Source organism: Eretmochelys imbricata, chromosome 13, assembly GCF_965152235.1.
Source record: "Eretmochelys imbricata isolate rEreImb1 chromosome 13, rEreImb1.hap1, whole genome shotgun sequence".
NCBI lineage: Eukaryota > Metazoa > Chordata > Testudines > Cheloniidae > Eretmochelys > Eretmochelys imbricata.
Window position 1 is genome coordinate 27,914,075 of NC_135584.1, and position 264,727 is coordinate 28,178,801.

Below are 264,727 nucleotides of genomic sequence, written 5' to 3' on the forward strand. Positions count from 1 at the left end.
TGGATGCAAGCAGCTGTATTGGTGGTGTATTGTTGCAACAACATGGCTCGACATGGAAGCCAGTTGCATTTTGCTCTTACCCACTTCCAGAAGCAGAAAAACCATATGCACAGTTTGGCAAGGAGTGCCTGGCAAGCGTATGGGCATGTAAGAACTTGGACAGTTATCTGTGAAGGTTAGATTCGTTTACACTGATAACAGATCATAAACCGCTTGTAACCCTCCTCAAGGGAAAAGACCTGGATCAAGCACCGCTAAGATGTCAACGTCTATTGCTAAGGTGAATGCGATTTAAGCCAATTGCTAACTATGTTCCTGGGAAAACTCTGGGAGTAGCAGACACTCTGTCACGGAGCCGAGCATCACACTCAACTACCCATCAGCTCAAAGATGACTTAAAGCTGTATGTGGCTGCTGTGGACGTGTACAGGCCAGTGTCACAAAAGAGACTACTCCAGCTATAAAAAGCAACGTTAACAGATACGCAACTCCAATAAATTCTAAGTTACATTAGAGCTGGCTGGCCCAAGTATCTAGAAGACAGTAAGGAAGTGACAAGAGACTACTTTGTGGTACGTGGCCAATTAAGCAAGTCAAATGGACTAATGATAAAAGACAATTGCATTGTAATTCAGAACAAAATGAGAGCAGAAATCCTAACCCTCATCTATGAAGGTCATCAAGGACTAACTAAATGCTGTGAACAGGCCAACCAGTCAGTGTGGTGGCCGGGCACCAGCAAAGACATGAAGAATAAAGTATGCGCATGTGAACATTGCAGAACTAACAGACCAACACAACACAAAGAACCTGTAATAATACCTCTACCAGAGAGATCTTGGAAGAGACTGGCTGAATTCAGAGAACATCATTACTTGGTTATGGTGGACTATTTTTCCAAGTATCTAGAAATAATGTATTTGAAAGACATAACATGTTGCAGTGTTATGGAGAATCTGAAATGCACTTTTACTCATTTCCCTGTTCCACAACTACTAGTGTCATGGACAACAGACCAAAATTCACTGCAGTGGAATTTAAGTCATTCCAAACAAAATATGATTTTCATCATGTTACTAGTATCCCACATTACCCACAAATGAATGAACAGGCTGAGAGATCTTTACAGCCAGCCACAAAAATCCTACAGCAGGAAGATCCATTCCTTGCTCTTCTGAGTTACAGCTCAACACTGATAACAGCTACTGGAGACAGTCCAGCACAGCTCCTGGTGGGAAGACAACTCAGAATTACTGTTCCAACTTTGGAAAAGAACCTATGCCCAAAGTAGCCAGATATGAAGAGAGTAGCCAATATGGATAAAATGTCAAAAAGAGCTTAGGAACACAACAGGTGTCACTCAGCAAGAGCACCGCCGGGTGTGGAACCTGGTGACTGTGTTTGTGTCAAACTGGATTGAGAAAAAGGATGGAGAACTCTAGCTGTGGTAAAGAAAAAGAACTCATTGCCCAGATCATATGTCAATGAGACCAACAGTGGAGAGTTTAACAGAAACCATCAACATCTACAATTTATTCCTCAGAGAGAACAATCAACAGAATAAACTCTCCCAGTGGCAGAAGCAAAACAAAAAGAAGACGACTCAAAGATTCCAAACCAACCACAGTCAGTCATTGCAATTAATGGACAGCCGGATGACCAAGTTGTTATGTGCTTGGTTCGCATAAAAAGAAAACCAGTATGATTCAGAGACACTTAGCAGACTGATTCATACCGAATTTTAAAAATAGTGTGATAGCGTGAATATTGCTAATGTTAGGAAAGTAATACTTAAAGGTGGAGATGTTATAACTGCTAACCGGTAGGTGGCACCATGTGTAACATACCTTACTTAAGCTCACACCAGCCATTCCTGGCAGAGCATTAAAGGATCTTATAGTGAACACATCTGCTGTATCTCTCTGAGAAGGAAGCTCTGTAGCCAGTCCATGTCTGTTACAGAAACCTAACCTGCTGGTAGCAGCCCTGCAGCCTACCAAGGTGTACATGATAAGAGACATAGATCCAACTGATTTAAGTGAAACAAGAGCAACTTCTGCATGTAGACAAGACCTTAATTACACTGAGTTCACCTTTTCAGGCACTTCTTTGCAACTATATGGGTTAGAAACATTTTTTTAAATGAAAGCTGAGATTCTGATGTAATCAATCACATGGCTCCAGAAGCCAGGGCCCTAGGCATGGGCATATAGTGACTGTACATTAATCCTGCCCTGATGAGTATCCTCTCTTTCAACTAATATTGAGGGAGTTATTGAGAAAGCTGAGAGTGGCTGAATTTATGTGTCTGGCTTTGGAGAAAAGTTTGGATGCCATATTGAAGGTCAGAAACTAAGGTGAACGGCTCCTGCTACATAGATGATATCCCACAACTACTGAAGAAGATTCTCATTGACTTTATTAGGCTTTGGCTCATGACCAGTATTCAGACTGGGTCCAGTTTTGTTCTTCCTCATACTGAGCAGCCCTCATAGGGTGACTAGATGTCCCAATTTTATAGGGACTGTCCCGATATTCGGGGCTTTTTCTTATATGGGCACCTATTACCCCCCACACTCTGACCTGATTTTTCATACTTGCTGTCTGGTCATCCTAAGCCCTTATGACATCAATAGTTTTGTATCAGAGTATCCAAGAGGTGTGTTGGTGCCGTGTGTGTGGGAAGTGATGTATTAAGAGGGCATGCCAAGGCTCAGAGTTGCTATAAGAGAAAACAAATATACAACACATCTGTTCCAGGTGTTCTACAGAAGTTCAAAATTGCTGGTTAAAATAACTCAACCACTCCCACATTTCTCTCACAACAACTGGAGCTCTGACAAAAGCTGAGATATAGAATGGAGCTGTTGGGGACACTGGGGCATGGCCACTAGGTAACTTGAGGGGATGGAAGACCACAAGTGTCGATGAAGCCCCCTCGCACTAGGCCCAAGTGTCCTTGGCCCCCCCTCCCGCCTGGAGGCACTCGCAGCCGCTCTGCGTACTAGGCCCAAGTGTCCTTGGCCCCCCCGCCTGGAGGCACTCGCAGCAGTTATGCTGAGGATCTGCAACAATATGTTGCAGAGTCAGACTGCCTGAAACTAAGCAAGGCCACACAGGGCAGATATGGAAGAACAATGCTGAATAAAGCAGCTTTATGTATAGTTTAACAAATGATACAGAGAACAAGGGAACTAGTTGGGAACTGGATTGGCTGGCTATATGGATACTTAGGCAGCTTGCTATTGGATAAGTAAGCTGGGAAAAAGGTTGTATAAAAGCCTGTGTAACTTCCTGCTCTGTGTGCAAGATTTGAGATTCTATTCTCCCTGTACCTTTTTGCAGCTGCAAATAAACTTTTCTGCTTCTCCACCCCGTTGTGATTATTGGGTGTAGCACACCAGGTAGCGAACCAACTCCAGCTGTTGTTTAGCCTCTCGGCACTGGGTGCCAGCAACAGAGCTGTAGCCCTTTTTCACCACAAACTCCATTCCAAAGAGCTAGCCATTATACTGTGTCCACTTCACTGCATAATTCACCATCTGTCTCTCTTTGCAATATCTTGTCTTCAGTGGTGATAAAGGCGAGTGGAATGTCTCTGATGCCAGATAGTGGTTTTTATATTATGGAAACACTAGTTGGGACTGAAGTTAACGTGACTAAGATTTTCATTTAACACATGGATTCAACCTCTTTGTTTTATATGAAGAATACGTCTTCTTCAAATTTACAGCACAGGATCCTGTGAGTAGAGACATCGTTTTCTGAGTTAATGAATTAGTTTATGAGTTAGAATTATGCTTTTATGCATGTATCCCATTTTTTGTCTTCCTCTAGCTAATGAATAGTTTGTTGCTCATCCTTCAAATGGTCCATAGAGTGAATGCTCACTGGAAACCCTTGGAGTAGGTACATTTGAAGAAATTAGGTTGTAATTAAGCAAAGTAATTATTGTGTGGTGTATTTAATTGTTGTGATTGTAAGGAGTTTTATGGGTGGCTGTACCACTATGGGCAGCTAGTCATCAACAGGAGCCCACACCGAGTGTCCCTCTGCTTTGGTAGCAGTGAGTTCCAACGGCCTGGGTTCTTAGCTACTAACTGGCAATGACTCCACCTGCCGGTTTAAGGGTGTCAGAACCCTATCATATCTCCCGATGTAATTCAACTATCCCCGTCCCACTACTTATCCATATGACTAGCCTGATACCTCGTACATATGCTCTTCTGACAACTCTATAATGGATGAATCAACAATCAAGGTACACTTTATTTACATGGGGAAGTATAGAGGAAGCACATAAAGAGAAGGGGAAGATGGATTTGGAGTGGGTAAATCGGTAACACCATCCAACCTACAAGTAACATGACCCTGAGAGTGGATTTCCCTGGATTCATGAGTCCCATTTATTCCATACTAGTGGGCTCCATAATGTGGAGGAACCCACGTACCTTGATGAGGCGTTGCAGGCCTGAAGGTGCTTGAGCGTGGGGAAGTGATCAGGGTGCTGATTTGCCCAGGAGGCCAACCTCTCTGCAGCAGCAATAAGCATTACTCACAGTGGAAAAAGTCCTCATAGGGTAGGGGGATCTAAGTCCAGTTGGTCTCTCCCAGAATAGATCAGCAAACCCCTTTCAGAGCAAAATAGGCAACATCGCAGGCAGGGAGAGATAGGAGATCACCAGCACACCCTCAGGCAGAGCTGTCCTCCTCTCCTCCCCACTGGGATTGGCTTAGTCACCTTCTATCCCCCAGGGTTTGCACAATCACAAGGCTCAACACCCATGGCAAGATGAACAATCTGCAGTCTTCCCCATCTTCTCACCCACCTGGCAACAAGCTTGGCTCCCTTGTTTGTCAGAATTCTTAACCGGGGTTACAGGATCATGGTCAAGGCCAGGTCAGTAGCTCAGGTCATTGCTAAAAACATTATCATTGTGACAACCAATCATCATCCTTTCTTTCCAGTTAATTTGCATTCTGAAGTTCTGCTGGTTGAAATGAGGGGCCCTTGGCTTAAGGGGTTGAAATACATGATCTGGTTGTGCACACTGAAACAACAGGACAGTTATCTTGTTTGCAGGTTCAAAATTTCACCCACAGTATTAGGAGATGGATGAGACCCGGAAAGAAAACCACCTGGATAATTCTCTCTCTCTGCGCCCTAGCCCCTTAAAGTCTGAATTCCATGGCTCTGTTCTTGGTTGTTAAGATGATGCCATCCAGCCAGCTGAGCACCCTGTGACACCTGCCAGATTTAACTTCCCATCCTCCCTTATCAAAAGTTTAGACCATGGCCCAACCATCTAAACCAGAAACAGGCCCCATGGCCTAAATACAAATTGAACCAACGAGCTGCAAAAGGCTTTATGCAAGTTATCAGAAACTAAACTACACCAAAGATAACCTGGAATTTATCTATTCCTGTTGGAAAGAGGAGTGAGGATGTCCCAGCACTACTGCAGCTACCAGAAAGAGAAGAGTTACTGGGTAGGTGGGGCAGGAAAAAAAAAAACATTCTATTCCCTCAGCTTATAGCAGGCCTGGAGGAGAGAGGCACATTCTTTAGTAGAAGTTTGGTAGCTTGTGGAGCAAGGACCTGTCCTCAGTTATTCACACCTTCATTACCTGGACTACAGCGATGCGATATAAACCTGGGCATGAAGTATTCAGTCCTTAGGAAAATCCAACAAATACAGACTGCTGCAGTGTGTCTCCTCGACAACACGGGCTATTGTGAGCACATCACACATGTCCTCTGCTCCCTACGCTGGCTTCCCATGGAATATTGATTCAAGGTCAAGGTCTTGGTCCTTATCTCCAAGGCGCTCAATGACCTGGGCCCAGGATATGTAAAAGAGTCTAAAGCCCTGGGATGAAGACAATGGTCGACAACTTCACTCCTCTGGCACAGTGGAACTCTCAACAATAAGAGTAAAGCTCATCTGTGTGGGAGAGAGAACCTGGGGGCTGGTCAGAGACTGTGCAACGAGCTGCCCCAGGAACTAAGGACCACCACAAACCTCGCCACTTTCTGCTCCAAGTGCAAGGTGCATTTCTTGGCCGTTGCCTTCTCTAACATACACACAGAGCAACAGGTATATTTATATGTACAAAGCAACCCTACCAAAACAAGACACTGCACTGCACATGCTTGGGGAGAGGATGCGAGAACCACATGTGGCAGATGTTAGTCACATTGTTTAACGCACTCCTGGAAGGCGCTCAGAGGCTGCAGTGAGGAGTGTGGTGCAGGAAGCGATACAGAGTAGAATACAATAGAATGCACATGGTGCCTGGTCAGTGTGGAGCTGCAGAGCCAGTATATTGGAGAGCTCCTGTGGTGCTGCTGAGTAACCTTCCTCTCTCAACAACAAAGAAAATGAAGAACACGCATTTCACCCATATCTCAGCAGAATGCTGGCTGCAGCCCTGAGCAGGAGGCTACAAAATGCACAATTGTTCTTAACGTTTGGAGAAGCAGGGGAAAGTACTTCTGCTTATTCACAATCCGGCTGCAGGTGAAGTCAGCGAAGTTGATGCTGCTTGTCTGGGCTCTATGAGCATCGCAGAGCTGCAGGGGAGCCTGGCGGTGGCAATCCTCTGATGAATTTCAGAGAGGCGGCTCTGTAAACATAAATCATGGGAGGTGTTTGGGAAAGCCCCCGCTTCCTTCCAACGGGGCTTCCAGGCTACCCAGCAGAGGCTGCCTTCCAGATTCCCTTGCACCTACAGAGGGGAAGCTGCTTCATCTGCCCTTATAGAAAGCAAGCCCCCGAATGCACTGGCCTCCCGCTGACTTGCATGTCAGGACCAGGACCAGACTGTTAGAAACAGAGGCCACCGAGTACCAAGCCCCAAACCATGCTGTACCTATTGTGACAGAGCAGTTATAACAGGAGCAGAGGCTGGGCAGGCCTCCCAATGCGCCTCCAACTTGACCTACAAGAGCCACCTCCAGAGGTGAGGGCATTGTTTAGTCTACATGGCTCATAGGTTTCTCTGAGGAGACTGCCAGTGGCTATGGTGTGTGTTTGTGTGGGGGGGGGTTGTTTGAGCAGGGGACACCTGCTTGCAGTGAACTGAATAGACCCCACCAAGCTCCTTTCACATAAGGGTCGTGGCAGGGTCATTGGCTGTTAACATTTGGTCACTACCAACCGAGACCACCGCCTGTTCCTCTCACTTGCACTGATGTAAACTGGGATTCACTCCCCGGAAGTCAGTGGAGTTAGACTGGAGTAGAACCAGTGTCAGTGAGAAGCAAAGAAGGCCGCTAAGCCTGTGACTTGAGTAAAAGGTTGTGTCCCCGGTGCCTTCCACAGACCTATCTGGCCCCCCAGTATGTACACCATGTGGCAAATTGTCGCCACTACTTTGATGGGTCTCATGCTTTCTCTTCTTGGGGAGGGTTCAGGGCACCGTTTCTCGCCCCTGAACTGGGGTATTAACGGCCCCACTAGTGTCCTAGAGGAGGGGAGTAGAGAGGGAGGGACCCGGGCCCGCCCTCTACTCCGGGTCCCAGCCCAGGGGCCCTAGGGATAGCAGTAAACCGCTTGAACTAGCGGGTCCTTCCCCTGGGCTACTTCCCTCTCCTGCCCTTCAGCTTGTGGGGCTTCCTGCTCTCCCTCTGCACAAACCAGGTGTCCCTCTACGTAGGGTCTTGGTCTTCTTAGCCCACTGCAGCACTTCTCCAAACTCTCCTCTGCTTCCCTCCAAACTGCTCTCTGGTCCAACACCAATCCACTCTGCTTCAACTCCTTCCCCTGTCTGATTGAAAGGGGGCGCAGGGGGAGTTATCAGGTGACTGGCTTCAGGTGCTCTAATTGGCTTCAGCTGCTTTAATTGGCTTCAGCTGCTTCAATTAATCTATAGCAAACTTTCTTCCCTCTCCAGGGAATAAGGCTCCCTTCTAACACTCTCCTGCTGCCCTCTGGCTTGGGCTTTCCTTGCTTTTTGCGCCTGCTTTAGTTCCCCCCGCCTCCGATCGGGCCAGACGCTTTTTCTTCGTTTTGGTTTTTTTTTTTTGCTGCCGTTCGAGTGCTGGTCGGCTGCCAGCTTGCCTGCCAGCCCCCCGACACCTGCCCTCGGACGCTGCTACTGCTTCAGCTGCAACCCCCGGAGGAGCGGGGGAGGACTGCCGACCCGCTCCCCGGAGGAGGGGAATGGACACCCTCAGACCCAGCCGTTTTGCTGTGGACCCGCAATTAATCGTCCTCTTATCTGCTTGGCATTTTTGGATTGCTCCACAAAGACCGGGAGAGAAGACAGCTGACAGAGACATTGCCCGGGGAAGCTACAAATCATCGTGGAGGGGGCCGTAAGACTGAGTAACTTTTGAACTGTACTCTCGTGTGGGGGGAGCTTCACTGTGTCTTAATTGCATTTGTAGGGACACAGGGGGTGTGGCACGGAGCTGACCCCCAATCCATCAGTGCCCCCCCCAACACTACCACAACCATCATGGCCCCCCCGCCGTCCGTCCCTGCTGGCAACCTGCCATCTGCCTCTAGCCTCAACTGCTTGCTTTGAATTCCATCATCCGGACCAGACACAACAGCCGACCAAACGAGACTCTTTGGATAAACGCACGTGGGTCCGCGTTCCCCACCACCACCCCCGGACCGCCCACCCCACAGTTTGCCCCAACTACCTGACCCCAACTCCTGTTTTCTTCCCCTGTCCAGTCTGACCCATTTCCCCCCCCCCCCCCACCTGCAGCCCAACAGGGAGAAGTGGTTAATCTGCTTCCCCCTGCCCCCTCCTCCTTCTGGTGTCTCCCCGTCTCTCCCTGCTCACGATGGCAGGGAATGAGAGGGGCGAGGCCCCTCTAACAACCTCAGTTGCCCCTCCCCCACCTACCCCCCTGCCCAACTCCCAAACTCCCCTCCCCACCACTGCTACCAAAACACCTGCCACCGCCCTCGCTGGGGCATCAGCAGCCGGAGGCACCGGGGCGACTATTGCCACTGCTACGCCCACCGCCCCCCCAGATTCTAGGAAAGCCCCCCCCGGTTAGCCGGAAAGGCCAGGGTGCGAAGAAGGGGAAGGGCCCCGCCACAACCACCAAGCCCTCCATGGCAGAGGCTGCCCCCACCGCCATGGCCTCGTCATCGACCATGGCATCCCTCCCCGCTGTTCCCTCCACCAGCTATGCGAGCATCCCTCCCCCGGCCCCCAGGGCGTATGCCTGGGCAGTGGCAGCCCCCCTCCCACCTGCCGCCTCATCATCTCGCCCACCCACCTCCTCCGCTACCATCAATAGCAACCGGGGCCCCTTTCCCACCATGACCAGGAGGCACGGCGTCCGTTGCCTCCTGGTGCCCGCCTCGCCCCACGTGGAGACATACGTGCAGGCGTTGGCGAGGGTGGTAGGACCCACGGCTGTTGTGGCAGCCTCCAAAATGTATGGGAAGGTCATCTTTTTCTTAGCATCGGAGGCTGCCGCCCAGGAGGCGGTGGAGAAGGGCCTGGCGGTGGGGGGGGGGTGTTTGTCCCCCTGGAGCCGCTAGAAGACCTGGGTGTCCGCCTAGTCCTGACCTCCGTCCCTCCTTTTCTACCCAATGCCGCCCTGTTACCTGCTCTCTCCACCCTGGGGAAACCCGTTTCCATCATCAGCCCTCTCCCGTTGGGCTGCAAGGACCCCACCCTCCGTCAAGTCCTTTCGTTCAGCCGGCAAGTGCAGCTTTTACCGCCGCCGCCAGCGCGTGACGGAGAGGCGCTCGAGGGGTCCTTCCTAGTCCCCTACCAGGGAGCCCGCTATCGGGTCTACTATTCCACAGGAGAGGCCTGGTGCTACCTCTGCCGATCAGCGGGGCATGTCCGAAGAGACTGCCCCTTGGCCCAGCGGGGAGGGGCACCTGAGACCCCCGAGACCCGGCAGGACATCGGCTGTCATTGCTGACACCCCTGGCCGCCCGACATCTGAAACCACCTCTTCTCCTGCTCGATCCACCGCTGCTCCTGCCCGGGCCCAAGAGACACCTCCCCTACAACGCCCAGACGAGCGAGGGAGCCCAGCCCTTGCTGTTAACAGTCCAGCAGAGCCTATGGAGGAGGGTGCAGCAAAGATATTACCGGGCACAGGAGAGGGCCTGCCCCAAGGAGAACCGCCCCCCCCCCCATGCTGCCTCACCGTTACCCCCCCGAGCCCCTGAACCATCGCCTCTGCCCCCCGACACGACCCCTGCTAACCAGCCCCCAGACGATGCTATGGAGGGCTGGACCCTAGTCCGGGGAAGCGAGGCAAGTGGAAGGCCCGAGCTCCGCTGCACCCATCCGATGCGGAGGCCCCCCGGAAGACCAGGAAGGGAGGCACTGATACTGAGCCTTCCGCTATGCCCACAAGTCAGATCCATCCGCTGGTGTCGGGAGGGGAAGACAAAATAGCACTGGAAGGTAGACTCTCCCCTCCACGGGAGACCCTCCCCTCCGAGACCCCTGAGGAAGCCCTTTCTGCCCGAATATCACCCGAACCCCCCGCGAACCCCGAAGCGACCGTCGTAGTGGGCGCCAGAGGGAAGACCCCCGGGGTGGCAGAAGAGAACCTCTCCTCCATGTATGAGGAGATCGAGGCCCTAGGTTTGACCCCGGTCACCCAGGGAGAGAATGACCTACTGCCACTGGCCTCGATCTGGGCAACCTTACCCCAGTCCCCCTTTCCCCATGCTCCCTCCCCCTAACCGCCTTCCCGGGTGAGCACCCTGCAGAAGGTGATCCACCACCTGAAGCCATGGCTGCCAAATCCACCACAGAGCCTGCACCTAGCATCACTGGGAGCCCCCTCCCCACCCCCTTAACCCTCGAATCTGTTCGGGAAGCACCACCTCTTAGCTGCTTGCCTCCTGAAGCCCAGAGCCTCGCCTCTGCCCCTGCCCCCACCCCCGTCCCTGACCCTGCCCACTCCACTTCCTCCTGCAATGCTATTGCCGCCCCTGGGGTTATTTCTTTCCCGTTTTTTGCGGATCCCCCCCAAGGAGCAGCCTTTGCATTTTCCTGCCGCGACCCATTAGGAGCTGCAATTTTCCCTCCGCCATCCTCTTCTACCCCAAGGCTTGAGACGGACCTAATAACTTTAGCCTGTCAGACGCCCCGTCAGTGGTCTGCACCCTGCCTGCCCGCCTCAGCGGACCACGACGCTGCACCAAGAGCCTCACCAGGGAATAACCCGGAAATCGCAACCCCAGCCCCCATGAGCTGTGAAAAGCGTTGCGACAGTTTTTAGAAGACATCCGTGGCTCCCGCAACAGGGTACAGCTAGCTCTCCAGCTATGGGGGGACTTTGATCAAATCCTCCAGGCCACAAGGGCCCTTATAAAGGAGGGTAAAGGGAAAGGAAGGCATGGTGCCGCGGCCTACGGGCAGGCCCGCAGCTTCCATGACGATTTACTCACTTATGGGATGGGTCACGGATTGTTGCGCAACCCACCCGGGGCTGCGAACACCCCCGCCAACAAGGAACCCTCACCCCTCCAGCCCTCGGCATACGCTCCTCATTATTGCAACTTTGAACACCAGGGGCTGTAGGATGGCTCTCCGCAGGTCCCAGGTGCTCTCTTACCTTCGGGAAGGGGGGTACTCTGTGGTTTTCCTGCAGGAGACCCATACGGACCCAACTGCCTAGGACAGCTGGTGGCTGGAGTGGGGGGATGGGGTCTATTTCAGCCACTTCATGATCCGACAAGCTGGAGTGGCGACCCTGTTCTCCCCCAACCTACGGCCCGAGGTGCTAGGGGTCACTGAGGCCGTGCCGGGCCACCTGCTGCATCTCCGAGTCCGTATGGAGGGGCTCGTGGTCAACCTCGTTAACATCTATGCCCCGACAACGAGCCCGAAGCGGCCGCAATTCTATCAGCGGGTGTCCAACTTCCTCAGCACCTTAGATTCTCACGAGTGCTTAGTCTTGGGAGGGGACTTTAACACCACCCTCAAGGAACAGGACCGCTCAGGGGCTGAGCTGAGCCCGGCCGCCACGAACATTCTCTGAGAAATAGTCGAACATCACTCCCTAGTAGACGTCTGGCATGACCACCACCCAGATGACACTTCCACGTTCACCTTTGTCCGGGTGGAGGCCCATCGTTCACACCACTCTCGGTTGGACCGTATTTATTTATCCCATTTCCATCTTTCACAGGCCCACTCCTCCAACATTCGGCCGGCCCCATTTTCCAACCATCATCTAGCCACCATAACAGCCTCCCTCCGTGCAGAGAGGCCGGGACCAGCCTATTGGCACTTTAACAACAGCCTGTTGGAGGATGAGGGCTTCGTGACGTCCTTCCGGCAGTTTTGGCTGGCCTGGCGAGAGCAGCGGCGTGCCTTTCCCTCGGCACGGCGATGGTGGGATCTAGGGAAGGTGCGCTCCAAGCTCTTCTGCCGTGACTACACCCGTGGCACCAGCCGACGGAGAAATGCAGCGATAGAGCACTTGGAACAGGAGGTCTTAGAGATGGAGAGGCGTCTGGCCGCCAGCCCCGAGGACCCGTTCCTCTGCGGAGCGTGCCAGGAGAAGCGGGAGGAGCTCCGGGCCCTCGAGGACCATCGAGCCCGAGGTGCCTTTGTTCAATCCCACATCCGCCTCCTTCGAGAGATGGATAGCGGCTCCCGTTTCTTCTACGCCCTGGAGAAAATGAGGGGGGCCAAGAAACACGTCACCTGCCTTCTAGCAGAAGACGGCGCCCCCCTCACGGATCCAGTGGAGATGTGTGGGAGGGCCCGTGACTTCTACACAAGCCTTTTCTCCCCAGATCCGACCGATCCTGGCGCTTGCAGGGTGCTCAGCGTGGGCGACCGAGACCGACTAGAGCTGCCTCTCACCCTGGCCGAGTTCTCGGAAGCCCTCTGTTGCATGCCCACCAATAAATCTCCGGGCATGGACGGGCTGACTGTGGAGTTTTACCGCGCATTCTGGGACATCCTTGGCCCAGACCTAGCCACTGTCTAGGCTGAGTCTTCGCAGGGCGGGGTCCTCCCTCTTTCGTGCAGGCGAGCAGTGCTCGCCTTGTTGCCGAAGAGGGGGGATCTCCGCGATTTACGAAACTGGCGTCCCGTCTTGCTCCTTAGCATGGACTACAAAATCGTAGCAAAAGCAATCTCGCTGCGGCTAGGGTCCGTGATGGAGGACTTGATCCACCCAGACCAGACCTATACTGTCCCGGGTCGCAGCATTTTTGATAACCTATTTCTAGTCCGAGATCTTTTGGAACTCGGGTGTAGAGACGGTCTGTCGTTCACCCTCCTGTCTCTTGATCAGGAGAAGGCGTTCGATAGAGTGGACCATGGGTACCTCCTGGGCACTCTGCAGGCATTTGGATTCGGACCTCAGCTTGTGAGTTTTCTCCAGGTGCTGTACACTTCCGCGGAGTGTCTGGTTAGGCTCAACTGGACCCTGACCGAACCGGTCAGCTTCGGGCGAAGAATATGGCAGTGATGCCCCCTCTCGGGCCAGCTGTACGCTCTGGCGATCGAGCCCTTCCTCTGTCTCCTCCGCAGGAGGTTGACGGGGTTGGTGCTGCTGGAGCCGGAGCTGCAGCTGGTCCTGTCGGCATACACCGATGACGTACTCCTCGTGGTCCAGGACCCAGGCGACTTGGCGCGGGTGGAGGCTTGCCAGGCCATCTATTCGGCAGCCTCCTCCGCCCGAGTCAACTGGGTCAAGAGCTCTGGCTTGGCGGTGAGGGACTGGCGGCAGGTGAGCTTCCTCCCACCTGCGCTTCAGACCATCTGGTGGAGCGCGGGTCCACTGCTCTACCTAGGCGTTTACCTTTCTGCCACGCACCCTTCTCCGCCAGAGAACTGGCAAAATTTAGAAGGCGGGGTGATAGAGCGGCTCCGGAAATGGACGAGGCTACTCCGAGGTCTCTCCCTCTGAGAGAGAGCACTGGTGCTTAACCAACTAGTCCTGTCCACGCTCTGGTACCGGCTCAACACCCTGGTCCCGGCCCCGGGTTTCCTGACCAACCTCCGGACATCGATTCTAGAGTTCTTTTGGGCAGGAATGCACTGGGCCCCTGTTGGGGTTCTTCAGCTACCCCTGAAGGAAGGAGGGCAGGGCCTGAAGTGTCTGCACACTCAGGTCCATGTCTTCCGCCTCCAGGCCCTGCAGAGGCTCCTTTATAGTGCAGGTAGTTCGACGTGGAGCGTATTGGCGCACGCCTTCCTGCGCCGCTTCCAAGGGCTCCGATACGACCAGCAGCTCTTTTATCTTTGTCCGAGAGGTTTTCCGCAAGACCTCTCTGGGCTGCCGGTCTTCTATCAGGACCTCCTCCGGACCTGGAAACTGTTTTCAACAGCCAGGTCCATGATGGCCACCATGGGAGCAGATCTCCTCGCGGAGCCCCTGCTACACAACCCCCAGCTCCGTGTGCAGGCGGCGGAGTCCCGCTTGGTGCGCCAGAGTTTGGTCCTGGCGGAAGTCACGAGAGTCGGAGACCTCCTGGACTACGACTGGGGAGACTGACTGGATCCCCTGACACTCTCTCGGCGCATGGGGCTCTCCAGACCTCATACCCCCCAGCGCGTACTTCAGGAGGTGAAGGCCGCCTTGATGCCCGCTGCTTGGGCTTATCTCAACCGAGCCCTGCGCGAGGGTGCACCCCGCCCACCCTCTACCCCAGGCCCACCGGACCTTTCAATTGGGCCCCTACGCCGTAGATCCCAACAAACCCCTCACCCTTTCACTGCGAGCCGGCTGCATGAACTGCAGCCAGTCAGCTTCCAAATCGCGCCACAGAAATATCTATACACACTCACGCTTCACACCCTTCATGCCCACACCCTAGTGTCCCACCCCGATACAAAGTGGAGGGACCTCCTGCCACCTTTGGAGGGTGAGCAACCCCAGTGGGCCAGCCTATATTCCACCTTGGTCCCAAGGCCCATCGGGGACATTAGTTGGCGGCTCCTTCACGGAGCTGTGAGCACGGGCGTGTTTTTGACATGGTTCACCCCCATCCCGGATACTTGCCCTCTTTGCAACGTGAGGGAAACCCTGGCGCACGTATATTTAGAGTGTGCCAGGCTGCAGCCCCTTTTCCAGCTCCTCACGAATATTTTATTATGCTTTTGGCTACACTTTTCCCCTCACCTTTTTATTTACACACTCCCCATCCGTGGCCCCACAAAATCGCGAGATCTCCTGGTTAACCTAGCCCTAGCTAAAACAGCCATTTATAAAACCAGAGAGGGGAGGTTGGCTAATGAAGCGTCCTGCGATTGTAGGGCCGTTTTCCGATCCTCAGTACATTCACGTATCCGGGCAGAGTTCCTCTGGGCGGCGTCCACCGACTCCCTTGACGCCTTCGAGGAGTGGTGGGCGCTGTCCGAGGTTCTCTGCTCGGTGACCCCGTCCGGTTCCCTCCGTCTGACCCTTTGATTGAGGGGAAGAGCGAGAGACCCCAGCCCCAACCGTTGGTGCTGTGGATACCATCATCACTGTCACCTAGGAGGGGTCCTATCACACGTGGTGTACGTCCCCCCCACCCCCAAACCCCGCAGCCGTGTCCACCTTGTTGGGCACTCTCAGGAGAGGAATAATCGGTGACACTGGGCGTGGCACTAGGTAACTCGAGGGGGTGGAAGACCATGAGTGTCGAGGAAGCCCCCCCGCTCTAGGCCACCAGGTAACTCAGGAGGGTGGAAGACCACAAGTGTCGAGGAAGCCCCCCCTGCTCTAGGCCCAGGCTAGCCTGAACACTTCTCCCTCCTGAAGGCTGCTGTGTTATACCTTGTGTTTGCTTTTGTTTTGTTGCATAGTTTTGCTTTATCCTTTTTGGTGATTCCTTGTAAGTGTTACACAAATAAAATTCTTTTCTGCTTCAAAAAAAAAAACACGCTCCGGCTGCCTTCTGGCCATGCTGTATCACAACGGGAATAAATGAACAGTTCATTCACTGGGATTATTGAACTGTTTTTTTCTCCCTGTTTTGTCTGATCCTTCACTTTACACACACACACACACACACACACAAGTGAACACCCCACCCCCACATCCACTCTTTCTCTTTGCATTTGAGAGTGCATCGGCAGTCCCAGTCTGGTTTTTATCCACTCTCCATTCCATCTCACTGGCTGGCTTCATACCCACACCCCTTCTCCCCAGAGTCATCCCAGCTGGTTGTTTTGATACCCAACTGTACACTTGCAAAAGTGACCTGAGACACCTGAAAGCCACCTGATTTTCAGCGCGCACTGAGCACCTGCTTCTCACCTGTCGTGATCCCTTGAAAGTGTCGTCCCATGTGGGTCATCCACAATCATTCCTCAAACCCAAAACTTTGGCCCCAGTGAGTTACTGGCAGCATCACCAGCTCGCCTGTCCCTGCAGTCAGTCACCATTCCTCCCCTTCGCTCCCAAACTGAACACAACTGTTGCTTTCGCAACTCATTCAAATGCCATTACTTTGAAATGCCAGACAACCTGTTTGCTGGTGACATTTTGGATGTGTCTGTCACAGCTGCTCTGTGCATGCCCTAAGGCTGTGTTTATTACTCACATATTTCCATAGCTAGGGGTTTCTCCCATAACTTGGGGATTCACACATCTGCTCCTCCTTTCAAAGCACAGTGCTGCAAATGCTATCTCCTCTCACAGGCTTTAGTGTCTTATCTCTAGATGAAAAAGGCCCTCTTGTTATTCTGGCTTGGGGAGAGGGGCTGTGAATATGACTTGCCTTAATGGGCTTGTTCTCAGCCATGCTCCTTTGGGTCTCACATGCTGGTATAAGGGATCCCTATTTCAGAGCACTCCATCTGAGGCTGCTACTCTATTGTCTTGCTGCGCTCTGATTTTCACTCTGTGGACCCTTGTGTCTCTCTGGTCTCTTGGGCAGTGTATCAGATCTCTCTGCAGATAGCACCCAAGTCTCGTGGCTTGGTAGAAAACACACGCCAAATGGTTCAATAGTGTCTGATGACTGGGTGGCTAATTTTTGGCCGCTGAGCTTAAGATTCCAAAGCAGTATGAGTGGCAGCAGACTAGCCGCCTTGAGTAAGTACCTAGGGTCCCAGATGGGATTGCACCTGGGGCAGTTACTCTGTCCCAGTGCCTGCACTTCCATGGCTATGCTGCTGTTCTTAGCGGCTAGCTCAGTCAAATCTGGCACATGTACGTCTACCTGATCTGGAAATTACACCTCCAGCTCAAAGGGTACATGTGCCCTGGGAGACACAGCCAGAACCACTTGGGAATAATGCACATCTTTTCCAGGTTTCAGAGTAACAGCCGTGTTAGTCTGTATTCGCAAAAAGAAAAGGAGGACTTGTGGCACCTTAGAGACTAACCAATTTATTTGAGCATGAAAAGCTCACAAAAGCTCATGCTCAAATAAATTGGTTAGTCTCTAAGGTGCCACAAGTCCTCCTTTTCTCCTTGCATCTTTTCCAGGACGCAGACGGCATTTGTGTGCATGTCTCCAAAATCACGTTCATACAATGCCTGGCTAAAGAATGTCAGAGATTAACCCCGCTGGGGGGATCTTCACAGGAAGCAGCTTTATTCACTGGGACTCCAGAAACAGGAAACAGCTAATATGCTGAGAGCACCCAGTGTAAGATGACAACAGGCTGTTTTACCAGAGTCCACTGGACACTGCCATCTCCTCTGGGACTTAGAGTTTCTTCACCATAGTCACTAATATCTCCCATGATTTAATTACACTTCCAGCCCACCAATCTGCTTTGCTCCTCTTCCCCATTAAACCTTTTATCTTCTTCCATTCACTCTCTACATCTGCCATGTCCTAGGCATTGTCTTCTCTTTGCACCATTTGGGGTGGATCCTCAGCTCGGGCAGGTTGTTCACACCAGCTGAGGGCCTCCACCTTATCTTCCTCTTTCTTCCTTTACCCATTTTTTGTTTGCTTGCAGCTGTTATTCCTTTGGTCTGTGGCTCTGACCCTTTTATCTGCAATTCAGAGTGCTGCTCAGAGAATGTTAAACATTGATTTACATTGGTGTAAGAGGAGAATCAGGCCCTGCAGGAGCCAATGGAGTCGATGAGCACAAACTAAGTAGAATCTCGTCTCTGTGTGTGCGGAAGTCCCTTTTAGAATGTGTCTGTGTGTCTCTGGTTGTCACCTGCACGTTTTATTTAGTCTCTCTGCCCCTTTATCACACTTCTGAATGCCACTCACAACATCCTCTATTTTCCGTCAAGGGAGAGTGTGCACCAGTAACTAACATCTCACATTTTGCATCCTGAAGAAACCTGGCATTAACAACCATGCTAACACAGCAAAGTCATTAACTATCTTCACTGGTTTGTAGCAGGCCCCTGCACACTTCTGGGCTCAGTTACACTTCCACTTCTCCATACCTGTGCTTCATGTCTATGGAATGTCCTCTTTTGCCCATGCACATTAGCACCTGCTATGCTGACAGACCCCAGTTGTCGGCGGGCGGGATCGAACCAGGGACCTCTGGAACTTAGTTCATGAGTCTCTACCGCATGAGCTAAAAGCCAACTGGCTGTTAGCTAAGGCTGTAGAGCAGACTCGGTTTATCTCTCTAAGTGGTCTCGGTGCCACTAGATGGGACACAACACCACACCCAGAAGGTGCATGGGTTACATATGCAGGTCCCATGCCACTCTCAGCAAGCATAAGCCTTGCTTTTAAAATGGTTACAACATCATGCAGCTCAAAAGAGAGCGATTTGGCTGTCAACCCACCTCAGTTTAAATAATGGCCATCAGACATACACTGAAATGTGCCAGTCGCATTAACAAGCCATCTCTCTCATTTCTTTCTGCAGGTCTGGAATGAGGTCTGCGGGGGATGCCACAGCACCCCCTGGCTTGAAGTGGTTTCCATCATATCCAGAGTTTACAGGTTGATTCAATGGCTCTCAGCACCCCCGTATACAAATTGTTCCAGCACCCCTGGGTCTGACATCTGCAGTGCGTCTCTCACTTCCCGAATTATTGAGCATGTGGCTATGCCCTTCTCCCTAACAGACTGAAGTGGCAAACCTGTGATTACACGCTTACGTTGGTCCCATCCAGGGATACCCCAAATTTTGCACTGGTAACTTGCCAGGAGCCTGAGGGTCATCCCTGATTTACATAATGTGAAGCAATTCACAGCCGTTTTTATTTATATTATAGCAGTGCAACACACAGAGACTACAGGTTTCAGCGTGCAATTCTTCACCTTGATCCAAGCAACATGGCCACTTGAACCAAGGCATATCATTGCATGCTGGGCCTGTAGATTGTAGGTCACATCGCTGTATTATTAATCACATGCATGGGTAGTATTGTAGAATCACTGCATCGCATGGTATATAGGGCAGCATAGTGACCACCCTCGAGCACTCATCCTGCCTACTAACTAGGGCAACAAAACAGCATCAAATCCTCACACTATGACCATTATTGGCTTTTCGCATTTGTTGTCATGAAGCCACAAGGAAGTGACTGCTTAGATAAAGGGGCTGACCCAGGAACCCCACCTGGCAGACTGGCCCAGCACTGCCACAAGAACAGAGTGTGTAGAAGAAGATGAGAGGTGTCTAGGAGGAGTTCTGTTTTCACGAGCCACAACTGAAGGGCTTGGAAGAACCCCCTTCACTCTCAAAGCCACAGAGCAGAGGATGACTTAGACAAACCTCTTCTTTACAACCAGCTCAGATGATCAGCCAAAATAACTTCCAGTGGAAATAATTAGCTTCTAGACAGTACTCCTCGCCAACATCCTTCTCAAGGCCTGCAGCACTGATTAGCTCATCACCACACTCAGAATTACCACCCGGCAGATGGCCACCGGTTATCACTTTTGTGCAAAATTATGACAATTATCCAAAACATTTTTGTAAATAATTAGCAAAATTGATGCAAAAGTCAAATCTAATTATCATATTAAACCTAGCGTTAATTAGGAAGAAATGACAGATGGCTACACCAAAAAAAAAAAAAATCCTTTCATAAACACCTCTTAGTTGTGCAGGAAAGGTGTCAGCATCCCTGTTAGAAAACAGGCATCCGATTAGACAGCTTTAACATTTGCCCTGAGATTTGTGTCTGCTGAATAACATAATATGAACGGTAAGAATGTGACTGTTCCAAAGGTGGGAAATGGAAAGCAAAGGGTGTCACACAGTAACAACAACTCAGTCATCTTGTGTTGCACACCCTATTAGTCGTAGTGTTAAATAGCAGCAAGATGCTAGGCTCTGTAAAAACAGATGGGGAGAGAGAGTTTTTAAGTGTAGACCAGGCTTTCTGAGCTCCCCAGCATCCAAGGAAAGCATGCCCACTACACAGTTGCTTCATTGGTAATGAAAGAGGTGTCCAGACTCGAGCACATGTTTTACTTTCATGAGTGATGTGGCCAGCCCAAAGGTGCCGGGGCTCAGCCCTGCCAAGCCCCAGCCCAAATTAAGCACTGCCAGGATGCCATCGCTGAAAGGGGAGCAGCCTGTGCTCCCTCACATAGCTGGCTGGCCAGCTGTAGGGAAGGGTTATAAATTCACCTTTCCCCAGCCCCAGCCCTTTTGGGGTAAGAACATAGCTAGAGAACCCATTATGTTTGCAGGGAGCACTCCCTACAGGCAGGAGAGCACAGAGATTTTAATATGTTCCTGCACTGAAATCTATCAATTTCTTACGGAGATATTAGCTACAATGCGCACCCTGTGCCCTGTCCTGCACAGAGCTGAGTGCCTTCTGAATGGTGCTGAGCTCCCATTGACTTTGCAGGTCTTGCTGCAGCTACCTTTGCAGTTCCCATCATTAACAAAATTATTACTCCGCATGCATGAAACGCAGTTGTTTAATGCTTATAACTCAAGATTATTTATTCCCTTTTTCCCCTGCAAAGACTGAAAGGCCTCAGTGAGGGCTAGCCAGCGTCACCATTTTAAATGTTCATGTTTATCCCGTGTTAAGTTATTTATGGGTGAAAAAAAATCCTGTTAAAAGTTACCTAAAATGGGGGAAATGTATTTGTCCCAATTTTTGGTTCTCTCTGACCATGGCTGATGGGATTTTTCACAAGATTTCCAAAGAAAGTTTCTCTCTGGGCTGAGGCTAAGCATGGGAAAGTCAGTGTGAAACCAGGACTGCTCAGGGAATGATGAGCATGTGAAAACAAAGCGTTGTCTATCTTAACTATAGAAAGCACCGCCAGGTGCCTGCCATAAAACATACACAGTCACATAATCATGTCATGAGATACCTGTAATCACGAATGGAGACAACCACCCCATAACTCCTTTATTTCCAAAACCCTGGTACTTAGCATTGACCTGAGCCAGAAAATTCTGATTCAACCTGAATTTCCTCAGAGTTCTGGTATGTTGTTACAGCGACAGGTTCGAGTCACAACGATCAGTCCAAGTCCAACGCAGAACCTGAACTCCCCCAAAGCTCATTACCCATCTTTGCTGTGCATGGCACTTACAGATGCTGCTACTTTCTGCCTATTCTGGCAACATGATTATTTCCTTAGCATCTAATGTACTGAAATGGAGTACAAGTAAAGGGAGGCTGGAAAAAGGACAAAGACTGAACAGAATAAACAGCGTAAATAAAAAAACTAAAATGGGGCAATGTAGGGTGTTGTAAAGCTTTTATGGCCACTTCTTTGAGAAGCCCAGCTCAGCACGCATGCAGCCATCCCAGCAAAGTGGTGCTAAAAACTTTATTATATGTCTCACCAGCAGATACTTGTCTCTTTCCTCTCGCTGTCTTCACCTCTCAGTGCCCCCATCTCTATCTCCCTCTCTCTTCTGTATTCATCCCTCTCTCCATCTTTCCATTAATCTCCCTCTCCTACTCCTCCCTGGTGTGCCCAGGTTTGGTTATCTCTGAACTTGGAGATAAATAAAAGTGAGGACATCCACAAGGACACAACCCACCTGCCCCCAGAAGTTCGGGTAACACCCACACCTAGGTCATCATGGAAGGTTCCACTACAGGCAGATGCCCAGAAGAAGCTGGCCAAGGTTTTGGATTGAGTTAGATTCCCCTCTTGATCTGAGTAACAAAGTGACCTTGTAATCCATCGGTGAGTGTGTGTTAAAAGTTCCCCTTTCCACCTGATCCACAGAGGATACAATTTGTTACAGCCCCGGACCAGTGCTTCACAAGGTCTGAAAAAAGTAGAGGGGGGGGCGTGGGTCTGTCGTAATCTGGGAGCAGCAACTTTGCGAAGACAGTGCTTAACGTGCACCCCTCAGCCACCCGGCTCAATGTTTAAATTTTATTTTCTCTGGGTCTCCCGCTTTATCTGCTGCCCCAGCTATACAGGCTTGGCTTTTTTGTTCAAGCTATAGTGGTGCATGGTCACAGTTCTGGAGGCCCCGCAGTTCCATCCCCAGTGCGTGGCTATCACAACCTCGCTAGGGCTTTCCCCAGTAGCCATTTCCGTTCGGCTCAGATTATGAGAAATGTAAACTCTCGTGGCCGCTTTGTAAAAAAGGCCATAAAAATAATACAAGAAAATGGGAAAGAGACCAGTGAAACCGTGGTAAAATGCGGGGTTCCTAAGAAGAATTAATGTAATTGATTTGGCCAATGTTCATGGAGAGGAAAGATTACTACTGAGGAAGGATCTCGCTCTCCCCCGCAGCACCCCAGCCGGGTGGTTCAACCTTTGATGTGATCCTGGCCTCCCTGCTGTGTGAGCTGTTCCCACAGATAACACAACACAGTTCCAATCACAAAGGCATTCCCAGCCTGCTGCAGCCAGCTTCAGACAGTTCTGGAAGGCAGGGCTCTGGTGTGACTGTTTGGTAAACCCAGAGGGGCTGGGCATAGCCTGCCAGCCACTCCCCGCTCACTGCCCTCCTGCGCTGACAGGCTGGCACTGGAGTCCTTTAATGTGTAACTAATAAGGTCAGGGCAGGGAGGAGAGGGGCGTTTTGTTTCATAGCAATGGAGTTCTCACTGCTAAGCCCTTTGGTCACTAATTTTCACTGCACTGGCATAAGGTCATTTATCTCCCAGCTTGGGCCATGTCCTTATTTAATGCTCACCAAGCAGCCTCCCACTGAAATCAGTTGGCGTTTCTTCAAGACCTGCTGGCCAAATCCACATGCCAGTTGCCGGGGCAGCTGAGCTGTGCACAGTGATGGGATCTCAGAACAAGCTTTGGGAGGAGGGACCCTCCCGGCCTACTGACCAGCAGGAGAGTCACTCCAGAAGCTAAAAGAAAAGGAGTCCTTGTGGCACCTTAGAGACTAACCAATTTATTTGAGCATGAGCTTTCGTGAGCTACAGCTCACTGATGAAGTGAGCTGTAGCTCACGAAAGCTCATGCTCAAATAAATTGGTTAGTCTCTAAGGTGCCACAAGGACTCCTTTTCTTTTTGCGAATACAGACTAACACGGCTGTTACTCTGAAACTCCAGAAGCTGGTACTGCAGCCTCCGGGCTGCAGCAGCTCCCGCTGCTAATTGCATCCTCCCGCCCCAGGGGGAAATAATGACAGGTGGATCCACATAGTCACAGATCCAGGGATCTCCTCTCCCCCCCCCACCCCCCCCACAACACTGTGGTGGAGGGAGTCTCTGAACAGCTCCATCATGCAAAGGACGGGGAACGATAGCTTTGCTATGAATGGGCTTTTTTGAGAACTCATCTTATGGTTATAATCCTCAGCAAGGAACAAACCTCAGCCTAACAGCATCACAACCCCCAGCGCCTGCCCTGCCTCTTCCCATGGCAGAATTGCCAGCTGTGTTCCTGGGCCACAGAAGGGGCCAGACTTGGCCAGAAGGAGTGGCTCCAGGGAGAGATTAAGAGTGATGGCGTAAAACCTTTCCTAAAATATTCCATAGCCTCCAAGCCCCTCTGCAGATCCTTAGTTCATTCCTCCACCCCTCATAGCCCCCATGCAAGAAGTATCTCCCTGATGTGCCAAAGGCAGTAAACTACCGGTCCTGTGTGGGAGGCTGTGTATCTTCTTTCACATGCTGGATTATGGAGGCAATTGTGTCATGCTGTGGGGCACGTGGGTTACTTTGTGCTGCTCTACCCCCGCCCCAGCAAACTGAAGTAAACACAACATAGCAGCAAAACTGATGGAAAGATTAAAGCGGCTCTGGGGGGGATATTTAGGGAGTCTAGAAAGAAGCAGTCCAGGGGGCTGTCTATAAATCCCTACAATGGCGTAATATCTTTGGATTAGTCAATGTCAAAAGGGACTGAGAGAAACAGCGGCTCAGTATCCATACCTGGGAGCAAAACCATCCCAGGTCAAAGACAAAGAACCCTAAACATCCTCGGACAAAACCAATGCAAAGGCTAAATGAAGGTGAACGCCACCTAGCATGCGGCCAACACATGCAAAATACTGTCCATGAGAATATCTAACAACTCAAGCGCTTACTGAATTATTAAAATATTACAAAGGTTAAAAGCATTTAAATTCCCATTTCATTTACATATATTTTTAAACTGTTAATTTATTTGTGCAATTACTCCACTCACTGTAATATGCCATTAAGAACCGGGATGGAATGTGTTCACCTTCTAGTCTTTGAGCCGAGGGGAGTGGGGCAGCTAACAATGTTAGTAGTAATTAAAAAATTAGTCGTAGTAGTTTTACAAACATAGGAAAAAATGTGTTTCTGGACACTAGGGCCAAAAATTTCAAACTAAAGTTAAGCACTTACAGTAAAGTTTTCAAAAATGCATAAGGCACAGATTTGCAAAGGTATTTAGGTAGGAAGGCACCTGCAGATAGAGCACTGGACTGGACTCAGGAAGCCTGGGTTCTGTTCCCAACTCTCCCACTGGCCTGCTGGGTGGCCTTGGGCAAGTCACTTCCCTGTTCTGTGCCGCAGTTTCCCCATCTATAAAATGGGGATAATGCTCCTGACCTCCAGTTAAGTACTTCGAGACCTGTGGCTAACAAGTGTTATATAGAAGCTGGATAGTACAATTAGTGAAATTTCCAAACTGCTTAAGGGAGCTGGGAACCCAACTCCCATTAGTTTCAATAGGAATTAGGCACCTAAATACCTTTGAGGATCTGGCCCTTAATACCTGTTGACTTCATTGGGAGTTCAGCACCTAAGCTGATTAAGCCTGGTCTACACTACAAAGTCACTTGTGCACATGTCCCCACTTAAATTTGTCTCCCGCCAATCGATGTAAGTGCCCTGTTATGGCATCATGGTAACACCACCTCCCCAAGCAATGTTGAGCCAGGGCTGATGTACTGAGGTTGACGCAGAACGAGTGTGGACACGGCATTCTTTCTGTTGACTCTAACAGTCCTCAGGCAGCTGTCCCCCAATGCCCGACACTGACCACTCCTGTCACAGATAATGAACTCCACTGCTCAGGGTCACCAAGACCGGAAGAACCCCCTTCCCCTCCTCTACACCCACCCTTTTAAAACCTCACAAATTTTTGAAATGCCTTTTCCTGATTGCCCGGCTTCCTCCCGCTTTTGGCTGCAGCATTTCAGTGCTGCAAACAGATGGGGGAACTGGAGCAGGCACAGAACAGCCACTAAAAGCATATCATTGTTATGACCAGATCTAAAACAAAGTTATGGGCCGGGGCAGCAGGGGAACAGCTGTAGTCCTCCCAGCACAGAAGGAAGGAAAAGGGCTGAATGGATAAACAGCAGGAGGGGTTAGCGAGAGACTCTTCCAAACCATCCTTTAGCTCTCCCATTGTCCCTGGAGCAACAGAGGCTTGTGTGCAGAGATGGGAAAGTGGATGTGTGTCAACAGTGGTGGGTTTTTTTCAGGAGTCAAATTAGGACAAAATGGTATCAGTGCTTTAACCAAGCTTCTCCTCTCATCCTATGCTCCACCCAGAAATCCATAGTTACTAATGTTGCTGCTAAAATGATCACCTCTGGAATAGCCAACAATATCATCATTTAAACTGCCATCAGTGGATTTCAGTATTAACACTGCATTCAGAACAGTGGGGGGCAGGCTCATGCTTCTTTTAGAGCTATTGGTTCCAGTGTGTCTATCTGCAGGCTCCCTTGCCCTCTTAACAGGGTCTATGAGCCTTGAAGTGTTTCAGATTCTATTTTGAACAGTCACACTCAGAATGGGCACCACTATTTTAATATTACTTAAAAAACTCAGAGATCAGCTCCCTTTGCTGACAGGGAGAAAAGCAGTGGACAGGTGTGACAGTCTGTACCCTTATGTTCATCCTTTTTACAAGACTTTGACAAATTTTGTACAAAGTATGCCTTGTGAGGTATCATTTGAAAGCTCATAATCTACTGAACATTATTGTCCCAGTAAAAGATCTGTGGTAACATCTTTGTATGTAAAGTTATAACATTCTACTGTATAATAGTACTGAGACATATTCCAAGTCTAGAAAAACAGCTCAAACCAGTTCCCCAGAAACAAAAGCCTAGCCAGCTCCTCAGCCAAGCAACAGCATAATCAAATGGAGTATTACTTGGTTAGGTGGCCATTCTTTGGCGGGAAGAAGGGTGTGAGTGAAAAATGGCAGGAAATTTCCAAACAGACAGCCTCGCTGTCTCCTGAACCTCAGCTGGAGATGATTTTTAAAGAAAAAGAGGGCTATAAGAAAGAAGAACAGAGGCTCCAAAATATTCCTCCTTTCTCTTTATATACAGCAACCACAACACCTGAGGAGCAAAGAAACAGCTTTGAACTGAGGGGGAGGAATCCTGTTTGAAAGGAGTTAAGCCAGTCAGACTGCTAAAGCATGTGGTGAGAGAAATCTTTGCTTTGAATTCACTTAGCTTGTTAAGTTAGGTACTAGTTTGTGTTTTGCCTTTTATTTCTTTGTAACCAATTCTGACTTTTATGCCTCATTACTTGTAATTAAGGCTATGGTTTTGTCATGGTTATTTTTAGTAAAAGTCATGGACAGGTCACGGGCAATAAACAAAAAATCGCAGAAGTCGTGACCTGTCCCTGACTTTTACTAAAAAAAAAATCCCTCACAAAATGGGGAGGGAGGAGGGTCCAGCACCCTGCCCCTCCCTGCAATGGCTAGGAGCTGCAGGGACCCCATTACCCAGTGGATGGTAGGGGTCCCCTGCCACCCTGTGGAGCTGGGAGCTGTGGGGGGCCCCCTGTCAGTGCTGATCAGCTCTGGGGTCCCTCTGCCACCAGCGGCTAGGAGCTGCAGGGGGGCAGCTGTTTGCAGCAACTGAGCAGCTGCAGGGGGGCCCTGCCAGCAGCGGTGGCTGGGGAGCTGCAGGGGGGGCCCGCCTGCAGCCATTGAGCAGCTCTGGGGTCCCTCTGCTTCCAGCGGCGGTGGCTGGGAGCTGCAGATGGGGCAAGGGGCAGCTGCTCACAGCAGCTGAGCCACTGCAGGAGGGACCCCTGCCAGTGGTGGCAGCTGGGCAGTTCAGAGGTCACTGCCGACCTCGGCGGCTGGTCAGTTGCAGGGTCAGTTGCTGGGCAGCTGCGGGAGTGTACCCTGCTATCTGTGGAGGCTGGGTGGCTGTGGGGTCCCCCGCTGCCGGCGGCAGCTTGTTAGCTGCAGGGCCCCCAATGTCAGGGAGGTCTCTGGAAGTCATGGATTTCGTGACTTCCCGTGACCTCCATGACATAATCTTAGCCTTACTTCTAATCACTTATAATCTATCTTCCTGTAGTTAATAAACTTGTTTTGCTGTTTTATCTAAACCAGTGTGTGTTTGGATTGAAGTGTCTGGGAAACTCCATTTGAGATAACAAGGTTTATGCATATCATTGTCTGTTAATGAAATGACAGGTTTTATATGAGTTTGTATTGTCCAGGAGGGGCTGGGCAGTACAAGACACACGTTTCTGGGAGAAAGTCTGGGACTGGGAATTTGCTGGTGTCACTCTGCAATGTAATTCAAGGGTGGCAAGCTGGCTGGCTATGGCACTCATACAGTATAGCTGGGGGTGATTTACATGCTGGAGGCTGTGTGAGAGCAGGCCAGGAGTGGTTGCTCTCACAGTGGTTGCAAAGCAGTGTAAAAGGCACCCCAGGTTGGAGAACTGAGGGGACACAGCTGTCCAAAAGTCCAGATTGTACCCTGGGGAATGCCACAACAGGATAATATTACACAGCAGAGAGGTTTGAAAATCCCAGTGGCTGGACACCCAGAGGAAGCCTGCGCATCCAGCCAGCTTGTAAAGGGGTGATAAGCCCCACCTCTGCAAAACTCTGTGAGATCTTTGGATAAAAAGGGCCATGGAAGTGCAATGTATTGTTACATTGTTCTTACTCTTTACCCCTTGTATGCTCTATGGTCCCTTTGCACTAGGAAATACAACTGTACTAAACCATGCTGCCCATCCTAACCTAAATTGGCAGATTTTCAGAAGAGCTCAGTATGTTGAGTGAATGGTGGGTGCTGAGCCTGTCTGAAAAGCTGGCCTTTGTTTAGGTGCCTAACTGGGAGCTTAGCTCTTTGGAAAATCTGGCCCGTAGTTTCTCTAAGCATAAAAATCATTCCTTTGGAAGATGCTGCAAATTGAAAGTCCAGATAAATTGGCGTGACCATGTGAATGAGATTCATTTCTGTGCTGATTCAAACATCATGTGAAGGACGACATCATCTCAAACCAGATAATAGGGATGGCAAACAGATTTAGTTCTCCGGACAGAGCTTCCACTATTTATTAAGTAGATTTAGGATTTAGTATAGGAGGTGAAATTTAAGCCTTTGAACCACACATTGCTTGGATCAACTTTACCAGCAGATATGAGGTCCTCATGAAAAAATAATTGGTAATAGTATCTCCAGAGACTCTCTGGCAACATCACACACATAAAGGTCCATCTCTCTCTCACACGCTCACTCACACACAAACACAGAGTCATTTTTGATCTATTTTGAGTTTTTAAACCCAGCTTTCCTGAATAAATCCTCTGACTTCAATGAAGTTATTCTGGATTGACACACATGTAGCTGAGATCAGAACCTGGCCCGCACTGTTTAATCAACAAAGCAAAAATGGAGGTTAAACCCTATAATCTGAGCAGGAAACAGGGGCATCTGGAGTCATTCCAGGGTCATTACCAAAATGCACAAATGCCTATAACTTGAATATTGCTCCAACACAGCAGGAAGCTTGTGCTTGTGGTAGCACACCCTAAGGAGCCACAAAACGGGGCTCTATCCCTGGTTCTGCCACAGCCTTGATGTGTGACCCGCAGCTGGTCCCTAACACAGCTGGTTAGGAATTTCTCAATGAAATGTTTTTCCGGGAGAAAACACCAGCTCATCAGAACTGGAACGTTTCATGGACACATGTCCGTTTTGACAAAACTTTAGTTAGGAAGTTTTCTTGGGGCCAAGATGGAATTTCTGGTCAAAAACAGAGAGACCTCAGAACAGCCAACTTATTAGGCTACTCAGCTGGCATGTGTGAGACCCAGATTCAAGTCTCTGGTGGGCATCAAGCAAAGTAGAGAATTGAATCTGGGTCTTCAACATCCCAAGTGAGTGCCCTAACCACTTGGCTATTCTGGATTAGGGCAGGTCGCACGTAGGGCTTGGCTGTGTTTGTTTGTTTGGTGAGAGGGCAGGGGTGAAAAATGTCAAAAGGTCTCATTTCCATTCTGATGCAGAACAAACCCAATGTACAGCACTCAAACAACAGAAGTTTGTCACGAGACAGAATTATTGATTTCCCGCCAGCCCAGATCACTAAGTAGGCCAATACTTTCTAAAGGGGCTACTAAGTTGGGGTGTCTCAATTTTCAGATGCCCAACTTGAGCAACCACAATCAGCTGGCCCCTCCCAGCATTATGATCATGGTCAAGACCAGAACCAGCCTGTAAGTTCATCCACTGCCCGCTAGCTTCAGCTGGAAAATACTAAGGGTAATTTAGAGATACCTGTACCTAGGGCTAGAGCATAGAAGTAGAAAAGCATAAAACATCTGGTTATCAAACGAGTCAATGGACCTTTGTGAGGCTGGGGTTTTACTTGGGGGCACAAGCCAGCACACTCTACCCCTTGGTAGTTGCTCTATAGCGACAGCTCTGTCACAAATGTAGGTTTGGAGTAACCCCTCCCCCACAGTGACCATTTAGTGAAGTGCTATCGCTCATTCAACTCACATCATTTCTGGGTGGATCTCCGCCACTCCTGAGGGAATAGAAAGGAAATAGGGAAGGGAGGTGTCAGGAGTTCATGCCTTCCTACAAGACCCCAAGAGCCTGGCGAGTGTGCCCAGCACTATAAAATGTGGTCCCGAAGGGGAAGCAAACAGAACCCCATGCCAAGTAGGCTCCTGGTCATTCAGAGCCCTTAGCCAGCTCAGCTACTACAGCAAAGCTGGGAAAAAAGAGAGTAGAGACGCAGGTCATGGATTCATAGCATCTCTTAGAGACCAGCAGAAGGGTGCTCAACCCAGCGAGGAGAAAGGTCGCTGAGCATTTATGTCATTCGTGTCACATTGCGACCAAAACCCCAGCCAAAAATTAGCCCTGGCTGAATGGTTCCATTTAGAGAAAATCTAGACCTTCAGAAATGTATCCTGCCGTAGTGAAGGGGTCCGGGCTTCAGATCTCAGAGGGGCAGGCTCCTGCAGGAATTGCCAGCACTTGCTGGCTTCTGCCACATCAGGAACTCTGTGAGAACTGTGTCACTCCTAGAATTTCTATATTTGTCCCTCTGGTCTGGGAGGCAGAGAGGAGACATGGGGCAAATGTGAAGGGAAATGCAGTTTTAAAGCCTCTAAAGGGTTTGAGGGAAAGAAAAGGGCTTGAATCGGATCTATTTTAACAGAAATGAGTTGTCTATCTCTGCTGTAAGATGGGATTCTTTTAGGAGGCCATGTGTATATAGTGATCCATGTGCAGCATTGTCAGCTATTGGGCTCACCACCACTTCAGACACACACAGAGCAAGAGAGGCAAGAAAATGTTTTCTCCCTTCCTCAGACAGCCAGGAGATTGTGCCGAGGTGGGCAACCCACCTAATGGCAAGGCCAAGGAGCCACTGAACTCCTAGAACTTCCACAACTGTCAGTACGTTATCTCCAAACTGCCCTTTGGCCCTGGATCACCTGCAAAGATTACTGTGGTTTATCAAGCGACAAGCTTTCTCAGATTAACTGCCTGGGCAGATGGCTACGAATGCGTTTGCACAAAACTCACTTCAAATGCGTCCACCTTCACCACAGAGATTTCCTACAGGATTACACCCCAGCAGTAATGGAAGCAAAGGGACCCTTCCGCTCCCCCCAGCCACCACCGCTGCAAAAGCACAGCTGCTGTATTCCATGTAGTGAACCAGCTAATCAACCCAGATTGGGTAATCCTGACATTGGCCCCAAGCACCGACCCTCACAAGGAGCTCCTGTCCCACTTCATAGAATGGACCAACCATATAAGAGTAGAACTTCCCCAGAAGCAGACTTGAATCCAGATGCCCTTAATTGCCTCTGGAGGAATGTATCCATGCCTCTCAGGCCTGGGGAAAGCCAGTGTAGAATAACTGTGCTCATGTCTAAGAGAAATCATCACTGCTCTCTGCTAAGCAAATCTCCCTGTAGAACGCAATAGTCTGCACAATCCTCAGAAAGCCAACACCTGATGCAGAAAAGCTCACTGATTCCAGACTCCTGGCCAATCTCAATGACTTACTCCTGATTCACACCAGGGTAAGTGATAGGAACATCAGCCTCAGAGACTCCTGTTTGTAGGGTAGTTTTCATTTTCTCCTGAGATGTTTATACTCTCTATTCTAATTACAAACCTCAGGCCTAACGTTTCCTGTAATTAAATTGACAGACCTGAGGGTCCCATGTGAAGTTTCTCTGTTGGCTTTGATCCTGAGTGAAGGGTTCATGCCAGTTCCAGCTTTTCCTCAGATATTCCTCTTCTTCGGCTTTGGTTTCATTTGAGAGGTTCTTGGGCTGCCATTGAGGGTCATCTGCGTAATACAGCAGCACATCCAGGCAGACTCGGCTCGTGAATCACTGGGTAGGAAACTCATGAAATTTGTGCTCTCCAGACAAGATTACTGTGTTGCTCTTCATTACTAATTGAGCAGCGTACTTAGGAGACTCTGTGAAGCACAAAACATCACTTAGCGATTTAAATGTATTCAAGAAATACACATGGCAGGAGCAGCTGTCTTTCAGGGTGTCCTTCCAGCCAACTTGGATGTGACATTTTGTGTTAACAGGGAAAGCTTGAGCTGGTGCTGCACTGTTCTAATTTGAAGAAGACGTGTGATTACTGTAAGGAGTCACAACTCATTCCTAAGGACACAGTGGTCTAACGAGACGGCTCGATTTGTGTTTACTTAGCAACATTGTACATGCACACATCGAGGGCTTGTGACTCTGGGCTTCAGAAATGGGTCGCATGCTGGTGAGCTAAATAAGGTGCTCCATTACAGCGTGCAACAGACAGGAACTGCCAGCAGATCGGATGACCTCTCCTATCCAGCAGAGGGCAGTGGTGCGCACACAAACCAGCCCATTAATTAAGGTCAATGTGGTTATAAATTGTTCTCCCAGCTGTTCAGAGGAGGATATGGCTGTCCCTGATGTCTGCTTTCAGCCAGCCAACTGGGTACTCAATTGGGAGTGGGGAAGCGAAAAATAATTATTATCCTGAAGATCTGTACAATATCCACATTGTATCAGGAAATTGTCATTTCCAAACTGCCAAAGGGGGAGGGTGGGGAGGCAGCGCCTATGCCCAGATTAAATCAAGTCACATTTCAACTGCTTGACGGTTTTATCATCAAGCAAGGACAGTTGTTTCCCTACAGCAGAGGCCAGCCTTGCTCTGAGGCCATTAGAGAAGTTTATGCAAACAACAGGGAAGATTTAGAGAGGTTGTGTGGAGCAGCGGGAAGTGCCAAAGCTGCGAGGCCAAATACAGACAGGGGACCTGCACTAACACCTGGAATCCTTGCAGTGCATGTGTGAACAACAACAGCGGGAGGAGCTGAAGTCTCAGTAACATCAATTGCCTTGACCAGGTGGGACCTGGATGTCGGCTGTAGCCTCACTCCTTCACACGCACTTCTGAACCCATTTCACGGGGAGTTTGGGCATATTTGGATTGTTCTGTCCATGGGGTTTGGTGCGCTGAATTCACCACCCTGCGTAGACCCTGCTGGGCTACGTTTATGTGCTCTAGGTACCTAGAACATGCCAGCGGAGACGCACAGGTCAGTTAGAGCTCAACACGCAGCCTGGGGCATGGGCAGTGAACCCAGCCCCCAACCCCTTCAGAATCGCCACGGCTCGCCTCCAGTCTGAGCTACCTTCACTGCTCAGGCTGCCCATATGCCACAGGGGCGTTTGCCACAGACATTTCTCTCCTGGTATGCAGGGGGAGTGGTTCGCCCTGCCTCCCGAGGGCCGGGGTTGCTGGCTGGGCTGAAAGAGGCGATAGGTGGGCATGGGAGAGAGGGGAATGGAACTGGTTGGGTTGGGGGGGTGAGGGTTGGGAATGAAGGGGGCTGATTGCTGAGGTGGGGAAGTGACGATGGGGGGCTGCAAGGGGGACTGGTTGGGGGAAGGCAAGGTAGCCCCCTGGTGTTGGCTGGACTTGGGGAGAGTACAAGGCACCAGTGGGTGCAGGCAGCGCTGAGGTGGGCGGAGGTCACTTGTGCGGCAAGCGACTGCTTGGCATGTCACAGAGACCTGGAGGCTCCTGGCACCAGTGGCTGCTGTGAGGAAGAAGGCACAGGGGGCTAGTGCATCATCCTGCCACGTGCTGCTGGCACTCTCGGCCCGGCCCTCTGCTCCCTGCGGCGCAGCAGCCAGCCATGTGTTTGGGCCCCACACAGGTATACTGGCCTGAGACAGGTTCCTCCTTGCAGGGTTTCTCACCAACACAACCAAGAAGCCACCCTGCAGTCTCCTCCAGCCCAGCCCACAAAACAGTACACACCCGTGCGAGTGCCACCGGCTGCTAAGGGGCGGCGAAGAATTCCCCCATGGACACCAGCTCTGCGTTCCTCAGAGCCAGCAGTGAGTGACACACAACATGCACAGAACCCTCCTGGTTTGTAAATGTAATTGCAAAATTCATAGATTTACGTCCAACTTAGTAGTTTTGTGATTACAGTTAAAAACCGGGAGGCTTACAGAACATTAGGGAGGGCTGAATCGCTGCTACAGCACCAGCCTCCTGCTTACTTTGTTCCTCGTCTGAATACTGAAAGATTTCAGAACCACGATGGGTAGGAAATCAAAAGGTGAGTGGTTACTGTCCAGAGCTGATCACAGATGGCAGCCCCTGGGCCTGGGAGCCGGCTGAATTGCCTTCTCATCTGTCTTCCTGTCAGTTTGCTTCTAGACTGAAGACACCCTCTAGCGGTCTCTCCTACTTATTATGGCAGTGCACCAAAGACATTTTTTAGCATTCACACTTTTTCAACATACTTCTACCCTTCTCCAGCAGGTCTCAAAGAGCATCACACACATTCATTCATGAATCTCCCCGTGGCCAGGAGGAAGCATGGTATTACAACTTGGGACACTGGTTAAGTGACTTGCCCAAGGACACACCAGGTCAGTAACAGAGGCTGTTTCTGTAACCAGAGGAGATTAAGATCTCGAGATCTCTGCAGAGATGGGCAGAGGAAGGGGGTGGTAAGTGGAAAGGTGAGCTGTGCAGGTCTGTCTCTGCCGTGTCCCTTGCCAGTTGCGCTAGAGAAGAGGCAGGGCTTGGGTGTATGTAAAGGTGATTCTCATTCCTGGCTGCCGCACATGGACAAACCTTGGTGTTTTTCCCACTTCTGGAGCTCGACGGATAGTAATAAACAGAATGATACATGAACAAGCAGCTTCAGTTTGATTGGGTGCTGTTGGTGCAGGGTCACCCTAGGCGTTATGCCTGTACCTGGACAATCAGCAGGATTCAGAGATGTGATCTTGAATCCCAGAAGGTTCCCAGGCTTCTACCCACAGGTGCCTTGTTTGTTCTCTGCTCCTCCTACCAGCACCCACTGGCATCAAAGGGAACCGACTCCTACCATGGAACAGGGAATCACATTGCACAGTCTTCTCTGGGCTTGGTTTCCTGGCCCCGTCATGGCTATGCAGTGTTATTCCAGCTCCCACATACTCCCCACCCCTCTCCCCAGACATCCTGCTTGTGACCCCCCAAAACTGCCTCTAAGCCCCGTTCTCCCCCGGGTGCCCTGTTTATAGGACACCTCCCACACACATGCTGGTTCCAACTCCTAGGGGACCTTCCCTCCCGCTGATCTAAGCTCCCTTCTCAGCAGAGGAAACAGACAGTACCTGCTCCCTCACAGGGCCCTCTGCTGACCTAACACCATCCAGCTGACTCATCACAAAATTCCCCCCCCCGCCCTCAGCTGTACTGACTCTCGTAGCCTGAGATGCCTAGTGGCAGTGCACAGGGTCTCCCCAAGTCCCAGCGTGATCAATCAAACAGCACTGCTGACTGCATCGCAGCTCCAAACTCCCTCACCCCCGCACAGAAGGTCTGTCACTGGAGCGCCATGGGGAATGGGCTGCACAGGGAGGGGTGAAGCAGGTAACCAAGTGCCCACTGCAGCAGCATCCCCTGCTCACCTCATCAGTGCCGCCTGACGCAGCATTAGCTCATGTCAGCCCCCTAAAGAGCACAGCAACGGGCATGCCTGAATCCCTGCCTCTGGCTGTTTGTCCAGCCCTTTCGTCGAGAAGCTGATTGAAATGTAACGTTTGTGTTTTTAAAATGAACATACAAATGGGGGTTCCACGCTCTGCGCCCCGCTGGCTCCGGATGCTCCCTTGCACCGTAGCAGCAGGAACCATGGTGGGGCATGTGGTGGTAGGTTCTGCCCCTTCCTTTATCATCAGCCTTCTCCGAGAGGCGCGAGGCCACTGCGCACTGGAAGCTTCTTTTCGGAGCACGTCAGGGCAGCAGCCGTTTGGATGCCAAGTCCCACGAAAACGAAGCCTGATTGTGCTCTGCAATTAAAAGCGAGCATGCCCACTCCCCACGACACCCACCAGCCTCTGTCTCACCCACGGCACACTAATGCCGGCAGCCCCGCGCACTTCCTGCTTTGTGCAGGGTAAATTCCGACTGCATTGCTGAGGTGGAGCTCTGAGGTGGAACTTGCTAACACTAATCGGATGCAACGCTTTGGAGTTCAGCTTAGAAAATGATTCTCCAGTTGGAATTTCTTAGAGGAGAGAGCACAAGGAGGGCACGTTACCTGACACCCCTTCCTGGACGCTCGGAGCTCGTTCCAGAAAGAAGAGCCTGCTGGGAAAGGCATATGGGCTACCTTCCGGGGGCTGTTTTCTAAATGTCATGCAACGAAGCAGCCCGGAATGTCATGGGCAATAACATTCCTTATCCATAATTGATGCCAGAGCTGGTGTACCTTTAATAATAAAGAGAGTGGACATTTTATTGATGATGAAATGGACCTCCTTGCTCTGATCCTTTTTGTAAGACAGGACAACCTTCTTCCCTGGAAGCAAAACTAATACAGTCTTGGGAAACCCATATTATACTTTTTTTTTTTTTTTTGGGGGGGGGGGGGAGGGAGGGATTGGGAGGAGGCAAGATTTTTTTTATTACAGCAGGTTTCAGAGTAGCAGCCATGTTAGTCTGTATTTGCAAAAAGAAAAGGAGGACTTGTGGCACCTTAGAGACTAACCAATTTATTTGAGCGTAAGCTTTCGTGAGCATCCGATGAAGTGAGCTGTAGCTCACGAAAGCTTATGCTCAAATAAATTGGTTAGTCTCTAAGGTGCCACAAGTCCTCCTTTTCTTTTTATTACAGCAGTTTTACTTTCCTTTGGGGATTGATGACCTGTTCCTAGTGGATTTATGGGCCTTGCCTAGAAGAAGAGGAGATGACATATAGAGACATGTTCTGATCTCATTTACAGCCAGTGTAAATCTGGAGTAAGTACATTGAATTCTGGTCTGGTTTTCTATACACAGAAAACTACCATGTGCAGCACTTTCAATATAAATGCTGTTTTTGAAATTTTTTCTATTAAGCCAAAACAGCAATAAGACCCAAAGCAGCATCTCAGTGTGAGTATCTCGGCTGTAGCAGAACTTGGCCAGGCTGAGAAACAGAATAGCTGGCAGCTGAATGCTGCAAGCAGGAAGAGTGCTTAGAAATTCAAAAGTATCACTGAAAACAAAGGTATCACCAGAAAACAAAGGCATCACTGTTTCCTAGCGAATATATCCCAACCCCAGCAGAACTCAGATCAAAATCTGGCCTGAACTCACTGCAACTCAGGGCAGATTTATGTTGTAAACCAGTACCCATCAGGACCAAAACCCCAAAAGACACAAGTATCTGGTACGAACTTATATAAGGGTGTAGGTGACGGCAGTAGGCTCAAGGTTTGGGAGCACATTCAACAATTAGGATGCTAATCCGTAATAGCTAAACCTCACGGGTCTGCAAAATCAGCCTGGAAATCTCAGGAATGGAGGGTCTCTGTCAAACCCACACAGATGTCCCTTTACTCCAGGGGTCTCAAACTCAATTTACCTCAAGGCCAGTGCCAGTCCTCAAATCCTCCCAGCGGGCCAGTAATGTCACTGAAGATGGTGTTCAGAAAAGAAAACGATTATATTGTATTTTTTATTTCGAATTTCTTAGAAATAATAAAACTGTCATACAACATTGTACAATTCTTCGCCTGCCAGAGAGTTTTTAGTGTTTGCCAGACATCTGGCAACACTTCAGTTCTGTCAGTTTGTTGATGTTTGGCCTCAGTGACTGAGCGGTTGAAATCTTCAGGATTGCAGGGAGGTGAGCATCAGGTAGTTGTATTCGGTATTTTGACTTGTTTATATTCATTGTGGAAAAAAGTGACACGGCCTCCATGGCTGACTCTGCCCGGCGGCTAGTGACGGTATCTCTGTCCCTCTCCCCCAGCCAATGGGAGCTCGGGGGGAGAGGGGGGCAGCGTGTCTGTATACGTCTCTCCTCTGCGGGCCACAGTGGGGAGGTTCTTGGGCCGCAGATGGCCCGCGGGCCGGGACTTTGAGACCTCTGCTTTACTCAGTCTTAATTTGTAATGAAAGAAGTCCCAGGGGGACTCAAGCAATTAGGTGCCAGGGCTCAAGCAATTTTTTTACTTTAATAACTGATGCAGCAAGCCCAGAGGTGCCAGGGCTATGAACTGCCAAGCCCAGAGGTGCCAGGGTTCGGCCCTGGCAAGCCTTGGCACAAATTAAGCACTGCCTTTACTGGGTCTGGATTCTGGTTGAGAGAAAACTTGATCAAAGGATCAAAGAGGGGGTGAGAGAGAAGAATTCTAATGGAAAAAACCAAGGTAAGAAATGCAGCAGAGCGAAGGCAGTGTGCAAACAAAGCAGGGCCTAGGTGTCTACTTTAAAGTCTCTGCACACAACAAAGCAGGCAATCCCAGGCCTGGAGCAGCCACAGGAGTTTCAGGTATCAGAGGATGCCGTTCGTGGTCCGGTCCGTGCAGCAGCCCCGGAGACTTGCGAGTAACAGCGACGGTGGGGGTGGGGGGCAGCAGCTGCAACAGGCACATCAGTTGTGTTTTAATAACCCATCTGCCTAGTTCTAATAAATCAGTGCCCATTTTAAAATCTCCCAACACTATTTTTAGGGCATACATGGAAGCACCTACTAGGCTCCGGAAATGTGCTGAGTGGCCCCCAAATTCTCCAGCCCTCTCCGCATCTTAGAAAGTTTTGTTTGCTTTTCCTCTCGTTGCAAAGTAAATGCCTTTTCCCTATGCTGAGGGGCTGGATTAGTTCATCTGAACTTTTTTTCCGTAGAGAAATCCTAAGGGATAGAACAGTGCCTTACCTTCTATTTCAAGGGAGTAATCCAGTGCCAATATCTAATTGCAAATGTCTATCACCTCCTCCCAAGCTTAGCACTGCAGCAGGCCACAAATTTCACTGTGTTCTTCTTCTGTTAATAAAGACTAAAGAGGCGTCTTGTGCTGCTCATTACCGAAACAACAGAGAAAGGGAAAGCAAAGTTACCCCTGCAGTCTCTTCCTCAGAGAGCTCCTTGAAAAGTGCTCGACTGGCTGGATGCCATGACCTCAGCCCAGCCCCAAGGCAGCACACCCTTGTCTGTTGTACACAAAGACAGCTGCAGGCCTTTTTTTTTTAACTGATTATATGGAGAGTAGACAGTAGATTATATGGAGAGAGAAGAGGAGGAGGAGGTCTGCCTGTGTGCATCTGTGTGATGATGGAGAGACAGAGACAGGAGCCAGACTTAGCTTCCTAGCATCAAAAGGGGTGCAGGGATCTACTCTGCAAAATATTTTCTCCCTGTTGAATTTTAACCCCCACCGGCTCCCCTTGCTGATTCCTGAGAGCCTCGCCCGGGGGAATTGGAGCTTTCTGTTGCCTCCTCGGTTGTATAAACCTACTTTAAACAGCAACATGTCAGATGTGAAATCTCTCACCCACACACACATACACACACCCTTCCGTTCAGTGGAATACAGCTGTATTCCTGGCCTCCTGTCCGAAATTGTAACTAAACAGCTGTTACAGAAGTACATAGGACCAGGAACCACAAGCCCTTTGTTTTTGGAATGGTGAGATGACAACTCTTGCTGTCTCTACCCTCGATATCTGTAACTTACAGAGCTCCTCCCCCAGGATTTTCTTCTGTACTGTGTTTCCTGTTTGTTATTCATGAAATTAGTTCAAAACTAGCTCCAGGTGATGGCCTTCCATTGCAGCTTCTCCCCAGGAAAACATAACTGTTGGGGTGATCATCAGGGATCCTAGAAATCTGTTTGCCATGGGAAAACACGGAAAAAACACCAAATTTGCATTTTTACGGAGAATCTTTAGTTTTTACAGGTTGACACAAAATTAAAACATATACAGTAGAACCCCGTGCCACCAGCGCACAAACAGGAATATGGGAAATGATACCTCAGCCCCAGATGGTGGGGCTTGGCTGTCAGCTCTGGGTGGCAGGGCTCCTGCTGTCAGATTTCATTTTAATCACAGAAAAACATGGATTTTTATGTTTTTTTATTGGAGAATTTTGTTTTCTTTATCATGGAAAACTAGGATCCCTGGTGATCCTGCACTCTGCTTTTCTGGGTGTAACAATGGCCAATGGAGTAACTGGATACTGACCAGTCACCTTGGTGACCTCGATCCAAGTCAGCTGACTGAGAGCAGGAAATAAACTTAATTCTCTCCCTTAATGCACTCCTGTGCATCACCCTGATGACAGGAGTGCATTAACTTTTGGCAAAAGTGGAGCCAGTGAAACCACCTGCATCTCTGGCTAGAAGAGAACGTGGCAGAGAACTGGAGGGAACAGGAGGCGGTGTTTCCAAAATGACCCAAAAGCATATGGTATTGGATAAAAATGTTAAGAGAGTGAAATCCTTCACAGTGCAACATGTGGCATTGGCTATCTACACCACATTCCAGAGGGATCATGAAGGGAACAGCTAACGGCTAGGCAAAATCATTCACAAATTTCTGGAACTGTCTGATCCAGGCAGGAACATCTCTTGAGAGAGATTTTTTTTTTGGTTTTGTGCAGGAAACCACCTGTCAGATGAGACTATTGATAATTGTGTTAACAGACCTATCTAATAAGGTAAAATCATATGAATTTGAAGCATTAACAGATGGATTAATTACAGACCACATTCTGTGGTTTAGCTGATAACCAAGGCGAAGAAATATTACTGTGCAAAATGGATCTGATTTTCAAAAACAGGTGGTGTGGCTATTTGCAAGGCTAATGAAAACTGAGCTTCCAAAAGAACCAAATCGCATCTAACTGAAAATGCACAAAGACAGAATGGAAGGGTAAACAAACTGCTGTTGCAATAAATATGGAGGTAATCAAAGCACAGTGCCAGGGTCTCCTGCACAAGGGATGAAGTATCATAAGAGAACAAAATGCAAAAGCAACATACGTTCATGAACATACAGTTGGAGGACAAAGCTCTGAAAAAGAGTCCTTCGATGGCTCTCTTAATGAATACATTTACAAAGCAAAGTTTGACAAATTTATTTGTGACATTTGAAATAAACAAAAAGTTAATTTCAAAACAGACACTGGAGCTGAATGCACTGGACTCACAGCAAAAGTATACTGTGGCTACTGGCCACCCAATAAACTATTTCTTTTTTCTTATAGCAAGCACAGTCTGGGCCTATATAAAATAATAAAGCTAAAGCTGGCATGTTTGTATAAGGACAGATACCACTCAGAAGAGTTTGAAATACTGGAGCAGCAGGTCCCACATGTGCTTGGGATGAAGCGCAACCTACAAGCACAGATGATCAAACAGGTGCATAACTTGTCCACTATCATCCCTCGTAAATGGTGGCCATGCCTAAAAATCAGAAGAAACTTCGTAGCAATTAGGCAAAACCTGTGACCATTGTGCTGCATGGGCGTTTTAAACAGAGGCGTTAACATGCAGTGGTTTATAAATTAGGTGCCAGATTCTCAGGACCAGGGGCCAAACCACAGTCCGAGGAATAGAGGAGAGACAAACTGCTTTCGCTCATTCCCTGAGCTAGGCTCTGGGGATGAATTGGGGCTTAGAAGTCTGAGTGATGTAGCTTACATGCGTCAGAGGAGGGAGATGTAGCAGGGAAGACAACTTGCAGATGGGTACAAGAAGGTATACATGTAAATTGAAATAGCAACATGCATACATTTTAGGTTACACATTCTTACGCCTCTTCATGAGCCCTAAGCTACACAAACTTAGGCCTGGTCTACACTGCGGGTGGGATGCGGGGGGGGACTGATCGAAATTACCCAAATTCTGCTATGTGAATAACGTAGCTGAAGTTGACGTACTTAGACCTACTCACCGCAGTGTCTTTACTGCCTCCCGTTGACTCTGCCTGCGCCTCTCATGGCGGTGGAGTACAGGAGTCGATGGGAGCGCCCTCGGGAGCTGATTTATCGCGTCTAGACTAGACACGATAAATTGACCCCCACTGGATTGATCGCTGCCTGCCGATCCGGGGGGTAGTATAGACATATCCTTAGACTCTCACTCTCTTACTACCTATGGGCTGGTCCACATGACAAACTTGTGTTATGTTTGCCCATAACTTTGAGCCATTGAGTTAGGTAGTACGATGCTACTGTAACCCACACACCTTCTGGGTATGGTGTTCTGTCCCATCTAGTGGCACCGAGACCAGTTAGAGAGAGTTAAATGAGTCTGCTCTACAGTGTTAGCTAACAGCCAATTGGCTTTTAGCTCATGTGGTAGAGGCTTATGCACTAAGCTCCCAAGGCCCCAGATTTGATCCCACCCACCGACAACCGGGGTCTGTCAGTGTTACACTACCACGACTGCAATCACGGTTCGCAAGCATGATACTGAACACAACTTGTCCTTTTCTGTGCTAAACCCCATGTCAGCATTGCATTATCCACCTTGACTGAACACAACTGAATCCAAAACTAAGACAAATGCCAGACGAGCCTGTGGACCACCCCTCTGAATTTGACTCTGTTGGGCAAATTGATCACACTGTCTAAAATAAAAGGAGGACTTGTGGCACCTTAGAGACTAACAAATTTATTTGAGCATAAGCTTTCGATAAGTGAGCTGTAGCTCACGAAAGTTTATGCTCAAATAAATTTGTTAGTCTCTAAGGTGCCACAAGTCCTCCTTTTCTTTTTGCGAATACAGACTAACACGGCTGCTACTCTGAAAACTGTCTAAAAGGAAGATGTTGTTACACATTACTGTTACATCAGAGGTGAGCAGGGGGAAAGGTACAACAGGAACAGGAGTGCTCTGTAGCAGTCTGGACACTAACATGTGACAGTGCGATTTGACTTGAACTGCTGTGTGATTCGCTGTTTACTCTCTCGTAAGACAGGCCCAATGGGAGTGAAGAAAGAGGATTCTCATTTACACCAGGAAACATTCCCAGAATCAATTACATGGCACCAGTATGAATTAGAGCAGATTTTTGGCTCATAATATTTTTTTAAAACTATTTCCAGTCTCAAATTTTCCCTGTTTTCACTCTATAATTGTGTGCAGGCCAGTGAGTTTTAACCAGAAAGTGGGGTTGTTGGGTTTTTGTTTTGCTCAAATAAATACTTCTCTGTTCCCTATCAAAATTTACGGGCCTTAGGTTTGCTTTCTAGCTGCTCCTCTACATATATGTTTATTTGGTGTAACTCGATCAAGCTTTGCTCCTTGAAACAACCATTTTTCCCCTTACTGAGCTTATGACAGAGAGAAAAATGTGTTTGATTAGGACACGGACAGAGAAACCCTGATCCAAGCATACAGACTGTCCCTTTAAATAGCTCTGAACTCAATGCAATTGAGATTTGAGGTGAAGCTTTTACTTAATATACAAGCAATCAAGGTGGAAAGCGTATCGCCTCCTGTTGCACTCACAAACAGTATGCCTGGTTATTGGCTTCTGCATCCCACGTCTTGCTAGCATTAATGGGATTGCCTTCTTCCTTTCCTGGAAGCTGCTATGGCAAAGGAAAGCGTTGGCTTGCAGAGCGAATAACTCACATTTATCACTGCCTGCTAGGATGATGCTATTGTCTCTGGTGACAATACAGGTGCACAAACCCAATTAGGATGCTCACAGTCTCACAAAGCCAAACAGAATGTTCTTCCCTGGTCCACTGGGCTTTAAAGAGCAATGCTAATGTTTCTCTTCTCTCCGCCCTGCCTTCAGAATGCTAATGTGCCCTGCTTTCCTTGTATGGAGAGAGCATTGGCACAGTGGGGAGGAATGGGAAAATTTGGAGACAGATCCTGAGTGGGGCTGTATCCCAGACCCGGGATCTCCATTCCAACAGGAGTTGCAGGTGCTCAGCACCATTCAGGGTCTGGCCCTTTTGAAAACAAGCACCCAGTTAGCATTAGTGTAGTTCTTACATAGCTCCCTCTCCTGGGCAGACACTGCAGTCCCCTCTCCAGTCCCCCACTGCACTCAACCGTGGCAGACACTTTTAGCTCTCTGCTGGGGACTCACTATACCCTGGTGGGCAGGAGCCCCATGCAGCTTAAATTCAACTCCGAGTGCCATGGCTGTCACTGGCTAATCCCAATTCAACCCCAAGTCATCCACCTCCATTTTCCTTCATCTAGTACCCCCAACCAGTGCCGCAGTAACCCAGGATAAAATCAGCAATCCTCCAAGTCTCTTAGTGGATCTAGCCTAAAAAAGCCCCATGCCTGATACAAGGCTAATCCAAAGGGACTCATGCACTGTAACCGTCAGCATTGCAATGCCTACCTCTTAGGTGCCTTGCCCCCCACTGGAATTCACAGCACCAAATTCGGTGCCCAGGCTCCCCATCGAACGCATGGGAAGAGTGAGGTGCCTACAAATAGGATTCTCAGAAGCCAGTGATAGAGACATCCCAACCCCTTATAGACAAAAGCCCAGTGGCGAGGGCTCTCTTAAAGCCACCTGCAGTTTCACGTTCTGTCTGGGAATTGTAGCCAAGCAGTTCCCAGCGATGCCCACGCAGGAAAGCTGGGCACGGGCAGCTGGCTTGGAAAGATGGTGCCTTTATGCAGGCAAGATACTGTAAATAAAAAAGGGCTTAATTTGTATAAAAGCTACCAATCCAACCCTGGGTGTGTGCATGAGTGTGAGTGTATATGGATGCCAGAGAGAGGAAAGGACAAGGATGAGTTTCAGGCATGAAAGTCATTTATGGTGATTACTACTGTGTAATTAGCACCAGATTCCCATCAGTTGAGTTGGGCCACGCAATGTTAACAGTTTGATGCTGCGCCACTTTTCCCAGCTGCCCAGAATTTTAATGCAGAAAATAAAAATCTAAACCTCTGTTTAGCAGCAAGAGAAATGGCATTTTTCAGCAAATCAATTTCATTTCGAAGTGCTGCTCTACATCGGCTCATGCCCACAGCCGCTCCTCCGTTGTCAATCAAAAATGCAACAAGTGTGTAAAGCCTCTCGTCAGAGATCTGGGTTGTGTGGGAAAAAGAATATCTCAGACTTCTCTGGGACGGCCGTGGGTTCTTGTTCTCCACACACAGGACAGGAGGGACCCGAGGGAAGTGCGTGGGAGTCACTGCTGCAGTGTAGGCAGAAGTAGTTGGCTTGGCTTTGGGTCTCTCTGTATGCTGCCCAACAGTTCTTGCTCACGTGATGGGCCTGATTCTGCTCAGGAGTAATTAGGGTTGCCAAATTTGAAATACTGAAAAACCGAACACACCAACAGGAGTGTTGGACCTCTCCTGCCCAGCCCCAGCCCCACTCCACCCCCACGGCCCATAGGATTGCCAACTTTGGTTGGACGAATTCCTGGAGGTTTTATCACATGCTATTATATTTAATTAAAAATTAATCTTTAATTCCTGGAGACTCCAGGACAATCCTGGAGGGTGGCAACCAAACTAGTCCAGGGCCCCTGCACTCTCCCCGCCCCACCCAACTCAGGACCCCCCACCCCACGATACCTGTGGTGAGGGGCAGTGTCCTCCCACTGCACCAGCTCCCCTCCAGCACGTTCGGCCGCCCCATTGGCAGCCAGGCCTGGGCGGGCAGCGGGACAAAGTTGCTCCCAGTCGCTGCTCTGTGCAGCGTAGCCAGCTGCCTGGGAGAGAGCCTGACTGGGGAGGGGCAGCGGCAGCCCACTCCCTGCCCGGGCTCAGCTTCTGGGGACAAGGGCTGAGCATGCTGGGCGGGAGGGAGGACTCCAGCTCGCTCAGTCGCTGTCCCTGGAAGCCAAGCCTGGGTGAGGGGCAGCCTGTTGCCGCCACCCCATTCCCAGGCAGCTGCTGCACTGCAGCAGGCAGCGTCCTAACGGCCGGAAAAGGCTCTGGTCCTGCCCTTTCCACTCCTCGCCCAGGCCAGCTGCTGGGGGTCACTTGACCCCGCATGTCCCCTCCTCCGCCCCCCGCCCAGCACGTCACCTAACTGGACTTTTGGTGTCCAGTCAGTGTTTCTGACTGGACACTGCCAGGAGCAACACTAATGTTGAACTGGCAGGAAAAAGAGGAGAATCTGGTAATCTCTCTCTCTTTTCCCTTTCTCTCCCCCTCTCTCTTCTCCCAGATCTCCCCCACTCCCTTCAGATCTGACAGAAACTGGCTGACTTTCTTTCCTGGTAAATCTGTTATCAACCTGGAAGGCAGTTAAATGACACAATTAAAATAATGACACTTCACAGGCGCTGCCCATTCTCTGGTTCCTAATCCATTCCCTGCAGGGCCAGGGGTCACGCCTTTCCAATTCCCAGCGGTCTACACCGTGTCCCTGCAGTAATGAGCTCAAATAGCCTACAAAGCAGCCACCCAGGGGAAATGACGGAATCCCCTTAGCTGAGGTCAGTTGTGGGAATTATTCAGAGCCCCTGGGAATGCTCAGAAGGGAGCAACGCCCTGAGTCATCTAACAGGTCTTTGCTCTGTCTGAATTCTGGGTCCCCATGACTGGGTTCTGTGCCGTTCCCAGGCCGCAGCTCGACAGCATGCATTCGTAGCCCTTTGAAACAGAAGGTCACTGATTGGAAAGCTGCTTGCAGCTGTGCACGACTGCCCCACCCTGCACTTCTGTCATACAGCCCAGCACAGCATGGGCAGGTTAGAAGACAGAACCAGCTTGCAAACTGTTTTCATATGCAGGCTACATACAGCACAAACCCTTCCCCGAGCCTTCACAGGGAAGTGTTTATGGCATCTGAAGTGCCATACTGCAGTGGCTGCTAGTTAGCTTGAAACCAGCACCTGTTGTACAGTAGCAGCTAATTTTGCACTAACAACTTATTTACATTATTCCCTCTCCTCTAAGCTTTTGTGCAGAGGGGCTGCAGTTACTTTTAATACTTTGTTGTATGGTGCTGCATCTTCCTACACCCCTTGACTTCCGTTACTGCACTGCCCCCTGCTGATGATTGTGAGGAATAAATTGTTCAAGCTCCGCTCCTGTCTGATGATAGAGCTGGGCAAAAATTTCTGACAGGAAAAAACATTTTTTTTTCTAAAAAAATGAAGATTCAGCAATTCCAAAACATTTTGAAGATCTGTGTGGATTTTTCCAAATTGTTTCAGTTGGGCAAAAACACTAAAATAAACTTACAGCCTTAGAACAACTGCTCTGTTGAAGAAGAACGCCTCTTTCCCTTACTGTAATGGAGGACTCATCTCTCACTTGCATTGGTACAAATCTGGAGTGACTCCACATTCTACTGGTGGAAGTGAGAAGAGACTCAGGCTTTGCATGCAATAACAATGGGCAGTTCAGAACCTCACTTTGGAGCAACATACAAGAGTTTGGATGTTCATCCGTCCCTCTTTGAACTAAAAATCTCACAAGATCAAGTGTCTGTGTGAGATCCCTTCATTTCAGACAAGCCAGAAGTAGGGGAACAGCAGCTTTCTCATAATATTTATGCTTTACACCATCAATGCACTTTACACCCATTTACTAATTAGGCCTCTCAGTACCCTTTGAGGTAGGTAGGGATGGTTTTATTATCCCTGATTCACAGCTGGGGAAACTGAGGCACAGAGAAATTTTTAAGTAATTTGCCCAAGGCCAAGTAGACAACAGTGGCAGAGCAGAGATTAGGATTTGGGAGTGCTACATTCCCAGCCTCATTCTCAATTTCTCTAACCACCTTGCCTCCTTGCAGTGAGTGCTGCTGCTTTGGCACTTGCGGCCTGAACTCAGAAGGAAAAAGACAAACATATTTTAAATTAACTGAATTTTCCAAAGCTCACTAAAGTTCCTCTGATGGTTCGGGGCTGCTAGCTTCAGGCCTCAGGACATTAGTAGATTCCTGGTTGGGCTGCTTGCCTGAAAGAGCCCCTGACAGACTCCTGCTAAGATGCTAGGCAGGATGGCTCAGCACAGGAAGTGCCAGGAACAGGGATAGCCTGGACAGCACAGATACAGGGGGACATCAGATCAGACTGGACAGAGACTCTGCTGGGATATCAGTTAGCAAAGCCAAGGACGGGACAGTCTCACTCCTACACATTAACCACAGGCTGAGGCTGAATCTGGGGGACAGTTCGGACAGGTTCTTTTTTAAATGAGCTAGATTATCCAGCCCTAGTACTTAGCCTGCATAAAACAGTTTCTTAGCCAGAGCCACTGGCTGCCAGGCAGACTGGTGTTGGAAGGAGAAACAGCAATGGAGGTAAAGAGGCACAAGGCTTGCAGTCACAATGACAAAGGCTCCAAGTAGAACATAGGGACCAAATTCTACCCAGACTGCTGAACTCAAGAGTCTGTTCTGCCCATAGGCTGGAGAAAGGGGAAAGCCACCCCATGGGGCCGCCAAACACAATGCATCTCTACCGCCCAAGCCCTGCTATCAGCACCACTGCCACAACTTCAAGCGACCAAACGACTTGCAGAATCACTCAACGGTGACAGCTGCACTTTTAATACGGATCGGAGATTCACCAGTTAAAAGTATAAGAAGGAAAGATCAACTACAAACATCTCCGAATAACTCATGGACAAAGAAGATTGTTCAGCATCCCCTGTCCATCTATTGAAACCCTTCAGTTCACTCCAGGGCTGCAAGTAGGATAGGTTCATGTGGCTTTTGACAATGAGAAATTTAAACCAGCAGCTCACCCACGAGCAGATTATTTGGGAAACTGGCCCTTTTCACAATATTGTCCTCTATTGTAACATGACTTTATTTACAGAATTTTCGCATGTTAAGGGACAGGGTTCAAAACATGAGCACACGCAAATCCTGGAGGAGTGGAAGCAACCATTCTTCATTCTATTGCTTTCTACACACAAAAGATATCTAGCCGCACTTGCCCTGTCCTCCTCCTCCCCCCACCCCACCCCCACTTCAGGTCCTGCCATGCATCATAGCCTGAAATTCAAAGAGGTATCAGCCTGACCTCTTTGTCGATGGGAGCAATTTTATACCTGCTTTTAACTGCACCTGCAATAAATTTCTGGAACAAATATCCTATTTAGGTACCTGAGTTCCTGACTACACCCATAGACCAGGTACTTAGATGTCTACACTGCAGGTTTTATGCCTGCAAATTAACTGGGGAGTGAAAATTAATTGGGGATATTCAGAATGTTTAGGTATCTTAATTTTGCATTTCCATACTTAAAAGTATTTGGATTTCTTTTAAGTTTAACCTTAGCTCAGAAGTCCCTAGGTTTATAATGCTTGTTTGGGGATAAATTCACCAACCCTATAATGTATTTTACCCCCCATTACTCACTGATATGTTCTCTAAAGCTTAACTCCATCTTAATATAGCTATCTGTCTGGGGATTTCCTTGGCTTTTTAAAATAAAGTACTGAAATTTTCATACACGAATAGTAAACAAGAGAAAGAGCAAAGAGAATGCTGTCATGTGGCATGTCTAGGGATTTAAGATATGTCATATCAACAACCATATATATTTTTAATTATTTAAATTTTAGGACCAGATTCATCCTTATGCGCAGGCTGCTTCACCCCGCATTGGAGCAGCACACAGCAGCCAGAGCAACCTGGTCATTTAAACTGGATTTACAGCTGCTTTACATTGCCAAGGAAACACAATGCAGCTGGAGTGTATTACTTAGTTTCCCCCCTCCTTTCAGCTCTCCACATTCCCCCACCTGTATGCACCCCAGCTGCCTCCTGAACTCCTCCTCCATATGCACACACACCCCACCCTTGTTCCCTCTCTAGTGAGTAGATATGGTGCAATGGGTAGTTCTGGAACAGAAATTTCTAGGATTAATGGTCACTTTTTGTGATTTTTCATCACTGGACGTTTTTATTTAGCAGAGGCGGGTGCATGAAAACCTCCTTCCAGAGGCACTCACCATTAAATGGGCCTCCTTCAAAATGGCTGCCATCTCCCACTGTTCTCCTCAGGTCTGTGGCCAGGGGGAGTAACACCAAGCAACCCTGAGGGTAGGTGATCAGGAAAAGGCCACCACGAAAGGAGCCGGTGAGTAGAAGTAGTTGCCATCTTTGCTGGGGGCAGTCTGTGGCTCTCAATCTCACTGAGAGCAATGGGAGCTAGCGAACATTTTTAGAAGGTCACGTTAAGCCATAGGCTGCCCTCACTCTCATTGGAAACATTAGGGGATGGCAGCTATTTGAAAAGACAATTCCGTGTGAGCTTCTCTGAAGGAAAACGTTATCCGTCAGTCTCTTCTGAAGGAGACGCTTTATTTTATGAAGTTTCATAGTAAAAAGTCTAAAAAATTATCTTCAAAAACTTCTTGTTGGCCCAGAGTCCGGCCGTAGTCCCCACCCTGCCAAGTTTGGTGCTGCTGGATCCGGTGGAAAGGGAAGTGGCACAACAGCTGGGCTTTGGCCAGCACTCCAAAGCGAACACCCTGCTCTCGCTGTGAAAATTGCCATGGGTTCATTGCCATTCAGTCAGAGCTACCACGGAAGGAAGAGTGCCAGCTTCTAAATTACTACCACCACCTGCTGCTCCCTCTGGGTTTCCTTTGAAGGTCACCCACCCAAGTAGTGAGCAGGGCTCAGCCTCCTTACCTGGTGAACCCTGAGGAGATCACAGGCTGACATGGTATGGCTGCAGGCTATTATCTTTCTCTCCGTAGTTCCTGTCTGTTCTGTATCTTCCTCTCATTGATGCATCTTCACCTCCCTCTGCCTGGAGTGATCCCTGTGGAGCAGCGCAGCAGCAGACGTGGTCTGTTATTCAGCTCAGGATTAAACTCTCTCTGCTTGGGTTATTTGTGTGATTGTTTCTCCTGTTTTCCCAGGGAGCGGTTCTCCTCCTCCCTTCCTGTCACATACATTCTTTGGTGGATAGTAAAAGAATTTGGGTAGCAGACACCCAATCCAAACTTTTCCTGTGGATAATCAGTGAATCAAATGACCGTAAGAAGAGGGTAATTTTTGTCCTCCTTGGAGAATTCACTGCAACAGATATTTTATTACCTGCACAGATCAAGTCATTACCCATGTGAGCTGTCAAGTCATTGAGACAATAACAGAGCCATTGACTTGTAATAGTCTTAAATCAGTTACCTATAATAAGACCTCGCTGAAGTTGTGCTGAATCCCAGCCTAAATGAATGTTTGGCTATTGTGAGTCAAATATCTTGTGTTGCCTAATCAATGTATTTGCTTGCAAGGTCTAAAAGACAAGGATATATCAAAGCAGAGGACGCACTTACAAATAAATATCCCTTTGATTATCATTCTTGGCACTTCTATATTTGCTTTTTTCGGTTTGTAAAAATATAATACGAATCTTTTCCTCTGAGGGGCTCAGAATGTGTTACAAACATTACTGAACTAGGTCAAGCTAACCTCCCAGCTGGCATCTCTCTCCCACTCTCTGTCTCCTCACTGTGTAGCTGATGGAGGCAATGAGCTTTCTATAGGTGGTGAAACTGAGGCACAAAGAGGTTAAGTGTGGGATCCAACAGCCAGTCAGAAGCAGAGCCAGGAATAGAACCAGGGTTCGTGTTTTTGTTCTGTGCTTGTCCATGCCTGAGGCTCCTCAGCAGTACCATAATACAAACAATAAATAATGACGATAGAACCCAGCAGCTGTGATTCCCAGTCCCTGGTCCAACCACTAGATTACACTGGCTCTCTAATAACTACTTCAAGCACATTGATGTTTTACTAGGGGAGCAGAAATTTCATTCCTTTTCTTCTGCTTGTCCTGGAGAGGCCAGAAAGTCACAGGGACATAGGAATCGTCAGACTGGGTCAGCTCTATGATGCACCTAGTTCAGTGGCCTGTCTCTGAGCATGGCCTTCACACCTGATGCTTCCTTCGGCATCCTTTGAAATCCAGTTGCCTTAAACCCTGAACCAGGAGGTTGATGTTCAAACCCAGCATGAAGCTCTGGAGGCCCGAGGAGTACAGTGTTAGCAGCATTAAGCCGCTGCCTGTGCTCTCCTCTGTGCCATGCTTGTGATCCGCTGCCCCCACTGGCTTTTAGCTCCCTTCTGCTGCGGAGACCTTTGTCCTGACCCAGACCATTGGTCAGGACCAGCTGCATCTGAGGCAACACCTGTAGCCGGTACCTTCCCCCAGCTCTCCCAAGGCCTCGCTGAAAGGAGCACCTGGATGAAGAGCAGCAGGGTAAATAGGTCCTCAGCCTCGGGGCTTGGACTCCCCTCTGTGCTCCTGGATGGCCAAGGAGCCACGGTGGCAGAAACACCCGTTCTGCTGAGACAGGCCAGAAGGTTGTGCCTCCTCCAACCGGACACAGACCAGTCATCGGGTTTCGTGTATTCCTGGCCCCCAAGCCTGTAACGCTATCAGTAGATATACCCCTTTCCAATAGTACAACCCAGCGCTCCCCTCCCTCCCCCTGCTTCTCCACCACCCAGCAGGCACCCATGCCTCGGCTGACAAGCTGTATGTGCCCCAGGGCTCCCACAGCATGTAGGGAGGGAAAGGGCATTGAGGGAACTGGTGAGGCCTCAGGTTGTCCAGCCATGGACCCAGGCCCCAGAACGCTCCCATCTCAGCATCTTTGGGGGAGGCAAGAAAAGAGAGGGCAATTGTTAGCACAGCTGAGACAGCCCAAGGAGACGTGACTAGCTAGCCAGCCAAGTCAGAGATGCTCAGCAGAATAAGAGCAGCGAGGAGAATACAAGCTCCTCCTCCATCACCGCTACCCAGGAGTGACAGCGCTCATCACAGTAGACCACAGACCCCCGGAACTGATTGGGCAGCTATTGACCTTCCCCATGACATCTGCAATGCAAGTGTGAGGGCATAGCCCCTGCCCTCAGGATGGGCAGCTCCTCATGCTGGACACGTGGCATGTGGTATCCAGTGGAACAACCCGATACCGTGAACTGGTACCAGTAGACATTATATGCTGTCGACATTATGCACCTGCTCCTGGGAGCTGTGCCAGGCATGGGGGCAGCAATCCACTGACCCAGCAGTGGAAGCAGGGAGCGCTGTGGGTGTATGCAGGGCGCTGTTGGACTTTGCATTGGCTCAGTCACACTGGTGTGTTTCATTAATGCAGAGAAGACCTAAAGGACTGGATCCAATTCCCACTAGCATCATTGGAAAGACTCCCACTGGATCAGGGTCACACTGCAAGTCTGAGGCTACCCATGAACCCAGCCTTGCACCCAGGCCATCTCTCTCCTGCAGGCTGCTATGCACCGGAATAAACCAGACTGTAGAATCCATGGGCCGCAAATAAAAGTGGTGGAACTAATTGGTAATGGGTAATAAATGTTTCTCAGATGGGAGGCTCTGCTCTCCTCCCTCCTATTGTTGCTTTTTAGTTCCTGATTTCAGATTTTCAGAGAGAGAGAGAGAGGGAGGGGAAAAAATGGTTTTAATTAACAGTGTCGGCTGCTGAATGTCTCTCCTGTAATGAGCTATGTTTAAAACATTAGCCTCTAATTTATGAAAATGTAATGCAGTTTAGAGGAGACGTCGAAAATATTTTACAATTGCAAATATTGCTTGGAGAGGCCAGGAGCTTTCAGCAGGGGATGGGCTCCTGTCAGGCAGAGAGGCAGCTACCAGGCAGGGTGCAACAATGCCACTGCAGCGCACACTGCAAATGCTGCCAGGCCCTCCCGGCACATTAGCAAATGTCGCGCTGGTGAAATGTACCAGCCTGAGACCGCTGCAGCCTGACCCTCACCCATGGCTCTTGCCCTATGCCTCTGGCTTGCTCAGACCTCCCCTACAAGCCTAGGAGTGAGAGACTGCCTTTTCTATCCCTGGTCTCGGTGCTGAGATACCCAATGAGGAGCCCACTTGTGGTGATGGCTTGTGTTATGTGCAAATTTATCCACTCGGGACTGGAGTGAAAACCCCCAGACTCACTTCTCAGGGACTGCCAACAACATTCCCTTCTTAGCCTATGATTAATCCCAGGGATCAGAGGGGCAGGGGCAAGTGGCTGGGCAATCTCTATGTTTAGACAAAAATGCTTTCAGATAAGCAGAGGCTGGGCCTGGGAAACAGAAGAGCCCTTGTATGACCAAGACAAAGTCTGGAAAGCCCATAAATGGGCCCGTCTGTCCCATGCCTAGCTAGGAACCGAGCAGGAAAGAGAACATCCCCTTTAAGGCTTGCATCCAGGGCAGCAAGCCTGTGAATAGCCACATTAACGCCAATGGAACGTCTCCTGTGCTTCAAGTTAAATACATGCCCAAGTGCTTTGCTGCTGCAGGCTGGCACAGGCAGTTCAGATCCTCCCCGCTCCAGGAGCTCCATGTCCCTCAGAAATCTGTGGCAGAGCAGAGACTTGAAATCAGACCTCCTTCCTCCTAGGCCAGTCCCCTAACCTCTAGCCCAGACTTCCTTTCTGCTGCTGTGAGTGGGTGCAATGCCACAGACTGGCCTCCTCCAAAGTCCACGACTTCTCACATGATAGGTTTAGTGAGTGCTGCCCCCACAGCTGATGCCTCAGTCAAATTCTGCTCTTGTCAATGGGAGTTTGACGTTGTTAAGATCAGCAGAATCTAGGTGACGTTGTTTGATATGTACCCAAAGGCGCCCCATACTGGCGATGCGGTGTCTGCTGACTGGAGCTCTGCACGCCGGACGGTCTCACAAGCCGCAGCACGACACTGCACGGCTGGACACTGCACGGCTGGGAGCAGTCGCTTGGTACACACGTCTGCAGCGCTGAATGTAGGCAGACACAGCACGTGTCTGGGAGGAGAGTGACACCTGCGGATGGGTCACAGCCACAGCCTACAGGCTTGATTGGCCTCCGTTCTCATCTGCTGTGTTCTGCAGGGGACACTGGGCTGTCTGGCTGATTACGCTGGATTACTAGCACCCGTGCTACGGCATTGCCTAGAAGCCTGGACTGAGGATCAGGGTGCTGTTGTGCTGGGTGCAGTGCAAACACGTAACAAAAGGGCAGACTCTGCTCCAGAGCCTTACCAGCCAAAAGGAGTTTTTACTTTTTTGGTAGAGTTGGGCCCCCGCTGCAAAGTTTGGCTCCAAATCCAAATAAGCCCATAATTCAAGGATGTTCACACTTGGGATTGGGTCCAGGCCCATCGCTACTTACTCCCTCTGATCAGTAGATGCCCTTTTCTGGGTCCAATGACTATAATGTCTCTGGTTTACACGGAATCTATTTATACCAGGTCTCCCACTGGTATCTGAGGGTCAGTGAGTCCCACTTTAAGTCCTGTTGGGATAAAACAGAAAGAATGAGTGCACTTAGGTCTCATCCTGGGCCTCTGCACAGGGGAGGGAGTCTGAGGCAGGAGAACTAAATTCTGCTCTCATTTACACTGTGCAAATCCAGAGCAAACCCGCTGAAGTGAATGCAGCTGCAGTACTTGGGGTTTACATTGGAGTGCCTGAGAGCAGGCTTTGGCTCTGGCTGTTCCTAGGTCACTGCAGGGTGGGCACCTCCCCAGAGCACAGAGAATGCGCTTGGTCTCCCCTAATGGGCTGCTTTCGCTTTCGTCAGGGATCTCCAGTTGCAACAGCAGCACTCTTTGGCCAGGTGGATTCCAGGACCTCATGGCACTGGGTTGCCGGCTTTGGTTGGATATACTCCTGGTGGTTTCAGCACATGACGTAATCCTTAACTGAGGATTCATCTTTAAATTCCTGGAGACTTCATTGCAACCCTGGAGGGCTGGCGACCCTGGCAGCAGATCGGCTTCCCTTGTCAGAGAGAACCTGATGTCATGGCAGTGGGTCAGGGTGATCTGCTCATTTAGAGTCTGCACATGGGCCTTGTTACTCTGATGCAAAGACAGACTGGTCCAGTCTCGCACAGACAACGCTGCAGACCCCAGCTTCATCACTGTCCTTTCAGTTCTCCAACCGTTCTCCCAGCTGGCACAGCACCTTCCCCTCCTGCCTGCCCTGGCACGCCAGTCTGCAGCCACCCTTAGGAGACTTGTCACACTGCCCGCTGTTGGCCTATTGCTGCTCAGCACATCCATTGCACTGTAATAAAAGCATTGTACAGGAGACAGAAAAGAATGGCAAAGGACATCCCAGTGCATTCTAGCACTTTGGCCATTTCTAGGCAATCTGATAAGAAAACTGAGGTTTCTATAAAAGATGAGATAAGGTGAAGGGAGGTGTTTCTGCTGCCTCGTCAGTAGCAGAATTTTATTAAACCCCTGTGTAAGTGAACTCGTGGATGGATTTTTCCAATTTGTCATGGGCAACTACTATGAAAAAGTCTGCTTGTTTTGTAGCACACATAGCTGTATAGAAGGGTCAGACATCGGGTTTCAGAATGACTGTCACCAAAGGGAATGCGGCATCAAGGTGCAAGAGGCTGGTAGAAAGATCCCAGATCTGGATCAATGACAAGAGGTTGGGTTAAGGTGCCTTGAGGCATGCTAATAGAGCATGTATGGAAAGTGGGGGCTGGAATCATGTGGCTATGGCCCCTTTCTTGTTTGGCCCCTTAGTCAAGACTTTTTAGCGCCATGCCCCATACAGCTGGTAAATTCTATCTCTCAGTCTCCTGTATCTGCGTTTTGATTCACAGGGATCCCAGCAACCGGGATCAAGAGCTGAGCTGCATTGAGAAGGCAGAGATGGGCAGCATAAGATGCTGAGGTCTCCTGTTGGCCCGAGCTGCATTGTGGGAAACGTAGCACTAGCGGAAGTTTCCCAGGCTTGTAGAGCAACTGTCTACAGTAAATGCAAATCCAGGAACACTTCTACCCCTGCGCTTCATCTCTCCTACTCCCCACACCTTTTCTCAGCCCCAGGAAGTATCCACTAAAAGCAAAGTTTAGGGCTATTAAAAGAACAGCATTGTGCTGAGTCTTTTTCGGTTTTAGTCCCTGAGACCTTGTCCGTCGCTAGTGAGTTGTGCTGTGTTTCTATTCAGTCAGCTAGAAACCCCTGAGCAATTGGAAACATGGCCAGCAGCAATGTCTCTTGCTTCCAGCAAAATAGATGAAAAATGCACCAACAGCTACAGCTTTAGTGCATCTAACAAGAAAAAAAAACAAAACAAACAGGTCTGTTTAAACAAGATTAATATACATCAAAGAAAAATGCTTATTATGCATGCATATTCAGCTGCTTAAATTGCCTCTGCTTAGCCACTTTAGGAATAATAAACCTTAAAAGCCAGCAGATTAAATCAAGAGACTGTACGTCTGACTTTTTTATTTCTCTGTCCAAAGCTTTGTCTGGAATGGTGCAGCTTTGCCTCCCAGTGTTCAGATACAATATAGCACTTCTGTGGCATTAGCTAGCCTAACCCTCTGAAATACCATTTATAAATTGCATTTCCCTGGTCCATGTGTTAGCAGGTGTGGGAGAGCGAGCGCTACAGTGAGGTTGCGGGCAGCAAGAAGAGGATGAAGGGTAACATTTTCTGAAAGCTCTAAGTGCCATTTTTTATAATTTAGGCGCCTAAACACCTCTGAGGAGCTGGGCCTATCTGCCTCCTCGGGCACCTATGGCCACCATGTAGGCACCACTGACATTTCACATCCCACCCTGCTGCTGCCCAACACACTAGGCACCGCACTTTCCACAGCTTGGCATCCACAAAGCTGCCTACGCCCTGATGCTGCCTCACTATTCATAAAATCATAGAATATCAGAATTGGAAGGGACCAGGAGGTCATCTAGTCCAACCCACTGCTGAAAGCAGGACCAATCCCCAATTTTTGCCCAAGATCCCTAAATGGTCCCCTCAAGGATTGAACTCACAACTCACATAGCAGGCCAATGTTCAAACCACAGAGCTATCCCAAGACAAGCAGCCCAGAGCCCCAGTCCAAACCAAGCCCTGGAGGCTCTGCCAGGGGATTCTCGAAACTAGGTGGGGGAACGTCTGTCTCCCCTCTAGGGCCTGGTCCCGTAGTTCCCCTCTGAGAACACCGCAGAGCTGATACGTACCAGACAACACAGCAGGAGCAGCGGATACAGGCCACCAAGAGGTGGGGGGCAGCACAGCACCTACTGAAGACACCAGGGGCACAGGGACACGCAGGACAGCAGCCTTGAGAGTGAGCAGGAGACAAGCAGACAGAGAGAAGGTTCTGGCTGCAGGGCATGGGCTACCGATGCACTTGAGCCAAGTCAGCCACTTAACTGTAGGAGAGGGTTCACAGCTGAGGAATCTGAACGATGGGGGCACCCCTCTCCGGCCCATCTGTCGGGGCACCAAGTCAGCCGCTTAAGGTAGTATCCAGACTGCAATGAAAGACGCATGCACGGCCCCAGCTGGCCCAGATCAGCCTGGGCTGCAGAGCTATAAAACTGCAGAGTTTATGTTCAGATTCGCACTGGAGTCCAGGCTCTGAGATCCCATGAGGCGGGAGGGTCCAAGTTCCTTATCTCCAGTCCGAGCACAAATGTCTCCACTGTAGTTTTACAGCTCCACAAGCCCCAGCCAGCTGACCCAGGCTCCGGGACTCAGTGCTGCAGGTTTTTACTGCAGCATAGATGTACCCGTGGGGACTGTCATGTACCCTTCGTACGTGGTAGGCTGCTGCTGGCAGGTCAGGCCTCTGGACCAGACGTGGACTGGCTATTGAGCTCTCATCACAGAGAGAAAGACAAGAGACACGTTCTCTCAGACGCTTTAATGCACAGCCAGGTATGGCTGTCACCAGCCCAGGTAATAGAGTAACAGCCGTGTTAGTCTGTATTTGCAAAAAGAAAAGGAGGACTTGTGGCACCTTAGAGACTAACCAATTTATTTGAGCATAAGCTTTCGTGAGCTACAGCTCACTTCATCAGATGCGTACTGTGGAAAATACAGCACATGTTTTTATACACACAGACCATGAAAAAATGGATGTTTATCACTACAAAAGGTTTTCTCTCCCCCCACCCCACTCTCCTGCTGGTAATAGCTTATCTAAAGTGATCACTCTCCTTACAATGTGTATGATAATCAAGGTGGGCCATTTCCAGCACAAATCCAGGTTTTCTTCCACCACCCCCCCCACCTCACTCTCCTGTTGGTAATAGCTTATCTAAAGTGATCACTCTCCTTACAATGTGTATGATAATCAAGGTGGGCCCACGTAAGGGATGTTACACATGGTGCTACCTACTGGCTGAACATTATAATACAGTTTTAGAATTCCATCTCAGGTACATAAGCCCCTCTCCTTGGCATTTTACTCCTGGCCGTCTTAGGTAGCTCCTAGCTCAGCATGCCAGCTTCTGAGCATCCCTTTCTCAGATGCCTAACTCTCCCCAGGCATTGTATGGGGAGGTTGAGCACCTGGTTTAGGGCTGGGGATGCCAGGTGACAGGGCACCTAGATGGTACAATGCTGTGTGGAGAAAAGCATGAGTCCCTTCAATATGTTCCTTCGGAGCCTAACTCCCATTGGCTTTCAATGATGGGTGCTCCCTAGTGCCTAAAGCACTTTTGCAAATGGAACACAGGCTCTTAACTCACTTAAGCGCTTTTGAAAATTGGACCCGCAGCCTGTATGGCAAACAAAAAGGCCCCTGGCTGAAATTATGGGCCAGATCTTCAAGTGCTCAGTGGGCAAAATTGGGGACAGATTTTCATAGGTGCTCAGCTTACGCTAGGAAGGAGCTCTTCTGAAAATCTGGTCAACATGCTTCCCACCTTCGGAGCTTTTCTGAAGTTCTAGCCCCAGTCTCTCACCTCGAAGTTAAGGGCCTACCTTGAAATGGCCAAAGCCGGGAGGAGGGAACAGGAGATGTGGAAAACCCTTTTTGATTCTATAGCAACAGCCACATGGCGACACTGGGACACTAAGGGCAGTATAACTGGCCCTAGGAGGATCATCTGACAGTCAGATCCCCCAGTGCCACCGAGCTGGTGTAGCGAGTCCTACACATCCGCACTGCCTCCCTGCACTGGGCAATCAACAATGCCTTGCGACACACCAGAATACAGGGCCCTCCTTGGACCCACCCCAACTTGGACTGGCCTTGGCCTGGATCACCCACACATGAACCAGCTGCTGTGGGGCCCATCTTCTTTGGGTGGGCTGGGGCAATCTTCCTGCTCCCAACGGCAGGAGTCTGTGCCAGGGGGTTTCTCCTTCTCTCTAGGAGTAATGGCAGGGGCGGGGCCACCCAGGACTTAGCAGCCAGAGTGTCTCTGGGAGAGCAATGCCCATGGCATTCTTCCCTCCTCTGGTGGGGAGGCATGGGCAGGGCACCCACATCACTTACAGATACCATGCCATTGGGACTTATTACACACTTCTCACAGCTATTGTTTCAGGCTCACTGAACACTCTGTACTCGTTATCGCATCTGTTACACTCGGGTCAAGTTTCCAAACTTTTCTTCCCAATCATGAGAATAGAAACTTCCTTTTTGTTTTTAAATGAGGTTCAGTGATCCAATTTGCTGACACAAAAGTCTGTGGGAAGCAAATTTCAGGACTCTCACAAGCAGGAGCTAATTGAAGGCATGATCACCACCGGTCCAGTCCAACCAACATTCATTAATGTCTCCCAGTGACCTCAGTGAGTGTTGCAGCAGGTCCCCAAGTCAGGCAAGGTGGTGCTGGAAGGCTGCCAGCCCTAGGCTTTGGAGGTAAGGCAGGGGGGCATGGTCTGTGGTGTACAGTAGTTGTGGTGGGACTAAGGGGTGGTACAGTGAATGGAGGGGTATGGGGCATGGCTGATGGCTTTGCATTTCAATTAGTTGCTTTTCTGGGTTTGTGTCAGGTAAGTTGTGCATGGGCAGCAACCCTAACCTTTGTAAAATAGAGGGCTTTGTGTTGTCATTTCCTAGCAGAACTGGTCAAAAACAGTAAAGAATTTTTGTGGAAAAAGGAGAAGTGTTGTGCAGGTTTTGAAAAAGGACAATTTCAAGAGCTTTTCTGTGGTGGGTTTGTCCCCCCCGAACATTGTTTCCTTTTTATATTTTACCAGAGAAAAGGGAGGAGAGGGGAGGCAAAGGGAGCAGAAAAAGGTTTTAAAAAAATTGTATGAAAAATGTCGTTTTTCAAGTTAAGAAATGGCATTAAAATGAGTTTGATTCCCACCCCGCATACAGAGCTGTATACCCTCTACATCTCTCTTCCTCCACCCCCCACATCTACCCCCTTTTGTGTAATCATAAAAACCATCAATCAGTTTTTACTAAAATTTGATTAAAAGTGCTACATTTTTGGCATAAAACAAAATTCTTTGATAATGTTAAAAAAGTGAACCTTTCTTTTTCTTCTTTGTAAAAGGTCAAATTTTCAATGAAAAAAAAACAACCCAAAAAACCCTAAGACTTTTCATTTGAAAAATTCCAGCCAGTTCTACTCACAGCTAATGGAGGTACTTGACTTTTCTTTTCAAAAATAATTGTTTGATTGTGACCACGGGGGAAATGCAGATGGAATATTACACAGGACTTGGTAGCAACTCCATAGTTAAATCAGTACAGAGATTTCCAAAAGTGACATTTTAAAGCATTGTAATTTAACAACATTGTCAGAAAATTCAAAGACACTGATCTTTAGAATTTCAAGTACCTTCTTCAAAAATATCTATATATTCATTCATTCAAGACAGAACATGCTAAAGGTCCCATCATCTTCAAAGGTAGCCTAGAAATGAGATTTCAGTGAGTTTAAATTGGGATGAACAGTGGAAGAATCAGCTTTTCTCTTTTCAAGACCATTTTGGACAAAACCATGTCTGACACGGGGGCTGAATTTCTTAATGGAACCATTTTAAAAAGTTTAAGTCCGGGTGGGACTGAGTTTCGATGGGACTTGTGCTCCTAGGTCAAAGCATTTTGGAAAGCTCCCGTTCTCAGACTCAACGGATTCACTTGTGAACTCCCTGCACATCCACTCTGGACTCCAGGAGGAAATGCTGTCAGCGGTGGGTGGGGAGGAGAGATACACTGCGTTCTACCTACCTAGCAAAAAGACAGCAGGGCAAAATTCAACTAAATCTTAACAGGCGAGACAGAAAACCTTCATAATTAGGATGGTGCGTGCAGGCCCCTGTTCAGACCAAGGCTCTGTTGTGCTAGCTGCTGTACTTACATGTAGTAAGAGAGAGTTCTTGCCTTGAAGTGTTTACAATCCAGATGGACAAAGGGCTGGTCTACACTAGAAAGCTAGGTTGACTTAGCTATGTCACTCCGGGAGGTAAAAAGTTCACACCCCCACCAACATACAGAAGCCAACCTAAGCCCTAGTGTATACAGCGCTAGGTCAATGGAAGGATCCTGCCTACCAGCTCTCAGAGAGGATTTACCCCTTCTGTCGCTGTAAGCGTCTATGGTACATCGGTGCATCTGTGCTGCTGTAGTATTTCTAGTGAAGACGAACCCTAGTGTAGACACACCCAAAAGGTAGGAGATCCTAATTGTCTGGTTTTGTGCTATTGGAGAGATTAAATGACTTGCCTATGGTCACACAGGCAATCAGGAATTCCAAGCTGCTGAGTGCCTTAAACTAGTGGTTCTCAACGAGGGATACCTGTACCCCTGGGGGTACACAGAGGTCTTCCGGGGTACATCATCTCATCTAGGTATTTGCGTTGTTTAACAGGCTACATAAAAAGCAATAGCCACGTCAGTACAAACTAAGATTTCATAAGAACGGCCATACTGGGTCAGACCAAAGGTCCATCTAGCCCAGTATCCTGTCTTCCGACAGTGGCCAGTGCCAGGTGCCCCAGAGGGAATGAACAGAACAGGTAATCATCAAGTGATCCATCCGGTCACCCACTCCCAGCTTCTGGCCAACAGAGGCTCGGGACACCATACAGACTGACTTGTTTATACTGCTCTGTATACTATACACTGAAATGTAAATATAATATTTATATTCCAATTGATTGATTATAGGGTAAAAATGAGAAAGTAAGCAATTTTTCAGTAATAGTGTGCTGTGACACTTGTATTTTTGTCTGATTTTGTAAGCAAGTCATTTTTAAGTGAGGTGAAACATGGGGGTAGGCAAGACAAATCAGCCTCCTGAAAGGGGTCCAGTAGTCTGGAAAAGTTGAGAGCCACTTCCTTAAACCACAAAACCATCCTTCCTCCCCAGACACAAAAACTCTGTCACACTAACAGTGTATATAAATCTCCTCACTGTATTTTCCACTTTATGCATCCGATGAAGTGAGCTGTAGCTCACGAAAGCTTATGCTCAAATAAATCGGTTAGTCTCTAAGGTGCCACAAGTCCTCCTTTTCTTTTTAGGAATACAGACTAACAGGGCTGTTACTCTGAAAACTAACAGGTCTGAAACACACCCATCCTTCCCACGCGGGGGAGGAAGGGAAACACTTTAATCCCCCAAATACGACTGTGATTAATGTCCATATAAAACTCGGAGCCTCAAACTGGTGCCGGGATCAACAGGTTAACCTGCCAGCATAAGTAGAGGAAGAGATCCCAGGGAGAGGCCCCAGGGAGCCAGAAAACGAGCGGCCACGTGAAAGGACCTCATAGACTCCACTCGAGCAGCCGACAGGAGCACTTCAGGCTGACATTTGGAAGTAGTTTCCCCCTTCGGTGATGAAATGCCAGATAAACACACCAAAGAGTATTAGCGCTTGGCAAGCTCTGGGCTGACACGATAAGCTGGAGCTGAAAGGTGGAGAACGAGAGAAAGGGTTGGGAGGCGGTGCCGACCAGCGCTGGATCTGGAAAGCAACATTTCTAGGCAGCAAGCCAGCCCCGGGCTCTGATGCACATTTCTATGGGAAAATTAAATCAGGGAAACAGTTTATTGACAATGAGGTTGCGTGTAATCTGAATGTGAGCCGGCTTTCGCGGGGGAGCCGCCGGCCAGCTGAACGGAATGCAATTGAATCATGGAGAAAAGGAACCCAAGTTTCTCTAACAAACAAAAAGCCATGAAAGCAGCAGAGAGCTGCCGCTTCCAATGCTCTCCGCAGGAGTGGTAACAAAGGGGCTTAGCCTACTACGCTGATTAGTGGGCTTACAGCTCTCTCTGATTGAAAAGAAACTCATCCCTAAAGGCAGGCTAATTTCATAAATACTCGGCAGCCGGGGGTTACAAAAGGCTGATCAGGTGTAATGACAGGGCTGGGGTTTAAACATGCAGCTGCAAGGGGATTAGCGAGCGCTGCCACCGGCGACTGGAAGCTCTGCGGATCCAGGGACATCGCCCCAGGAACACACCCAAACAGGAAGGGGGAAATGACATTAAAAACACAAGGGGGGAAGGCAGCTCTGCATCATTTCCGGGCAACCGCAGAGCTCAAGCCAGAGAGGGGGGATGCTGTAGCGGTCTCTAGGCTCTTGCCCACAACTTTGGAACAACTAGAGGAGAGAACAGCCTGAAACCCAGCCTAGGGTTTGCACTGAACCCACGTGGAAGCTGGGTCAGGACACTGGGAGCTTCATGGGGGGAGTGCAGGCAGGATCAGTAAAGCTCAGATTTAGGGGCCTTACTAGCCAGGCTTTAAGGAGCCCGCAGTAGCCAGGGCCACATGGTGCAGAGCAGACTGCACGTGGCCATCACTTTGTTTGGGGCTCAGTGGCAGCAGAAGCCGAGTGATTTTGTTACGGCCTTGGGGACAGTGGTTCCCCCTCTGCAATGCTGAGCGCTCCTTTCACACCCCAAAACATTTCTCCGAGTGCTGGCCTGGGGCAGGAAGGTGGATGCCGCAGCAGACCCGCTGGGCAGAGAACCTCGCACTTCCCAGCAGGCTCTTTCACTTTGTGTAGGTTTTCCCACAACAATCTGCCCCTGGGGTCCCAGGCTCCTCGGTGCCAGTCCAGTCAAGCCCCACACCAGTTACTCAGGACCATAAATGAACACCCGAGGGGGCTGCACTCAGTGGTCACAGGCAAAGATAGCTCTGTCCCCAGGGCATATTACAGCTCTACTCAGCTTCCCTAGGTGCCACAGATGCTTGGCACCTCTGGGGAAAAAAAAATCAAGCCTCAAGTGTCAACCACTCCCACGACCACCACTCCCAAGAGAAGGAGGCGGGTGATGGTGTTCAGGGACTCACTCCTCAGGGGGACTGAGTCATCTATCTGCCGCCCTGACCAGGAAAACAGAGAAGTCTGCTGCTTGCCAGGGGCTAAGATTCGCGATGTGACGGAGAGACTGCCAAGACTCATCAAGCCCTCGGATCGCTACCCCTTCCTGCTTCTCCACATGGGCACCAATGATACTGCCAAGGATGACCTTGAGCGGATCACTGCGGACTACGTGGCTCTGGGAAGAAGGATAAAGGAGTTTGAGGCGCAAGTGGTGTTCTCGTCCATCCTCCCCGTGGAAGGAAAAAGCCGGGGTAGGGACCGTCGAATCGTGGAAGTCAACGAATGGCTACGCAGGTGGTGTCGGACAGAAGGCTTTGGATTCTTTGACCATGGGATGGTGTTCCATGAAGGAGGAGTGCTGGGCAGAGACAGGTTCCACCTAACGAAGAGAGGGAAGAGCATCTTTGCGAGCAGGCTCGCTAACCTAGTGAGGAGGGCTTTAAACTAGGTTCACCGGGGGAAGGAGACCAAAGCCCTGAGGTAAGTGGGCAAGTGGGATACCGGGAGGAAGCACAGGCAGGAACATCTGTGAGGGGAGGGCTCCTACCTCATACTGAGAATGAGGGGCGATCAGCAGGTTATCTCAAGTGCCTATATACAAATACACAAAGCCTTGGAAACAAGCAGGGAGAACTGGAGGTCCTGGTGATGTCAAGGAATTATGACGTGTTTGGAATAACAGACTTGGTGGGATAACTCACATGACTGGAGTACTGTCATGGATGGTTATAAACTGTTCTGGAAGGACAGGCAGGGCAGAAAAGGGGGGGAGTAGCACTGTATGTAAGGGAGCAGTATGACTGCTCAGAGCTCCGGTACGAAACTGCAGAAAAACCTGAGTGTCTCTGGATTAAGTTTAGAAGTGTGAGCAACGAGAGTGATGTAGTGGTGGGAGTCTGCTATAGACCACCGGACCAGGGGGATGAGGCTTTCTTCCGGCAACTCGCAGAAGCTACTAGATCGCACGCCCTGGTTCTCATGGGCGACTTTAATCATCCTGATATCTGCTGGGAGAGCACTACAGCGGTGCATAGACAATCCAGGAAGTTTTTGGAAAATGTAGGGGACAATTTCCTGGTGCAAGTGCTGGAGGAGCCAACTGGGAGGGGGGAGCTTTTCTTGACCTGCTGCTCACAAACCGGGAAGAATTAGTAGGGGAAGCAAAAGTGGATGGGAATCTGGGAGGCAGTGACCATGAGTTGATCGAGTTCAGGATCCTGACACAGGGAAGAAAGGTAAGCAGCAGAATACGGACCCTGGACTTCAGGAAAGCAGACTTCGACTCCCTCAGGGAACTGATGGGTAGGATCCCCTGGGGGAATAACATGAGGGGGAAAGGAGTCCAGGAGAGCTGGCTGTATTTCAAGGAATCCCTATTGAGGTTACAGGGACAAACCATCCCAATGTGTCAAAAGAATAGTAAATATGGCAGGCGACCAGCTTGGCTTAACGGTGAAATCCTTGCAGATCTTAAACATAAAAAAGAAGCTTACAAGAAGTGGAAGATAGGACAAATGACCAGGGAAGAGTATAAAAATATTGCCCGGGCATGTAGGAATGAAATCAGGAGGGCCAAATCACACCTGGAGCTGCAGCTAGCAAGAGATGTTAAGAGTAACAAAAGGGTTTCTTCAGGTATGTTGGCAACAAGAAGAAAGCCAAGGAAAGTGTGGGCCCCTTATTGAATGAGGGAGGCAACCTAGTGACAGAGGATGTGGAAAAAGCTAAATGTACTCAATGCTTTCTTTGCCTCTGTCTTCACGAACAAGGTCAGCTCCCAGACTGCTGCGCTGGGCAACACAGCATGGGGAGTAGGTGGCTAGCCCTCTGTGGAGAAAGAGGTGGTTAGGGACTATTTAGAAAACCTGGATGTGCACAAGTCCATGGGGCCGGATGCATTGCATCCGAGAGTGCTAAAGGAATTGGTGGCTGTGATTGCAGAGCCATTGGCCATTATCTTTGAAAACCCGTGGCGAACGGGGGAAGTCCCGGATGACTGGAAAAAGGCTAATGTAGTGCCAATCTTTAAAAAAGGGAAGAAGGAGGATCCTGGGAACTACAGGCCAGTCAGCCTCACCTCAGTCCCTGGAAAAATCATGGAGCAGGTCCTCAAGGAATCTATCCTGAAGCACTTACATGAGAGGAAAGTGATCAGAAACAGTCAGCATGGATTCACCAAGGGAAGGTCATGCCTGACTAATCTAATCACCTTCTATGATGAGATTACTGGTTCTGTGGATGAAGGGAAAGCAGTGGATGTATTGTTTCTTGACTTTAGCAAAGCTTTTGACACGGTCTCCCACAGTATTCTTGTCAGCAAGTTAAAGAAGTATGGGCTGGATGAATGCACTATAAGGTGGGTAGAAAGTTGGCTAGATTGTCGGGCTCAACGGGTAGTGATCAATGGCTCCATGTCTAGTTGGCAGCCAGTATCAAGTGGAGTGCCCCAAGGGTCGGTCCTGGGGCCAGTTTTGTTCAATATCTTCATAAATGATCTGGAGGATGGTGTGGATTGCACTCTCAGCAAATTTGCGGACGATACTAAACTAGGAGGAGTGGTAAATACAGTGGCAGGTAGGGATAGGATACAGAGGGACCTAGACAAATTGGAGGATTGGGCCAAAAGAAATCTGATGAGGTTCAACAAGGATAAGTGCAGGGTCCTGCACTTAGGACGGAAGAATCCAATGCACCGCTACAGACTAGGGACCAAATGGCTAGGCAGCAGTTCTGCGGAAAAGGACCTAGGGGTGACAGTGGACAAGAAGCTGGATATGAGTCAACAGTGTGCCCTTGTTGTCAAGAAGGCCAATGGCATTTTGGGACAAATAAGTAGGGGCATAGCCAGCAGATCGAGGGACGTGATCGTTCCCCTCTGTTCGACATTGGTGAGGCCTCATCTGGAGTACTGTGTCCAGTTCTGGGCCCCACACTTACCAGAAAGATGTGGATAAATTGGAGAGAGTCCAGCGAAGGGCAACAAAAATGATTAGGGGTCTGGAACACATGACTTATGAGGAGAGGCTGAGGGAACTGGGATTGTTTAGTCTGCAGAAGAGAAGAATGAGGGGGAATTTGATAGCTGCTTTCAACTACCTGAGAGGTGGTTCCAAAGAAGATGGTTCTAGACTATTCTCAGTGGTAGAAGATGACAGGACAAGGAGTAATGGTCTCAAGTTGTAGTGGGGGAGGTTTAGGTTGGATATTAGGAAAAACTTTTTCACTGGGAGGTGGTGAAACACTAGAATGCGTTACCTAGGGAGGTGGTAGAATCTCCTTCCTTAGAAGTTTTTAAGGTTAGTCTTGACAAAGCCCTGGCTGGGATGATTTAATTGGGGATTGGTCCTGCTTTGAGCAGGGGGTTGGACTAGATGACCTCCTGAGGTCCCTTCCAACCCTGATATTCTATGATTCTATGAAATTAGGAGCCCAAAACCTGAGGCGAGCAAATGGAGAAGCCATTTGTGACTTACAAGCAGACAGGTGGGCCAGTGACAGAACTAGAAATACAACTCCCAATCCTCTCCTCTCCCGAAGCACAGGGAGCTCCTGAAAGGGGAGGAGAGCTGCAGCTTGATGGTAGGAAGGGATTGAAGGTGGGAGGACATCGGTCAGGAGTGACAGAAAAATGGCGTTCAGATTAGCATTTTAAACGGAGACGTGTGAAGGCTCAAGGGGAGATTTTGCAGAGACTTGTGCTACCCAAACACTGAAGAGAGACATCGGCTTTAATTCTTAATTGAAACGTTGAAATGTCAGGCTCTGCACTTGCTCAGACTGCAGCAATTAACGAAGCAAATGAAGGAAATGTTCCCCCTCCCTCCCAGGTCTTTGCAATTAAAGACATGGAAGGCTGGAATTAAAATTCCTTTGTTCATCTCATTGGTAAACACAGAAAAATTACATTTGGCTTCAAGCACATAAAAGGATTCCTGTTCCTCACTTACATCCAGGAGAGCAGAACAAAGCAGGGTTAGCTCAGACAGAACACAGCCAATTCCTGGGCTCAACGGTAGGAGTCTGCCCCTTGGGTGACCAGACTCGGCATTAAGTGTCACAGCTCCGGCTGACACTTAACCCAGAGAAGTAAAACAGCTGTTTCTGGCCATTGGTCAGATTCTGATGGAACCGATAAAAGCTCTTTTTAAGAAACATGTGTACAGTGCCTAGCACAATGTGATTTGTATTACAGTAGCACTTAGAGCTCTTGCCAAGATCAGGGCCCATTGTGCACAGATATGGTGAGCGAGAGAGCCGCCCCAAAGAGCTTACAATTTAAATAGGTTGAGTACGGCTCTGGTTTCTGAATGGAGCACCGAGGTGCTACAAGGATAGAGATAGCGTGCAGGGCAAGTCAGAGTATTATGTAGCGTGTCAGATGGGGACTTGAGAGGAGAGGGATTGTCCAGATAGATACCTGGCTTAGTCAGTCTTCTATTTTGATTTCTCACCCTTCACTACTTTAATGGATTCTCGCTTTGGCTCCTTTCCTTCCCCTAGTCTACTGCAGCCAGACCTCAGTTCAGGCTCTGGTCTCCTCAGCTAACCAGAGCGGATCAACACTTGGATGAAAAGCCAAGGAAACCCCAGATTGCTGATGAGTCTAAAAATGGCAGCCATTCATTCTGCCTTGATTCGGTACCAAATCAGTCTTACCCTGCATAGGGACAGAGGGTTCTCTGCTACTGGAACATAAGAATGGCCATACTAGCTCAGACTAATGGTCCATCTAGCCCAGTATCCTGTCTTCTGACAGTGGCCAGTACCAGAGCTTCTGGGGGAGCGTACACTACGGAACAGGGCAATTTTGGAGACATGCACCCCTGTCTTCCCCTCCTGGCTTCTGGCAGTCAGAAGTTTAGGGTAGCCCTAAGTATGAGGTTACAACCCTGACCATCTTGGCTAATAGCCACCGATGGCCCTATTCGCCATGAATTTATCTAGCTCTATTTTGAACTGAGTTATACTTTTGGCCATCACAACACCCCACGACAATGAGTTCCACAGGTTGACTGTGCATTGAGTGGAGCTGCCCTCTGCTGCAGAAGACCAAGGTCCAGTACCAATTGTGCTTTTTTGCAATTCTGAATTCATGTTTTCATTGGCCCGGCTGTACTGCCCTGGGGGCTAGTTCAGCAGGATAGCTATTGCTGTGCACTGTTGATCACGGACATCCTTCTCTACTGGGTATATGATTGCGTACCTTTTCTTTTTTAAAAATGTTTTACTACCATATACCACTAATCCCTGAGAGACACCAAAGCAGCATTTGAGACCAAGGAACAGGTTAAACTCTGAAGCATTGCCTACACTCTGAAAGTTACCTGTTACTGACAACAGGTGCGGCCCATTGGGTGCTGAACCTAATTTAGCTACAAGTGCTGACAAAAAAAAAAAAACAAAAAACAAGTTTCGACCCCATTTCAGGACCCAGCTCTTACCCAAGCTTTCTGGAGAGGAGACAAGCACTGTCCTTCGCTAGGCTTGTCGTTAAAAACATGCTTGGTAGCAGTTCAGTCCAGTCACACATGGAACTGACACTGGCTGTCGCTTTCGTGTCCTAGACAAAGCTTAACTGACCCAGATACCGCACCTCAGTATATTGAATGTGAACCACTTCCATTTACATGGAGAGAAAGGAGACAGCCGTTAATTCTCTCAGTACTGGAGCTATGATCCTTGCAGTCCACAAACAAAGGCCATGTATACCCTATGGGGACTATACAGGCATAGCTATAGGTCCAGAGCAATGCTGGCATAATCCTGTAGGGCACGCCCATAAGAGGTGGTTTTTCTGTTGCTGTAGGAACACCATCTCCCTGAGCAACGTTAGCTAGGTTGGTGGAAGCATTCTTCTATTGGGCTAGCTGCGTTTACACTTGGAGTTCGGTCAGCATAGCTCCGGCACTCAGGACTGCAGATTTTTCACACCTCTGGTCACTGTAGCTATGATCACCTAAATTTTAAGTGTAGCCCAGGCCCAAGTAGACCATTTAACTGCCAGCTAATGAACAGAAATGCCATTAATTCATCCAGTAATGTTCACACTGTACTCAGCGTCAAGGGCTTTGACCCAAGTGAGGTCATTGTAAACTAAACTAATCAGGGAAGGGTAAATGATGCTTAGTCAAGACAAACAGGAGGGTAATTTGTAGTTGTGGTGCCTAGTGAGAGCCCCCCACAACCCACTTAACATTTCCACTAGGCAGGGAGTTTGTAGTGGTTGTAGCCTTATGCCCATGCAGAGGTGTGCGGTTGCATCCTAAATTCAGCTCCAGGAGTGGGGTATATAGGTAAGAAACCTGTGAAAGCAGTTTGCAGAGCTTACTACTTCAGCTCCCAGAGGGGAAAGAGGATGAAAAAGTTCAAGATCAAACAACTCTACCCATATAAAGTAATCTTAGCCACCAGCTAGGTGAACCATGGATTTTAAATGTTCCTAAAGTGGTCCTGGACAAAGTCTATCGTTAACTCTTTGTTATCACCTGCGGGAGCTCCCCCTTAAGTCACTCTTGATTTTAGTGGTGCTACCATGAGTTCAGTCCTTACCAGGTTAGCATTACATGTTTTCCGAACCCAGGCCTCCTACATGGTCTATTACTCTGCATCCTTTGATTCAAGGCCTGCATTCAGACCTGCAATCCCTCAGGTGTCAGCTTGCCAAGGTGGGCCTTTATCTCCCCAGTTCCTTTTGTGCTGCTTGCAGGAGGAAATAAACTGCTCTCCTTGAACTCGAGGGTGATGTTTTCCTGCAGCCAGCCCCCTTGTCCAGGCAGCCCCAGCACCAAGAACAGAGATACTCCAAATGAGAATACATGTTCGTTATCAGAATCAGTGCCACGGTGTTAGATGAAACCAGCTGCTGCTTCCTCTCTCTCCAGTTTCATGCTGGCTTCTATTGCCTAGAGCTGGGATTAAACCATCCTCACAGCCTAAAATCAAAGATTGATCAAGTAATCTCCATCAGCACACTTTTCCTACACCACTCCTCCAACCACATAAGCCTTATTTGTCAGCCTCCACTCTTACTGGTCCCCCTCAAGGGCTTTCAGAAGAAGCAAGGCTTTTTGGCAGCCCAACACTCTCGCTGTTCATGCTCTGAGATAGGAAAACTCTCAGATGCAAATCGTCTTAGAATTAGTTTATTTAAATTCACATGAAATAATTAGTCTGCCATTTTCTAGGAGTAGCTACCCTCGCTGGTACTTTTGGAGAGGACTCACTATTACCACAAATACTCAAGGGATATGAATGTGGATGGTCACTCCAACAGACGTAAGAATTTCCTTTACTAAGCAGATTGAGAAAAATCCAAATGTGCTCCTTGCTCTGTGTTACAAAAGCTGCAGACCAGAGCAGTACCCTGGCACGTCTGCAGGGAGCAGGAGTTGCCTTTTCAATTCTCCACATGGCTTTACCCTACATCATCCCTTTGCCGTGGGTTCATTTTGGGTGCAAAGGTATTAACTGAACCACCCAAACCTGGATGGGCAAATACCACTCTGCGTAAAGAACTCGAAGGAGAAATTGTTACAGTCTGTGCTTTGGAAGTTGGAGAGGCAGAGAGATCCAAGGATACGCTACAGGCTGGAACCAGCAAATCTCTGCTGTGCCAAAGGTCATTACTCAAAACCAGGTACCAGCTACCTACTCACACAGCCTTTAGCCATGGACGAAGAAGCTATTTTGGTAAAGGGAGAAGCACATACCTACGGCAGCCCTTTTGTGGCAGTTTAAAGAGATAGCATTTATACCCTTGTATTGTCCTTCCTTAAAATGGAAGGATGGCTCATGGGATTTCACCCGCAGGAAGTGCAATGGGGCTCGGAAGAGTGACAGCCTCCCTCTAAGTCCAACTACAAGAGTCGGGGAATGTGTTATTGCTGAGGTTTGACCACTCCTCTTCTGCAACTGGCACGTGCAGGGGTGGTGCTCTCTGCAGACAAAACCCAAGCAGGAAGTCTCTACACAGGCCAATTCAGGGAAGGCGGCAGCCGTGCATGTGAAGCCATTTCAACCAGGGTTTCTTCCAGTGGATTAGGCCAGCCTTCTGTACTACTCTGCATTATTCTCGTGCTCCGAAGCCAGACAATAGGCACTTCATGTGACTGAAGAACAGAACTGTCTAGGGAACTCATCATAGGATGACAGGCTCTCCTGAACACCAGACAGCACTTAGCTACAAAAGGGCTTCAGAGACCTATTGCGCTCTGTCATTCTAGTTTTCCCTGATTAATTTGCTAAATGACCTTAAGGTCAAGCCACAACTTCTGTGTCCCAGTTTCCCCATCTGTACAGTGGGGATAATTCAGCCCTTTTCAAAATGTGGTAAGTAACATCTTCAGGTTTTTCAAAGCGCTGGGAAGGAAAGCATTAAAGACATCCACAAGGCTGGATCACATTTTTCCCCTACTGTGAATGCTGGGAGGTTCTTTGCTGGTATTGCACGTACATACAATAAAGCAACTAAGCTTTCACTAGTGCAACTGTTTATGCTGGAAAAATAAAGGCTTAATTGCATCTTTAAGAGGTGAATTGAGGGATTTAGCATTCTCCTGTTTGGCTACTGTAATATATAGTAGTGGATACGCAAGACAAAGCTGGCACAACCCTGCTAAAACTGTTAATTCTTTTAAGGCAGGTGCAGGCAAACTTTTTGGCCTGAGGGCCACATCGGGTTTCCAAAATTGTATGGAGGACCAGATAGGGGAGGCTGTCTCCCCCGAAACAGCCAGTCGTAGCCCAGCCCCCGCCTCCTATCTGACCCCCCCCCCCCACTCCCACTTCTCGCCCCTTGACGGCTCCCCCAGGACTCCTGCCCCATCCAAGCCCCCCATCCCCTGATGGCCCCCCCAGGACTCCTTCCCCATTCACCACCCCCTGCTCCCTGTCCCCGACCACCCCCCACCCCGACTGCCGCCCGCCTCCCCAGGACACCTGCCCCATTCAACCACCCCTTCTCCCTGTCCCCTGACTGCCCCCGCCACTCCATCCAACTACCCTCTCCTTCCTGACTGTCCCCCCAGGACCTCTGCCCCACCCAACCCCCCTGTTCCCCGCCCTCTGACCACCCCAACCCCAATCCACACCCCTGCCCCCGACCACCACCCCCAACTCCCCTGCCCTCTATCCAACCCCCCCCGCTACACCCACGCCACCCACAGCACCAGGTTTAAGAGCCTTGTTTATAATTTCTGGCTGTTCGCTGATGTAGGCAGGAGAAGGGGAGACGAAGAGTCAGGAATACAAAGCAGAAGTAAGGCTCCTGACAAGTAATTAAAAAAACCTCACATGTGCTAGACACATAATATTGACCAAAATAAGTCTTCAGAGGAGACTTCTTAAGGTGAAGGTAAAAGTGCAGAGCTGCAAGAGAGCTTTGTTCCAGCTGCCTGACCAACAGAAAAACCACCACCACACAGGAGTTATGGTGTTCAGTTCCAGTTCTGGCAGTCATTTTTTATTGCAGGAGTTTCATTCTCTTCTTGTCTGAAGAAACAGGGTGACGGTACAGATAGGCACGTATTAGTGACTCAGCTCCACCCTCCACAACCTTGGGAGCAGTTAGCGGTTCTGCCACCTGTGCCTCTTTGCCTTCTTCCCATTCAGCATTTCTGGACGTGGGTGTCAGTAACGGAGGTAACAATACTGATGTTAAGGTAACTACTTACCTTCAGGTAGGCGTGCAAATTTCCAGCAAGAAGTCTCACTGCATTTAGTGGTCAAAGCATAAATCCTAATAGAAATATTAGTGCTGTAAAATACAAGATCTTCTTACGAGCACAGAATATGCAACAAATCATGAATGTCAAATTCTTATGATAATTTACAGCAGGGTAGGCAGAGAAACAAAGCCAAAACTGTGTGTTCAGCCTTTAAATCAATTGATTCTACCTAGAATACAGCAGCTCCTAGGGCCCTCTGACTGGGGTCTCAATCTGTTGTTCCAGCATATCATTACACTAAAACAGTCAAGAGTAACTGAGTTACAGAAACACGCCCAACCATTTTGCTCAGCTAAGATTGGAGTTTGTATGATAAATGACCTGACTCTGTATCTGTCACAATTCTGCCATAGCTACAATTATGGACTCAAAGATAAACTAATGCCAAAGAGTCTGTTTATTCCTCTCTCAGGCAAGAGCAGAAACCAAATTTAATGTAAATTAAATGTCTTTAAATCTAATAAAATCAGATAATTGACGACACTAGCCGAGAATGAAAATTAATCAAGATATTTAATACAGTGCAAACCATAGTTTCTTAATTAAAATAGATGTATGCATGTATCTGAATGGGTTATCAGTTACCACAAATAGCAATGAACACTGCACTGCTACATAGAAAAAATGTACAGCTGGATTTTAAGTGTAAATCTCCCTTACTTCCAAGGTAGTGTTTATCAATTTCAAATCAGTTTCACTAATTAAAAATGGGAACAGTGACTAGGTCAGTGCAGTGATAGGTGATCACACAGTCAAAGGAAATAAATACAGAGTGCAAAGAACTAAAAACCTAACGCATTCTTATACCTAAACATGAGAAGCCGATGGTGGCTTATGACTTTTCCTTTTTAAATGCCTTACAAGACTTCCAGACACACTTTCAACTGACTTAAAATTACAAGCTGCATTTCAGGTCATTTAGATTCAATACACCCCAAACTCTAGAAGATGAAGATCCAGCAGTGGCATTAGCATAGTCCAGAAGCTGAACGTTGGATTTTGCAAATACATTTTATTTTACAGAAATTCAACATCAACTGCAGGCAAATTTCCCCGACCCCCTTTGTTTTCTTTGCGCAGACCATGCTATGCAGAGTACAGCGATGCAGTGCCCACTGCTTTGGGTTAAGATTAAAGAGAGAAAAGACATTTTGCTAAATGTTTTGTCCCCATCATACTTCACGTGCACCTAGAACAGGTGGCCAAAGTCTGTTTTGTTTTTCCAAGCCGTTGCTGCTGTAGTTACATGTTTCCAGCCCAAGCTTCCAACTCTTTCATGTCATCATCATCCTCCTCTTCTTTCTTCTTGGCTGTAGCATAAAGAGAGTGTGAAGAGTGAGGAGCAGATACCTTGATGTAACCCCATAATGTCCTGCTTCACCTGGACATGCGACTCTGGACTGCACAAGGCACTAGGTCCCATAGAAGAGCAAATATGCCACATGAGGTTTTCAGTTACAAGACTTATGTGCCATTTTAAAAGCCAGCCAGGGTTAAACTTCCTGAGGCCATATTTCAAAAAGAGAAAAGAAAATGGTTTGTGAGAAGAATGAAAATGTGCATTTTAATCAGAGTGATACACAAGCATTGCCCATATTTGTCACAGTCACCAAATCTCAAAGCATGGGAAGGTGTAGACCTGTTTATTTTAGGAACTCCTTTGGAGCCATGTAGAGTTTATTTAGCTAAGCAGTAACCATTTGGCAATGGATGCCAATACCTTTTGGTTTCTTGTTGCTCAGCATGCTTAAACCAACCACTATGGATTTGGGGCTATTGGTCTTAGACTGATTTGAGCGCAGCACTAGCTGGAAGAACAGATGAATTGGGAGCCAGGAAATACCAAGTCCTGGCCTAGGATCTCTCAGATTTCCTGTGCTGTTTTCACCTCTGTCTCTCAGTTTCCCTCTCTGAAAATGAAGGCAATAGTTACCTTACAGAAATATTGGGAAGGTTAGTTAAAACTGTACAGTGCTTTGAAGATGTAGAACACTAAGTCTCACCTTAAAAATTTCCAAATACTACACTTTCCCCAAAGAAATTCCTAATGCAGCAAGATAGAGAATTATTTTTAATTTTAAAGATATCCATTCTCTCCCTGTGATGAATCCAGACAGTAGCTTACAGTATGGGGGGGTGGGAGGGGGTGTGTGTGTGCGCGCATGCAATTTGTAATACAAAGCTGGTACAAATGGGAAATTCCTGAAGTACAACCCTTGAAAGGGGAGGAGTCTGTTTGAAGGTTTCTCTTCTTTGGCAGGGCCCCCCAAATTCAACAGGCATGGAAGAGTAGAAATCAGGATAAATAAAAACTGATTTTTAAAAATATCAAATTGAATTTTTGTATTTAAATATTTTCTTTTTAAAATAAGCCTGTAAACATTAAATGTGAAATTATGACAAAATATGCTGAGCCTTACATTTATTATAATCTATTAAAATAATTTAAATGAAAAATGCTACATCAGTCAGCACTCAAATTTTAATGAATTACGGATGCTTTTTTTTATTATACACAGAACTGGGGGAAACTAACTTTTAAGATCAACTGAAGCTTTATAAATATGGCACAATGTCTTACATTGCATTAACTATCTGTATTTTCAGTTTTGATAATGGAGCAAATGCTGGTATTTAAATTTATCAGATGTCAATACTTTTAGTTTCTGTTGTGCAGAAAAGCTTTTGCCTTAATTACTTTTGGTTTCAGGTTAGCTAGAAGGTGCAGAGAAAATAGTTTTTTATTTGGGCTAGTTCATTCAAAGTGGAGAAGCTAACTGAGCTGAAAAAGAAGAAAAGCTTATTTTCCTCTTTCAGTCTATGAACCACCACCAGGTGGGAAGAGGATTTATAGATTCTAAAGCCAGAAGGGACCATTGTGATCACCTAGTCTGACCTCCAGAATAACACAGGCCAGAGAGCTTCCCTAAAATAATTCCTAGAGCAGATCTTTTATAAAAAAATTTTTTTTGATTTAAAAATTATCAGTGATGGAAAATCCACCACGACCCTTGGTAAATTGTTCCAATGGTTAATTATCCTCGCAGTCAAAAATTTATGCCTTATTTCCAGCCTGAATTTGTCCTACCTTCAACTTCCAGCCACTGGATCGTATCATAACTTTCTCTCCTAGACTGAAGATCCCATTATTAAATATTTGTTCTCTATATATAGGTACTTGTAGACTGTAATCAAGTTACCCTTAACCTTCTCTCTGTTAAACTAAATAGGTTGAGTTCTTTGAGTCTATCACCATATGGAATGTTTTCTAATCCTTTAATCATTCTTGTGGCTCTTCTCTGAGACAACAACATCTTTCCTGAATTGCGGGAAGCAGAACTAGACACAATGTTCAAGCAGTGGTCGCACCAGTGCCAAATATACAGGTCAAATAACCTCTCTACTTCTATTTGAGATTCCAGTCTTTATGCATCCCTAGATCACATTACCTCTTTTGGCCACAGTATCCCATTGGAAGCTCATGTTCAGCTGATAATCCACCATGATCCCCTCCAGTCTTTTTCAGAGTCACTGCTCCCAGGATAGAGTTCCCCATTCTGTAAGTATGGCCTACACTCTTTGTTTTGGGATGTATACATTTATATTTAACTGTATTAAAACACATATTGTTTGATTGCGCCCAGTTAGTCAAGTGATCCAGATCACTCTGTATTAGTGACCTGTCTACCTCAATTTTTACCACTCTCCCAATTTTAGTATCATCTGCAAACTTTATCAGTGATGATTTTATGTTTTTTCCCAGGTAATTGATAAAAAATGTTAAATAGCATAGGGCCAAGGACTGATCTCTGCAGGACTCCACTAGAAACACACCCACTTGATGAACATTCCCCGTTTACAACTACATGTTGAGACTTATCAGTTAGCCAGTTTTTAATCCATTTAACATGTGACATGTTCATTTTATATCATTCTAGTTTTTTTTAATCAAAATGTTGTGTGGCACCAAGCCAAATGCCTTTCAGAAATCAACTTTATCAACTAAATTTATAATCTCATTTAAAAAGCTATCAAGTTAGTTTGACAGGATCTATTTGCCATATACCCATGTTGATTGGCATTAATTACATTACCCTCCTTTAATTCTTTATTAACTGATTCCCATATCAGCCACTCCATTATCTTGCCTGGGACCTATATCAGACCTAGAATTACCCAGGTCATCCGGTTTACTCTTTTTTAAAATTAGCACATTAATTTTCTTCTAGTCTTCTGAAACTTCTCCAGTGCCCTGAGACTAATTGAAAATCAACATTAACTCTCCAGCAAGCTCCTCAGCCAACTCTTTTAAAACACCTGGATGCACGTTGACCGGACCTGTTGATTTAAAAGTATTAACTTTAATAGCTTCTGTTTAACATTCTCCAGAGATATTAGTGGAATGGAAAGAGCGTTATCACTATATGATGGGACTACATGTTTTTTCACCCAAACACAGAACAGAAATATTTATTGAACACTTCTGCCTTTTCTGCATTATTATTGCTAATTCTACTATTTCAATCTACTAATAAACCAATGTCATTGTCAAGATTCTTCCTGTTATAACATTGTTAAAACTCCTTATTGTCCTTAACAATGCTGGCCATAGATTTCTCCTTGTGTCACTTTGCTTCTGTTATCCATTTCCTACAATTCCTAACTTCTGATTTAGATCATTTAATTCTAAAAATTTGAAGGACACAGGGCCAGATTTTCAAAGGGACTTGATTTCAATGGGAGTTAGCCACTTAGCCTGCTTAGATAATTTCAGAAATACTGCTAGGCACTTAAATATCTTTGAAAAATCTGGCGCATGGTGACCAGAAACAATCCATCAATTCACTAACTACAGTAAATACTTCCTTTGTTTAATAGGTCAGTTTTAAATGCAAAAAAAGTATTAACTTTTTTTTTTTATGTATACAGCATAATTAAGATGTTTTTATTAGTTAAATAAAACAAATTTTAAAATGCTATTTTGGTACTTCTAATGGACTCCTAATTGCCATCCAAATGCAGCTTGCCACAAATCCCAGGTTTAAAAAAAAAAAAAAAAAATCACCTGATAAACAAGAAATGCATCACATCATCATTCAACAGTGGTCGCTTCATAGACAAGAACCATGGAGGGCTGGACCCAATGGCAGAACCAACAAAGAACCTCACCACAGCAGAATCAGGTTAGTGTGGAGCTTCTCTATGTACTAGTAATACACCTGCACCAACCAGGATTTGTCCTTGTAATTTGCCTCCCCAGAGGCTTTTGCTCCAAGGTTTTGCACAAGACTCAGTTTGGTGTCATCTGATTTGAGTGCCACCCCTAAGGTAGGGACGCCGTGCACCTTGGGTAATCAGGAGTCAGCAGTATTCCCCCAAGACCAGGTGCTATGAAAACAGAGGGCCAGCTATGTAAAACCACAGCATCCCAGTACAGGGATGAGAGGCAGACTCAAGGACCTGCAAACATGGTTCAATCAGAGCCCTGAGACCAACTTGGAAGACTAAATTCCAAGGGCTATTTCTCACTCAAGTCTCCCTTGATTTTACCTCTGTGTTTAATCTTGTCAGGATTGCTTCCCATTAAATTAGCTGCCATTAGTACAAGACTCCCAGCTTCCATTTCCTCCTCCTGCATCTCCATTCTGCCTTGAACCTTGTTTAACACATTATAGGATAAACTGGAAGTGCAGGAATACATGCTAACTGCTCCTGTTACAGCTATTAATTTTCATAGCTCTAATGAAAGGAGATGGATTCCTTGAGAATAACACATCATGTAATTCATGAATCCCATATTAACTCTACAAGCTGCTTGTAGCCAGAAAATTCAAAATTCAAATCCTTATTAAGAGCTGCTGATTTGATGAATGCACATGTTAATGAACCAAGCTGACTTTGGCAAAGGCAGACAATTACCTGGCTTTGATGGTATTGCTATTGAGGGCACGTTTGGCAGTGGTACTGTCTCGGGACCACTGATCTCCAGCAGGTTTTTGTCTAATTCTTCCTGTTCTAGTTCCTCCAATTCTGCCATCAGTTCATCCTAGTATTGTAAAGGGAAAAAGAAGGATTCAGATCACACTTGCCACTAAGTAACACAAACACAGACAGACTCAGCTAGGTATATTATTACAGGGGATGGCCTAAATGACCCTCCAACTGTGAGGGCAGGTCTGAGTCTCAACCCCGATCTGAATTTATGGCTTCACTTTCTGTTGGGCACAGAATTATCTGATCCAAAAGCCTCCAAAACGTTGGGGGGTTGAAGTCCCATCCAAGTTTTGTAGCTGCCATGCGCCCAATTTTCCAGAGGTGGAAGAGACCACTTGCTTGGAGAAATTTTACATTCTAGAACTTACATTGTTGTCTGAATGCATGCAGAACTCAGATCACTAAGAGATGGGTTTTAATTTAAAACAGTGTAACTCTTGAGCTGTTTTACCTCATCAAAGTCTTCCCCAAATCCTACAGGCTTTGAAATAGCTGTTGAAATTTCATCTGCCAGCTCCTGCTGTTCTGCAATGTCCTGCATCAATTCGTCTACTTTATCGATATCCCTGTAAAGAGAAGAGTACATGATGTTAGGTCATTAGCCTGGTTTGCACTGCCCACTGAATACATTTGCTAATTCTGTGGCAATGATAATTCCACACTGTGATGGCATTTCAGCTCTGCATGACCTCACATCTCCAGCCACTGCAGCTCTTCCTCCCTCAACTGCTCCACCCTGAGCAATCTCCAGTCCCTACTCCCTGCCAACATCTTGGCATTTTTACCCATTGCAGAAAGGTATGAAGCTTCCTCTAAAGCACATGCCATTTCTGCTGTGTGGATTGGGCAGGAGGAAGTGCTCATTCCCAGCAGATTACCTCCCTAATGATTCTAGAAATCACCGGTTTGCTGTTCTTAAATTTTTCTCTTTGGCAGAAATTTAGTGCTGAAAGATGGACTGAGAGCCCTGGAGGACAAAAGCTTCCATTTGCCCTCAGAAAAGATATAAACACATGGCAAGATGGACTGATCCCACAAAATCCTTTCACATAGGTAGCCAAGCAGCCCACTGGCTGGCAACTACTTTTGGTTACTACTACAGATCTAGGTCAGCTTTAACTTGTCGGGGTGAAAGGCTCCATTACCCTATTATCAATCCTTTAAGCCATCAAGAGCCAATCATCAGTTTGTTTTGAACTCTAATTCTTAGTGTAACTCAGATCTAATTGCTTTAGTCAAGGCTGGAAGAAAAAAGTGCCTTCACAGGACAAAAAATTATCAGTAGCAGCGTCAAGTCCACAGTTAAGGGCGAGCTGAGTTTTGCACTTGAAACTGGGATTCAACCTCTTATGTATGAAAAATACAAGATGTCCTCCCCAAAATTCTACTCCTTAGTCTCCGAGCATAGAATGACTTCTAAAAATTTAGAAACAAATTCATTAATTAGTTTTAATTAAATTAAAAATGGGTCCTTTAAGAAACCTGGCACCTGTTTTGTCATACTTATGTCCCCAACGACCATAATGAAATAATGCAGACTTTTACAACTTTCTATATACTTAACTCACTGAAATCTTGTGCATGGATTACATTTAAAGGGTTTTCTCGTTTTTTAGAATTGTCATTCTCCACACACACCCCCATTCTCCATATTCAAGTTTATTGAGGGGCAGGAACTCAATACACTTCAGAGAATTCCACAAAGAACTGCCCTCTTCCAAAATAGCCACTTTTCCCCATTGTTCTCAATGGAACTGAAGCAACAGATGTCTCTTAGCAAAAATAGCCATTGCATCTATTCACCTACTCCTCGGTGTTCTTCTCCGCCTCCTGACAGCATAGAGGGCTATCATCTTTCCTGAGGTCAGTTTACCTTCACTCCCATTGAGAGCAATGGAATGTGGTGGCATTTGGAAAGAGGGCATAATTAACTGAGCTCAGCACCTGGCCTCATTGTCATTGCAAAAAATGGGGGATGCAGGTCATTTTGAAAGAGTACAATTCTTCATACGTTTCTCTGGAGAATATTTTACGCACCAGCCTTTTCTAACTGAAAGCTTTTCTGTTGTGAAAAACAGCGAAAAATTTTACAAAGTTACCCTGTTGCACCAGAGTTACTCAAGAGAGGGGGGAAATGGAGGGTATGCATGCAGGAGATTGTAGGGGGTAAAGGAGAGAAGAGAAATCTGAGGCACTCTTCAACAATTTCATGTCTTTAAAAATCAGTTTAATTTAATCTAGGACCACAAACAATAAAATGCCCTAATCACATGAGGTCACTATATGGCTGAGTAAAGACTATTTACATTCCTATATCTGAACAGGTTTGGATTTCTTTTAAATTTAACCTTAGTTGAGAGTTTCCTGGGTTTGCTAATATTGGCTTTGTGTTAATTACAACATCTCTGTAATGTAATTTAACCTTAGTTACTAATATGTACTCTCAACCATAACTCCATCTCAAAGTCATTTTTGTCTGCAAATTATACTGAGTAGAGGAAAAAAGGAACAGACTACACACCCCTTTTAAGAAGTGTTCAGGCATTAGATGGATCTGTGACCGGTACATCGCTGAAACCACTTCAGACTATTATTGACACTATCCTTTAGCTAGACAAAAGCTGTGTGCGCGCTATTAATGGCCTTATACCACACAAAATGTTTCTGGGTTGATAAATCCCAGTCTTTTGTAGCTCGATCAATAAGCGAATGCATCCAGTATTATATTTTAAACTTTTTAAAAATACTTTACTACTTCGTCTGTAACCTCTGCAAAAATCAGTTATTTCATGCCAAGATGATGCAGAGCATTTTAGCAGATTGCGTGGGACCCGGTTCATTATTCTCTTTCTATAATTTCTCGTTTGATTTTGATAGAGTGGACATTCATTCAAGGATACAATATGAAATGTCTTACATGTTGTCATGAGCAGCTTTCATAGCTTTAGCAGCCAAGCCCATATTCTTGAGCACTTCAGTATTGGTGTTGGCATTTTCAAGGGCTTCCCTCTGGAATTCAATTGTTGATAACGTGCCATCTATCTGTGAAAGCTGCTTCTCGTACCTCTTCTTGCGTTTTAGGGCTTGAAGAGCAGCTAGACGAAACAAAACCAAAATAGGATGTATGTTATTTGTGTCCAAAATAGCCATTCAAATGTGTACAAAATTCCATTCACAAAACAGAACAATGTTTCATTCATTCTATTGCTCATCTGCTCGTCTTTCTAGTTAAATTGAAATTTGTTACTGTTGTTGTTCCTGCCTAAACAAATGTCATGGTAGCCAAGCCTCTGATGTCCACTTCATGTCAAATACAGACTATAAACCAGCAATTACAACATTGGTAGTCTAGATGCTCAGCATGGATGATGCTACAGCAGGGGTAGGCAAACTTTTTGGCCCGAGGGCCACATCGGGGTTGCAAAACTATATGGAGGTCCGGGTAGGGAAGAATGTGCCTCCCCAAACAGCCTGGCCCCTGCCCCCATCTACCCCCTCCCACTTCCCACCCCTCGACTGCCCCCCTCAGAGTCCCTGACTCATCCAACCCCCACCCCGCTCCTTGTCCCTGACCGCCCCCTCCTGGGACTCCCACCCCTAACTGTTCCCCGGGACCCCACGCCCTATCCAACCCCCCCTTCTCCCTGTCCCCTGACTGCCCCAACCCCTATCCACACCCCCGACTGGCCTCCTGGGACTCCCACGCCTATCCAACCCCCCCATTCCCTGTCCCCCAACTGGCCCCCACAGAACCCCTGACCCATCCAACCCCCCTGCTCCCTGACTGTCCCCCCGCAGAACCCCTGACCCATCCAACCACCCCCTGCTTCCTGTCCCCTGACTGCCACCCTGGGACCCCCCACTCCCCACCCCCTTACCATGCCAGAACCAGCCATGCCGCCGCGCTGCCCAGTGCTCCCTGGCAGCGCGGTGTGCTCAGGCTGCGGGGGAGGGGCCAGGGGCTAGCCTCCCCGACTGGGAGCTCAGGGGCTGGGCAGGACGGTCCCACAGGCTGGATGTGGCCCGTGGGCCATAGTTTGCGCACCTCTGTGCTACAGAGTACTGTGTTTTATAGCAAATACCATGTCTCAAAACGTAAGCTTTCAAAGTAACATCTTCCTCCATCTTTTCCCATGGAACACACAGCAGTCCATGGTACAGTAACTGCCAAACATGGTTTTAACTATGCCGCAGGCTCAGGCAGCAGCTGCAGATAAGCAGGAGTGACTGGGAGAAAGTATTCTATACAGAGTTACAAACACCAAGGTTACAAATTGACCAGTCAACTACACCTCTCATTTGAAACGGGAAGCACGCAATCAGGTAGTAGCAGACACAGAAAAAGGCAAATACAGTAGAGTACTGTGTTAAATGTAAACTACTAAAAAAAATAAAGGGAAGGCAGCATTTTTCTCTGCATAGTAAAGTTTCAAAGCTGTATTAAGTCCATGTTCAGTTGTAAACTTTTGAAAGAACAACCATAACATTTTGTTCAAAGTTACAAACATTTCAGAGTTATGAACAACCTCCATTCCCGAGGTGTTCGTAACGGAGGTTCCACTGTATGTCACGTCCTGGTCCCGCTCCTGTTTGAATAAGAGCGGCGGTCAAGGAAAGCTCATCTTTTATAAACACTCTTGACATCTCCCCTGGTGTAAGGACCCACCCGCACAGAACCTTCTAAACATGATTTTTGTAACCAATAGAGGTGCTGTCTCCTTATCTGTAACCCTGTCCAGTTTGAGCCTGCACAGCAGCTTTCCTGCTGTAAGTGTTTGTTTCTAGATCTACACAAATATGAACAGACATCACAAAGTGCTGTCAATGAAAGTAAGGGCAGATGAGCTATCCCACAATGCCTTTACACGAAATCCACAGAGTGACACCAACACATGGGTCTGAGTAGTCTGGAATGTACTGTTGTACAGAGAGCTGGGAGGAAGGAGAACCAGTCAAAATGGATACACAAACCAGATCAGGGTTTTCAGTTAACACTAAGCACTCAACTCCTCACTCCCAGTGCATGCGCACATGTGCGCACAACCAGTTACAGGAAGAAACCACCACCCGATTAGATCACTGGCAAAAGTGAAACTCAGCTAGCTGCTCTGGATCAATCATTCATGATGTACGTGGATTAGAGCTGGCTGGAAAATCCCTGTTAAAAATTACGTGTTCTTTAAAAAAAAAAATGTAATCCCAAACTGAGACAAAATGGCAAAAAAAGCGACATTTTCCCAGAAAGGGATTTTAGGAAAGCTCTGTTTCAGGTGAACCAACATGGAATTTTTAATTTTTCTGAGAAAGTGACATTGACAAGAGCCTTGCAGCCCAACGGCAGGACAGGCAGAGTGCCCATGCACCCGGGGAGCTAAGCTGAGCATCAGGGAGGCAGAGAATCAGGCATTCAGTGATGGCAGCCACCTGTAAAGCTTTTGTCATGAGAGACCTTCCAAGCAGGCAACTGGGAAACCATCATTTTGATTCCCTGCTCAAAACTAATTATGTGTGCACGCAAAACTAAAGTTTTTCCCATAGAAAATTTTGGTTTTAAAGGACTTTTTTTGTTGAAAATCATTACAATAAAAAAAACTTATGACCAACTGTAGTGTGGATATAAAGTGCCTGTAAGTAGTTACAAATTTGATTACAGGCTGTAGTGTGAAAAGGGCCTACCAAAGGACAGATTGGTTGGGTATCATCACACGAAGAAAAAAGGAACACACACAGTAAAATATTGGGCACAACCACATAGGCATATTCCTACTATACCTATCCTCTTAAATATACATTACAAAAAAAATCTACATTAGAAACAAATGCCTTTGCCCCTCCATGACCAAGCATTACATCTCCCTCCATCCAGGTCCTTTTCTAGCTATTTCCAACCAACCAACCTGTGCTTCGGCTGACAGATACAACACAACTCTCTGAAAGAGTCATTGTTTGGATGAAACAATTAATTACCCTAAATGTTATTTCCAGCTACCTCTGCCAAAGAGATCAATAATCCAGTTCTTCAATATACAATAGACTTGGTAACTTAATAAGAACATTTATCTGCTTAAGAAATAGAATCAACTTGGATATCTACTCAGACTAACCCGATGACTGCAGTTCTTTGCTCCAAGATACAGCTTAACATTTGAATTCAGACCTGTGTTGCATTTCACTCCATGCATGTCCTTTTTGTTCAAGTCTCTAGCCTCTGTGAAAGTCGGATCAAAAGAAGTTTACTGGGGAAAGGTGTAGGAAATGAATAATTGAGAAGTCTCAGACATATACACACACACACAATATCCGGTTGAGGGCCAGTTTGTAACAGCGAACTTGTCAGTTACACATGTTCATTAGAAGTGAAGAAAAAACAGAGAGAATTTCCAAAATCCAGTTCTAAAACCCATCCCCTAAAAATGCTATTTCAGAATTTGCCTTTCCTCACTGTAGTGCTGGAACTGAATTGTGGGGGAGATTCCCCCTCCCCTACCCCAAAATTATAGCTTTCCTGAAGAGAGAGACACTACACTCCCTTGTCACCTTTTCTAGAATACTGACAATTTCAAGCAACATGATGAAGGAGTGGCTGCAACACAGGTGACAGGGCTGATCTCCTAGAAGCTGACTGTAAATTTACAGGGGCCTCATATGTACTGTTGGGTCCTGTCTTGATGGGTAAAAGGAGAGTTATCCAATTGCATTCAGTTGAAAACACACACCTTTTTAGCCCATCAAGACAAGGCTTCTGGGTGGTTGCACACTACACAATCCTTTAGTCTTGTAACCCTCGGGTTATATTATCATTACTCTGCAACACATTACAAAACAGAAAACTAGGTACAGTTACAATTAAAGCTGCCAAGCACAAATCAAAAGTACCATTGATCACATCCATTGAAACAATCTAAACAGCCAGTATGAAAATCAAACAGAGGTCACATTGCCCATTTTGAGTCCAGCTTTGCACAATTCATGCACACACTGCTAAACAAATATTTCTGTGACCTGCTCCCCCACTTGACAGGTGTCCCTATTTTAGGACCAATCCAAATTCCATTGACAATAGCAGTAGTCTTTCCTTTGATATGAATGGGAGTTTGACTGGGCTTTCAAGTAATAAAAGTATTTGTTCTGCAGTATCATGCTGGATGCTATTGGTGACTGCTTTATGCCATATCAAAATTATGTGCAATACATTAAACAAATATTAGAGATGATAATAAACAAACTAAATATAATTTAATTTGGGACTGATAACATTATCTTGCTCAGAAGGAAAAGCCTGCTATTTGGATGTGCTTGTATTCAGTAGTGATAGCACTAGAAAGAAATCCGAGAAATAAAGATAGGAAGTTCAGAACTGTTGATTTTGTGGAATATGTAGACTGCAAGGCCAGACTTCTTACAGCTGTTATATAAACAGAAGTACGGTATTATAGTTTATGTACAGTTCTTAATGAAAGCTATGGGATAAATACATAAGCTTCGTTTAGACTTTGTACTTACTGGGAGTATTTTGTTACAAGGGCAGAACTCAGGCTATGTGGGCACTAAACACTGAGAATGTGTTTTTCATTGTGTGTGTGGATGAACTAGATGTCAGGGTACTAACCAGAATTTTGTAACCATATCTTTCTATTTCCATTCCATTTATTTCTATTTTCTTCTCTTGCCCACCCTTCCCACCACAGGAGTGTCTGTTCAACGTATTTCACTCTAATTGCACTTACTAACCTTAAACTATTAGAGATTTTTTTGTTTTGTAATTTCCCTTGGTTTTTTGTTTGTCTGGTGGTAAATCTCTGGTTTAATAAGTCAGGCTCCTGCATATGAAAAGCTCTGTGCTATGTCTCAGATAAGCTTTAGTTGACTCTTAAGTTCTCTCCAACCCTGGTTCTCCGGTCAATCTGTAGTGTCCTGATCCGGGCCAGTCCATGCCCCAGCATTAGCCCTACTTTCCCATGTTATCCCCTGACATTTTTTCTAACAACAAGAATGTCCTTATACCCAGTAGTGGTCATGACCTTGATTTAAAAATCTCACTACTCAAGTTTTCCATAGTCCCTTCCATTTTGCCTGCTGCAGGATTACGCTATGAGAAAATGGTAGAAAAGACTTATGTTTCAATGATGTTGAGGTGGGAAGGAACACAAATAGGAATGTAAGAGCAAATATGTGCTGTCTTACTCATATACACATGTACCACACTTTTCAACACTTGGACAATTTAGGGTAATATTTACCCAGTCAATTAACATCTAGATGCAAAGCACTTTTTTGAAGTGAAAAGAGACATTATACGACTGATTAAATATCACTGCACCTGGCATTAAAAAAAGTGTACTAAAAAGGTCAAACAAGACACTGAAATGTCTCTAATTCAGAGGAATGCACCTTACTGTAGTTGATTTAGAGGTCATTTAATAGCAGCTACATTTCCACAACTATGCTTTAATCCAATTTAGAATTCATACCATTTACAACCGGAATCTTTTATTAAATTGGAGAGATTATGAGACTCTGAAAGGCTAATTTGGGTCATTTCACATTCATTTTCTCCTGTGAGCTCTATTAATTCATTTATCCCCCTACAATACGATGCATTTCGCATTCAGGATTTTTCTTTTTTTGCAGTAATCAGCTCTGCTTTTTCATGGCTTTGCTTTCACAGATAAACTAAGGCACAGAAGTCAGACTGTGAATACAAGTGAAGAGAACATTCTGTGCTACACAAGAATATCCCCACCAGATCTTTCACATGAGAACATTACGTCTTCCAAACAGACATGCCCAACCAGTATTTATGTTAGGTACTGAACCAAAACTCAGATGGAATTAAAATATCCTTATTAACTCTAATCTATATCTAGATCTTTTTACTTTTGATCTATAGCATATAAAATAACCATCAAGATACAAGTGAGATTTTTCAAGGGCAAACAATGTACATTCCCAGGATGTTTGCAGGCTGCTTTAATAGGCCAGACTCAGCGGCAGACAAAACTCAAGTCTAATTCCCAGACACACTAGAGTTCTACCCTGCAATCAAATCCACTAGCCTGTGTCCTGAATCCACTCGGAAGCCTGTGTATTGTAAACAGGACTTCCTGACTTAGAAGTGATAGACAGCAAATGATTATGGCAACAAAGCCAAGCAATTGTGGCCTCTAAGTCATGTCACTGTAACGTCGTACATATATTTAAAGGATAGAAACACCAAGAAAGGAGACGACTTGTTAAGGCTAGTAAAATTAGGGTATAACCATGAGTAATAAGAAAGCAGACTGAATATCAGAAAAGTTTCCTGACCTTAAGGTCTACAGACCTGTGGTGGAGCTTCCCAAGGGAAGTAATAGAAGTCCTTTCATTTGGGAGACGTAAAACTAGATTAGATAAAATACAGAAAAGTGTGCAGTAAGGGACAATCCTACATCAGTAAGGGAATGGACTAAACAGTTTTAACTGGTCTTTTCTGCTTCATCAGTGACTGTCCGCTACCTATCCACTGATGTATCAGTTCCTCTTCTCCATTTCTAATAGGGGCTACTAACCCGCAGCCCCCTTTCTGCAGCTACGGGTCTATGAACTACCACTGACCATAAACAACTCAAGCTCTCCTCCACTTGTCATACCACAGAGTGAGACTCCATAACATTTCAAATCTGATCTGTCAGATACATTCCCAAGCCACTACTCCATTCTAAGCAAGAGAGCCAAAATTACTTCATTCAATCTTTACAGCATATTGTGGCTTTAGAGGCTAGACCCCCACAAAGGAGACTCAGACTCAGTGTTGCAACACTTAACTTTACACATCCTGATGCCTAGTGGAATACTCACTCAGCCCAGGCTCCCCATACAACGCATGGAAGAGATAGGCACCTAATAAAGGTTTCAGAGTAACAGCCGTGTTAGTCTGTATTCGCAAAAAGAAAAGGAGTACTTGTGGCACCTTAGAGACTAACCAATTTATTTGAGCATGAGCCTTCATGAGCTACAGCTCACTTCATCAGATGCATGCTGCAGTTTCCACGGTATGCATCTGATGAAGTGAGCTATAGCTCACGAAGGCTCATGCTCAAATAAATTGGTTAGTCTCTAAGGTGCCACAAGTACTCCTTTTCTTTTTGCACCTAATAAAGGGATCCACAAAAGCCAGCATGCTGAACAGGGAGCTGCTTAAGACAACCAAGGAGGTACATATGAGCTCCTGTTGAGTCTTCCCGTCTCATGTGTCCCTTTCTGTCCCCCACTGTCTTCCTCCTCTCCTATCTCCCTCTGTTGGCTTTTCACCTGATCCTGAAATCAACTGCACAAGATGAAATGGCCCATCCAGCTCTGATAGGCCTAAGTACTACCAATGATGGAGGGGGACATGGCCAAACCAAACAGATAATGTCCCTAATTAGAAAGGCAAAATAGGGTCCAGAGAAACAGCTGTCATAGCCAGTGATGAGCTGTCAAAATCTTAACAACGGGTTCCGTCCTCACCCCATGAGGGGGTCGTTGCCCACCCCCGGCCCCTGGGACTCCTGCCCCATCCAACCCCCCCCCGCGTTCCTTGACACACACACCCCAGGACCACTGCCGCATCCACCCCCTTCCCCTGTCCCCTGACTGCCCCCAGAACCAGGCAGGAGGGTCTCGTGGGCCACCGTAGTGGGTGCCCACCCCACCCCTAAGAGCCAGAGGCACCTGCCGGGGGGGCGACGTGGGGAGTCCCGGCGGTTCTTACCTGGGGCAGCTCCCAGGAAGCATCCGGCAGGTCCCTCTGGTTCCTAGGGGCAGGGGAGCGGCCGCTCCCCCCACTGATCACATCAAAAGTGGCGCCTTAGGCGCTGACTCCCTGGGTGCTCCGGGGCTGGAGCACCCACGGGGAAAATTTGGCAGGTGCAGAGCACCCACCGGCAGCTCCCCGCCCCCAGCTCACCTCACCTCCGCCCCTGAACGCACTGCCCCGCTCCGCCCCCCCTCCCGGCTTCCCACGAATCAGCTGTTCGGCAGGAAGCCGGGGAGGACTGAGAAGCAGGCCGTGGCTTCCCACTCAGGCCGAGGGTGGCGGAGGTGACCTGGGGTGGGGAGCGGTTCCCCTACGTGCACCACCCCCCCCGGTTACCTGTTGCAGCACGGGGCAGCCTCCTCGCGCGTTCCCTCCCCCCACCACTCACCTCCACCCCCCTGGGCCTGAGCGGGAAGCTGCCACTTGCTTCTCAGCCTGCCCCAGCTTTCCACGCGAACAGCTGATTCGCAGAAAGCCCGGGGGGGGGGGGGGGGGAAGAGAAGCAGAGCAGGGCAGCGCATTCATGGGAGGAGGCGGAGGCGAGCGGGGCAGCGTGTTCATGGGAGGAGGTGGAGGTGAGCTGGGGCCGGGGCGGGGAGCTGCCGGTGGGTGCTCTGCACCCACCAAATTTTCCCCTTGGGTGCTCCAGGGCTGGAGCACCCGTGGAGTCGGCGCCTAAGGCTCCACTTTTGGCTGGTTAAATTTAGAAGCCCTTTTAGAACCAGTTGTCCCTCGCTGAACAACCGGTTCTAAAAGGGCTTCTAAATTTAACTACTGGTTCTGGCGAACCAGTGCGAACCAGCTCCAGCTCACCACTGGTCATAGCTGACCTGCCCAGCCCAAATTGTCTGTCTGTGACTGACCAACGGCCCTATATCCTGAGAAGATCAACAAATGCTGCATTTCCCCCACATTTACTATTCTACCTCTTCTCTCCCTTCTGTGTCTGTCTTGTCTAAAGGAAGAAAGACATAGCGTTCCCAACTCAAAAACTGAACAGAACTAACCCTTTCTTCCCCATCAACGAAGGCTGTTTGACAGAATAAAAGACCAACATTCACCCTCTCCAAAAAGGATTCTGGTTTCACAGGTTTTGATTATGTTTATTTTGCATAATCACTCTGTTTCAGTATTTTTGCCTTGTTTGTATTCTTTTCCTTTTGTGTATTTCAATCAATAAATTTCTCATTTTTGGCATAAATTTCCTGATGCATTGTCATGGTATTAAACTGTCTGAGGTCTCCATATATCAAACTTTGTGTTTCATGTTGTGTGTTTCATGTTGGACAGTTAGTCGTGTTAATGCTATTAACTCTGAGGGCATGTTGGGATAAAGAGCCCAAACTGCTGAGCTATGGGGTATTCTGGGGCAGGACTCGGTCCCTCCTGTTGAAATTGCTCCACTTTGTCTGAATAAATAGTTTGTGGGACCAGAGAAAGAGTGACCATGACTCTCTAGCTCAGTGATTATGGCACTCACCTGGGAAGTGGGAGGCCCATTCCAGTGACTATTATACTAAGTGGAACGATTACAAAGGAAGGACTGAGCGCCCTACTGCAGAATATCCCAGAACCCAGTGTTCAGGGCCCTCTCAGGAGATGTGGGTTCAAATCCCTGCTCCACATCAGGCAGATGGAGGAACTGAACCCAGGTCTCCCACATCCCAGGCAAGTTCTCTAACCACTGGCTAAAAGCTGTAAGGGGGCACCACCATCTCTTCTTCTGACAGCACTGCTTTGTATGGGGCCTGATCTGTTAGGCAGCCTCTGAGCATACATGGGCTCTGCTGGTGAGACAGATGGGGCAATGCCTAGTTTGAGGATCCCACTGGAGCTCAGGCATGAGCTAGGTAACCAGACTGAAGCAGCTGCATGCATGTCCAGTGGCAGATTTTTTGGTGACTAGGAGACTTTACCACTGGAAACTTAGGTGCCTAGGGAATTTAGCTGCCTACAGGATTAAGCAGGAGCTGAGCAGGGGTTTTGAGGATCTAAGTTTTAGACTTGGCACCTAAATCCCATTGTGGATCTAGCCCTGATACCCCACAATTCCTCCTCTTTTTCACTTTTTACATGGTTCAGAAACTGCAGCATTGGCAATTTTCATACTTGTAACTCTCTGAAAGAATGGAGAAACCACACCATGAGTTTATACACTTGTAACCACAGGTAAATTGGTGTATAATGATGACACGGTCAGTATTTCTTCAAGGTTATCAAAACAGATGCATAACGGATTAGCAAAGGTCCACCATAACAATTCAACTGCAGGACTGGAACCCAAATATGTAGACTAAACTAGATCTGAGGTGACAGCTGTGCTAAAGGTGACCATCGAAAGATGAAAATTGAAAAGATTTCTGTGATATACAAAGGAGGCCTGAAAAGTGGGAGGAGGTTGTTTTGTTTTTAATTCCCCCGCTTTCTCTTTATATCAAAAAATCCAAGTCTTGTTTAAGGTTTATGACATCAGATAGAAAGAAGTGAAACCTGATTGGGAGAGTAAGTGATTTTTATTCAGATGATTAAAAGCTTATTTTTTTAACCACCACTAAATGCCACACAAAGTTATATGAGGCCACACTCCACCCATTCAATTAAGGACAGGTTCTTAGACTGTAGATGCACTCAATGTTTTGGAAGGGTATGAGGCACCGCCATGCAGCCTTAACTGAGTTAACAAAATTTTGGGCAGTGACTTTCTACTGTAAAAATAAACGTGTGTATTTCTGTGTTTGGGATGGAGAAGGAAAGGGAGAGAGGAGAGATGGAGCCTTTCAGACCATAGGTGCCGTCTTACTCAGATCACGGGGGATGTTCAACCCCCACTCCGCCCCAGGCCCTGCCCCCACTCCACCCCTTCCTGCCCTCCTCTGCCCAAGGACCCTCCCCCACTCCACACCAAGCCCCCACCCTTGCCCCACCTTTTCCTGCCCCCACTCAACCTCCTTCTTCCCCAGCACCTCCTGCATGCCACTGAACAGCTGATCCACAGCAGAAGGCACTGGGAGGGAGAGAGGGGAGGAGCTGATTGGCAGGGCTGCCAGTGGGTGCTAAGCACTCACTTCTTTCTTTCTGTGGGTGCTTCAGCCCCGAAGCACACACGGAATTGGCACCCATGTTTCAGACCTCCTTTACACATGATCCAAAACAAAACGGTACAAAGCCAGAAAGTGTTTCCTCTTTACAGGCCACATTTAACTTGATGTGTGCAGAATTGATTCTAAGCTGTTCTCACACACTTCCAAAAGTCCTCCAGGCATTCTGCTTGGCCTAATTCATGAACTCTGCAGAGAGCTGCCACTTCAGTTAAAAACACCAAATTAGGAAAGCAACTTTCTCATATTTTAATGCACTATGTCACTTGAGCACAGAACAAAACAATACTTCAAATGAAAAGAATAAGCTGTCTTAGAATGGAGTATTTTAATTTATGAAATGTCCAACAGTGAAAAACCTAATTTCTCATTTCTCATATCTACCAGCGTCTTGGGTGGCTAACCAGAAATTGTGAAAAAAATATCCTCTAGCAACTGGGTGACCAGATAGCAAGTGTGAAAAATAGGGACGGGGTGGGGGATAATAAGTGCCTATATAAGAGAAAGCCCCAAATATTGGGGCTGTTCCTATAAAATCGGGACATCTGGTCACCCTATCCGGCAAACACCACACCCAAGAAACCTGAAGGGAATGGAAATACTGTTTAACATGGGGGAAAAATTCAACTTAATATAGGAAACTAATTATAGTCTTTATTACAACTATTGTTGTGGTAGCAGGCTTTTTATATATTGCAATCAATGCTTTAGGATCACCACAGGATTTATGCTGAGGTGTGTATTCAAGATGTTTTTGTTCTGATCTACAGCTATTCTATATATGAACTTAACTACCGTGTTTAATTCTGAAAACTGATGAACAGTTCTGCCATCTTTTTCTAAAGCCTGTGGAACAGTCCTTGCTATCTGCATATATACATTTTAAGCTGTGATGTGTTGTCATGGTAGATAATATAATTGTATTAAAAAATTCACAGTGAAGCCAAAACTATAAATATTTTATCAGAAAGTAATGACAGTAGCTCCTCTTCCCCCCAAATCCACTATAATCACTTCATACAAGTGCATAAAAAACAGACACCTCTGAATTTTTCCCTCTAGCATCTCATTATTTCACACACACAAAATAAAGAAGCATGTTTGAAGTCAAAATATAACCGTTATCTTTATTCTTTATGAAGATTGCTATTATATTAGGCAGCCCACCCTTGGGATCTGCATATTTAATTAAGCCGTTGCTATTTCCAGGATAGTAATTACAGTAGCAGACAACATAACCTAATACCCAATTTAATTTACTGTGGAATTGCTCAAGCAGAAACAACTGTAACCACACATTATGTTTAAACATTTATTCTCTAGACTAACCAGACAAATTTCCACACAAGACAAAAAATTGTTTGATGCTAAAGTAACCATCAGTACAGCTACCTGAAGGGAACACAGATTTAAGTTTTCTTGTCAATGCACCAATTTCTTCAAATATTCTCACTCTTTTAGATTAAGAGGCTGTATTTGATAAGGTCTTTGGGGCAGGGACCTGATGGGTTTTCTGGGAAATGCTTAGTACACCTACTATTACCTATTTTTACAGAACCTAACATTTCCTTTGGAGATTAGAGCATGTGGAATAAAGACATTGTTATGCACAGTATATACTTGTGAGCGCGTAACTGTTAGTACAGCACCTGGGCCTGCAGACATTACTGCAATATTTAATAGGGTTATAAATCCAGCTGGTTTTGGGAAGCAGATATTGGGGCAGAGGGTGTGTCTATTACAGGATTACCCAAAGTGGTTTTGCTTCTGTGCAAAAAAAATTCTGAAGAAAATAGATATTTGCATTTACTAATAGCCCAATCCTTCAGTCCCTCTGCATACAGAGCTCCCCTTGACTTCAACAGAAGCTCTGTGCATGGAAGGACTCTGGGAACAGACTTAGAAAGATGCTAAACCACGAGTTTGTTCAGTGGTCATTTTAAAGGATTGTTAGCTTACTGTAGCAGGATCATGTAGAAAGCTCTGACAGACTTCCATATCCACCTCCTAAAAAAAGGTCTGGGTGATACAGGAAGAGATAGTTACCAATGGATTTAGAATTTTGCCATTTACAGAAAACAACAAAAATCAACTGAAGTCAAAGATTCATCACTAGAGCATTCACAAGACCACGATGGTCTCTCTTCACTGAGAGAATTAAACCAAAGAACAGCAAAAATATTCTAATGCACCATCACACAAGAACGATCATACAGGACCATACCAACAATACATAGATCAATATCCTATTTCAGATAGTGGCAGATACTAGAGAAAAGTTTTACAGCCTCCACAATTAATTATGCACCAACAAGCTTACAGGATATATTTCTTCCTAACCTTTGGCAGTTTGTGGTTTCGCTTTAGACCTGAAGCAGGAGGATTTCTGTCCATTATAAAGTTATCCTATATAATGTAATGGTGGACAGAATTCAACTAAATCTTCTTGTCATTCATATCTAATTATTTTGAATTTTACTATGTTCTTTGGTTCAGTAAAACTTTATCGCAGCAAATGCCATCAGTTAATATACACTAAAAGAAAGCATTTCCTTGTATTAGTTTTAAATGTATTGCCTTTAATTTAATTGGCTGATCCCGGGCTCTTATTATGTAGGGTGACCAGACAGCAAGTGTGAAAAATCGGGACAAGGGTGGGGGAGCCTATATAAGACCCAAAAATCGGGACTGACCCTATAAAATTGGGACATCTGGTCACCCTATTATTATGTGACCCTAAACAGGAGCACTAACTTCTCGGTATCATTATTCTAATACATCTGTCATCCTGTTACCATTCCAAATTAAGTAGACCTAGGGCCTGATTTTCATTCCCAAGGGCCTCTTTACTGTTCTCCCAGAGGGAAGGCAAGACAAATAAAAAGCAGCTGGATTAGAGGCAGCTAGATTTGGAATGTCAGCTTCAATTGCTTGAAAGAAAAGTCATTTTAAAAGAGGGAGATTTTTAAATTTAAAGTCAGACTTATTAACATGTTGCTAGTTGTTTCCTTTTTCAGGTCTTCAGTTGCAAAGTGGATAGTACATTCTTGTTTCTTTATTTTCCCACTTTTTAGCAGAATTTCAGTTTTTACAGAGAAATTTTTTCTACTAAAATTTCACACTTAAATGCTCCACTATGATGAAAAAGATGAATCCAGAGCCTCATTAACAACCTTACAGTGATAACACCACAGATTCAAAAGACAAGGTTGATAACCAAATAGTCGTTCTATCTCTGCAGCCACCACCACCTTTCAATTCAGGAACTTCCACAAGGGAAGAAAACGGGAAATGCTTCAGTCAGGCTATCCTCCTCTACCATGGTTTGCAATCTGAAGTCAACGCAACAAGTCATGTAGGTATTTTTGAAAATCCCACTTTAAGAATAGAATTTTAGATTCATGTTTGAAAATTTTGGCCTGTATATAAAAAAAGTTCACAATAGCTTTTTATTAATGTAACACCTCCACAATTTTTAAAGTGAAAAAGAAAAGATTTTAATAAAAATACTATTTTAGCCCCAGATGCTGCAAACACTTATCCACAAAGCTTACCTTTACATGATTGAATAGTCTCATTGTGCGTGAAGTTAGGGACCTGCTTTAGTGCTTGATGACTCAGGGCTTAGCATTTTACATTTTATTTTTCGTTTATAGCAGTTTTAAAGTACCTTATTTGAATTTTATGAAACGCCGCTATTGGCAGTATATTAGAATTTACAAAAAAAACCACCTGAAGAACCTAAGAATATATAGGGTTTCATATACCCACAAATCCAATTTTGATATCTGAAGCGAAAAATGTGTTGCGTTTGGGGAAAACAGAAGAACTGTCTGCATTAAAAAGTACTGGGAAGAATCTGAAGTTCTGTTATTTTACTTAATACAGAAACAGACACGCTGCAAAGATCTGCAGGTAAGTGAACTTACCGGATTCCCCCCGTCCCGAGCCTGACCTTCATGATTTTATCTATCTCTGTTGTCCTGCAGCTACCATTCTTTACCACAGAAAACAGGATCACATACTTGATACAAAAATACTGAAAGACACCTGGCCCAGCGGAAACTCAAGGTATAACATCTCTGGTCAGTAAGACTGAGGAGAAATTTAGACTTAAACCTACTCATTGCTTCACTCTAGAAAGTATGACAACTTGAGGCAGTATCTTATCAGAAGCACACATCTCACTAAAACAAACAAAGGAGGCAAATGTATATATTTGGAAGGAAAAAAACCTCTAAAAGCAACCTCAAAATAAGGGTATACCATCTGTCAACCATACAGAAAGAATATAAAATGGACTAATTTATTAAACCCATCTATCCCATTTGCCTCTCTCTTCTGGACAGATCCCACTGTTTTCTATCATCCACATAATAACCCTAAACACCAGAGTAATGAATACTTGAAAAATATCTAAAAGATGTAGATTACTACCATATAACTGTCTTCTACACAGATACTTAACATAAAAACTTAGGCAACTGAAACAAAAGCATGCATTAATTTAGCTGTTCTGTACACATATGAGTCCATACTCCTGGTGCCCACATCACAGACAAGAGTCTGAATCATCAACAGAATCCCATTTCAAAGGCAGCAAGGACAAACAGCGGGTGTCTCAGACTCGCGGTTTGGCAGCGTTAGAGCATATTTTAAAATCTCAGATAACTATTCTGGCTCTCTCAGTCTAGCAAGACGCAGCAATTTATCTTCAACATGTCAAGAAACTCCTGAGATGAGATTCTAATTAAAACAAATCTTGACATGCTCTCCAACACTAAATGTATACATTAAAAACAAAGCATAGATTTCAAGGCCAGAGGGGACCACTGTAATCATGTAGCCTGACCTCCTGTTCAACACAGGCCATAGAACTTCCCTAAAATAGTATAAGAGCCCAACAGCAACAAGTTATATGCAAAGTAATCGGATAAGATGGTTGATTTTAATCTCACCCACTGAGCACAATCCTTGTTTAAATATGATTTTATAGGGCACCAGATGGCTCAGGGGATTAGTAACAGAGATACAGAACATTCACCTCTGCATAACTGGTCATTCTGTGGCATGTACCAAACAGTGCTTATCTCAGTCCAAGTCCAGTTTCTATTAGACAAGAGCCAGCACCTCAACTCCCCACTCAGTCCCGGAGGTGAGGTGGTCCCTCTGGGACGTAGGAAGAACCTTGCAACATCAGTGCCATATCTCTTCCGTGGATTATGGCACAATAGCAGCTATATTATAGTTATAACGGAGGCAGACTTTCCTTTTCGGGCACTTGTAACTGAAATGTTATCCTTGAACACCTGGAGCCTAGCACAGTAGGCTGCAGGACATTTCTGCAGACAGAGTACTTACCTTCCATTTTAACTGTGTGGTTTTCCACATTGTAAAGAATAAAAACCAAGCTTTCAAGAAATGCTGTTGCGATCGCTTCCTGCACAGAAGAGAAAGAGCACACGACCATTCGCACGCTGGCAGGAGGAGGAGAAGGAAAGGGACGGCACACAATCCAGGAAGGAGTCAGAGAAGACAATGACAATATGATTCCTCATTGGTCACTGACTGGAACTTAAATTCCAGCGTGAGGAGGAACAACAGTCAGCTTTAAGCATCTGAAGTTGCAGAGTCTGGTTTAGAAATAAAGCTGAATGCCTAAAAGCTTTATACTGGACACACAGAATCTCTAAAATTTTCCTTTAAAAATGAAAACTTTACCAAGGTGCAGAGCTCCGGATACGTACATACAAGCCCAAATGTTTCAGAATGACAAACAGATGAAGTTCTGAAGCATCATTCACCAAGCTAAACTATGTATAGTAAGTGATTTTCCTAGCTCAAAAAGCTTCATACTGTAACTAGTACACAGGTAGGACTGTTTCCATTTTAAAAACTACCAAACATGTTTAATTCAAATATCTGTATAGTAGTGTTAAACAGTATACAGACTGATCAACTTTCAGTTTCCAATTAGAAAAAAAGCTATGTTTCAGAGTAACAGCCGTGTTAGTCTGTATTCGCAAAAAGAAAAGGAGTACTTGTGGCACCTTAGAGACTAACCAATTTATTTGAGCATGAGCTTTCGTGAGCCACAGCTCACTTCATCAGATGCATACCGTGGAAACTGCAGCAGACTTTATATATACACAGAGAATATGAAACAATACCTCCTCCCACCCCACTGTCCTGCTGGTAATAGCTTATCTAAAGTAATCGTCAGGTTAGGCCATTTCCAGCACAAATCCAGGTTTTCTCACCCTCCACCCCCCCCACACAAATTCACTCTCCTGCTGGTGATAGCCCATCCAAAGTGACAACTCTTTACACAATGTGCATGATAATGAAGTTAGGCCATTTCCTGCACAAATCCAGGTTCTCTCACTCCCTCACCCCCCTCCAAAAACCACCCCCATACACACACAAACTCACTCTCCTGCTGGTAATAGCTCATCCAAACTGACCACTCTCCAAGTTTAAATCCAAGTTAAACCAGAACATCTGGGGGGGGGGGGGGTAGGAAAAAACAAGAGGAAATAGGCTACCTTGCATAATGACTTAGCCACTCCCAGTCTCTATTTAAGCCTAAATTAATTGATTTAGGCTTAAATAGAGACTGGGAGTGGCTAAGTCATTATGCAAGGTAGCCTATTTCCTCTTGTTTTTTCCTACCCCCCCCCCCCCCCCAGATGTTCTGGTTTAACTTGGATTTAAACTTGGAGAGTGGTCAGTTTGGATGAGCTATTACCAGCAGGAGAGTGAGTTTGTGTGTGTATGGGGGTGGTTTTTGGAGGGGGGTGAGGGAGTGAGAGAACCTGGATTTGTGCAGGAAATGGCCTAACTTCATTATCATGCACATTGTGTAAAGAGTTGTCACTTTGGATGGGCTATCACCAGCAGGAGAGTGAATTTGTGTGGGGGGGGTGGAGGGTGAGAAAACCTGGATTTGTGCTGGAAATGGCCTAACCTGACGATTACTTTAGATAAGCTATTACCAGCAGGACAGTGGGGTGGGAGGAGGTATTGTTTCATATTCTCTGTGTATATATAAAGTCTGCTGCAGTTTCCACGGTATGCATCTGATGAAGTGAGCTGTGGCTCACGAAAGCTCATGCTCAAATAAATTGGTTAGTCTCTAAGGTGCCACAAGTACTCCTTTTTTTTTTAAAAAAAAGCTATGAATCCTAACAATATAGAAGACAACTCTAGCACCAAAAAGCCACATTAACAGGTTGTTCAACTATGATACAAGACACAAATATTCCTTTCCTCACTGCCAACTCAAAGTGGACTGTTAATTACTGTACAAATTAAAGAGAAGTCCTTGTATATGGTTAAAGAATTTTTTGAAATGAGTCCTATAAAAACTTATCAGAACAGCAACATAAACTGAAACCAACAATTTTAATACTTCACATTTGTATACCTTCCATCTGAGGTCTGCAAAGCATTTCAAACCACTGATTTAATTAAACCTAACACTGCTCTTGTGTAAGGCTTGAAAAACTCATCTACTAGTTGTCCCTGGCAATTTTGAGGGGGTGACATCAACAATTGCTCAAAGAGGTGTGAAACCATTCCAAAAGTGACCTGATAAAGTGGTGTTTTCCTAAGTATGAAGAAGACAAGCCAGCATCATCTGTTGCTCCCAGTCTTGGGATACAGCTGGAGTGTGAAATTATCAGAGGTCTGGTCAGTTCCCTACTGCATTTGAGATTCCCATGGGTAACAGTGCTACTGACTAGAATCATGTCAATTTCGCAGCCTGCCAGAGGAAAACAGCAGAGGTTGTCATTGAGGCTATTCAGAGGGGACCACCACCTAAGAGGCTGGGTGGGAGTAGAACAGTAGATGCCCAGACTCCCTTACAGCAGCCAAGTGGATCAGGGCTGGGAGAGAAAAAAGCTCCTCCCTCCCAACAGCAGGGGCTTCTATTTATCTATCACCCCTAGGCAGAGGCTAATACATGAGATAAAGTCTCCCCCCTCCACCCCGCAGGGCCCTGGGAAAGCATTTTGGTAAGAATCCAAGCACCAATCCTTCTCCGCCTTGCAGCTGTGGGTAGGTGCAAAGCTTTCACCAGGGAACTGCTAATGGCATTCGGTGATGGGGCTCCAACTTATCTTTCACTTCTGCCTCCATCTAATAAGAACCTAGTAAGATTTTCCACAGACCTTTCCTTGTAAGGTAGGCAATGTCCTCATTTCAAAGTTAAGTAACTTGCCCATAACTGAACAGTGAGGCTATTAGAACAGATATGGGGAAATGGAGAGCTGGGTTCTAATCCTGATTATGACTACTAGATACTACTGCCTTAGGCAAATTAAATGCGCTATAGCCCAAACAGAAGTTATGGGCTTAATGCAGAAATTACTGGGTGAGATTCTTTGGTCTGCATTATGCAGGAGGTCCCTTTTGGCCTTAATGTCTATGAATCTATGGAAAAACTGCAAAGCAGTATAAAAATATATGTATGAAGTACCGTGACAGGAATCAAAGCCTGGACACATGGGTGGGCAGAAATGCTGTCAAACAAAAAACTTCCTCATTTTTGTGTAGTTCCCCTTTCTGAAATTAAATGCTACCATGGGGTGCTGCTGTGGTGTCTCATCCCCCGCTTCCCCAGGGATGTTGCATTTTATTAGGTTATGGTCACTATTACCAAGTGATGCAGCTATATTCACCTCTAGGACCAGATCCTGTGCTCCAGTTAGGGCTAAAACAAGAATTGCCTCAAAGCCAGAAGTGGGCAAACTACAGGCAAAGGTGGGCAAACTAGCTCCTGGCCCAGGAGGTTAGCCCCTGGCCCCTCCCCTGCTGTCCCCCCTCCCCCGCAGCCATGCCACCGCACGCGCAGTGCTCTGGGCAACCGGGCCATGCGCTCATGCAGGGCAGCGCAGCAGCGTGTCTGGCTCTGGCGTGGCTCCCAGATATGCTGCTCTGAGCAGCATGGTAAGAGGCCGGGGGGTTGGATAAGGGGCAGGGGGTCCTGTGGGCAGTCAGGGACCAGGGGGCGGTTGGATAGGGGGTGGGATCCCGGGTGGGGTGGTCAGGGGATGGGGAACAGGGGGCGGTTGGATAGGGCAGAGGTTCGGGGGATGGGGGGGAGTCTGGACGGGGAGGGGGGTTAGATAGGAGGTGGAGTCCCATGGGTCCTGGGAGGGGGCAGTCAGGGGACAAGGAGCTGGGGGGGGGAATAGGTGACAGGTTCTGAGGGGGATGGAAAATGGGAGGGGACAGATAGGGGGCAGGGGCCAGGCTGTTTCGGGAGGCACAGTCTTCCCTACCTGGCCCTCCATACAGTTTTGCACCCCAGTGTGGCCCTCCCGCCAAAAAGTTTTCCCACCCCTGCTCTAAGCTAAGCAGACATCATTTCAGACAATCAATAAATATTCCCTGGACTTCCTGTATGAAGAAGTGTTAAATCCTCAGCTGTCTGACATCAGCTCAACAGATGCTTATAGCTCCCAGCTTAGCTTCAAGGCAGCTGTAAACACAATCACACTGTATCTCCTTATCACACCCCGTTAAGCACTGAACCACTAATTTCCATAGCAAGCACAGTAAGGTTATTCCTGAAGGCTACAAATTATGATTATTCAGCTATTATTCATTCCTGACACATTTGGTGACTAGCCCACCCAGGCCATTTTGCAGCCTGAAGTGTAATATAATCAAAAACCTAAAATTAGTAAATTGAATCACCTTTTCCACTACGGCTAGCTGCCTATAGGGCACTAGATGTGAAGTTTTCACCACAGAGGAAAGCTTTCAGCATCAAAATTCAGCTCTTGTTCGCTCTAAAACAAAGTCAATCCTCTCATCCAGTCTGCCATTGGAACATCTCCAGATCAAACCCATGAAAGTTTTGTTTGAGAAATGAACAGACGAAAGTGGAATATAGTGAAAGTTCTTATGCACAAAGAAAAAAAAACAGACAAGAAGAGAACGTAATTACACAAACATTTGATTACTGTGTTTTGAGGAAGTCTGTACACAAGAGTTAAAGCTAACCTATGTCTCATACTCACCTCCAGCCTGGAGAATTTGTACTTACGTTTGGTGAGTGGGCCAATAGAAATTTTAATTATTTTCCCACATTGGAAAAAAATGATAACAAAAGTATTCATATTGGATCTGTGACAAAAATAATCTAAGTGTAGCACTGAGTCTGTGCTATACCAATATTAATTTACTAAATCTCCTCACATCCTTATGAAGTAAAGTGAGCATTATCCCCATTATACAGATAAGGAAAATGGAGACACAGAGGCAGATGTTAAGTGTCTTGACCAGGTCATCGAGTATGTCAATTACCGCTGGGTTCAGAAGTCAGGACTTCCTAGGTTCCAGTTCCATGCTCTGAAAATGCTGACCCCATGAAACACTCTTTAAGTTGTATGTATTGATATTTTAAGTCTTGCATTAAAACATAACACATCCTAAAACGGATTGCCTGCTATAACAAAAATTTAAGCCACAGAACAGTTTTGCCCCTTCCATAACAGACTTCTGGTGTACATGCCTAAAAGAGGATTCGGGGCGAGGATGGAAAAATCTAGTAAATATCAGTATTAGAAGCATATTTAGCAATACAAAAAAATAAAAATCAGTAATACTTGTTAATGCATCAGATATGGTTGGAATATAATTCTAGCAAAATGTTGACATTTTGGCATTCTCTAAACCAGTCACAGCACTAATTATCCATAGGATCACATCCTCTCTCAAATGGCTGGTTCAATTCCTATACATACATTTAAGTTGCTTTACTTTTGATGAATGATGTCAAATAACTGAACTAAAACCACCCACATGGCTTGGCTAACATATTGCTTTTACATGTGTACAAAACAGAATTCTATACAGATCTACAAATCCACTTAAACAACAAAAACCATGCACATGTTCAAGAGTGAAGTTCACACACTGCTTAAGCCTGTCAAGGTGCTGAACACCCTCAGCTTCTGACTTCAACCAGAGACGGAGGTGTTCAGCACCTCATAAGATCAAGTCCTCAGTTTGCACCATGAAAAACTGGTTTTCTGTGGATTTTCACCTACTAACCAGCTGAAAGCTCAGGCTGTCAGCGCCGGGGTAAGGGGATGCCCCAGCCGTAAGCCCAGCACCAGGCTGACAGCCAATGCAAGCAACCCAATGTCTATACCAGTGTAGTCAATAGGCAGACTCCGGTCTGAATCCAGATTGCCAGACACTTTTCAGTGGACCAATGGGGCAGAGGGGACGCGTGGGCGGGACATCCATAGGTCACATGCTCCCCCCACCACTTCTCCAGTTACCTCTGAAGGGGAAGCGAGGAGGGGCACTCCACCTGGCAGCAGTGCTCTCCCTGTGCCGAGGAGGGAGCAGGGCCGCTGGCTTCCGGGTGTCCCAAGAAACGGGGGGACACGTGCCCCCCTACTAGCCACAGCTACGTGTCGCCTCTGTGTGTGGGCTGAAGCTGAGCTGGAGCCATGCAGAGCCATGTTTGTGGTCCGAGCAGTCCCCATCCCGTGCTCCCCACCCTGGCCTCATACCCCGCACTCCCAAGCGGTCCCCAGAGCCCACCCAACCCGGTCTCATGTCCCCTGCCCCCAAGCAGACCCCAGAGCCCCCGACCCTGGCCTCATGTCCTCCCTATCCCCCGTCCTTTGGGGCCAGTTCCCAGAGCCCTCTCCAGTCCCCACCCCAACCAGCCTCTTTCCCTTCCCTGTCCATCTCCAGGCACCTGCTTCTGCTACATCCCAGCCTCCCACCATCTCCCCAGGCAGCTATCTGGAGTCTTCCTGGGCCCTCCCACTACCTGGCGCCTCCTTCCTGCCCCTCTGCTATACCAGCCCTGAAAGGGGCATCTCACTGCTAGCTGGATCATAGTCCAATAGTTTCACTGCCTGACTCCAAGCTCAAAAGTACTCACACACATTCACACCATTTTGCTACCCAGATCCCAGCCCATACTCATTCCTTTTCCCCCCCGCCCCATCTCTGCTACTTGGCTCAATATGGGGCATGGAGGAACATTTGGAAGAGGTGAGCAGCAACGCCAGGTGGCTCAGGCCAGCCGGCTCAGGCCAGCCCTATGTATCCTGTTTTCAGTTTAGGGAAATAAGGACACCTAGCAACCCTGGGCAGTGCGGGCAAGGAGCTGGCAGGCAATCCAGGAGTGGGGACGGGGGTGCGTGTGAAACCAGACTACCACCATGTTTTCGAAGGAATTCACACAGAAAAATGACAAAACAAAAACACCCTATCACCCATAGGGGAAAACTTCACAAAATGACCACTCCATATCTGACTCTCAGTTCTCATCCTCAAAGGAAATCTGAACACCATCTTCAAAAGATGAGCCTGGGAGCTTAAATTCATAACTTTGCTAGACACTAAAAATCATGGTTTTAATAAAAATACTGGATTTATGACTTCTTATAACACTCTGGAATCCACTAACCCCCCCTTTTTGTCCTATGACTGCAACAGGACTAACGGGCCTCTTCATCTTGAAGGGTCCCTTAAAATATGTGTTTACTTATGCTCAACAATGTCCCCCTTGTATTTAGCTGTGATTCCGAGTACCTTTCCCAAACTTGAAGAGCAGCTCTGTGTAGCTCAGAAGCTTGTATATTCAATATAGAATATATTCATGTAATTTTTAAGAAAGGTTTTGTAAATGAGTTCCAATAGTTCATGGATTAGGGACTCAATCTTATGGGTTCTTAAGGGGTTCCAGGGGCTAATCTTTCTATCTACCCAATGGGCTCAGTGCTCAGTCTAGAAGATACCATCAGAGATGCTTAGTTCTGTAGTTCTCAGACTGTGGGTTTGTCTCTCCAGAGATCATGCTTGTTAACAGCAAAAATATTTTTAAAATAAATAAATAAAATAAAATAGAGACATGAGAAACAACAGACATCAACCCTATTGTCCCTCTGCAAATGTGCGTAGAGAGAGTCAATCCCTTACCTCTCTCTAAAAGTGCAAAGTTTCAAAAAGTTGAATGAATAGAAGATTGTTGGGAGCAGAATAGATCTGGACAAGGAGAAGAAGTCTGGAGATAAATGTGAGACGGGAGGGACAGGCAGAAGTGAAACTGTTTGAGCAGTATATTCCAAAAGTCTTGAGGTCTTTCTGAGTGTACCCTTCGTTGATTTGAGATACCATTCTCTCACTAGAAGGGAATACCTATAATGGCAGCAGGACACAAGAGAGACCCAGTTTGGGAATACGAACCATTCAAGAAATATATGTTTGCTGATGATGTTTTAAAGGAAGTCACACCAGTGAACTGGTGGAAGTCACTTAAGCACTTGGATTCAGAAACTGTTGAAGTGATAATCTCACTTTTAACAGCTGTAGCTTCTGCTGGTATAGAAAGAATATTTTCTCACTTCGGACTAATTCATTCCAAACTGAGAAATCGTTTGGGACCTGAAAAAGCAGGAAAGCTTGTTTTTCTTTTTCAGTTTATGAGCAAACAGGAAAATGAAGGTGAAAATGACTGAGTTATCTGCAGAAGCTAATATTTTAAGTTTCTCATGTTGACTTGGCTGCCAGTAGATTTAATTTGTTTTTTTTTTAAATATATTTCATTTAACTATTTTAGTTAAAAACAATTTTAACAAAACCAAACCTGATTTGAAAAAACTTGAATGTTTAACTAGATTCAAAAATGCATATGTTTTTGTTAAAATATTATATGTTTGCTGTTGAAGAAAAAAATCCAGAATACATAACGTTATTGTTTTAGTTAACTAAAACAATTTAAATGTCTGTCTGGTGATGTTCTCCTCCTAATACAGCATGGCAAGAAAATCCTCCAAATATTAAATGATTAACCTGTTGAACTGGAGATAGTTCACCTCCCAATGACTTCATAAGTATCTGCTGCAATTACCTTTGGTAAATGAAATAACCAAACAATCATTCGTTTTCTGATATAGCTGTAAAACTAATCTGAAAAGTTTTCAAAATAAATCACTTTAAAAATGTATAGTGTGTACCTTCTAAAAATGAAACCTACATCTATCTCTGAATTGTGAAGAATATGTATTAAGGTTATAACAACTGACAAGAATGCACTTTTATGTAGAAATCCATGATTAAATCGCGTCTTTCTGACTAGTGATTTAAATCATGATTTATATCAATTTGATTTAAATCAAATCCACCCTGGAACAGATATCTTCAAATTCTTTGATTTAACCTGTTATTTTTTTTAAGTCTGCTCTAAACCAGCAGGGACCTGCATACTAGGTAGCTTTTGTACTTTTCTGGTTACTTGAAGTTAAGTTTCCCAGCTGTAAGACACTGCCAGTAATGCACCCAAGCTCAAACTCTGTATTATCTTTCTGACATTCCAATAGGCTATCTTCTACACGGAAATAGAAGTCAGCATTATACCAGACACACTCACCCATCATGACATAATCATGTGATAAAGTGTATACTTTAGAACAACTTCCTAAGCTAAAAACCTGCCCTTCCCTAATTGCCATTAGAGATGAAAATTTGTTAATATAGAGTAAGTTTTACACTTTCACATTCCCGCCCCCTCAGACACAACCATGGCAGCCCCACTTACCTCCCTCTCCCATAAAATCATTTTGGGGATCTTCTACAGCTTTATTTGTCTACTACAGCTTTATAAGCTCCTAGTTACCCAGTTATTAAAACAAAGTGATCAATAAATACTCAAGGACAAACACAGTGCCTTCTATCACAGGATCTCAACTCACAAGTGTTAATTAAGTTTCACAATGCTATTAGGTTTTATCCCGATTTTCCAGGCAGGAAACCAAAGCAAAAAGAGAAGTTACTTGCCCAGGATCACACAGCAAGATACAATCAGAATCAGGACTAGAATCTAGACCTGACAACCAATCCCACAGTGGAACCACTAGATCAGGCTACCGCCAATGGGTTTTACACCTACCATATCAAAAAGGAATGCTTACATTTTCAAATGGACCAGTTTTAGAAGATCAGCAGTTAAGTCCCACTGCACTGAAGCTGAAGACAATTTTGTCTCATCCACACTAGTGGAACATTTGCACAATCAAGTGCAGGGAGACCCACTGTCAGCAATAGGTCCACTGTCAGAGTATAAGTCTAAATAGTTCCCTAATGTTCATGCACATACAGAATGCTGGTTAAATTTACTAAATGCACACAGTGTTTGGTGTTGTACAGAAAGACTTATATAGAGTTTCTGCTGTAAAGAACGTATAAGTAACATACTCCATCATACAGTGTATAGAGAATAGGTCCAATGAACTGAGGGTAGACTGTGGTATGTTTTGTTCTGTCTCCAGGCATTGGTAGCAGGTAAGTCAACCAATATAATTGAAACTTTATAAAACAAAGGCCTGGGAAAGTAGCCCCTACAAGTCACCATTTGATAGGATCGCTTTCCAGTGTATCTAAAAAGAAATGATCCTATAGTTCACCTGACAGGGCAGCCAATGCCAATAGCGTGTGGAACTTAATCCTATAACCCAGCAACAAGATGGACTGTTCAAGGAATCAAGATTCCTATTAGGACTAGGGATCAGTAGAACAGATATAAAGCTACTTTGGTGGCCACCGCCCCTCCCCACCGCAAATCAGAGAACAGTCCCACCCGTGCCCAGGGCTGTGAGAGCAGAGGGCTGAGCCTCGGCCAGAAGGAAGTGATATTCTGGGCAGGTTCTCACGCCATGCCCAGGGCCTTGGGAACCCAAGGTATGCCCAGCCTGCTCCAAGGCCCGTCCCTACGGGCACTCCAGCCTGGGTGCTGAAGGAGGGCACAGCCACGGCTCGGGGCTGAAGGCCCAGAGCAGGGACCGCCGGAGAGCCCAGCGCCCCGCCAGCACGGACCGGTGGCTCCACCCCGCTGGGCGGCGGGCCGCCATCCGCCCCTGCGGGTTTCCCCTCCCCGGCCCGGCCCGGCCCCTCACCCCGCTTGTTCTTGGTGCCGTGCTTGCGGGCCGCCACCAGCTCCTGCTCGATCTTCTTCTCCAGGAACTCCTGCTTCTTGCTGAGCATCTCCTCGGTGTCGCGGAGCCGCTGGATGGCCTCCTGCGGCGTCGGGCCCTTCCCGGCGCCCTTGCCGCCCGTCCCGAACAGCTTCCCCAGCATCCCCGACATGGCCGGGCCGCGGCGGGCAGCGAGCAGGAGGAGAGAGCGGGGCAGGCCCGGCGGGGGCAAGGAGACGGACGGCGGAGAGGCCCTGGGCCGAGACCTCGCAACAGCCGCTCCCCGCCCGGCGCCGCGCGGAAGACACTGGCCCCCGCGCCTCAGCCTCGGCTGCACCCTCCTGACTCACCGCCTCGCCCGCAGCCGTCACTCCGCACCACGGCAACGGCGGCTCCCCGCCCACGCCACGTCTCCCAGCCCCCACCGCGGCACCCCGCCCCCGGGCCCGGGGCCCGAACCGAGCAGGGGATGCTGGGAGCTGTAGTCCTCAGCTCCGCTCTCGCCTTGAGGAGAGCGTTGCATGCTGGGAGCTGTAGTCCCCACTTTTGCGCTCGTTTCAGGGCAGCAATGCATGGTGGGAGCGGTAATCCCCACCTCGGCTCTGGCCCTGGGGCAGCAGTGCATGCTGGGAGCTGTAGTCTCAAATGCTCACGTTACCCTGAGAGAGCTGAATTTCACATTGACCCCCCCGCCCCGTCACCCACCATTACATCATCATCATGTGATGAACATATCGTAGTAAACTTCGTGACGTAAGAGGTAGAGCCATAGCGACCGCACTGAGACTTCCGGCCCTTCCGCAGCTTGTCGGGCGGCAGGAGGGAGCGGCCCAGGGCAGGGAACGGAGGGGCCGGGTACTTCCAGCCTCGGTCCCTTGCAGCGGGTCGGGGCGCTGAATCCATAACAACCGGAGCCCGCTCGGACACCCCCGGCTTGGGCTGCAGCCTGTTCACCTGTCTACACGGGCTGCGGCTGATTAACACGTGTTACAGCGCGGAGAAGCTCCCTGGCAGAGCTGCTCGGGCCCAGGGGGCTCCCAGACCACCAAGCCCTGGCTATGCTGTAACTCCAGGGGTCTCCTCTCCAAACCACTAACTGGACATCTCTAAAATTTCTTCTGCCCTCATCCTGTCACTCCCCTTCTTTGCCTGGGGCGCGCTGCAGACTCCTGGCAGCTATGGTTAGACAAACCGTAAATCAGAATAGCACTAAACTTTGTGGGTTTAGTAACACTTTGAATAAGAGCCACTTCTTGGTGGTTTAATTCACTCCCTCCTACTTCTGTTTCTCTTCTCCCCTCTGATCTCATCTATGACAAAGATTCCTAGAGCTCCAGTTTTCATAGCATCTCTTCACTCATCACCACACTTTGCCTAGGACCTCATAACTGGTGGCTGGAGAAAAACAAGCAGAGCATTATGCTTAGACAACCCATGCTGGACTGTTTCATAGTAGCCAATCTAGGAGAATTAGGAAAGGATAGACTTGATCTTGCAACATCATTATGGCACAGAGTTATCTCTAAAGAGGCTTGGAGCCTATCCCTGCAGAACAGAAAAGACTGAATGGTAGGAGAGAGAGAGGTAAACCACACCACCTCTGGGAGTTCACCCCCTAGTTATTAATTCATCTTTCAGGTGGGAAGGAAGCAGGATATAAAAGATCCCCGCTTTTATTCTAATATTGCCATAGTAATAGGAAACATACAAGAGTTAGACCACCTACAACTGTCAGGTTGTCTGTCCCGACGGATTGGGGCCAAGTCAATAATACCATGAGAAACTTCACAGAAAAATGCAGGTGCTACAGACAGTGGTCCTGGAAGATCTTCTTTGTGAGTCCCTGTTGAATTAATGTCCAAGGATGGTGCTAGGAAGTGTTGGTGGTATAGGAGGGGACCATCCTTCAGGTGTGACATAACACTGATGCCCTGAGGATGTATAATCATTACAGTGCCTGTTTCTTAGAGGGGCACTAGCACCGGTTTTGTGATCTAATTTCAATTTTGCTGGGTCCTTCAACTCCCCTGACACATTCATTGTATATACTTTTTAGTGCCTTACCTAAATGATACTATAATGCTAAAAAGTGGTCATGTTCCACACTGGAGGCAGCTGCATTTCAGTGACAGAGGACACAATTCTTGTGTAGAATTAACATTGCACTTTGTTTAGTGTGGGACAAAAGGCACAATGTAAATAATAATACTAACAATTGCCTGGTTCTTACACACAATAAAGACATTAATCAGATCCTCACGTTATGCCTGTGAGGTAAGTATTAGACCCATTTTGCAGATGGGAAGTTAACAGAATGGTTCATATTCATCCCTGCTAACTCCAGTGAAGTGTGAAAGCTCAGTTTAAGTAATTAACTTGAGCAAGGTCACACCAAATAAGAGGGAACAGGAACGGAGACCCCTGCGTAGCATGTTGACCAATACTGTCTCTTTGTTTTCTTGTATTCCCCCCTCATTCCGTGTGTAGCCATCTGTTATCTCATCTTATACTTAGACTGTAAGCTCCTGGAGACAGGGATGTTGGATCATATTAAAGAAGTTCTGTATTAAAATAACAAATGAATTTGATTCCCCATAGTTTAAATTCCAGGGTATTACTAATTAAGAGGTCTCTTGGGTTTTGGTACTGTTTCTCTCCCTCTCTGTGTGAAACTTGCAAGCTGCTAATTGTGTTAGTACATTCTAAGACAGAGTCTGTTCTCAAAGCAATTCTTTGTAACAACAACTACTCACAGAGAGAGACTCAAAGCAATACTCTGTAACAACAGAAACAGCACCCAGAGACTCCCCGCCCTTTTGTTGTATTCATCTCGCTTTGTTAACAATTGTGATTAAAATAGAGATAGAGGATGTATGTGGATGGATGCTTGGTGTGGATAATAACTGAATGATCAGGGAGGTGCCAGCCTAAGAATCCAGTGTCCATCGGCTGAAGAAGGCGTCAAGTGGAAATAACCAGAGGACCCCCGGAGGGCAGGCTGGAATCCACCCAACAGCCTCAAGGATGGGAGAACCAAAAAACAAGATAACATCTGGCAGCACGGAGCCATCAGGAATGTGCCATCTGCTGATTGATTCAGCAACAGCATGATGAAGCAATTCCCATAGATTGGCATAGGAAGAAATTCCTATAAAAATGGACTCTAGAAAGTGAGAACTTTGGGGTCTGATTCTGCAAACCAACTTCCAGGAGCATCAGATGAGCATCTGACAAGGCCCTGCTCCCTCCTCATGTCCAGGCCACCTGGCCAGTGGCTTGGCATGAGCAACTCTAAGGCTGGTAACTATGATAACAACCTTGCAGAACTTGTGTGTGTGTGTGTGAATGAATGTATGAATAAATATGAAATTGAATGGAATGTTATAGCTATAACTAACTGCTTACTAGGATTCCTTCTGTATTCACAATAAATGTGACATTTTGCCTTTTCCTCTTTAATAAGATCCTACTGGTTTTTATTTTATTGGTATAACATGGACCAGCTTTTTGTTCTGTTTGTACAGCACCTAGCACAATGGGTTCCTGGCCATGACTAGGGCTTTAAAATCCTATAATAATACACTACACTGTGCCCTCTTCACTGCTCCTCTGTATATATGCAGAATATTATTAAAAATAAAGACAATTAAAGATCACGTGTTTTAGAGGACTTTTTTCTAAAGTAAACCCTGGTCTCTTCCTGGCAGATCTCTTTCAACATCTGAGTTTAAATTTCAGGCAGCAGAGCTGCAGGCACATGAGAATGTCTTTAAAAAAAATTACAAATCAATCATCTTTCTATCTCTGTCCAGCAGAAGAAAATAGGATTCACCTATATCTACCTATTTCTTGAGGGATTCTCAACAGGACATTACAGCAGCTTGTGGAACCAGCTGTCACAGCTCCAGATTGCTACTGTGCAGCCTGAGAGATGGCACAGCCTGCTGCTCTGACACACAGTCACACATTGTCTCTCCTCAGATGTAATTGGATTTCGCAGCCTCCACCAGCCATGCAAGATACTCACATGCTCAGAGCTTCCGAGACAGAAGCTCCACTATAAATACAATCGTTTTCTCTCTTGTTCCAAGACCTCTATAAACCCCGTTCTCTATTTCAGCATTTAGATTTTCCCTCTTGAAGAGCAAGCATGCCAGCCAAGCTGGGTGGAGAACTGGTACTTGGAAGTCAGTGTTAGTTTTTGGATGTAAGGGTAATAAAATAAGGCAGCTTTCCAAGACACAGATGAGTGAAAAACAATGAAGAATCCCTCAGCCTCTGACTTTTCAAAATTATGTTACTTGAAGTTCTATTTGTATTGTCTCTCTAAGACCTGGATTACTTTCAATACAGGCAGATTGGGCAAAATTGCTTTTAGCATCTTGCTGAACATTTGACTGGCTACCCTACGATCACAACTGATTGAAAACAGAGGATAGATTGGAAGGCCATCCCAGGGCTGCCATAATACACACAGGAAGAATGAGACACCCACATACCAGCCTCAAACCAGGGATGATTGTAATGCTGCAATAGGTGCTAGCGGCCACATAATTACGCCTTACAATGTGGACAGATAGAGAGGGAAAGCAGGAGAGGTATATTTAGCAAACCATTTCCTGGTGGTGGTTCTTCTGTCTGGAAAGCTGGGTATTTCAAACAAACTTTTAGGCAAATAAAATCTTGCCTCTGAAACAGATGAAAAGTTTTCATACAAAATGCTTGAAGGCAGCGGGACAAAAGCAGCAGGAAATACCGAAAAGGTGGTGTGGGCACTGGGACTACTTCAGGAGGATGAAACTGGGCAAAGGGAACCTGTAGGATGGGAAGCAGGAAACAACCTGACAGGAGATGCATTAGACTGTGCAATAGTCTCCCAAGGGAAGGGGTAGAGGCTGCATCATCCCGTTACTCAGCCCTGGAGCATGTGCTGTGAGAGAACAATCTTACACAGGCTGCCCTGGGATGCAGAAGACAGCTATGTTCTATCTATAATGTCTGTGCATTACTGCCTCTAGTTTAGCATAATACATCACAAGGAGACAGGAAGGACATCCCTGAACGACTCGCTGTGAGCGAGCTGCTGCACACAGGACAGGATGCTTGTGGTCAGTGAGGTCCAGAAGACCATTGCACAGTAACATTATTATTACTGCTCTGGTTGTCAGAAACTTATGCACCATTTCAGCAGATTTTCTACAAGCTCTTCTCATGTATAAGACAAGAAGGAGGCTCGGGAAGGAAACGTCATTGCCAGGAGCTTTTCTGAACACTGGACATCTCCAAAATGAGAGCCTGCAACACCACAGCCTTCCTACAGGCTCTTGGGCATTCTGCATGCTAACAAGGCCAAGCCTTACTGCTGGAAATGCTGATTGTTGTCCAATTGACTTTTACTCTTAATCCAGGGCCCAGCACAGAAAGATATCCAAGAAGGAAGTGCCAGCACCGGAGTAATCTAAAATGGCATTAGACAAAGCAATGGAGAATCTAGTGTACGAGCTAATCCCAAAGAGGACGGGGTAAGAGGTGAGAGGGAGCTCTCGTTCAAGCTCCCCTTCCTAATGATCAGGGCCTTGTCTGTGGCAAGTGAAGTATCTCTTTTAGGCATGCTCTGCTGTTGTCAGAACAACAAGGAGGCTGAAGACTGGCTGGGCAATGGAAACTCATCTGCAGAGGGGATCCCAGCAGGTCGGGGAGGGAAGGAGTTGCAGCTCTTGCTGCCCATGTCCTACCTGCTCTGTGGAGGCGGAACTTTGGTCTCCTGTGCTCTCCATGTGGCCCTTCACCAGCACTAAATTAAGTTCATTTTAAATTAATTTTCCACCTGCCTGCATTGAGCTTCTCTGGGTCAGAGAAGGATCGACAGGGGAGTCCCTCTGGTGCTCATCAATCCAAATAATCAGAGCAGCTGACAGAGGGTTGGGAGAAGCTCTCTTGCCCCATGGAGTGAAGGGCTCCACTGGTGCAAGGAGCAGGAGTCAGCGCGGGCAACTGAACGTGGTCTCTCCCATAGCTATACAGAGCACTAACTACAGGGCTGGCCTCACGTTACTCAGAAGTTTACACGTTCTGCCATAGCCGTGCTATCCCCATCAACACATTGTCACATCTGCTCAAAGCAGTGAAACTAATGCAAAACACAGCAGCCCACAACCACATCTCCCCTTCCCTTACAAGGTCCTAGCAGGAAGAGGAAGATTTCTGGGCTCATTCATTCACCACGTGTTCCATGGCTCCTACTTTCCTCTCATTTTGGATAGATGTTTTCCTCCAACAACCACTTGACTTTTTGCAGAGGGTAGGGGTTTGGGGGAGAAAGATATTTGCCAAGTCAGGATTATTCCAGTCACATGCAGGGGGGTGAGGAAGAAGGGGAGTGGGGAAGGAACCACTGTTCATGCAGTCAATGACCAAGTGCTGGACTGAAGGCTGAATCACAGTAACATAAGGCACTGAGACAACACACCTGCTCCAGGGTTTCACTGGCTGCCACACTGAGCTTCCAACAAGCTGCCCATGACTTGGAGCTGATTGTGGAGTTGGCCAGTCTGATAACAGCAGCAAATCTTGCAATTCTAACAGCTAGCAGCGATGCTGGAACAATTTGTACAGTGGAGGTGCTGAGAACCATTGAACCAAACTGTAAACTCTGTATACGATGGAAACCACTTCAAATCACGGGGTGCAGCAGCACCCCCAGCATCCCTAGTTCCAGCACCTCTGAGGGAAAGCGTGGAGAAGCACTGGGTAGCACGTAGACCAGCAGACTTGGAGTCAGGCAATCTGGCTTCAAGCCCTAGCTCTGCACTTCCTGTGTCAGCTGGGATAGTTCACTTACCTGCCGTGCTGTGGTTCCCTGCTGGACAATGAGAGGAATATTTAGCTGTTGTGAAGATTAACTCATTTGTGTCTAAGGCATTTTGAGATCCTTGGCTAAAGAGTGACATAGAAGAGCTAAAATACAGTGACAATTGTGGCGAGAACTTTAAACAGAAGAAAAGAACACACACGTACATGCACTCAGGCACACAACTGTGGGCACAATGCCGCAGCTGCTGGCCATCCCCTGACTTCATGCAGAGCAGCTGCAGCATCAGGGCCATCGTGTTTATACACACCCCGTACAGATAATACAGCCTTTCTGCTAACACACACAGATGAGAGAGACACTGGCAGTGTCTATTAGGGTATTTATGAACAGTGTTCCCAAAGGATATGAGGATGCACTTGCTTCCAGAGGAAGGATCATGTATTTGCACTTGGACATGCCCCTCCCCATATATAGGCATATATATATGGATATATATCCCCATATATATGGATTTTACAATGAAAACATAAATGGGGCAGATGGTGATTTGCAAAGCTTTCTGCTCATGGTCTCTACCATTCTTCCCATCCTGATTCAGGGCTCCTCGTCATCCCACCCCGCATTGACAAGTGCTGAACGGGGACAAGAAAATGTAACCATTCCCCTCCAGACCTGCTGGCCATCACTGGCTTCTATGGAGTCATGTACCTTGGTAGGTGGAGATGAAAGTCATTATCTCCCCTACCCATCTCCATCCCTAAGAGTTTTGGTCTCTGTATCACTGTGATCCAGACACTTCAGCCCATCTCACCATGAGTCTGACCACCCCACCAGTGGGTGAAGAAAATGCGGATCCCCTACCGCTCACCAAGCACACACAGGTCACAGTTTTATCAGTCCGTAGTCTGAATGTAAACGGGGACAGCCAGCATGGCGCACGGCACATCTGTGCCAGTCTGCAACTCTGCCAGGGCAAGACTGGAAGCAATGCTGCTGGGCTGGCCGGGGACTACAAGGTCCGAATCTGCAGCTGCTGACCCACCAACCACAATGGACAGGACTGCGTCTGATTCCCGAAATTGTTCTTTGTTGGGGCTACTCTCCCGGGGGTTCTCCCCCTCTGCACTGTCCTTCAGCTCTGCCAGGGCCAGCTGGCCGGGAAGAGGAAGGCCCACCTTCCGCCGAGCTCCCCGCTTCTTCTGGGCCTTCCTGATCTGAAGCTCTTTGTCCTTGGGTGAGTTCAGCCGGCACTTGTGGTCCTTCATATACTTCTGGCGCGTGAAGCCCTTGCTGCAAGTGGGGCAGCGGTACTTGTAGTTTCCAGTGTGTGAGCGCTGATGTTCCACCATGTGGGCCCGTCGACTGAAGGACTTGTTACAGTACTGGCATTTGTGGATCTTCATTCCTAAGCCAAGCACAATACGAGAAAGAGCTTAGTTACAGAACCCTCCTTACAGGGTGGATGGACCCATTAATCGCACTGCAACGGGGCTCAATAGTTGTGTCTGCTCTTCAAAGCCGAGTAATTTTTTAACTATTGCTTGGCAAAAACAAGACAAAAATCCCCACCCAAAGCGCCCCAAAATACTTTTATTTGGTGCTTTTACTGCTTAAAACAATCACCCCCTCCCGCAAAGAGATCAGATTTTTTCATTTTCTATTTTTAAAAAAATGCACATAAGCAGAGAATGTATATGGCAGGTTGGAGCCTGAAGTGATCTGGAACCCTAATTTCAGGGTTTATCATAAGGACAGCATTGCTCCTGTCCCTAAAGGGAGTTGAGCAATATACCATGAAAGCAATTTCACAAGAGCACAGTCAAAAGTGAAACACATGCTCTTAAACTTAAGATTTGCCTGGTTTAGGAACCGTAAAGAAAATGAACTGATTTTTTGAAACTCCTTAATTTCACTGGAGGAACAAACTGATGCCACCCATCAGTTGCATCTTCAGTGCATACTCCATCCAGCTGCTCTGTCCAGGGCTCTGGACGCGACAGAGACAGGAGAGGGAGAGATCTACAGTTGTGCTACTTGTCAGGCAAGAATTGCGGGGCTCCCTGGGAGCTTGTTTCTAGGGGTGTGGATGTGGAACTCAGACAAACGCTCATCTGAATCCCAAGAGATTACTTTTGACATGGGGACATTATTGGGTATGGGGCAGAAAGAGCATTCTTGGTATTAATATGCAAATAAGCACACCTAATATCCTGACTCTGCTTCAGAATTCCTATATCCCAAGCTGGCCACATTGTTTATTATTTGTATAGCCTCAAATGTGCATGGATCTTAGACACAGCTGCAAATGGAACGTGGGCTCTTCCAGTAGGCCTGCAGGAGCAGAGGTAGAAATCCCAAAGCCAGGGGCTGCTTGCAGAACCAGTGAGTGACACTATTAGTTTTACTGCATGGGAAACTCCTTATATTGGACTGTGGAAAATCTCCCGTGGGAAGTGGTGGTGGATGTCTCATCACCCAAGTCATAGCTGGACAAAGCAGGAGAGTATCCTTCAGGGAAGAATCCTGCATTGTCAGGGAATGGAGCGGACTGATTTCATAAGGGATTTGGCATCTCTTGCTTCTGTGGATTCTAGGACAATGTATTTAGTGGGTGGAATCAATGTAGACTAGTGTTATCCAGCAACGGTGCTGAGAAGGATAAGAGTCCTACTATTCACTGCTATAAAGGGTACTAGTAATCCACTCGCTTGACAGTTCGTAGGCATCTTACCCCTACTACTGCTCTGGTTGAAAAATAAAGCCAGGAGATATGCACACTGGCCTCCTGCCTAAGAGGCTCTCTAAGCACTTAGGTTGAATTCAAGCAGCATTTTCATTCACAGCTATGGGCAGCAAGGGGAAAGCTACAGTCCCACTTACCGGAATGGGAGAGTATATGAGCTTTCAGCTTGTCTGGCCTGTTGAACTCTTTATTACAGCCCGTGTGGCTTCTGTAAGAATAAAAATCCCAGTAACCAGCTTGAATCTGGTTGGGGATGGTGAGGACAGAAAGAGGTACATACATTAGCTCTCAGACATCATCGCTCACCACCCATGTGCCGCAGAGAGCTCAGGGTGTATCCACCGGGTGTTACGACAGGGGCCCCACAATTTCAAGATGAGTGCTGCGATGTGGATGCACATGGCTTCTACTCTGTCACGGGTCCCCTCACAGAGAGGTATTAACAGTGCTTCAAATCAGCTGCAGGCAGAAGCAGGGGCAAAGGTGTTGCAAACTGACTGGGATGGGAGAGGAGTGGGGAGAAGCCAAGTGAATTGAGGCCATTGAATAATGTTATGCCAGGGGTCTCTCTCTTGTATCTGAAACGTACCCATTGGTGCTGGGATGTGCAAGGGCCTATGGCTAGAGTTCTGGCCCCAGCATTACCAAGGCTCTGAAGCCATCTCACTCCACATTAACTGGGAGATAGGATGTATCTCTGTGTACAGCCTCTTGTCATAGTAACTGATGTCTTCTCAATTACCCTTCAGGGTAGGGGACTCCTCCAGCCCAAGCAATGAGGGCAACCATTTCCCACGTTCCGAGCCAGACGCCCCCCACCCCTGGGGACCACGGACAGTTATTGAAAGGCTCCACATTTTTTAAACAGAAGATGCATTCAGTGGACACAGTGCCAGTGAAAGGCACCAGACTGTGCCCCAAGATCTCTATCCATGCAGAGAGCAAGGGGCATCTTCCCCACCCTGTCCTGCCAACACAATGTAACCCTGAGCGCGACGGGCATATCTCAGTCAAAGCTTTAAAGACATTTTGAAGTGGAACTAAGAAACCTTCCCATGTGCCTCATGCATTAGGCAACTGCCTTTGAGGGCGGAGCGCATGGTATTTATACACATTCAGGCAACCCCTCGCTAATATATAGCACTTTTAAGTGCTCTACCAGTGCGATGTGATAAAACCTCACAACCTCGCCAGGAGGCAGTAGGATCAGCCCCATCTTACACAGGGAGCAAATGAGGCAGAGATGAAGGGATTGCGACAAGCAAGTGGTAGGAGCTGGGGTTAGAACTTGCTGATTCCCAGCTCCCTGCTCAAAATCGCTAGAGCATGGAGCCTCCCCAAGAAGAGTGGGTTGTTTGGTGCCACTCAATATGGGCTATCCACACACTCTGAGAGCCTATAACAGCCCTTTCATTAAAAAAAGAAAAGGAGTACTTGTGGCACCTTAGAGACTAACCAATTTATTTGAGCATAAGCTTTCGTGAGCTACAGCTCACTGCATCCGATGAAGTGAGCTGTAGCTCATGAAAGCTTATGCTCAAATAAATTGGTTAGTCTCTAAGCTGTCACAAGTACTCCTTTTCTTTTTGTGAATACAGACTAACACGGCTGTTACTCTGAAGCCCTTTCATTGTGCAGACTGAAGGAGACCTTCCTTCCCAAAGACCAGTGGGATCTCAGGAACAACAAAGCCAGCTCTGCTCCTGGCTGCCAGGGGTCACTTGGTACATACGAGAAGGGACATTTGTACTTCTTGAAAGGCTCATGGATCAGCATGTGTCGCTTCAGTTTATCTTTCCGGTTGAAGGCTGCGTCGCACACAGAGCACTTAAAGGGCTTTTCACCTGCGCAGGACAGAGACACACTGTCAGGGACACACAGGTTGCACTGGGCCTCAGGGCTTATCATTGTTCTAATAACCCTTTAGTCCCTCCACTTGGGCAGCAGCGTCAGTCTCCGCTTTCCTGCTCTGTGATATTCCCTGCAAGCTGGGTCACCCACTTCAGCACGGAGACTTGATAGCCACGCTGTGCGAAGGCCTCTCCTCTAGTTACTTCTGGCCCAGAGCTGAAGGAGCGGAAGGATTCCCTGCTGGTTATGGAGTCAAGTGTATTTCCTCACCCCTTGGGCTGACAAGTGTGCTCAGCCCCAGACGAGGGGAATGGCCAGTCCCTAGCGTGTTAACAGCAGGTTCCAGGGAGATAGCTGTGTGGAAAGCCCAAAGGTGATGAAGCGACAACACTCAAGGTAGGGGGCACAGGACACTATGACAAATCTCCACTTCCCTCCCCAAACGGCAGGTCCCTTTGCCACTTTCTGAAGACAGCATAGCTTCTCCAACCTGCCAGCGTCACTTGCTCCCCATGCTGTGACAGGGCAGGCAGAAGAGTCACAGGAAAGCATCATCTTCCAGCCCAATAAAAACAGAGATAAGACTCCAGAGGCGAATCACCTCCAGCCCGCCCTCGTGAAGCACTGTGCCTCAGAGAGAGAACCCCCCACACGCCATCAGGCCCGAGCGCCTTTGGGTGTGCTCGGATTCCAAAGCAGGACAGGAAGGCCCGAATCATGAGTACAGAAAGAAGTGACTCCTTCCCACTCCAACACCTATCTCTGTAGTTCAGTGGTTCTCAAACTTTTGTACTCGTGACCCCATCACACAGCAAGCCTCTGATTGTGACCCTCCACCCCCACCCCTTGTAAATTAAAAACACTTTTTTATATTTAACATTATTATAAATGATGGCAGTGAAGTGGAGTTTGGGGTGGAGGCTGACAGCTCGCGACCCCCCACGTAATAACCTCTGAGGGGTCACAACCCCCAGTTTGAGAACCCCTGCTGTAGTTCCTCCCTGAAAGGCCCTCTGTCAGCAATGCTCCCTCTGGCCAATGGGTGGATGGCTACACCTCCCACTGAGTGCTCCTCCTCCAGGACAGCGCTGCTAGCCCCAGCAAGCCTGAGAAGGGAGGAGGCTGGCTGTGTGCTGCACTCCCATCACCCAGCTGGTGCTGATGTGAGATCGCCAAGCTGGTTCAACAGCTAACCCTGTCTCAGCAGCACGGTATTACTCTGAAAAGCAGTCGGCACCAAAGGTTGTGTAATACACTACTTACTCTGGCTAGCCTGGAACAGAATCAAAAGAGCACTGAATACTGATCCTCACTAAATACCATCCAGACAGCTCTGCCCCTTGGGGGTTCCCCAGAGAGAGAAAGGAAGCCCGACGCAGCGGAAAGGATACATGAGGAAGCACGTACCTGAATGGATGTGGGCGTGCAGCTTGAGGTAGTGCTCCCGGCGGAAGAACTTCTTACAGATCTGGCACTTGAATTTGCCCCCTCCTCCATGCGTGGGGAGGTGCCGTCGCAGGTACCTCTCACAGGGGAACACCTGTGAGCACAGAAAAGGAAGGGACTGTAACAGGATGGTCTGCCCCTGTCAGACCCAGGGACCCAGACAGCCCTGTTCTTCAGCAGAGCCCCATTAAGAATGCGTTGGGGCTGGTAGTTTGTCAGGGGTCAGATATTGGGGTTTGCTGAAGATTGTCAGTGCAACCAATCAATGGTGCCCTGAAGAAAAGGCCTGACCCAGACTGGGCATAGCATTAATCCCTCCTGGGCTGCGGGGCCGGCCCAGCAGCTCCCACAGACTCAAAGCCTGCTCCCCATACGGGGCTGGAGCACTCTCTGAGGGAGCACGTGCAAGGGGTGAGGGATTTTTACCTAGATAAAACCCAAGGGGAGGCCTGCAGAACCCCATGAGGAAAACACAAATACTGCTTTAAAACAGCGTCAGATGCTAAAGCTGTGCAGGCTGCAACCCCTGGAAATAGCTTTTATAACAAGAAGGGAATATTTGAGAAGCACCCACTCTGCCCACTTCCTGGGGGTAGTACTGAGACCAACTGTGGCAGGGGCCCGTTGCACTTCGTACTAACAGTATTGTGCATCCCCCAATCATCTTCCATCACAGGGTTCCAAAGCGTTTATCCATTAATGGGTGACATTTGCCATGCCGACATTATTAACAGTTCATTTCACACACGGGAAAACTAAACGCACCAGTCCAATGATTTGCTGACGATAATGCCACCAGTCCGCACGAGGGCTAGGCAGAGAACCCAGCACTCCTAGCTCCCAGTGCTGCACGCTCACCACTACGCTACACTCCCTCCGCACAGAAGCAATCTTAGTAACTCACAAACTCAGAAGCAAAAAAAAGCTGCCCAGCGAAAGGGCTTTCCAACAGCAGGAGTCACAGGCTGCTGCCCCTGTGTGTTGGGAAGTCCCCCAAGGATCAATGGGAGAGGGGCAATGGACTGCCCTACATGCAGATGTGAAAAGCAGCAAGCTAACCCTAACATGGCCACAGCCTTGCACAGAGAGCACCTGTCTCTTTCGGGGACAAAGGACGACACATAAAGAAAGATGGGTTACTAACCATGGCGGGTGTGCGTTTCCCCTTCCCGAGCTACCTCAGTACAAAGTGGTCTTTCCTCTGAGATTGTTCCTGCCCCCACGGCAGGATTTTCACCTCCTTAGCTATAAACAGAGGAGCAAGGGTCCACATTTTAGTCTAGATTTTCAAACAAAGTGTATTAGAATTCAGCGCCCGCAATTCTGCCCCTCAACCCCCGGGGGTGACGTGATCAGAACGTCCACAGCCAAAGGCTGCCTGGGCGTCCAGCTCCAGACACGCTATCAGGACAAGCTTGTCCTTTCCAAGGACACACAGCATTCATCCAAAAGAGGAGAGGACAACAGTGGGAGGGGCACATAGAGGTTTATTTGGATGGGAGACAAGCGATAGGTTAGCAAGGCTGGGGCTCTACATTCTTCTTCCTGTAGGCAGGATGTGCCTAGTGGTTCAAGGAGGGAACAGGCTAATGGTCACAGTGGGGGCTGAAGGAGAAGCCAAGAAACCACACTAAAGCCAGCCTCGCTCCTGTAGCCATCCCTGACTCTCGGAGGTGAGGCAGGCCAGTATAACATCCAGTATTCCTGTACTGTAAAAGGGACAGATCCTGTCAGGTGCTGAGTGTCCTTCGCTGTCAATAGAGTATTCGGGGCTCAGGGCACTCAACCCTTTGCAGGATTGGGGCTCAATATGATGCAGGGTTGAGGAGATGGCAGGAAATTGGAGAAAAGTATATTGATCAGTGAATGGGGTACAGCAGAAGAGCTGGCACTGTGGGGAGGAATGGACTCTGCTCTAGAGAGACAAGGGGGCCAGAACACTCCTCCCTCTCTTGAGAAGTCCTAGAGGACCTGCCAGTCTGTACTGAGGTAGAAAGGGAGAGGAAAGGGAGACGAATTCCCCATCCCCCTCAGAAACCCAAACATCTCTCCAGGGTCATCTCGTGCAAAAAGCCCCACCCACCTTCTGGCAATGAGGGCAGGGGAAGTTGTGCGTTGCCGTCTGCAGATGGTGCTCCAGCGCTTCTGGGGTGGAGTATTTATTGACACACTTGACACACCTGAATGAGGAGAGACAGAAGAGAGCATGTGAGCAAGGACCAGCCACAGCAGCCATACCATACGCTATCTCTGCAGACAGTTATCCACCCTGTACATTCTCTATTCAGTTTTCCCAATGTTTGGTTAAAAACAGTAACAGAACACAAAGTGTTTGGAGAGCAGCAATAACCCCCTCCCCCATCCTAACCCCATGAGTTTGCAAACCCAGATTTCCACTTCAAGGCTTCTGCTAATTTAAGAATCCTTCCTCTACCCCATTATAAGAAATACAGAATGGAGGGGCAAAGGGAAATATCAAACCTAAACGGAGCCAAGCCCTCAGAGAAAATCACTCATCTCTTAACTCATTGCAAGATGAACCCCGGCCTCTCTACAGGTGCAAGGACAACTAGAAATTACAAGCCTTTCTAAGGAGCAGCAGTCACATAATATAATGGTATATAATCCAGACAAGGCTCCCAGATGCATTCCAAGAAGTCACTGTGCTCCTCGATCTACTTGCAATCTTCCCCTCAGCATTTCCATAGCACTGTAAGTGCTGTTCACAGAACACAGAGCAAGGCACCAGAGTCTCACTTGCTCCCTCCATCAACCATCTATCAGCTTTCCAGGTCAACAAAGCTCGCTATGCTTTAAAAAGAGAATGAGACTGTTGTGGAACGGCTACGTTTGCCTGGACACAGCTCCCACGCCCACCGCACTGGTACATAAGTGACACCTTTTACTGTAGATATTGGTTGTGATTAATTCACCCAGGTAGCCCGCTCACTCTCCATATGTAAATGCAGTGAACACCAACAGCACCCGTGGCACCTAAGCCCTCAGACTCACATTCTGTGCACAAAGTGTTTGGCCACAGTCGCCAGGCAGCGGGGCACTCAGCTATGCACCACGTGAACCCAATATAATCCCAGCAGCTGAAAACAAGGTCCCACATGCTTCCCCTCGTGTCCCTTCAGCGCTTGGGTCTGAGAGCACACGCACTCCGCCTGAAGCGCGAGGCTGTCACTCTCTCCTACTGCGCCCAGTAACCACTGTTCGGATTGCTACCGTACTTGTACACGGCCACGTCCTTCTTGGGGCTGTGCTGGGGCAGCAGGCTGTGGGAGTACTGGTGGACGCTCAGTTCATACAGGGAGGGGAAGTCCTTGCTGCACAGATGGCAGCGATAGCTCAGCTCCTCCTGGTGGTTCTTGATGTGCTCCAGAAAGGACTCCAGCTTCTGGAACGTCTGAGCGCAGCTCTTCACCACGCACTTGTACACCTGGAGGAAGAGGCAGGAGTTTATGGGAGGAAGGGAGAGCTACGAGAGTGGCGCATATTGGCGATAAAAACAGTGCAATTCCCCTGCCAACAGATGTGGTGTACTCAAGCGTGAGGGCGTAAGACTCGGACTCAGGACTCCTGTATGCTCTTGCAGGCTCTGATACTGCCTCCTTCAGCAAGTCATTGAGTGGGCAATTTTCCAAAGCATCTAAGTGATTTAGGAGCCCGAGTTTCACTGAAAGCCACTAGGAACCATGCTCCTAAACCACCAAAGTTCTTTTGAAAATCCCACCTTTAACCTTAACTTTCTCCAGGTGTAACAGGGGGATGGTGATATTTATCTACTCATTGGGAGTTTAATTAAATCACTGTGAGATCCATGAATTAAAGATACAGGGGGAGATTCCAAAGCCTCAAACAGCAGTAAGGTGCCTAATTCTCACTGACTTTCATTGGCCGTTAGGTGCCCTACCTCTCTCCGTGCCCTTGAAAATCTGCTCCACACTATACACTGTCAAATTATTATTGCTACTAATTTTCTCCTCTCTTGCTGGACCCATGGACTTTCCCCTAGTTTGGATAGCGCTAAATTAGCCTGGCTGTGTTTATGAACAAAAGCAGCAATTTCAGTCCCCAGAGTGTCTCATCGTGCCACAGCTGCCATTTATGCACTATCAGTTATGGGAGCAGCACTCCAAAAGCAGCACCCATTCACTAACCCCCACCCGGTGCCAGCAGCAGGAGCACACGCCATTGTTAAATGTGTTAACTGCCTTCTGGTCAGAAGTTCTTGGAGATGGTGGCGGAAGATTTTAAATAAAACAGCTCTGCAACACAATGGTCACAGTCACACTGTACCAGTGTTACTATGGGTCAAATCTGAGATTTAAAGAAATGGACAGCACCTACCAGCAAGGAGTACAAGAGTGAAAGTTAATTTCACTCTTCCCCAGGGGTAACTCATGGTGTTGGTGCTCCAGCCTCACTGTGCCCACGCAGCAGGAAACTCAGCCATCTCCAAGGCCAGTTAGCCCAAACACACTAGAGCTGCTCAGTAACACTGAAAGCCAGCTGGTAGCCAAATGCTGGGGAGCTCTTCCCTGATAGCATCTTCTCCCAACGGGCAGCCAAGACTCTGGGAACATGCAGCCTCAACATTACAACCGCTGAGGCTAACGGGGACCCACGAGCAAGGCAGCAGCCCCAGCAGGTAAATCCAAATGCCCTCCCTCCCACTGAGCTGGGCTAAGTCCACCTCTTTTTATGATCAGTTCTATTGTTGTGGCATTCAGAGGCCCCCGTCAGGATCGGGGACCCTGCATGCTGGGCATTGTAAACACCAAAAGCTGCAGTCTTTGCCAAAGACACACAGCAAATGAGTGGAACAGGCCAGAAGATGGAGGATAAGAGTAACAGAAATGAGATCACATGATTCCATAGGCAACTACTCCACAACTCGATGGTTGCTGACCATTTTAAAGCGTTCTGGATTTGGTTTTTCCAGCTCTCCACAGCTGCCAACTAGCCCACCCCTTGGCTGATTTCTTCCAAGCAACACAGCAGGGCTGGGGCCCTGCTTGAAGCTGCTCTTTTCCAATCCAGACCCACACAAGAAGAGCCAAGAAGCACAATGCAGCACTGCAACAGCCGGTTTTATGATGTGAATGCACTTGATTATAACAGAGCCACAAGCACTCTACAAAGACAAGCCTCTCCTTGTGCTGGGGAGAACCTGCCATGTTCATTCCACTTCTACCTGATCCTCACTGATAATTAGACCAAGGCCACTTGGAGCCAAACTAACGTCTCAGCCTGATTACCGATGCGGGCTCCACAAACACGAGTGTCCACAATGTGTCACCCACCTGCTCGTTCTTGTGCTGCGTCATGTGCGATTTGAGCTGGAAATAGGTGTTAAACTTGCTGGGGCAGAACTGGCACTGGTAAGAGCTATCAATCAGGACAACCTGCTTGGCTTCCAGTTTGCCAACCTCACTCTCTTCTGCGGGGGCCATGGCCTGAGGCTGCTGGGGAGAGTTCCTGGAGGCCTGGCTTAAGCCTGGAGAAACGGGCAGAGGCACAGAGAGAAAGACAAATTGAAGCATTCCTGAGGTTAGTTTTTGAACAGCTTTGAAAACTGACTAAGGCCCCAGCCCTCCATTGCCATGTGACACTTACCTTTGGTCTCTGGGCCAGCCTCCAGCTCCCTTCTTAAGTGCCAATTCTTCTGGCTAGACAATTCAATTCCCCTAGCCTTCCCTTTACAACAGATTATCAAGGGCCCTGATTATTCTGGCTACCCTTCTGTGACTCACTATTCTTACCTGTCATGCTCCCAGCTGTGTTCCAGCTGTCTCATTGAAAAGAGAACTCAACGGGTCCCTGACGATCTAAGGCCATATTCATTCCTCCATCAAGATTTGCTCAGTGCAGGAGACGAGAGGCATCAAGCTAGCCAGTTACGCATCCCTGATTCACTAGCTGCCTAGCTTCAGTGTACATTAGAGCAGCCCCTACACTTCTGTAACTTATGCCAGCTGGTTATGGCCCTATAGGACCACATACCCGTTGAGAACTAGCAGAGCTGAGTCATGCTCTGCCCCACCCTCCATGCCAGTGTTCGGGGGAGGTTGGTGTAAACATTGGTTACACCACTGGATGCCAGCTGGGAACTCCTCCACACCAAGAGAATTCTGGACTGGCCAGTTAGACAAGACTTCACCACCCTGAGCAGTGCAGAACGGCAAGCCAGAGCACACAGGGTTGCATTAGCCCACATGTCTGATCTGTGCAATAGTCTAATAGATGCTGCTAAATGCTCGGTCTCCAGATAGTGGCAGCACTGGCATTAACTCCAGAGGAAGCTAACATGAGGGATACATGGGTTGGAGGAGCTTTGCGAATGAGGAGTGTTCAGAGATCCTGGGAGTGTCGCTCTGCTTCCTACTAGGCAATTTCCAAGAGTAGCACACCTGGGTTCTCCTCGTCCTCCTGCTGGTTGGGGTTCAGTGCCATGACCTGCACTGTGATGGAGTTGCGGGAGATGGTGCACCCGAGCCCCGGCGGCCACACCTTATGGGTCTGCATGTGCTTCTTCACGTTGGACTTCTGCGCAAAGGCTCGGCCGCACACGATGCACTGGAACGGCTTCTCACCTGTGTGGCTGCAGGGCAGACCGCAGCACATCAGTGAAGATGCATGACAGGAGCTGGTGGCCTGTAAGCATGGATCACAGGGAGCAGCTGTCCCAGGAGTGAACTGAGAACCTCGCTGCTTGGCAGATTAGCCCCTGGGCATCCCCAGCAAAGGGCTGGGAACCTGATCAACTGGCATCAATGGATTTTGTGGGTGGAGCGGGAAAAACAGGCCTTATATACAGAACACAGAGTTACAGCCCAGGAGTAGTTTGGGGGTGGGGAGGACCTCTGCAATGAAGTCGGAACACTTATCATCACGTTTTTCTGCACTGCCCCAATAAGGCACTTGACCATCATTGCTTGGCTTAGAATAAAACCCCTTTCTTCTGCTCCAGCATCAGGGGATCCCTTCTTTTCCTCCCACTCTGCTTCCAGACTAGGAAGAGGGGAACCCTGTCCTCTTCTCTCTCTCTGCCCCCCACCCCAAATTACAGGGAGGGAGATCTTTCTGCTCTCTCTTCCTGTTCCAGCCCAGAAGCCACTTCTGATGCTTGGTGTTCAACATGTGAGGGGCCCCAGGATGGGCTTGGAGTTTAAATGACTCTTGCTAGCTGCCCATCAAGCTTTTAAATCTTTGCTCGGGGCTGAGACTAGAGCTTTTATCCTTCCTCTTCAGGCATCACTCTGAATTTTCACTCCCAAGGGGCAGCTCTGGAGGTGAAGGTGGTTGGATATCCAGGGAACAGGAACCGTGGACGTTCTCATCAGCTAGTGAGCAAAGAGGACTCCAAAACCAGCTCATACTCAAAAAGTAAAAGATGCAATTACAGCTCACGCCTCCTGTGCAATCAACAGCCCGCCCCACTCGGCCATCCCTGCCGCATCTGGGTTAGCATCTCACTGTTACCTTCTGATGTGCTGCTGCAAGTCAAAGTTCTTGGTGAAGGCCTTGTCACAATAAGTGCACTTCAGTTTGGGGGACTTAGGTTTCCCTGAAATAGAAAGAGTGCATAATGGGAATTCGCTACCCCAATTCAATTGCATTCAGGACCAAAGAACATTTGATTGGATATGACTGGCCACAACACAAGAGTTCGTCCCATGGGGCAATAATAGGTGCCAATTCTACTTTTTGTATAGGATTTTTTGTATAGCATAGCAAGAGTACACTGTGTTGTACATTTGCTAACAGAGACTCAAGAGCTTCCAGTCTAAAAGCGAAATGCAATGGAGACATGATGGTCTAGGGGTTAGAGCAGGAGCTGGCCATAAGGAGACATACCTTCTTGCAGCCCACTGTCATTTTTGGAACGCCTGTTTTTGGCGGTTGAGGTGGAATCAAAACCGGCCACGTTTCCTCCGGATGCATTGGTCAAAGGAGCAGGAATATTAGTGCTTTTGGATTTGAAGCCCTGCTTCCCTGGGCTGTACACAGGAGGGGAGGGATACACAGGACTTTCCACACACTGGCTTGGCACCTGGAATAATGCAATCACGAGTGAAAATACATTTGCTAAATCTGTGGAGAAGTTGCCATACTAGATCATTAGTCTGTCTAGTCCAGGGTCCTGCCTAACTGGATCAAACCGGTAATCTGTTTCTCTAACCAAAGGGAGGCTAAACCAATGCACAAAGGGCAGCTCTCAGACTGAACCTTGCCAAGTATTCAGGAGTTATTAGCAAGACTTGGACACCAAAGTATAATCTCTCAAAACAAAGAGCTAGCTATTCCTGATTAGCCCTTGGAACTGTCTCTCTGCTCTCCAGAGCTGATCACCTGGATCTGGACTCAAACCTGTGACCCTGAAGGTGGAAAGCTCAAGCTCCTGTTACCAACCCCATGAAGATTTCTGAAGGAAGTTCTGCTGTGCAGATTCCAGTTAAACAAACTGACAATATTATTGGGAAGGCGAAGGGTTTAGTTAGCAAAGCAGACCGAGTCATCAATCTGGAGTAACACAGTTTGAGGGCCTTTCTGAAAAGGCATCTGGAGAAGTTTGGCATGTCGACTCCTACCGCATACTCCCCAGTCCCGTTTCAAGGTCTCAAGTAACATGGCTGCCACCACTTCCCCTGGGAGACTATTTAACTGCCTGAGGAATCTCACTATCAGGGTATTTTTTCTGATATTCAGACTAATCTTTCCTGTGCTGAGTTTCGGCCCACTACTCCTAGTTCAATCCCTTTGCAAAGTCTCTGTCTTCCCAGCAGATACCCTTTCCAATACTCACAGGCAGTTATAGGAAATCCTCCCCTTAAACACGTCTACATGTGTTCAGCTCTTTTAATCTCTCCTCATAAATCAATCCCTCCGGTCCCTTAATCGTTCTCGTGTTCTCCCGATTCCCTTCAGCTTGTTGACATCTTTCTGATCATGACTTTCCCACAGAGGAAATACTCATTGATTACCAGACAACCTAACACATCTTTCCCTGACTAATTTTATGACAAATTGCCTTTCTAATCCAGCTGACTCATGAGCAGCATCTTCTCCCCAGCTTGTGAAATGAGCTTGCAGGAGCCTTAAGTGTCCTGTATTGGTCAGAAGGTAGAGCGGCATCTGAGGGATGACCCATGGCTATGCTCTCAATATGAGGCCAGGGACATGGCTTTACCTCTATGGGCGGATAGGGCTGCATCCCCAGCGTCTGTATCTCCACTGTGCCGTTTCCTGCCAGAGGAGCAGGTGCGCTGTACACTTCCACCACCCGGCTGCCGCCAGTGCTGGGCTGTCCCGGTGCTCCCAGGGTCTGAGCGGGAGGAGGTGGGGGCTGAGGTGGAGGAGGAGGTGGGGGTGGCGGTGGAGGAGGGGGCTGGGAAAGGTACCCAGCTCCAGTGTGCATACTCAAGCTGCTCTGAAAACCGGAACAAGAGACAGACAGAGAAGACATTGAAAATGCAGCACAGGTCCGGAGTTGCAGAAGCCTCACTCATGACATCATTCATAATTCACTGTCAGATCAGCAGACAAAGCAAACTCTAGGCAAAATGCCCTTTTTGACACAGATGTGGGCACCTTACTGAATACAGTATCTAGTTTCTAAGGAAGGAATGAGCAATCCAATAACCACCTATATACCGTGCAGGGGTCAGACTGAGAGGGTATGCAGCAGCTCAGTGTTCTGCCACTTTTCCCTGTTGATGGTCATCTTGTACTCTAGAATCCAAGCATTGGCTTCATTTTCTTTGTAGTCCTTCTGGGTACAAGGAAACCCCTCAGAATGCGAAGAGGGTAACCAGTGCAGGGACACCTGCCCAAGTCTGCAGACAGCATTAAACAACAGCTCCGAGGGAGGCGTCCCATTGATCTCCCTGGTCGTTGGTCAGGATGGTTCCTGATGATTACACGGTAACATGCACATTATTTCACGGGGGATCATAGCACACAAGAAAGAAGCAGGGATGACTGTATTATGAAGAGCAGCACAATCTGCTGCGAGAGGCAGTGTGAGTGAGCAGATCTTGGCCTAGGCCCATCACTTGTTGTTTTCCAACCTGACCTCTGCTGTTGTTTTTGAGAAGGTGCCCAGGCACCAACATCAAAGCAGCTCTTTGAACCGTGCAAGTGGCGCTGCTAGCCAGAACTCCATCTGCTATTCAGCCAGGGACTCAGTCTGTTTGGAAAACGCACTCCCCTTACCTGCACGGAGGGCTGCACCGTGGGCATTGGTTGGTCCAGGGATGTAAAAGCGGACATGGCTGACATCAGTACCTCGTCACTGACTAAGATATTCCCCTGCACGAGTGTCTGGATCAGCGGAGATGGAGGAACCGTGATGTATGTGGAAATTTGCTGAAAGAATGGGAAAAAAAAGTGGGGGGGCTCAACATTAGAACAAGAGAAATAATCTCTGAAATGCCCAGGAAAGGAACAAGGATGTGCTCTTTACTAAACCGATGAGTCTCTGCTACCTCCAGCTCTCCTCAGTCGACTGGCCACACTAGAGATCTACTGGTTGCTACTGTTTGTCTCTTCACCTATGGGTCTATCCTGCCATCGGGAACCACACTGGCACTGTTCAGAAAAACGAGAGCTAGACCTTCCAATACTCTAGTTCAAAAGGAACTATTTTGGGGCAGTTCTCTGGCCTGTGCTATACAGGAGATCAGACTAGATGATCACAGTGGTACCTTCAGGCCTCAGAATCTACGAACGAATCAATCCTGGGAGACCTAATGGCTCAGGGGATTGGAGATGGGATAGGGAGCTGGCTATGGGTTTACAGTTCAAACCATGATGGTTATTAAAGGTGACCTGAGGAACAAATTGCATTAAGACCTTCAGTGGAATGCTCTGACTAACCAGGTGACGTGGTGAAATCAGAAAGGCCAGGGACTAGATGGCCAGGAAGACTGTACTTCCTTCTCACCCCTAGAGGTGGTCCCACCAGGTCACAATTGAGGTACATTGGGGGCGACAGCATGGGGGAAGATTTTGCTCACACTGTCCCTGTTCTGTGGTTACGGTGAGAACTGATGCCTCCAGAGTCGACAGCACCTTTCCCCAGGGCTAGATTCACTTTAAGGGTGGAAAAAACACATTTTCTTTTACTACTGGAGAATTCCATCTTTTTGGTTGATTTGAGGAGCAGAAAGTATGCTGTGTGTATGAGGGGATACAGGAGCACTGTGGCAGAAGAACAGCTGCATGGATTCAATTCCGGCGAAAGGTAGGTTTGGGGTAGGGGGAAGATGTTTGGTTTTTTTAATTCCAGCAATTTTTGTTTTTTTTTAATTCTCCCCACACATGGCACACTGGGATATACGGAGTCGTGCGTGGAGACTGGGCGCTGAAGGAACTAGGAGGCAGATCCAGGGATGAGGATGCCACATCCAGCACCCTCTCTCCATGTATAGGAGCTAGATGCAGCTAAAGGGTGGGAGTGAGGCCCACCCCCAGATATGGAAAGCGGCAGCCAGTCATGTAGGAAGCAGCAGGCCAGACAGACCCACAATACTAGCACCCCGAGTTAGATCTACAGTCCTACAACAAAAGGAATTCTAGAAAAAGGAATCCTAGAAAAAGTGGAAACATGGATGAATGGCTAATGAGGAGAACAAAGGAATGGCAGGGAAAAAAATCAGAAAGGCTAAGGCACAAGGGACATGAAAGGAATAAAAAGAGGTTCTTTAAATATATTAGGAGCAAGAGAAAGATGAAGGAAAGTATAAGTCCTTTACTTATGAGGAAGGAGAGCTAAAACTAATGAGGTCAAGAAGGCTGAGGTTTTTAATGTCATTTTGCTTCAGTCTTCATTAAAAAGGTTAATGGTGACCAGATACACAATTAATAATAAAAACAAGGGAGAAGGAATACAAGCCAAAATAGGGAAAGAACAGTTTAAAGAATATTTAGATAAGTTAGATTTATTCAAGTCAGCAAGGCCTGATTAAATTCATTATAGGGTACTTAAGAAACTCGCTGAAGCAATCTCAGAACCATTAACAATATTCTTTGAGAACTCTGGGAGGATGGGTGAGGTCTCAAAGGTCTGGAAAAGGACAAGCATAGTAGCTATCTTTAAAAAGGGGAACAAAGAGGACCCTGGAAGTTATAGACCAGTCAACCTAACTTCAATACCAGGAAAGATACTGGAACAAATGATTAAACAATCAGTTTGTAGGCACCTAGAGGATAATAGGGTTATAAGAAATAGCCAGCATGGAGTCATCAAGAACAAATCATACCAACCAATGTAATTCCCTTCTTTGACAGGGTTACTGGCCTAGTGGATAGGAGGGAAGCAGTAGACGTGATATATCTTAATTTTAGTAAGGCTTTTGACAAGCTCCACGTGACATTCGCATAAGCAAACTAGGGAAATGTGATCTAGATGAATTTACTATAAGGTAGGTGAAAACTGGCTGAAAGAGCAGTTATCAATGGTTTGCTGTCAAACTGGGAGGGCATATCTGGTGGGGTCCCCACTGGGATCAGTCTTGGGTCCAGTACTATTCAATATTTTCATTAATGACTTGGACATTGGAGTGGAGAGTCTGCTTATAAAATTTGTGGATGACACCCAGCTGGGAGGGGCTGCAAGTACTTTGGAGAACAGGATGAGAATTCAAAAGGAGTTGGATAAATCAGAGAATTGGTCTGAAAATCAGAAAGATGAAATTAAATAAAGACACATGCAAAGTACTACACTTAGGAAGGAAAAATCAAATACACAGTTACAAAATGGGGAGTAACTGACTTGGTGGTCATAATGCTGAAAAGGGTCTGGAGGTTATGGTGGATCACACATTCAATATGAGTCAACAATGTGATAAAGTTGCTAAAAAGGCTAATATTCTGGGGTATGTAAGGCTCGGGAGGTAACTGTCTGGCTCTACTTGGCTCTGGTGAGACCTCATCTGGAGTACTGTGTCAAATTCTGGGTGCCACACTTTAGGAAGATGTGGACAAATTGGAGAGAGTCCAGAGGAGAGCAACGAGACCCATAAAAGGTTTAGAAAACCTGACCTACGAGGAAAGGTTAAAAAAATTGGGCATTTTTAGTCTTGAGAAAAGAAGACAGAGGGGGGGACTTGGAGGGGTTGGACTAGATGACCTCCTGAGGTCCCTTCCAACCCTGATATTCTATGACTTGATAACAGTCCTCCAATATGTTAAGGGAAGATATAAATAGGACTGTGCTCAACTGTTCTCCATATGCACTGAAGGTAGGACAAGAAGTAATAGGCTTAATCTGCAGCAAGGGAGCTTTAAGCTAGATAATAGAAACAACGGTCTAACTAGAAGGGCAGTTAAGCTCTGGAATAGGCTTCCGAGGGAGGTTGTGAAATCCCCATTGTTGGAGGTTTTTAAGAACAGGTGGGACAAACACCTGTCAGGGATGTTCTAGGTTTCCTTGGTCCAGCCTTAGTGCAGCGGGCTGCACTTGGTGACCTCTCAAGGACCCTTCCAGCTGTACCTTTCTGTGATTCTATAATAAAAGATTAAACTCTTTATTGACCCGCTGTTCAAGAGCAGTGACACATCTGTTCTGAAGGAAAGCCCATAGTAAAGGGATTATATGGACTTTTTGAATAGATTCCAAGAGATAAGAACAAGGTGGGTCGAACCCGGCCTCCCTAGGGTGAGATCACTAGCCAGGTGTAACTGGATTCAGTAAACGTTCACCCCTGGGTTCTCTTGCCCTCCAAAGTCAGTGGCGCAGAGACCCCCAAGCATGCCGTGTAGCTACCTGCCGATTGGCACTCTGAGCCTGCTGCACGGATGTGATGGACGGAGTGTACACGCTGTTGGTAGCCAACGAGACAGTGGCCAGTGAAGGGGTGTTTCCTTGGCATTGCTCCCTCTTGTGGGTCATGAACGCCGGCAGTGAGTTGAATTGCTTCTTACACTTCCCACACAGGAACACGTCCTCGTCATCTGCAATCAGAAGGGAACGGATCATTGATCTGGCTTCAGGATCCTTCTCCTCCTCAGACTATGGAGCTACCTTCAACTACGGTTAGGGTCGGAAAAGGGATGATACAATTTGGTGCCTTCCTGCTGTCACAGCTAGGGGAGGGGTGAGCTGAATTCTGTTTTGCCTTGTGCAGCTTCAGCTGTTTTGTCAGCTGAGCTCTTGCTGCAGAATGTCCTACTGAGGATGAGAAACAAGTAACTGAACTTTGCATTCCTCTAGCTCCTTCCAAGTACGTCAAAAAGGCTCACATGGATCAGCCTGGGCTGTCTTTAGACAGAACAATCAGCCGCAGTGCATGGAGGCGGAAGAGACTGATTACACAGCGTTCACTTGTGTGTGTTTGGGGAAAGGTCACAGAATAATTCTGCATTTTCCAAGTGAGCCCTGATAAAATGCTGTCTGGCCTACACCTTCCGGTTTTGGGGAAAGCAGCTCTGGATGCCGGTGTTGCTGATAAAGGGCTGAAGTGAAAAGCCAGACTTTCATAGGCATTTAAGCCAGCAACTACCCTGCTTGCTCACCTAAATTAGCTACACAATGATTTGTCCCCAAATAATTGAGCAACCTGAGTGTTCATTGCAGCAAGGGGTTTGTGACATACAGAAAGTGCCCCTCCCTTCATGCCTTTACTGAGGTGCATGGCCTGGACGTGCTGCTGAGATCAAACGGCCACTGGGAGAGAGGGCACAGCAGGAAAGGCAGCCCACAAGAGTCTCTTTCTGCTTGCACATGCAAGGAAGAGAGGGGCTCACCCATGGACTGGATGGTGGTGGAGGTGTTGACATTTTGACCGGATGGATCTGTCACTGCTCCTTGACCATCTAGCAGGGACTGAACAGCCAGCACTGTCTGATTATCCATTCCTAAAAGAGAAACAGAAGCAAGCGTTAGAAGGAAAGCACAGCCCTACCTTGGGACATCCAAGCAGGCCCTCTGGGACAAGAACTGGTTCACTGAGTCTGAAATCTCACTCTGCACCATCTGAACGTATCCTACAGTAAACACAACTTAAACGAGTAACACTGAAAAGTGGCTCCCTCTCAGGGGCCCCATGTCTCCCGCTTAGCTCTTCTTCCTTCAGTGAGCTCCCGCTCCCCCCTACCCCGCCACCTATTCTATGTGCTAGTTATCCTAAGAGAGAAACCAGATCCTAAGAGCAGAAAGCCAGTTCATCTTTCTTTATATGGTCATGGGAGGAGTGGGTAAGAAGAGGCAAAAGAAGATCTGACAGCTGAAGGAGAGAGCTGGTTTTTGGGGAAGCTATTCCCAGGGAGGGCAAAGAGTTTTAGTTGCAGAAGGGGGTCTGATCAGTGGCACGTGCCACTTGGAGGTGCAGGAACATTTGGAATTTCATAGATTTTAAGCTCAGACTAGTTTAAGGTCACTATGTCACACAGAGGGTAACTCAGGCTGGTACAGTTACTCACAAGCCATGTGGTGCAGTGGCTGCGACTTGGGGTTGGGTTTGTTTTGTTAAGAGACCTGAGCTCTGGCCCTGCAGTGAGCTTGCATAAACTCTCTGCTAACAAATTTTTAAAAAGGGAAGGAATGTGCAGCAGTTCTTCCCTGTCTTCTGGGTCAAGGTTCGTGGCTCGAGTCAATAATAAGGGTAGGGAATTGAAACAGCACTTAGAAGAGGTCAGATTTGAACTTGTGGTCTCTGCTTTGCCAGCTCAAGGAACTTTCCCTTAAGCTACAGCAACATTTATAAAGAATCCCTCAGTTAGGGTCTTTCTCATTTTAGCGTTCCCCACAAGCCAGTGACGGCATTCACACTGAGGCAGATTTGCCATTCAATTAAAAATTGGCAGGTTCACCTTAGCACAAATATTTTTTTCCATTGCAGCTACGTTATCTAAAAACTCTGTAGACAACCACTAATGATGTATAACTGATACTCTAGGAACAAAAAGCAGCCAAAGGACAGCTCCCAGAGCGGTTTAGATTTCTTGTAAAAGGGGTGAAGTCACTGCCCAAAAGGGTGTGATTCAATTCATTTTTCATCAAACCATGAAAAATTCAAACAGTACTCAGTTTATATTCTGTGTTTTGGCTTTTTGCCATTTCCATGAGATTTTTACAAACTAAAGGTTTAAAGCTCCTGTTAATACTGAACCCTAACGCAGTCTTAACCATGGTGATGCTACTGCTGCACCACAATAAAAAAGAGCAAACAATCTTACAAGGTAAAATCATTTTCAAGCAGTACAGCTAACGGGCAGATCCTGATGAGAAGCCAATTAGTAAATAGCATGAGGAGAGGCTTGAAAATCCTGCAACTGATTGCAAAGACATAAGGAATCATCACAGAGAAGCTGCGCTGCTTTCCTCCTACAGATCCTCTCCACGCCAGGGTTTAGGGCAGGAAGAGAAGAATATCATGTGCAACAGAAGCTGCAAGGGGAGTATTTAGATCTGCGCGATATAACTTCTCCAGGACTGCCGCGGTGCCATCCCAGGTGCCAAGGGGCTTCCACAAGGGAGAGAGAGGGACTCTCACCAACTGCACACATACACAGCACTTTAAAGATTTAAAGATTAGCTAAGAACTCACTACTCCTGTATCACCCACATGGAGCTAGTTAATATACTCAAGTAACAGAACCCTCAAGATGCCTTAACTGAGTAACCTGATCAGTCTGCCTGTGTCCCATTCGATTTCTCCCCTTCCTTTCCTTTTATTAACCTTCCTTGTTGTGTCTCATTTGAACCTATGGCTCCATCTTACACACATTTACTGCCAAGCATAGGACTCACTCTTGGGGGTAGCTCCATTGACATCAATGGGATCACTCACAGTCCCAAGCACTACATTCAGTGACATGTGCAGGACTGGGACCGTATATCATAAGCTCTGCAGAGGAGGGGCTGTTTCTTTACTTGTGTCTGTAAAGTACCCATCACACTTCATAGCCCTGCAACAAATAACAATATATCTAATAACAACCCCTAATGGAAGCTTGGGGGTGTTTTTTCTAAACAATTATTTTAACTGTTAAATAGGAGATGAGATCATCCATTTTGTAGCCCTTGTCCCAGAAACTGATTTTGAGGCATGGTCTGTTTTATTCATCACATTCCCATCAGGAAGCAGATAGGAGTCCCAGAAGTTCTCCCACCATTCTGTATGTGTAATGAGATACGGTCTCTCTTCCTCATTTCCCCTTCTAAAAAGCCAGCTTGTAGGGAGCAGCATGGCAACCCCAGAATCCCAGTACTGTTGCTGTATGTGGGTAGGCGGAATGTAGGGTGAAGAATCTCCTACACCTGCTGGGCAGACAGCACAGCTGGAGGCCGGGCAATTTGCTTCAGAAGTACCCCTATGAATAAAGGTGAGAAGGGTGGGTGCAGCGCCTTCCCCTCCCTCACTCAATTGCCTCACTCATAGGCATATCTGTAAGTAAGCCTATGATTTAGTCACAGAGGTAGCGGAAGTCACGGAATCCGTGACATCAGCAGTGGGAAGCTGCAGGGTTCCCCGCCACCCAGGGGGCCAAGAGGTGCATGGGCGCCATGGGCCCTTGGAGCTGCAAGCTGCAGGTGGTGGGGGTACCCCACAGCCGCTGCAGGCGGCTCCTAGCCTCCCTGCAGCTGCCCTGCTTCAGGCAGTGTGGAACTCCGCAGATCCCAATATTGTCCCAGACATTTTTAGTAAAGTCACAGACTTTTTTTGCCCGTGACCTGGCCGTGACTTTTACTAAAAATATCTGTGACAAAATTTTAGCCTTATCTATAAGTCATCTGTCAGCTGCACCTCTTCTCATCAGTGGCAGATGCTGCATACTCTCCTCCTCTTATCAGATTCACATAGGAGGGAAGACTATGAGAACAGCATGGCTCTGCAACTCCAGGGAAGGGAGGGGAGAGCAGCTGTTATGCAATTCATGCTCCTTTACAAACCCACCATGCGTTCTTTTCCATACTGTAGGGAACTGAATATTGCAGGAGAATGCAAGTTTTGTTTTGTTTTATTTCACGAGAAACCAATATTTTAAAATACACTCATACATTTACAATTATTCCCCTGCAGCATTTGCAAGGGCAACACTGCAAACTCCTGCTAGTGCATCAGAACCAGAGTGTGAAACTTACAAGTCTATTGCAATGTCCAAGTGGAAATAAGCAAGCAGCAGGAATAGCGAGAAGAGAATTGGACACCTAGAATTCTATTTTAATAGTTTATGTTGATAATTAAAACACCTTAAATTACTGAAGCTCAAAAATTTTAAAAACCTAATTCCTGTCTTAATATTCATGCCAGAAATGCCAAGATCAGGCTGTGAGGGGGGCCAGATTACATTTTTAATAGGGTTGTCGATTAATCGCAGTTAACTCACACGATTAACTCAAAAAAATTAATAGTGATTTAAAAAATAAATCACAGTTTTAATCGCACTGTCAAACAATAGAATACCAATTGACATTTATTAAATATTTGTGGATATTTTTCTACATTTTCAATTATATTAATTTCAACTACAAGGCAGAATAAAAATGTACATTGCACACTTTATATTATTTTATTACAACTATTTGCACTGTAAAAATGATAAAAATATTTTTCAATTCACCTCATGCAAGTACAGTAGTGCGATCTCTTTATTGTGAAAGTGCAACTTACAAATGTAGATTTTTTTTTTTGTTACATAACTGCACTCAAAAACAAAACAGTGTAAAACTTTAGAGCCTACAAGTCCACTCAGTCCTACTTCTTGTTCAGCCAATCGCTAAGACAAACAAGTTTGTTTACATTTACAGGAGATAATGTTGCCCGCTCCTGATTTATGTCACCTGAAAGCAAGAACAGGTGTTCGCATGGCAGTTCTGTAGCCAGCATTGCTAGTTATTTACATGCCAGATATACTAAACATTTGTATGCCCCTTCATGCTCCAGCCACCGTTCCAGAGGACATGCTTCCATGCTGATGACGCTTATTAAATAAATAATGTGTTAATTAAATGTGTGACAATTCTTTGGGGGAGAATTGTATGTCTCCTGCTCTGTGTTTTACTGGCATTCTGCCATATATTTCATGTTATAGCAGTCTTGGAGATGACCCAGCACATGTTGTTCATTTTAAGAACATTTTCATTGCAGATTTGACAAAATGCAAAAAAGGTACCAATGTGAGATTTCTGAAGATAGCTACAGCACTCGACCCAAGGTTTAAGAATATGAAGTGCCTTCCAAAATCTGAGAGGGATGAGGTGTGGAGCGTGCTTTCTTGAAGTACTTGCATGAGAGGAAAGTGATCAGGAACAGCCAGCATGGATTCACCAAGGGAAGGTCATGCCTGACTAATCTAATCGCCTTTTATCATGAGATTACTGGTTCTGTGGATGAAGGGAAAGCAGTGGATGTATTGTTTCTTGACTTTAGCAAAGCTTTTGACACGGTCTCCCACAGTATTCTTGTCAGCAAGTTAAGGAAGTATGGGCTGGATGAATGCACTACAAGGTGGGTAGAAAGCTGGCTAGATTGTCGGGCTCAACGGGTAGTGATCAATGGCTCCATGTCTAGTTGGCAGCCGGTGTCAAGTGGAGTGCCCCAGGGGTCGGTCCTGGGGCCGTTTGTTCAATATCTTCATAAATGATCTGGAGGATGGTGTGGATTGCACTCTCAGCAAATTTGCGGACGATACTAAACTGGGAGGAGTGGTAGATACGCTGGAGGGGAGGGATAGGATACAGAAGGACCTAGACAAATTGGAGGATTGGGCCAAAAGAAATCTGATGAGGTTCAATAAGGATAAGTGCAGGGTCCTGCACTTAGGACGGAGGAATCCAATGCACCGCTACAGACTAGGGACCGAATGGCTAGGCAGCAGTTCTGCGGAAAAGGACCTAGGGGTGACAGTGGACGAGAAGCTGGATATGAGTCAGCAGTGTGCCCTTGTTGCCAAGAAGGCCAATGGCATTTTGGGATGTATAAGTAGGGGCATAGCGAGCAGATCGAGGGACGTGATCGTCCCCCTCTATTCGACATTGGTGAGGCCTCATCTGGAGTACTGTGTCCAGTTTTGGGCCCCACACTACAAGAAGGATGTGGAGAAATTGGAGAGAGTCCAGCGAAGGGCAACAAAAATGATTAGGGGTCTAGAACACATGACTTATGAGGAGAGGCTGAGGGAGCTGGGATTGTTTAGCCTGCAGAAGAGAAGAATGAGGGGGGATTTGATAGCTGCTTTCAACTACCTGAAAGGGGGTTCCAAAGAGGATGGCTCTAGACTGTTCTCAATGGTAGCAGATGACAGAACGAGGAGTAATGGTCTCAAGTTGCAGTTGGGGAGGTTTAGATTGGATATTAGGAAAAACTTTTTCACTAAGAGGGTGGTGAAACACTGGAATGCGTTGCCTAGGGAGGTGGTGGAATCTCCTTCCTTGGAAGTTTTTAAGGTCAGGCTTGACAAAGCCCTGGCTGGGATGATTTAACTGGGAATTGGTCCTGCTTCGAGCAGGGGGTTGGACTAGATGACCTTCAGGGGTCCCTTCCAACCCTGATATTCTATGATTCTATGATTCTATGAAAGCTTAAAAGAGCAACACTCTGATGTGGAAACTATAGAACCCGAACCACCAAAAAGAGAATCAACCTTCTGCTGGTGGCGTCTGACTCAGATGATGAAAATGAACATGCATCAGTCTGCACTGCTTTGGATCGTTATCAACCAGAACCTGTCATCAGCACAGACGCATTGAAGCATGAAGGGACAGATGAATCTTTAGCGCATCTGGCACGTAAATATCTTGCAACACTGGCTAAAACAGTGCCATGCGAATACCTGTTCTCACTTTCAGGTGACGTCAATCAGAAGAGAGCAACGTTATTCTCCTGCAAATGTGAACAAATTTGTTTGTCTGAGCGATTGGCTGAACAAGAAGTAGGACTGAGTGGACCTGCAGATTCTAAAGTTTTACACTGTTTTATTTTTGAGTGCAGGTTTTTTTGTACATAATTCTACATTTGTAAGTTCAACTTTCATGATCAAGAGATTGCACTACCGTACTTGTACTAGGCGAATTGAAAAATATTATTTCTTTTGTTTTTTACAGTGCAAATATTTGTAACAAAAATATAAACTGATCACTTTGTATTGTGTTGTAATTGAAATTAACGTATTTGAAAATATATTTAAATATATTTAAATAAATGGTATTCTATTATTGTTTAACAGTGTGCGTGATTAATTTTTTTAATTGCTTGACAGACCTAATTTTTAATGATAGTCTGTGGCCGGATCTTCTGGGTTACAGCCACATAGTACCCTTGATCCCAGAGAAAACAGAAGGAGGCTTGAGCAGAGATCAAGAGTAGAATATTGACTACAATAATGTTAAAGTTGCAATTAGCATCATTCAGTGGGAAAAGTGATGCAAGACAATTTTAGGACCCCCACCATTTTGCTCCTCATTAATCTGATCTTTTGCCCATGGAGTTACTAGTTACGCAAATATAATTGCTGTAATTTCACAAATTAGGTACACAATTGCCTAAATTATCTGAAAATTTAATCAATAATCTTAAGAATTAATACCCATTTGAGATGGTTGGGGCAGTTCACATATCAGAGTTGTTTCAGGCTATCTGCTGACTGAGGAAGACAACATTGCATCCATTTTGCATAAATGATAGTCAGATTTGGAAGATTTTCTTCACAATCATAAGCACTAAAAGCCCCATTTTTTCTTTAATGAAAATTTGCTTTCTGCAGAATCTGAATCTGTCATTAGGGCCAGATAAATGCAGTAACTGAATTGGATCCTGAGCCCAGTGGGAGACCACTGATTTATGATTTTTGTTTACCTCTTGGATTTCTCTTGGCTTGGACATTGAAACAGGACTGGTCTATTTCTCTTTTGACTTGCCAGTTTCACGTTGAGTCTCAAGGACTATTCATTTTGTGTGTAATGCCAGCACTGAGCTAAGTGCTTTCCTAACAGCTGTGAAGGTACATCTTTGCCCCAAGGTTGAAAGCCACTGTTCTAGACTACTGTACCCCTTTTAGGAGTCTGATTTGTCTTGCATACCCCAAGTTTTACCTCACTTTAAAAACTACTTGCTTACAAAATCAGACATCATGCAGAAGTGTCACAGCATGCTATTACAGAAAAAATGCTTACTTTCTCATGTTTACCAGATAATTAAAAAATAAATAAATTGGAATACAAATATTGGGCTGTACTTACATTTCAGTGTATAGGTCATGGAACAGTAAAAACAAGTCGTATGAAATTTTAGTTTGTACTCACTGCTCTTGTGCTTTTTATGTAGCCTGTTGTAAAACTAGGCAAATATCTAAACAAGCTGATGTACCCCCGGAAGACCGCTGTGTACCCCCAGGGCTACGTGTACCCTTGGCTGAGAACTACTGGACTAGATTATCAGAATGGTCCTTCTGGCCTTGAATCTATTAACTACCGCATCCATCCGTTACCAACCTGATCCACACTGCCACTTACAGCACATAATGAACCGATGTCACAGAGTGCTTATTGAAAGATCCACATTTATTACTGAGGCGCTGAAAAGGAATTGGCTACCAGCCCTACAGGGAAAGGGGAAGTGCATCTCCAGGGGGTAAGGCCTGCTCTCTGAGCCCTGGGGGTTCTCTTAGGAAGAGAGGGTGGGGTGAGGTCTCATTGGAGACAGCAACTCCCCAGAGGAAGGGGCTGGGTCAATCAGTATGAGGGGCAGGAGGAGTCCCCTGGGTCCTGCAGGCTCAGGAAGGGGGACTTCGGGGTGTGGGGGGGGATCTCCTTAGGACATACAGGAGCAGGATCTCCCTGGGGGCTGGGTCTCCCAGAAGGGAAAAGGGTCTCCCTGGCCCTTGGGGCTGGGCTATCCCAGGAGAGGAAAGGGTATTCCTAGCCCTGGAGTCTCCCAGGAAGGGACATGGGGGGCGGGAGTTCCCAGGGAGGCACTGCTCTTGGTGGGCTGGGTCTCTGTGCGGGTACCCAGAGGGGCATTGCCCCAGGTGGGCCAGGTCTCCTTGGGGGGTTTCCCAGGGTGGGGGGCTCCCTGGGGAGCACTGCTCCAGGCAGGCTGGGTCTCCTGAGAGGGTCTGGGGGCATTGCACCACACAGTCTGGGTCTCTGGAGGGGGTTCCCCAGGGTGTGGGCACTGTACAAAGCCAGATCTCTAGGGGGGTTTGCAGGAGATGGGGGGGGGTTCTCCCAGGTGGCCCAGGTCTTGGGGGGGGTTCCCCTAGGATGGGGGGGGCACTGCTCCAGGCAGGCCAGATCTATGGAGGAGTTCCACAGGAGTGAGGCAGGGACACTGCTCTGGACGGCTCCTCTGGGGAGATGGGGAGGCACTGCTCCGGGAGGCTCCCCCGGGGGAGATGGGGGGGGGGGGGGCACTGCTCCGGACGGCTCCCGTGGGGAGATGGGGAGGGCACTGCTCCCGGCTGGCCGGATCTATGGCAAGGGGGTCCCCACAGAGGTGGGGGGGGGGCACTGCTCCAAGGCTCCCCCGGGGGAGATGGGGGGGGCACTGCTCCCGGCTGGCCGGGTCTATGGCGAGGGGGTCCCCACAGAGGTGGGGGGGCCACTGCTCCGGGAGGCTCCCCCAGGGGAGATGGGGGGCACTGCTCCGGGAGGCTCCCCCGGGGGAGATGGGGGGGCACTGCTCCGGGAGGCTCCCCCGGGGGAGATGGGGGGGCACTGCTCCGGGAGGCTCCCCCGGGGGAGATGGGGGGGGCACTGCTCCCGGCTGGCCGGGTCTATGGCGAGGGGGTCCCCACGGGGGGGGGGGGGCACTGCTCCGGGCGGCTCCCCCAGGGATGAGGGTGACACTGCTCCCGGCGGCTGCAGCGGGAGGGTGGCGCAGCCTCCTGCCTCTGTGCGCGGCTGTTCCAGGAACCCTCCCCCGGGCGGCCGGGCTGCCTGGGGCGGCCCCGCGGCCGCCGAGCCCCTGTGCAGCGGAGGGAGGGGAGGCGCCCGGCGCGGAAGAGCCGCGGCCCTGCCTGACGCTGCGGCGCCCCCGGGAGGTGCCGTATGGGCCCCGCGCCCCGCCCGACCCGGCCTTGCAGCCCGCTACCTTCCAGCGCCTCGAATATCGCCTGCGCCATCTTGGAGCCGCGGCGGCCGGGCCCGAGCCGCCTGAACGGGCATTGTGGGAAGGGATTGGAGGCGCCGGGCCGGCCGCCAGGGGGAGCCTCGCGCCGGGGTCTGCTGGGGGTGGGCGGTGGAGCATGAAATGGGGAGTAAAACCCCTGCGGGGGAACAGGGGTGCCCCTGTGGGGGGGTGAAGCGCCTATGGGAATGGGGTGCCTAGATGTGGAGCAAAGGCCTTACGGGGAGGCGGATGCCTGTCGGGAATAAAGCCCTCGTGGGGGTACTAGAGTATCCGTATGCGAGTAAACACCCCGTGGAGGGAAGTCACTGCCGACAGGGCCGCTGAGCCGGCCAGGTGCAAGGGCGAGGCGTTGGCATTTCACCTGAGGACGGCCACAGAACTGCCCGAGACGTGACCGGCCTGGACCCTGCAGCCCCATTGAGTCAGACCGCCGAGCGCGGAGCGGGGGCCGCATTGCGGCGGTGGTTACAAGAGGGAACATCCCCAGCAGAGCGCTGAAAGGCTCCAGAATCGTAGCCCTGTAAAAGACAGTTGCTTGGCAGAATGAAAACCCAGTGGTTCATGCTGAGAATGGTACCTTGGTAGGAATTGGAGCCAGATACACCCACAGGGGTGCAAATAACCTTGTGGCCATTTCCTCATCCCCCAAAGTTGGTTTAAGATTTCTTGACAAAGTATACGATGCCAGCAACGCAGGCCTGAATCCTAACCTGATGCATTGAAATTGGTTTATTCATCTTGCCAATAGCTGGTGTCCCGTTCTAACTATGGAGGCCCGGGTTACAACTCCATAGTTAAAGCTGAGTAAAGTAAGGGATTCACATTCTTTGTTGTGTGTGTAAAAACAAAGAATCTCTCCTCCCCAGGCTCACGGCACTCTTTAAGAATGAATTTGCTGAGAATGTACATATGAGTCTGTGAACTCGTTTGAGTTATAATTCATTAGAAACTTGGTCCTTTAAGAAATCTAACATCTCATCAGTATTTTCTTTGGGTCAGAATTTTAAAGGTATTTAGGTGCCTAAAAATGCAGATAGGCATTTAGTAGGATTTTTTCAAAAACACCCAGAGATCGAACTCCCAAAAATCCATGGGAGTTAGACCCCTAGGTACCTTTGAAAATCCTACTAGGTGCCTATCTGCATCTTTAGGCACCTAAATACCTTTTAAAAAAGGCCCTTTGTCTTGAACGATCTTAAAAATGGAATAACAGACTTCAAAGGTTCCATATGGTTAAACGTAACAGATCTTGTGCATGGGCTATATTTGAGGAAATTAGGATATAAATAGGCTAAGGGTGAGATCCACAAATGTATTTAAATGCCCGAGTCCTGCTTTTAGGCACCACTACAATCCACAGAACTCCCATTCATTACTCTCTAACCCTGTAGGTACTTAAATTTGCTCAGCGCCTCTGTTTTTGCAGTAAAAATCCCTAGATACAGATGTTTCAGCCTCTGAGCATGCACACTGCAGCCCCATTCTAGAGATCCCATCCTAAGTGATTAGCAATTGTATCTAATTACTATAATTGTATTGGCTACAGACAAGCTCAAGACAATAACTCAGGTAATTTTTAATTGAAGTCACTGTGATAGCCTATATAGTTCAACCTCTCCTCCTCTACAGGCAATTGACATTCAACAAGTCTATTGGTTGTAATGACTCAGTCCAGTTAGACTGGACATGTGTATCAAAAGTTCTCATTGGTAGATTAAGACTCAGCTTCTATGGCTGCAAACTAGCTTGGGTGTCAGTGCTTGAAATAATAACTACTTGAAATAATAACTACTTGCCCTCTAGTGATAGCGCAAAGGGAACTACAACCACCAAAGAGCATTAATCATAATTGTGGTTACTGCATCATATCACTACAGGGCAGAGCTAAGGTTGTTTGGGTGTCTTAACTGTGCATTTCTTATCTTAGTATGTTTGGGTTTCTTTTAAGTTTAACCTTAATTGTGAATAATGCTAAGATTTATAATGCTTGGTTTTGGGATAATTACAGCATCTCTGCAATGTTATTTACCCTTAACTAATAGATACATTCTCAACCTTGATTCTATTTTAACATAGTTTTTTGTCTGTGAATGATATAGGAGATCTCAAACTGCTTCATTTTGCAGACCACTTTGTGAAAAACCCAGCTTCCCTCCCACCACCTGTCCCCCACTGTTTCTTTCTCAAAATATTTCAGTGTGCTGGCCACCAGGAAGGACCCTTCAGGCTACAGCTTGACCATTTAGAGTCAAGTGCTGGTCCTGTTGAAGTCACTGGTAAAAGTCCCAGCAGCCTCAATAGAACCAGCATTTGGCCCTTAGTGGAGGGATGTCAAACAAAGCACCAAGTGTAGAAGTGTCTGGTTATCAGGGAATAAAGTACAGATTATGAAGGGGTGCGAAATTCAGTTTAAGATTGGATGGCATAAGGAATACATAATCTGCAATATCCCTGATTGGGGGTAAAAGCTTAAAGGGTCAAAGTACAGACATTGAGATATGAGGGTATGTTGTTCATATAATGGCTATGTTCAGGTGTGGAGTATAATAAGGGGATACGATGGTGAGACTGGATTGACCCTCATTTGGTGAGATTTAATGTTTAGTGAGTTTACGGTTCCAGTTCATATGGTCCAACGAACAAAGTCTCTCAGTCCCTTTCTCATAGTCGATGCATGACATCGCTCTGGCTCACATCTCCTGGTACTGTCGGTGGCTGGTGATGTGTGCGGTGTAGATGTCCCTGGGCCATCATATGGTGTCAGAGACCATGAGGCGCCACATGAGCAGGGCATAGCGTCGACCAATCCTGCAGGTCTGCAGCACATGCTCGTTGCAGGGGTCCCAGGCGCCAAGGGCTCTGACAATCAGGGCATCCATCTGCACCACCTAGCCCTTCGCTCTCAGGATGTCGGCCAGGGGAGTGTCACACAATACACAATTAACCTGTGGAACTCACTGTCACTGGGCAACACTGAGCGAATGTGTTTCACAGAATTCAAAAAAAGACCAGAGGTAATGAGACCATCAGTGGTTATAGTGGAGAGAATACTTTTCTTTTAGAAGGCTGCTAAACTAAACCCATCACTAAGTGGCAGAGGTTAGGAAGAGACTTCCCTTCGTGCCCAGCACAGGGTTTCTGTGCCGTCCCCTGGGCAACCGGTAGGTGGCCCGTCAGACGCAGGGCACAAGCCCGGGCGCCGCAGCCCGAACCTCCCCAGCCATGCCTGTGGCCCCACCTGGGGTGCTGGTGGGATGGGCCGGGGACCCGCAGTGGCTGTAACACGCCTTAGGGTCCAGGCATGGCGCTCCAAGCCCCCACCTCCAGCCCCACAAGGCAGCGAAAGAGCCACCCCCCAACCGGCCAGCCAGAGGGCCAACCCTCATTGGAAGAGAGTCGCTTCTGTTCTGGCCAATTGCAACAGACCTGGAGGAGGGGAAAGTTTGTGATTGGCTGCAGTATTGGGACCTTTCCCCAATAGCAAGATCACTTTCGATATCCCCTCCTTAAAGGGGCAGGGCAGCGTCTTCCATTTGTCAGAGGTTTGATGGGTGGTTGAGGGAGCTCATACGAGTGTGATGGGCTGAGCTCGCTCCGCGCAGATGCGGAACCTCATCTTCGTGGTGCCTGCTGCCCGCCCGGACCTCTTTAGCAGCGTTCCCGTTGGCTCTGTGCGCTGCCGAAGCGGTCCCCCCCCTTCCCTTCCCCGGTCGGAGCGTCGCGGCCATGGGGGCCCAGGCGATGCTCAAGACCCTGCTTTACACCGTCAACTCCCTGCTGCAGCGGCGCAGATACCGCGCGGCGCTGGCCGTGCTCAAGGGCTTCCGGAACGGAGCGGTGTAAGCGGGGTCACCCTTGTACCTAGTGCCGTCCCATGGTCCGGGGCCCAGCTCCCCTCCCCCGGCTGTGCCTGTATGTGTGTGGGGGACTCTCCCCTCCAGGCCCTGCTCCCCTCCCTCGGGCTGTGCCTGTGTGTGTGTGGGGGGGGGGGATTTGACTCTCTCCTCCAGGCCCTGCTCCCCTCCCCCGGGCTGTGCCTGTGTGTGTGTGTGGGGGGGGGATGACTCTCTCCTCCAGGCCCTGCTCCCCTCCCCCGGGCTGCGCCTGTGTGTGTGGGGGGGGGGGATGACTCTCTCCTCCAGGCCCTGCTCCCCTCCCCCGGGCTGCGCCTGTGTGTGTGTGTGTGGGGGGGGGATGACTCTCTCCTCCAGGCCCTGCTCCCCTCCCCCGGCCTGTGCCTGTGTGTGTGTGTGGGGGGGGGGGATGACTCTCTCCTCCAGGCCCTGCTCCCCTCCCCCGGGCTGTGCCTGTGTGTGTGTGTGGGGGGGGGGGGGATGACTCTCTCCTCCAGGCCCTGCTCCCCTCCCCCGGGCTGTGCCTGTGTGTGTGTGTGTGGGGGGGACTCTCCCCTCCAGGCCCTGCTCCCCTCCCTCGGGCTGCGCCTGTGTGTGTGTGGGGGGGGGGGGATGACTCTCCCCTCCAGGCCCTGCTCCCCTCCCCCGGCCTGTGCCTGTGTGTGTGTGTGGGGGGGGATGACTCTCCCCTCCAGGCCCTGCTCCCCTCCCTCGGGCTGTGCCTGTGTGTGTGTGGGGGGGGGGGGGGAATGACTCTCTCCTCCAGGCCCTGCTCCCCTCCCCCGGGCTGTGCCTGTGTGTGTGTGGGGGGGGGAATGACTCTCTCCTCCAGGCCCTGCTCCCCTCCCCCGGCCTGTGCCTGTGTGTGTGTGGGGGGGGGGGGGAATGACTCTCTCCTCCAGGCCCTGCTCCCCTCCCCCGGGCTGTGCCTGTGTGTGTGTGTGGGGGGGGATGACTCTCCCCTCCAGGCCCTGCTCCCCTCCCTCGGGCTGTGCCTGTGTGTGTGTGTGGGGGGGGGGAATGACTCTCTCCTCCAGGCCCTGCTCCCCTCCCCCGGGCTGTGCCTGTGTGTGTGTGGGGGGGGGAATGACTCTCTCCTCCAGGCCCTGCTCCCCTCCCCCGGGCTGTGCCTGTGTGTGTGTGTGGGGGGGGGGATGACTCTCCCCTCCAGGCCCTGCTCCCCTCCCCCGGGCTGTGCCTGTGTGTGTGTGGGGGGGGGGGGGATGACTCTCCCCTCCAGGCCCTGCTCCCCTCCCCCGGGCTGTGCCTGTGTGTGTGTGGGGGGGGGGGGGGGGGATGACTCTCCCCTCCAGGCCCTGCTCCCCTCCCCCGGGCTGTGCCTGTGTGTGTGTGTGGGGGGGGGGGATGACTCTCTCCTCCAGGCCCTGCTCCCCTCCCCCGGGCTGTGCCTGTGTGTGTGTGTGGGGGGGGAATGACTCTCTCCTCCAGGCCCTGCTCCCCTCCCCCGGGCTGTGCCTGTGTGTGTGTCTGTGTGTGGGGGGGCACGACTCCTCTCCCCTCCAGGCCCTGCTCCCCTCCCCCGGGCTGCGCCTGTGTGTGTGTGTGTGTGTGGGGGACCACTCCTCTCCCCTCCAGGCCCTGCTCCCCTCCCCCGGGCTGCGCCTGTGTGTGTGTGTGGGGGGGGGGGGGGGGACGACTCGACTCCTCTCCCCTCCAGGCCCTGCTCCCCTCCCCCGGGCTGCGCCTGTGTGTGTGTCTGTGTGGGGGGGGGCACGACTCCTCTCCCCTCCAGGCCCTGCTCCCGTCCCCCGGGCTGCGCCTGTGTGTGAGTGGGGGGGACGGACTCTCCCCTCCAGGCCCTGCTCCCCTCCCCTGGACTGTGCCTGTGGGGCGGGGGGGCTCTCTCCTCCAGTCTCTTCCCTTCCCCCCCCCCCATGCTGTGGGGGGTCCTTCTTTTCTCCAGGCCCTCCCCCCTGGGCTGTGCCTGTGGGGGGCTCTCCTCTCCAGGCTTTGCTAACCCGTGCCCAGCTGTGCCTGGTGGGGAGGAGGCCTCTCCTCCAGGCCCTCCTCGACTGTCTTCTCAGGCCACGCACGTGTGTGCGTGCCCGCGCACACGCTGTACTTGTGAGGTGGGAGGGGGTTTTCTCCCCAGGCCCATACCCAGGGTTCCCTAGGATTGTCCCTTGCCCCACCAGAGTCCGCTGCGGTACAGGCGACCTCCCTCGGAGGAAGCATGCATTTCAGGGAGCAGCTTCTGTAACTTAATTTGAGGAGCTCTGTACAGCTTATTCCAGCAGTGCTTCAAGAAAGGTGGATTATAAAGGGTCACAGGCCTAGCAAAAAATAAAATAAAGTCAAGCTGTCCTTGTGGGGTGCACTTTAAGCACAGTCCTATCAAAATTGCTGCTCCCAGGTTATGACAGACCCACCCACACATTTTTTGGATAATTTTAAGAACTGTATTCTGATATGTTAAAAGAAAAGGAGAACTTGTGGCACCTTAGAGACTAACACATTTATTTGAGCATAAGCTCTCTAAGGTGCCACAAGTACTCCTTTTTCTTTTTGCGAATACAGACTAACAGTAGGGCAATACAATACAGTAGGGCAATTCTTTTTGCCCCTTGGAAAAGCATTTATAATCTGTTTTTGTTTCTTAGCTGATACCTTTCAGCGGCGTTCTAGTTGCATTCACTTGAGCTGTGAATAAAGACCAAAAATTGTACAGATGTTTAAAAAATACTCCAAAGAAGGGCTTAATTTCTAAAAGCAGGGTCGTACCTGCTTCTGTTGACTTCAGTGGAAGCAGAATTAGGCCTTTTATCTTTATTTAGGGAAGAAAACATATACTTTGGTCTTGTTGGCATGGTGCTGGCAAAATGCACCCAAAGGCTGTGATTTGTGAAGTGCACTAATGTGTTGTGCTCTAAGGGCCCTGTGTGACCCTGCTGGTGCACTCTTAAAAAGTACTTCGGTTGCTTTAATGACCTGTTGGTGCACTTTACAAATCACACCACCCTGGTGTGTTTTGCCGGGCCATGTAGGCAAGCCCTAGTTGCCAGCTCCCACTTGTCTGTAGTAACTGAGTGGGTGGGGGAGTCATGGTCAGGTAGCCAGAGATTCAGTCCAAACTTGTCAGAGTATGGCAAGCTAGTTATTAAAGCAGTGAAGAGGAGGTGGGTGTGGGGGAGATTTAAACATATACTAACATACTGTTTTTAATTTTCTCCCTTTAAGTTACTGATACTTTCCCTGTTTTAAGTCTATCTAAATAAAAAACAATGTTTTCAAACATGAATGCCTAAAGTTAGGCAATTAAAACCATGTTAAAGCACCTGAGTTTCTGAGGTGTTGAGCCCTCATAGCTCCCATTGGTTTCAGAAGGCGCTCTGGGTGATCATCGTTTCTGAAAATCAGGCTACATGTTCAGGTAGTTAATTTTAGGCTGCAGAGTTTAAAATCTTTGTCCACACCCCATACGCAGACACTTTGGAGGATTTTTTAATCTGGGGGAAATAAATTCAAATTAAGGGGGAAAATAGTGCAATCCTAGACGCTGTAAGAAACTGCAGAGAGGACTGAAAGAAGTTTATTTCGTGACTCATGTTTTTGCTGCAATAATTTAAAATTGTTCAAATCTTAGACCATAAAGCCCAACTCCATCATCTGCCAAGATTTAAACTTGGAGCTCGAGAATAATAGGAGGAGAAGAAAAATATGAGATGAATTCTGTGGCCTGATGAATGTTTTCTCTCTGCAGGTTTGAGGTTTAGTATTCCAAAATCAACAAGCAGAGAGCTGTGTAGGATTGTGAAATGAAGTTACGTTTTGGTTAAAACATGGATGTGTAGAAGGCCCATTGATCCACTTTTGAATTGCATCATTTGGAATAGGATAAACTGAATACTTAGCTGTATAGCTCTGAGCACTTAATAAAGATAACTAGCACTATGAATGATGAACAGAGCCCTGAAAATCCACGGATATCCGCTTTATATCTGCAGATATTCGTGGACCATTTTTGCGGATCGTTGATGGATGTGGATCCAGAGTTTACATCTCAAGCCCTGCAGATATCCGTGGATCATTTTTGCAGATCAGATACAAATTTTGTATCTGTGCAGGGCTCTATTGATGCATTCATGGCCTATTTTTTTGGTAAAGGTGCTAATGCCCTTTCAAGTGCTCAGAGCTAGCATTTCTTTATTTACTTCAGCTGAGGTTGTTTGGTTTTATTCCCATTTGGAATGTGTTAGGTTTAATGGCCTTCATTATTTTTAAGTTACAGTCTATTAGTCTGTGGCTATTTGGCTGTAAATACCATATAAATAAAAAATAAAGCTACCAACCCATAGATTGAATTATCAGGCCATGTATTGAAATTGACTTAAGCTGATCAACCAATGACTTGTGATTTATTTCCACTATAATATAAGGATTAAAAGATCAATAGTTGGCTTACAGTAATAAAAAGCCCTCTGAAAACATTGTGTGTATGCATATAATAATTTTTCTCTTGCAGCTATGGAGCAAAGATCCGTGCCCCCCATGCTCTGGTGATGACCTTTCTCTTCAAGAGTGGAAGGTACAGACATTAGCTCTTCCTTTCTGGCATTCTCTGTAAGGATGAGAGTATGCTACAGTCATCCATTTTTTAAAAGTGAACTCTTTGAAAACACCAGACCTGTTCAGATCAAATGCTTGTTTTCCTAACTAAATGGGAAAATCTCACAATGTGACTTTTTAAAAATGCAGATGATAAGCAGAATGCAGCCTGTTGTTTCAGAGATTCAGGAAGCTGATATCTCACCTCTGAGCTAGGCCTTGGTTATACAGTATTGGGGATTTTTCCCAGAGGGCCAGCCACCAGTACAACTAGGGCAGACAAGGAGAACTGCCGTTAGTCCCAGTGGGACTTACCTTGTTTCAAGCAGGGTTAAATTGCACCAGTGCAAATTGTGTAGACAAGGAAAGCCCCCGGGCGGTTTTGCTGATGCAGCTGCTCCAGTGACTGGCTGTCAATTTCTGGAACGATGATAAATCATCAGTGTACACACAGACCTCGACTGGATTCTGATCAGTGACCTAGCAGTGAAATGAGCCATCCTCACAGCTTTGTTTTTGTTGAGCCTATTCAGAAAAGAAAAGTATTGCAGTAGTGTCTACGGCCTAACCAAGAATAGGCCCCATTGTGCCAGGTGCTGTACGCACAGAGGTAGAATGTTCTTGACCCAAAAACCTTAGTCTAAGTAGACAAGGTACCAGCAGAGTGAACAGTGTGATGGCCACATTGCTTTACTAACGTTTGTTTGTTCCTTTGCTCAGTTTAAGAGAGAAACTGAAAGCGATTGCTCAGGCCACTTATACTCATTCCCGAAACCTGGCGTATTTTGTGTTCACTTACAAGGGGCTGATGGCGCTGCAATCCCGACTACAGGGAAAGAACTTTCAGTTGCACTCCTTCGTAGCAGCCTGTGTTGGAGGCTGGTTAGTGTTTGGTGAAAACAATCATATCAACAGCCAGGTAAACAAATGTATTTGTGGAGTTTTATCTTTCTGACCTTGCCCAAAAAACATGTTGTGTACCAGCTGGTTTGACTAGGATTTAAAAAACAAAAAAGGACTGATGCTGTAAGTGATGCTCTAATGTGATATGGCCACCTTTCATATTTAGCTTGTTTACTGTCAAAGCCTCGAGGAAAATAGTTTGCATCAGTGGGTAGTGCACATAGCATTGGGAGCCTTGTGACCTGCCTTGTATTTCCAGTTCTGCCACTGACTCGCGGGATAGCCTTGGGAAAGCCACGCCGGCCTGTTCCACGCATAGACTTGCACTGGTTTAACTGAAGTTGTGATTTGAAACTGATATAGTTGAACTGCCACAGAACTCTCTTTGGACACACTTAATTTGATTTAAACCTGGCTTATATTTGTTTAACTGACGTAGTAAAATGTACAGTTTCAGGTTATACCAATATAAATGATATGAAACTGATATAAGTGTGCCCATGCAGTTTATCTAAATTGGATTTTAAAATGAAGATGCAGAGCCAATTGACTGAGCTCTTGGAAAGTTGATTTCACTCCACCTTGTGAAGTGTATTGGCAACGCAGCATCTACTGCTAATACAACTGATCTTCCAAGTGATACCATGTGGTACCAGATGAAACCTATTGCTCAGCAGAACTAGAGTGCCAATGAACAAAGCAGGACAGTAATCATGTTAGGAGGATACAAACACACACTACAATGTTGAAAGCAATTATATAGTAAACTATGGTCAGATATTAACTTTTTCTATGTCTTTAATTTCCAAGTTGCTTGATTTGGTCAGATTTGCTAGCCATGTTACTAGGCTAATATTCCTTGCGTTTTCTCTTTATGTAGATAAACATGTACCTGCTGTCTCGTATTCTGTTTGGCTTGTCCCGACTGGCAGTGGAGAAGGGTTATATCCCAGAACCCAAGCAGGACCCTTTCCCGATCTTTGCTGCTGTGACTTGGGGGATTGTTCTGTGGCTCTTTGAATATCATCGGCACACTCTCCAACCCTCTCTGCAATCTTCCATGACTTACCTGTATGACGACAGTAACGTATGGCACGACATTTCTGACTTCCTTATTTATAACAAAAGCAACGCTCAAAAGTAATTTGCTAATCCCCAGCGATCTTTGAATAATGGCACATTCCAGCAACAATGGGGAAAGGATTTTCTGCTGCCCTTGATTAACGCACTTTTTATTATTAGGATCTGTCCAACAAATTTCCCTCTTGTGTCTTGGCCAAAATGTTGTGAATAACCTAATGATCTTTTCTTGGCTCTCTATTGGCCACACCGGGACTCCACAGAAACCTGTCCCAGTGCCACAACAAGAGCAAAATGTTCCTGGATTAATTTGATTTCAAAAATTCTTTTCTACAAAAGACATTATGTTCCCCACATTGTAATAGTTAATTCTTTTAAAGAATGCACTGATTTTAAACCTTGACGGCTCGAAAGTAAACTGTGACTATAGTTTATATGATACTGAAACAAAATATGCAGTAGGGGACTAATGGAATGCTCACGTGCTAGAAATGCCTCTCACAACCACTGTGTTAGCAGTGGAAGGAATGCAGTGATTTCCAGCCATACCTCTCTATATGTTGGGTCTTTTCTGAGCTGATATATTTATCTGTCATCTGCTGTGTCATGTCAGAAGGTCCTGATTTCTGTGAAGCGTTGGAAATCCAGACTAAACAAGCTGTGTTTCTTCAGTGAGTTTTCTGTGCATTTTGCCCCCATGTAGATAATAGGATGTTTGCATTTAAAAGCACTTGGCTTCTTTGGGACAGACATGGTACCTCGTGCTTTGAATCACCATTTATGCTCAGTCTTTGTCATTCCTTTGGATTATCTAGTGCAGGATGTTTCACTAATTATTCCCCCTATTTAATTACAGCCCCTTTTTATTTCTGTGCCTGGACTATGAATTCCATACAGTAGAGAGAACTAACCAAATCCATTGTAAGAAGATTTTACAAGCGAGGGATTAAAAAGAGGTTGAGCCCCTGGTGTTACTTTTCCCTTCTGTCCCCTGGAAGGAGGATATATCTGTGTAAATTGAAGCTATCTTTGGATCTTAGCCAAAAGGTTAATATTTTACACTGGACCTAATTAAGACCACTCCTTTAATTGTTCAGACTACTAGATCATATACTGAATACTTGAGTTGGACCAGTGATCAGTATTTCATATGATTCTTGGTTTACAAGAATTAGTAACTAGTTCTGTTATTTTTCTATATAAAATCTATCACTCAATTAAAAATCACAAAGTTTCATGGTTTTTTTTTAAATTTCTCAAATTACAGGCAAATTCTTGCTTCTTTAAAATCACTGTCTTCATCTACATAGTTGGCTGATATCTTTGCATTGCTTATGTTTTGAATGCTGCACTTTAATTGGAATTAAAGTGTCTTTGATAATGTTCAAAGTTCTCAGTGTAGAAAAAAAGATTGCGTCTTTTGCTGACTCATTGTGTGATGATATTTTTGACAAGATTTCAGAAAATCTCTTCCAAATCTATGACCTGACAGCTATGGTATAATTGACCAAAATCTTCAGAAAAAAATTCTCAGGTTTATAAATTACCATTGGGTTGCCTCATTAATTACATACACTTGTAGAACAAGACACGAAGACCGCCACCTCTGTGAGCTGTGTCATTAGAAGTCGATAACTTCTTGATTGTGTAAGACACTAACTTCTCAGTGTAAAAGCCATGCTTATTTCCCCTAAAAAACATGAACTAAAATTTCTGTTGGTGATAATTATCAGATCTGAAGCTCTATAGTTACCTGCCAAACACTTGTAATTGCGTGTTCGGCTGTTCAGAGAACTGCTTATTGCTGTTCACCTGGTGATTTTTATGCTCTGGCATTATCATCTCCATCTCTTTCATGACTGTATAACCAAACTTCTGTCAGCTAGAGTTCTAGCATCATCTCAGCAGTACCTGCAAAAATCCCTTCTCTCTAGGAATCGATTGCTAGCTTCACTTTCATGGTAAATCAATATGAGTCTCAAACCATCTGCAGCTCTGATTCACAGAGCCAGCTGCTGCCAGCAGAAGCCAAACTGGAATTTCACCACAGTAGCAAGTTCTACATATCAGGGGCCATTAGCTGTGCTTTTTAAAGATGGTTGTTTTCCTGCTCTGTGTGGGTAGGACGTTAGGCTGCAAGTTACTCCCTTTTCCAGGGAAGTAATTGGAACAATTCTTCATTGGTACCAGCACACATCACTCTTACTAAAGCCAGATAGATGGCGATGAAGCCCTTATGCCCCTGAAGTGACAGAACAATACCAGTGTGTAATAGGGAAGTGAACTAGAAGTAATTTCTGTCTGTTGCAGACTTCTGAATACATACGTTACATTCATCTCTCCCCACCCCCCACTGTATTGTCTGGGGAATTCAGTCTTCTGTTTCTTTTATTAGCATTAAAACCAAACAGAAATAAGGAGATAGTTGTGAAACCATCTGCAAAACAGCCAGCCCCCAAGAATGAGAAAGGGAGACACTGTTTTTCCAGTCCTGATCTCTGTAAATCAAAACAGACATGAACACAATTCACGTTTATCACAACCCAAAGTTGGATTGTTGCTTCTAACCAGGGGGAAAAATTCTGAGAGGAACTTAACACCGCCTCACTCGCCCCAATGTCAGGGAAGGTTCAGCACAATGTAGGATGAGACCTTGGCTTGCCAGGACTCCCTTGTAAACAAAGCTGTGCAGTAGCAGGTCGGTGTACCTCTGGGATATCAGTGGGCAGAACAAAGAGACAGAAGCTAGAGAACACTTTAAATACGATACTTGCCCACTTTTCAAAGTTGGCTCAAATCTTCTTCCCCAACTTGATTCAAACCGTGAAGGAAACTAAACATCTGAACCATTTAAATGCTCAGGAAAGCCAAATATCCTAACATTACATGATTTAACAATGTTTTCACAGACCAAGCTTTCTGTGAAGAATGCTTCCATCGACCTAGTTACTGTTGCGGAGGGAGGTAGTGTTCCTACACCGATGGGGGGAAAAAACCCTTCCACATTAGTTTAGGCTGTGTCTACACTACGAGGTTATACCGGAATAATTACAGTCCTGGGGTTGTACCAATATAGCCCCATAGTGTAGACATGGCCTTAATATTGCAGAGGAATGTCTTCAGGGGTTGTATATGCAAGTAGGGGAGCAATCTAAATGGATTCAGGATATATTGATACCCTGACAACTTATCTGGTTCTTGGATAGTACAGTACCTAGGGCAGAAGGGCCTTTCTGAAGGGGAAGATCTATGCTTGTCAGTTGTCACTTTAGAGCTTGCCACTTTAGAGGCAGGAGAGAATTCTGAGAAGTGCTTACAAACATTGCAATTGTTATAACATGCTGTGTGCATAGCATGTTGATCTACTAACCAGCATATCTATCCAAATACTAAATATATACATGGAGGCCGGATCTACTGAAATGGCCAAAGCGCACAGGTCAGAGGTTGGTGTGGAAAGGAGGCCTGATCGTAGTGCTGTATGACTTTCTATCCCCTAGCCCTCTGTGTTTAGAGCAGACCTCAAACTGCTCTAACAAACTTGAGCCTTGTTGCAGTGTCCACAAGAGACCAAAAACCGAGCCCAGAATCATCAGCCATATTCCCTTTTCTCCGGCCACAGCCCTCCATCAACACTACACTGCCTCAGAATCATCCCTACGCTCAAGTGATCCTTCTGGGCCAAGTAAGCCACCCTCATGGGAGGCTTATGCTGGCAGTGCAGGCAAAGAAGCCCCCTCAGTCCTGAGGATTTGGCCCATTGTTTGTGGACTTAAGCCCACATACTGTCAGCTCCCTTAGTGGAAATTCCCTCCTATTAGAAGAAATGTCTGTTCTCCAAACCCATTTGTACTGACTCAATACAAATGTGGTCTCTTAGGAAACAGTTTACTGATTGATATTATTTGCCATCTGAAAAACTCTTTTCTGGGGTCAAGCTGACCTTGATGTCAGTGGAGTCTGTGCTATTTCTAATATTGACTTTGAAATACAGCCAGCAGGAGAAAGCAGAACTTGCTGTGAATTTTCAGTACGCACAATTATGTGGGTTTTATAATTAAAATGAGTGTTCTGTAGCTTGAGGGCCTTTTGCTGTCAATTTTCTACATTTGTATGGCTGACTTGTAACATGGGCAAAGGGGGGTCTCTAAGTGCAACAGATGCTATAACTAGAGAATTGTTTCTGTGCTTTTCAGTCTAGCTGTGTGTATTTTTATTTACAATTACTGCATGGGAAACTGTCTCATATTGAAACCCTAGCTAATTTTTTGGTAATATAGAATGCATTAAACACATCATCTCAGGCGATTTATTGTAATTATACTGGTTAGAGTGGTAAGGGGGAAGTCTTGCTTGCTTGTAAAACAACAACATTGCGGTAAAGAAAGAGATGGCAGCTAGTGGACGTATCTGCCTCAACAGCCATAAAACATCTTTTCCATCCTATGGACAATGTGTCAGTCCTATGCAGATATCCCGTTTGCCTCTTTTGAGCACGGTTTCTGTATAATGCATCTTTGGATAGTATAATGTTTTGCACTCTTTAATAAATAAATGATTGTCCATCTGTTTTAAATTCTTGTGTTCAGTGATTGAAGTCTAATTACTGAGTATCCTTAATGCCATGTAAAGAGATACTGTGTGAAAAAAGTGTAATCCTGGAGCCATTTGTGTTGCACATTACCCAGTCCTGTAGTCAGTGCCAGTTAGACAACATGGTCAGAGAGGTTAGCCTCCCTGACTCATAACAATGGTATTGTTGGCTGGGTGGGGGAGGACATTGGCTGCAGAGATGAGCTGGGGTTAAAATTTACCTGTATCTTTGGTAGCATGAACCTTCTCACGTTTTAGCAGCTGTGAATGCTGGCAGCAACATGCCCAACTGCTGCTGTGATTCATCTCTGCCTAATATTAGGGAAGGAGGTGAGCTCTCCTGGGCTACATATGATCAGTACAGACTTGGAAGTGTAACTGTCCAGTAGATCTTAGCTTTGGAAATAGTAACAAAGAGGAGCTTTGAAAGACCTGCTTTCAATCAGTCTTGTACTGCATCTTGAAGATGGCCAGGCCTGGTCTTCAGTAGGCTGCAGCCAGGAGCAATTGCCAGAGATCAGCTGTGGCCTAAGTCAGCCCTGCCCGTGGAGTGATCCATTCACCTAAAATTGCCACAGAAGCACATAGAGGGAGGAGTGGGTCTCTCAGTCTTGGTCCCTTCCTGGAGTGCTATACCCGGTCCCCGCACAAATATTTCCCCTTGGCAACGGCAGACGTATGGAGGTAGCATGGTCCAGTAGGTAAGGCACCAGACAGGAGACTTTTATTCTGTTCCTGCCACTGACCTGCGGTGTGATCTTGAGCATGTGACTCATTTTCTCCAGAAGTAAGAGAGCGATCTTGGTGCCTATTTCAACTTGAGATCTACAGTGGAGAAGTGCTGTTTAGATGCCAACTATCTCAGCAACTGCAGCTGTTAGCAGGACGCTAATTGACTTAAAAAAGTGATGCTTACTAGTAAACTAAAGCCCTGATCTCAGAAGGAAGGAAGGCAAAGAGGTGTGGGTGCATAGCACCTCTAAGGATAAGACCCAGACTTGTTTGCTACTGTAACAGTGCCACTTCATAAAGTGGGTTCAAGATAAAGGATTTTTACATTTTGGGTTGTTTCCAGTCCTATTTCAATGTGATCTCCCTGTGAAATTGCACATAGCATTCCGGGGCCTTCTTTCCCTTCTCAGGTTAAAACACCAAAGGCTGTTACCAACCTGATCCTGAAGCTTTGATTAGGTGATATTCTGTTTTGCTATGGCAGGCTGTCCAGCTGATAGGGTAGAGATAGTGGATATTGTTTTAGGGCTTGTCTACATTTGAAACACTACAGTGGCACAGCTGCTGCACTTCAGTGTAGACACAACCCACGCCAATGGGAGGGGTTCTCCCATTGGCACAGGTAATCCACCTCCCCAAGAGGCAGTAGCTAGGCTGACAGAAGAATTCTTCCATCAGCCTAGCACTGTCTGTAGGGAGAGTTAGGATGGCATAGCTACATCTCTCGGCTATGGATTTTTCATCCATCCTTGAGCTATGCTGATGTAAGTTCCCAGTATAAGCCAGCCCTAAGGCCTGGTCTACTCTAGGAAATTAGGTCAGTATAACTACGTTGCCCGGGGGGGTGAAAAATCCACCCCCCTGAGCAACACAGTTAAACCGCCCTAATCCCCGATGTAGACAGCACTCGGTCGCCAGGAGATTTCTAGCTACGGCCTCTTGGGGAGGTGGATTACCTGTGCCAACAGGAGACCACCCCTCCTGGGCCGCTGGAGGGGTTTGTGTAGACAAGCCCGTAATGAATGAGTTCTCTAGAAATGTAGGGAAGACCATATTCTGAAAGTGAGGCTGGGCTGGGCAGAATCCACCAGCACTAGAGATGAAAGATGCTGCAATATACAGTGGGACAGGGCACAGTACAGCCATCAGTTTTACCACTTAGAGAACTCGAGTGAGGGTCTGGCCCTCATTTGTCTGTAGAAAAATAGGCCTTTCTATGCTGATCCACAAAGAAGTGCAGGGAGTGGGACTCTGTAAAAGTCCCACTGGAAAACAGGATCTAGAAGTGATGAGAGCTAGCATGGGGCTAGTGCGAGGTTCGGCAATAATTTTTGCAGGGGGGCCACTCCACGAATTTTGGTAAATTGTCATGGGCTGCACATTTCTACTACATTAATGGAAGGGGTGTGGGGTCTGGGAGGGAGTTTGGTGTAGGAGGTGGCTCCGGGCTGGGGCAGGGGATGGGGGTGCAGGGTCCGGGAGGAAGTTTGAGTGCAGGAGGCGGTTCTGACCTGGGGCAGGGGGTTGGGGTGTGGGAGGGGGTGCGAGGTGCAGGTTCCAACCAGAAGGCACTTACCACAGGCAGCTCCCAGCCGGCAGCGCAGCAGGGCTCAGGCAGGCTGCCTGCATGCTGTGGCCCCACGCTGCCCCCAGAAACGCCTGCGGACAGCTGCTGCTGGCACATCTCTGTGCGCCCCTTGGGGAAAAGGGGGCAGCGGGTCTCCGTGCGCTGCTCATGCATGCATGCGTGCACTCTCCCCACAGCACCCATTGGCAGGTTTCTGTGAGGATGGTCCTGGGGGTGGGGGCAGCACGCGGAGCCGCTTCCCCCCCCCCATGCCAGGGGCACGCAGAGATGTGCCAGCAGTAGCTGGCCACTTCTGGGAGCAGCATGGGGCCATGGCAGGCAGGCAGCCTGCCTGAGCGCCCCACTGCACCATGGGACTTTTAGCAGCCTGGACTTGGAGATCGCAAGGGGGCAGAGGAGGCCAGACAGAAATGTTAGACAGGCTGGAATTTGCCCACCCCCTGGCCTAGTGCTTTCTTTGGACAAAGTGCCATACAAACCTGAATTGATCCTCATAACCACTCTAGCCTCCAGAAAAATCTCATCTGCTTCCCTAAAACAAGGGCTGCAGTTGGGGCAAAGAAGAGACACGGCTAGTCAAAGACTACCTGTTATACCAATAAAATAAAAACCAGCAGGATCTTATTAAAGGGGAAAAGGCAAAATGCCACATTTATTGTGAATACAGAAAGAATCCTAGTAAGCAGTTAGTTATAGCTATAACATTCCATTCAATTTCATATTTATTCACACATTCATTCATACACACATACACAGAGGTTCTGCAAGGTTGTTATCATAGTTACCAGCCTTAGAGTTGCTCATGCCAAGCCACTGGCCAGGTGGCCTGGACATGAGGAGGGAGCAGGGCCTTGTCAGATGCTCATCTGATGCTCCTGGAAGTTGGTTTGCAGAATCAGACCCCAAAGTTCTCACTTTCTAGAGTCCATTTGTATAGGAATTTTTTCCTATGCCAGTCTATGGGAATTGCTTCATCATGCTGTTGCTGAATCAATCAGCAGATGGCACAGTCCTGACGGCTCTGTGCTGCCAGATGTTATCTTGTTCTTTGGTTCTCCCATCCTTGAGGCTGTTGGGTGGATTCCAGTCTGCCCTCCGGGGGTCCTCTGGTTATTTCCACTTGATGCCTTCTTCAGCTGATGGACAGTAGATTCTTAGGCTGGCACCTCCCTGATCATTCAGTTATTATCCACACCAAGCGTCCATCCACATACATCTTCTATCTCTATTTTAATCACAATTGTTAACAAAGCGAGATGAATACAACAAAAGGGCGGGGAGTCTCTGTGTGCTGTTTCTGTTGTTACAGAGTATTGCTTTGAGTCTCTCTCTGTGTGAGTAGCTGTTGTTACAAAGAATTGCTTTGAGAACAGACTCTGTCTTAGAATGTACTAACACAATTAGCAGCTTGCAAGTTTCACACAGAGAGGGAGAGAAACAGTACCAAAAACCAAGAGACCTCTTAATTAGTAATACCCTGGAATTTAAACTATGGGGAATCAAACTCATTTGTGATTTTAATACAGAACTTCTTTAATATGATCCAACATAATCAGGGAGTTGGTGGCAGTTGTGTGGTTAGAGCAGGGGCCTGCCTGCCTCATAGCTCCGGGCTCATTCTCTTAGAGCTCAGCAAGTTGTCCAAGAATACATGTACACTACAAAAAACCCTGTGGCCGTGAGTCTCAGAGCCTGGGTCAACTGATTCTGGCTCACAAGGCTAAAACTAGCCACATAGCGGGCTGGAGCCTGAGCTCTGAAAACTGGTGATAGGGGTGGCTCTTAGAGACGGGGCTCCAGCCTGAGCTGGAACATCTCCACTGCTATTTTTAACCCTGTAGCACAGGCCGGAGTCAGTTGACCTAGGCACTGAGACTCACTGGGGTCTTTGCAGTGTAGATGTGCCCTAAATGACCCAGAGTGTAATATTGGTCAGCCTCTGACAATCTCCTATAAAAGGTGGTAAATACAAGTTCTGCCAGGGGAAGCAGCTGGGAAAGCAACCTCCCAAACTGATGTAGTAGTTCCAGCAAACTAGGACTGTGACAGCTCCGCACAATCCATATGATAATCCAGTTAGCCAGAGATCATGTTAACAAGCCACTGAAACCAGAACGTAGAGCAGCAACCTAAATAATAATTGTGTTTGTAGGACTTTTGTACTCCAATGCCTTTGAGACACTCCGCACAAAGAAACCCCAGCCTGGAACATAAGTGAACCTGCTTGGGTTTTTTTTTTTTTTTTTTTTCCTGTATTAGTGATGTTGTGGCAAGAGCTTTGGTAAATAGCATTATAAAGCCCAGTTTAAAGGGGGCTCAGCTGGGAGCACTGAGAATAGCCTGCTAAACCAGGATTCTGTCTTTCTTCAAGGTGCACATTTGAACAATGAGGATAATTAACCATTGGAACAACTTACCTAGGAATATGATGGATTCTCCAGTTCTTGAAATAGTTAATTCAAGTTTGAATGTCTTAAAAAAATACAGTTATGCTCCATTTTGATGCCTAGTAACTGAACTTGATGCAGGCATAACTGGGTGAACGCCTCTGGCCTGTGTTATCCAGGAAGTCACAGAGATGATCATAATGGTCCCTTCTGGCCTTAAAATCTACAAACCTAACAGCCCTGGGCTGGCTGATGGTATGCAAGGTTCAAAGCTCCTGGAAACACCTGTGGGACCCAGCCCATTAGGAGTTTTGAGTGTTAACGGGAGGTCCTGTAAGATGATGCATTTCCTGGCAGGTAGCCAGGGCAGCGTAGTTTAGAAATCTGCTCTTATTGGAGATGTCTGAAATGTTGGTAACAGTACTGGGCATTTTCCCATCCCACTTAGACTCTAGGACCTTTGGCAAATCAAGTCACTTAGTGTCTCTGGTCAATATCAGCAAAGGTCCTGAGGCACCTAAACCCCAGATTGAGGTGCCACAACAATCCACAAAATCCCCACTCGGCTGCCGTCTAACCCTGCAGGCAGCTAAACTCACCCGGTGCCTACATTTGTGGTCTATAAGTGCCCTTGGCGCTTATGTTCTGGCCTCTGAGCATGCGCATTGCCTTACTGTAGGAAACCAGAGGTCCATCTCCCATCTAAGCCCCAGTGTGATCCACAAGCCAGGGGAAGACAGGCATTCCCCTGCCTATCTTGTCTGCAGGGCCTGATCCATACCCACCAACTGAAACAAGCCCAGCTCAAAATGTGGACAGAGGAGGAGGTGGTCATGGGGTTTCCCTTATAGCTTTCAGTCTAGTGGTTAGAGTGCTGAGCTGGGACGGGGAGGCTGGTCCGATCCCCCTCTGTCTGATGGGGAGAAAGGATTTGAACAGGGGTTTCCCACCTCTCAGGAGAGTGCTTGGACAAGTGGGCTGTGGGAGACTCTGGGCTCGGGCTTCCTCAGTCTCTCCTGTTGAAGCTATTCCACTTCGAATAAAGAATTAACTAATGGTAGGAGCAGAGTGACTGGGCCCTGGGTCTCCCACCTTCCTCCTGGAGGCACCCTAATCCCCAGGCTACAGAGTCATTCTCCCTCTCTGCCCCAATGACACCGAAGTCCCTTTGTGGATCTGGGCCTCAAATTGCACACGTATAAAATGGGCATAATAGCTGCGCCCTATCTTGCAGGGGTGCTGGGGAAATGAATGCATTAAAGATTGAGAGACGCTCCAGTACTGGGTAACGGGGCCAGGTTAGTACCATGGATTGCTTCGGTGAGCAGAGCTCTTTGGAGTGTGTAGGTTTGCATCCCTCCAGCTAAGTATCTAGGAACTCAAGAGTAGCTGTATCATTTCAGATCATGCATCTAGCCCAGTGTCTGCTTCCAGTAGTGGCCAATGCCAGATGCGTCAAAGGAAAGGCAAACAAAAAACCCACAGACAAACAAAACAAAGCTCAACAACTGATAGTGCATAAAGCTAATTGTGGTGCAAAAGGGGGTAGGAACATTCCTTCTTGGCCCTGGCCCTGATCTGCTGTGGCCCCACAGATGAGATTTAATTATTTTATTTTACACTGCAAAGCTACAAATGTTATGAATGTTGCAGAATCAAGGGGCAAGTTCATCTTCTCCCCATGGTGTGGAAAGGGAGGTTCATTTTGCCTTGATACAGACACAAAGGAGGTGCAGGGATGGGATTAATTTCCATCCATCAAAATGGTGCAAGGAAGACAGGAAAGGGGCAGGTTCATCTTCCCTCTGTGATCTTAAAGACTGAGGACAGGAATATACAATTATTCCTTCCTCCCTCCCTGTTTTCATGCCTGAGTTTTCTGCAGTTGCAGTTTGGGATTCATTCACTTGTTACAGAGTAACAGCCGTGTTAGTCTGTATTCGCAAAAAGAAAAGGAATACTTGTGGCACCTTAGAGACTAACCAATACTCCTTTTCTATTCACTCGTTAGTGTGGATTTTCTTTGCAATGTTATAATTCATAAAAATCCCAGATAACTTGCCCAGCCACCTCTCATGTACAATTATAGTCTCCTTGTGAAACGACAAGGCAGTGCGTAGTTAAAAAGACACTGCCCCCATTTTCCTGGGTCTGCCGTTCTGTCTGTCTCAGAGGTTAAGAGGCTCTGCTCACCCTGAATAAACTGCCACATGGATTTGAAAATAAACTTTTTAATTCCACTTGGCGTTTCTGAGCTTCCTGCTGCTGGATCTGCCTGGCTGGGAAAATGACATCTTTTGGGGCACTAGCAGCAACAGCTGGTGCACCAGCTGTTCCCCAAAACTGCATGTTCAGATCACTGTAAGAAAGTTACAGAGCCTCCTACAGGAAAAGAGATGCACTCTTGCCATTCCACTTTGCCCTAGTTTTTCCCATATGAAAAAAGCCATTAATTAACGTGCATACATCTGGTCTAACCGTTGCTTGTTCTTTGCCGTAGCCAAATCCTGTGCTGAGATCTGCAGAGAATTTGTCCTGTAGCATTTACATAGCTCATTGCAAACTGTAATTCAACTGCCTCACACCCCTTGAGGTAGGGAAGGGTTGCTATGCCCCCTTTATTGCTGAGGAAATTGAGACAAAGGGAGGTTAAGCGACTTGTCAAAGGCCACAGAGTAAGTCACTGATATGGCTTGGATTAAGAAGTTAAGAATCCCTCTAGGACCCAGCTCTGTGCTCAGTCCACTAGACCACACCAGCTCTCCTTCTGTTGCATTATTCCCACCACAGAAGTGCTGAGCACAGAGTCCTAAAGCATGAAGCCTGTTACGCAAGTACAGTGAAACTGCATACCAGGCTCTATTCTAGACCCAGCAGTCCAGGAATTAACTCATCTCCCGGTGAAGTCTCCTGCCTCCCACATCCCAGTCATGGAAAAGGTTGGAGTTAAAGAGGCAGGGCTCCAGCCTAAGGGCTCAGGCAGGAGCGAAGGGCCAAGACCGAAGCCCTTCTTGGTAGTCAGTGAGTGGGCAAGTGGCAAGCCGCTCTGCCTGCAGCGTTAAAATACAGCTCCTAGTCCTGAAGCACATTGTGACATGGCTTAACGTGCTGTCATGCCTGTCTGAGCCTAGATTGGACTCCACCCTGGCCAGCTGATTTGTTAGGAGTCAGATTTCAAACACAGCTCCCTTCTCTGTGCAGATGGGGCACGGTTCCAGCACACAGCAGTAAGGCTGGTTTTGTTTTAACCCAACTGGCTTTTCCTGTGTTTGCATCAAAACCCTTCCTTGTTTGCAATCAGGCAGCAGGTGCTCTTGACTGTTTGCTGTGTGTGACAGCACAGCCCTTACAAGCCTGTGAGTTCTGCAGTTTAGAAACCTGCTTACCTCTGCATTTTTCAACCCCATGTTCTTGGTCCTGAGTGGTCTTTAGTGCAGGTGTCACTTGTTAGTCTCTAAGGTGCCACAAGTCCTCCTTTTCTTTTTGCGAATACAGACTAACACGGCTGCTACTCTGAAACCTGTATTAACTAGGGCACTGCCCTCCCAAAGTGCTGTCAGGGCTCTGTAATGCACTCGGACCTCCAGCAATGGACAGGCCTCTCTGCCAAGAGCCCACTTCAGTGCACTCCTAAGGTTTCCAGTACAATCTTGCTCAGCCTGTAGTTAAGATCCCTGTCTACTAGGCAAGCTAGTTTTATGGCTTCCTTTGTCCTCCTCCTCCTGAACCAGTGATAGCTGATGATAGAGGCTCATTACGCTGGTGGTGGGTGGGTCCCTCTTTCAGATGAGAGAGAAGATGGGGATTTTGACCACTGATGGTCAGTAAAGATCCCATGGTGCTTTTTTCAGGCGTGGGGGTGAACCTTCCTATTTTAGTCATACTCCAATCCTGATTATTATGTTTTGTCTCCTTAAAATCGCATTTGCAGTCTGTTAGAGACAATATTTTTTCACTTTTCCTCCTAAATTCTCATGTAGTGCACTATCAAACAGCTGCCACGTTCCATACCAGAGGCAACTGTGTTCCAGTAGTGGTTAAAGTGAGTCTGGCCTGCATTTTATAAAACACTTTGGGATTCTTTCATGTATAAGCCTTTACATCTCTGTAAGTTATTACAATTCCAGGGAAGCCACAATTCATAAATATGCTTTCCAGTTAATTTCTTTTCTAATTTAGCCTTCTCGCTAAACAGCTTATCAGCTTCCTACACATTGGGATGCACATGGAGGGAAAGTTACTATCTATGCCATGTTTTGTGGGTGTATTACCAGAGCCCAGTGCATATTTACAGATATTAAAGGAGTCTGCTGTTATCTTTCTCCTACTCTGCCTTTTCAACTCTGGCACGTCACCTGCTGTATAATACATATTTCATAGAGGCACAAGCACAGAATAGTCAACATATCTCTGATTTTCTTACCACTTAATCCTTGGGAAAGGAGATTCCAGAGTGTGGCCTCGTGATTATGTGCTAGGCTCTGTCTCGGCCAACACCATGGATTAAGCCAGGGACTGCCAGTGCTGAAAGCTTGAGCTGAAGAGCCATGCTCTGAAGTTGAATGCTATCTAAGACCCATGTTCTCTCTGAGTTGGGCACAGAGTGGAGACACAATGTTCCCTACACCCTCACCCCCCAGTTTTGTGAACTAGTTACATGCCAATTTAGTGACTGTTTGGACATTTGAATTGAAATTGAAACATTAATACACACTTTACAAGCATATATAGTGTATGATAAAATATGTATATCTGAAAAAGTATAATAGATTTGAAAATTATGAAAATAGATTAGCTTCCTTATACAGCTGTTGTTTTTTATGACAATGTCAGTGCATTTATTTCGGTGATGTGGGCCAACCTAATAATTTCAAATGATGATTTGTAAGCAAACTCTAAATGAGCTTTCCCTGACAGCTAGTGATGAGCTGGGGCTGCAGGGAAAGGCTTCATGACCAGATTGTATTTACATTCACACCTAATCTACCTAGGTATCCAGCAAACAGAGCCGTGTTGCCCAAGTGATAGATTTGATAGATTTTGGCTGGGGTTGGGTTACAAATCACTTGAATGCGGGCGGGGGGGGGGGGGGAATAAAATGTTGTTCTTATTGTATGAGTAAAGGGCAGTAGAACTGTACTTAGCCTGTGCTGATTGAGGGCATTGAGAGGGTAGGGACCTGTCCCTCTCCACTTTTTAAAGACAGAGCTGATTAGGCTCCATAGATAGTCTTTTGTTCTGTTAAGTGACCACTGCAGCTGAAATCACTGATAATCAGGTCTAAGTGTTTAGTCCTGCTGTGGGGACAGTGTTTCTGTGGAAGAGACGGCCCAGTCTGCACTAGCAGCGAGGTTCCCCCACTGAGAGCGCAGCTGAAATCACTGAGAGCTGGGTGGAACCTCAAGAGACCAACTCGCAGAGGTCACAGCGGCAGGTGGCAGCAGAAGGTGACAGCGCAGGGCCATTGGCAACAGAGTGGTGGAGTGAAGGGCAGCACAACAAACAACAGCGGCCAGAGCGAACAATGAGCAGCTGGAGGAACGAGCAAGGTGCCTTCTTGCCCCCCACCTGGGAGGTGAACTCATGTGAAAGCGCCTCTGAACTCTGAGTCTCCACTGACCAAGGACAATACCAGTGAGTGGGGTGCGGTGGAAGGAAAAGTGAGGGGCACGTTAAATAAACATTTGTGTGTTGGACTATATTTTAGTTATATTTGCTCCAGAATGCTAGATTTGTGACTGGGAATGGAAACTTATATAAATATGTTTCCTAGTAGGCCAAGATTTTTAAAATGCATTATTTGCCACGGTTGTTATCTCACATTATTGCTATCTTGAGAAGTCATTATGTTGGGGAGTTTCTGTACTAAACATTTTCATTCTTATGTAAAAATTAATTATAATAATAGTCATATTGGGTCAGACCAATGGTCCATATAGCCCAGTATCCTGTCTTCCAACAGTGGTCAAGGCCAGGTGCTTCAAAGGAAATGAACAGAACAGGTAATCATCAAGTGATCCATCCCCTGTTGCCCATTCCCAGCTTCTGGCAAACAGGCTAAGGACACTCAGAACATGGTGTTGCATCCCTCCCCATTCTGGCTAATAGCCACTGATGGACCTATTCTCCAGGAATTTATCTAGTTCTTTTTTTTAATCCTGTTATAGTTTTGGTCTTCACAGCATCTCCTGGCAAAGAGTTCCATGGGTTGACTTTATGTTGTGTGAAGAATACTTCCTTTTGTTTTTTTAAAACCTGCTCCTATTAATTTCATTGGGTAACTGCTAGTTCTTGTGTTATGTGAAGGATTAAATAACGTTTCCTTATTCACTTTCTTCACAGCAGTCAAGATTTTATAGACCTTTATCATATCCTGCCTTAGTCGCCTCTTTTCTAAGCTGAAAATTCCCCGTCATTTTAATCTCTCCTCCTGTTTCATATCCCTAATCCTTTTAGTTGCCCATCTCTGTACCTTTTCCAATTCCAATATATCTTTTTTTTTGGGATGGGGTGACCAGATCTGCACCAAGTATTCAAGGTGTGCATGTACCATGGATTTATATAGAGGCAATATGATATTTTCTGTCTTATTATCTATCCCTGTCTTAATGATTTCCAACATTCTGTTTGCTTTTTTGACTACCGCTGCAGATTGAGCAGATGTTTTCAGAGAACTATCCACAATCACTCCAAGATCTCTTTCTTGAGTGTTAAAAGCTCCATCATTTTGTATGTATAGTTGAGATTGTTTTCCAATGTGCATTACTTTGCATTTATCAACATTGAATTTCATTTGCCATTTTGTTGCCCAGTCACCCAGTTTTGTGAGATCCCTTTGTAACTCTTCGCAGTCTGCCTGGGACTTAACTATCTTGAATAGTTTTGTATCATCGGCAACTTTTGCCACCTCACTGTTTACCCACTTTTCCAGATCACTTTCTGAATATGTTGAACAGTAATGGTCCAAGTACCGAACCCTCAGGGATACCACTATTTATCTCTCTCCATTCTGAAAACTGATAATTTATTCCTATCCTTTGTTTCCCATCTTTTAACCAGTTACTGATCCATGAGAGGACTTCCCTCTTATCCCATGATGGCTTACTTTTCAAAAGTCAATTTAAATTATATATTTTTTTTTAAATTATATTTTTTTAGAAATCTAGACCGGTTATGTGTTTTGGTGTAATTTGCATTATCCTTATGTTAAATTTGCATTATCCTAACAAAACATTTACTTTATTCATATCTCTTTTATATGTTGCAGGTCAAAGTGAAAATGAAAAGACAAAAACCAATACAACAATTTTTCCACTCAAAGGCCTCAAAAACTAACCAAGGTGAAGAACACATCAAGAACCAAGAATATATCAACATGTCATCTGAAGATTCAAGTGGTGTATCTACATCCGACCAGCCCGAAATGCAAATACAGCCACCTAGTGAAGAAAGAGTGTCTCGAAAACCTAAAGGCATTTCCTGATGTTTGTCAGTCAAAGCGTCCCATTTATTGAAGTTACAACAGATGGCTACTGGTGCACCTCTTGCAAAAAAGCTTACGAAGAAGGAAAGCTTCCCAATGCTCTAATTGGTAAAAGTGAAGGAGCTTGTTTTGTCAAACTGTGATCAGCAAAGCCAATGCTGACAAACTACGTGAAAAGGCTGCAAAACACCAGGCCTCTAGAGTGCATCAACATGCAGAAAACCTTATAAACCCACTTTCAAAGCCAATTTTAGAAGCACTTAATGAGGCTGTTAGGAATGCTGGGGACACAACACAGTTCATGCAAACACACATGGCTATGGCATCATACTTGCTATTTAAGCAAGAGATACCACACACTACAATCTGGAGGCCACTGTTAAGTGCATTGTCACTTGTTCATCTTGAAGTTGAACACTGATTCCGAACAAGACCAGCAAATGCTCACTATCTTTCTGCAAGAAACTCAACTGGCTAGAAGCATGCGGTGCAACAGTGAAAGACTCAACAGTTGAAAAAGTGAAGAACTCTCTCACCACAATCAAAAAATTTGTATACATGGCTGATGAATGCACCACTGCAAATAGGCATCAAGTAGTAAGTCATTGTATACGTTATCTTGATGTCAGGGGTAGGCCAGTAGATGCAAGTCTAGATGTTCAAGTTATAGAAGACACATTGGCTGCATCTGTGACAGCCCACATCTTCGAGTTAAATGCTTGTCAGCTGGACCCCAAACAGATGGCTGCTTGTGCATTTGATGGAGCTGCAAACTTCTCTGGAAGACATGGTGGAGTACAAGCTCTGCTCACAGAAAAGCGTAACCCTAATCTCTCCTATACACACTGCAGAGGCCATCTACTCCAACTAGCATTAGAACGAGCTGCAGAATCTTCAAAAGACATTTAAAAAAGCTATACATGTAATGTCGTCATGATATTATTTTTCAGCAAGAGTCCAAAAAGACTGAATATCTTGGAAAATATAGAAGATCAAATTAGTCCAACCTGGGGAAACCCTCTGGCTTTCTCATGAGAGATCCTTGGCTGTTCTCTTAAAATTACTCCAGCCGTTATTACTGACTTTGGAAAGTATTTACCAAGATGGGATGGATCCAAGCAGTGAGGCTGGTGGACTACTTTTTGCTACTATGTTCAGAGAAGACTATTGCCATTCTCTCTCTTTAAAGTCTACTGTTGAAACCACTTGGGTCATTAAACAATGCCATCCAGGCATCTGCTACAACAATAGTAGATCTTTGTCCAGCAATAGAAGCTACATTTGGATCAATCAGAGAGCTATCCATTGAAAAAGTACAGGAAGAAGCAAAGACTTCAGTCCAGAAGTTGCCTAATGAAGGCATTTATATTGAATCCTTAAGTGAAGAGGACAAGAAGTGTTTGTTAAGGCAACTGAAAAAGTACACAGACTTGATTCTTAAAAATCTACAACAGCAACTTCTAGATTCTACTCAACCTCTACGTAGCTTTTACAGATCCCTGTCCTACCAAACACCAACAGTTGAGTGGAGTGAGGCACTATCAGCAATGGGGCTGCCATTTGATCAGGACAGAATAGAGAATTTGAACACAGAGTGGAATATCACACGACGAATGAATGAAGATTTGACTTCAACTTCTTTTTTATCATCACTAGTGGCTCGACCTGATCTTTGTGTTCTGTTTCCTGGGATGAAAGAAGTAGGAATTCATCTCTTACTGCTCCCAGTCACAACAGCTACAGTTGAGCGTTCTTTTTCATCATTGAATAGAATTTTGTGTTCTGAAAATCTGCCTGATCATGTGAACTAATGAGTATATCAATTGAAGAAATAGAAGTACCAGACACACAAGAAGCCACCAACGATGAACGCATTGCATTCAAGAAGTTCATTAACACAGTTGTGCAAAATTATAACAAGAAACCAAGAAGGATGTAGACGTAGTGCTTCATAGCAGGCTTGAGTAGCCAACTTTAATTTGGGTGATGATTTTAAAACATGAGTTAAATCTAATACAATGGTCATGAAATTTTTCAGTTTTTACTATGGTTCACAAAAGTTCTTTGGCCGCCCAGACTGTTCAGCTTCCTGCAAGGGAAAAGCTCCCTGTCAATACGTGCGGACCAATGTACCGAGCGGACGCCTGCACTTCGCGTCTGGGGCTGCCTCTCCCCGCTGGATCCCGCTCTCCTGCCCCGCCCGCGCCACGGGAACAGAGGGGGAGGCGGGGCGGAACAGGCCCGAGGAGCTGGGAGCGGGCGCGGGGGAGCCCCCGGGCAGGGGAACGAGCCCAGGCGGGGAGATCAGGCAGCGGGGAGCGGGGTTGAGACACCAGCCCGCAGCGGCGCCGCTCCAAGCCGGGCCCGGCCGTGCCCCGCCAGCGCTCCTCGCCCCGCGCGGCGTCCCCCAGCTCCGCGCTGATTGGCCGCGCTCCGCCCCCTCCCGTCCGCGCAGCCGCTGCGATTGGGCGGCTGTCAGAACGTTTCGCTCGTCACCGCACCGCCTCACGGCCCTCCGGGTCGTAGCCAATGGGAAGGCGGCGCTGCGCCTCAATCCGGGAGCTGTGGCCAATGGAGAGGCGGCTCCCCGCCAGCGTAACCAATGGGAGCGCGGATGCGCCGCTCCGGTCGCTTTCGCGGCAAAAAGGATTTGGCGCGCAAAGGCGTGCGGGGCTGGACCAGCTGGGGACAATACCCGGGGCCGGGCCGGGCCGGGGCGCGCGGGCAGCCGAGGGACCCCCAGCAGGGCGAGCAGCGGGCCCGGCGGCCAGCCCCGCTCTGTGCCCTGCGGCGGCCCCAGCCCAGCGCTGAGGCTCCGGGGTGCTGCCTCGGCGCCCTTCGCTCCGGGCCGCCGCCGCCCCGGGTGGTGGCGGCGCGTCCTCGGGCCTCGGCCCTCCCTGAGCATGGGACGCGTGTCCCGGGGCCAGCCCCGTCTCCTGCCGCGGGCCGCCGCCGCCGCCCCGCGGCCCAGGGCCATGGCCCTCTGAGCCGGCGCGGGGAGGGGAGCAGGGCCGGGCGCGTCCCCCCACTCTCCCCCGAGCGCCGGGGATGTGAGCGCCCGCCGCCCGGACCATGTCTCTGGGGGTGGCCCCGGACGGCAGCGCCTGCGTGGCCGACTTGGAGGCTCTGCTGGGGGGCGCCGGGGGCCTCCACGTGATGGAGCAGCAGATTGTGATCATCTCCACGCCGGACGCGCTCCCCACGCCTGAAGCGGAGAGCGAGGCCGAGCTGCTGCTCTTCGCCACCCCGCAGGCCCCCCGGCCGGGCCCGGCGGCGCAGAGACCGGCGCTGGGACGCCCACCGGTAACGCCACGTTAGCTCTCTGGTTTGCAGCTGGGGAGCAGCACGGCTTCCCCCAGGGGATCTCCAGGCGCTCGGAGCTGGGCGGGCTTGGCCGGCTGAAAATCAGGCCCTTTGCTACCTGGAGAGCACGCGGGTTCTTTCTGCGCGTGTATTGCCCCCGCCCCTTCCCCCCTTGTCACTGCTAAAACTGTGTGGGGCGAAACGTGGCAGCTTTGTCACAGCACGGGGTAATGCTGTATGGCCAGAGGATCCCCTGATGGTGCTCTACAGGGCCCCGGAAATAAAACAAAGAAAGGAAATTGAGAGAAACTTTGCGTCAGTGCAGGGTAATCCAGGGAGGGAGATGTAATAGCCCAATTTCCCCCATACTGTGGTCATTGGCTCAACCCTCATGAAAATAAAGTGCTCTGGAATCTTTAAAGGGCCACCTGTGGCCAGGGCCTCACTTTTACAGTTCATGGAAAGAGAGGGCGCTTCTTGCATTTAGCTGTCCTAGATACAGTTCTCTCTGGTGCTAGATAAGGCAAGTAGCTGGCCTTGGTGTGGCTGCTGCTCTTGGTCTTCCGGCTTCATGTGATAAAGCTCCCGAGTAAGGGAGGAACAGGCAGTACTTTGTGAGTGAGGCCTGACATGAGATTGGTTGCTTGTACAGTTTTCTGAGTCTGTTCCTGATTCAGCATTTCTGCTGTTAATCGTTTACAGGGCTAAGTAGTGAGGCGGAACAGGTTCAAATGGGACATGTAAATTCTGGTTCTGAAATAGCTGTTAGGCAACATATAGGAGTGACTTACTGTGGTACAGTGGAGAGGAATGATGATTGCTTTTGAAAATATGTAAATTATTAATGGCGGAGAGGGGGTGTTCTGAGAGTGGACATACACCAGTCATCAAAATGTCTTAAAGCTCCACTTCAGAACTAAATCCATTGAGTGGATTCTATCTCTACACACTTCTCAGATTGTTCTCGGAGCTCTGTTTGTTGTGATGACCCTTTAATGTCCATGACCGCTGTCTGCAGTGTTATAAATGCTTCAGGATATGAAAGCCAGAGTCTTGAAAAATTCTGCTTGTCTAGTGTGGGAGTGTAGGCATACACAGTCAGGCACATAACTTCTAAATAATCATTAGGATAAGCTATGGTGAGCAGGCATTGTCTTCTCCAGTATCAGCACAAGAGGGCCTTCATTGTTATTGGAGCCACTGGATGCTACTGTAATGTAACAAATTCAGAGTGTGCTGTGAAATATGCAGGGCTGACCCTTGCACCCATGCAGACACCCATTGTCTTCAATGGGCTCCAAGCAGAAGTCTGCCCTTGCCTTGTTAGGCCCTGATTTTGCACCAAGAACTGCAAGGCTGAACCAGCAGAGCCTTTCCTTTCTTTTGGTTTCCTGAATTGTTTTCATAAGGTTGATTTAGACGCTTAAATGGTTCAGACTAGCACCTGCAATTAGACTGAGGCTAAAGCAACAAGGGCTTGCAGTTCTCCTCCATCAGGGCATAAGCAGATCATTGTGTGGGATCCTTCTTTACTTGTGCACTTTTAAGATGGGGTTTGAAGCCATCATCTGGCATTGGCAATGGTCAGTGAGTGGATCTGTCCCGGAATAAAATCCCCACGCTTTTAGTTCAGTAGAGATGGGGGCAGGGCACAGAGGAGTGGAAGAGGAAAAGACCACAACATGCTTTGCTAGTTAAACATGCTATCTTCCAGAGGCCTCTCACTGTAGTTTGAGGGACCTTACAGCTGATCGTTTGTTTTTTTTAACTGTTTGGGTCAGGAATCCATAATGAGTTTTCCCTGTCTGGTGTGTCCCTGCTTGTGGTGGGGAGTGGGTGGTTGGTTGGGATGGAAAGGCGTGATTTGTCCTCGGTGCTGTTGTGCTGGAAGCGCTGCTGGTTTGTGTAGTTGGACTGACGTTTCAAGGAAGATCCTTGTTTGTGAAGCCACAAAAGTGAGCTGCTTTTCTCCTAGCTCTTTGCGAAGTGCATGGGAGCTTCCTCTGAAACAATCTGTCTCTGATTCTTTAATAAGCAATCACAGCCCAGTGCCCATAGGCTGTTCTGCACCAACAGCTCTGGCGGGGCTGCTGACTGCGGGCGGTGAAGCTCTAAACACCCTAGTGTGCATGAGCAAAGGGGGCAGAACTCTTGTTTTCTGCTCCCATGGGTGCTTCCAGGTAGTGCACTGGGATCTAGGTATCTTAAACTGACCATCAGATGTCTAGGGTAGTGAGAGTATCCGCTCACTCACTCCCTGATCGCTTAAGTTGAGATGCTTTGAGTAGGAGGGAGTTGTCTAATCTATCTCTTTCTGTATTGTCAGGCTGTCCCCTCTAGTAATAAAATAGGCCCCAATTACTGAGTCTCCTCCTTCCCAAATGTGTCCTTCGTGAACTAGATCATATTGCGCTAAATGAGGCTAGAGGGGGGTACAGTCACAATGTACAAAGTCTTAAAGTTCTCTTGAACCTTCAACTTCTCCTGACCGCCCATGTGGTCCCAGGCAGTTAGCTGGAGCGCTGGTCTGAGCTGGAGCTTTGCCTGTTGGCACCATTGGATGATCAAGTCAGGTGCTCCACTTGCTACCCTGGAAAGCTTTGATCTCATAGAATCATAGAAGATTAGGGATGGAAGAGACCTCAGGAGGTCATCTAGTCCAACCCCCTGCTCAAAGCAGGACCAACCCCAATTAAATCATCCCAGCCCGGGCTTTGTCAAGCTGGGCCTTAAAAACCTCTAAGGATGAATATTCCACCACCTCCCTAGGTAACCTATTCCAGTGCTTCATCACACTCCTAGTTTTTCCTAATATTCAACCTAGACCTTCCCCACTGCAACTTGAGACCGCTGCTCCTTGTTCTGTTATCTGCCACCACTAAGAACAGCTGAGCTCTATCCTCTTTGGAACTCCTCTTCAGATAGTTGAAAGCTGCTATCAAATCCCCCCTCACTCTTCTCTTCTGCAGACTAAATAAACCCAGTTCCCTCAGCCTCTTCTCGTAAATCATGTGCCCCAGCCCCCTAATCATTTTTGTTGCCCTCCGCTGGACTCTTTCCAATTTGTCCACATCCTTTCTGTAGTGGGGGGCGCAAAACTTGATGCAGTGCTCCATATGTGGCCTCACCTGTGCTGAATAGAGGGGAATAATCACATCCCTCAATCTGCTGGCAATGCTATTACTAATGCAGCCCAGTATGCTGTTAGCCTTCTTGGCAACAAGGGCACACTATTGTCTCATATCCAGCTTCTCACCACTGTAATCCCCAGGTCCTTTTCTCTAGTTGGTTTGTAGCTTATATCCTTGTGTGTGGCACATGAGCTGGGTACCAGTTAAAGAATCAAGCTCCCTACTCACGCTAACAAATCCCATCCCATTAGTAACTGGGTGCAGGGTCCCAATAAGACACCCAATGAAATACTTGTAGATGGGGCCCATAGATAATGCTGTCTTGCGTCTGTACCTTTGTGAATTGTGTGAAAGGAAAGGGATTGTGTTATGAGAGAACAGCAGAAAGTGTCGGCTGCAAGGTGGGTGACTCAGACTGGGCGTTTGCAGCATGATGAGTTATAAAACATCGAGCACTCGTGATAGCTTGCTCTTATAAATGCTGTTCACATGAAGCAAGTGGGTGACTGTCTCCCAGTCCTGTTTTGGTTTCTCCTCTTCTGGGGCACATCTGCTTAGCAAGGACTCCTTGGCTTTGAAGTGTTCCCAAATGGCTGATGGCAGGAATCCTTCAGCAGCTTCCTGAGGCATTGGAGGAATAGTGCAACCTTCAGATGCACTTAGAAGACAGCGTCATGTCTTCTCTAATTGGATCCCGCTGAACTCTAGCACATGGAAAATGCTTTTGGTCTCTAGCTTGGTGTTGCCCCCACATCACTGAAAATGTAAAACCAGGGCAAGGGAGAAGGGCAGCTCCTCACCCCAAACGCCCTGCCAGTTCCACATCAAACTTTCATCAGAGGCAGCCTGAGACTGAACTGAAGGACGGTTTTATGATGAAGCATTTTAATAGTGCCAGTGCTTAATTTGTAATTAAAGAGTTGCTGGGGCTCAAGCTGGGCAGCCGGAGAGCAGCAGCAGCTGCTGGCCAGGCACCCGGCTCTGAAGGCAGTGCTGCCAGCAGCGCAGAAGTAAGGGTGGCATGGTGTGGTATTGCCAACTTACTTCTGCCCTGCTGCTGACAGTGGTGCCGCCTTCAAAGCTGGGAGGCCGCTGGCTGGGAGCCCAGAGATGCTGGGGCTATGAATTGCCAAGCCTAGAGGTGCCAGGGCTCAGCCTTGGCAAGCCCTGGCACAAATTAAGCACTGAATAGTGCCCATCACCAAAGTGTCAGACGAAGGGGAAAGAGTCCAGGAATGGTCGAGATGATGGTGTGAGGGTTTGCTGAATGCCCAGTTCGCATATGGATGCTGTGGTGATGGGTGCTGTAGAAATACCTGTTACCGGGTGCGTAACCAGCATGCAGTTCTAAGGGCTGATATCAGTAGTCGTACGGTGATCACATGGAGTCAGAAAAACATCCTTGTAGCCGCTCTGTGGGGCTTTCACGTCTCATCACTGAGCACCAGAGAGACAGGCTGCTGAGTCAGGTGGCCCCTGTGTGTACGTGATGCCTTAAGTTTTTGAGCGTGGAGTGAGTTGTGGAAGCTTACAGCAAGGAAGCCTGCGCCACACAGTTAAACAGTGCTGGATCCCTGCCAAAGGAGTGCCGGAACCTGGGCAGGGGGAGGCCCTGAGAGGGAAAGGGAGGATCTGGGAGGCAGATGGGAGGGCAGTAGGGGAGGCCTGAGGGAGCAGGGAATGATCCCCTCAGGATCCGTCCCATCCTTACTTGCTTGGCTTCGGTTCCCCATGGGGTGGCCCAGCTGTTCAGTCGGCCCCACTGACCGACTCCCACTATTGCTCAGCTTCATCTCTGCTCTGGACTCTGAGTCTCTGGCCCCGTACTCCCCTGCTTCTCCCCCCAGTCCCACCTGCAGTGTCTCCCTCTGTGCTGACCTAGCACCTGCTAGCTTGGAGGACGTTCTGCAGCCAGGGAGGGAAAGGAGCTGCCTAGCCCGGCACCAGTAGATGTACAGGAATGCCGTTCTGGCTCCTAACGGAAGTGCTAGAACACTGTTCCAGCACAAACCTATACAGTATTAACAAACCATTACATGGGGGGGCAGAATCTCTTAACGCCCCGAGGCCGCATTGATTCAAGTGCTCTCCCTACCCCCATAGGTGTTACACCTGCCCCACTCTTTTGCCCAGTTGGTGGGATTTCCCTTCCATTGGCTTTGCCTGTCTGAAAGGTTAAATGCCTGCGGTTCAATATTCTTTATCTAAAAACTTTTGGTCCTGCTCCAGGGGATGGATCACTTGGTGATTACCTGTTCTGTTTATCCCTCTGGGGTACCTGGCATTGCCCACTGTCAGAAGACAGTTTACTGGGCTGGATGGACCTTTGGTCTGACTCAGTATGGCCGTTCTTATGTTTCTTATGTTTTAACTGCTACTGGGTTGGTGGTTTGGCTCCATAATGCAAAGTCTGGTGACACTCTGCAGTTAACATTTACCATTAAATACCAGCAAAGCCATGTTGGTCTATGCTGAGCCCACCAGTCCGGCTGCTGATCATGATGGTGGCTTCTGCAGGAGACGCTTGCTGGGAACTAGGCTGAGACCAAACTCATATTGCATAGGCCCAATAGCTGACCGGTGGCCATGACTTTCAGTTGGAAGTAATGTGGCTGGAGCTGTTGGATCTCTGCTCCAGGGGTAACCTGCAGGGGAGGTGATCTGTGGCATGCTGTTCCTTCACAAGCCTCCTTCTCTTGCAGGTGAAGAGGAAGTTAGATCTGGAAACCGATCACCAGTACACAGCAGAGAGCATCCAGACATCCCGGGGCAAAGCGAAAAACCCTGTCAAAGGTACAGGTACCACTTTCTGCTGCCCCTACTTGCTCAGAGTCCTTACCAGCCACTGCATCTCTTTTCCAAATGGCCTAACGGGGCTGAACCCCAGCCAAGCTGAGCTGTGGTGGTTGGGACTGGGGGTCATGGAGTCCATTGCCCTCTGGAGGAGATCAGGTCCTTCAGTGTTGCAGCACCTACCCCGTCACCCACTGCAGCCTCTCACCTGCCCCGTCACTCTGTGCAGAGCCAGCTCTGGGACTGCCTCAGCTAGCCCAACTCTACTAAAGGGTGGTGGGTGTAAACTCAAGTCTCTTGGGTGTTAAGTCCTGCTCTGCCTGCCCTGTTCTCACTGGTTTGGGTGTAAGTAGGCATGCCCCCAGCAGCTGAGTCCCTGTGCAGTCTGTTCTGGCTTGTGCTTTCCAGTAACCCATCTGGGAATCAAGCTGCAGGTTTTTAGTGGCACTTCACGTATCTCTGGAATTGGGCTTGGGCTCTTGAGTCGTGTCTGGTGGTGATGACAGACTGTTTCACGCATTCTGGCCTGCCCCTTGAGGCTAGAGCACTTGGGAACCTCATGGGAGCATTTGTTTCATGCCATCATGTTATCTCACTGGCACCAGAATTAACACGCTGTATGCAGAGCTTGGGATCCCAAGTCTCGCCTGGACAGACAAACTACCCAGGTCTGTGCCAGGCTGTCCTGCAGAGGGGCTGGACTCCAGCAGTGGATGTGCAGCACGTGGAGAGATGCAACGCTCCATCTTAAGTGGTGTGAAGGGAACGTTGCGAATGGAACAGGTCTGGGCTTTGGTTGTTAAAGCAGTAACTGATTTGCCTGTGGGCGTTGTCACAAGGATTGAAAACTAGTTGAAGGACTGTAAGCAAAGGATTACAATGGCAATGAGATTACAGTAAAGTTGGGTCAGTGCCCAGATATCAAATGGAAATGATCCTCATTAATCTAGATGAAAGGGAGTAAAGGGGTTAAACCTGCAGATGCTGGCAAAAAAAACTAAAAAACAAAACGCTGTGTAAATGGATCACAGTGGATCCTGATGTTAGAGTAAACATGGGAAGGCTGGGCGCTGAGCCCCTTTCCAGTGGGGGCCAGGCGGGTGTGCTGAAGGAAGACTCCACTCACTGAGGTTTTTGTGTTGTCGCTTCTGTATAAATCTGTAACAAGCAACTTCAATTGCTCGCAGGTGTGAAATCTCCTGGGGAGAAGTCCCGCTATGAAACCTCTCTGAACCTGACCACCAAGCGTTTCCTAGAGCTGCTCAGCCAGTCACCAGATGGGGTGGTGGATCTCAACTGGGCAGCGGAGGTCCTGAAAGTGCAGAAGAGGCGGATCTACGACATCACCAATGTCCTGGAGGGCATTCAGCTAATCACCAAGAAATCCAAGAACAACATCCAGTGGCTGTATGTATGAGCGCCAAGCTCTTTGTTGTGTGGCCAGCGTGGGTGTAACTGGTTGGGACTTTCTGAGCATGTCTACATGGCAAGCAGAACCAATGGCAGCTATGGCACTAAAATGTATAGATATTTGGGCTCGGGCTGGAGCTCAGACTCTGTAGCCTACGGAGCAGGGTGGGCTTGGCTTCAGAGCCCAAGCTCCAGCCCGAACATCTACACAGCTATTTTTAGCACTGCAGACTTGGACTCACGCTATAGTCCTGGGCTCTGAGGCTCGTTGCCGCAGGATTCTGCTTGCCATGTAGACGTATCCTTAGATTCCCCTTCATGCTCCATATTCCCAGGCACTGGTCAGTATGTGAGCTCAACTGGTGCAGTCCTCCAGAGCTGAGTCAGAGGCTAGAGAGCTGCATTTTTTTGGCTGTACATTTAAATGCCCCAAGTGTATTGCCCTTACTGGGTTAAAGTGCTTCCACTAAGATACTAAAGTGTCTGTTTTTCCCCTTTCCTCCAGTGAGTTCTCTGGGAACTCCCCCCTGGGGATTTGGACTTCAGAAGGGGCCAGTTTTGTACATAACTCTACAGTTTGTTGATCCATGAACAACCCTTTACTGTCCTCAGGTGCCTTCTGCCTGAAGTCTCAAAGAGCTTCACAAACAAGCCTTGCAACTTCCTTGGGAGCTGAGCCAGCATCATTCCCATGTTACAGATGGGGAAACCGAGGCATGGGGAAGTGAGTTGTCTAGGGTCACACAGGGAGTCTGTGACCAGACCTGGAATTAAACCCAGTTCTGAGTTTTAGTCCAGTGCCTTAACCCTAATGTTTACTACATAAAATGCTCTTTAAAAAAGAATCCTAATTTGCATGAAATCAGAAATTCAAGTGCAATGGCAGAGTGGTTAAGGCACTTGATTATGATTGTGAAGGTCCTGTGTTCGAGGCTCGCTCAGTCCCACACTGAGGTTTACCCAACTGCTGAACAGGAGCCTGATCCATCGGGTTAAGGCAGTCAAAGGGGGTCAGACATGAAGCTGGCCGCATCGCATTACTCCCTTGTGTACCATTGGCTCTGACACGCTTCAACCGCATCAGCTCAATGAGCCAATGGCTCAGGGTGACTTTGACTAAAATCAAAATAAACTTACCCCACCTTGCTAAAAATGTTGCAGGGAAGCACATTGGTCTGTATTTTAAAGTAATGGCAAGTCTGTTGCTTACAATAGTGGGTGCAGGGGCTTGAGCCCTCAGTCCAGAACACTGGAGAATGGCTCTATTGAACCTGTGTCCAAGCATCCGCCTGAATAATGCCCTGGGTGAAGCTCTGTGAGCAGTTCCCAGTTCTGAGCACCGACTGGCCTATGTCATGTGTGGCTGTTGTATTTGCACCTGCAGCATCTGAGTTTCAAGGATAGCTCCAGCCCGTCCCCTCTCAGGCTAATGTGGTCGGGGGGTGTCAGGCCTACAAGACTGGCAGCGTAGTGTTCATGGTGAACGTCCCCTAGTGGCTGGCCATGCAGGAGAGGAGGCTGCGCCTGTGCTCTCTCTCCCCACGCCCCCCTCCCCAGGAGTGAATGCTGTATTGAGGATAGCCTCTAGTGCCCCACCATGGGGCTGGGCAGGAAAGGAGCGAATCACCCAAGAGACTGTGGTGCAGCCCCTCAGTATGCAAAGCCGCTGCCCCTTGGGAAGGCAGGCGCTTGCAATGGTGGGCGTGGGAGACCCTGCACTTGGGTGCATGGAGGGGGGGCACTGATACAGGAGGGGGTGTGGACCTGTGCTTTAGGGCAGGGCTGCACTTCCCTTTGTGTTGAGTGGTGTTTAGCACCTTGGTTGCTACCGAAAACAAATAGTGGCCGTGGCCCTTAGGATCAAACTAGCTAGAGCCCCTTCCCCAGTCCTCTGCTGTGGCCTATCTGACTGGCACCAGATGGCCATGGTGGAGGTGGAATTCCCTGCCTCACCTTTCCCTGTTGCATGACTTCATTTCCTGGCTTGCCAGCTGACAAAGGGGTTGTTGCCAGAGAGCACAGCCTCATGTGTCTATGTGTGAGAGCAGACACATCATGGGTGTGGTAAGGGGGCTATGGATGAATGTAATCCCCACACCTTCGGTCCCTCTGCAGAACAATGGCAACCTGGACCAGAACACGACTGACCCGAGTGTTCTGTTTCCTAGGGGCAGCCAGTCAGCTATGGGGAACACCAGTAAGTACCAGGTGCTGGAGAAGGAAATCCATGACCTTCAGGTGGCTGAGCAGCAGCTGGATGACCTCCTCCAGATGTGCACTGTCCAGCTCAAGCTCCTCACTGAGGACCCTGAGAATCAGCAATATCCTTGTCTGTGTGGGGCTACGGGAGCCGCTTTACTGTGTAGTGAGATCTGGGAGCTGCAATGCCTGTTCCGTGTGGCTCTGTTCTAATAGCTTCCCAGCGACCAATCTACAGGGTAGCCTCAAGGAGCTAAACATGCCTGGCCAAGGGGTGGTGTCTTGTCTGTGCTTCCTCCCCTCTGAGGTGATGGAAAGCCCTGTGCCTGGAAGATAGTTTTGACAGTTGATCTCAGGCTGGGCTCAGGGCCCATCGCCTTAAGGAGCAGCAGTGTTGAGTTCCTTGCTCCATGTGGCTGGGAGCATGCACCCTAGTGCGAGTGAGGTGGTTGCTTTGGCTGTAGCATAGTCTCCTCTGACCATCTTGTTCAAACCATAGAGAGCTGCCTATTGTCACAGTTGAGGTGATACCAGCCGGTTCCCAACCTAATGGGGGGTTGGGTAACTTTATCTATCCTTAAAGGGGGCAAGCTAAAAAGTCTCAGCGTCTGCATCTGTTAACTGTGACACCCCACCCCGGTGCCTAACGTGGGGAAGGGCTTTAGAATTTGGACTCCTCATGGTTCGTTCCATTGATTCGTTCTTGGGCATTTTGCTTAGCATGGGCAAATCCTTTCAGCTTTGCTTTCTGGTTCGGCAAGGTCTGGGCTGTGAATGCTGGTGGGGGAGACAGGTTGTTTGGCTCAAGCCAGAACTGATTATATCTGAATCTCTAGTGTCGTGGAAACGTTTCTGTTCATGTTAAGGTTTTGTAAAACTTGTAGTAAACCAAAACATCTGGGGCTGGATTCCTGCCCTGTGCTGGCCGGTCTGCCGCCAGGGTGCCGTTCCTTTAAGCTTGTGGCTCCGCTGGTGTGTTTGCATGCTCCTTTGCAAACCATATATCACTTCTGCTCTTCTCTTTAACGGCTCACAACTGTTACGTGTCCTACAGGACTTTTTTGTCGTAAGCGGTCTGTGGGCTGCCTTTTCTACGCAGTGGAGTCATGCTTGTTAGTGAAGGGTGGGAGGAAGGGAGAAGCCATTGCTCCAGGTCCTTGGCAGGCAGCAGCTATTCAGTATCGCATGGAAGATCACTTCAGTTCAACCTTTGTAGGCAACCAGCAGTGAGCATGCAGACCTGCATTAATTCCCCATCCCCTTCTGCTACCTGATTTCTCCTCTACTGTGCCGCCCAAGTGCTGCTGCTGCTGTCAGAAGTTCACGACTGCAGCTGGGAATTGCAATGCACGAATGCTGCATCTAGGCCTTTGCGGATGCCAGTATTCTTAAATCACTAATCTCCTGCCCTAAGTTGGGGCTGGGGGCTCAGGATTTGAGTGGCTTCTCAACCACGTACATCAGGCATCTGCCACTGTCATGCAGCACAAATAATTCAGACAACTTCTGTCTCTTGCAGGGCTGTGGAAAGGGGTTGTAGGCTTTGGACGTGGTCACAGGGATGGGGCTAGGTTCCCTTATAGCTCAGATACTTTGTGAGCGTGTGTGTGTGTGTGGAGATGCTATAGTTACATTGTAAGCAGTGATGACTACCAGGGTATCAGGTAGAGCGTGGGACAGACATGTATGAACATCTCTAACACTGGAGAGGTTAGTATGTTCCTGCCTTGAGTGCACTGTCAAACGCAAAGTGCTTTGAGCATCAGAAGTGCACCTCTGTCCCAATCACTGCACACCATGGAGTAAGTCACTGCCTGCGTGTTGGTGAGTTGAATGCTTAGGCAGCTGCTTGTGGTTAGGATCTGACAGTTCCCCAGCTCCTGAGTCCCACTAGCTATTGTATCCAACATGTAAAGCTGTCTCTGGTCCGGATGGAAGGGAACAGCTACCAAACAGCCTTCCAGTGAATACTCCTTGACTGAGTGCACCTCTGCTTACGTGACCTGCCAAGATCTCCGCAGCATCGCGGACCCCTCTGAGCAAATGGTGATGGTGATTAAAGCCCCTCCAGAGACACAGCTGCAAGTTTCAGACCCAGCGGAGGTAACCCCTCCCCCCCACACCCCTTCCCATTGCAGCAGTGCCCGGGGCCGTCCTTCTGCAACTGGCTATCCTACCTTGTCGCATTGCTATGGGCAGGGCTCCCTGTTTGTAGATGCCTGGATCAGTGGGGGCAGTAAAGCCTCCTGCCCCATGAACTGCTCATCTGACGCTAACCCCTCAACCTTGGCAGCCTGGGTCACTTCACGCTGCCTGCGTTTGTGCTGCTACTCCCGGCAGGGGCCCGAATCCCCTACAAGGGCCTGGTCTCCTGAGCTTAGCAGGCCATTATCCATGGGTGTTGCTTGGTGGCTCACTCCCCCTTTGGGGGGCTGGTGGCAGCTGGCAGGTCTATGCTTTCTGGCATGCCTTGCCCTGCTCTCTGGATCTACGGTGAGCTGGCATGACTGTGGGGCATGCAGGCCACATAAGCATTCTGCCCTTGGCAAGCCCTTGCTATTAGTGGTTCTTTTTGCTCTTCTCTTCCAGGCTTTCCAGGTTTCCTTGAAAAGCACCCAGGGCCCCATCGACGTGTTCCTGTGCCCAGAAGACAGCTCTGGGGTCTGTAGCCCAGTCAAGAGTCCTTTCAAAGCGACTGCTGAGGAATCATCCCCTGGCTCTTCTGAGGCAGCAGCATCCCCGCTCCTGCATCCCACCCAGGATGTGAACTTGCCATTGCTGCCTGGTGAGCAAGGTGTGTATGGGCACAGGGCATCTTCCCCGGTTTTCAGAGCCTGCTTTGCAGTTGGGGAAGCGCATTGTGAGCGTGGAGGGGTCTGGCAGGTTCAGCACTAGACACGGCTCAAAGGGACCCGTGGTTAGTGGGTTCTGGGTGCTGATGGAGCTGCAGGGTTAGAACAATCCAATTGCGCTTCTGCCAGCCAGGCAAAACAATGCTCAGCTTCATAGTGTGTGTCTCAGACCAGCAACGCAGCGTAATAAATATGTAAGGAATTAATGGGGATGGGGGGAAATACTGTCTCCGTTGCACAGCGTGGGTGACAGCTGCAGATGGGTATTGCGTACTGTATCTGTAGTGACGCTGCAGGGGCAGGGAGGGTCTGACTGACTCTGATGACTGGTAGGCTGTGTCTGGCGGGCCAAAGCATAGCTGATGACGGCTCAGGGAGAGGACCTGGCAAGTGGCCCGACCCCCAGCCACCCACTTGGATGACTCAAATGGACAAACAAGTTTAGTCAGGACTATAAATCATGGCTGCTCAGCTGAGACTTGGGAAGAGACTGGTTTCTAAGTCCGCTCTGAAAACTCCCCATTGGGCTGGAAGCTAGGGGCTGGGAATGGAAGTGACGCCTTAGCCGTAGCACGGCTCACACATTGGGATCCCAGAGGGGAAACCCAGCCCCCTTGAGGATGCTGCTCTTTCCCAAGGCCTGTGTATGTAACGATGGAGCTGCTCCCCAGCTTGGCTCTGCCTGAGCAACCCCTTGTGTGTATGTTTGGCCAGGTTTGCCCTCAGCCACAGTCACTCCTGGGTGGGGTTCACCTGCTTTGCCCTCTAAATCACAGCTATGCTTATCGCAGGTACAGACTGGTGGAGGGCTGGGCCCCAGAACTGTGCTCGTGGCTGAGGCGTGCCTCGCTGAGTACATGCCTCCCCGTGCTCTGAGCCAGGCTGCAGTGAGGAGCATAGCCAGACTAGCTAAGAACACTGATGCTATTTTAGGGGTGGGGAGATTCCCTCTCCCTGCCTCAGCGTCCCTCTCCCCAGCCTAACTTTGTCCGCTGCCTTGGGTTTCAAGGTGCAGGCAGCGTGTGTGCTTCTCCCTGGGAGCAAGGCCCCAGACTGCTCTCTGGGAAGGCTTGGTTCCTTAGTCCAGCTGTCACCCCACCCTGGCTGAGCGCTTGTGCCGCTCCTCTGCGGAGTGGTAGGTGTGCTTCCTCCCTGTTAGTGAAGCTGTTTAACCATGTGCAGCTGGAGGATGTTTACTCCCCATTCCAATGACGGGGGCTCTGATTATCCCCAGTGGCTTGGGATGGGGGGAGGGGGACCATTCAGGACATGAGATCTGAAGGAACACCTCGAGCTGTCCCCGCAAACAGGAGCAGGCAGTGCAGATCTGGAGTCAGCGCTGTAACATGTTCCAAGGGCAGGGCCCTGCAGTGTCTGCCTGCTCTCTGCTGGGCGGGTGGCCATGGCCCAGCATGGAGATGGCTGTGCCGGGTCACTGCCAGGGGTTGGCATGCAGAAAGGAAGGCTGCTGATTGCCCAGCCAGCTTCGGGAAAGGGCATTTTCAACCAGTATTCTCAAAGTAGCCATGGGCCCCACACTTAACTCCTTCCCATCCAAAGGTGTGGAAACCTCCTACGTCGGTGGGGCAAATGCCAGAGCTGATGTCTGTTCCGGATGCCACCCAAGGCCACTGGCAGCTCCTCCATCTTACCTCAATGGAGCCTTGCCCGGGCCCCAGTCTCAGCTGGTTATTAGGAGAGCCAAGGAACTGCCCCACCCACAGCCCAGACCACCCCCTGGGGCTTTGCACACACATGGAGCAGGGGAGGATCCTTGTGACACCCCACACCAGGGCGGCTGAGGGGCAGAAGAGCAGCTGCCCAGCTCTGAGGCAGCACCTCTGCTTAAGCAGTTCCACCTACTGCTCCAGGTAATGGCAAAGCAGCATGTGCAAAAGGTTTCTCTGTAACCTTCCCCCAGCAGAGGGAAGCTACCTCGCGAGGACTGGCACATCCAATGTGAAGAGCAGTAACCTGTCCTGCTTCAGAGCTGCTAGAATTCAAACTAGGAGTGGGCCTTATCTGTGGAATGATAACTCATGGCTGAGCTCCCAAAGCCCCATCCGGCCCCTCTCTAATTAAAGCCATCACCTTGGTGCAAATGAACTGCTGACTCTGCTGGAGCATTGACAGGTGCTGATATTAGACACTTGCTATTAATTACATAGCAGGCGCCTGGCTGGGGTTAGGTCTGCATATTAATTGAGGAATGCAACTCTTTAACCCTTCTGGTGAATAGGACCTGTCAAGATCCCCAGACTTCTACCGTAGCCTTTCACTCCAGCCAGTGGAAGACTAGTTCTTCCCTGATATATTTTAAACCAAACCTGTGTTCCTGGAAGACCCCACAAACATGGCCCCTGGGCCAGCTTATTCCCCCAGGAACAAGCTGCAGTCTCATGTGCAGGGAGCCAACAAACTCACAAGTCTCCGGTGGTCTGGCTGCTGCTTGCCATCGTGTCTCTTCTGGACCTGCTTGTAGGTAGTGAGCTCTTGGAGGCAGAGCTGTCTGTGTGTCCATACAGCACTGAGCACACTGGGGCTCTAACTAGTGATCAGACCTTTCTGGGCAGAGCTGATGGGATGATGGGGAGGTTGATGGTCCAGTAGGAAGATGCTGTAGCCCCCATGGGTTGGGACAATGCAGCAGCCCTCTGCAGAGGGGTTGGTAGCCTGGTGGGCTACCCTAAAGTGCTGTCCTTCAGCTCTGCACACCCCGTCTGTGACCCATTGCCTGTCTCTGCAGAGCCCCTCCTGCCTGGGGAGAGCGCGCTGCCGCTGAAGTGCGCAGCCGATGAGGTGAGTCTCTCGCCGCTGGCCTCCGTGGATGCTCTGCTGGAGCAGAGCAAGGACGACTTCTCCAGCTTCCTCCCGGACGAGTTCATCAACCTATCTCCGCCCCAGCCCCAGGATTACCACTTTGGCCTGGAGGAGGGCGAGGGCATCAGCGAGCTCTTCGACTGTGACTTTGTGGACTTTGCGCCCTTGGACTTCTGACTGCCTCCCGTGGAGCCGCTGTGCCATGAGTGCACGGCGGGCGGGGCCACTCCTCCTGGGTGCTGATGCCTGAATGTGATGCTGCAGCTGACTCCGGCTCTGTGGCTGGAGGAGGCTTGGGACTCGGAAGCAGACACGCTGGAGACGGGCTGAAGCAAGTGGGGTTTGTAGGTAGTGAACGTTATGGTAAATGGCTGCATGGGTGAGGTTTGCTGGAAGGGGGGAAGGTGTGGGAAACCTCACAACCTCTCCCTGCCGTGCTCCAAGCCCTCCTGGGAACGTGAGGCGCTGTCACCGTCTCCTCCCACCTCACGCATGTGCCTTTCCTCCACAAGCCCGTTCCCCTGCGGGGAGCTCTGCTTTGTGGCCCATGCCCCCGCGGGGATAGTCCGGGCGGCCGCTGCCATAGTAACAAAGGCTGCTTAACTTATTCTCCCCTAACCACCTCAGACTCTTGCCTTAGAGCTTCTGTTGTTGTGGGCAGGCCCCTCTCTCGAGCTGCAGAGCCAGATACGTCTCTCCTGCTGCAGGAGCCATTTTTCCCCCTCTCGCCTTAACGATTGTGAGTGACGTTGATCTTTCTGCTGAGAAGCGACTACCTGGCCCTGCGGGTGCAGCCCCTCTAGAGCACCAGCGTCAATGAGGCTTTGCTCTGCTAGTCTCCTAACTTGGCTGTGGAATCGGCAGCAGGAGACGTGTCTCCAGGCTTAGCTGCAACATAGCGCCGATTCCCTGTAGGCCAGAGCTGCCTCCATGGTGGTAAGCTGTCTCTTGGCCTCTCCTGGCAAGGCGTGCCCTCATTCAGGAATGTAAATAGTAGTGACAGGGTGGCCTTCTGAGGAGTGCCAGTCTGGTGTGGAGTACAGGGGAACCGCTGTGTGTATGTCTGCCCATTGGGTAGTGCCTGTGACCAGGTTCTGGCTTATGCTTCGAAAAAAAGGGTGGGGTCTGTTTAACAGCCAGCTGGCTGTGGCAGAGCCCCACTTTCTGGCTCCCCATGTAAAAGGGAAACGTGCAGAACTGAAATTCCCAGATCGGCCTTGGGGGCTCCTGGATCCAAGTGGGGAGGGGCGTGCGAAGGCCAGATACAGCATGACACTGGTTCTTGGTTCTAAAAGGTTCCTTGTTAGAGCTTTAAGGAGAGTCCTGTGTAGATTGACTTTATTTATTTTGTGTGGTTTTGTTCCCATGGGGACAGCTCTGATTTCCCAGGTGGAATGTGTGCGGCTGAGCTGTGTTCTGTAGGAATTAGCGCTCTGCTAGGAGTTAAATAGGGTGATGCTTTCCCAGGGCGGAGCTGTTAGTACTGAGGGGATTTTGTTTCGGAGTGGGAGGCAGCTGTGGTCTAGAGATCCTGACACAAAGCTAGGAGTCAATTCCCAGCTCTGCCACAGATGTGCTGGGGCATGTCACTTAACCTCCCGGTGCCTCTGTCTCCCCTGCCAAACAGAGCCCGGGAGACTGCCCTGCCTGTGGCAAAGTGCTGCAGGATGTCCAGATGGCAAGTGCAGTTTGTTATTTATTATTTATATGGTCTAGAAGGTCCATGTGAGGCTTCTGGAAGGGGTCTCTGTGTGCTTGCGTGTGTGTGTGTGCATGTGTCCCCCCCAAGCAGCGACTGCCAGAAGTAGGAACTGTGGGAGGGAAGGAGGCCATTTTGTGTTCTGTTAGGCTAGAGAGTGCCAGCAGTTAAATACAGAGTCGCAGAGCTCCTTTCATACAAACCACTTGCAAAGCCGGCTGGTAGGTGAAGGGACAGTGTGGGAGCTCACTAGCTGGGGTACTGGACCGGAACTGGGGGCACTGTAGCGTCTCTGTGAGGTAGAATATGTAACTGGTGGGAAGGGAAGCTGGTGGGCTGAACGGGCTATTTATTGTAGACAGGAAATGAGTAGCAGACGTGTCTGATAGAGGGGAAGGGTGGGGAGGCGAATCTGAGGCAGGAGGGAATCTCTGCCTGGAGATGCCAGGGATGTGCAGCGGAAGCAGCTTAGTCACGGAAGGGAAGTGGGCGAAGAAGTAATAAAAAGGAAAAGTGAAGCAGGCTCCAGGGAAACCTTAGAGGGTTTTGTGTTCCATGTCGAGTGGTGGTGACCAAATCGGACCCTTCCATGCCCAACCATCCATTGGGCATAGACGGGATGGCAGCCAGTGCAGCTCCTGTGTGGCTCTGTGCTTCTCTTGCCAGAGAAATCTGGCAGATGAGGCCCTGGCCTGGCAGGGGTTTTCTCACTTATGAAGAAATAGGGATCCTTTGGGTAGGGGGAGCTCTGATCTGCCTCAGTTTCCTCACACTGTGTGCGGATGTCAACGTACCCAGGCCAGGGGCTCGTTCTCCTAACATCTCATACAGATGAGAAGCTGCACAGACCTGGCCCTTTCCATTGGAGGGCCCACACCTGCTCTCCTGGCAGAGTTGGAGGGAGTGGCTGATTTGTTGGCTGGTCATGAGCACCCAAAACTCTCGCTAGGCCTAGCTGCATGAGGAAGGCAGGCTGGAAGTGCTGTAACTGTACCTGGTTCTACCATGTAGAGCATTCTACCCGTTCTCTCCTGTACCTTAACTACGCTGCTATCAGCTGCAGCTGAGTAGAGCAGAGGAGATAGGTTCTCCTGGTACAAACTCTAGTAGGGCTGTGAGGCTGCTGCACCAAAGCTTAAGCAACTAACCGTCGGGTGTGACCCCTGCTGGCTGCATGAGTCCCGGAGCCATTCCAGACTCGGGAAGATAGATAATCTACTTCCCAGCACAGGGAGCTGCAGCTGACCCTGCCAGTAGCTCGAGTGAGCAGCACGTTCTGTTGGCTGAAGTAACTGTTGTGGTGGGGTTTCCCCCCCTTGCTTCAAAAGTGGGATCCTGTGTATGGAGTGGATTCTGAGAGCAGGTAGGGCCAATGCAAAGGCTGTTCTGGGGCAGCTCCTTTGCTGACAGAGTTGGACAGGCCATGAACCAAAGCTTTCATGGGGTTGGCAGAAGGGTAACGCTGACTCGCTGGCTATTTAGTGTAGGGATGGGTGATCCCTGGCGGGTCAGATGAGCATGCACGGTTTGGGGTTCTCATGAGATTCCCAGGTGCTTTCTGCTCCCTAGAGTGCTGTGAGCAGAGCCGCCCGCAGGATTCCAGCTGGGGATCAAGGCCAAAGCACGAACAGAGGCTCAGAAAAATGGGTGCACTGGCGTCTCCAGGCTGCTTCCATGTGGGTCTTGGGTAAATCTCATCCTGCCAGAACTGTCACCAGTAGCCTATCCCCTTCCTGGATGTTGTGGAGGGCTGGAGGACCAGCCAGGTCCCCATCCCAATGCAAACCTAATGCAATTAGCTTTGACATTCCTGACATGCACTGGAACAGAAACTGACCAAACCTTGTAGAGGATGATTTTTTGGGGTGTGGGTGGGTGGGGGGAAGAGGATAGAATCCATGGTGTTGTTTTGGCCTAAATGTCTGGAGACTTGTGCTGGTGCCCTGGCTCCCCTCTTATCAGGGAGTTATCCAGGCTTAGCCAGGGAACAGTTTGTTGTGGTGTTAAATAAAACTGAAAGCACAACAGAACAAGGGTTCCTCCAGCTCCAGTGCCCAGCCAAAGAGGGAGGTGGCACAGGCCTCTCTGCTGAAGGGGATTATCGGGCTGGAACAGATCTCAGTGTTGCAGGTTGGGGTACCAGGGAAGAAGAGGTCCGGGGTGAGGGAAAACACCCAAATGTATGTTTGTGGGGAGAAGAAAGGACAGAAGTGGGTTCTCCCCCCACTCCTGTCTCAAGTGCCTGGGCAGCACTCACTGCCTCTCCTGCTTGGGCAGTTGATTTTCCTGTTGCACCCCTGGACTCCTATGTTGCAGTTCCTGGTCTTTGAACAATTGAATCCACAGGTGGAAACGCATTTTCATCTACTGCCTTTTAACGAGCTTTGTGTACTGTTGTGCTTTGTGTTTTAATAAACATTTCTACTGAGTCTCTGAACTCCTGGCCAGTGTCTGTTCGTCTGTTGGGGGGCATGGCAGGTCACTGGACTAAATCCTCATCTGCTGAGAAGCCAGAGGGCTGGAGAGGGCCCTGGCTGGGCTGGCTCACCAAAGTGCTGTAGAATTTCTCTGAGCACTTCCCAGCTTCTACACTTCTAGTGCCCAGCCCCTGTAGGTCTGAGCCGGGGGAGCAGCAGTCCACACGGAGTGGTGGATGGCCCTTTGGCACTCTTGCTGTGTCTTGTGAGAGCCTCAAGCTCTCTGCACTTACCAGCCTGAGGCATCCTGTCTCCTGCTGAAAAACTATTGTACATATGGGGATGCAGGCAGCTCTGTTCGGTCCCAGGGACTTCAGCACAGCTAGGCTATGCCTTGCCTGCAGTCATGCACTTGATCTTGGGCTACTGTTCTAGAACGCTGCCGTGCCCCCTCTGCAGTAACCCTGGTGCTTCTCAGCTGTAGACCTCCCAGTGCTTTACAAAGGAGATTCAGATTCATTATCTCCATCATATAGCTGCGTACACTATAGGTACACCGATGAGGTGACCAGCCCATAGTCACACGGGAGCAGAACCAGGTCTCCTAAAGCCCTGTCCTGTACCCGATCTTCTGCAGCACACGTGCTGTCGGGTAGCAAGGATGAGTAAATAGATGCTTTGGAGATGAACAGTCTTCGTTCTGTGCTTGCTCCGGACCCCCGTCATGCTAGGTTCTGTACAATGATGAGGAAACCTAAGCACTACTATGTCCATTGCAGGCAGGCACCCTGATCTGCTCTTTGCATTAACTCTGGGCAAATGCCTATTGCTGAAAAGATTTTCCTCTTACTGATTATTTTCAAAGGCATTCATCAGTGAATGGTTTATACAGAGACCCGAAATGCAGAACTCACTATAGGCAAACAATTCTAACCGTTAGGGCTAAGCCTTAACAAAATAAACAAAAATCCAAGTGTCATGGGAATTGTAAAAGAAAAAAGTTTGTGTTTGCACACAGGCACACACAGTCATGGAGTTACAAACATTCACTTAGTTTTAGTTAGCAAACCAAATAATTCAACATGAGGCCTCACCTGAAATGCTGCTCACAAAGAATTAGGGTGTTTTGCTCTGTAGCTCAACTCTACACTCCCCTGAGAGGCATCAAAGAAGTTAAAGATTCCCGAGCATCATCAAAGCCCAAGATAAGGTAGGGTTTTTTGTTTTTTTGTTTTTGTTTTTTTCCTGATCTTAGATAAGCTGTAACTTAGCAGGCAAAAGAACAGAAAAAGCCTGAAGAAATAAATGTGAATGCTCCCCCCCCACCCCAAAGAAAAAAAAGTAGGAATCTGGGAGTTTTGGGAACAGTGAGGAAGCATACTTGCCCTAACAAGACCCTCTTTATTTTTCCAGCTAAAAGTCTTCCCAATCAGAGGCCCATGCCGTGTAAAAACAGGATGCTACCCCACGTCCTGGGTAGCTATAAGCCCCATTCAAGAGGTTGGCAGCTGCAACACACTGCCATCCAAGGTTGCCTGGCCGGAGCCATCCCCGACACCCGTGGGGAAGGTTGCCGTAAACTCTACCATCCCTGGAACCTACAACCAACTGCGACCGGACATCATCATCACCAATGAGGACCAGAAGAAGATAATCATGGTGGACGTCACAGTGCCATTCGAGAACAGGATCCCAGCCTTTCACAATGCCCAAGCTCAAAAGGTAGAGAAACATGCCCTTCTGGCCGAAACCTTGAGAGCTAAGGGTGGTTACCAGGTCCAGACACACATACTGATCATTGGAGCTTTAGGCGTATGGGACCCTAGTAACGAGCAAGTGCTGAGAGAATGTGGAATCAGACAAAGCTATGCTCAGCTGATGCAGAAACTCATGATGTCGGATACCATCAGGTGGTCGAGGGACATCTACATAGAACACATCACTTGACATCGGCAGTACCAGGAGGGATGAGCTGGAGTGCCTGTGAGAAGTGCGATCAGAAAAGTAACAAATACTTTCCTCATGGATGGTATTTTCTAAATGGACAACCAACCTAATGCTCAAGTACTGAGGGACAATCTCCACTCATTGATATAATTTGCTTTCCACAATCAAATCTCTATACAACTTTTCATAAGTGATGTACCCCGAGTATTCGGATTCTAATATCTAAACTGTATTGTTAAATCTATTCACCGAAATTTGGGTTATTGCTGATTATGTACTCTATGTATCCTATGACTTTAAAAACAAACTTTGGATAATCTAAGCACTATACCCAGATGTACAGAAACACTTTTCCCAACCCATGTATTATATAACTTTTTAGACACTGGTTTTAATAAAATGTTTAAATAATGGGACATGGTGTCAGTGTGGAAGATGACATGGGTGAAGAATGTTTATTTAAAATAGGCAATGCTTTAGAGACATGAAGGGGAGATTAAAGTTACTCTTAAAATGCAAAAATAGGGAGACGGATTTTGGTAATTCCTCCCCCAAAAGTTCTTCAGGAAAGTCAAACATACAAATATTGCAGCTTTAATTAGTGGAGAGAGATACTAAAGCTGTTCCTTCACCACAAGCTTTCTGCTCCTACTACACCCCCCTCCCCCACCCCCAGGCTGCAAGAAGGCATCGCAAACCTCCAGAGATTGGGCGGGGAGACATTTTAAAAAAAAAAAAAAAAAAATCAAAGAGGGAAACACCTGACCCTGATGTGATTTGAACACACAACCTTCTGATCTGGAGTCAGACGCGCTACCATTGCGCCACAAGGTCACTGATTAACATGCCTTTCTTGGAGCAATCTACTGCAACTTATTCTCCCTCCCCGCTTTGCTTTTGTAACTGGAATCAGGCACAGCCTGTTCCCCCATCACCATATACAATGGTGCATACAAAGAGGGACACAGCCCCAAGAGCCATGGGAGGCAGCCCTTTGTGCCCTCTTCATTCCAAAGCTGGTCTTTGCCATGGACGCTGAGGGCCCATGGCCAGAGGATTCCTGGCCCTGCTGGCAAATGCCATATTACGCACTGAACAACAGGGTGGGCTGGAGCTTAACACTGCAACAAACTTTTATCCACCTGAAGCCTCCCTGGCTATTCTGAACTCCACAGACAAAGGGAGGAAGAAGCAGCCAGACACCACAGCTACCAGCCCCTGCATGACAATATTTGCCCCAGCCGCATGCCAGGGAAGTACAGCTTTTTTTTGCCCAAAGCCTAAGCCACAGTCCAGAGAGAGAAGAGCTGGAGAAGCAAAGAGGAGAACACAAACACTTCTCCAGACCACCACAGCTTGGAGACAACTGGAGGCATCAACACTGAGCTGGGACTGCCCAGTGTGCTGGCCAGGAACCAGAGCTGGCCTGATGCTGGGTGGGCGAGATTTCTACCCCTGAGCCACCAATGCTCTACACAGGACCCTTCAGCCATCACCTGAAGGAGGCCAAGGAGTGAGTGTCCCTCCCTCACACAATTTCAGCTCCTCACACCAACTTCATTCTCGACTCCTGCTGCTTGTCAGTGCAGGCTGGGCACATAACGAGGCGCTTCCGTTAATGCTGGGTCTTAACACTGCCCGCTCTGTTTGGCAGGGGAGGCTGGTGGGTTAGTGGAATCATAAGGGAATCTAGGGGTAGGAGAGGGTGGAATAGACCAAAACAACAGCATGTGTTCCCCTCCAGCAGAGTGCATCTCTGAGCCCACAGCAGCTGCCCTGTGGTTGTACTGCTGTGACTATCACTTTTACCTTGCATGCCAAAGGTTCCTGGTTTGAGACCAGGGAAAAGCTCTCCTGCTTCTGTCTTAAGCTAAATGCACCATTTGCTGCTTATTAATGGAAAGTCGCAGCCTCTCAGATCACATTCTGGTGACCCAGGAACTGCTGTCAAGATCCCTGAACGCTCAGGTGCTTTCATTTCAGCAGTTAAAGCTCTCAGGGCTTTTTACATCTGCAATATGTTTCTTCGTTTGTGCTAATGCAACTGAGCGAACAGCCTGCCTGGGAAGCTGTCTGACTGTAAATGTGGAGAGAGGCAATGTCTCTTTCATTGGGCCATCATCAACTGGTGGGTGGGAGAATGTTTTGAGCTTCACAGAGATCTTCCTTAGCTCTGAAGAGTGTTGGTTGGAATCCCAAATGCCTGTGAGGGCTTTCCTTCCCTTTCACTCCTGCCCTAGCAGCCCACCTTTTGAGTTAGCCTAGGATTTACTGATGGACATATGCAGTTATTCATTTATGAATTATTTCCCAGCCAGCAAGTGCTTGCTTTTGGCTCAGTGGGGTGATGGATAGGATGACATTGCTTCCCAGCTCACAGCCTGGAAGACTGGTACCTTCACCCCACCCCTTGTGCCCCTGCCCACCTCATGAACACTGTGAGCAGGGATGGTGTTTACCAGAAGCTGGGAATGGGGGGCAGGGGATGGATCACTTGATGATTACCTGTTTTGTTCATTTCCTCTGGGGCACCTGGCATTAGCCACTGTTGGAAGACAGGATACTGGGCTAGATGGACCTTTGGTCTGAGCCAGTATGGCCATTCTTATATTCTTATGAGACCGTATCAACCACCAAGGTGGCGTGGGAGGCAGGGAAATTTTAAAAACGAAAGAACAAAGTAGCAGAAGAAAACACACTACCTTGGTGTGATTTGGACACACAACTTTCTGATCTGGAGTGAGACATGTTACCATTGTGTCACAAGGTCATTGATGTTGCCAGTTTGCCTCTGGCCTCTTGGAGAGAATCTCCAACAAGTACTCTCCCTCTCTGACCCCATTAGCCTTTGTGGCTAGAAGTCAGGCAAAGCACTTTCCCAATCACAGGAAAATGAGAGGGTGTGAAGAGTCACTGACTGCATTAGAAGCAGCCCTTTGTACCCACTTCTCCATTGCAAAGAGGGTCATGCTTGGTGCCCATGACTAGAGGATTCCTGGCGCCTTCAACCAAATCCCCCATTGCACACTGATCCGTGGGGAAAGGAGTTAATACAGCATCCAAACTGCACTAATCCTTTACCCAGCCTCAGCCTCCTTCATCCCACAGGCAAAGGGAAGAGGAAGAAACAACTAGACCATTGCAGTTCAACAACACCCCACCAATAGCCCCTGAGGGAGACTCTTAGCTCCAGCTACATGCAGGTGGGAAAGTACAGCCTTTTGGCAGACTACTTGGGGCAAGTCTACGCTACAAAACTAAATCAACCTAAGTTACGTCGATGTACGGCCTCCACGGTAATTAAATTGCTTTTGCCTGTCCACCCTCCACTCCTTGTGTCGTCAGCGTGCGTCCTCACTAGCAGCTCTTGCATCGATGCAGAGAGCAGCGCGCCAGGAGTAGCTATCTCACTGTGCAACTTGCCACCGTCTAGTGCAGGGTGTTTTGGGAAGGGTTTGCAATGCCTCATGAGGGCAAACTCACTATAAGTCCTGCTTCTTCACCGAAACTCACAGCTAGTCAAGTCCCATTGACACAGCAGCTGAATTTGGGATGCCTGATGCGTTGTCATGTCAGTAATCCGAACCTTCACAGCTGTTCACATGGGTCTCCCACATACATTCTGGAACCAGTTGCATTTGCTGCATCTTCACCAGGAGCAAACAGTCCAGGGGAATGAGGGCTCAGTCAGCTGAACAGTGTTTGGAGAAAATAAAAAATTCTCTTGAGACCGTGCTAGCAGAGGTGCTTGGTTGACCCCAGTAACGCTAACCACCGCTGGTGAGGGCGACAGGAGAAACTTTTTCCTGGAAACCAGCTTCCACTCTTCCACTCCCTGTGCAGTTGGAATTCCCGCTAGTGACACACACTTCAATCAAGTGTAATGTTATCTGGTCAGTAGCGTGACCGGATGTTCTGTTTTTAAAGGGACAGTCCCATTTTTGGGGACTTTTTCTTATATAGGCACCTATTTTACCCACCACCCCCTCTCCCTTTTTTTCACAGTTGCTATCTGGTAACCCTACTGGTCAGCAACTAGTTCAGGCCCTAAAGCTGTCCCCACAAAACTGTCCCATCTCTTGATTGGGAAAATAGCCGTGGTCACCTTGTCGGCAGGGAACAGTGACGAAGACCTTGGCTTTCGGCACCTAATCATAGAATATCAGGGTTGGAAGGGACCTCAGGAGGTCATCTAGTCCAACCCCCTGCACAAAGCAGCTAATGCCCTAGCTGACTGAAGAACTGTATTCAGGGAGAGCAAGGAAAGTCTGGTTTCCTATCCTATGAGCCCATCTGGTGGAGGAGAGGCTGGTTTTGTGGTAGGCTAGTGACTCAGTGTGTAAGGCATCTGACCAGGCTGCAGGTGCAATTCCTATCTGGCCATTTTTCTTTCCCCTCATTCCTGCCCTCTCAGCCTGCCTTTGGGGTTAGCCTGTTGTCTACTGACTGACAGATGTAGTTATTCATTCATCAGTGTGTTTCCCACCCAGTTGATACAAGCGCTAAGGGACACCAGTGGAGCAAACCCTCTCGCTTTTGGCTCAATGGAGCAACGAAAGAGGATGACGTCACCCCGGCATGGACCAGCTGTGTGAAAATTGGTTCCTTCGCCCCCAGCATCCCTCCCGCACACACACACATTGTGAGAAGGGAGCACAAACCTCCTGGGGTGGGAGGCAGGGAAATTAACAAAGCAGCAGCCTAGGACTCGAGCATGATCTGAGCACACAGCCTTCTGATCCGACGTCAGACACGCCACCATTGCCTCACAAAGCCACCTTGTTACTTATTGTCTGCTAACCCAACGGCCGGTCTACACGTCCAAAGCTACACCAGTGCAGCCGCGTGACTGTAGTGATTTAGTGAAGACACTACTATGTCAATGGGAGCACTTCTCCCAGCCACAGAGTGCTGTCTACACCGGGGGTTCAGTCAGTAGAACTACGTCACTCAGGGGTGTGGATTTTTCACACCCCTGAGTGACTCAGGGATACCAATGTAAGTTCGTCATGTAGACCTCCCCCAGATCTCCACAGCTGATTCTCCCTTCCCCCTGCCCCACTTACCACCCTTTGTGGATAGAGGTCAGGCCCACTTCCCCCCTCCCCCACCATATCTGATGGAGAGTGTGGAGAGAGAAGTGGCACAATGGCTATAAGACGCAGCCCTTTGGTCCATTACAAAGAGTCCCTTTGCCATCAATGTTTGGAACATGTGGCTGGAGGATTCCTGGCCCCAACTGGTACATGCCTTGTTACAGACTGAACCAGTCCATCAGCTCTGCTTGGCATGGTGCTGGAGATGACACCATGGCATGGCAGTCCTCAGAGGAGCTCCTATCTGGCTAGGCGTTTGTAAGGTGTCCGTCACCGTGGGATGTAATTGCCGGCGTAGTTCCTGGTTTGATAACAAGAACGACTACATCAACAAACCTCTGGGCATTCTCCCTTACTGGGGCAGTCAGTGACTGATCCTCACCCCGCACACCTAGGCAGCATACATCCTTTTGGGGGTCTCTGGGCTGCCAGATTCCAGCGAGCAGCTTCCTGGCGTCCCAGGATTTTGGTGAAGGACTCAGCTCCTGGAGGAGGCGAAGGCACAGCCAGGCTGACGCAGAAAGCAAGGAGCTGGCCAGAGTTATGAAGGAGATATACATTCTGGGTCTCCATTTCATAGACCTGGTCCCCAAGGTTGAATTCAGAAGGCCGGTGTTAGCAGGCCTGCACCCGGGGTCATGAAATGCAGCACGTCTGGAGTTATAGGGGGTTGGGAACTATAAGTGGCTCTTGCAGTAGGATGATTTAGCTGCTTTCCATCTGCAACTATTAAAGTCAGAGCCCATTGTCTCTAGGTCTGTAAATGTGGCATCAATTCCAGGTAATAATCCTGGGTTTCCTCCCAATCTTCAGCAGCCAGCACAGTGAGTCAGCTTGTTTGATAATGGGACTATTATTAGGTTGCCCTCTGCTAAAAGTCCACTTGTCACAGCTAGTGACATCTGTCACTTTATCAGGCTCCAGGGCCATGGGGGGAAGTGGTTTGGAGGCAACTGGTTTGTTTTTCTTGGCCAGATGATGTCAAACTGTCATTTCCAGGGCTGTTTTGTAATCATGTTCTCTCTTGGTTTATAGAATTGAACATTAGGTTGATGCTTTGGGCAGTTGCCGCTTAATTGCTCCCCTATTGGTTCTGTGAAAGAGTTGATGCACTGATGATTTAGCTTCCAGCGACCTTCAGATCCGCCCTCTCTCAGTGACTTCCGCAAAAGTTGGTACCATTCGGAGCATTGTTAGAAGACGGGTGGAAAGGATGGAGAGGAGACAGGAGCAAAGGTTAGAAATTTGGGCCCAAACATGGACATTTAGGTGCCTCAGGTAATGTTCTCGAAGTCCTGGCACTGTGCTGGCGGGGACTGGGTGTCATCTGAAGCTGGGGGAGATGAGCTGTAAGCAGTGAAACTCTTCGCCCTACAGCAGTACCGCTAACCGCCTGCTGGAGGCCGAACCTTAGTAGCGCTGGTTGAAAATGTTCGGATGGAAGGTGTTTCCATCAGAAAACCCCTGCTCATCCAAATCAAAATGTTCCACTGGCCTGGGCTGATTTCAGCGAAACTTTGTTTTGAAGAAAAAAAATCGAAATGTGACGTTTTGTTTCTCAATGATTTTTAGTTTCACGTTTTATTACGAAATATTGTTTAATTTTGTTTTAAACACTCCATTTAGAAATGAAACTTGTTGATTACATCAAAATGAAATGTTTCAGTTTTGTCTCAATGAAACTTTTTGATTGAAACCCACCCACCCCCCCAACAATTTTTTTCGACCATTTCATTTGGCAGGAAATCTGGAAAGCTGACGTTTTGTCCCGATTCAGGATGAAAACAAAATTTGAAATCCTGACATTTCCTGCAAAGCAGAAATTTTGGTGCCGGACAAGATCTAGTCCCTCCCGGACCCTAATGATCAGATTAATGCTGGAAAAGCAAGAGCCAGACAAGATCTGTGGAATGCGAGGGAAAATAAACCCTGCAGAGTGGATGCAGTACCAGCAGGGGGCAGCCCAGTGCAAAGCCAGGCCAACATGTCAGGGTCTATATGGGTCGGGATTGCTGGAGAAGTAAATCACAACAGTCAAATGGCATTTGCAATTCCCTGTGAACTCAGGACCATCCTTGTGGCTTCTCTAAATGATTCAGGTGCCTCCTGCTAAAGGCAGCAGCATTGATTTTAACCACATCCTAAAGCTGTTCATTACTCAGCATCACCTCTTTTGTTTTTAATGCCCCCGGCCTTTGCTCTCAATGGCCTATTAATTGTAAAGTGCCGAAGACCTGGCGGGAACGGTGGTGTAGCGTTGGTAAAACCAGAGGCTTTCTGCCTGCTGAAGCAGGCTCTGGCTTTTAACTTGGTTGCTTCTATTAAGCCTCATCATTGTGGAATGAATTCAAATGGCAGCTGCTCAGTTGTCGCCTGTTGTCCTAGACTGGCTCCTGTGTTAGGCTGGTGCGTGCCGGAGCACATACCTATACTAAGAGACAGCCCTGCCCCAAAGACCTTCACATCTAACTAGAGACGACAGACATAAGATGCAGGGAGGGAAAAGCGACTTGCCCAGGATCCCCAGCTGGGAATAGAAGCAAGGTCTCCTGACTCCCAGTCCCTGCCCTAGTCACTCAGCGGTGCCATGTCTGAGCTGGCCACTAGAACTGGATAGCGAATTCTGCCCTTGCCAGGCAATTCTGTAGGATGCTTCAAAAATCCCGTGGCAAGGCTGGAATTCTCTATTGCACCAGACAGGACTGAAGAGTGATTCCAATCAGGGTGACCAGAGAGCAAATGTGAAAAATCGAGATGGGGGACGGGGGGGAGGGGGGGGGGTAATAGGAGCCTATATAAGAAAAAGACCTAAAAATCGGGACTGTCCCTATAAAATCAGGACATCTGGTCACCCTAATTCCAATAGAAGCCTGTTACATTTCTACAGATCCCCAGGCAATGGTGAGTTACAGGCACTCTCCCGTCCACCCCGTGCAGACACAATGCCCCGGCCTAACACTAGGGGGTGCTGTGCTGTGGAAGGTGCCCTATTTCTGAGGAGACCGGAACAGGAGATTCTGGGCACTCATGGCCATTAAAGACTCCATGGCACTTTTGGAAGGATGGGGGTGATGGCCGTAGTGGCTTGCCTGGCAGTGCACAGACCAGCCCCACCTAGCGCAATGAATATTGAGGTGGCTCTGAGGGAGTCTTGGCCACATGCTGCATGGAAACCAGAGGGAGCTGCTAACTAGTAGCTCACAGACTCGTGAGGATAGAAAAGTCCTCTTAGGTCTGACAGTCCATCTGGCAGACACTAATTCAGGATTGTTCCCTCTGGATGAGCTTTGTGCTGTCCACTTGACTCGTTCTTCCCTGCAATAAGCTATTGAAAGGAGTCAAAAGAGCCTTTCTTTTTGATCGTTGCTAGGCGAAAGCTGTGTGATTGCTGTGCAGAAGTGGCCAGTCTAGTCTGCCTGGCCTTGGTCATTAAGGGAGTGGTTCCATAGCCATCTACACTGGCCTGACTCAGCCCGCATTGACTCCCATTAACTGCTATGATCATGTCACCCTGAGTGTTTGGGATCCATTTGCTCCTGGGCAAAGCGAACAAGGCAGCTGTGGGATAAACCTGGACTGGCATCTGTGAAGCCCCTGGTAGGAGAAGTCACAGAAACAAAATGGTCAATAGCATGAAGGGAGACAGAGAACAAGTCAATGTCCCTAGAAACCGCAGGATACATCAGGCATGTCCAACGCCGGCTGCAAGCCATTTATTAGTTACAAGGTGCACCAGACCAGAGAGAAGGCTCAAGGTAATGGAGACAAAAAGGGAGTCATTGTGAGAGGCATCCAAACTAAGGTGAGCCCTGCTTCTAGGCAATGGAATGGCCAAGCCTGCCTTCCTTTTGCTACTCATTCAAACAGCAAGGTTGTTTCTCTTAGAGACTCATGAATCTGGGCGGTTTGCATCATGCACTGAGGAGGATAAGGGGGTCTGGGTGGAAGGCAGTTATGACTGATTTGCTTGTTGCTCATGAAGTACAAGCAGCCTGAAGCATGATCTGGAATTTAATTCCCCTATATTTCAGGAGTGCTCAGATCCGGGGGTTTGGTTTGATATGCTGGAAGGAAGGAGCCAGCCACATAATCTAGATGTGTGTTCGGAGTCTAGACCGTTCTCCACTGCCCCAAAGTTTGTGGGAGTTCAGAAGAGGAGTTTGGGCCTGCTTCTTTTATGAAGCCCTGCAGTGCAATGTGCTGGGTAATAGCACAATGTCTGAAGTCTAGTCAGTAAAGAATACTATAGCAAAGAGAGAAGGAAGAGGAGAGAAATGACCTGAGAAACCTCTAGTGATTATTACTTGGCTCCAGGGGTCCCACTAGTCTGTGGGCTGGAACTTACTATCGCCAATGCCAACTCCCCAAATCATGAGACTTAAAAAAATAATAAATGTGGGGGTCTTGTGAGCCCTTAGGAGTCATGTTCAGCCTTTTCCCTTCAGCCATGAGGGCTAGAAACATGTTTTGTTTTTTAGATGAGAGCTGAGAGTCTCACATAATCACATGACTCCTGGAGTTGAGACTGTAATGAAAAGAGCATGAGACATGCTAAAATCCCGAGAGTTGGCAGCACTTCTTCAGCTCTCCTGCGCAAGCTGTGGCTAATGAGCAGCCATCATGAATCGTTGCCTTTTGATATTTGGCACAGCCTCATTGCACGGCCTGTGTCCTCGCTAAATGAGCAGCGGGCGGGATCCCCGTCTCCCAGGCCTGATGCTCAGCCCCAGACGTAGGCAAGGGACGTGCAATGAGGCAATCAACAGCTGGGCCTCAGTACTCGATAAGAGCATGCGTGTCAGTAGAGCTTGCACTGGGATTTCTCAGTGCTGCTCTGTCTGGTCTGCGTTAATGGTGTCTATCTGCTGCAGTCCCTTCAGCTCGTGCTTGATCAGTAGCGTGTGTGTAAGAACAGGAGCGTTGCTTCTTGAAGGTGACAGATTTGGGGCCTTACAACGTGAAGGCTTTGGCCTAACCTGCCATCTGGGCTGAGGCCTTTCCCTGCCTGCTACAGTATCCCCCCTTTCACAGGCAGCCAGGGATGTCAAGGGATTCCTGTCCACGAATGTGCAAGCCAACCCTGAGCCGTGTGCTCTGGCCTCTCTACCTTGGAGCACTGAGACAGAAGTCAAACAGCATCAGAGGAGAGACCCTGCCCCACCCCACTTAATCTAGCCAGTAGCCCAGTGGTTTGGGCACTCTTCTGGAGTAGGGTGGCCACGGACACACCCCCAGAACGCAGGACAACCTCTCCTCAGTTGTCCCTGCCCCCTCCTGCGTGACCCCACCCATGCTGGAGCGGTGCAGTCTCCAAACCAGAATCCTCCGTGCATGAGACAGGACTAAACCATGTCTGGTTTTATATTGGTACCAGGCAGGGGACAAACCACACACAAACAGGACGGTCCGGCTTCAAACCAGACCAATGGCCTGCTATCTGGGGGAATGGAAACCTGGGTTCAAGTCCTTGAGTGTAACCAGGTCACTGCCTCCTGAGCACTCCCTCGTGGCCTGGTGTGGCTCTGCACCGCAGTAGCCTGTCCGCAGTTTCCCCTCACCTGTTTAAATGCCCTCTGTAGCATCCAGGTTGATTAACATGAAAGCTCAGAACATAACTTAAAGTCCCAAAATAAAGTCTGCACAGTTCAAATCAATTCCCTGCTTTAGAAGGCTGCTCCCAGCCCTTCCTAGCTGGTGCAACTTCCTGGTGCATCAGGTCTTCCCTGCAGGAGCCTTTTGCATTCTGCATCCCGCTGCGGCTTCTCCAGCATCTGTCCAGCCTGGCACCCTCACTCTTTTGCATACCCCAGGCCCGGCCTAAGGGAGACACGTATCTTTCTGGTCATGTGACTAAAATATTTTCCCACCTGGGAGGTGAGCAGATCTTGTTACCTGTGGGGCTGCAGCCCATCTCCACCCTATGATGCTGCTCCGAATCAGACAAAGCCCCACCCCTCTCCTTGGCATTTCTTATCCGCTACCATAGGCAGCCTTTGTGAATCCCATTCTTAGGCACCTAATGCTCTCCAGGCTTTATACAGGGAAGCTGGATACCTAGCTCTGGCTGTGAATCCCACTGGGCAGCAGGGTGCCGAGAAGTGAGGCATTGCTGTGCTTAAGTCCCCTTTGTGAGCCTAGCCCCAAGAGACCTGCCTAAGGCAAGAGGAAGCCAGTAGCAAAGCAGGAAATTGAACATAGGTCTTGTGGCTTCCCAGAAAGCATCTTAACTACTGGACCATGCTTCCCCCCTGGGGCTAGGGCACTGATCCTCTGGGGTGCAGATTCGAGCTGCTATCGCTCCTCGATTGGAACACGGCACCAAAGGGCCTGGGGGATTCTCCAGTGCTGACCATTTTTTGCTCAAAATGGGATGTTGTTCTAAAAGCTTTAGGGACTATCTGGGGCAGGTCTCTGGCCTTTGTTCTACAGGGAGTCAGACTAGATGGTCACATGGTCCCTTCTGGCCTTGGAGCCATGGATCCGAGTCAGCAGGCACTTCACACCACCTGACGCCATCGTGAGCAGTAACCATGACACACTGCTACCAGCCCTGAGTGAGGCGGAGCTCTAGGCATTGGCTGCACTGGCCCTGCTAGTGAAGAAATGACTGGATGACTGATCCTGCCTGTAGTTTCAAATGCTAAGAGATAAGGGCAGTCAGCAATCTCATGCTTGGGGGCAACAGTTGATGTCTAGAGGGGTCCCAAGGAGATATTTCCCTTCCTCCATCTGCAGCAGCGGGCCACTGGCTGGGTGTGTTAGGGGAGTCTTCCCTTCAGCTGAAGCGCCAGGCCTGAGCTGCTGCCCAAGGGGGGGGTCTAGGGGGCTGTTCTGGCATCCCATGTAGCAATTGCTTATTGATCATGATAACACAGGGTCTGCTCAAGCTCCCGATGTAGGGATCAGGTGTCCTCTTGCTGCCTTCCATGGGTTTGCATCAGGCCCTTGATGATGCCTATGGGAATGACCTGCAGTGATAGCCATGCATGCCACAGGGGTTAGCACTGGGAACCTTCTGTACGAGGTGGTGATAAATGCTCTGATTAGAACTCAGCTGCTTGAGAGCAGAAACCACTTAGACCTCAAAGGAAACGCAGCTCAGTTATGCCGGTGCCCATCCAAAAGGTCCCAGCTCTGCCCAGCTTTTACATGTATTTCTAGCATGCCTTTGGGGCCAAATGCATCCCTGGCGTAAACTCCCTGAAGTCTGTGGAGTCACCCCCACGCTGAGATTAGCCGTCTCTCGCTTTTAATTACATTTGGGCTCATGCTGTGATCTAATCTACATCCGTTTTCCTATCCATTTGCAGAGGGTGAAAACCCCTTCCAGAGCCTGGCTTTGGGGAGCTAGAAATCTGTGCTGTCTGAAAGCTGGCAGCGGCTAATCAGGGTCCCTTGGCAATGTACAGCTAGAGATGGCTAATGCAAGGCTTGAGATAAAGATCCCTAGAACGCTTTCTTAGATTAGCTTTTTTCCATTAATAATGAGAGAGGAAAAATAAAGAGTGTGGAAATAGTCCTGATTACATAGGACCCAAACCACTATACTGCTATGTAGGAGTGGCTGTGTGGTCTAGTGGGTAGGGTCATGGGCAGAGGAGATGGGGTTGGGGTCTAAAGCAGATGCTGTGTGACCGTGGAGATGATTGCACCTCTGTTTCTTGTCTCTTTCCATAGTGAGCTCATTAGCGCAGGGACTGTTTCCATGTCTTTCTGGAGCACAGAGCACAATGGGGCTCCGAGCCCAGTGGCGGTCCCTAGGTGCTACCGGAATACCAGCATTTTGCAGAGCCGATCTCTGTGGACAAGTCGGAGTCATGTCCCTAACAAGGGTGGGTACCTGGGTCTCTCCTGCTGTGGTGTTCATGGCTTATCCCCACACCAAGGAGGAGTGCTGCCCCCTGCATCTGTTCACAACTCCTCAGAATTCACTAGTTACCACTGGGGAGAACAACCTAGTCAGTGGATGAATATACAGGGCTCTGTTCCTCCCTGCTTCCCACGCAGCTGCAGCTCTGACAGAGAGGGAGGAGTGGGGACAGCAGCTTCCTTCATGCTTCTATTTAACACATGGTGATTGCAGCCCTTCACGCCCGCTGTGCAGCGAGAAAGTAGCCGGGCCCTGGTCTGGTACAGATCTGCCCAGGTGCCTCCCTCTGTCTGTCTTTCTGTGTGTGCCCCCAGCTGCTCTTGGGTTCTGCTGGAGCTTGTGGTCCAGCCTGGTTCCTGTCCTCGGCAGCTCCACGTCCCTGATGGTGCTCTTCTCATTCAGAGTCACTTCTGTGGTGCTGCCATGTGTTTACCAGGTGCTTTAGATCTTCCCTGCCCTGGGGAGCTCATACTCTAGGTTGGGGTTCTCAAGCTTTTTCTTTCTGAGGCCCCCTCCCCCCCCAACATGCTATTAAAACTCCAGGGCCCAAGTGCGGTGGGAGGTGTCACTCCGGGCTTCAGCCACTGTGCTTGCGGGAGGCTTGGGGCTTTACCCTGTGGGGCGCTGGAGCTCGGGGCTTTTGCCTTGTAGGGTGCTGGGCCTCATGGACCCCCTGAAACTGGCTCACCACAGACCCCTAGTTGAGAACTACTGAACTAGGACAAACACAAGGCGCTGGGCAACAGCTCCTGGAGGAGAGGGCCAGGATGTTATCGATGCTGAAAATTAGTCAGGAAGGACCCTGTTCTTCTCACACATGTTAACTGACTCTCCCTCCAGGCCAGCTCCCCAGCTGTCTCTGTCTCCTGTTGCTGGCACTGCCCACTCTTCTGTTATCCCAGGGGTGGGCAAACTACGGCCTGCAGGCCGGATGCGGCCTGCAAGCCGTTTTAAGCCGGCCCGCGAGCTCCTGCTGGGGAATGGGGTCTGGGGCTTGCTCCGCTCCGGCACTCCAGCTGAGGCGCAGGGTCGGGGGGCCATACTATGCGGCTCCTGGAAGCCGCAGCATGGCCCTGCTCCGGTGCTTCAGCTGGGGCACAGGGCTGAGGGCCGCACGACACGGCTCCTGAAAGCCGTGGCATGGCCCCACTCCGGTGCTCCAGCCAGGGCGCAAGGTCAGGAGCTGCACCATGTGGCTCCCAGAAGCTGTGGCATGGCCCTGCTCCAGTTCCTACGTGCTCCAGTGGCCCCCTCCAGCGCTCCAATGGGAACTGCAGAGGCGGTGCCTGCAGATGGGGCAGCGTGCAGAGCCACCTGGCTGCGCCTGTTCACAGGATCCGGAGAAGGGACATGCCGCTGCTTCCGGGAGCTGCTTGAGGTAAGTGCCGCTCGGAGCTTGCACCCCTGAGCTTGAGCTGGGGAGGCTACTCCAGCCACTGGGATGCAGTCACCTTCATGGAGCTGCTCCACAGCCTGAGAAAGAATTCTTTCTCCATCTCCCATGCATCTGGTCAGCACCCAGCCCAGCTGCTCAGGCCAGGTGCTGGAGTTAGGATTTACCCTGTAGGGTTTTAACCTAAGGGCAGATCATCAATCACTTGTTAAGGATCAATCAGTAGAGTGAGTTGCCCAGCTCAGGGGCTCCCACACATGATGTAGTTGCTAATATGTCTGTCATCTATCAGGAGATTGTTCTTGATTTGACTCTCCAGGTGTGTCCTGCTGCAGCCATACAGAAGGGATGGAATCGTGGGATTTTCTACTGGGTCGGAATGATCTTTAAGTGGCTGCTGTTGATCTGTGACATCATAATTACACTTGCACACACAAAGGTCCATTAAAAGAACATTATGAAGGTTGTGAAGTCAAGGACTCAAAAGGTAGGAAATGTCAGCATGGGCTACAGGGCGAGCGGCACCTCTGTCCTATTTCTGGTCTCTCTAAGTGCTCCCCCGCTGCAGTCAGGCCTCGTGCTTTCACCTATCCTGGGGTGGAATTTCACAGTCCCCTGACTCTTAGACTGGACCCTCCTGGGCTACAGTACCCTGTGTATCCACCATTCTCACCCTGCAGGTCCTCGGCCCATGCTCTTCACCTAGCCTGTCCCAGTCTCCACTCCTCAGGCTTCTCATCCAAGTCCCAGTCCCTTTCCCACCCAGTCCCAGTTCCCTTTGTCCTGGTTCCTGATCTGATCTGCCTGTCTCCCAACCCCAGCCTTCATCTGCTGCCACCCTCCACATTCCCCATCCCCATTGGCTCCCAGTCCCAGACTCCCACCCCAAGGTCCTCATCTATTTGAATCCTTGGCACAGTCTCTTTAGCCAATCAGTCCTCGTTCTCCCCCTGCACCCCACCTCCTCATCAGATCTATCTCCCAATCCCTACACCACTGGATCCCAGTCCTAGTCACCTTACTCAGCCAGTCGCAGTCTTCTCCTACCCCAACTCCTCTTTTCTTTTTCCTGACCTCCCATCCAGATTCTAGATCCAGTATCCCACCACCAGGCTACTTCTCCCAGTAGGAGCATAAGAACATAAAAACTGGGAGAAGACCAATGGTCCATCTAGCCCAGTATCCTGTCTCTGACAGTGGCCAGTGCCAGGTGCTTCAGAGAAAATGAATAGACCAGGGCAATTTTGAGTGATCCATCCCCTGTCATCCAGTCCCAGCTTCTGGCAGTTGGAAGGTTAGGGTCATCTGAAATATGAGGTTGTGACCCTGACCATCTTGACTAATAGCCATTGATGGATCTATCCTCCATGAACTTATCTAATTATGTTTTGAACCCAGTTATACATTTGGCCTTCACAACATCCCCTGTCATTGAGTTCCACAGGTTGGCTGTGGGTTGTGCGGAGAAGTACTTCCTTATGTTTGTTTTAAACCTGGTGTTAATTAATTTAATTGGATGACCCCTAGTGCTTGTGTTGTGTAAAGAGGTAAGTAACATTTCTCTATTCACTTTTTCCACACCATTCATGAGTTTATAGACCTCTGTCACATCCCTCTTAGTCATCTCTTTCCTAAGCTGAAAAGCCCTAGTGTTTCTAGTCTCTCCTCGTACGGAAGCCATTCCATGCCCTTGATCATCTTTGTTGCCCTTCTCTGAACTTTTTCCAGTTCTACTATGTACTTTCAGTTTTGTTTTCTAGCCCTTTCCTAGTAGTTTCTAACATTGTGTCAGCGTTTTTGACCACTACTGCGTATTGAGTTGAAGTTTTCAGAGAACTATCCACAGTGTCTCCGAGATCTCTTTCTTGAGTGGTAACAGCTAACTTAGAACCCATCGTTATATATGTGTAGTTGGGACTATTTTTTCCAGTGTGCATTACTGGGCACTCATCAATGCTGAATTTCATCTACCATTTTGTTGCCCAGTCACCCTGTTTTATAAAAATCCCTTTGTAACTCTTCACAGTCAGCTTTGCACTTAAGTATTTTGAGTAATTTTGTATCATTTGCAAATTTTACCCCTTCACTGTATACTTCCTTTTCCAGATCATTTACGAAGATGTTGAACAGCTCTGGTCCCAGTACAGATCCTTGAGGAACCTGGTGATTAACCTCTCTCCATTGTGAAAACTGACCATTTATTCCTATCCTTTGTTTCTTATCTTTTAACCAGTTACTAATCCATGAAAGGACATTTGCTCTTACCCATGACTGCTTAGTTTGCTTAAGAGCTTTGGTGAGAGATCTGGTTGAAGGCTTTCTGAAAGTCCAAGTACATTATGTCCACTGGATCACCCTTGTCCACACGCTTGTTGACACCCTCAGATAATTTAATAGATTGGTGAGGCACGATTTTCCTTTACAAAAGTCATGTTAACTCTTCCCAAATGTATTATGTTTATCTACGTGTCTGATAATTCTGTTTACTATAGCTTCAACCAGTTTGCCTGGTACTGAAGTTAGGCTTACCTGCCTGTAATTGCCGGGATCCTCTCTGGTTCCTTTATAAAAAAATCAAAGTTACACTAGCTATCCTTCAGTCATCTGGTACAGAGGCTGATTTAAGTGATAAGTTACATAGTACAGTTAGTAGTTCTGCAATTTCATATTTGAGTTCTGTCAGAATTCCTGGGTTAATCCTATCTAGTCCTGCTGACTTATTACTGTTTGTCTGTTAGATCCAAAACCTCCTCTACTGACACCTCAATCTGGGACAAGTTCCTCAGATTTGTCACCTAAAAAGAATGACTTGAGTGTGAGGATCTCCCCCACATCTTCTGTAGTGAAGACCAATGCAGAGAATTCATTTAACTTCTCGACAATGGCATTGTCTTCATTGAGTGCTCCTTTAGCACCTCGATCATCCAGTGGCCCCATTGATTGTTTGGCAGGTTTCCTGCTTCTGATGTACTTAAAAAAATGTTAGCTTTTGTGTCTTTAGCTAATTGCTCAATTTCTTGCTTGGCCTGCCTAATTATACTTTTACACTTGACTTGCCAGAGTTTATGCTTCTTTCTATTTTCCTCATTAGGAGCTGCCTCTTTTAGTCTCCTGTTTAGCTATGGTGGCGTTTTTTTCCCTCTGACTGTTTTTTTTTTTTTTAAATTTGGGATATATATTTGATTTGAGTCTCTATTACGGTGTTTTTAAATAGTCTCCATGCAGTTTGCAGGCATTTCATCCTTTTGACCATTCCTTTTAATTTCTGTTTAACTGGCTTTCTCATTTTTGGATAGTTCCTCTTTTTGAAGTTAAATGCTACTGTGGTGGGTTTCTTTGCCATTTTTCCCCTACAAGGAATATTACATTTAATTATATTATGGCTGCTATTATCAACTGGTTTGGCTATATTCACCTCTTGGACCAGATTCTGTGTTTCACTTAGGACTAAATCAAGAATTGCCTCCCCCCTTGTAGGTTCCGGGACTAGCTTCTCAAAGAAGCAGTCATTTAGAGTATCTCGAAATTTTATCTCTGCATCCCTTCGTGAGACGACATGTTCCTAGTTAATATGAGGGTATTTGAAATCCCCCATTACTGTTGTGTTTTCTGCCTTTGTAGCTTCTCTTATCTCTCTGAGTATTTCACATTCACTGTTACCATCCTGGTCAGGTGGTTGGTAGTATGTCCCTACTGCTATACACTTATTGGTCAAGCGAGATCCCTTCCAGTTCTATGATTCTATATAGTGCCACTCCCACTCCTCTGTCATTCCTGTATATTTTGTACCCTGGTATTATGGTGTCCCTTTGATTATCCTCATTCCACCATGTTTCCATGATGCCTATTATATCAATAGCCTCATTTAATACCAGGCCCTCAAATTCACCCATCTTAATTTTTAGACTTCTAGCAGTTGTATATAAGCACTTGTACATTTTGTCAATATTCAGTGGCTTGCCTTCATGTGCTATATTTAACGTTTATGTTTGGCTGTTCCTCACAAGCTCCTACCTGTACTTTACTGACTTCTTTACTAGGATCTGGAGTTCCTCCTTTAATAAATTCATCCCTAAGAAATGTCTCCGCCTGAACCGTGTGCTCCTCCACACCTGTCAGCTTTCCCCCAGCCCTTGGTTTAAAAAAATCCTCTTCAACCTTTTTAATTTTACATGCTAACAGTCAGGTTCCATTTTGGTTTGGGTGGAGCCCATCCCTTGTATAGACTCCTCCTGTCCCAAAAGGCTCCCCGGTTCCTAATAAAACCTCCCCCTACACCATTGTCTCATCCATGCATTGACACCCTTCTCCCCCTTCTTCTCCCGGGGTCTGTCTCTTGTCCCCTCTGCATTTCAATCAGGCAGCTTCCTCCTCTGTATTGCCTGGGTCCAGCAGGGGTGTCATCGAGGGCACAGGAGCTAACTCCTGTTTCAAACTTGACACACTCACTGCACCCAATACATCACTTTTGTGGTATGTATCCATAAGGGTCGTTGCTGAAAGGCTGTAACTTAACAATACCCATAACCGTTGTGAAATGGGTGTATAGGTGATATTTAAGGAATAATTTAACTGGAACTGGAGGGAAACTGAGTCACCAAGGAATCGTATGTTGTGGTGATGGCCCACATCGTATGTTGTGGTGTGGTTGACACCCCTCCCTGGCTAGCCCATTATATAATGCATTGCTCCATTGTCCATCTCTGCAACACCAACAAAGTCGATGGAAAACCGTCAAAGACAAACAACCACTTGGAGGTACCAAGGACCATTATAACAGCAAGGGGACTGCCATGGCTTGGAATAAAGCCAAAAGACTGATTCAGTATATGGCAGGGTGGGGAAAGACCCTCTGCATCCATTCACTGAGGAGACATCTTATTAAGCAGAGGTGTTTCATGAATGTTTGGATCTTGGTTCCCGGGCAGACAGCCAGCTCTGCAACAGACTGAACTTTGGAGACAAAACCTACTTCATTAGCTAGGAAAGGGAACTATTAGTAAGTGCAGGCCCTAGTTGGTGTTTTATGATTTTGGTTTGTATTGTACCCATCTGTTCCCACCACTCTCTCTTGTTTCTAGCTGGATCTCCATTCTTTCTCAAATAAACCTTCTTTTGTTTTATTATACTTGCTCACAAGTGCTGTGTGGTTTACAGGAGCTGTGGTTTAAGTTAAAACTGGGGCATACAGCTCCTTTGGGGGCAGAGGCTCTGGGATTTCTGTGAGCAGGCCGTATCGGGGCCGGATATCACAAGGGAACAATTCAAAGGGACTTGGGGACTGGGGAGCTCCTGCTGTTAAGCTGCAAGGCTAAGACAGGGCTGGTGTAGCACAGGGAAGAGAGCTTGGAAGGCTGGCGGTGTTAAGAAGCGGAATGGAGGGTGCTGCCAGCACCTGCAGCTGTTCCACGTTGGCTGTGATCTTAGAAGCTCTCGTAAGCTAAGCAAGTTTGGGCTTGGTCTGTGTTTCAGAGGGAGTCCTCTAAATGCAAAGCTGAGGCACTGCAGTAAGGCATTGCCAAGTCTCAGCCCACAGATTCAATGCTGAGCTAGGTTTCTAGTGTAGTTTCCTGTGCTGCAAACTCAATGACTGTAGTGAGTAAACACCAGACTTACACACCTGTGCATTCAAAGGCAGGCCCTTTTGCTCCAAACAAGAGGCTTCTTTGACTGGGAGCTGCCTTTTGCTAGAAGCAATAGTATATCTTTTATCTTCCCTGCAAGTCAAACTTGTCCTTTCTAGAAGGCAGCATCGCACGCACAGGGCCACTCAATTATACCAGAGGGGCACCTGGGGAAGCTTATGGAGGAGCCATCACCCTTTCAGAGATGGAAAACAAAACTGTGGCCCTGATGATGGTGTATGTGATTGTCATTAATCTGTGCTCTGTGTACTGCTCTCTGCAGGGACAGCTGCCATTTGAGAGGCAGAGTAGATGCAGAATGTTATAGAGGAGACACAGACACTTTGCTCTCTCCCTCGTGGAGACTACATTTTCTCTTACTCTAACACTGAAGTCGTTCAGACTGAAAAATACAGCACAGCTCCTTGCGTATGAACAATGCAACGCTAACAACGTGGGGTTGTTCCTAACCCCATGGAATCTTTTGCTGGGACAGGGGACTTGGTCCCAGTGGCCTGGCCAAGTTCTAACCTGGCTATTCACAAAGTGGCTCTTTATCACCCTGAACTGATTGGAAAAGCTTCTCTCCTTTTCCTCACCTAAAAATCTTAAGCCAGATCCATAGCAAGGTGAGAATCAGCAGAGCACCATTGAGGTCAACGGAGCAACAGTGATTTACATCAGCTGAGATTCTCGTCCTTTTTGTTGTGTGTATAGAATAGCTATGGCATTTCCACCCCTGAGGTGGCTGCATTTCAGTAACAGAAGTGATCCTATTCATAGAGTCTGCAGACGCTTAGGGGTCCTGCAGGGTGGAAGGAGACGGGAGTTCTGAAACCACTCTTCAGTCACCTTTCATGTCTTCTAATCACTAAGACAGCCTGTCTCTGCCCCTGGTCCCCACCTCTCTCCCTTGCCGCAAGAAGCAGGGAGGCCATCATGAAACCTGGGGCACCTCCGTGGAATTCCTCTTCTGTGGCTCCTGCATGTGTTACTGATGGGATGTCCAGAGGTGTGCTGAAGAACCTGATTCCGCCCCCCTCACCCCCCCCAGGTGGATCCAGAATCACTGAATTACTTCCAGCCATTTTTCTCCCTGCAGCACCACAGTCCCACCCCAGCTGACAGGGCAGGGACTCACCCTGCTGCCCTGACTCGCTCACGTGGGCCTTTGGAGAGCGCTTGTGTCTCTGCCCCCTAGCAGAGCCCTCGTGAGGCTGCTGGGCTGTGTAATGGCCTTATACAGCAGGCTAAAAATTAGGGCTCCAATTAGACATAAATCCCAGAGCATTACCAGGAGGCTTATATAACAGAGTTAGGAGTGAAATATTCATCAGCCTATTTAAAGAATAACAAGCAGGAAGCCATGCAGAGACAGGAGGAAAAAGAAAGGGAAGGTTACTGCCTGTCCAGGAGAGCTGGGGGAGGGGCAGTCCTGGCGACTGGAGTCCCTGTTTAACATATAAAACAGGAACCCCGCCCACACTTCTCGGTCCTGATGGGGAGGGTCTGCCCCGAGGAGCAGCGGGAAACTGAGTCTCCATGGCCCACCCAGCCCTTGGCCTCTCAGCTAAGATTACCAGCAAGGTCACCGTGATGTGGCTGCTATCTGGGGGGACTCTTAGCGTCTAAGGCCAGAAGGGACCACTGTGATCATCTGGTTGGACCTTCTGTATAGTGCAGGCTATATGGCATCCCTGAATTAATTCCCATTTCAGCTAGAAAAACATCAGATCCTGATTAAATGTTTACTATGATGGACAATCCACCACGATCCTTGGTAAGTGGTTCCAATGATTAATTACCCTCACTGTTAAATATTTGCACCTTATTTTTATCCTGAATGTGTCTAGTTTCAACTTCCAGCCATTGGAGCTTGTTACGCATTTCTCTGCTAGGCTGAAGAGCTCTCTATTATCAAATTTCTATTCCTCATGTGGGTATTTAAAGACTGTTCAAGTCACCCCCTAACCTTCTCTTTGTTAAACGAAATAGATTGAGCTCCCTGGATCTCTCACTATGAGGCATGTTTTCTAATCCTTTATATTATCATTCTCATGGCTCTTCTCTGAACCCGCTCCAATTTATCAACATCCTTCTTAAACTGTTGACACCAGAACTGAATCCACCAACTCAGTTCATAGAAGATACCACCAAGTCCCCAGATGGTGGTTACTACTCATCTGGGCCAGATTTGAACCCACAACCTACAAGTAAAAGGCACAGGAAAGTATTACTGAGGACTTAAACCACCACATTTTAGCAAGGGCTGAGCTACCCCTGGGCTTGCTTCGCTGCCTCTTGGTCTGGTCCGACAGGGACCATGCAAAGGCAGGGTCTCCGACCCACCAGGAAGAGAGCCACGTGGACTAGTTAGTTCATCTTTGCATTAAAAAACTTGGGTCTCATGCTTTTAAAAGGGTCAGAGTCTGAATTTCACCTTTGGTAGAAAGGTTTACGCTCCAATCTGTCGTAGTTAGAAATTCATTTGAATTCCACCTCCGATGCTCCTCTGTAGACAGCGCCCGCTCATTGTCTGCTCACCTAGCACTGAGCTTTGGCGGGCTACCGGGCATCATCATTTATTCATTCTCATTGAAAGAGAACAGCAGCCTGATGAAAGGAGCCAGATTGACAGCCCTGGAAAACAATGTCCTTGATCTAGCTACAGGGACAGCCTAGGTGAGAACAATGGGAGATGCTGCCCCTCTGCCCTGTCATGCATGCCAAGGTGCATCAGTACTGCTCCCAAAGGACCATATTTAGGTGCCTTGCCTAGGACTTAACCTGTTCTTGGCTTCTCAGCTGCAAACTGGGGTTCAAGTTAGTGTCAGTTGTGATGGTGGCCTTTGTGGTGTGGACACTTGTCGCTGGGAACTGGACTGAGGCCCATCAGTTCGTTCCAGGTGGGCTAATGAGCAGCATTTAGATGGCAGCACTGTTGCACTGCATTCAGACAGACAGGTCTGAGGAGCACCACAGCCTAGGATGGTGACCAGGGAAGCAGGAATCGAACATGCCTGGGACTGATACATCTCATGCAGGTGCCCTTATCTGGTTCTCCATTTCTAAAACCATCACGATGATGATGAAACTTATGCTGAGACCATCTGAGGGCCTTGTGTGGAGCAGCTGCTGTTGATGTGTGAGCAGATGGGATGTGGCTGCAGACATCAAAGGTCATGCTCCATTTTCGGAAGGCAGGTGCTGGACTGCAGGGGGCAGAGCAGGCTGGGTTGGCTGCAGGCTCTGGTTGCTGTGCTCAGTAATGTTGAAATAAAAATAAGGGACTTGTTAAGCATAAGCTCTCCGGGACTTCAAGAGATGAGCAATGCAGGTGTTGGGGAAATTAATTAAGTCTGTGCACTGCTGAACAGTTCAAGTGCTAAGTCTGATCAGGAGCTACAGGTTAATAGGCTGTGTCCCCGCCTGCCAATCCCCTGAGCCATCCAGTCCCCACATCTGTACAACCTGAGCTCTGCCCAGGCTCCAAGTGACACCTTTTATGCATCCTTCAGCACGTAGAGGATGAGCTTGGGAGTCTCTGATTACAAGTGCATGGAGCAATTATTTCCGTTCTGCTTAAACAAGGCAATCAAGCAAAGCACTGCTGTAGTTGCAGACCTGTTCTGTTAATTAACTCAGACAGCAGGATCCTTGCCAAAATTCAGGCTGGGGAGCTGCAGGACACATTGTCACTTCTGATTCATCTGGCTGGAGCAGGTTCCACTGGAAGTTGACAAACAGCTAAAAACCCCAGTCCATCCGGACTCCCAGCGAACCAGGCAACAGAGCTCCAAGATGCTGCAGTGTTGATAGGGGCAGACAAAGCTTACAGGCTGAACAAAGGGAGGTTCTGGGTCTCACCAGGACACTCAGAGAGTTCGGATCTAAACTCCACTACAGGGACGGGTGCTGCATATCCCAAAGGAACCCAAAGCACTTCCCAGGCTTGGGCCAGACCCTCCCTTCATGCCAATCAGCACAGCTCCGCTGAAGTCCACAGACCTAGGCCTATTTACACTGGTTAAAGAGCTGGTTCTGTAGACATGGAAGATGCTTCCCTGCCACTCTGGAATGCAGCCACTTCTGGGAAGGAAGCCCAAGTGGCTGTTTAAGAGCACGCAGCAAAACTGTGCAATCGTTTAGCACAGGAAGTGAAGAAGAATAGCAAATCTCATTGACACTAGAGGAGATAATTAGGAGCAGGGTCATCATAAAATCACCAGCTTTTACTAACAATTACCATGCAGAGGTGTTTAAGATAGCACAGTGTTTCTCTGGACTGAGGATAGGAAACAAGGTAGGGGCATCTATAGGCAAATGCTGACTGTAACAGCAACCACTCCATACAGGTGAACTGGAAGTCTGCCTGCACCCCAGGGCTCAGATCCTTTCTCTTGCTAAAAGTGCAGTGGGCTCTTCAATGGTCAGGGTCTCAGTTTTACACCTCACCTGAGCGAGAGCAGCTCCAGCAGCACAGCTCCCTGTAACGCTGCGCGGACTCTGAGGGAAGAGCACGGACCAGGGCGGACACTCACCTAGCTTGTAAGATGTGCCGGGGTCCTAAGGGGGCAACAGAAACCAGGGCGGACACTCACCTAGCTTGTAAGATGTGCCGGGGTCCTAAGGGGGCAACAGAAAGGCAGGGTGCATGCCAGCTCTGCTCCAAGCCGTGTGCACTGATGCCAAGGTCGCAAGTGCTCGAAAGGAAGGACCTTTCCCTTTGCTCCAGTACTGGTCAGAGCTAGAGATTGATGCTCTCTGCATGGCTGCTGCCGGAACTGCTCACCAATCTAGGCTTTGCTTAGCGCTTGGGAGGCCAAGGAAGCAGAGGAACCAGGCAGAAGTGTAGTCCCAGCTCTGTCCTCTTTTCAACCAGCAAAGAAAACAATCTGTTCAAGCCACTGTCTGAATGTCACCGAGGGAGTGTTATCTCCTAAACGAGTCTAAGTGACAAGGTCCCCTGTATGTGCTGTGGCAAGCTCGATTAGTCACATCATTGCTGACTCCAAGGAACTCTGGTCTGAGCATATCTCCGCTGGCGCCTAGGGGGCAATGCAATCCCGAATAGTTCAGAGGTGCATGTTTACTCTGCACTATTCTTCTGGGGAAACTGGAGAGGACAAAGGGCTAGAAAACCCCGAGGAGAGAATAGTAATACATTGGAGCTCTGCCTTCTGAGCCCCCGCAGACTGTGCTAAGCATCATTTCCCCCCCCCCCGCCCACCTTTCCTTCTGCTCAAAGGCTCCAGATCACAGCAAACCTCCTTCTGGTTACAGGAGCCTGCGGGTGACTTCTCCCAGAGGCTGTTCAAGTTCAGTGCCACTCCTGGGTCAGCTACAGAGGGTCACCCGAATGCAACACACAGACAGCTCCCTGCCCCGCCGGACTGTGAATGTTGCTTCTGCACTTCCAGCCCTGGCACCACCCCGCAGAGCCAGATATTATTGCACACTAGGGGGTCGCACACGGCATTGTTGCTGTTCTATTTCCCTCATCTCAAAGATTGGCAACAGGGCCAGGGAGTGACTCAGGCCATGTCACACCAGAAATCTGCGGCCAAGCAGGAAATGGAGCTCATGTCTCTATGTCCTAGTTTAGATTCTTAGACACAGGATCATCCTCTAGATGGTAGCCCAGCTCCCTGCCCACCACATGTTCCGTGCAGCTCAGCTGAATGCCTTGCTACTGGTAAGGCTGAACTGTGTTTTCAAGTATAAAGCTAGATCCTCTAGCTGAGCAAGACCCCCGAGCATTGTGCTATAACAGCTCCATGGCTTAGACGCCTCTTGACTTCTCGTCTCGAGGTCCCTTCCAGCCCTCCAGATCTATGATCCTAGGATGGCTGTTGGGTTGCCTAGGTGGGTTGATATGTCAGCCTCCGTCCAGTTCCTAGTGGGTGCATCATTAACGCCCCCGACAGCTGGAGCTAATTGACCCCCTGTTGGCAGCTGAGCAGAACGGCCAAGGGCAGAATGGAGTGTGATGACTGCACTGCTCTCTCTGCCTGCCCACCCACTACCCCAGGGGGCAGGTTCACATTGGCAAGGCCGTGCTGGTTGTGCAGGCCCTGCTCTAGGCACAGACAGGGCACCTCTGCCTGCAGGGCTGTAGTTCAGGAGCTGTACGTTCCCCAAAAGGAGAGAACGAATTGCAGCCGGGAGGGGGAGTGGTGCCCAGGGAATTCATTTATTTTTCCTACGGCAAAGGAGTCGTGTCCGAGCAGTTGCCCCAGCACTGGCATTGCAGGAGGTAGCTCGTTGCAGCCAGAATGAGGGCAGGTCCCTGACACCAAGGCCCATCTGCCCCCTTCCACGATCGGGACAACCTTTGGTGCCTCTGGCCTCCCTTTGCCTAGCGCGTGTCAGCAGGTGGCAGGTGCGGCCGCAGCCAGCAGCACCAGTCGCATGCAATGGGGCGTGCCACGGCTCACCAGCCCTCCCTGCAGTGCTAGCAGGCATCTGCGGAGGTTCAGACCAGCAGCCGTGGCCAGGGAGCTGCAGGGACCCCTTTCGTCCCCGGGGGCGGAGGTGGAGAAGTGGCTCCATGCTGGCCTGGGTGTTCCCCCGCCTTCTGAACAGCAGGTTCAATGGCTGAGCCCAAGTTCTTGATGCTGCTCAGCCTTGTGGGCTTCCGTAGGCAGGGAAAGAGCAAATCAAGGGCTTTGTGGGAACAAGGAGGTGAAATGATCTCCGCTTTTTTGATTAGCTCTGTGCCACTGCTCCAACAAAGCCGCCGAGGCTCCCACAGGGCCAGCCTCTGCTAGCCGGCAGCCAGGGTAGCGCTGAGATCCTGCTTCCCGCCGGCAGTCAGAGCCTGCTCCGCTCCACACACTTAGCAGAAGGGGCAAACGCTTGCGTCACGTGAAGTTTTTAAAAAGAAAACACTTTCCAAGCTCTTCAGCTGGCTGAGCCTCAGCAAAGCGTAACCCTTGCAAAGCTGGAGAGGACTATCCTTGACCCCATCCCTGGAAGCAGCACCCCCAACCTGCTTAATGCTCTTTCCATAGCTCCAAGAACCCCACCCCAGCTCTGCAATGCCCCTAATCTGCCCCTCCCAGCAGCAACCTGGCCTGTCCCACCTCCCAGCCAAGAACCTCTCACAGACCTCCTTGCCTCAGCACCCCTCCCGGCTGACAAACCCTCCTGCACCCCTGCCTAGCTGCCGAGTCTCATAGACTCACAGACCCTAAGGTCAGAAGGGACCATTATGATCGTCTAGTCTGACCTCCTGCACAACGCAGGCCACAGAATCTCACCCACCCACTCCTGTAACAAACCCCTAACCTATGTCTGAACTATTGAAGTCCTCAACTCATGGTTTAAAGAGTTCAAGGTGCAGAGAATCCTCCAGCAAGTGACCCGTGCCCCACACTGCAGTGGAAGGTGAAAAAACCCCAGGGCCTCTGCCAATCTGCCCTGGAGGAAAATTCCTTCCCGACCCCAAATATGGCGATCAGCTGAACCCTGAGCATGTGGGCAAGACTCACCAACCAGACACCCAGGAAAGAATTCTCTGTAGTAACTCAGATCCCACCCCATTTAACATCCCATCACAGGCCATTGGGCATATTTACCACTAATAGTCAAAGATCAATTAATTGCCAAAATTAGGCTATCCCATCATACCATCCTCTCCATAAACTTATCAAGCTTAGTCTTGAAGCCAGATATGTCTTTTGCCTCCACTTCTCCCCTTGGAAGGTTGTTCCAGAACTTCACTCCTCTGATAGTTAGAAACCTTCGTCTAATTTCAAGTCTAAACTTCCTGGTGGCCAGTTTATATCCATTTGTTCTTGTGCCCACATTGGTACTAAGCTTAAATAATTCCTCTCCCTCTCTGGTATTTATCCCTCTGATATATTTATAGAGAGCAATCATATCTCCCCTCAGCCTTCTTTTGGTTAGGCTAAACAAGCCAAGCTCCTGGAGTCTCCTTTCATAAGACAGGTTTTCCATTCCTCAGATCATCCTTGTAGCCCTTCTCTGTACCTATTCCAGTTTGAATTCACCCTTCTTAAACATGGGAGACCAGAACTGCACACAATATTCCAGGTGAGGTCTCACCAGTGCCTTGTATAACGGTACTAACACCTCCTTATCCCTACTGGAAATACCTCGCCTGATGCATCCCAAGACTGCGTTAGCTTTTTTCACAGCCATATCACATTGGCGGCTCATAGTCATCCTGTGATCAACCAATACTCTGAGGTTCTTCTCCTCCTCTGATACTTCCAAGTGATGCATCTCCAGTTTATAAGAAAAATCCAGCTTCCCTAGCAGTGCATACCCTGCCCTGCCCGTCCCTCATACACCCACCCACAGCAAGTGACTTTCTACACCTTTCCAGCTGCTGAACCCACTCCCTGCCCCAGGCAAGTACCTAACCATATGTCCCAGGTGCATGGGGCTGCCCTGGCTCTGCAAGTCGGCCATGGGGCATGACTGGTTTTCCTCAAGTGGCGATCCCCAGAGCCGGTCTCCCTTGCTGCACTGGGCAGACTGGAGTGCACCAGCCCTCAGGCTGAAGCAAAGGAGAACAGCCACCAGCAGTCGCATTTCCTTCCCAGCTGCTCCTGCATCAGTGGTGGGCAGGCTGGCTGCTCCCCGAAAAATGCCTTGGGCATTTGAAGCAATGAGCCTACTTGAAAGTATTATTTACTCCTTCTCATAACGCAAGAACTAGGGGTCACCCAATGAAATTAATAGGCAGCAGGTTTAAAACAAACAAAAGGAAGTATTTTTTCACACAACGCACAGTCAACCTGTGGAACTCTTTGCCAGAGGATGTTGTGAAGGCCAAAACTATAAGAGGTTTCAAAAAAGAACTAGATAAGTTCATGGAGGATAGGTCCATCAATGGCTATTAACCAGGATGGGCAGGGATGGTGTCCCTAGTCTCTGTTTTCCAGAAGCTAATGGGCGACAGGGGATGGATCACTTGATGATTACCTGTTCTGCTCATTCCCTCTGGGGCACCTGGTACTGGCCACTGTTGGAAGACAGGATGCGGGCCAGATGGACCTTTGGTCCAACCCAGTATGGCTGTTCATACGTTGCATCCTTCACCCCAAAGATGTGGGGTGGGTGAGGGAAGTGGGCCAGCCAGGCACCCCTTGAAGATCCCAGAGGCAGGAGGCAGCTAGCATCCTGCTCCTGATGAATCGCTGGGCAAGGAGCATTCAGTCTTTGTTTCACTGGAAGCCAGGCCCAGATGCCCTGGAAAGGCCCCAAACTCAGGCCAGGGTTTGGGGCTGTTATGGAGGTTTTCTCTGGTTCCGCCTGGTGCTAGGAGCCTCGAGCCAACGCCCTGGGAGTTGAGGGCTGTGAGCTATAGTTCCCATGCTCTGATTCAGCTGGTGACTCTGGCCTCAGACTCATTACTGGCAGAAGCAACGTTCCCTTCGAAACCTGTTTCCCAGCATATTCCGGTCGTATTCGTCTGCCCCCCGAGCTTACAGTGGCTGTCGTGCTGTAAGAGCAGTGCTGGGAATGCTGTTGGTACATTCAGATCTCTTCAGCTAGTAGGGCGGGTACTAAGTTGTCCCAAAGCAGCCAGGGGGGCCATCCCCACCAATGTTCCCTCTCATTTTTTACATCCATGTGCCAAATGAATTTTGTTATATGCATCAATATGGAGGTGGTGTGTGGCGGGGGGGGGGGGGGGGCTGAGGGGTTCGGAGTGTGGGAGGGGACTCAGGACTGGGGCAGAGGGTTGGGATGCAGGGGGATGAGGGCTCTGGCTGGGGGTGCGGGCTCTGGGGTGGGGCTGGGGATGAGAGGTTTGGGGTGCAAGAGGGGGTTCAGGGCTAGGGCAGAGGGTTGAGCTTGGGGTGCGGGGGGGGGGGGTGGCTCTGGCTGGGGGTGCGGGTCCGTGGATGAGGGGTTTGAGGTGCAGGCTGCCTCGGGGCTGCAACCGGGAGAGAGGACACCCCCCAGCCCTCTCTCACCGCAGCAGCCCCAGGGCTGGGGTCGGGGGAGAGGCACCTCTCCCTGCCATTAGCAGCACCAGAGCCCCCATCCCTCAGAATTTGCTACCGCTGGACCACTAGGGTACCAAATTCTGCTGGGTAAGCAAAGAAGGCCATCCTTACATGGCGGTAACTGCTACTAGTGGGAAAACCTGCCAGTTGCAGTTTCTGCCACTATACTGGCAGCAGCTCCAGGGGAGAGGTGCCGTTCCCTGCTGGCAGCAGCTCCAAGGCTGAGGCGCCTCTCCCTGTGGCAGCCCTGCACACCCCAACTTGCTCCCCTCCCTGCCCACCCCCTCCCTCTCTCCTCTCCAGGCCCCCGTGGCTGCGCGCCTGCATGGCCCTTTATAGCCTGCTGTATGGCCACACAGCCTCACGGCTTAGAGGGAACTTAGACCCCCCACCCCATCCCAGGGTGCCACCAGTGCAGGAAGACTCCCCAGCTGGCACAGACGCAGCCCCCAGCACAGTCAGGCCTGTGGAGGCTGGGGGGCTCATATGCCTTGGCTGTTCCCCAAAACATAGTGGCTCTGTGGTAGGGTGGACTAGGCCCAGAGGCTCCCGCTGGAGGCCTCAGGGTCCTACCACATCCCATCCCAGAGAGGAGCAGAAGAGAAGACCTCCAAGTGGCCTAGAGTGGTTGTGGGGATGCAGGCAATCAGAGAGGCTGCAAAGAGCAGCCAATCAGGGCCCAGCAGACTCACATAAAAGACGCAGCAGGGCTAAAGTCACCTAGTTGCTACCTGCCTGCAGCTGGGGCAGTGAGGATTGTGTTCCTGGCTGGATGGACCATGGGCTAATCAGTTGCTGGCATGGACTGGGGAAGTAAGAAGGAACTCCTGGCTGGCAGCTGGGACTGAGTAAGGACTGAGTCCACGGAGGGCTGCAGGAAGACAGTGTCTCCAGGGCAGAAGCTCTGGGGGTATGGCCCCATACCAGAGCTGGGGCTATTTAAAGACTGAGCCTGGGGATGGCCACAGACATACCAAGAGGGGTACTAGGATAGGCTGCTGGTGTACCATAAATCCTGGAAGGGGTGTGGTCTGTTTCACATCTAGACTGTATGTGTGACTTGATAGAGGGTTGAGTCGCTGAGAACCGGCCTGAGACTCCACTGACAGGTCACCTGGAACTGAGGGAGTGCAGGCATATGCACTCAACCAGGGGGTGCTTGTGAGAGGTGGGTGCCACCCCATTATAGGCCCAAAGGGGGCCTGTTGCAGACAGGGCACAAGTCAGGGCAGCCTCATGGCTTCTCTAACCTGCAAGGGGGGGCACATTGCCTCCAGAAGAGTGGAGTCCTAAGTTACTTCCCCCTCCCTGGCCACACCTTTGTTTCTGTGACAGGCTCAAGGCAGATGCAGGGCTGGTTTTCCCCAACAAAGGTAAGCTGGGCTGCATGCTGGAGCCATAGGCAAGGGGAGGGTTAAACCTTTATTCTCCATGCAAGTCTGCAGGATGCTTGTTTGGCAAAGACCAAATCCCCCCACCCCAACAGCTCTCAGCCACTGGAGTGATGTGATAATGGCTCTTCTTTCATCTAAATCTTTGCACCCATGTATAAATTGAATAGCTCCATTGGAGCCTGAGTGAGGAGAGATCAGAGAACCTGCTGAATCTGCCAAATATGGCATTACATTTGTTAAGATGACCTGTGCTGTTTCCGGAGGTCAGGACTAAACAGTACTTTACAAGAATCCTTCTGGGGCTCAGCAATTGTGGTAAAAATGGAAACCGAAAAAAAGTCAGCTTGGGAAATGCTCCTGCTTTGTTCATGGGGCTTCAGGCACTGAAGGTGAAGAGCAATTTTCTATCATTTATTGCTCAAAACACCTGTGCTCTGCATAAACAAAGGCTGCAGGAGAAAGAACACAGTGAATGATTGCACTGAAAACCACTGAGATTTACTGGACACCAGGAGTCAGATGCAGCAAAGAGCAAGGGTGACCTGAAGGTTAAGGCACAAGTACTGCATCCAGGATGGCTATCTTCTTTCCCTGGCTCTGCCAGACTCATAGGTGAGTCACTAGCCCCCCATGAGTCTGTTTCCCCACTTGTAAAGTGGGCATAGTAACACTTCTGAGCCTCATCGGTGTGCTGTGAGGATCAGTTCTGTGAGGCACTAGATCGGGGCTCTCAAACTGGGAGTAGGGACGCCTCAGGGGGTTGTCAGGTTATTACATGGAGGGGGGGGGGTCACAAAATGTCAGCCTCCACCCCAAACCCCACTTTGCCTCCAGCATTGATAATGGTGTTAAATATATAAACAAGTGATTTTAATTTATTGGGGGGACGCATTCAGAGGCTTGCTGTGTGAAAGGGGTCATCAGTACACAAGCTTGAGAACCACTGCATTAGATCTTCTGGTGATATGGGCAGTGTAAGCACCTAGGTAAGCAGAACTCCGCTGTGGAGCGCAGTCTCTTCATGAATGAATGGGAAAGCAAGGAGAGTACATCACAAAGAGGTGCTTTGCTTATTTATCATCTTCCCTGTTGCTTTGGTTTAATTATTTATGGCCCTATCTTAATCTGCTAATAAATGTACTGTAGCTTGTAAAGCTCGGGGCACAGGAGATCTCACTCCAGCCTCTGCTATTAAACCTTTGCTAAGTGGTGGGGGAGAGATGGACAATTTTTTGTGTTGATTATGCCGGGTGCAGGATCGGGAGGTTCTGTTAGAGCAGCAGAGAGCACTTCTGGGGGTAGCACAGGATGCAGCTGGAGACCAGGACAGATCATCTGAATCTGGGACAAACCCCCCCACATTGTTACGGCATCCCTATGGCACGGTGTTGCTATACCCAGTCAGCAGAGGTCTTATTTCTACACTGCTCACTGCATGCAGATACTTCTTCCATGCTGGGTGTCTGCCTCGGCCTGAACTCTTTTGGAAAATTTCAGCAGAAATAGTTCTGCTGTTGCCCAGATAAAGGTGAGGGGAAAAATATGCTGCTTTACCTCTGCTTAAAAAATGCAGATGCCCTTTTCTTTGAGTCGCTTTAGTGCTCGGTGGCTTTGGAGAAGGGACTTGAAATTTGGCAGGGAGGTGGCCTTCGTGTCAGGGATGTACCTTTTGCTGTCCCTGTGAAAATCTGCCCAAGTTGTATGCCTTTGGAAGATTGCAGTTTGCGCATGCTCAGTAGAGACTTGCTACGGATTCACAGCTAAACTCACTGAGGATTCCATCCTTACTGAGCATGCTCCATGGGGTTGGAGGAACAGAAAGAGGGGTCCCAGTGCAGGTTTTTATTATGGGGCGCCTCCATGCAGCACCACCCACAGCAGCATTCTACCCCACCTGGCACTGCAAGCCTAATCCTGGCCCAGTGTGGAGGGGAGGGCCCGTGGGAAGGTTGGAGAGCAAGGCCACCTGACAGATGCTGGAACCTCATGTGCCAAATGGCAATGCCCAGAGCAGGGCGCTGTGCCCAGCCCCATGGACACTGGAGCTGCCACTACCAGGTGAGTCACCTTAGTGAGGTAGAGTGGCTTCCCTCTGAACCTGACCGGGAAGAACCACTACATGCCCCCCTAGTGGGCGGAGCCAAGCCCTGCCCCCTGCGCTAGAAGCATGGGGATGGGACAGGCAGTATAAAAGGCAGGGCGTTTAGCTCACTTAGGTGGCAGCTAGGGAAGGTGGTGGTGTCTGCAGCCCAAACTGCTGTGCAGGACCCTGCCCCCAGAGGAGACAGGCCATGGAGAGGAGGTGCCAGGACTGCCATCAGCCATGTACCCTGAGGAGACAGGACCCTTGGACCATGGAACCCTACACCCAGACTGTGGAAGGAAGTAGCCCAGAGAAACTAGACATTAGTTGGAGACCAGATCAGTGTGTTTTGGTGGGGTCCCCGCTGATCCAGTGGTGGAATCGTCTGCCACTGTTGAGGCCCCAGGCAGGGACCTGGTGAAGTAGTGTGGGCCTGGGTCCCCCTACTCCTTCTGCCAATCCCAACCCCGGGGAGGTGGCCTACTTCCCCTTGGCCAGAGGCCTGTGCCGTGTTTTTGACTTGCCCCAGCCAGAAGGCTAAGACCCCAGGCTGTTTGCCGGCTGCCTTAGCCAGGAGGCGTAGGCTAAAGCCAGCTCCCTGCTCTGCCCGAACCAGAAGGCTGTGGGTCCTGACTGTGTTTGCTGTCAGATCCATCCTGAAGGCTGTAGCCTGCAGCCCTGCCCCGTGGGTCAAACCCTAGACTGTCACTGTAGTCTGTCCTAGCCAGGAGGCATGGGCTAAAGACTGCTCCTTGCACTGCCCAGAGGGCCAGGGCTCTAGATGGTAACTGCTGTCTGCTCCCGCCTAGGCTGAAGCTACAGAGTGCTTACTGAGCTGCTGTGCCCAGAGGGCCAGCAGCTGTGGACTGTTAATGGCCATCTGCCCAGCCAAAAGGCCACGGCTATAGACTGAGTTACTCTGCCGACCTAGAGGGCCAGAGTGAGAGACTTGACTGCTATGGTGGCCTCCCTCTGAACCTGACAGGGAGGAGTCACTGTAGTCACGGACATAGAAAAAAAGTCACGGACAAAGGGGGGGGGGGTGGGAAATCATGCTATCCATGACTTTGTTTTCACGCCATGACAAACCTGCTGCCTTAATGATACAAACTTTTGAGCCTCCTGGGCCTTCTAAGTTGCATGGGCCCCTGTGCACCTGCACCATCTTTTCCTCCACCAGTGCCCCTCGCAGCTCCTAGTGCTGACTAGATTGTGCTTGCGTCATCCCCACAGAGCGACTGAGCAAGCTCCATCCCAGGGGGAACCAGGCGAAACTGAGACGGCAAAGAGCAGCGAACATTTTGCCAGTTGGCACCAAGGGACCTCTGTGCCACAGCCACTCAGCTGTTCTTCATTCCAAGGTGCAGCTCTTATTTCAGACCCCTAGTCCTCTCCTGCCCAAGCAAGCCCTGCATTGCTTATTACAGAGGTGACCATAGAAATGCTGACTCTAGGAGCTGAAGGGAGAGGCAACACTTTGTGTTAAAGCAATGGAGCCCACCTCATTTCAAACTTCCTCCAAGTCATCCTGGGTCTGTCCTGCTTTTTGAAGACCTGCCCCTTCCTATAAGCCTTGTTTGGTGAAGAGTTGTCCCTTCAACACTGGGTTAGAGCAATGCAGTACCTGGTGACACAGTGGAGAATGTAACTCCTTTCCTGAGAAGAGGAGGGTGGGGAAAGACAGGGGGAGGGAGGGAAACAGCAGTGAGCCCAGAGTTCATGACATGGGGTAAAGAGAAAACCCTTTTCATTAGAAACAGCATGAGATGTTCCACCCTCGCTTGGGAAACCCAGAGCAGAATTCAGCCTGTTTCTTCTCCTCTTGCCTTTGCTGCCTGCTCCATTCTCCTTATTCAGTTACTTATAAGGAGTCCTCTTACCTCCCAGCATGATAACAGGGTTCTTCAGAGTAAGTTCCTTGAATCCCATTTTTATCACGCTCTTTGTAATTACATCTGGGCCCCAAGCAAACTGGCTGGGCTCTGTTGTGTGCAGTTGATGTGCTGGATAAAATGGAGGTTACTCTCTTTTAATGAGTTTAGTGCTGGTGGAAGATACCAGCCTGGCAGCCCTGGGTAATGAGATCCAGCAGCTATCCAAGCAGTGCACAAGCTTCACTAAGCTGTCTCCTCAATCTGCCTTAGCCCTACCTGCAGAGACCACCTCCATCATCTTGGCCTTTCTGCTGGGGTTACTAACAAGGGGGCTGGCACAGTTTCTGGGTAGCTGCACCTGAATCCCCCTGTCCAGGGGTGCCTGGTCAGATCTCAGGACTCCTGCCATCACCTATCTCTGGGCAGGGACCCTTGTCCCACTCCCTTTTGACTGGGGGCATTTAAGGCTGCCCAGCTGCCTGCCTTACACTGTGGTATCCCCAGCAAGCCAGCATCCCTAACAGCCAGTGCTTGCATGTTGCTTTCTCTCCTAGGGCTAGGCACAGTGTATCGCTCGCAGTTACAAGGAACCACCAGATCTTTCTAAGCAAGCACCTTTATCCATAAGGTAAAAGCCTCACAGAGAAAACATACGAAAACAATAAACCGATTTAAACACCCACTAAACATACCAGGAGTCAACATCAGTCTAGGGAGCCCTAGTAGGCCAAACTCCTCTCAATCCTTTGGCAGGATTGGAGCCCCTTGGACAAAAGTTCATCTGTTTGCTGGAGCTGAAAGAAGGCCCGGTTTAAACTCAGCCTTTTTCTATCCAGAGCTGCACCCCACCACTCTTTTTTTTTTTTTTTTTTTTTTTTTTTTTGGAGGGGGGGGGACTGTTAGTCTCTGGAAAACCCAGTTGGAACTAGGATAGGTGAACCACCCTGGGGTGGTGCCTCTCTGGAGGTGTTTGCAGTCCCAGGTGTAAGCACCCCACATGGTGTTTCACTCCTGGAGAAGCTGTGATAATCCTCCCCTAGGGAGAAGTACACACTCCTATATAAACTGTTCTTCCATGTAACATGATAGCAAGGGCAGTGCGCGGAGCCCTCTGCCCCCCCCTCCCCTAGGGGCCGCAGGGATGTGGTGCTGGCCACTTCCCGGCGCACGGCCCATGGCACCACGGGGGTGGCAATCCCGTAAGCCAGATCCAAAGCCCTGAGGGGCCGGATCCGGCCCATGGGCCATCATTTGCCCACCCCTGTATTAGGTGCATTTCACTGGCAATGCAGGGTACTGGTGCATGCTGTGCTTGTGAACCCAGATCACACTTAGAGAATGCCCTGACCTCTCTTTGCATGCTTAGGGTGCACTTCCTGTACCAGGCGCATTGTGGCTTGGAAAACCTTTTATTGTAGCTGCATTTCAGCAATGTTTTCTGGATAGCATCTGCGAAGTGCCTTGGGATCCTTCGGGGTGGAAATTTACAATGTAAAATTCACCTTTTAAACCAGATTTCTTGAGAGAAAAAATTGTGTGAGAGAGAGAGATGAGGGATGCACACTTTCCAGAAATTAAATCTCCTGGTGAATGTATTTGGGTGCTAACAAGGATCACCCAAATAGCCCAGTTAGAAGGAGAGAGAACTACAGTCCAAACCCAGTTACAGCATTCACAGGACTTGGAATTCTTCCAAATGCACCCTTCTGTATCCCTTGGATAACAGGATTTTTTTGAGCTTTTGCAAGCACCCACTCTGTCTCTCTGAATTCTCCGGTGGGAACAGGAAATCTGATCTGAAAAAAATAAAATAGTGTATGAGGATGTGTGATCTTCTTTGGAAGAGAAAACCAGGAGCCAATAACATGTGGTTCATGAATAAAGAATTTGATCAAATACTTTACGTGGACCAGGAGGGGGGGAAAAACCCCTCCCCCAGACAGCTTGAAGGGGATTTGAACTCATGACAATTAGAAACCTAAATAAGGACCACCCCACTGGCTAGACTCTGCAGCCCTCATCAATGTAAATTTAAGGACAAAGAATTTGGTATTACAATTTTCATATTCCCTCCCCACACCCTAAAATTGTTTTATGAATTCATGAAGGGTGTTATGACAAGACTGCATACCTGTCACATCATTTACAAAAGCCCAACACTTGAAAGAAAGGAAACAAATAGTTAAGAGCATCAGAAAGTTTACACAGCCCAGATAAAATCTCAGCACAATCTATGAAGTACAAAGAAATGCATCTTTCATCACAACACAGCCACCTTAACTCTAGCCCCTAGATTTTTAACACAATATATTTTTGTTATTTTGATATCTAAGTATGTTTTTAAGTGAAACTTACATCAACTGACAGTAGAATATTTTGGTAATGTACATATTCTTGCTGATTTTTGAGAATAATGGTGCATATATAGTTTCATGGGAAAAGTGGGTAATATTGTCAATTTATGGTAAAATTAGGTGCTGCAGGTACATGACATTGCATTTGAGGTTGACTGATATATGTCATCGAAGTGTATGCAAATACTGACTATTCCTAGCATACAGGGGGGAGCTTTATTTAAAAATGTGTGTCCCTCCCACTGCAGGGGGAACAGGACACGGGTCATATAATGATTCATGTAAAGACTTTTATGGGAGAACAAGTAACTTGTATTGTTATAAACACAGCTTGTAAGAGAGAATGGCTTTCCCCTCAAGCTCCTTCTATAAATTAAACACTCAAGCTGCCAGGGAGAATTTAGCTGACTGCTGATCTATTTTTGCTTTAACTCCAATAGAAGTTTTACAACTGAGTTCCCTGTACTTGAGAGGTGATGCAGCAGTGCTGATGTCAATAATAAAAGGAATCAAGTCTCCTTTTCCGGTGGATAATGTTTCGTTCTAAATCGATCCCAGGGTGTTTTCTAATGCTTGAATTAGAGTACTGTGTGTCAAACCACATTAAAACAGCCCCACTTGTTCATAGAACTTATAGACTCGTTTGTTTGTTTTAGACCTACTGTTCCTTTGCCTTTCCTTTTTCTGTCATGACAGCTCTGTAAAGCCTGGTCCTGCTCAGCCTGCTGGAGCTAAACAACCTGCAAGCATTTTCTGTACAAAAGGAAATAGGAAAGAAAACTCTACTGAGACCCTCTTGTCACAGAGGTGTCTGTGGCAGCCATGCCAACAGGATCAGAGCACCCTGCAGCTGTTCATTATGTAAACCTCGGCACTACCCAAGGGCCCCAGTTCAGGCAGGTACTTAAGGGAATTAGGCAGGTGCTTCAGTACATTGTTGAATGGGGACCTGAGGAACGGAAGTGTAATCCCCATTTTACAAAGAGGGAAATTGAGGCATGGAGGGGTTTTTTTAAGCCACTTGCTGAAAGAAAGACGGACGACAACAGGGGAAGGATGACTTCTGATGGTATCATCCTAACACTAGTGCTTAGCCCTGCACACCAGCAATATTTCCATGACCCCTCCCATCACCACATACCAGTCTCCTGCCTACTAGAAGGGCTAGAGTTATAGGGTGAAATCCTGCCCCCTTTGAAGGCAGTGGTGAAACTCCCATTGCCTTTACTGGGGTAAGAGTTTACCCACAGTGCTGTTCAGCTAAGTGTCCCGCCCTTGTGCAGGTGCTCAGACCAAGTGGGTTCTCAGCACAGCCGGGAGCGCTGTTGGGCTCTCGGCTCCAGCCAGAAGCCAGTATTAGTGAAGGACCTCACTGTTAGCAAGGCCAAGCTGGTGCCATTGCTCATACTAACTGTGTGTGAGTTTGTTCCCTGTGTGTATTTGTGGTCATGTCAGTTCCTCCAGCAGCAGGGTTCTTGCAGGCAGTTGTCATGTGCAGGTTGGTAAAATCCCCTCTTGCTCTCCCCAGAGTTGCCAGCTCTTGCAAGTCTCAAGATATTTGGATATTTTTTCCAGCCCTGGCTCCTGAAGTCATGTGATTGCAGAGAATATCGACTTTCATTGAAACTGTACAGTGAGGTCTGAATGCTCAAAAGGCACCCGAATGCCAAAGTGCATTCCTGCTGGGAATTGCAAGCAGGGCTAGGTGCCTGACTGCAGCCTGGACTTAGGCCCAGATCTCTGAGAGAGGGGTGGGAACTAAGCCTCAATCCCTCATAGCGGTGCTGTTGGTCCGCCAGGCAGGAACCCCACTGACAACCTCCCTACGGGCCCCGGCTTGAACGGACCCTCCTGCTGTAACTTCCACATTGCCTCAAACACTTGGGGTAACATTGTTTCAAACCTGCTCCTAGGAGATGAATATCAATGAACTATACGTGAACAAACACCAGCCCCGTGAACACAGCCTCCTCCTTCCATGGCCCTCCTCCTGTTCACTGGCAAGAAGTGCTGAGAGCACAGCTCTAAGTTGCATGGCTGCAGGCCACATCTTTGTACTGTACTCATTACCTAGGGCACCAGTACAATGCACTTAATAGCAGCAGCCCAGTCATTGGCTGCAGCGGCCTGTTACGCTCTTGGACAAGTTTCTTCACTAAAGTCTGTTAAAAAGAAGTGTTGCCTGCAGATAACCTTAAATGCCCCCTAACACAGCCAATTCAGGAATGCAGCTTTGATCCTTCACACGGTACGATCCGCACATAGAGCCAATTCCATTTACAAACGCTTTCCTGTTTTCAAGATTTCCTTTAAATATGTTTGCGTGTGTGTGCAGGGCAGGGAGTGACGGGGCAATGCTAGGTGGCTGTTATGACACTCTGCAGCCTGCATATTGACAGAGTGCAGAATATTCCTCTATAAGGGTCTGGGCTCTATCCATCTATTTGAAACACTGACAAATCCTTCACTACATAGCTGCTCAGATATAAGCAATGCATGACAACACCAGAGCTGTAACTGCTCACAGGTGGGTCACAGAAAGAGGCACTATTAAGCCACATTAGTATGACACTGAATTCTCTTTCTATTCAGTCCTATGCACTATTACTGGGTGTTATTTTTACTTGGCGAACAGTGATTCAGATGAACGCTACATGGATCTCGTTTATTTCAAAGATACAATAGCTATTGAGAGAAGGGGTGAAAAGTGGCGCCTTTTTATGGTATGGGGAGACATATTCTGGGTGCTATAATGAGGGATATGTTATAAAGACGCTTACACTGGACTTTATTGGAGGCTGGACTAAGTATGCAGGAGCCTGGGTTAAGCCTGAGATGAGGTTATTGGAACATCTCTGTACTATTTGGAGAATAGTAATAACTATACACAGCATTTTATATGGTCAAAGCACCTTTGACCTAATACTGATTTATTAATTCCTGTCTGGTGGTGGTGGCAGAGGAGGGTAGGTAATACAGGATTTTTGTTAGAGCTGATTGGAAAATTTGAGTTAATATTTACCGGGAAATTGTTTTTAAAAAATAAAAATTTCCCATGTTGTGTTTTGTTTTGTCAACAGAAAAGCCCTAAACTGAACACATCGGGGTTCAAATACAGATTTCAGTAAAAAAAAATTGTTTCTGCTAAAAGAAAAAATTGGCTCCTTTGTTTGTCATTTCCGGTTTTTGTTTGTAAAGTTGGAAATGTTTGACTATAATGAACATTTTCCATGCGGATGTTTGATTGGGTTGAAAAGGCATTTTTCTTTGGACAAAATGTGCCAGACCAAAAACGTCGATTGCTCTATGGATGCCATGTTTGGAATGTTTTGGTCCTTGTGGCTAAAGCTCTGTGTGTTTGGGATGACTGGCGCTGAGGGAATGGCCTCAGAGTAACTCAGTGGTGCTGGTTAACAAGCCCCCCGTTTTCCGCTGCTCTGTTTGTTAGGACCCGAGCCCAGAGCTGAGAGCTGCCCAGGCTGGAACTCTCCTTGAGGGCTGGAAGGCTAGCCTGTGCCCTGTGCCAATGGTTAATAGTCACCAGAAAAGCCACTCTCATCTGTCATGGAACAAAGAACTTTATTACAATGAGAGAAATGGCATTATCCCTAAAGCCGCTCTATTTCACTGCAGAGCCTTCTCCAGCCTAGCCTCGCATCTCCAAATTTAAAGAAACAGTGCAAGTACCCTCCCAGCAGCAGACAGCCGAATACGGAAGGATCTGTGATACATTGTCCTCTAGGCAGCAGCTGTAGTAAATGCCTTATATCTGTGCCACTAGGATGTGAGCGGTCTTGCTGTCAGTCTGTTGCTTGACAGCAGCGATGCCTTGGGCAAGCTGAGGGCCAGTGGTATGACATCTGCAATTTATAACCTGTCCTTAGGGAATATCCTTGTGAAGTCATGTTCGGAAATGCAAGGCCTGATCTAAATCAGTCCCAACGGCATAGGGAGGGTGGCTCTGGTGAGCCCTGTGCGTGGGGGTGGGGGGCTGTGGCCGCTCAGGCAAACCCCCAGCCATCCCATTTTTGCATTAAGAAATATGGTCACCCTAGCCAGAGAGCACTGCACCTTCTTGAGACACAACCCTGTCCTGCATCTCCCCCTGGGGCCAGGCAGCTCCTCCACCGTCCCCAGGGCAGGATGGAGGAGGGTTGTTGCTGCCAGGTAGCGCTGGTGACCATGGTGTAGAGCTGTGCAAACAACAGATTTTTCAGTTAACTGGCAATTCTAAAAAACTGAAACAAATCTTTAGGGGTCAAGTCGTGAGGGTTTCATTTCGATCTTGACCTTTTTTAAACACTTTTGATTTTCAAAATGAAACTAACCGAATTTTTTGAACGAAAAGTCGTTTTGAGCCCAGTGAGTCAAAACATTTGTTGTTGTTGTTTTTTAAAAAAAGCCAAAATGAAACATTTCTATTTGTTTTTTGGACCGAAACAATTCGGTGAAACTGACACTAATTTGCAAAATGTTTTGGTGTTGCCAAATCTGCATTTTTCCCCCCAAAAAAAGTTTTGAATGATTTTTTCCCCCAGCTGTATATTAGTTGGGCTAAGAGGAAACCTGAACAGCAAATGGGCAAGAAATACAAGCAAAGGAGGCGTTGTGTAAGTGCATCAGGAGCAGAAGGGATGGGAGACTGACTGCAGTGCATAAACCTCTGCAAGGCAAAGGGGGCAGGTGAGAGGGAAAAGGAGACTGCAATAAAACTGAATGAGTCCTGGACCCATGGAATGGTCCAGTCGCACAAGGCTTCTCCTGCAAGCAGCTAACCACAGTGCCACATCCCAGGGACTCTGAGGAACAAACCATCTCTCCCTTCATTTGCTCTTGCAGTCTCTACTCATCTCAGTTGAATTCATCTCTTACTCTTCATAACATGGGGCGTTTTTTTAACTCAACTGTGGGCTCTTAGTCCAAACACGCAAATGTCTTTGAATCTGCCCTCACCATGGGATGACGGAAAAATATCTGCCCCAGGGTTCCATTTACAGGAACATGAAGTGTTCAAAAAAAGATAATGATATTATAATACAGTGTGTAAATTAACCTGTAGAACTCAGTGCTGCACATTAATGTATTACTGAGTACAGTTTTAAAAGAGGCTTAAGCTCTTATGAAGAAGAAATTCCTATGAACAGTGAGTGACATTAGTTAGGATAAAATACATGAAACTTTCACTCTTCATACTACTTATAGGGCATCAGGTGATCATCTGGTGCAGCAGCAGATTTCCTCTGTACAAGAGTATTGCACAAACAGGTGTGCAATGAAGGTGGCTTCAGATTCCCTCCCAAACATCCAGAAATGGCCACTATTGGAGACATGACACTGGATTAAATCGGTCATTGGCCTGTTTCAATGGCCTGCTCCCAATGGCCCAACTCTCTCCAGTTCAGGTCAGTTGGAAGCACTCCCATTGATAACAATCTGTTTTATGTTGCTGAGTGGTCCTGACCTGAGAATTTGGTCAGTTACACCTAGCCAAGAACATAAAAGAGAATAAGAAGAGGTTCTATAAATACATTAGGAGCAACAGAAAGACAAAGGACAGGAGAGCTAATAACAGATGACATCAAGAAGGGTGAGCTTTATAATTCCTATTTTGCTACAGTCTTCACTAAAAAGGTAAATTGTGATCAGATGCTTAACACAATATTAACTACAAGGGGGAAGGAACACAAGCCAGAACTGCGAAAGAACAGATTAAAGAATATTTATATAAATTAGGTGTATTCAAATCAACAGGACCTGTTGAAACTCACTCTAGGGTACTTAAGGAACCAGCTGAAGCAATTGGCAATTATCATTGAGAACTCCTGGTGGTTGAGTGAGGTCCTAGAGGACTGAAAAAGGACTGGATTGTACCTGTCTCTAAAAAAGGGAACAAAGAGGATCTGAGGAATTATCAACCGATCAGTCAGCCTGACTTCGATACCTGGAAAGATACCAGAACAAATGATTAAACAATTAATTTGTAAGCACTTAGCGGATAACAGGGGTATGAGGAATAGCCAACATGGATTTGTGAAGAACAAATCACACGAAACCAATCTAATTTCTTTCTTTTTTTGACAAGATTACTGGCCCTAGTGCATAGGGGGAAGCTGTAGACATGATCTATCTTGATTTCCAGTAGAGCTTTTAACAGTTGCACATGACAGACTCAAGTAAACTAGGGAAATATGGTCTAGATCAGTGATTCTCAACCAGGGGTCCGTGGCCCCCTGGGGATCCACAAGCCCTTTCAGGGGATCCACGGGGCACTGGAGCTGAAATCTGATGCCCCAACGCCCCCCTCAGGGCTAAAACTGGGAGCCACGGGGCTGAAGCCCCCAGCCCTGGTGCTGCCATGGGGCTGAAGCTGGGAGTTGCGGGGCTGCAACCCTGAGTCCCGGTTCCGCCTCTGTGGAGCTGAAGCACTGAGCACCAGGCTGAAGCCCCAAGCCTCGGTGCTGCCACGGGGCTGAAGCCAGGAACTGAGGACTGAAGCCCCGAGCACTGGTGCTGCGGAGGGGCTGAAGCCGGGAGTCTGCCATTTCCCGCTTCATCCCTGGAAGGTGGGGCTCAGACTTCTGGGTCAGCCCCTGGGGTGGGGATCACCAAACCTGTAGGTCAGCCTCAACACCTTCTGGCCCAGCTCTGGCTCTGCGCAAGAGACTTTGCATGTGAGGGCTCATTTCTTGATTTCTGTCCTCGGCCCAGTGAGTCTGACACCAGCCTTGCAGGTTACCTAGCTCTGTTTACTGGGTGTAAAGGAGCTATTTCAACAGGAGCAGGACAAGTTACACAGCACAGGGGGGAAGTTTTTTAAGCATAAACAATAAATATCAGATATGGATACATTTTTAATGTGACCATCAGCTTCAAAACAACAAAACCCACTGAGTGATGATACTGAACTTCCTTCAACAGGTTCAACCACCGTAAGGGCTGAAGAACACTGAAGAGGTGATGTGAGTAAGAACCATAAAGCCGTTATTAACCTTGCAACATTTAGGAAATACGAAGACGGCTATTTGAATTTTGGTTTTATTTGTTCTGGAAGTGGAGAAATACCTCAACCGCAGTGTGTAATTAGTGCTAAAGTACTGTCCAATCAATGTTTGAAACCCTACAATTACAAATTCATTTAACTACAAAGCACGACATCTATAAGGATAAGCAGCATTTTTTTTTCCTTTTTTTCTTTTGTTTTTGAGCGAAAGGCCGAGGAATGGCTTGGTACTAAAGCAGTAATGAAATCCACAACTACTGCAGATAAGAAGCTTTTAAGGTCATCTTATATAGTGGTGCAGAAAATTGCTAAAATAAAAAAATCATATACGACTGCTGAGATTTTGATAATGCCATGTATTATTGAAATAACAAAGGAAGTGTTTGGAGAGGAGAAGGCCAAGGTACTGACAAAAATACCCATGTCAAATGATGAATCATTTCTATATCAGAAGACATACTTTCTCAGTGTATTGATCAGCTGTGTGACAATGGATTTGTAGATGAATCCAGAGACATTTCAAAAATGTCCCATTTATTTACCTATGTTCGGTATGGGTGGAAAAAGGAAATAAAGGAAGACTTTTTGTTTTGCAAAGAGCTGAAGACCGGAAAGCATTCTGGTGTTGTGCAAAAAATAAAAGCCTTTGCACCTCACACTATGTTGACCCATTGCTTTTTTCACTGAGATGCGCTTGCTGCAGAAGAGACTGCACCAGGTCTTCGCAGCGGTAATGCTCATTAATTTTATTAAATCCAGAGCAACAAACTCCAGGTGTTTTGCTGCACTTTGTGAGGAGGTGGGTACAGAGCATCATTTCTTGCTCATGCATACAGAGTTGAGGTGGCTATTTTGAGGAAGAATGCTTGCCTGTATATTTAATCTCAAGGAAGAGTTATGTACTTTCTTAGTTGATAAGAAAAGTGAACTTGCTGAAGTGCTGAAAGCTGACGTGTGGCTGGCAAAACTGGGTTACCTCACAGACCTATTCAGTGAAATGAATAAGCTGAATAAAAGTTAGGAACACTAATTTTATTGCCCAGCGGGAAAGAATTGAGGCACTCAAAAGAAAACAACTCTGGAAAGTTCGTGTCTGTGGGGGCACTACTGATACGTGTGAGCTCTTACATTCTTTCATTCAGGAACGAAACATGGACTTGGACGTAATTAAACCTCAGCTAGCAGCGCAGCTGCCTGGTCTGCTTAGCAAATTGAATGCTTATTTTCCTGAACTCACAACAGAACAAGCTGCTACGTGCGTGTGCACTACAAACCCCTTGAGTGAGAACACTGAAGCTAAACTTCCATCTAATGTCCCATCAAAACCGTTAGAAGAGCTCATTGACATTTCCTCAGACAGCTCCCTCAGAACCAGGTGCAAAGAAATGCCGCTGGAGACACTTTGGTGTGAGTGTTCCAGTGAATACATCACTGCTTCTTCTGCAGCACTGAAAAGTTTGATCCCCTTTGGAGCCACCTACTTATGCGAAACTGGATTTTCAGCCATGCCAACAAGGAAAACAAAGTACCGAACCAGAACGAACATTGACCGTGACGTGCGCTTGTGCTTGTCAAAGATACCCCCTCGTCTGGACAGAATTGTTGATCAGCACCAACAGCAAGTTGCATACTAAGTAAATAAAAATAATAATATTCAGTTTATTTTTGTGCCTATATTGTCCCTTTTTAAATATTTTATACGTGTGTGTATTTAACGATATAACGATCCATTTTAATGCCGTTTTTAATCTACTGGATATGCAGAAAACCAGTTGCTGTGGCATAGGTGGGCCTTGGAGTTTTTACAGCATTTTTGGGAGCGCCTCAGAGAGAAGAAGGTTGAGAACTCCTGGTCTAGAAGAAATTACCCTAATAAGGTGGGTGCAAAACTAGTTGAAAGACCATACTCAAAGATAGTTATCAATGGTTTGCTGCCACACCCTGGGGATGCATTTAATGGGACCCTGGATCCGGTAATATTCAATATTTTCATTAATGGAAGGAAAAGTGTGCTTACGAAATGTGTGGATAACACAGCTGGGAGAAGCAGCAAGAACGTTAGAGGACAGGATTAGAATGAGAGGACAGGAAGGGACAATCCATTGCACACCTACAAAATGGGAAATGGCTGCCTAGGACGGAGCACTGCGGAAAGGGACCTGGGGGTTTTAGTGGATCACAAGCTAAATGTGAGTCAACAGTTGTAACACTGTTGCAAGAAAAGTGAACATCATTCTGGGATGTATTAGCAGGAGTGTTGTAAGCAAGACATGAATAGTAATTCTTCCGCTCTACTCAGCGCTGATAAGAGCTCAGCAGGAGCACAGTGTCCAGTTCTGGGCATCGCATTTCAGGAAAGATGTGGACAAATTGGAGAAAGTCCAGAGAAGAGCAAAAAAATGATGAAAGGTCTAGAAAACATGACCTATGAGGAAAGATTGAAAAAACTGTGTTTGTTTAGTCTGGAGAGGAGAAGACTGAGAGGGGACAACATGATAACAGTTTTCAAGTACATAAAAGGTTGTTACAAGGAGGGTGAAAAATTGTTTTAGTTAACCTCTGAAAGTAGGACAAAAAGCAATGGGCTTAAAATTGCAGTAAGGGAGGTTTAGGTTGGAAAAATTAGGAGAAATGTTCTAACTATCAGGGTAGTTAAGCACAGGAACAAATTATCTAGGGAGGTTGTGGAATCTCTGTCGTAGTTTTTTTTATAAACAGGTTAGACAAACATCTATCAGGAATGGTCTAATTATTATGAGGTCCTGCCTTGAGTGCAGGGGACTGGACTAGATGACATATTGAGGTCATTTCCAGTCCTACGCTACTATGATTGTATTAAAGGAAATGTTTGTTTTGACCCAACTTGAAATTTTTGTGACTTTTTCGATTAGCTGAAATTTTTTTTTAAATTACTTTTTGGCTGGATCCAAAACTAAAATTTGTCTGCTTCTTTTGGCATTGCCAGCACATCAAAAAATCCATTATTCTCCCAGTTCTATTCTGTAAACTAGTTTTGAAGTCTGGCACTGGGCATGCAATTAATATTTTGAACAATACTGTAGCTTTCATGTTTGAAATACCTTACACCAGGGGTAGCCAAATTTACTGACCCTCCAAGCCACATACGACAATCTTCCGAAGTTCGAAAGCTGGGGTGCGCCTGCCAGGGCTCAGCACTTCAGCATTGCTTAGAGATCTTTTTCCTAAACACTCCTCAGTGTTTTTGCAAATATAGATAGGTCTCTTTTTTTAATCCCTTTGTGACAGGTTGGACCCCTCTTCTGGGATGCCACCTGATGTGCTGGGATTTCACTGAGCGTCTCCTGCTCCACCGACCTGGGTTCCAACTCCCTGTTTTGCTGAATTATGCTCTCTTGCCTCTTGACACACACACACACACAGACTGAAGTCAGTTCTGTGTTAGAGGACTCTCCCAGCATTCACGTGCACACCCCTTTTGGGAGATAAGCCCAAAATAATACTGTCTTGCACTGTATAGAAAAATCTGCACAGCGCAAGCTCATAAAAAGCCACCCTCTTCCTCAATGTGAAGAGAGATGTGCACAACTTCTTGCCCCCCTCCCAGTTAGAAATTACATAAACTGGGTTTAATAATAAACAAAATAAGTTTATTAACTACAAAAGGTAGATTTTAAGTGGTTAAAGAGATAGCAAACAGAACAAAACAGATTACCTTAGTAAATAAACAAAAGCCGCAAACTGAGTTTAACACACTAGATAGGTAGGATACAAATTAGCAAATTCTCACCCTGGGTGATAAACAGGCTGGCAGATTATTAAGGCCCAAGTTGCCTTGGCTTTCACAGGTTTTCTTACTTTCTTTCTAAAAATCCTTCCAGCCTGGAACCATTACTTCACACAGTTCAGTCTTTGTTCCTCAGGTGTTTCCAGGTGTGTTGTAGGGAGATGAGGCCCCCTCATGTTGTCATTGTCCCCCTTTTATATCTTCCCCTCACTTGCTGGAAAGCTTTTTTGCTGTGACCTGGGTCAAACAGTTCCCACTGTGTAGAGCTATCTCTGAGAGGTTTCTATTGCACACAGTTCCTGGGGTAATCCTTATGCTTGTGTGCATTTCTTCAATAAGCCACTAACATTATTTGGCCTCATCCAATGTAGCACATTTGAAATACAGAGACATGGTCAATATTCCTAGCTTCAGCTACAAACATGATACATGCATACAAATTGGATAAACACATTCAGTAAATTATAACCTTTCCAATGATAGCTTTCAAGACCCATCTTGCATAAAGTACATCTCATTTATGTCATATCCATATCATAAGCATATTTCCATAAAGAATATGGAGTGTAACATCACACCTTCACTCTCCATTTCAGTGAGAATTCTGAGCTAAAAGCTAAAAGACGTTATGAATGGGTAGTCTTTGTTATACACTAAATGAGCCAGAGTCTGGACCCAGTTTCAATGCTGTAAATCCACAATATCTTCATAGAGGTTACACCAGTTTTAGATGAGCACATCTGAACTTGGGAGCTGAGCCAGTATATCCACAGTCATCTGAAGAGCTCATGGCAGGTCAGCATTTCTGTATCCTCTGCCTAGACACAGGCAGTGCTGTCTGTGTAAACTTTAGCATTTTTATCTGCTGGAATAGGCATAAATATTTCACATTTTGAAAATAAATGTATCTTTAAAAAATAAGTAAAGGAGGTGAAGTGCAGCATCATTTATTCATGGGAATGTCTGTAAGTGGGTGTATCATTTATTCATGTACGCTTCTGTCCTTGTCCCTTTCTCTGGATCTGGAGTGGAGAGAATGCCTGTTCTCTGGTTATAATGCAGCAGTGATAGTTGGCTGTTCTGATACAGATGTACTGGGCACTATTCATATCCCATCAGTCGGCTCCCCTACCTGGTAAGGGCGCTAAGTGTGAGTGGGAATGATCAGTGGTGTTGGTGAGACAAGGTGGGGGAGGTAATATCTTTTATTGGACCAACTTCTGTTGGTGAGCGGTCTTGACCTGAGAGTTTGGTGAGTAGTCTGCTGGGGCACGTGGTAAGGAACTTTGTTAAGTTAGGCTCTAGTAAACGTTTTATCTTTATATTTCTTGTAACCATTTTTAACTTTTGTGCCTCATTACTTGCACTCACTTAAAATCTCTCTTTGTAGTTCATAAACTTGTTTTACTATTTTTTCTAATCCAGTGTGTTTAAGAAATAAGCGGGCATATTATTCCCTTAAAGGAAAATGGACTTAATATGTACAAATGTACTGTCCTGGAGAGGGCTTAATGCATGACTGGAAGATGCTCAGTTACTATGGGCAGATAAGAACCTGAATAGAATAGAATACATGCTGGTAAAGCAAATAAACTGGTCAAAGTGAGTTGGTATCTAAAGGTCCACGGAGAAGAGGAATCAGCCTAACTAGTCAGTTGGCTTGGGACTCAGTCACTGTGTTTCTGGGTCTTCTTCACAGCACTGCAGATGTTTCACTTCAGACAATGTGTCTGAGGGACAAACACTCTTGCAAAGAGGATCGCATGCTGTGGGTTTGCTGTGGCATTGCATACACACTTTGTGTGTGCGGGTGGGAGGTGGTCTTCTTAATTTCACTGGGATTCTCCAGAAAGAAAAAGGTTTTTTGTTTGTTTGCTTTTTTAGGGCGAGTGGGTTTGTGGCAAATCACAGCAGCCCTATAATATGGTCATGTACATGGCTGTTCAAAGACTCCAGGGTACAAGAGCAGGGGGTCCAGGCAAGCAGTCCCTCCCTCAGCGCGGCTCTCTATCTGAGTGCAGGCTGACTGCTGCAATGCAATGTGTGGAAAGGGCTGCTGCTCTCTGGCTAGCTGCTGGTGCACAGGTGGCCATCGCCTGAGACCTGATGGGATGTAGCTGTTTTCCAGGAGCTGTCCTGATCATTGCTGTTTGGGCAAAGTGGGGCCTTGAACCTGCCTGTAGCTCCTGATTGCTTAATCCCCAGGAGACTTTTTTGTTTCCGTCAGCTGTGCAGCATGTCGCTGAACTCCTGGAATTGTCTTCATAGGGTGTGAATCCCTGTTTCGTTTGCGGTAAACACTCCCCTGTCACAGGTTAGGATTATTCTCAAAACCTCACTCAGAGCTGGTCCTGCTTCCCGGCTCTTCAGTCTGCCAGGTGCTGCCTGGCAACAGCAGTGTCCAGGGCTGCGTGCTGCATCCATCAATACATGATGGGTTACATCTGCCCTGGGTTCCATTAAGCCAAGGCTGATAGTGGGGCAAAGTCCCGCAAGATGTAAGCTTCAGCAGGGCAAGGCACTAGCAACCCCTATGGTACTGGGGTGCCTGGGAGTGACCAGCCCAGCTCCTCAACTTGTGCTGCTCATGGGGCAAGGGTTGTGAATGGCCAGAAAGCCCAGGTGATGTGCTGATTCAGCATCTGCTGGCAGAGCTGCTTTGGAGTGCACCCGGCTCCTGTTTGCAGCTCCCCCTCCCCACTGGAATCCCTGCCACATTTTCAGAGAGGTCTCAAACCACGCTTCAATCTTGGCAGCGGCATGTTTGCAGGAGCAGGCAATTGGGATCAACCAGCTGTGATCCCGCACGATAGAGTTTACAGGGACCCACATGATGACGTTTCCTGCCAATGGCTCCAGTCCTGCAACTGAGGCAGGTGGCTAGAGCTGTGCAAAGTTGCACTGAAGTCAATAGGGTTCTGGGTAAATACCTGGTACAGCCACCTGCTTGTGCCCTTGCAATTGCAGGACTGGAACCTATGTCTGTAATCCAACACGTGCATCCACAGATGAGTAAGGGCCCCAAATTGCAGAGGTTGTTGATGAAAATGCATCCCTTAGGGTATTAATTTATAGTTCTCAAAATCTATATATGCACATGAAAATGGCCATACTGGGTCAGACCAATGGTCCATCTAGCCCAGTATCTTGTCTTCTGACAGTGGCTGATGCCAGGTGCTTCAGAGAGAATGACCAAAACAGGGCAATTATTGAGCAATCCATCCCCTGTCATCCAATCCCACCATCCGGCAGTCAGAGGCTTAGGGACACCCAGAGCATAATGTGTCCTTGACCATCTTGGCTATTCTCTATGGACCTATCTAATTCTTTTTTGAGTCCAGTTATAGTCTTGGCCTTCACAACATCCCTGGCAAGGAATTCCACAGGTTGACTGTGCATTGGACATGCAATGAAGGGGCTAAATCCAATGAAACTCTGAAAATGCACTGGAATTCAAGGGACAATGCTCCTTCCATCTGAGGCTACTCCCTCTTATAGCAACACTCAGATCCACAGGTAGAAGGTCCTAGAAATGAACAGTAGAGAATGCCATGAGCCAGGGAAGTATGGTCCCCATTTTACAGCTGGGGAAGCAGAGGTACAAGGAGTTCGAGTCACACAGTGAGTCAGTGACACAGCCAGCGACGGAGCCCAGATCACCTGGTCCTTACCTGCTAGCCAGATTTTCCCTGTTTCCTCAGCTTGTGCCCAGCTCCCAGGCTTTTGCTGTAAACAAACAGCACTTTTGGAGAGCTGCTACAGATGGTGACTGCTCTGGAGTTCATGCTCTGCATCAAAGTTTCATTAATCAAAGCTTGTTTCTTACTCATTTGAAAGAATAATAAAAAAGCAGCCCCCCCAAAACCCCTTTCTCTTGGAAATTCCAGCACAAAACCCACTTAGAAAGGCCTGAATACCCTGCTGTGAGGTCCCTGCTCCAGCTCCCTTCGCTCCCTCAATTCCCAGAGGCTAGGGGGTCTGGTTGCTTATTCAGAAAGGTCAAGTTTTTCTTACCACATTTACCATTCTCTCTTCATTGCACACTCTAGCCCATAGATTGTTTTCAGTGCTCTCAGCTGGATCATGTGGCTGTTTTGCTACTTGAAAAGCCTGGCTTCAGGAAGGCCCCAGCTCTGCTGGTTTCCTAGTTGCTCTCAGCTGTGTATATTTTTAGCCCTGGAGGTGAGGCCAGGGACAAGGACCCCTTTTGTGACAGAGCACTCTCGCTCTCCATTCAGCTGTGGAGGGGTGGTGGGGACAGCATGTGGGTTGCTTTGGAAGTGAGGTTATGCTCCCAGCTGGCCACATCAATGGGTCTGCAAGAGGCCCATGACAGGTGGTGCTCAGGTAATCAAACCCCTCCTTTCAGCTGATTAAACTTCAAAACAGCCAAATAAAAATTAGACCCAAGAAAATTTACCTAAGAGCACAGCGCAGGTGGGTGGAGAGGAAGTTCTGGTCCAGTGGCTTAGGTGCTAGGTGGGAGGCTTAGAAGACTTGAATTTTGTTCCCTCTACCAAAGACTTCTCATATGACCAGGGCCAAATCACTTAATCTCGCTGTGCCTTGGTTCTCTGTCTGTCCCTGCTAACAAGCATGGGATCTGTATGCAGGTGGCCACCAGTTCACTACATATGCACAACCTCTGCCTTGTATGTGCTCCTAGAAGAATGTACATGCCTGTCAGGCTCCCTGAATTTCTAATGAGGGAATCCTGTATCACTACAGCCTGTCTGCATCCCCATCTCCTGTAGTGACCTACTGGCCTCCTGCAGGGCTGGCTGGTTATTCCAGAGTCTGCACCCAGACTAATGGGCCAGCTTCCATGGAGCTACACGGACGCATGTGGGCCTGAGGGTCCCCTATTGACACAGATGGAGCAACGCCACGCTGGAGCTGCGTGATCCACGCAGCATGTTAGTGATGTTGAGTGCTAGCTGCATATCACTGAGAAACTTGTAGCCGACTGTGAGTCATTGCCAGGCAACCCAGAGATGTCCCTCTGAACAGCCACTGATGGCCTGGGGGACAGTGGGAGTTTCTAGGAACAAACCTTGTCATGCTGAATTAGCACAGTGAGAGTATGCTAGCTGATAGTCCAGCAAATGGCCTGGCAATGAAGGCTGTGATCAGCCACCTGGAGGGAATACTTCCCAGCGAAGTGACGAACTCGTACCTGGCACCCAGCACAAGTGTGCAGAAGTTTGGTGTGTATGGCAGGGTGGGGGGCTAGGGGGAACCACACACAATGGGGCATCAAACACAATGGCTCAAGCCCTGGCTTCTCCCAGGCAAATGAATCAGTGGGAAAACCTGTCAGCATCGCTTAAAGCACCTTGCTGATGTCTGCAGCAGCTGGTCTGGATCCACCCATTCCAGGGTTTTTAAACTGCATAGCAACGCCCCTACTAGTGGGAAGTTCTCTCCAGCTCAGCGACTGATGGAGCAGGAAGTTAAATCCGCAAGGGCCAGATACCGAATCCGATGGTCCCGCAAGTGAATAAGAGGGAGATGCACAGGGAGAGGCTCCCTAAGCTCCGTGAGACACAAGGATGCTCCCGAGGGATGCTGGAGCTCCCCCTGCACTGAGATCAGGGCATGTGGGGATGGACTGCACCTCTGCAGTGGCAGAGGGGAGTTGGCACCACAAATCACCAGCCATCCTAGATGCAGCGTCTGGTCCAGTGGAGGTGGAGAATGGTGATGACCCCAGTTCTCTCCTGGGGACACCCAATGCCCCACATGTGAGGATGTGGTGCGGTGGGGAACACAGTGATGCCCCTTTGGGGTGAAGCGGTGTCTTTCACTCACAGACGCACACAAGGGCTGTATATAGTTTCAGGATGGAGTCTGTGACCCCAGACAGCACTGCAGACAGCCTCTGGGAGCTGTGTGCAGCCCCAGTCTCTACTCCAGGAGAGGAGCGTGATGACGAGGCTGGCTCCTCTTTACCATCTGCTAGAAGTAGCAGCAGCAAGAGCAGGGGCCAAGTATTCTCTATCTTTCCATGCCCAGCGTGGTGCTGACGTCTCCTCCTCTGTCCCTGCAGATGCGGAGTGGCAGGGGGAATAATGGCTCCAGGCTGGGCACAGTAATTCTTGGTTTAACGTGTTAAAATCCATTGGCGAAGGCTGGAATTAGCTCCTGGCTCCTGCAGGAGGAAGGGTGTTGTATGCACGTGAGTGCCTATCGCACACTGGGCCATTAGGCTCCAGTTGGCACTTATGAGGCCACTGAAGGAATGCCCTGGCCAGACCTCCTGCGCAGTGCTGAGCAGTATATTCGGGCGGACAGAGTGCGAGCTGATCTCGCTCTAGTCTGAACTCATCTTGATTTTTTCCACAGGCTTAATGCAGGGCTGGTTGCCCCCTGAGATCCTTTGAGACAGGAAATGCGAATCAGTTATCAGCCACAGTGTTGTCATGCCTATGGGATTGGTCTGCAGCTGGATGATAGCTGGGTACCCAAACTCAGGCCCAAGGGATGCAAATTCCTAAGCTGCAGTCAACACCAATGATCTCACTGCAGTCACCAAAATACCTTATAATCAGTGGGGGCTGGAAATATCTGAAAGCAGATAGGCAAACTGCACACAGGGAGGTGCTCGCAGAGTTGGTTTACAGCCACAGGCTTGGTCGGAACTGTATTAATTCACAGTGGTTCTTTGAAATGGGAATTTTTCTGGCTGCTGCCAGAGCCAAAGCTTTCAATAAACACAATTGAAAAGAAAATAAATAAATTTTAAGTCTCTAGCGCTTATGGTTACAAAAATAATCTTGAAAATTCAAAGTGAGTATAAACTGATACACTGATATCTGCCTGAGTCTGCAGACAGTCTGAAACTCCACTTCCCGCCATCCTGTGAGTGCAGGGTCGGGCCCGCCCTACAATCACTGGGCGGCAGGAAGTGGAGCAACCCGGCCCCAATCCGCTCCGCTGGTTTGTGCTGGGGGGCGGTTCCCCCCCTGCCCTCCAAGCCTGCTCCTGCCCCCCACAGGCCTTGGGTGCAGTCCCCCACCCCCGCGGGGGGACTGCATAGGGCACCACAATGTCTAGGGACGGCCATGATGTTACCCATTGCTTCTGGGGTCAGTGGGAAGGGAAAGGTGCTTGTTTGCATGTGTCTAATCAGGCATAAGCTCCCTGCTTAGCAAGGGCTGCTCAGACTCCACGCCCTTTAGCTCTGCCCTTTGGTCTAGGGCTGGGCATGCAGTGGGCCAGATTCCTTTGAAAGGAGTGTGAGGCGGATGAAAGGAGGCAGGATCCAGCCAGTAGTTGGCTCTGTTGGGGTAACATGAGCACAGGCCGAAGAAACAAACCCAAGAGCCCTGACAGGTTCCTTGGGCACCAAGTGAGACCTCAGCCTGATCTGGCTGGCAGTCCCGCAGCAGGCACATGCAGCCCTCAGCCAGCACGTTGGATGCAAACATGAGACCACGCACTCGGGAGTCTAGCTTTGGGCGTGTCACATCTCTGGAGTGAAGGTGGCAATGGCAGAGCCTTTGTTGTCACCATCGTTATATTTCCTATCCACAGTTGCACCGCAGCCCCAATCATCATTCCATGGACTGAACTAAACAGTGATGGCACGAGAGCGGCTCTGCGAACGAATGGAGACTTCAGCCTCGTCCGCTTGGCTAGGCTCCAGCTGTCTCCCCAAGAGAAGAATCTACTCAGGAGAGTCAGTGGTGGTTGTGTTGTATCTCTACTGGGGTCCATGTAGCTACACCAGGGATGCATCTGCTTAGGGTGTATTGTTGGATCATATTAAAGAAGTTCTGTATTAAAATCACAAATGAGTTTGATTCCCCATAGTTTAAATTCCAGGGTATTACTAATTAAGAGGTCTCTTGGTTTTTGGTACTGTTTCTCTCCCTCTATGTGTGAAACTTGCAAGCTGCTAATTGCGTTAGTACATTCTAAGACAGAGTCTGTTCTCAAAGCAATTCACAGAGAGAGAGACTCAAAGCAAAACTCTAACAACAGAAACAGAGACTCCCTGCCCTTTTGTTGTATTAACAATTGTGATTAAAATAGAGATAGAGGATGTATGTGGATGGATGCTTGGTGTGGATAATAACTGAATGATCAGGGAGGTGCCAGCCTAAGAATACAGTGTCTATCGGCTGAAGAAGGCGTCAAGTGGAAATAACCAGAGGACCCCCGGAGGGCAGACTGGAATCCACCCAACAGCCTCAAGAATGGGAGAACCAAAGAACAAGATAACATCTAGCAGCACGGAGCCGTCAGGAATGTGACATCTGCTGATTGATTCAGCAACAGCATGATGAAGCAATTCCCATAGACTGGCATAGGAAGAAATTCCTATAAAAATGGACTCTAGAAAGTGAGAACTTTGGGGTCTGATTCTGCAAACCAACTTCCAGGAGCATCAGATGAGCATTTGACAAGGCCCTGCTCCCTCCTCATGTCCAGGCCACCTGGCCAGTGGCTTGGCATGAGCAACTCTAAGGCTGGTAACTATGATAACAACCTTGCAGAACCTGTGTGTGTGTGTTTGTATGAATGAATGTGTGAATAAATATGAGATTGAATGGAATGTTATAGCTATAACTAACTGCTTACTATGATTCTTTCTGTATCCACAATAAATGTGGTATTTTGCCTTTTCCCCTTTAATAAGATCCTGCTGGTTTTTATTTTATTGGTATAACAGTATTGTGCCTTTAAAACAAGAAGGAGATGGGGATGGGGAATTCCCCTCTGATCCCAGTGCATGCTGGGCAAAGTGTCATGGGGAGGAAAGATTTCTCTGTTCCCAGGCAGTAGATCTTGAGAGAAGGAGGTGGAAGGAACTGGAAGTCTAGGAGGCTGCAGCACAAGACGGGTATGGAATGGACCATGCTGGAGCTTTCTCCGCATTGCTTTGTGGCCTGGGGAGACCTTCCTAATGGTAAAACTGGAAGAGCTGTTGTGAATCCAGCAAACCCCAGCACAGGGACGAGGAACATATTCAAGGTGGGCGTTTTTCCCTCCACATGAACATATTGAAATAGCAACATGCGCCCCCACCTAGGAGCAAGAATGGGAGAGAAACAGCAAGCCAGGCAGTACTCGGGGTCAGAGGTTGGGAAGTCCATCCCGTAAACTCAGAGAGTGCATAAAAGTGGAGAGCCAAAGAGGGAGGAATCAGGAAGTGCTGGAGCCAAAGTAATTGTAGGTCAAGATATTTGCTCTCCCAAGAGCTGGTTTCAGACCTCATGCCTCTCCAATGAACATCACCTTGTGTTACAGCTGCACCTCAGCCCACCCCTGGGAAAGTTAAGTAGCTGCGTGGATTGACTCTGGCCATTCTTTCTCTGCTGTGCAGCTGCTTTCTGCTCCTTTCAGCTTAAAGCATTGGTTTTGTTATGAGAACAGCAGCAGCAGCCACAACTCAGCCAGCCATGATTACATTTCCCCCCAGGAGCAATCATGCAGGTCTGTCGCTGCCAATCTTCCTGATTAAAACCTTGACATTTCAGTTCGACACGCTCCTTGCTCACAGAGTAACGCACCAGGAGAGCAGCGCTTTGCTCACTCTCTAATGGAATTGTGTACTGTACGTAAGCTGGAGACACCAAACAGATAAAACGTTGTGTGAAAATCCAGATGGGGCCTGTCAAGGTTCCTTCCCCACTCTGAACTCTAGGGTACAGATGTGGGGACCTCCATGAAAGACCCCCTAAGCTTATTCTTACCAGATTAGGTTAAAAACTTCCCCACGGTACAAACTTTGCCTTGACCTTGAACAGTATGCTGCCACCACCAAGCGTTTTAAACAAAGAACAGGGAAAGAGACCACTTGGAGACGGCTTGATAATAATTCTCACCAATTGGTACAGGTGAACACAGACCCAAACCCTTGGATCTTAAGAACAATGAAAAATCAATCAGGTTCTTAAAAGAAGAATTTTAATTAAAGAAAAGGTAAAAGAATCACCTCTGTAAAATGAGGATGGTAAATACCTTACAGGGTAATCAGATTCAAAACATCCCTCTAGGCAAAACCTTAAGTTACAAAAAGACACAAAAACAGGAATACACATTCCCTCCAGCACAGCTTATTTTACAAGCTATTAAACAAAAGAAAATCTCATGCATTTTCTAGCTAGATTACTTATTAACTTTACAGGAGTTGTAAGGCTTGCATTCCTGATCTGTTCCCGGCAAAATCATCGCACAGACAGCCCAAACCCTTTGTTCCCCCCCCTCCAGATTTGAAAGAATCTTGTCCCCCCATTTGCCATTTTGGGTCAGGTGCCAGCAGGGTTACCGTAGTTTCTTAACCCTTTACAGGTGAAAGGATTTTGCCTCTGGCCAGGAGGGATTTTATAGCACTGTACACAGAAAGGTGGTTACCCTTCCCTTTATATTTATGACAGGGCCGGTGTGGATTATATAAATCTTAGCTGGTCTAATTTGGGGCATGTAACAACAAAGGTGGGGTGGCTTAGGCTAGTATTAGCTTAGACATACTTGGTCATAAACCATTGTCTAGTTTCAATGGCTTTGTACTTGAATTAAACCCTTGGGGCCGATTAAGTCCTTCCAGTGGGCTTTTACCTCTCCAGCTAAACAATTGAAAGCATGCTTGATAATAAAGCATGAAAATCCACTGGTGAGCCTGCCCATTAACAATACAAGGAGCTCTGAGACAGAGCCTTGAATTCCTGTCTACACTCAGGGTATGTCTACACGGCACTTCAAGGTGAGATTGTAGCATGGGTAGATGCACCCAGGCTAGCATTACTAAATATAATAGTGTAGACGCAGCGGCGTGGGCTTCAGCATGGGCTAGCAACACACGTGTATAGTCAGGGGCCTGGTGTGCGTGTACAACCCATACTGAAGCCTGTGCCGTCACAGCTACCCCGTTTCTTTCAGTAATGCTAGCGCAGGTAAAGCCAGCATGGGTGTGTCCACATGAGCTGCACTAACGCCTTGAATTGCAGTGTAGACATACCCTTGGAGATCAAACTATTGCTAACCGTGGGTTTCAGCCATGGGTTCTTCTGAATTAATATTGAAAATGTCATATGTGCTAGCTGGGAGAATGTGTGCACTGTTTGCTTAAATCTATAGCAGGAAACTAGGCGGGTAGAGGGGAGCTGGAGTTTCTGGGCAGAAACTCTGCAGTGATGGGGGGGAGAGACAGAACCCCCTTAGGGATGGCACAGCAGACTGCTTGCTTTACTCTCATAAGGTTTCTTGTTCATTTAGAAGGCCGTGGCGCTCTGATTCATGGGCATTGTTCTATGGCACTACACAACTGCAAACACTAGCCAAAGCTGAGGACCCAGGGCTGGATCTTGGTTCCCTTTCTGGTCCCTGACTCTGTCTAGGCTCCTGAAAGCTGCTAAGAGAATAATACAACCCAAGATGTCATATTAGTTCTGAGCTGTAGTGGAACCCACACATCGGTCACTAGAGTAAACTCAGCTCAACTGTGTCTGGGTTCACAGACAAGAACAAAGCTGCTGTAGAGATAAATTTCCAGCCATACTTGACCATAGCACCTCCTAACCCACTCCATTTCCTGGCCTCTGGTGCAGGGGGTGTGGCCACGGCGTCCTTTAGCCATCAATCAACAGCTATGACCTCCTGGTCTCCTACATAGCTGATGTTATTTACAGCAGCCCTGAGGTGGCTCTGATTTATGGAGTGGTCCAGCCTGGCAGACAAATAGGGTGGCTTACAGGTACATTTGCATTCCCACTCCTCAAGTGTGACAAGCCCAGCTTGACTGTAGCTCAGGACCTGGGTGAGTGTAAATAAGACTAGCACCTGACATGCTAGTTAAAATAAAATCCCAAAGGCTCTCAATCTTCATGCATAAACTGACCATCATCCAGGGTCAGGAAGGAATCTCCCTCCATATTACAGTACAGAATTGTGTACAACAGACCAAGTTCACTGTGGACTGAATTATGAGCTCATTTACACACTGTACGACCACACAGAATTTGATTATGTCGCAACTGGGAGGAGGCAGCAGGAAGACAGTCTGTGTGCATGTGGCTTGACCACTACCTGGAAATAGTTCTCTTCAGAAGGAGCTGGTTTTATTTTTGAGCCATGGAGTCCTCTCAGGTTATTATCCAGCATGCAGTACAGAAAACAAAGGGTGGTGATTCCAGAGGAAGGAACTCAGCACTGGTATTAAGGGGCTTGTGTGAAAAACATTTGCTCTCCCAGCACGAGAGGGATCCCACTCAGGACTGCCTGTTGGGCAAAGCAGTTGTCTGTCCTCCAGGCCAATGCAAAGAGAGACCAGGGGAAGCTGACAGATTGGGGGAGAGTTCTGCGTTATGCTTTTCCTTACCATTTCACCCAGTGTTCCGGAGCATTGAGTTCTGGTTTGTTTGAAACAGGCTGTCTTGTCTCACTGCAGACGTTCACTCTGAAGAGGGGAAGTCTCCAGCGGGGGCCCAAGCTGGTAGGGACCTGCTGAAGGAGCCCCAGTGAGAAGCAGAGGCACTGAAGCCAGTGGAGTTGTGGGGCTCCCCCTTGAGCACAGTGCAGACACGGGGTGTATTGCTGAGAAGGGCACAGTCCCAGACAGACAGCTTAGCACACGCTGCGCCATTGTGATGTGGAGATAAAGCCTGAAGGGATGAAATGAACAAGCTGTGATTCCAGGGTGAGGAGCCCCATTCCCTGGGAAGATATTGGAATTCAGAACCTGGAACAATGGGGCCAACCTGCCTCTGGCCTTTGCGTGATGCATCAAGATGACTGTTCAATAGTAACAACAATAATGTCAGATTGAGCCCCCCAGGACCGGGGCCAGCTGGAGCAGGGAGTGGGGCTTGGACTGTGATTGTGAGGTCAGTGGACATGCAGCGATCCCATTGGTCAGCTGTTCAGAGCAGTGGGCTGATCAATGGGGTGTCACCATGCTGATGCTCTCATGTCTCCATGGTTCTGTTGGGACCAATCCCTGCCCCTCGGGCTCAGCGTTTCAGGCTGCCCCAAGGAGAAGCTCAGACAGCAAGGACGCAGAAACAGTGACGGGGAATGGGGACCCTGGGCAAAGCACAGACCCTCCCACTGGTGAGTGCAGGCAGAGTCTCTGGACCAGACTGATAAGGGGCTATGGAGGGACTGTCCATTCTGCGGCTCTCCTAGGTTCACTCCCTGTGTGGGGGTGTTATTGGAGATGGGGCTGAGGTGCAGAATTCAGATCTGTGTTGAGATTTCTCACACCCCAAAGGGACGGGATGTGGTTTGGCTCTCGGGTTTTGGTTCAGCTGTTTGTAGAGAGAGAAAAAGAGAGAGCTAAACCTAGACATGTTGATGAAGAAAAGCCCCAGGGGTAGAGGGGAGCTTGTTCCACTCACCCTCCCATTCAGAAGCCATTTTTCCCTTTTCAGTACCTCAGGTGTCTCAGCCCAAACTTTTCCTGTGAAGAATAATAAGATGATCCAGTGGGGAGTTCCTCAATCCACCCCATGACTTTGGCAAACTCCCAGTTGTGGAAAGAGAAGACACAGAGTGGAAATGGAAAGACAAGGCCTGAATCCAGATCAAGTTTGTTGGACTGATGAGCTCAACCTTTTGGCTTGAGGAGAGAGTTCAGCAGAAGTGCAGGAGTGTCCCTGGGCAGGAGCAGTCCTAACAGGGTGTGCAGGTGGGCATGGCAGCTCTGGGATAGCCCACTGTGGATGGCACCACCTGGCCATTGCTGTCTCTCCAGTGATGAAGGGGAGACCCAGTCAATGCCTGGAGGAGCTGGACACTCTTGTTATAATTGTGTATTTTGTTTCCACAGATGGAACAGTGCCCCAGCATCCTTAGTCCATGCAGACAGAGAGTGGGAGAAGAAAGAGAGAGAGGTTGGAGCCAAGCCCAACAGAGCCCCAGTGAACAGTGCAGTGAGCGTGGTTTTTTCTTACACAATGTGGATTCGCTCCAATGGGATTTTCCTGCACATGTCTTTTGCCTTATTCACTCTGAGCTGTTTGGGGTGGGGTCATTTTGGAGTTGTGTTGTGTCAGCGCACAGCACATTCACAGCACTAACCCCATCCCTGACCTGCACCCTGATTTAGTGTCATACAGACCACAAACCGTTCCCTTCCACTTGCCACGTTCCCTCCTTTCTAGGCCACAGAGAGAACAGGAAGCTGTGTTTCCCTTCAACATACTCATCGCACTTGCAGCTCTGCTTTAAAACAAAGACTATAATCAATCTCATGCTTCAAGGCTTCCACCAGTCACCTGCAGGGGTCAGGAAGGAAGTTTTTGCTTCCTGATGCATAGTTGGCCAGCTGTATTATGTTTTTTTCCCCCACCTTTCTCTGAAGCAGGGGTGGGCAATAATTTTCGCAGAGGGTACACTCCTTTAATTTTGGTAAGTCGTCATGTGCCTCATATTTCTACTATATTAATGGAGGGGGTGTGGGGTCTGGGAGGGAGTTTGGGTGCAGGAGGGAGCTCCGGGCTGGTGCAGAGTGTTGGGGTTCAGGAGAGGGTGAGGAGTGTGGGCTCTCAGAGGGAGTTTGGTGCAGGAGGTGTCTCTGGACTGAGGCAGGGGATTGGGGTGCGGGAGGGGGTGTGAGGTGCAGGCTGTGGCTGGAAGGCGCTTACCACAGGCAGCTCCCAGCCAGCAGCGCAGCAGGGCTCAGGCAGGCTGCCTGCATGCCGTGGCCCCATCCTGCTCCCGGAAGCGGCTGGCAGCCTGCTGCTGCTGGCATGTTTCTGCGCGCCCCTTCGGGGCAGGGGGACAGCAGGTCTCCATGTGCTACCTACACCCACAAGCACTGCCCCCATTGGCCGGTTTCCAGCCAATGGGAGCTGTGAGGAAGGTGCTGGGGGTGGGGGCAGTGCGCGGAGCCACCTCCCTCTCCCCCCACCAGGGCTGCGCAGAGACATGCCAGCAGCGGCCGGCCCCTTCCGGGAGCGACTGGGGCTATGGCAGGCAGGCAGCCTGCCTGAGCTCCCCCCTGCACCGCGGGACTTTTAGCAGCCCGGAGATCACGAGGGGGCAGCCAAAGAACCTAGCAGGCCAGACAGGAATGTTAGATGGGCCGGATCAGGCCCACTGGCCGTATTTTGCCCACCCCTGCTCTGAAGCATCAGGCATTGGCCACAGCTGAAGGCAGGACACTGTAGAAGATGACCCAAAGCTCTGAGGTGGTACAGTGAATCCTCTCTTCCCAGATGCTTAGCTGGTGAGTCTTGCTCACATATTCAGGGCCAAACTGATCACCAGATTTGGTGTTGGAAAGGAATTTCCCTCCAGGTCAGATTGGCAGAGATCTTGGGTTTTTTCTCCTTTCTCTGCATCGTGGAGCAGGGATCACCATTCTGGGACCATCTGTAGATCCCATCTAATCAGCTGCCTGTCAGTGCAGGGGTCTCAGGCACTGCGGGCACCACTGTCTCTCCTGTTCTCTGCCTGCCGCACACGACAGCTTATCTCCTGAGGTCTGAAACGTGGACAAGATATTTGGCTGTGGTTTGGTCAGATAAAATCTGAGGTATCTTTTGTCTTTAGTTATTTGTAACCAGGGCACGGGGAGGGAGAGTGACCCAGTGAGTCAGTGACAGAGTTGGGCATACAGCGGAGGAGCCCTGACTCTGAGAGGCCCCAGACCTTAGGGTTAGAGCATTGTCACCAGCAGGTGCCAGTCTTTGGGATCAAGAGAGGAGAAAGCCCGTGGTGCTGGGAGCAGGCGAGAGAGAGCAGGAGGAGTCAGTGCTGTTCCAGCAGCAGAGAGAGGAGGGGGAGCGAGAGCAGCACCTTGAAAAAGAACGGGCACAAAACTCAAAGGGGGAATTCATGAGGGGGCGATCACAGCTGCAGCCCTGCTGTGAAATGGCCCCCTTGGTGCCCTAAGGAGGGAAGGACAGACACTGGTTACTGGAAATTTGGGCAACTCTGGGTATGTTACCAGTGCGGGAAGAAACGTTGGCCCTTCCTCCTGGCTAGCAACCCTCAGCGGGGAGCACTGGAGGCCTGAGCGAGGGGTCAGGGGCAAAGTTTCTACACCGGTTAGAGAAGGGCTGTTACAAAGGTACTGGACATCCACTGAGGCCCATGGCAGATGTGGGTCGGGGCCAGGGATAGGAGGTCTGAGCTAGGGGTGCAGACAGGACTATCGGAGACTCAGTTTTAGAGCAGCAGAGTCATGGTCTCCTCCACAAGCAAAATGGAGGCCCAGGATCTCTCCCGAAGAAGGGGCCAGTCCCAGAAAGATTGCAACAAGGCAGGGTGGGATGCGGGGGGACCCGACAGCTGCCCAACCAGCCTGCTACAGCTGTATTCTTTCTCGGTTTCCTGCCCTGGCCAACTAACTCTTTCATTTTTTGATCCCTAATGGTACAGCATGACCCGGAGAGACATGCATCGGATTATCCCGCTGCTCCCTGGCTAGAGCATTGCCTTGAGAGATGGAAGATCCCTCTTCAAATCCTTTCTCACCCTCAGGCTATGGGGGAATAGAGCCTGGGTCTCCCACATCCCCAGTGAGTGTGCTGTCCACTGGGACCTGCCTGCAACTGCTGCTGTTTTGTGTGGAGTGAGGCAGGTGCCAAACTCATTGTCCCAACAAGTGACAGGTACCTGAGCTGTCCGCCTCCGGGGGGCTCCCGGCTGTGGATCACTAGCAGAGATCAGCCCCTCCCTGCAGCCCTGACTTAGGTGCCAAGCTCCAAGAGAGGAGCAGGATTTACGACTCACCCCTGGCATTGGCATCTCCCGTTTGCTAGCTGAGGTGGCCCTCTGGCTTTCATGGGTGGCATTCTAAGGCGCCGCTCCCCATTCATTGTATAGGGAGCTGTGGTGCCTAACTCAGGCTCTGTGGCTCCCAGTGATGTTCCTGTCATTTTCTAGGGGCCTGAAATGTCAGTGTTGCCATGCTCAGCATCGCAATGCCTGAGTGCCTTGTAGATCCACGTCTCAGATACTATAGTGATGAGCGCCATAGAAAAGCCCATGTAGAAATTAATAACTCTGTCTTCAGAGCAGGGTTTGAACAGCGTGCAGTAAATAAGGCCTCGGGTTACACACTGAACAATGAAGATAGAACAGAATAGTGAGTAGCGGCTCATTCAGGGAACACTTTTCACCCCATGGACTGAGTGTGTAAGAATATAATCTGGGACCATGTTACTAAAGACTGGCTCCTCATGTATACACACACACACAAGGGGACTTACTTAAGGTGGCACACGAAAATCTTAATTCTGGAATTTCTTACCTTTTGTGTACTTGACTTTGCAACCTTAATAATGTTCTTTTAAAGTAGTTACTTTTTGGGGGTG

At 48.2% G+C, this 264,727-nt stretch overlaps 4 protein-coding genes and 1 non-coding gene across 8 annotated transcripts; 2 read left to right on the forward strand and 3 right to left on the reverse strand.

The window, feature by feature from the left end:
- Positions 1-74,998: 74,998 nt before the first annotated feature.
- On the reverse strand, positions 74,999-110,737 carry CHMP4B (charged multivesicular body protein 4B). The gene is made up of 5 exons (XM_077832177.1): positions 110,306-110,737; positions 83,416-83,593; positions 80,950-81,064; positions 80,424-80,550; positions 74,999-75,814 (listed from the first exon to the last, which is right to left on the reverse strand). Exons 1-5 carry the CDS (start codon positions 110,493-110,495, stop codon positions 75,747-75,749), a joined length of 678 nt encoding a protein of 225 aa, XP_077688303.1. The 5' UTR covers positions 110,496-110,737; the 3' UTR covers positions 74,999-75,746.
- Positions 110,738-117,502: 6,765 nt separating this feature from the next.
- On the reverse strand, positions 117,503-147,318 carry ZNF341 (zinc finger protein 341). 4 transcript variants are annotated; one of them, XM_077832228.1, is made up of 15 exons: positions 147,222-147,318; positions 137,935-138,045; positions 136,955-137,142; positions 133,402-133,554; positions 132,377-132,616; positions 131,044-131,239; positions 130,669-130,753; positions 129,597-129,787; positions 128,490-128,683; positions 126,414-126,622; positions 125,261-125,357; positions 123,139-123,271; positions 121,613-121,724; positions 120,018-120,088; positions 117,503-118,542 (listed from the first exon to the last, which is right to left on the reverse strand). In XM_077832228.1, the coding sequence occupies exons 1-15, from the start codon at positions 147,250-147,252 to the stop codon at positions 118,031-118,033; spliced, it is 2,523 nt and encodes an 840-aa protein (XP_077688354.1). In that variant the 5' UTR covers positions 147,253-147,318; the 3' UTR covers positions 117,503-118,030. The 4 variants fall into 4 exon arrangements, 2 of the variants coding, with proteins under 2 accessions (XP_077688354.1, XP_077688353.1); XM_077832227.1 differs by having other exon boundaries at positions 121,496-121,724; XR_013347774.1 differs by having other exon boundaries at positions 118,465-118,542; positions 120,018-120,339.
- A 3,498-nt stretch (positions 147,319-150,816) lies between these two features.
- Positions 150,817-162,239, forward strand: PXMP4 (peroxisomal membrane protein 4). Its single transcript, XM_077831860.1, has 4 exons — positions 150,817-151,099; positions 155,598-155,660; positions 156,401-156,599; positions 157,464-162,239. Exons 1-4 carry the CDS (start codon positions 150,987-150,989, stop codon positions 157,725-157,727), a joined length of 639 nt encoding a protein of 212 aa, XP_077687986.1. The 5' UTR covers positions 150,817-150,986; the 3' UTR covers positions 157,728-162,239.
- Positions 162,240-177,299: 15,060 nt separating this feature from the next.
- Positions 177,300-196,518, forward strand: E2F1 (E2F transcription factor 1). The gene is made up of 7 exons (XM_077832100.1): positions 177,300-177,749; positions 183,583-183,673; positions 184,861-185,080; positions 187,252-187,404; positions 189,271-189,385; positions 189,872-190,076; positions 192,881-196,518. The coding sequence occupies exons 1-7, from the start codon at positions 177,519-177,521 to the stop codon at positions 193,129-193,131; spliced, it is 1,266 nt and encodes a 421-aa protein (XP_077688226.1). The 5' UTR covers positions 177,300-177,518; the 3' UTR covers positions 193,132-196,518.
- Positions 196,519-199,779: 3,261 nt separating this feature from the next.
- On the reverse strand, positions 199,780-199,851 carry TRNAW-CCA (transfer RNA tryptophan (anticodon CCA)). Its single transcript has one exon. It is a non-coding gene; the product is annotated as a tRNA-Trp (tRNA).
- Positions 199,852-264,727: the final 64,876 nt, after the last annotated feature.

Coding starts and splice junctions, on each gene's coding strand:
- CHMP4B (XM_077832177.1), bottom strand. CDS start 110,495: ATGTCGGGGATGCTGGGGAAGCTGTTCGGGACGGGCGGCAAGGGCGCC. Junction 83,594..110,305: donor CGGCACCAAGAACAAGCGGG/GTGAGGGGCCGG, acceptor TGTTTCGTCTAG/CTGCTCTTCAAGCCCTAAAA. Junction 80,551..80,949: donor TTGGGGAAGACTTTGATGAG/GTAAAACAGCTC, acceptor TTACAATACTAG/GATGAACTGATGGCAGAATT.
- ZNF341 (XM_077832227.1), bottom strand. CDS start 147,252: ATGGCGCAGGCGATATTCGAGGCGCTGGAAG. Junction 137,143..137,934: donor CACCACCATCCAGTCCATGG/GTGAGCCCCTCT, acceptor TTCTGATTGCAG/ATGACGAGGACGTGTTCCTG. Junction 125,358..126,413: donor AAGGACGTGGCCGTGTACAA/GTACGGTAGCAA, acceptor CTCCTCATTCAG/GTGTGTCAAGTGTGTCAATA.
- PXMP4 (XM_077831860.1), top strand. CDS start 150,987: ATGGGGGCCCAGGCGATGCTCAAGACCCTGCTTTACACCGTCAACTCC. Junction 155,661..156,400: donor TTTCTCTTCAAGAGTGGAAG/GTACAGACATTA, acceptor TCCTTTGCTCAG/TTTAAGAGAGAAACTGAAAG. Junction 156,600..157,463: donor ACAATCATATCAACAGCCAG/GTAAACAAATGT, acceptor CTCTTTATGTAG/ATAAACATGTACCTGCTGTC.
- E2F1 (XM_077832100.1), top strand. CDS start 177,519: ATGTCTCTGGGGGTGGCCCCGGACGGCAGCGCCTGCGTGGCCGACTTG. Junction 185,081..187,251: donor AAGAACAACATCCAGTGGCT/GTATGTATGAGC, acceptor TCTGTTTCCTAG/GGGCAGCCAGTCAGCTATGG. Junction 189,386..189,871: donor AAGTTTCAGACCCAGCGGAG/GTAACCCCTCCC, acceptor CTTCTCTTCCAG/GCTTTCCAGGTTTCCTTGAA.